This window comes from Atheta coriaria, unplaced genomic scaffold, assembly GCF_025399875.1.
Source record: "Atheta coriaria isolate IRGN ID8LTWV9N9 unplaced genomic scaffold, Caltech_Dcor_3.1 hic_scaffold_6_pilon, whole genome shotgun sequence".
Classification (NCBI taxonomy): Eukaryota; Metazoa; Arthropoda; class Insecta; order Coleoptera; family Staphylinidae; genus Dalotia; species Dalotia coriaria.
The window spans coordinates 2094696-2354713 of record NW_027045448.1 but is presented as its reverse complement, the minus strand read 5'-3'; the positions used below and the strand labels follow the sequence as shown (position 1 = coordinate 2354713).

The following is a 260018-nucleotide window of genomic DNA, read 5'->3' as shown; positions in this document are numbered from 1 at the left end:
GTTACGACAGAATTTTGCGGGGATTCAAGAATGCATTATAAAAATGCACTCTTACCCTATAAAAAAATCGAGAAATTACGAAAATATAACAAAGGGTTCCCGAGATATGGCCAGTTTTCCATCGCGTGTTTTGAAAATTGCAAGAAAAGGCCAAACTTTAGCAGCCATTTTGAGGCAGTTACGACAGAATTTGTCGGGGGTTCAAGGGTGCATCTTAAAAATGCACTCTTACTCTATAATAAAATCGCGAAATAACTAAAATATGACGAAGGCATGCCGAGATATAGCCTGTTTTCCACCGCGTGTTTTGAAAATTGCAAGAAAAGGGCAAACTTTAGCTGCCATTTTGAGGCAGTTACGACCGAATTTCGTGGGGGTTTAGGGTGCATCTTAAAAATGCTCTCTTACTCTATAATAAAATCGAGAAATAACTTTAATATGACGAAGGATTCCCGAGATATAGCCAGTTTTCCACCGCGTGTTTTGAAAATTGCAAGAAAATGGCAAACTTTAGCGTCCATTTTGAGGCAGTTACGACAAAATTTTTCGAGGGTTCAGAGGTGCATTTTGAAAATGCGCTCTTACCCTATAATAAAATCGAAAAATAACTAAAATATGACAAAGGGTTCCCGGGATATGGCCAGTTTTCCATCGCGTGTTTTGAAAATTGCAAGAAGGGGCAAACTTTCGCAGCCATGTTGTGGCAGTTGCGACCGAATTTCGCGGGGTTTAGGGGCGCATCTTAAAAATGCTCTCTTACTCTATAATAAAATCGAGAAATAACTTTAATATGACGAAGGATTCCCGAGATATAGCCAGTTTTCCACCGCGTGTTTTGAAAATTGCAAGAAAATGGCAAACTTTAGCGTCCATTTTGAGGCAGTTACGATAGAATTTTGCGGGGGTTCAAGTGTGCATCTTAAAATGCACTCTTACTCTATAATAAAATCGCGAAATAACTAAAATTTGACGTAGGGTTCCCGAGATATAGCCTGTTTTCCACCGCGTGTTTTGAAAATTGCAAGAAAAGGGCAAATTTTGTCGTTTCCTTCATTTTCTATATTACCCGCAATTAAAATATTGCAAGACGCAGGTCATAAAACATTTGACCGAATAATACAAGTTAATAAAAACTTACCAATGCAGTGGTTATTAGATTAGATAGGGCACAGCAAGTACTGTAATTAAAAGAAAACATAAGTTGAAATAAAAACATTGCATACAATACAATATTATGTTCATACATCGGAGAAAACAAACATTCTGTGCTGAGTAGCGCAAGTCAGATATCAGTTACTAACTCAAGTACGAGGGGACTTCCAAATGACGGGAAACACCATGGCAACAATATGCATTTGGGATGTAAACATCAAACGCAAATATACAAAAATTATGGATATTAAACGCACAATTAACCATTAACAAAACACTGCAGATGAATGTTACAACTAAATAGTCAATTGATCACCGACTACAATGCAAATTTAGAAAATAATAGTCCGATAAAACGATAAGAGTCGCGCGAAATACGTCTGGATACGCCAGCGACCTGCACGAAACTAGCTGCAATCCATCGATAGCGCAAGCAACGATGCGACAACTTTAGCGGCCATTTTGAGGCAGATACGACCGAATTTAGCTGTGGTTCAGAGGTGCACCTTAAAAAATCTGTCTTACGCTATAATAATATCAAGAAAGAGCTACAATATGACAAAGGGTTCCCGGATATGGCCAGTTTTCAATCGCGTATTTGGAAAATTGCAAGAAGAGGGCAAACTTTCGCGGCCATGTTGAGGCAGTTGAGACCGAATTTCGCGGGGGTTCAAGGGTGCATCATAAAAATGCACTCTTACCCTATAATAAAATCGAGAAATAACTAAAATATGACAAAGGGTTCCCGAGATATGGCCACTTTTCCACCGCGTGTTTTGAAAATTGCAAGAAAAGGGCAAACTTTAGCGTCAATTTTGAGGCAGTTATGACAGAATTTCTCGGGGGTTCAAGGGTGCATCTTAAAAATGCACTCTTACTCTATAATAAAATCGCGAAATAACTAAAATATGACGAAGGCTTCCCGAGATATAGCCTGTTTTCCACCGCGTGTTTTGAAAATTGCAAGAAAAGGGCAAACTTTAGCGGCCATTTTGAGGCAGTTACGACCGAATTTCGCGGGGGTTCAAGGGTGCATCTTACAAATGCGCTTTTACCCTATAATCAAATCGGGAAGTAGCTAAAATATGACAAAGGGTTCCCGAGATATGGCCACTTTTCCACCGCGTGTTTTGAAAATTGCAAGAAAAGGGCAAACTTTAGCGTCAATTTTGAGGCAGTTATGACAGAATTTCTCGGGGGTTCAAGGGTGCATCTTAAAAATGCACTCTTACTCTATAATAAAATCGCGAAATAACTAAAATATGACGAAGGCTTCCCGAGATATAGCCTGTTTTCCACCGCGTGTTTTGAAAATTGCAAGAAAAGGGCAAACTTTAGCGGCCATTTTGAGGCAGTTACGACCGAATTTCGCGGGGGTTCAAGGGTGCATCTTACAAATGCGCTCTTACCCTATAATCAAATCGGGAAGTAGCTAAAATATGACAAAGGGTTCCCGAGATATGGCCACTCTTCCTCCGCGTGTTTTGAAAATCGCAAGAAAGGCGCAAACTTTAGCGTCCATTTTGAGACAGTTACGACCGAATTTGTCGGGGGTTTAGGGGTGCATCTTAAAAATGCACTCTTACCCTATAATAAAATTGAGAAATAACTAGAATATGACAAAGGGTTCCCGGGATATGGCCAGTTTTCCACCGCGTGTTTCGAAAATTTCAAGAATAGGTCAAACTTTAGCGGCCATTTTGAGACAGTTACGACCGAATTTCGCGGTGGTTCAGGGGTGCATCTTAAAAATTCTTTCTTACCCTATAATAAAAGCGAGAAATAACTAAAATATGACATAGGGTTCCCGAGATATGGCCAGTTTTCCATCGCGTATTTTGAAAATTGCAAGAAAAAGGCAAATTTAGCGGCCATTTTGAGGCAGTTACGACCGAATTTCGCGGTAGTTCAGGGGTGCATCTTAAAAATTCGTTCTTACCCTATAATAAAACTGAGAAATATTTAAAATATGACATAGGGTTCCCGAGATATGGCCAGTTTTCCACCGGGTGTTTTAAAAATTGCAAGAAAAGGGCAAACTTTAGCGGCCATTTTGAGGCAGTTACGACCGAATTTCGCGGGGCTTCAAGGGTGCAACTTAAAAATGCACTCTAACCCTATAATAAAATCGTGAAATAGCTAAATTATGACAAAGGGTTCCCGAGATATGGACAGTTTTCTACCAAGTGTTTTGAAAATTGCAAGAAAAGGGCAAACTTTAGCGGCCATTTTGGGGCAGCCACGACCGAATTTCGCGGGGGTTCAAGAGTGCATCTTAAAAATGCACTTTTATGCTATAATAAAATCGAGAAATAACTCAAATATGACAAAGGGTTCCCGAGATATGGCCAGTTTTCCACCGCGTGTTTTGAAAATTGCAAAAAGGAAAAATTTTAGAGGCCATTTTGGGGCAGTTACGACCGAATTTCGCAAGGGTTCCGGGATGCACATTAAAAATGCACTCTTACCCTATAATAAAATTGAAAAATAGCTTAAATATGATAAAGGGTTCCCGAGATATGGCCAGTTCAATTGCAAGAAAAGGGTAAACTTTAGCGGCCATTTTGAGGCAGTTACGACCGAATTTCGCGGGGCTTCAAGGGTGCAACTTAAAAATGCACTCAATTAAAATATTGCAACATGCAGGTCATAAAACATTTGACCGAATAATATAACTTAATAAAAACTTACCAATGCAGTGCTCATTAGATTGCTAGGACACAGCAAGTACTGCAATGAAAAGAAAACATAAGTTAAAATAAAAACATTGCATACAATATAATATTATATTCATACATTCGAGAAAACAAACATTCTGCGCTGAGTAGCGCAAGTCACAGATAAGTTACTTACTCAAGTACGAGGGGACTTCCTTATGACGGGAAACACCATGGCAACAATATGCATTTGGGATGTAAACGTCAAACGCAAATATATAAGAATTATAGATATTAAAAGCACAATTAACCATTAACAAAACTCTGCAGATGCATGTTACAAGTAAATAGTCAATTGATCACCGAATACAATGCAAATTTAGAAAATAATAGTCCGATAAAACGTTACGAGTGACGCGAAATACGTCTAGATACGCCAGCTACCTGCACGAAACAGGCTGCAATCCATCGATTGCGCAAGCAACGATGCGGCAGTTCCCTATAAGACAATGTGCCTGCAGCATGAACCCCGCAGGTAAAAGCAATATACGAAGCGGCCCGCCGACAACGTGACAACGTGCGTCGTATGGAGATGGCAACGCCGACCCACGGGCATTCGATAAGAAAATGTAAGTTGTGTTCAAAACAAACACAATTCTCGCATCGAATGCCGTTTGCTGATAAATACAGGAATAAAGAATACAATTCTATTTTATGATTTTTAGGTCAGGGAAGTGCCATCTTTGAATGCTACAGATAGTAGTCCCGTCATTAAAATTATTTAAACTAATCAAAAATTAAAATTCGAGTTGTGTAATTCTAATTTCTCATGGTGAAAGATTTTCGTGGGGTAAAAGGGAAAAAAAACGTAACTAAAAGTGCTAAAAAGTGCAATTTTTTTTCACCTAATTCATTATCGCAATTGAATATATCGTAAACAAATAGCGGTAATAAAGAAAGGATTGAAAAATATTAATCTACGAGAAATTCTCTATAAAACAAAGTATTAAAATATTGCAAGATGTGCTTCAGCAAAGCAAACAAGGTCGCAACAATTCATGATAAGACTACCTACGCAATTTGCAATAGACACGATACCTGCGATCTAAACTAAACTAGAATACGCTGCATGCAGCAAGTTGATGCGGCGTGAGAAGACGGCGCGCGGGACACATGCGATATAAAGTGGTTTATATTGAATCGCTGATAACAGCACTGTATACAAAATTATTCTTGTGGCCACGTTTGTCGATAAATATAAAAATAAGTCGTATAACTCGATTTTAAAATTTTTAGTACATCCTAGTGCCATCTATGAATGCTACAGATAGTAGTCCTGGAATTTAGATTAATAAAACACTAAAATTCAAATCATGAAATTATTATTTCTTATACTAAAAGATTGATCGATTTTACATCAAATATTTAATTTAATTTGAACATGTATTGTATATATAATATTTAGGTTTATATTTTAGCAATGAACAATTCCAACTGAATTCAAAAGGAAATTTATACTAAAATAAAAGGCTCGAAAAAATGTTTTGTTGCAACTTCAGTAGAAGAAATTATGAATTTCAACTGACAGTTTTCTGCTGAAAATTATTCTCACATTTGACCAAATTAAGTAAAATTTGATTTAAATAAAATGTTCAGGATCATTTCTTACAGGTACATTCAATATAAAAAGTTTAAATTTACAAATTTAATTTTTCTGTAGAAAAGGTGATCTCACATTTTATCAAATTGCAGGAAAACTATAGGTCCAAGAGTAAAATTTTATTAAAATAAAATGCTCAGGGAGACCTTCTATAAGAACTTCCGAAATAAAAAGTTTAAATTTATAAATTTAATTTTTCTCTGAAAATGTAAGTTAAAGCAGGAAGTCCTAGACTTAAATTTTACTATGATAAAGTGTTCAGAGCGACGTTTTTTCATTTAAACGTCGTTCTGAACATCCTTAATAAGAGGTTTGAATTTCCATTTTCAAATTTCCTGCGGAATGCTTGACCGGACTTTACGCAAAACGAAGTTTAAGATATTTATTCTCTAATTGCAGGAAAACCGCAAAATCGAAAAATAGATACTATGAACGATGACAAATTTCACTCACCAATGTGTCGAACACCGTAAATCAAATGCGAGTAGATACTGAAATAAACAAGAAACGAAACTTTAGTTATACAGTTTAGGACAATGTTGAAATGAATCCGAGTTTCGGAGAAACCCAAACTTTGCCATAAAAATTGTCTTATTTGCCATAATTATTTAATTAGTAATATTTACCAGGTAGAACAGCCGCCCGTCGTGTTCTGATGAAGACAAAAATGGTTCGCACAACTTCAAAATATTATTTACAATCACACAACACGGCCGACTGGCGTCCGACGGCAAGCGATCCCAGATACACGCGAAACTAATAAACACACAAAACATTGAATTCCAAAGATTCCACACGCGATAAATATTTAGCGACTAAAACCCGTCTATTAACATTAAATTCCAGCAAATATAACGCGATATAACGAATTTTCAACACGATACACGAATATCCATGTAAGTTCTAGTACTTATCACACGAAGTAAGAGTTGCGTGCCGGCTACACGACAACTGGGCACGTCGACTTTCACTCGCAGGAATAATTTTAGCAAAAACATGTATTATTGCGCCATCTGAAGTTTCTTTTGAGTACCTCAAGTAAATACAAAGTGTATCAAAAAGTGTGACGTGCATATGAGGCAGTGAGTGATTGGCTATTGGGTAGTGTATGGTCACGCACTTAAATGGCAGTTTCGGAGTGTCACACGCACACGCGCTGTTGCGTGCACCACCCTATCTAAACGAATAGAAATTTTTATACATAACTCAAAGCTTCGAATGTAGTTGCCGCTAGAATTTATTAATTCAAAATTAATGAACTAAATTTTGCAATTTTAGTGCAAATATTTATTAATTTGAATGCTGATCCTTCTATTTTTTTTAAATTAAATTTTATGGTGAATAATGTAATTGTATAGTTGATAATGCCATTTATGTAAGACGTGTCTCTCAAATACAAAACAATAAAACAATAAAGACGCCAAAGAATTAAAACCCAAAATGAAAGCATGTAACTCAAATCTGTGGTTTAATTATTTATTTATTTATTGCTTGTATACATAATAAATAATATGTAATTGAAAATATTTCAATGTGTGATGTTGGTTGCCAACAATCGTGCTCTGAGCGTCTAATATTTTAATTGCAATAATTGAACGTCTCAAACTGTATCTAACAAAACTACAACTTAAACCTTTACAACCAAGATCTTTAACAATAAAAGTGCTATTTTCTCATCTCTATTTTCAAGTACTGGTAGCTAACTTTTCTGTTAATGATTCTAACTTTTGTAATGTTGCCTTACATTTTTAGAAGTTTTAATCAATAACCGGCAAGCGATTTCTCGAGCGCGGATATAACGCAATATGGGACACTCGCATTCGGTCCTTATCAGTCATGACAGGTTTGAATGAATCTCCAATTGTGACTGTACCACCTTCCTGTTTCGTAAATTTGTTCGGTTTCTCAGAGATTGATTTTACTGGTTTTACTTCAAGTGCATCTTCCTTCTTCTTTTTTTGATTGTAGTAAAATACTTCACCAGCAAGGGTCAACATGGCTAACACCAATCCAAAGAGAGTAGCAATAAACACACCACCTGTAACATTACATTATAATTGATGGTTAAAAATTAGTTTTTAGGATTTTATGTCTTAGTATGTAAATACCTAAACTTTCAAGAGTAATGCCTTCGTTGTCATCTGCCGACGCGCAATCTCCTTTTCTCGAATGATTCCAATATTTTGCTTGAAGAGATTCAAAGAATCGATCTTTCTGAAGGTCTAAAATCCTGTAAAATAAAAAGCAATAGAAAAAATGATTTAATTACCATCGCATTTAAAACTTTACTAACATAATACTAATGGTATCTTGCAAATGACTTCCTTGTTGTATAGCAACAGCGTATGGTCGTTCAGCAAACACTTCTCCAACTTCAGTCAGATTACAATTCTTCGAAATCTCGTATTTCACTTCAGCAGAATCATGAATGAATGCAAAGTCTGCATCCAATCGCTCATCCACTTTATCAAAACCCTCCTCGGCGTTTTGCACAGGCATCGAATCATTGATAGCAATTAATATTTGCCCGTACTGCTCACGAATCGGATAATCCCAAACGCGATACTGCGTGTTATCCGTGGATGCGTTCAATGTCAACTCCTTCCACATCTTGTACAACGTATCCTCCGCGTACTTCATGTTAATGAAGTATTTGTGTGTCTCCGAACTTTCTACAACCGTGTAATTAATTCGAGACTGCCGGGCCAATTGTTCCAAAGATTGGACAGGCGTCTAAAAAATAACACAAATCAGCAAAAACACGAGAAAAACATTTTAATCTTACTGCATTTCTTTTAGATTGCAATATTGCGAATATAATTCAATGAATGTTTTGTTATGACTGACAAAAGTAAGTGAAAGTTTAGCTCGTGTTTATTGATTTTCTTTGGTTGCTGGTTTAGCATGAACGATCTTACGTAACAAAAAAGACTTACTTGCATTCTTTCCACGGTTAAAAATGCAGCCAAGTTAGCTGTGAATGTTGCAAGCATTAAAACAACAAACAACCAATATGCAGCAACAAGAGTTCGGCCTGAAAGGGCTTTCGGTGCTTCACCACCACCTTGGGGTGTAAATGAAGTTAATGCAAACCAGAAACTTTCCTTCAGATTAAATTGCCTGAAATTCATTTAATTTGTTATTGTAAAACACTTCATCAATGTTTTATTAAGCTGGTCAGTGTTGTAAAGCAAAATTGATTACCGTAATAAAAATGAAGTAATAATGAATAGATTTGTTTCCATGATAGATGTAAACTAATGCAAATATATTATTATTGACATTAAAATTACCTTGTGGGATAAGGATATGCTTTTTTATTATTTCTTGCGCTGTACGGTGAATATTTATCGAGGAACCATACCATGAAGCCGGTGACCACTAATGCGCCAACAATACTCAGCCATACTTCCAGCTTTAACACGGTCATGAACTTAAAAAGCGATGTTTTCCTCACGGGTTTCCTCATTACTGCAACACACACAATGCATACCGGAATATATTCACTTTCTATACTTGATTTGCAGATATGTGCAAACAACATCATTATTGGCAAGGATTGCGATTGCAATTACTGCGTAATCAACGTTTTAAAATAGACATATTATAATTATACGCATACATTATTAAAATTATTCAATACCTATTGTAATTCCAACTTGTTCGTAGTATGGTGCGATGAAATCGATTACTTCTTCGCGGTCAGCTGTCATTGTAAGTGCAGCTACTGCCAAATCGGTTTGCTGTAAATTGCATTTCATTTATATTTGCACAGAAGTTTTCTGAACTGTGTTAATTAATATAAATACAATTTTTACAATTTAAATGAATTTGACGTGATATTTGAGGAAACAAAATTTTGCAGATTCTGTTTGCAAAGTGAAAGATGAGAAAATGCTATTAAAAATTGAAATTTTTATAGCAGCAAAATGTTTTGTTGCTTATTGCTTACCCCTCGAACTAAATCACCAACAAGACCATCCCAGTTCCCATAAAAATCCTTTTCACCAAAAGTACCTTTCTCTGGTATAACAAGCTCATAGTCAAAGTGCATCAATTCTGATAATTTATGAGCAAAATCAATACAATAACCAGTCCAATATTTAACACCCGTTACTGGATCTGTTTCCTCGTAACTCCAAGGTAATGCCTAACAATTTAATAATTAAATTTTGGGTACCGGTGTAAATGTTCTAATTAACTTACGTATGTGGTACCAATTCGGAAAAACAATCTCACCGGTTTGACCAACTCGGGTTTCAGTACCTCCAACCCTTCGCCATGTACATATTTAGCCACCACTTCAGATTCTCCTGTATCGACCATGGTTTCCACGGCTCCCTTTGCCCTTATTCGTAAAATTTCATTCTCTTCAATAACAACATCTTCCATAGTTCCAAACACGCCATCGATACGTTTGTAAAAGTCTTCATAAATCGCTTGATCAAACTTAGTTTCATTGCATCGGATTTTTCCAGTTTGTGGTTCAGTGACAAATTCATCAATAAAAGGCATTAATCGTCTCAAAACCGCATCAATAAACGCAGAATACAGATCATCTTCCGTGGCGCAGTCACAAGTCTGCATTTCTTTCAAACCGCAACATACTGATTTATCCAAATACAGAATATTTATATTTTTAATGATATCTAATCGATACAAAGAATCGTATTCGAAGTCTAATATCAGTAGATTCCATCGTTCTGCAAGTTTCAGTAGTCCATCGGTTGAGACCTAAAACGTCACCAGCAAGTTACAATGACATATAGATTATAAGTTGATAAGTATATATAAATGTTGCGTATGCAAAAAACAAATTTTGAAGTGTGAGTGACGTATGCAATCTGGTATTACTTTTGTGCTAGCATAAGACTCATATGTGATAATAACTGTTTGAATGTATGCAAATCACTCTGAAAATGACCTGATTGTAGAGCGTGTTCATTTTGGCTGTGGTAGTAATCAGAGTGTATGCGTTCGGCGTTGGACGCATTTCCTTCAGACGTTTTGATGATACACTGTCGAGTTTTTCCGTGACAACCATTCGTAAACGCGTTGTATCTATCCAATAATACAACGTTTGGTCCACATCTAATCAAATAAATTGAGTGAGTTTTATATTCAGTTATCATTGTATTTATGGGATTTATTGAATGCATTGTTGAGTTTTAACGTTTGTGATATTTTATAATTGTGTAATTGCGAATGAAAACAAAAATTCTTCGATGAAATACGTAATATATGTATTATTATCTTACGATAAGGATTGTCGAATATTAACGCTACGTCAGTAGTATTCCTGGCATCCAAATATCTATCCAGTAGATCCAAATGTGCACTAATAGACACGTCCAAGCGGAGATATGGCACATTGAACTCTTTTGATATTTCCTTTATCGGCTCGTAGCCAGACCAGGAAATGTCGATGATGAATGTGCCATCAGAGGCAAACGCGTTGCACACTAAAGCGATCAAATTACAGCATTTAGAGATTGTTGTTATGAAGCTGACTGACTGTTTTGCGTTTTGTTCTACATACTCTTATCGAACTCATTGTTGTTTTCCTCGAGTTCAACCGCGACCAAATCGACGGCGTTTGCTGAATTGACATCGTTGGTTTTTAATGCTTGCGTGAAAATATCGACGTATTGATCTTGACCAACATCATGTACCAAAACTGAAAATTAAAAGAGAGAATTTGAGTCTATGATAATAGAATATAGACTGGGCAAGGTTCAAACTTAGTTTAAAGTTTTAAATTTTATATAGTAAAAAATGAATGGTGGTAAACGATGCGCATTTTTAATCTTACAAAGAAAGCCCGAAAACCGAAATTTTGACTTACAGGTGGCAACAAAATATTTAAATACTATTAAAATTTATGTAAATCAACTAGGTCTTACAGGGTTATTATCATTAATCATATCAGAAACAAACATATTTTTAGAGTCCATGGAAAACCTTTACCTACCTTTGCCCATATTTGTTTTGTGCACCTTGCTAGATTATATGTAAACAAGTAAAGTAATTGGGTTTTCTTATCAAATTCTAGCTTTTGATAAACACTCAAAAAATGTCATAACCACGAACAAAATATCTGTTTTTGCGCGTGGCGATTATACATTTTTGAAATAATCAATTTACTAATTACATGGTGGATGTAGTGCACGTCATTATTAGTAGTTGCTACTTCAAAATGAATACATATTTCAAACTTTATCTACTTGCATTTGCAAAATTGTGAATATAATAATAATAGTAATAATGTCAAATATATCAAACGAAGTACAATAATTCGCTTAATTCGCTTATTGATTAAAACTTATTCTTAAACTATAATTTTTAGTATAAATAGTTTTTCTGCAATTTATTATTATTGGAAGAAGTTTTTAGAAATATTTATCGTTGATTTAAGTGGGAAAATTTATACTTTTATGTCATACTGTTAAGAAGTATATGTTTTAAATTTGGTTAGTGATAAATATCCGAAAAACTAATATTTTTGACAACCCTGGTAATATATTAATATATGTCAGTTATATATTTCTGATATTAATCATGAAATGTAAAATTGTATGTAGGTATATTGCTATATTATGTTTTAGAACATGAAGTTTCCCCGCAAATTCTGAATACCTACAAAAATGCAAGAATTTGATAATAACTGATAAATGAATTCAGCGTTAATATTAATTACTGATCCAATACTTATTAAATTTGTACTAGTTTACTCAATATTACTTTTAATTGGCAATGCATTTGCATAATCCAAATCTCTTTGCACCGAGCAATCACGATAAAAGCAAACTGTACGATTCCTTTCTCTTACACATTTTTATGGTATAGAAAGAGCCTTGCACCTTTCCCATTTCTGACTAAATTTGCATGCACTTGATAGAATTCTACACACGGTTGCATTTTATGCCGTGTTATATCCTATTTATACCAACAATTCGCATTTTTATACAATATATCTTTAAACAATTTTAAAGCATAAAACACAATAAATAAATTATTGTGCAAGTTTACGGCTAGAGTGAATGTTAGTTTATGAACAGTTCATATAGGATATTTGTTTCTTAGCAAATTTAATGTTGTTAAATTTTAATTGTTTGCTGGAAAACAATTCCAGCATTAAAATGTTGCAATACCCATTGTTTTTCTTTACGATGTCGAGCTGTTATCAGTGGCTCAGAAATATACTAATAATCATCGAAAAAAACATTTACTTCTGTCTTGTATATCGGTATGCAGTACGGCAAAACCTTGGTGCATATTTTTACGACGGACCTGCACACCAAACGTACTGCATTTAACTTCAATTTATATGTATATCTGGGGCCGATTACGAGGCGTATGCTTTGTGCGAGAATCATTGGAGAAATAAACACACGGCAACCGTCGCTCGGACGTCAGTTCATTATACACCGCGACCAACGATATTATGATCTTGCGTTCGTAAATCATTACGAGTTTTAATTCAAGTTATGTTTTCCACACGAAATAAGTAGATGTCAGTTGAGTGTAAAGTGTGCAAAACAACATTGTGAACATCGCGACTGGTTATTAATATCAGGAACATCTAGTTATTACTTGAGTAAGTTTTAATTTATTCGCAAAATTGCTAATAATAATGCGTTTGCAATGTTTGTTGTTTTGAAACAGTGAAACACTTATTTTAATAGACATGGTTCAGTATGATTTTAATTCTTGTTAAAAACGTATCTAGTAAAATACTAAACGAATAGAATACCTCCACTAAAAGGTAATTGAAGGAATTTTTTTTTAATTTAAAACTTGCTAATGATTATTACGTGTTTACGTAACAAAGATTTATTATAATTAACATTAGAAATAAAAATTTAATGTGTAAGTGAAACAAAAAGATCTTTGTGTGTTTTTATTTGTAAATATAAAGAAACTAATGTGCAAACAAATAATAATTAGATACTACCAATTTAGTGCTGCGAAATGATGCTCATAACAAATGTGATTCACAAAACTCGTTGTTCGCTTGTTTACGATTCCTTTTTTCCGTGATAATTATCAAAATAAATCACACCGACATCCTGGCGCGAATAAACGAAAATTTGCGGTCATTAAGGAAGTTGCACTTCAAAAAGTTTATTTGCATAAGTTAAGTCCAGTTCGTTAAACCTTGTTCAACCAGTGTGAAATATTTACTTTAGAGTTTATCTAAAATTTGTGTACAATTGCCGAGTGCACTTTTGTGAGTGGTTAAATTGTTCGCACGTTTTTAACATAATCAAGGTATTTGCAATGAACATGTCAAAAATTACCTTCATGATATGATTACCTACATGCTATAAAATGTATTTTTAATTAACTATCGTCGTATCCATATTGCATTAGCTGTTGTTCATTTGTTGTCTCATACTTACTTGCATATTTGAGTGATAACATTTTTTGTTGTAGATATTTCTTCAAAATGTTTCCAATGTCACCTGTGGCAATAATTCTAATTGTGATGACAATGCCGATATCGCTCGTGCAAAGTGACTGCCGGAAAACATTCTTCTACCATCCGAAATATAATTACGGTTATGAAATCGTCTGCACGCGAACATCTAGCTTGGAATTATCAACAACTATGGCCAACAACGCTATTTCATTAAATATTGTCAACTCCAACATCACCTTCGAAAGTAAAACGTTAAAATACTTAAAGAAAATCCGTCAATTGAATATAACAAACACTGAAATTAGCTTCCTTAATCAAAACACAACCGCGTCAGATAACGATGGAAAAACCACCAACAACAAACCTATTAACATATTCAACGCATTAACTCATCTAGAAACACTAATTATACAACATTGTAATATCAAATCCAATGGCACACGGTACCTGCATGGCTTAGACAATCTTCTTACACTTAAACTGGACAATGACACGATCGAAAACTTTCCAGGTGACGCCTTTAAACAATTGGGGAATTTAAGAACTCTATCGTTAAACAACAACCGAATTAAACAAATTCAAGATCTTTCAATATGCAATCTTAAAAATTTACGAGAATTGCACCTGGGAAATAATTTGATTACAGAGCTGAAAAATGACGACATTAATTGTTTGAAACAATTGGAAGTTTTAAATCTGAGTGGTAATGCTTTGACCAAATTACATGGCATCGCATCGACAAGTTTAAAATATTTAAACGTGCCATCGAATCAAATTGTTCACATCGAAAAGATCGATGCGCCTAATCTAACCACGTTAGACCTGAGCGCAAACAAGTTGACAAACGTCAGCGCTAACGACTTCAAAGGTTTAAACAGTTTACAGAAAGTAGATTTGAGCAGGAATAATTTGTCCAGTGTGATTGTCACAAACAAAATGTTAATGTACTTGGATTTGAGTCATAACAGAATTGAAAGTATACCAAAACTTAATCTCAATGGATTGGCAAATATAAATTTAAGTTTTAATAATATTTCTCAAATTAATATTTCTGATATGTCAGGGATGAAAGGTTTAGAACATTTGGAAATCAGCAGTAATAATTTGTCTTACGTTGATCGTCAGAGTTTCGCTGAAATGGTTAATATTACTGTTCTAAACTTAAGTCAAAATAATTTAAGTAATATGACATTGTTGTTTGCAAAAATTCAACACTATCGGTGTTTAATATAAGCCACAACAACTTTAATGTGATTTCTAATGATTGGTTTACGAATCTCACAAAACTAAAACATTTTGACATATCTTTTAATAAATTGAAATCATTGAATGATTCTACTTTCAAGACGTTAGAGAATTTAGAAACGCTCAATATGTCTTACAATGCGTTAACACAATTAAGTTACAAATTATTAGAACCTCTAGAAAATTTGATTATCTTGGATGTTGATAATAATTTGTTGCAAGAACTTGACTACGGTTCAATTGTGAGTGAGTTGCCAAACTTGGACGCTTTTAAAGTGAAGAATAATTTGTTAACTTGTGAATTTTTAACCAAAATGATTCATTATTTTAAAGATAATGATATTACTTTTTCCCTAAATGAGCATTTGGATTATGATAAGGAGAATGTTGAAGGTATTTATTGTAAAGAGACACGAAATAAGTTGTTGGACATGAAGAAAACTCAAGAAGCATTGCAGAATAACACGAAAATGTTGAATGCTTTGTATGCGATGTATAGTCACGATGCTGCCGGAATTACAATGCATGGAAGTGCGTTTGAAGATGTTCACAGTTACACACTTTCGGGTGGTGAAATTATTACATGTATCCTATCTCTCATTAGTTTAGTAGTTGTTGTCACATTAGCAATACAGAGAGCTATGTTGTGGCATCGTAGAAAGAACTATTTAGTGGACGAATTGGAATTGATTACAAACGAGCCGTATAAGAGACTCGGATAAAATGATAAGTGATTTTTTTACTGTGAATTACCAAGTAACTTATCTTATATTCTATTTATATTACACCTAATTGTTATGCTACTGTTTTATGTGCTCTTTTGCCAAAAATAAATATTTTAAGAATTGTTGTACTTACTGAATTTGACCAAATTTTGTCCATTCACTTCTTTGTTTGACATTAGCAGGACTACATAAGCCAACACAAATTTTATCAATTCATTTGCCATTTTATATTGCTTAATGTACACACAGCATCAATTTTGGTTTCATTGATACGAGGGTTTGAAGTTTAGTTTCTGTTGGTAGTAATCTGACGTCGTCAACAACTTGACGATAACTGAAATCATCGAACATGTAACCGTTTATTAAATATACGAGTAGTAGTTATTCTTCATTATGGCAGACATTTCATTTTGATAATAAAGTACATACTTTTAGTCGAGGCACGCACGCGACCAACAAGAACTATTCACAGGACTAAATATGACAAATCAGAGTCTTTCCGATTATCAATTTTTTATGCTAAACACAAAATGTCCAAGTTAAATAAAGCTTTACTTGAATGCTTGTGGTTGATTTATAAATTCTATCGGTTTTATTGAAGCATTGTCATTATGAAAATTCTACCAACACTGATGATAAATATGTAGGAACAAAATTTTATCACAGGACCAGAATTTGTCATTAAATTATTTTTTTCTCGATCGTATAATAATGCATCAATGTGTTACCCAAGACTAAATCATTTATTTAAAGTAAAAGTGAATTTAGTTTTAAATAATTTTTGTGCAATGAACAAACTATTTTTTGATGTAATCAAATCGAATGTTAACATGTTTGCTTATTTACCAAAGGATAGATATGGTCGCCTTGCTTTACCGTATGTGCTATGCTTGTTCACGATCACGAAATATTGAATAATTTATGCGACATTTTTCCAGCTGTGGTGAGCTTTGATATTCCGATAGTTATAATTGCAATGAATTCACCCTTCAAATGAATAGATAGATAAAGGCGTTGCTTGTGTACATACATTTATCATATTCCTTTATAAACGAAAATGAAAGCATACGAGCACAGTATAATTGTACGTTTGACTATAATTTGATTAGTACATCTAATAGTTTATATGTAATTATTGTTATGCACGTTATTATTATTTATTTTTTAATTCTGAAATAATTCTGAATAACTGATGCCAATATTTCATTGTGTCTTTCGTGGATGACATATTAATCTATTCTACAGATTGAAAATGTGTAAAATGTCCTCCCACATCAACACAGTACCACAAAACGTTATTAGGGAATCATGAAAGTATAACTTTTGTTCAGTTATTTTTATTGCACAAAGTACATTTTCTGAAATAGTTCACAAAATGCGTCTTGTTATTTATTTCGTATTCCAATTATGAAAATCTTAAATTTATAGACTACCCAGAAATATTTTGGACCATTTATGTTAATACCTTTAAATATGTTATCAACTGTGTGAGTTATTTGATGGTTAATTTATATGCATACACTGGCGCAATCAGTAAATATTTTAACATTTGTTAAATAAAGCGAATACAAAACAACAAGTGGTATTTTACTTCACAGAAGTAGTTACAGTATATAATAAGCTATAACTTTAAGTCCAAACCATTACAGGGTTAATCTTCCAATATTCACCATGTCTGTTAATACTTCGTGTAAACGGCATATAAAAAATAAATATTTCGTATTTGGGTATTTCTTTGCAATATTACTTGTTAGATTTCGCTCGTCTTAAATTTAGATACAACTTAATTTATGTATGATAACTTTATGATTACTTCTTTAATGCAAAACTTGCGAATATTTGTACTTGTGTTTGTCCTCAGGTTTCTGATGCTTTTTACCAAACTTGATTAGCTTATCATGCGCTTGCTTTTTAGACTTATCGCCTTTGTATGCCTTGTGCTCTTCGACTTTATGTCCGGAAGCCTTTTTGGTTGCCTTTCCGTTTTTCTCCAGACTCTTCAGCGCCTGAAAATTAAAGAAAGACGTATTACCGTTGTTAGCTAATTGATACAAGGTTATATTTGACTTACAATTTTCTTTTTGAGTTCATTTTTGTCAAACTTTTCGTTATCGAATTTCGAGCGTTTCATTCCGTAGGTTTTCCAGTCGCCAGATTTTTTAGCATGCGAATAAAAGCTGTCATGTTGCTTATGTTCATTTTTGTGGTATTTTTCATGGAAACCCTATATAATTCAGATAAGTAAAAACAAAATGAAGTTGTTGTGGCTATATTTACCTTTAAAACATTAGTTTTCTTGTGCTTGGCAGCTTCAGCATGCTTCGCAGCGTGTTCTTGATGCGCGGCTGCTTTCTTGTGCGATTGGTGATTGCCCTCGCTCATCGAAGTAGTTTTCTTGAGCGCTTTTTCTTCGTCGGCGATCTTATGACTTATCGAACCGTGTTGACCTTTGTTCGCCGTTTCTACATGATGCTTTGCGTCTTTGCCGGATTTTTTGTGAGCTTTGTTTTCGACGTGTTTTCCTGCAGCGAGACAAAACAATATAATTAGGCACTTCAACATCCCTATAATTATCATCCCAATCTTGAATTGATCAGGGGAATAGAAAAAGAAGACAAACCTTGTTTGGAATGTTGGGAGTCTACAGCTACATGTTTGCTAATGTGGTGTGCAGGCTTCACTGTTGTGGAGTCAGCAATATATATGGTACATAGAACCACAATCTGAAAATATATCACAATAAAAACTATTTGTATTAAAACTTGTGACTTTAATATCAGTTAAAGTTAAAGAATTAGAATTCTATCAAAAGTTTGGATTAAAGTTAATAAAGGGGCATTCAATAAAAAACCCTTAGTTCTTAGAAGAAATTTGATTTTTATATAACAAATCTTGGGAATCAAATAATTAACTTTGCAAGACCTGCATTTGTTGAACTAGATGAGTAGGTATTGTTGTTTCAACTTGGCATTGAACATGAACGTCTATATTTGTGACTCGTTACATGCATAGTGGTCACCATGAGTTAAACATTTGGCAAAGTGTCAAAGCGTATTGCAAATCAATACACTAGTGGCAAGCACTTGTGAATTAATAGTGCAATAGTTAAATATGAAATATCGGTATCCGCCTGGCCATATGCCAATACTTATGTCACGCATTTTACTTCCTCTAATATTTTAACAAATACATTGACCTAATCGATTAGAATATAAATATGCCGAGTCTATCAGAGTAAGATCACAAACATAGTTGAAGTTGCGTAAGGTACAGAGCAAAACGACAGGTGACAACGCAATTAAATAGATGTATATCAAATGTTTTTCAATTGTTTTGTTGTAGGTAAGACTGTAAAACAGGTAGTACTCTAGTGAGGTTGTAAACTTTTCTGCTCGATGAATTTGTGTGTCAAGCGTTCCGTTCCTTTTTGCTCCATTCATTCATTCGCGTTCTTGTACACATTCTCGTATTTATACAACAAATTAATATGCGTATTACTGTGCACGAGAAATAATTTAACCGTTTATGCTATTTGGGTGTGCATGAACATTATATTTGCCCGCCGACAATTTCGATTGCAACTTGTAGCGTTGTTAATCTTTTAACAGCCATAAATCGCTTCCTTGTTTCTTGCATTATATGACTTTACTTAGACAGAGCAAATTCTCGACACGATTATGCAAAATGATCGCACAACCTAATTAAATCCGCAAATGTTACACAACAATTTCGTAAAGTTTTTGCTGCTGTTCGATAAACACTTCACCGTTAACTTACTTACAGTTTATTAGATTTGGTTGATTTGGTGGTTTATAAAAAAGAATATTTGCCAAATTTAATCAATTCGAAAATAAAAATGTAGGTTATAATTCAAACTTTTGTAGAATAAGATTAAATTCGAAAAACCAATAAATGTTGTGAGGTTCATAGGAAGTTTCTTTGTTTATTTTTACATTTGCGTTAAACCGATACACACTAACCGTATGTATAATTTCAAGAATCCGCAAATACACAGTCTCGAAAATACGTAATCATAACAAAACCACATCTGGTCGGGTGTTGGCGTTTCTATGATTGCGCATACTGAATTCAATTCAACTTTAGAATTATGCTTTTGTAAAGTGTGGCAATCTTTTGGTGAATATTGAATTAAGGGCAATTGGTACAAGTCTAGTTATTCCAACATAATGACAATTTCGCTTAGAAATAAAGTATTCAAGTATTTAAGTTGCAACAGTTATATAATGCACTAATAAATTATAAATTCAGTATTAATCAATATTACACCAAAGTTTACGCTATGAATATGAAATTGTTCAATTTGTCAAAGTTTTTACTTAACATATAATCATAACATAATTTTCACCTGGTTGAAAACATATGCTAAAGCTTTTAGTTTATATTTAGTATTTTATGATTGGTCAGTGTTGAGAGAAAACCGACCTAAAGCAATAAACTTTTATTTTATATGGGTTGCTTCAGATTTATAATTTGTGCTAACAATGATGTTTTACGACGGAACTTTGATTGTAATATGCATTAATCAAACAAATGTGCTCTTCACATGAAAATTTTGTAGTAACTTGACCATTTAATATGGTAATGATTACAGTTCATTAAGAATCACTGTAATGATTTGTTCGATTAGAAGCGTTTAAACGGCAAAAAAATAAAACTAATTAAATATTATTAATTTTGTAACTTTGTTATTAAATTTATACAATTGTAGGTATGTAGATAACTAAGCAATATTTTTAAAAAAGCCTTTTCAATATAATCACAAAATACTTAGCACATTAGTTGGAAGATATTCAATTAACACTTATTGTACCGTGATAATGCACTTTTAATTAATTTTTTACTCTTATTTACCTCTATCAAATGGCAAAGAATAAAACAGTTACTATGTTCCAGAAACTAAGCAAATGTGACGAGCAAATTAGTCAAATCGCTTGTAAACAGGAGTAGTAATCATTTGAAGCAGTTGAAATTTCTAGACCATCCAACGCAGTCTCATTATTACTCAATTACACAGAAACAAACTAGAATGTCACGAACCACTTAACTGTTTCGTGTTAAGAATTCTATGCCTGGTATAAAAACCGTCACGTAAATAAAAATATGAATGAAACGCATGAATATAATTTTTCTGTTGGATTCGACGTGAATTGAAATATGTGTCATGTTCGAATCAATTAAATATTTATACCGATTTTAATACTCCACAATTATTCCGAGTTCATTCGCATTCGTAATGTGTAAACTCATGTGATGTAATTAATTACTACGTGTACAATATAAAATCAGTATGCGTTGATTATTAAAGTGTTTCAGATTTTTATCTGAATCAAATAGATCTCAACACAATTCTAGTTTCAAGTCTAAATGATACATGCTATAATGTTTCAATGTTGCTAATAAAATGTGCAGTTGAAATCTAGTTTTACATGACCTATTAATTCAACCCGCAGTTTGCAATACTGCGCAGATTAAAATCGTATGATTAGAATGCGTAAATAGGTTGCTGCATTGTAATCGAATGAGTTTTTCATTTTTACGTAAATGTGTTGGTTTATTTACGATGTTATTTATAACCGAAAGAAAATATTATGACTTGGTTAATACATTAACCACAAAAAAAGTATATTTATAAAAATCTACCGACTTTATAATAAATTTTATATTAAGATGTAGGTGAAGATCTATGATCAAAGAATTTACCGAAATAAAAAGCAGAAACGATTGTCTTATTATTGAAACGTATATATTCGCATTGCCAAAATTAAACGTTTATAACAGCTCATAAATAAATTGCTAAAAATACTTCAATTCCGAAATACGCACGTTTATTCCAATTTCATTGAACTTTTCGTTTGGAATGCTACAGCTTATGCCCAAAATTTATTCTCAAGAATTAAAAATTCTTGTTTTTATTTTATTTTTAGATTGCAAAATAAAGTGAAAAATAACTTACCAGCAATACGGTGATCTTCATCTTGAAGCCACGGATAAAAAATGCCTACTGCAATCAGTTTCTAGGGCGATGGCGTTGCACGAATTCTAATCTCGCGTTCTTTCGTTCAGGTGAGCGATGGTCGACTGGTAACTGGTCGGCGGATCGGCCGATGGGCCCGTACCGTAACTGTTTCAAGATAGGTAGAAGCTGCGTGGTCTGAGCGTGGTTTTGACCAGCTCACGAGCGCGATCACGACTCACGTTCTTCGTCTTTGCCTTTGCTGTGCACACAAGTAACAAGTGCAGCGCCGACTGAGATGGTGCGTCGTGTACTTTGATCAAGGTGGCTAGCGGAGTCGGTAATCTGGTCTGATGATGCACACGTATACCAGTATGCTCTTCTTCGCTTCTTCGTTGCGGTGTGGTGTCGATGGTGCGTTCGCCTGTGGCTTTGAGGCAGAATTGCAGTGTGCACACACACGCGCTGGATTTGTGTGCCTGGCTCGGCGCCTTCCTCTCACCAGCTCACCTAAAACCAACCGGCATCGAAGCTTTGCTTGAATGCGGAGTGTGTGGGTACTTACACAAAGCTGGGCATCTGAGCGTTGGTTGGTGGGAGTGTGAGCACGAAATTAAAGGCCGGTAACACGGGCAGGTGCATCATTACGCTCTGATTTTACCCGCTGGATAATAGGAATGAAATTTATAGAATGTGGCGAGGCCGCGTCTCATTTATTGCTTTTTTGATGAAAGAAGTTAATTAGAAATGTATCACAAAGTTACAACTTTAATGAAAATATTACATACTTTACTCCGTACTTGAGTACACAATTAAACTATTAAAATTATAATTTTATATTTTTATGGGGTATTAGAAAATAATTGGATTTTGTACTGCAATTATTGAATAATTGATCTTTACACTACGTGTTTCTTTCCCTATTTTAATAATAACATCGACAATTTGCACATTTAATATTCAATATACATTTCCTGCATGCCAAAACCGCTATGTCTAATCGAATATTCTCTAAACTGCGGTTTAAAATATTGATTGATTACTATTAGAAAGAATATTTATCAATATAAAGAATTATTTGATAGGCTAATATTCGTCAACTAAATTTAACCATAACTCTAAGAATTAAGTTCAAATATACTTGGATTAAGGGCAGCTTGTTTTATTAACAACTCAAAATAATTAATCCATATTACACATTGCTGCATTGATAAAGAACGGATGTAATATTTGCATGTTATTTTCTTCTTTTACTATTAATTGAAAATTTATGTAAGAAACGCAGTTTGTGCAACTGGCACATTAATAATAATTTGTGTAATGTCATGATTTGTGTTCTATTTACCATCATTATATAATTAGTGTCAATAAAATAAATAAATATTTTATTTATTGCTGAAGAAGCACGCTTTTGTGGTCAGAATAAAACAAAATATAAGTACAAGTAAAATAAACGCAATTTTATTCACGTAATTTAGTTACATTGTAATAGTAAATGTATACCTACATTTGTACTTCAACGATTATGTCATTACTCTGCAACTGTATAATTAGTCAAGCTGATTTGTACACAAATTGATTAACATTTTAATTAACTAATACATTTCTAAATATGCCTATGTTTTGCGAAAATTTATTTCGCCTTAGTTTCGAACTCCACATTTTTAATATTCATATAAAGAACCTTATGCAACCAACTATGCACCTAAAGTTATAGTTTTTCTTTTGTGGGCTATCATACTATATTAATACAATATAATTCAATGGAAATTATTTTAAGGTAAGTATTTCGTTGTTTTTAAAGATATCTAGCAAATGCTGTTGAAAGAAACAAAATGCATTTAAACGCTCTGAAGCGCAGAGCGTTGCGTTCAATCAACTATAACTGTGTGAGTTTACAACTTCACGTAAAACCAATCTGGACTTTTTCTCTTCTTTACAAGAGATTTCTAAGATTTCGGCTAAACAGAGCGCCAAATCACTTTCGTTCGTTACGCGATTTGTATTGTTGGTGGGAACAATCGATATATAAATCAGTTTCAAAATAGTTTTGTCGCAATTATTGAGTGACTTGAAAGGTGATACACTGTAAAACAAACGTTTAAAGCGCGTATTAATAATGCTTCTATTTAGAAGCAATAAGATATTTAAGGTATGTTTAGTTATTGTATCAAAACTAATAGATAATTTATTATTATGTTTTTAGTTATTTCTAGTATTCGCATTTTTGAGTTGTTCCTTGGCGCAACACTATGAAGGAGAATACGACGATGACGATCATTCATCCTACGAGTCAGAATCTGATGAACCAGACTATTCTAAATACTACGCAGGAGATGGTGGCGGATCAGCGGCTGCTTTGATAGATGTAAAAAATAATAACGGATTTGTTAATCCGGCAGAATTCTCTTCCTTCTTTAGCGCTCCATTCTATGCCGCTTCTAATAATCAGGAAATAACTAAAGACACAAACAATGGTCAGAATGGTTTTGTAAATTCTCAAGATTTCCAAGCTGGCTTTGCTGATTTTAAAGCGTTGCCGTTTGGCGGCAAAGATTTCTTTGAACAAGCTGCGCAGAAACAGATTGAGAAAACAAATAAACCCGAAACAAATGACTATTACGAATTGAAACCTGGCCCGAGCTATGTCTCGCACAAAATTGTCCCACCAGCCCCGAAAAAATCGAAATACGCGTCGGAACTTGAAGATCTAAACAAGCCATATAATCATAAAAATATAGAAAACCAAGATGACAAAGTGATCCCTCTATATTCCGGCGCTAAACAAAAGATTGTCGATCCGAAGTATGTGCCTCAGTACACTCCCAAAAACCAGAATAATTTAACTCCGTACCAAAAGTACAGCTTCCAAACGCAGCCTGCCACCCTCTCAACTTTTGCATCAGCTTCCACAGGAAAGCTGACCACGACGCCCACCTATGCAAATTATGACTATTTGTATACCCCCAGTACCAATAACGAATACAAATTAGCGTACGATGCGGCCGCGACTAACCTTAATTCAAAATTACAGGACTTCAATAACTTCAAACCGTCTCAGCTCATCAAAGAATGCAAGAAGATTAACAAGCATGTACCTGGCACCAAGAAAAACTCAAAACCCATGGACTGCTACGTCTGTAAAGACGCCAAAGGTATAAGCTATGAAGAATGTTTCTATGGGCAAGCATCTGAATCCAATCCGAAAAACTATTACATCGAGACATCAAAAGAATACAGTGAGCCAACCCAGGTGCAAAGCTACAATTTTAACCGTTATAAGCGTTACACCGTCAGTGATAACAGCAAAGACGATCCCTACGAGTATCTGAAGAAACAGTCAGAGAAATATTATCACAGCCCCGATTTTGATTCAAGCTACAAACATCCAAAAAGTTTCGAAGAAGACTACAGATATGGTGGGGGTGATGGCGAGGAAAAGAGTTCTTCGGAGCAGATCGCTGATCAACTTGTCAAATCGGGTGATAATTGTAGGAAAGTTAACAAGGATGGTATGACATGTACGATTTGTGAAAACAAGAAAACGGGCGGTAATTACGAGCAATGCTCTTATTCCTCGGCTCCTGAAGAGAAAAAATATGCGTATTCTAAGCAGCGTAAGTACAATCGTGAAGATGAACCTACAGAAGAAACAGACAGTACTGAGGAACAACCTGTTAGTAATAAGAAACCGCAACAGTTTTACAAACCTAAAAGTGAAAGTCCACGAAAACAAAAATCGCCACAAAAATATCGTGGAGTTAGACCGAATGCTGATAGTTATGAAAACACTGATGAGGTTGAAAGAATCAAACCAGTTAACACCAACCGCCAAGTCTCTGAATATACAGTACCTAAACATTTTGCCAATATTAATGTATCACCTGAAAGCGCTGAAAGTGAAGAAGACCAGCCAGAAAATGAAGAATATTATTATATAATACCTTCACAAACATCTGAATCAAAACGTGATGAGCAAAAACAAGATGTTGATCATGAATCTGCCGAAGAAGAAGATGCCGAACCTGAAACGCACTATGGGTACTACGGTGAAGAAAGCAAGAAAGACGTGGAAGAAGTACTAGCTGAGTTTGCTAAGAAAGATCGCTCCAAATGTAAAAAAGCCGAAAAGAATGGCATGACTTGTTATTTGTGCATAGACAAAAAAGGTTTGCAACATGAAGAATGCATGTACGTGTCAGAGTCGCGACCACAATCTAAATATCAAGCGTATCATGCACAGAAAGAAACTGACGGACGCGAAGGTGCCGAACCAAAAACTCGCAGAAACGAGGAAAACGCAGAAGAAAGTAAAGTGAAATCAGTGCGAACCAGTCGGTCGGAACCGCGATTAGTTGATATAAAATATCCTGCATTTGGCGAGAGTACTACCGAAAGTCTAGAACCACAAAGACGGAGGCGGCCAAAAAAAGCTGTCGATGCTAATCAGAAGCAAAAAGATAAAACCAAATCGAGAATATCGAGGAGAAATTACAGCGAGAGATTGGATGACACTCCTGTAGATGAGAGCAAGGATGAGTATAGAGTGGAAGGAGAGAAAGGAGCATTCAGTCATGAGACTGAGCCTGTTTTCAGTAAGAAGTATGGCGTTACTTTACCGAAGTTTATGTTGACTAGGTCGGAGGGCGAGAAGGTTTACGATGAATTTGTGCAATCAAAATCTTAAATTTGTTTTTGATTCTTATTTTCTTATAGTTGTTATCAGTTGTTTTATGTATAAAAATCCGTTGTACTACGGCAGCGTTATATTGTTATTTGTTTTTTGAATTTGTCGCAATTAGTATATGGTTTTACTTGCAAATTATTTCGTTTGACTGTCATAACGTGGCCAAATTCTACGCCAAATATTTTGCGACCATTTCTATTTAATACTTTGTTGATAGTGAATATACGTTAATACTGTATGTAAACCAAATATGCACTAAGTACGGTATTAAACGGACATAAATAAATGACGATAAATTTATCCGTACATAAGCTGCAGCATTTAATTTCCTTCTTGTCCACAAATCATTATAAATTCAAAACCGAAACTATTTTTTTTTGCCGGAAACCAAAACCAAAATTTCTAAAATATTTTCAGAGCTTAAAGGAAGAGAATGCTCTTTCTTAAATTAAGGAAAAGTCTTGATTTCGGGATGTTGTAATAAGCATTTAAAAATATACAAGTATTACAATTAATTATAATTCAATCATCATTGTAATCATAATCATAAAATTGCTCATAATCATCATGAATTTCTGATATAATACGCAATCATAACTCATATTAATAATTCATTTGCATTAATCAATTATTACTTATCGTCGTTCAATTGTTACGATAATACTTACAATACCGTGACGGCTCTGATAAGTGGGCCATCTTCTTTGGTATAATTTATTACACATTTTAATTATACAAAAAAGTCATTGTCATCATGTACACTCAAATGATTTTAGTTATTTCATCGTAGTGCCATTCTATATCTTTGTTTAAAATCAATATGAACTATACAATAATTTACAATATTGATTTCGAAAAAATATTGAACGAATTTATCCAAATGTAATTTCAGCATGCAAGAAAAATTGCAATTAATTGCAAAGTTAACCAGGAAATAATCGTTTTTGCTAAATACAATTTTCAATTCTAACAAATGCGATAATTTCAATTAATTGTATACTATATAAAAATATCAACGGTCTTATTTTGAATTAAAATTTGTCCTATAATTTTCTCGTTTGCATCTTTGTAAAACTTGCAATTTTTCTTGGTTCCTGCTATAATTTTGACCAGTTTTGATCATTAGTACGATTTCATCTGTGACTAGTAAACAGATTCCTTAATACCTTCTTACATTTGCGCCTGTGTTGTTTCCATTTGATTCATTTAAATAACTATTACATTATTTCAATTTTCACATTCTTTCAATGCAACTATTGTAAAATTAACAAATAATTTACAATTTACAAAAATTTATAAATTAAAGAACAATTAATCGAATTTTAATCGAATCAAAACTTATTTGCTTTTTGTGCTAAATGTATAAATGTATCCATCGTATCATCATTAAGGTGCTGAGTTCATGTGCCATTTGCTTTGCTAGATATTTTTCTCATTTCTCAATCAGGTTATTACTAGTAAGGTAATTGGCTAATTATATTTCGTATTTTCATCATTTAATTACTCTTTATATTAGATATATTTCTTTGGTGTGCTCTTAATCAACTAAACAAATAAACGTTTTGTTGCTTTCTCGTACGTTTGTGATCACGCATCTAATTAAAAACAAATCTTAAAACATTAATACTAAATTAAAATCAAGTACATAGCAATTTATAAGTACAGAGTACGATATCAAAATAAAAAAAGATTGTAAAAAATATTGTCATTGGATAAATAAAATAAAAAGTATTTCTTTGAATTGTAATAAGAAGATTACGCTTATAAATATAAGTATAAATAAAGTTTAACAACAAAATTAGTTCGTTTGATTCAAAATTTGAGACCATTAGACGTTCTTACAAATATTAAAAGAAAATAAATGTTGTTAATGAAAATAATGTATAGTAATGCAAGTCTTGCGAAGGTCTTCGATACATGTAATGCGTTTGTATACATTACATTTCTCACTGTGTATGAACTCCTGAACTCCATATAGATTTATTTAAACTAAAGTTGCACTAAGAACGAGTCCACAACTGGTCATTGATAACTATGCCAATGGTACATAAATTTTACATTGTTTCATTGCAAATTATCATAAATTACTTAATTGCTAAATCTATTTGTATAATAGTCTCTTGATTAATTTTTACATGTGAACTCTCGGTGCACTTTATTTGCAGTTCGTCTTTTTGGCTTCTAATTTGTCATTTCGTGCCACTGAACTGCGCCAACTTTAAGCCCGCTTTAAGATTCGCGTACATTGGACGGTTCCATCTTCGACCACAAGTGATTAAGATCCGAATTGAAGATGACGGCCTCTTCGCCCTTCTGGCATGCGCTGCCGCTCTCCGTTGGCGAATTGGCCGAAGCCAACGAGTTAGCACGAGTTGCCGCCAGTGGGGATCGACTGCTCTGCTCCGACCCGGGGGCGGCAGTAGTGTTTACCGAGTTGCTCGTATTTACAATCGTGGGATCGTTGTTTGTATAGTAATATGTATCTGCAAAGAAAAAAAACATTAATATAACAATTTATTGGTAGTATTAAAAAAACTACATGGTTTGAGAGGAAGTAGGTAAAACTGCAAAACATTTTAAAGTGTTGAATTTGTCATAATTTAATATTTAGAGTAAATATGGGAGATGTTAAAAATTGATGTATGTTAAGTTGCCTATAGTCAAACTCAGATTTAAATAAAATCCTAATGAAACCCATTGAAAATGAATACTTTAAAATGATTTGTTGCAAAAACTGGTTGGCACGCGACGAATATACTCACTGTTTACTTACTGAGCAACCCGCTGGATGCGCTTCCATATCCGTATGCAGTGCCATAAGCCGCCCCATATTGACTGTATGCTGTGCTGTAAGCATAATCCGATCCAGGCACTACCGTACTTCCTGTAAAAACACAACAAACCATTATATATCAAAACATGCTCGAATGATATACAAACTTATGTTTTATAAGTAATTAACTCGTTCATATTATACCTGTGGTGTAACCAAAACTAGGTAACATCGCCGAATAATGCTGAGTACCGTTTGAGGGCTGAAGGACAGTAAGTGCGGCGGGATCTGGTGATCCCGTATGAGAGGTGGGTTGGCTTCCTGGCTCGGCCGGCAGCGTGAGCGGCAAACCGGGAGAGGAGCCGTCCACACCCGAGCCCAAGCCCACAACACCACTGTACGCCGTTGTCGTTTCTGTTCATCGTAACATCATCATGCACGCCAAGCCAACACGTCAACGAAACAGGCAAAAACAAACGGAAAAAGAGAAACCAAATTAATTTCAAGCAACAAAAACACAATCACATTAAATTAAATGAAAACAATGCAAATTACAATACTAAAACTTGATTAGTTTTCAATTATACACAAGGCTTAAAACAAACACAATATTGTGTGTTAACTAAATGTATGATCACAAGTTTAATTAGCAATTGAGAAAATAAATATCAGCGCTTGTTTTTAAGAGTAAGATGTAAAAGTTGTCGTGTTTGGGTCAAGAAAAATATTATACGTTGTATTTAATAATAAGAAATATTTAAATTAAAATATTAATTTTATTCAGCATCTATATTCCAAGCTATAGTCATGTAATGCGTCTATCGGTATGTATCGTGCTTAATTACGGTGAGAATTTTCGTGTCGGAAGGACAGATGCAAGATAGTTTAATGTGCGTTTTATAAAGATGGGATGTCCCAGAGGCGCGATTGAATTGAGTTTCGCTAATTGCGACCGCAAACAACGCCAGCAACGCGTCAATGCCAAATGATGCAATTCCGAGTCAAACAGATATGAAAAAAATAAAGTTGGAAGCGAACCCATTCGGATAAATAAAAATTGCACAGTGTGGCGTCGCGCGAATACAATGGCAGTCATTAAACGTGCGAAAATGGGTGTTGTTAAGGTATTATTTTGTTCCACGGCGTTGTTAATGCGCTTCATGCTGCTGTTTGATTTTATGATAATTGACATGCAGTTTTGTTCAATGACAAACTTCGAATTTACGTTTTTTAAATAAATAAGCAAATTAGCGGCCAAGTCAAACATACAAATATTCTACATGAATGCCAAAAACTAGTTTTAATTTGTGAGTACATACCTAACGATCCAGTCAAAGGTGGCGTGTACAAATTTTGTGAATTTGCCTGACTCATGGTGTTAATCGAATCGTAGATGTCGGCTGCCGAGCTAGCGACTCCGACGCCTGGAAAACTAGCGTGCGTGTCGTAGTATCCCGTCTGGCCCGGTTGGTTGCCCGTACCACCCAGTTCTGATAGCAGTTTGTGTTCGTCTTTAATGCTCCACTTACTGGACCACAACTGCAAGAAATCAAACGTTTAGTTTTCGAACAATCCAAAAAAGAGATGATGTTGACATATGCGATTGTAAGTTTTCAATGTTCAAAAACTTACATTCGAGTAGAGCTGATCGCCATTGTAGTGCGATCTCTGTCGTTTCAAATCATCCTCCGGATGTCCGTTGATATCTCTATTTTCATCTGCAAACAAACAAAATGTTACCGTTAAAGACCACATGCAAAAAGCAACATTAAATGTGTTTGTTATGCAAAAACGCATTAAGTGTGATTTGAAATATTTTGCAATAAAATGTCCATATGTCAATGTAATGCGAACAAAATTATCATTTTTCTGCTCAACGAAGAGGACAAAATTAATGTAATAAATCGCTACAATCAGTTGAGACGTAAAATCTGCACTCATAGAGTGCTATAGGAAAGCCCCATATGTCCCTCATCTTCCATGTTCATAAATCATGCCGCGTATAGAGTGATGACAAGTATTCGAGATGGCTTCATTTTATCAAGACCCCAAAACTAGAGTATCTGTTAATATTCAATCATCCAACATAAATATACTTCACATTAAAGAAAAAAATATTAATTCAGTAGAATAATTCGCTAGTATACAGACCAGTACATCAATTAAAATCTAAATAAAAGTTTTGAAAATTGAAACACCTAGTCTAAGTTAAGCTAATGTTCCGAGTCAGATGGAAGTGAAGTGCCTCTGTAAACATTGCTTGCCGTACACAATGGAGCAATGCCTCAACACATAGGTGCAGCAGCATGGTCGAGCTGGTCGATTAGGGCCTCGCGTATCGTCTCATCTCTCATCCGCGTTACGTCATTGTTCAGTGATTAATTGCGAGCGCAACTAATACCAAGCAAACAAGAACACCGTCCGCAGATATTTCATAAGTCGAATAAACCTAGCTCTCTCTAAATCTAGCCGACAACAGTCCGCCTCTTAGCAAAAATAGTTTCCATTTGCTGTGCTTGATAGTTAATTTCAAGAGAATAAATGTCCCGACCGGCGTGGCCACAATGACCACTGAGAGAACCTTCTGAGATCGTCTTAACTATTCCTAACTCTTCGTTGTAAGCATTGTTTCTGTATTCCACAAAGGATTGCGAAGGACACTTGTGGGGACCCACAAAGTTAGCTATAGTTCGAAAATGACCGGAAGGTGATGAAGAGAATTCTAGGTTGCGCCTGTTCTAAGAACTAAAGATGTATGATGCAACCCTTTTAACTAAGTATAAAAACAACCTTTGGCGTAGCTTATTTAACTATTTAATGCAATAATATGATGAATAAAAACTGATTCGGTGTTACATTTGAAAAACGTGCAATTTCATTGGAGCTGTGCAGTTGAATTCCAGCGGGAATATCATATATCACAAAATCTCTATTACTATTTATTGCCTATAGGCAGTGTTACCAGCAAACGCAATAACGATTTTGTATTCATTCCCGCCGTAATTTCGGACCTATATTGATGTATATTTTGCGTATTGTTGTGTTTGTGTTTCGGTGATGTTGGTTTAGTGGATGTCGCGATGTGGGTGATACACGCTCGAATGCTGGATTTCATAGACAATAGAGACAAAGCCGTTTTAACCCACTAACGAGAATCGGCACGGATATATTGAAATATTCATTAAAATCACGATCATGTGGCATTTCCATATATACGGACCTCGGGAATTTGCGCATGTAACATTTACAATTACAATTGATTCGCCAGCCATTTTTATATATTTCTATACAAATTGTTGGAAGAGATTTTTGATCAATTGTATATATATTTAACCAATGACTAAAAATATATTAACTGTGCAATGGTAAAGTTGTAATGGTAATGGTAATAATGTTATAAATCTAATAGAGGTGTCATAAATTGACTTAATCGAACATAAAAATAATTTGAACATTCGGACATTTAATGATTTTTTTTTGTTGGACATATTTCGATCATTTTTAAACCTACACCAGTCCATAATCCCATTATTCCATTTGATGTGATTTTATGTTTCATCAAGGCATTGTATGCCGAGATTTCCTTTTCTGGCATGCGCGCGTGATGCAGACGTATGCGCGGAATTGAATTCGCATCAATTCGAGAGTACATCAAATGGGGAAATGGGGTTGGCTTCGAATGGTCAACACTAACATAACAATGCCTCTGCGACTTAACATTACAACCCCATTGAAATCAACACCAAATGTTACACGAATTCACATGTTAGAGTATAATTTTGCAATAAACATTCGACCCTAAAGCTTGTCCAGTTAATTTAAAAACTGGATAAATAATAAATATAATCCAAAATTAATACTTTTTATGATTCTATTGGAATGTAAAAGTATATTTCAATACTACAAGCAGTATAGTCGATTTATTTTCGCAACGTTACCAACCCTAGTGCGTTATAATGCCCGACTACAACCGGGCAGCCCTAATAGCAACCTTCCACTAAAATCGCAACAACAGTTTCGACCGGATTCGGCAAGAGTGAGATAGCGACGCGGAGTCACTCAATTCCCAATGGACCAGTCAATATAATCGCAATAACGCAACCCCTAAACCACCCCAAATTCCGATCATCCTCTCGTAGTAGGCAATGCTGAGTGTCGACCTTAAGCCGACACTAAATTATAAGCCTGCGAGCATGATAGACTTATCACCTTTTCAGTATTTGAAAAAGAGTAGTTTTATCGTTTACTTTATTGAAACGAATAGTCTGCTGTTTTTGTACTGAACTGTGGAATATTTTATTCGATTGTGTTCGGTCTAGATATTGAACAATGTTAGTTTGTGATCTCTCAATAGATTGGAATGGATCCCGTGGGGCCGGCTGGCCAGTATTCCAACATCATCCGATTTCCACCGCGTCCATGCTCCGCGCCGACCTGGGTGCACAATACAGCGGCACCAAACCAATTAAAATCAACAAGCCGCGTTGTTTCCTCTATGCTAAATAGAATCAGTTGGAATTGCCAGTTTTTGCAATTCTTCTTACTGATATAACCTCAAAATATCAAATTTTAAATTACAAACACATAAAAGATATTTTTTCTCTGTCTCGTAATTTTTCCCTATTCTATTGATGTTTATATCAGTTACAAACGTTTATAACATTAAGGGTCCATTTTTTGCTCTCTGTCGGAGTGTGACGCAACTTCATTATAATAATATCTATTGTAGCAATGTTAGAGTCAGATGAACAACAACAAGTTGCGAACACATGCACCATTATTATACTTCACGGATAGTGAGCACTCTCCTTTCTTGTTTCGGTTGCTACTCGGGGGTTAGCGTTAGATGCATGGTCACCCTTTGCTCTACGCACGGGTTTATAGTAATGGCTTTTTATAGAAAGTTATACGATATTATAAAACCGATTTCTGTATGTATATATGTATGAGCAGTGTTGGAAAGTCGCAGGACCGTGAGATTTATATGAATTTCTATTTTGACAATTTGATACGGCAATTTAAGGGTGTTATTTATGGTATACACTTTTTAATTGAACACCACGAGGGATATTATGAAATTATATAAACATATTCTTGTACTTGAATAATATTCACGTATGGTGTGTGTATGATGTCACAATGAAGTTGGGATTTGATGTAGCCGCCAAGGTTGCAGGGAAAATCGCACAATGAAGGCCCAGTTTAGTTCGGAACTAGTGAAACGGAAGCCCGCCAACGGAGTTTGCGAGAAAGGCGAGCGACACAAGCGCCATCAGCGAGTTAATTAATGAATCAAAGAGAATTGTTATAGCGAGCAGCAGCAGCTTCACGGGCGAAACGTTTATGGTTCCGGAAGTTCGGTTCCGGCATCCGCGGACTTGTGAAATACATTCAAACCCTTGCCAGCAGTGCAAAACTACACCATCCAGTCCTTCAAAACCCTTCACGCTGTTTGCCACAAACGCATTGTGTCAACAGTCAACACTTTGTACTCCAACTTCAATCCGTACAGCTTTAAAATCAACTAAGAATTTTACATGAACGTATTTTGCATGGAAACAAAGCATGTGTGTTTTTCTTTTCTTTTCCTGTTATTTTTACGACTTATTTGTAGGTATAGTGTATGGCAATATTTTTTACATGGCAAGTATGAAAGAATATTGTGTGTTTTTCGCGCCGTTGGTGTGTATGTGTATGCATGTGCATTCATTCGTTCGAGGAAAATATGGCGCGACCGGGATGAATTTTCGTCGTTACGAGCGTGAAACGAGCGAGCGCCGCCGCCGCTGGCTGTCTGCGCGAGCAGCGAGCGTTCACCAGCGGGGGCTGTTTCACCCCCTGACCAATCAGCGCGGATGCGGTTTATGAAGACATCAAGCTCGTTGCTTAGCGACCGCAGCGATTCCCCCTGGCTTCAAAGCGGAGAGTATCCGAAACCATCGCCACCCCACACCCACCGCCACCACTGCCGTATTACGTCTACCGCCACCACCGCCTCCACAGATTGTATCTCAACATAATACACAATTTTATCGCACTCGACGATTTTTTCCCCAGCAACATCCATTCATCCAATTCTCTAGTTTTAAATAATTTGTAAGATAAAAATTTGATAAACCACAATTAGTCTCTATTAAATGGAGGTATTTGAATGGGAGCGGCAATTAACGGAAGGTTTTCAGTAGTTAGTTTCCGTTTGTGGAGTGGAGTGGAGTGGCAGGCGTGAATGATGAAGGCGTCCGCGCGTTTTCGTTAATTTACCTTTTCACTAATGCGTTCGCGCTCGCCGAGCGTCTAAATAGCGACGCCGCCGCCACCGAGAGAATCGCGCCACTATGTTCTAGCGATACCGTGACGCGCGCGCGAAGTTGTCGCCGTCGGAGAGATCTCATGCATCGATAAAATAGCGAAAAGCGATGATTATTAGCTGTGCGCCCATGACACGCCGCATATTTCATACTTGGAGCCCTCAGTTGGCGCTTTTAATAGTTTAAGTTTAAGTTTGCGCGCAGTTCGAAAGTGTTGAAGTTGTTGGAACCGTTAGTTGGAAAAGTTTAAGCCCACCTAAAAGAAAAACGACGTTTTTCGCGATGATTTATTACTAGAACAGTTGCGCGTTGATTTTTGTAGCTGGCACGAGCGCTTTAATAAATATTCATTAATATATAATTTAATGGATTGTTGAGCATACGCGCCAGTGCGAAAACTGACCGAAGGCGTTGACGAAAACGTTCGTGAAAACGTCCATGCCTACATCTAACCGTTGTAACAATATTTTCGAGTGTATTGTTCGCATTTGAATGGTACACTTACCGTGATCCTCGATTCGTTTCCGCTTAATGCTATTGCCATTCGGATCGTGCTGCAGTCCCAGAATGCCATTGATGCTATAAGCGCCCGAACGAGGTTCGCTGAGTTGAGTGGCTGGCGCGTGAGCGATGACCGACACTGGGCCGCCGCTCGGCGGCGTTCCGGTGCCGCCTCCGCCCGTATTCGTGCCGCCGCCACCACCGCCGCCGCCGCTCGTTGCAATGTGGTGTGCGTGCTTCGCCTTCTCCGCTGCCTTATTCCTTACGATCCTACAAAACAAACAAACAAGACGCGTTTTAATAATTGCGAACAATGGCGTCCGCCAACACCACTGATTCTCTGACAAACATGCAAACTTTGGTTTTAACAAAACATAAAGTGTACATAATGGTCGGACGCGCCGAGCATTAAAGGAATACAGTTATAAGTACTTTTAATTCCGACATCTTTGAGATTTACCTACTAGTGGCGGCTGAAAGTTGAAGCAGCTTTCAGTCTATAAAAGTCAACAGCACAACAAATCCCAGATATGTTGACAATGCGGCCCAGTCATTCAACAAACAATCCCGAAAAGATTACAATAGTTTAGGTCGATGGTTATACTTATTATTATACAGGTAGCATACGCTCCCATAAGCCTGATAATAAATATAAGTAGGTCTCGCCTATTATGAGAATGGTATATCGTTTTAATGGTCAGCAGTCATTGAAACTAGGGAGTCATATACCCATAGTACACAAATGAAGTCCTTCAGTAAAATCGGTAGTACACCCAGATTTTGGGACGGAAGCTTTTGGATTGCGGTAGTTAAGGACAGCTGGAGCCAGAGACCCCGAAGGAAACCCTCTGAAAACCGTTTTGTTTGTCTGCTTGTTGTTTGTGCTATTATTGTTGTACCTATTCGAGTGGAGTCCATAAGTGCTACCAGTCTATTAAAATGAAATCCCAACATCACCCCATATACAGGATGTAGCAAATTGAAAAATTCATTAAAAATTTATAATAAGACAACTCAAGTAAAATGGTAGGCAATAAAATTTTGTTTAAAGTACTTAGGCGATTTATATTATAATTTAAAATATTTAAACACCCTGTATAATTTGTTTTGAAACGTGCGTAGCTTTTCCCCTTGATGCGCTTTTTTGTTGTCGATAATGAATCGAAATAAATTTAAAGGTAAACTTATTATGTGAGCATCCAAATAAAGTGTTTTGAATAACTCCACAGGGGGTTAGTGCGAAAAGTGACACAAAGCCGCCACCTCGACGCGCATAAACTTCCTGTATCTCATACACACCTATATTTGCGAAGCGACTACCAATATTAAACTTTTTGTTCACTGTACGGATTCGTTACCATGCACAAAATGATCTCCGTGGTCGATCAAGGAAGTCTGCTTTCAACAAACCTCCACCGTATTTCTTACAATGTACAACACAAGAGTTTAATCTAATTAGTTTAAGATGTGCCCGCAGCGCATATGAATTACACCCTTTGCTAATAAGAGGAATCAATTTCGTAGCGCTTTATCCTTTTAATTTGGAGCTATCTACGTTATTGTTGTTTTCGCCAGCTCCCTACGCGACTATTTGTCACAGACGAATCAATCTGGGTAACAGATATACACGGAAAACATCACCCCCAATGCAATTTTGAGTTGTCGCGAGAAAGAGAATGCACACAATCCCCAGAGGTGTTTTTGATTATCATCAGTCGAGTGAATCTTTTGACTCGCCGCTTGGTACATTTTGCTAATGCTATCGATTCAAGTAAGTACTGATCTGAACAAAAGAAACACAATGTGAACATATTGAAGTAGCTCTTAGGCGACATATGGATATAAATAATTTTTAGAAAATAATTAACAAAATATTGAAATTTTATGCACTTGATCGATATTATTTTAACTTAAACTATTATTATGCCGTTATAATGGTATTAAATTCGGTTAACACAAAATGCCACTTTAAAAGTGTGCTGTTTGCCGACACGTGTTGCGATGTTGAGGGGGTGCGTGTGCAGTGCACGCGACCACGCCGCTCTTCGGAACATGCGATTGTTGCTGGCGTAAGCATAATGATCATCATCATCGCTATAGTAACCCAACGTTACAGCGAACTGAAATGAATCAGTATGCAATTCCACATTGCAATTCGTCTCGATATTGTCGCTCTATACGTTTGTAATGCACTCGAACGTCTGCATAAAAGCGTGCGAACGCCGCGAAGTAATCTCCTTTAGCCTAGCAAGTTGGAATACTCACGACGATTCGACGCACTTGGTCGAGCTTCGGCTTCATTCAAAGTTACACGGATGTTCAAAACGTATATCGTGTTAATATACTTTTTATTCGATTTACTTTTGGATATGCTCTAGGTGAAAAGTGATTTTTTCATTATTAACTGACCATATATTTAATAATTTCAAAGTAAAACACATAGAAATTTTGTTGTTGTTCTGTTTATTCATTCTTGCTGGCGGTTTTCCTACTCATGTAATATAAGAAATCATATAGAATATGCATCAAGAGATGTTGATGTGTGTGGTGTAAACATCAATTGACTAAAAGGGCAACTCCAAACCCCTACGCAACAAAAAATATAATCGGCCATCAAACAAAGTTCGTTTGCAACTGGAGCGGCACATCCGATGGGAAAGCGTAATGTGGGGAGCAATGAAAAATGAAGCTGCCATCAGAAATTTATACGAAATTGCTAAGCTATGGATGGCACGCGACCACAATTCGCGACGTCACTCAGTCACGTGCCGGGCGCCCACAACACGGTCGAAAATATATTGGACAAACCACCCTCTCAAAAAACAATATCTCACTATCCTCGCAAGCGCAGTACAATACAGACCACAAAGTGAGATTGGATAAGAATTTATAATTAGACAATGTATCATACATTTGCTCGTTTTGTTTAAAATTTTGAACTGATGTTAAATTTGGTATAAATTTTAAGTGTGAATATTCTCGGATAAACACTACCCTAATACAGAAAAAGCACAGATGCTTTCGGTTACTTACATACAATTATTTCCATCATTTTGCACTTCACCAACCCTCCTTTAGGGAAAATCCAACAAGACCGACAAACCAGATAGAATACTTGAAAAGAAACTGCAGCGGGTCGGATAAATAAGATGCATCGATGCGAATGGCGTAAGTAATGCCACTTTAAGCAATTTCATATCACACAGCACAAATATCGTTTGGCCTGACGCGCCGACGGAGGGTTGACTGCGCCCTTGTACTTATTCGAACACTTAATCTAATCATAATCATTTCGCAACACCCACCGCAGCAGAAAATAAATGCACTAACATCGTTATCTATGATTACGACGCGGCGACCCAGAATAGAGTAATAATTCATAATTAACCACCAGCCGCACGAGATACCGAACCGTGTGACGTTTAAATCACCATTAGCGCCTACTTTCGCACCTACTTGTGCAATTTCGGCGGCCGAACAAAGTTCATAACGAATTGGTTTTATTATAAATAATATACGCGCGGCGTTATTGTTTATGGTCAGCACTAGCTTGACGTAATTTAATGCGATTTAATACTCAAGTCGCACATCGATGCTAGATACACATACATACAGAACGGAAGCGTGTTCCTGGAAGGCAATTGAACGTCGCATGCATGTCGCTTGTGTCTCGCTCATGTCTTGGGTCAATAACAATCATGCACAGCAGCCGATAAGAGCATAACAAATTATGCAACGACCGAGTATAATAATTACAACGTGTAATATTGTGCAGATAAACGTAATGTTGCGTGCTGGATTATTATTTACGTTCAACATTCTTGGAGCGTTGAGTCGTGTGAGGTTGTCAATATCAGACTGAAACACTTTGTGCAAATTGTGTCAAAACCGTTTGTCAAACCTACGCTAAATGGAAATCTCTTTTCGAAATTTACGATATTAACAATTTGTAGTTATATGCGTATAATTTGATGTATTTCTTTAGATATTGTGCTTTTTTGTTTTTTCAAGGAGGAAACGGACATGACACCGACACAGAGAGAAAGCTCCGAGTAAGTTAAGGGCGCGTGGAAACAATAGCCGAAGACGTCGACAACGACTGTGTGGCGTTTTTATGGCTTGGCAATTAGGATGACGGAGATTCCAGGCAAGCGTGCGTTTTTTTCCCTCCGGCGTCGCCGTATGTAATCCGCGTCCATTCCGCGCCGCGCCAGTAACGATCTTTCGCCGTCTCCAGCGCATTAAACCATTACACGTGCAGCGCGCCGAAAGAAACGCGCGCGTGAAATTATTGTGGAGAATCGTGGGGCACGGAAAGTGCGCGCACATTCGAAAGGCATCGTGCCGGAGAGTTCCTAAGGAGGGAAACGCTTTTTGCGGTCGTCGTATCACCGCTACCACCGCCATCACGGCTGGCTCTCGCAAACGTCATTATCTTAACTTTTTGCCCCTCTTTTCGTCCTCTCATGCACTACAACAACCGACTTCCAGGATTGTATTCCTACTTTTTTTTATTGCCTTTTAGTTTTTCTATTCTGTTATGTTTTTTGGGCAGGATTTTACTTTGGCTTTTGTAGGCGGTGCTATTCTATTGAACTGATAGCCACTATATAAGAAAATATTCATCTACAATGTCTAAAAATCTATAATAAAACAGCTAAATATAAAAATAAGAAAGAAAAAAGTTGCTCATATGGCACTTTATTCTATTTCATTTCAATTATATCAGGCACATATTGTATGATCGTGAACGATTGGAATTTATAAGTAGTATCCCAGTGGGGTTTGAATGCTAGAACCCTGTACTCGGGTGGACTTGAAGTGGTCGCCCTAATTGAATGTAATCGCAGGACCCGCCGAAACCAAGTGGGTCGAGTTCGAGCTCCCGGCGGCGATTTGACACGTCGCGTTACAACCAGCCGAATTCCATGTGGGAGCTTGTCCCCTGGGGAGCGCATTCAGATTTGGCATTGTTCATCACTTATTTCGAATAATGCGTGTTGACGCTATCTGATCAAACGAACAAAAGTGACAACGTTAAAGAGGCCCGCGCACATCACACCCTCTTTCGATTAGCCACCCCAACAAACATATACTCCACCACTCGACTCGCATCGTAATCATCGCAATCATTTCTGATTAATAAAATAACAGATGTTTGATATTCACTCATCACTGCACACTTAAACATTGTGATTAATCAGTGATTTATGAATGACTAATCATTTACAATTTAAACATTTCAGCGCAATAAATTACACCGAGTACAATAGTTTTGGCAACAATAGGGAATGAAGTTGTTTGAATGCAGTAAGGTATTGCGCTGAAAATGCGAAAAAATAAACGCGAGAAAAAAAGAGTCAACATCGATTCCCATGTAAATCTGCTAGCGGTCCGCGAACGCAAGCCGAGCGTTTCCATCTTATTTCCACGGTCGCGTTTTGCAGGCTCGTCGAGCATCGACTAGTATTCTATCGTCTATAAAGCCGAGGTGAAACGCTCGACTGGGATGTGAGTATTCGGCTAGCAATGCGTTCAAAAGAGATAAGACAGGCGCTCGAACGGTTGTGTGTGTGTGTGTGTTGTGCGAACACAGTGGTAGCACTCATAGCCAAGGCGGATATCGGTTTGAGCTCGATTTCACGAATCTGAGAGTCAGCCGAGCGTTCCGGAACCGGTCTTTTCTCCTTCCTCCCTTATTGATTTTCTCATCGCCGTCGTCGTCGCTCCTTGCCGGGTTTGCTTGTGGCGTCTTAGGGGGGAAATAAGGGGAAATAAGGCGAGAAAGATCCCTAAGGTACCGCCGCCGCTGAAGCCGTTTTCCTTCACACATTGAATCCGGAGCCAAAAGGCAGAGCTACATTCTTTCCACACAAACAAAGGTATAAGCTATAGTGAAAGATAAAAAACGTCCCAGTGTTAGAATGTTGAGGAAACATATAAGGAAAATGATTAGAACAAAAAAAATTGCAAAAATCAAGCTGTCCAGTTAATATTCGTGGAACATTCGGTATATGGTGGATTTCTTAAACTAAGAAGGCTTTGCCGCGTGCCTCTCGCGTAAAATCGCCCACTTGATCGAACCCTTATAGAGAACCTCCACATCGCGCCACGCCAAAGCCAAACATTGGCTTTTCCATGGACAAAGTGAAAAAATGCGATAAACACGCGCGTAGAACGAAGACGGTATGACAGAAAAGAGGGAAAACTCTCGGCACGGCCCCAAGTTACTCGAGCGAATCCGCTGTTCCGATTATTTTGAGGGGCATCGGTTGTGCTAGCATAGCTGTAGCCGGTGTGCATTGCCATTGCTTGGTGTGGATTCCCGCTCGATTCCCTTTTATAATATCGCGCGCTCGACGCTTTCCTTTTCTTAACCCCCACTCTCCGGCAACACGCTACTAATGCCTTCAACCCCAAAGAAGAAGCCAGAACATTGGAACATTGGGACATCCTTTCGGTCGATTCCTCGCGCTATTTAAACTTTCTCTCCTCGCTCGCGCGACAAAAGGACACTCACACTCGTGCCCGCAACTTTTCTCTGTGCATCGCTCCGGGTGGAGGAAGCGTTAAGGCGGGCGTTTTATCATTTTTATTCACTACCGGAACATAAAAACCCAAAGATCTAGTTAAGTCAGGCTATCGTGCCCTGCAGGCGTTATGTTTTCCGGCGAAAAGCTTGTTTAACGCGCGAAAAATAGAGATGCTCACCTATTAATAGACGAAACACTGGGTACGTTATCTTGAGAGCAGATGCCTTCGGCGAGCAGTCGATCTCGGATCTCCCACGCAAACATCGTTGGGTTTTCACGCTTGTAATTCGCGATGGCGTCCACCACCGGTGGCGTTGCTACTTTTGGTTTTGAGCCGCCAATGACGCCTGCTTTGAAACTACCCGTTTCGTAATACCTGCAAAATAAAACAAAAGTAATTACATAACAAGTATAAAATTTATTTCAATAAAAAAAAAAGGTTTTGAGAAAAATTATGTGAATATACTTTCAGATTTGCACACTGCGCGTGGATTATTCAAATTTACGAGTATTGCAAACATTTTATTCACTGCTTGCAACTTTGGCCTCCGTGCCAACTCAACAACGAATGAATGTTGCACTGTTCCGACAGATTTATTGGTCATTTACTTTTCGCTGCGTCAATGCAACTATGATATAAATGAATATTTTTGACATATCTACGTTTAATTAAAATTTTATTACGTGCATTTTGCAATACCTCTTAAAAAAATGCTCGACGTTTATCTGAAGAATCTAATAATCTTCGTTTTATACAGCTAAGAAGTTTTTGAATGATTGATGCCGAAAGAATTGAGATGTCTCAAGGATAAGCGCATCCATTATGCAAATCGACAGCGTAATTGCTCTCGTCCAATCGCTCGTTGTGAAAATATGAAAATTTGGGCGCCCAAGGTGTTCACTCAATGTCGCGGCACGCGCGGCGCGCGCGGCGATCTCAGTTCGCGTGAGATTTTTCATGCCTTTTATTTCGTATGATTAGACGCGATGTTTGCGAGCGTACGTCGAGCGATAACTAAGCGGGAGCGTTTATACACAAGTTATAAATTCTGTATCGGTATAAATTTTCTTGCGGGATCGAACAATCATCCTAAATTACGTCCGTTAGATATTATACCAAGTGTTTTCCAAGTTGCATTTATTGAAATATAAAACTTTCTCTCCCAGCCATTCATGTGATAACCACCAAACTAAAACTTTATTTTATATTGTAATAACAAATACGTTTTTAATGAAGTAAAATTTACGAAAATAGTTGAGTGGGTATTTGGATCTGTTGATTAATCAGACGTAGTTGTTCGCCCGTGTGCGTCGGCAAGCTTGAATAAAAAAAGAGTGAAGTTTTCTTTCGCGAGTTGTTAACTCAAAGGTCCGGCCGCAAGGCGAGTCGAAAGCAGCAGGTAGCTTATTAGCCATTAAAACGCCGATATCGATACGACTTGCATGAGTCTCCTAAATCTAAACGCTACACGCTGGCTGCGAACGTCGAAAACCCAATGAGTGCTTTATACTTTGCCGGAACTTAATTCCCAGCTCAAATATACGAGTAATTTCTAATAACTAATAAACTCAGCTTTGAAATTCACTCAATTAATAACGCTTGTCTGCACGATTTATCATTAATTTTGACAAATCATTGATAATAATTGCTATTAATAAACTTCTTTTAGGTAAACAAACAGTGGGTCAAAATAAACAAAATTTTCATGCTAATTATTTTTTTCTTTTCTCATAGTTATTAACAAAATATTTTGTTAATCTGTCAATAGGTCTTATATAGCACAATTTCAACTTTTTTTGGATTTATTTTATTACTATACTTATCCAATCATAAAACTGCATTGTATGATTTTATTTTCAAGCTATTTGATTAATTTGTTTGCACCAGTCGGACGAGATATGCAAAGCACTGCGTAGATAATTTTTGCAAATTGATTAAAAGGCGCTTCTCGAGGAAACCGGGCTGTTATTTAACTTCGGTTGTATTTTACGAGCACTTTGTAAACTGGAACTTTTCTTTCGCTCGCGTACACTCCTCGCCGACTTGCGCAGCAAGGTTTCATCTATATTTGAGTTATTGTTACATGAATAATGCGCAAACGAAATATAAATCAGTCGGTGTTCGGTTACTCATTTTCCTTGTGCGCGCGCGCGTTTCTTATCTTTTTATCCACACAATCGGCGCTGCGCGCTGTGCCGACAAAAATAGAAAAACGCAAAAAGATGAAGATAATGAAATCCGCGACCGTCGCAGCAGCATTTATTAATTACGAGACATGTTTAACTGCGTCTACAATGTCCGCGATGCGCTGCACAAAGACGCTCCATGAATAATTGTGAATAATGACTTTGGGAGATATATACGCCGATTTCGAATTGATTTATCGTGTCGTAACTATGTCTTTCTAATTAGATGCTTTTTCTTTTGATTTTCACGTTAAAATAGAAAAAAATCCCTTTATAGTTTCGTGTGCAGTTAATAAATAATTAACCAACCGCGTACGCGTACTCCCCAGCGGGCGAATATCAAAGCTTTCAATCTGATGTATTATTGATGGCATTCAAGTGTGTTTCGCGTTGATGGAGGTTGCGAAGTTGATTAAAATGCGGTCGTATTAAAAGCCGGCAACCGCACGCAGCTTCCGAAAAGCCAATTATCATCATCGACGCGCGCACAGGGAAAACACATCAACGCTCAAACGTTCAAACAAATCCCACCGCCCGCCGGTATCAAAATCCATCATAATCAGCATAGTAATATCGTCCCCATGACCGGCCGCGACGCGATAAAGAAATGAGAGATGGGAGGGCGTGCGGCTGGAATCAACCCCTTGGTGTACGCGTGCGCCCCTGCACCGCATCAACTCGCTAATAAACAATAATTCAATTACAGCCGACACAGCAATGCCATAAAGGGAGTATTCTATATGCTCATAGCACAAAATACCAAAAATATTCGACTTGTCAAGCAATCACAAATTTTTTTTCGTTTTTCAAAAATTTGATAAAATCTATTATTTATACAAGTAATAAATAACTTATTTTGATATTTTGTATGACTTTAGGCAGTATGCAAAATTTATATTGTGAATTTGTCACAGCCACGCATTTTGCCGGATCGTGCTAGTTGATCCTATATTAAGGGTTGGTTCTTGGATGTGCGGCATACACATATTGGAATATATTGGCTAATGTGTTGCCGCACGGTATAAACAAGCAACCAGAATCACATTACGCCGCTTTAATCGAGTTATTCAACCCTCTGTGTGTGCCGCGCACCTCCGCCAGAACCGAAAGTGCACACAAAGGGATCTCTTGATGTACTTATACACTTATGGCAGTACTTTATATACGCTGCTCTCTGTTATACTGTCATCTCATGGGATGACTTGTGTCAGAATTAATTTTACGAGCTTATTCCACAAACAATATATTTTTGGATGTTTCAAAGTGGAAATCTATCTTTTTTATTATTGGGCATAAAAAATTGTAATATAATGAAGTATTAAAGTGTTTAAATCCAAATTAAAATTAAATGGTTCAGAAATTTCCAAAATATATAATTAGATTGTTGGTAAATTTTTTTGTGCATTTTTCACCTATTTTGCCGGGAAAATCGGCTTAACCTATGCCAATATCAAATAATGTATCATTTACTATTTTACGGATGGCTTAAATATAGTGTTTTTGAGAAAAATGCAATTTTCTATTCTTGGTATAGAAAAAACTAGAAATATTTTGAAGATTTTGTAAAATATGATTTTGTTTGTGATGAAAATTTCTCGTTCGTATTGAATGCAATTGCAGTAGAATGGCAGCGTGTGCAGACAAAGAAAAATAGAGGTCGGTTTCACTGAATTCAAAGTACGAACGCGCCTGAATGGGAACGAAAGAGAGTTAGTGCGCAGTTTAGTGAAGTTGGCGAAAAAAGTGAAAAGCGAAAAGCCGGCGTGCGGCCGGAACTCGTCGAGAAAAAATATGATAAATGTAATAATAGCCGCATGCGGTCTTTTCGGTCATATAAAATAATGTGCGTAACAGCATGTACGTTCCGCTCGCAGTGATGGTTTTTCTTTTTATGCGCATTTCTTTTTTTCTGTGGACGGAAATTCGGCAAGCTGCCGCCGGGTGCCAACAGGGTGGCGAGCATTCCAGTGGTAGCCGGAGCTGTGTACTACATGCACTCCACACTACACCACCAGCGGGGAAAATCTAGACAAGTGGAATGGGAACCAAAAATAAGTGCAGCCGAAAAAAACGGCCAAAGGAAAAAGGGAAGATGGAGAAAGAACGGGAAAACATTATCAGCAGGTCGTATGATCGTGTTAGTTGAATGTGCGGCGCGCTTTCCGCTCAGCGTGAAACGGAATAAGGGGCTTTTCTATGAATCCACGCGTTGCGAGTTCTTTTTTAGATTCCATTGCGTCTTATAATTACATTACACAAGGCAATTTTTGGCGTTAAAATGTTTCGTTAATTCAGTTGTGGCAAATTTTAAGTAATAAATATTTCAACTTTGCTTACCTTGATAAAATTTTGGAAACGCATCCGTGCGACACCCTCAACTGACGGGAAATGTCGCACGGTCTGACCCCGTTGTGCGCCAGCTCGACGATCCGCTGGCGCACCACGTCGGGCAGCGGTCGCCCGTTCACAAACACCCCGCCTAATTGATTTACGCCACCATGACCTGAAACACGAAGGAAGCACACAGCATGTAAGGATCTGTCCACTGATTCATTAAACATTACCATTACAAAAAAAGTTTAGAACCGAAAAAACACACAACATTCACACAACAAAAGAAATGGGATACAAAAGAAAATAAAAGGTTCACAATTAAAAAAAAAAACCAAGTGGATTAGAAAACAAAATTTACATTTTGAAAGTAATTAGTCACTTTGTACATGATTAAAAATATTTTAATGTAATTTTCATGTTGTGGCTGAAAATATGTATAATCAAGTTATGTGCATATTGAACGGAATGTAGTTTCGAGCCTCTTGTTACCAAACATGCCGCAATTGCCGATTAGATATTTAAATGTAATTTTACTCGAATGTAATTAATTGCCGGAGACATTTTTAATGCGGCAATAAGCAAACAGCGCAATATCAATCACTATGCGATTCTTTTTCGCCGCAGAGTAATTACTGCGATGTGAGTCGGTGAGTTTACTGCTCCTTAATCCTGCACATTGTGCTAGCTAGTTATTTACCTCGGCGGCGAAAATATTAACGCCAAATATAGCAGGCAATAAAACGCTTACATTAATTTATATTATGCATTAGAATGGCTAAAACTAAAGGCGCTGTGCGTCGTGATTACAGGTGTGGAATTCCAGCGGCAATTCAAAGGAAATCAATTTGCTAAAGCAATTTGGTGAGTCACTCTTTAATTGCACAATTAATATAAAATTGTATATTTTTGATTTTACGTGTAAAATAAAGGATTTGACATGATTTACGTCTAAAAAGATAAAAATTAACACTTTTAAAATTGATTTGGGTTTTGCCATTATACTTTTTGTTTCACGAGATCAAGTCAAGTGCAATTAAATTAATCAATTTAAAATGGTAATACGCAAAATACAAAATTTAAAATACGCGGATTGTATCAATGTATACTTGCATACTTCGCTATCTAAAATAAATTTTAGAAATATTTTTAGAGTATAAGAGAAATCAAACGTCAATAAATCAAGTAATTTGACTTAAGATGCAGTAATTAGTACTGGTTTGTAATTGACTGCACCCGAAGCTTGCAATGTGAGTATATTAATATTGATTTATATCGTTTTTGCATATATTATTCAATTACACTCAAGTTTTTCTCGACCGTTAGCTAGTAGGTAATATTAATAATAGACGTGCGTTCATTTTTCTGTATTATTAACATTGCTTGGAGGCATACTAACCTCTTCAGAGAAAATATTGGGCAAATTCTGCATAATTGAAAAATTAACATTTTTACATGTAACTCGCGGTACAAGCATGCAAAGAACAAAAAATGCATTATCAAGTCCAGCGTTCATAAAAGTGGCTCACGGCATGCAAAGCAAAATCAAGATTTATGAAAGCGACGCCGGCGTAAGTACACCTTGTATTATTCCGTAAATTACGAGTTTATCTCCAGCGGATTTATGCGATGCGTAATTGCAATTGATAATATTTTATTAAATCGTCCCGCTGACTTTATTTATTGCTTTTTAATGCATTCGGATCGCTGGTTTTAATCTGCGCGCAACTATTTTAGTTAATGTCTGATATAGAAACATTAGCGAATTAAAAAATGACTTCTAACGTCGTCTATCGGCACATGTCGTCCACGTGTCTAGATCATAACGACACGTGGCGTATGACTCTCTTGCTTTTTTCGTAGTGTTTCAACCCTCTGGGTCTCATACCACCTACGATGAAAAGTAATCGTATGAAAACACACAATGCACTTCCGACCATAATATTTGCTGTGCACGCGTTGTCAAGTTCAAGTTCGATTCGACAATGTGATAAAAACCGCAGTGCACAAAAGAGATGAAACATTCATCCAATAATAGTGTATTCAAAAGGTAAATATAAAAATGGGTCAATAATGCACTTTTTATGTTATTGCATTCATGATTTTATATTCTCATCCGTCAAATATAATTACCATTATCATTACCAATATCAAAATAATACAATTAAATTTTTATTCAAAATTTTGATTTTTTTCTTTTTTCTTCTGTTTTTAAAATGCTCATACCAAGATCAAAAATTTGTACCTATGGTGTGGAAGTGTAAAATTAGTGTTGCTACTATTAATACCATAATATCATCTTTCACACATGTGCGTTGCGATAGTTAAATTTATTGAAATTACAAGAATTGCCCTTCCTTGTAATGTCTACAAGCACAAAGGGATGCACTGTCTACCAAGTTCCGTAGCAGTTAGTTAACTCCACTACTCGTTGTGCCTCATCCTTACTTACATCTACACAACTAATTGGTGGCTAACTATAGATTAACGAAACTATTGCCGGCACCGCTCGGCTATTTAGTTTAAAGCTAAGATTCGCCTTCCCTCTTCATCTTCGCGTTCGCCTCACGTCCACGAGGGAATCCGCACTGGCACACGAAGCCGGCGGAATATCGAAGATGCAGCATGATGGTTAAATGCCCGCTGCCCGATGTCCCAGATGAGGATGAATTGTTTCATGGCGGCGGTTATTTGTTAAGTGCACGATAGAACACAGCGTGTCGCCGCTCGTAAACAGGGTGGTCTGATATCTCTTTGCGCATGAAAACCGTTCTTATCTCCGGACATAATATTAAACGCTTCTTCAACAAGAACAACTAGAATTAAAACTTTTGTTCCAATTGGAGGCTATAGTACAGTTGTATGTCGCAACATGACCAGCGAAAAAAAAAATAATTAAAATTTAGTTTGTCTTCGTTATTATTAATGTAGATGCATGTTAACATAACATATAGATAAACGCACATAAACGTATAATGCGTAAGATGTTTTTTTAATTGTAGTTCCATTTCCCGCAATAATTTATTTTAGATGACCAGTTCTTAAATTACAATTACGCACGTTTCTAAACAACTAAAACGCGCCTAGCTAAAATAAAACTAAAGTAGGTTAAAGAAGTGATAGGAAAAGCTAATTTAGGTAGCCTCGTGTTACTGCGTGCGTTTATAGGTATTATGCGTAATGAGGTAATGAGAATAATAAGATTTAAGATGTGCTCGGCTTTTTTGTATCAGAGCGCCGTTTTCTGACTTTTTAATGATATTACGAAATGTTAATAACAACATGTGAGTGCATTAATAACGCTATAGCCTACAAATGTTGTTCGAAATGTGTGATGACACAAACGCTGTTGGTGCTTTTCTTTTGCCTGCTATTGATACACAATTGCTGATTGCACCTTGATTAAGCCACACACATCTATCCAAACAGACTAATATCGATTGCATTAAACTAATTTACTTCTAAATTATAGCCGAGAGTAAAGAAATTATATGACATGCTAATAATTTTATATTGGTGCTTCTCTCCATTCATATATCAAATGCTTAAATAGTCGTTTCATTGAATTGCCGTATGTCACGTTTTCGTCACCAAATCTCACATCTTATCAATGATCTTATCACTTGGACCCATCACAGCAATATATATTCCATTTGCCCCTTGGTTGTGCCGCTCAGTGAGCTTAAAGCTTTAGTGCTGTATGCTTCAAATTACACGCATGTAATAAAGCTTAGCATGTAAGCCGATAAGAACAGATAAACATCCAAACAACAAGTGTTCAAGTACCGGCTACTTATGTTACAAAGGGGTGGCATACGAGTGGTGTGCGTGTTTGCACTTCACCACCTATTAGATCTCTAATCATTTATTAATCAACACATTAATATTTTTTTAGTTTAAGTTGGATTTTATGTGATTAATTTTTATGTAGCTATTAATGTGCTAAAATATATTTATTTTGGTGTAAAAAGCATTTTGGTACAATTGAAAATTTTTGTAAATAAATATGTGTTCCGACGGAAAGCATCGCACATGTTTCAATATATTTTGCTATCATTATCACAATGATTACCTACAACGATTTGCGTTCGTTTTAGGTAGTTTATCGAGTGGTTCCCGTTGGATTAATTAATAATATGTTATCGATGAATTTTTATCTTTGTTTACTTCCTACTGACACTCTCTTCATTATATCAACATTATGATCAAATTCGGTTGTATCAATATGTGAAATATTCATAATTTTCTTACAAGTGTAATATTCCATCATATTTTGATTGTAGCGGTATGCAGTTGAGAGGTCCATGGCCGCACCCGATGGCCTCAATGATAGTAGCGTCGCCAAACTCGCGGTTTCCAGGATTCGCCGCCGCCGCCAATGAATAAATGTTTTCGCACTTAACTATCTTTGTTTCCACACGAAATAACACAAATTAATAAGAATAAATTGCCATAAATTATAATTCATTGATAATGACACTTTTGTTCTTAATTAGAGAATTAATTGTCCGTTTGAATCACATAAAAGTACACATTTAATCCCACACGTGTTAAAATCACTGTTTAATAATATTTTTTGTCCTGAAATTCTGTCTAAAGTAAAGTTTATATTTTTCAAATTTGAATTTTTAAATGTCACCGCTGCATTTTCGTTTGTTTATAATTGTAGGTTTTGGATGCACATTATTTTTAATTATGAAGATTTTAAGTTGTGATTGTTGCCTTTGTACTGGTTTATGACTAGATTCGTTTCGGATGTTTGCGCGTACTGAGATTGCAGTGATTTTGCAGGTAGTCGCAACGCGGCGGGCGCGATGAGATAGGCGTCGCGACGCGTCGAGTGGCAGCTCGGACGCCGGACTAGTGACACGCGTAAACGCGCTCGGGGGTTCGTCGCGATGCGATGCGATGCGCTGGCTGGGTGATTTCGCTCACGTCTGCCCGCCGTTTCGCCCGTCGTGCCCCCAACGGCGTGTGCATGTGTGTGTGCGTGTGCTATTCTTGCGGGGCGGAGTCACGGCCGAGGAATTGTCACGGCGGTTTGGAAAGTCAACCCGCTTTACGGCACACACTCGCGAAAGCTCCGATATACCTATACGTGTGAGCAGAGGAGCACATCATGCAAATAAGAATAGAGAGGGAATAGGGTATGAAATTGCATGAAATTGTATGAACAACTTTTCTCAGATAAGGCTAACTGTTAGCATAAGGGAGGATGAAAAAGTGTTTGGAAAACTTTGGAAAACTTAGTATTTTTGTTTTAAAAATCTAAATATAGATGGAATTATTGATTCATTATTACATTTTTTAATATTCAAATAAATTTAAATAAAATTCAGATTTTTATATAAAAATTTAATTTTTAATCCAAAAATTAAAGTTATGGTTCATAATATTTGATTTTCGGGATGCTGGATGTTCATTTTCACTATTTCTACATTCCGGCATTCGACGTGGTGCACAGTGGAATGCCGGCTGTCGGTGAAGCTCGATCTCGGCGCACGGGTATAATTGAGAATTAGCGCGCATGTGCGTTCGGCCAAAGTGCACCCCCTGTTTTTGAAATGCCCACCCCGAGCAGCGCGCTGGTGTGGATTGGTGGTTGGCTCGTTATGAAAATGACGCTTGCGCTCCGCGCGCAGTTGCACACCGCCGAGATAGGCGGCGAACGGCGGCGGAACGCTTCCTAATGCGATTTTTCGCCTAATTGCCAAAGCGGTCGGAACCGCCGACGCATCAACCGCCGGCATTAACAACCACTTCGCTTTGATCCCCAGCCTTATCAACAAATGAATCACGCAATCCACATTTTTTTAATAGAACCAAAACGAATAATACCTACTGATACTACGACAAAACAAAAATATTTATCAAAATTGTGCGTATTTTTAATTATTTTTTTAACATAACCTAAAAATCTAAGAATTGAATTGATATACTGAAATATATATCAGGTATATTTGAATTATTTAAAACAAGGACGATTTTCCATTTGTGTATACAAATTCACCGCATATCGCACACTTATGTTTGGCATTACCCTCCAAAAAGCTTCACTCCATAGAGCTACGCATCTATATGAATAATAATAATTTCCCGGCCGAGAAAAGCAAAAGGCCACAAGAGAAATAAAGACATCAAGCAACAGAGACGACAGGAGCGCGTATTAGGGAAATTTTCGAGTAAATGTATGCATATGTAGCCAAAGTGGATGGCATCACGCTTTGATCTTCACAAAGGATAAAACCACATATCGCATAATACATGCTCATTCGTATATTCAATGTACTGCTGGCTGTCGTCGCACGAGTCGCCTAATATTCATATTCCCGGCAAAAAAGACGTGTTCTTTTTCTAATATACTCAATTCGCATTTACATCCACATTCCGCACAAGCCTATAATATACACTATACACAGTACACCTACATATCCAGGAAGAAGAGTTACAAATGATATAATGTTGGTTTTAGAGTGCGCGCTGCGGATAGATGGATAGATGGTGATTTATGTCAAATTCTTAGATGAAAAATAAACAGTGAGAAAATTTGATAAATTGATACAGCTTTTGTTCCTGTCCATGTTTCTCATATCATTATGTTGCTTATATTTCATTAATACCGCAAAAATTTTTGCTTGGTAAGTGGGTTGTTAGTACTTAGCTAAGTTAATTTTTGACCACGTTTATTTAGTGAAGTTGTTCTGTTCTTTTTTAGCTTATGTTATTAACCTTGTCGTACAGCGACAGGAGGAAATAAAAACCTACCGCGGCGGTTTTGAGCAGCGAAGAAAAAAGCGGCGAAATGACGGCGATAAATCTGCCTGAGAAATGATACTAATTTATTTGGCAATTCCAGTGAAAAGCGTTCGGTTGAGCCCGCGCCCAAACCCCTCGTCTTACTTATAGCGTGGCGGCAGCTTTCTTCGCTGCTTCGCTATTATCCTTCCCACTGCAATGCACCCTCGCCCCCGTCATAATCCTACAAACTGCAAACTTCCATTTTCTTCTTCATTCCTGATCTATGTTCACAGTACAAGCCACAATTCAAATATTATAACATTTTGTGTCGCACAATGCGTAGTTATTTCATTTGTTTATTCAATAATTTACACAAATCTTTCTTTTTTTAATTTTTGAAATTTTGAATTTTGAATTTTGAAAATTTGATTTGCTTGATAAAATATGACATTGCTAAAATAATATATAGGTAGTTCCATACAAGGCCAGTCCAGCTGATCGCTGATGTTGATATTCATTTTTGAATACCTGCATGTTTCACTTAGATAAAAACAAAAACGTGTGTCCATGCCCACAGGAGGACTCCCATGTCAAAGAAGCGAGATTGTTATATGATACACACACTTGCATCTCGCCATACTGATTCTTATTACGTGTTTACGTTTGTGATATGCTTGTGTAATCGTAATGAGTTCGTTCCGTAACCGATACCTGTGAGTATGGATTGTCATCGATACCTACCATACACGTTGGACTCGACTTGTTCGAGAATCTATATAGATATAGTGGGAATGAATGAATTGCTTCATTCACAAAATTCGATTCCTTCGAGCAATGAGACAATTGACCACTTCCTTAAGGTTTTTCTGGAACTGGTGTTTTTACTCAGCAAATTAGAAAAAAGTTAACCCGGATATTGTGGGCAGTGTAGGAGGAGTTCAGCATTGTGTCAACACGAATGTAATTTTGCGTCTTAATGCGCATCTAAACGTTTCCATTATAGTTTCGAATTGATTTCGAAAATGATTTCCGTTATGTAGCGTTCGATTTAGAATTTAGACCAAAGGGGAACAAAAAAATGTACGTTTATTTACGCTATAGTCTTAGGTCTTCGTTGGTTTTTTCTTTTGCTTAAGTGGAAACCTGCTGCGACTATGAGAAAGCAGAAATAATGAATAGGCAAACCTAGGTGCACCAGCAGTGGGTATAAAAAGCCCGAAACCGATTCTTCAAAAGTTATAAGAAGTTACATTCGTTCGATTACAAATCGATTTGAACCACTCTATATATCTACTGGTACAGTATGTCCCAAAACATTATAATATGTATATTTATTAAAAATAAACACATAAAGACAAAAAAATGCAAACTCAAAAAATGTTAAAAATATTTTATTTTTAAGTTATTATCAAACTAAACAGGAGAATAAGGTCATCCAGTATTCATTGATTTGGAAGATGTACAAGTAACGACATAACGATGACTATTAAAACACGATGCTCGTCATCGCATGTTATTGCTTTGTGTGAAGTGCCAACAACATATGCCTACCTTTAAAAGTAGATGCAATGGTGGAAGTAAAACAGCAAATCGCTTTTCTATGGAAAAATTCATCGTGTGCTAGTTGATGCGCATTTATCCATAGTTACTGCATTTCACAAACAACATCAATACAGAATATGCTCGAAAACATTATGTTATATGCTAATATAAACATTTTCCCATAAATAATTCCAAGAAGTCGAGGAAATGAAAACGGTAGATAACATGACAAGTTATGAAAATTGATTTGCAAATTAGCCGGTATTATATATCCCGACATATTCATTTGTAATAATTTTATAAATTATGATAATTTAAATGATCAAATTAATACGTTTATTGTTATTCATTTATTAACCTTTAAAATTAGATTTTTATAACAAGAACCAGTACCTATCGTATTATCAGAAGTCCATTACTTTATAACTTTATTTGTTTATCCAGAATTCGCATGTGTGTCAATTGTCAATGAGTGACCAGTGAGTGCAAAGAGTGCGGATGAGAGAAACGCAACGAGTGCCAGATACGCTTGATTGCGCATATATTGTAGCACGACAACTATATTGACGGACGCGAATGGACAGTATGGACGGGTAGAATGGCCCAACCAGGCAATCAACCGAGGGTTTCAAAATATTTCCTATCCAAAAACAAATAATCAAATATGCAAGCAAAAAAAATTAAAAATATATCCAAGGAATAATATAATATTACAATTAATATTTCTATAGAATTTAATCCATGTGATCCCATTATTTGATGAAGAGGTGTGTTGCTTGAATACACCCTGTTATCAACGAGGTGCCTTTAATGTACCAACGGCACCCTGATGTTATGTGTGCCCTTTTCATTACATTTCGCTTTATGCGCTTTGTCCCTGCGTACTGTCATCGTTTCATTGCGTTCCTTTCAGATATTATATTATTTTCCATTTCACTGTCGATTCCATCATTTCCATTATTGCATACATTCGAACGTGTGTGTGTGCGCGCGCGGTTAGATTGGGTTCGATTCATATTATTATTGTTTTCGTTAGCCTTCGAGAAGGAAAAATGCGCATCGCATACTTTTCAAGCAGTATAATGCGTGTCAATATGATAATGAAAATGACTTTATTACTTCAACATTGAATTGAGTATTGACACAAAGCGAATGATCAAAACAGCAAATAAAAATAATCATAGTAATGTATCAAACATTTAAATATTTGCATTAGTAGAGTAATTTGATCATTGATTTTTTTAAACTATTCAACGACATGAAAAAAAAATCTCTTGAGATTGTAATTACTCAACATCACGAAATAAATTTGTTTGGTCTCTGGAGATGTAACTGCTGTTGTTGTGTTGAGGTAGAAAGCTTTTTCATTTGTATGTCATCATCCCGGTTTTACTTCCCCTATTCTGATATGCAAAATTTGCATAGTGAAGTGCAAGACAATTCTTTAAGCTTTATTAATAGACATCTCAAAAAACAAATTTTCTTTTCACATATTTTTAATTTTTCACTCCATTCAACTAAAATTATTTTGTGCGCACAATGTACAATGTATATTCTTTCTTGTGCATGAGGGCATAACATTTCCGTGTTTCCACAACATTCGACGTAATTTAGTCGGTGCCCTTTAGCGACAAGGCAATGTCGGGTGCAAAAAATCGCTAAGCGCCAAAGTTAAATGTCAAGTTTCTCGAATTACTGAATGCAAGCACCCTTCATTCAAAAAGCAATATCTACAATTCACTGCATCATCATATTACAAATCAACATTGCTAGTATTGTTAATAAAATATTGTCTTATATTAAATTTGATAAATAATATACTGAAGTTATTTTTAAGCGAAAATTTAACACTAACAGATTAAATCCAAGTGGCTATATTGATAACTCTGCCTAGTTTGGTATGATGTACACAGGGGGCGCCACGTACCGGTGCCGCAAATTTTCAGCATCACATCAAGCTCAGAATGTTTCCGCTCTTATCCTAGAATTTTACTCTTGTCCACATAACAATAATTTGTAAATAACAGTATAATATTACTGCTTTATGTATAAGTTGTCTTTTTAGTTTTGTCATAGAGTCTGAGAAATTTTTGCGGGCCACGTACCATCGCTGAGAATAAATTTCCGGTCTAGTAGTTCGGGGCTGTGTGCAGTTTTCGAACAATATATCATTCCGTGACGCGTCCCATAATAGTATGATAATATGTACACACGACGATCCAGGGCAATTTTTACTAAGCAGATTACAATATCAATCTTGCCCTCCAGCCAGCCCCCCTGCGCATCATCCCAGCATCGCGACGCGCAAAAGCGAAATAATGCCAGGGTGCGCCCTGGGGGTTTAGTTGACTGTCGCCTCCGCCAAGCCCGAATGCAATGCATGTAAAAGTAGCGTCGTCGTCAACGTGGCCCTCCTATCATAATGACGCGTGTTTGCCACCTAAATGCTGATGTCAAGACAGGTCTTTAATCTTGAGCCAAGCGTAAGTTTAAAATGATTACAAATCATTGTATTTTAATATTAGTTACTTAATTGGACGAGATTTATTATATAAGAACGAATTAACGATTAATTAACTTTGTTTACCGTTACCCTAGCAACGTTTACATGAATGTGTGACATATGCTTCCCAATGCAACAATCTTTTTGACATGCGTTGCAAAAGAATAATTCAAATAGAATGTATGTAAGTAAGTAATTCATTCTACAACAAAACATATTTCTATTTCTTATTCGCGGATGAGATGACGACCTAGAGCGCGCATCGGAAATCTGTGGGCCACACACACTTATTACGAACTAGGCGCATGCAAACCTATGCCGACGCTTGGCTTGTGTTATCGATGCAAATGGAAATCGTGCTGTGCATTTTATAAATAAAACGCATCATAATATGACTCGAGTGCTGGCATCGCATGCACGACGCATATTGGGTACATAATTCAAAAACACGTCCCATCCGTCGTCTTTATGCGCGCGCTTCAACAATAAAAGCGCCGTTTAGTCACAAATAAACCGAACGCAACGGGCGATAAGTCAAGCCACTATGAGTTATTGATATGCGAGATGTTCGCGCAGAGTGAAAACTGAGCATAATCGATGCGGTTAATTCCATTAATAAATTGCGGAATCAAGATATAGCAATCAAGATTCGACTCAGTTTTAATCTCTTCTTACAGACCAGACAAATGTTTAAAGACATCAATGTTGATTAAGTGATAAATACTTTCACAAATATTCTTGCAGCAGTCAAATAAATACAAAAAACTTGTTTTAAAATTTCTTCAAAAATAGTTTTCTCATAGTCAGAGCTATGTATAAGGTTAACTATGACTAAATATGAGTCAAAAGAGAAAATAAATTGCACTGTCGCCGTGTGTGAGAAGCTCATCAGGGTGTCGCGCTTCGCCGCACCTTGGCAACGAAGCGACACGCGCGCATCCCCAAAGAGATCCGCCGACAGAAGCTGTCTTCTTGTTCTTCGACCACCCACTCACCCGCAAGGTGATGCTGCACGCGCTCACGCACTTCATCATCTTTCACATATTCAGAATTTCGTTGTTGTTTCCACATGCTACGCGCCAAAAATAACGCGCACGGATTTATTGCGCGCACTTGAAACAAATTCCGCTCACATTATTGACATGGCTGTTTGACGACGTCCAGGTGTTTGACGTTACTCTTCCAGCACAATCGATCCATATGTTCAAGCCAGTATTATTAAAACGTTGCTTTATGCCGAACATGCGCGCACAATTCCACGCACTGCCAATATTATCATTACGCCCGTCCACGACTTACATGTCACACATCATTTGCAAGTAATCTCGGCGGTCAATTGACTTCATCGTCGGGTATAATAGTTAAATATTTCACTTTGTTGCGTACGGCATACGAGAGATACAAATCTAGCATTTTGCCAGCGCATGCTGTGGTGCATAATAAACGGCATCTTTTAACAGCGCTAAAAACTAATTATCAGTTTAGAAAGTGTCGTGAATCATTTACGTTTTTATACATTGATAAAGGCAATAAAACGCAACCGCATATGATTTACGATCTAGTTGTTATCTTCGATGAATAAAAAATAACACGTTGATGAGAAATTATTTGGCGCACGTTGCTTTATTAATTATTTATTTATTTATTTATTATCGTTAAACTAATCCTCGTAATTCACGCTCGAAACAACGCAATCAATGCTGAAAACTACGACGCTGGGATAATAAACGCATAATGAGTACCAAGCAATGAGTAATGAACTCTGTGCGAAGGATTACGCAATTTCGTTTTGTGGCGGTTGCCACATTAAAATTGAATTATCATCTCGGTACTTACAATCAGTACTAAATCAGTTTGTCATCGACGAAATAAAATTACGTTAGTTAAAATATTTACCGCAAGAATATTGAAATAAAAAAAAACAGAGTTATTTATGCAGAAACAAAGCGATGAATCATCAAAGCGAAATAATTTATTTTTGCTTTAATAAAGCGTAATTTATTTGTTGTGCCTGGTCAAAAGTCGTAAAGACAATAATGTAGTAATTAAATTCGCCACTCACCGCAATTTAATTTGCCATTTCCCTATATTCTGCGATAATTTCAACCATCAAGAAAGCATTAATGAACGCCACTATTAATTAATCTGGACGATAATTTACGCCGCAACGTAACTCGTCTGGTAATAAATTTTTTACAAGCGTCACAAGATGGTGAAAGATTTGGAAATCGGTGAACATTCGCTCAATTTGCTCCAATTCGGATGTGGTTAAGAATCACTAGCAACTCACCTGAAACATAAAAATAAATAAATTATTTTGTGAATTTATTTTCACTTGAAACAAATAATTTTTAGGTGAGCTCATCGTGCATTTACCCCACATTAAGTAGGTACTCGCTTTATTTTTTTTTATTTTTGCCCAAACAAGATTACAATACATCGCGTGGTAAATTGTAAGCCAACGCAAACAAGTCCGGACGTCATTTCCGTTGATCTCGCCGAGAGTCGGTCATTTAATTGCGATCACCTTTTGTGCTTGGTTCGACTATCAAGTGCTCTGAACTTTACCATTTCAAATATCTGAACGCAACGCGTTGGAAAAATATTCAATCTTATTAAAAGACAATTATAAAGTCAATGTCCAGTGCTATATAAAAGTCCTATATAAATTTATAATTTCAAATTTTGATGTTAAAAACAAATATAGTTCCGAGACATTAACGAATGTTTTATTGCTAGCAAAAGCTATTTGTAATTGTTGTTCATTTGTAAATGACCCCTTGAGGTGCAATTGCATTTCAGCATTAACACCAAAGCCGTCAAAGAATGGAAAATATCGATTCGCATGTATTCCCTAAGGATCCTTGCATCTTTACCTCAGACTCGGAATTTTTTGTATTTAGCAGTTTAGAATAGTTTGAAATGATGTTAAGTAATGTACATAAATCAAGCTGGAAATAACGCGTTGCGAGAAAACTGAATGAAATGAAAAGTTATTACAAATTGGTATGCAAGTACAATGGCAGCCGGCTTCATAGAACAGAGAAACGAAGAAACATAAAAAACGGGCAACAACAACAAAAAACGAAATATAAAAAGTGAGCGCGTCAAGTGCGGCGTCGAATTGACAAAGAAGCGAAGAGAACCAGCCGAAGAAAGGGATAGTGACGATGACAACAAATCTCACCTTAACCTTATATCTCAATTCCCAAGACAACAATAACAATCTGCCGCTGGAATATTACGTGGCACAATCTCGTTTGTGAGCGGAGAGCAACAATAGGTGTTTAATTTTTACTTCCAAGTGGTTTTAACCTAAAGACTAAGATTCGTCGACAATTTGCTTCAACAACTCATATTAATTTTACACATTTGTTCAAATTAAACACATTAATGAGAACACACATTTAAATTTAATTTAAAATAAAATATTATTCTAATGTGATAATGATTTTTCTATGTTTCCATTGCTTCTAGCAATTTTCTGCTGTTTCTTTATGTGCGTCCAACCACTGATATTGTTGTTCTCCGCGCATATAATTAACTTACATTCGTAATTTGCATTTGGTTGGTATCATTGTGAGGCATAAACAATGGACAACTAATGTCATTGCAGGCAGCTCTGTTGCAGACCAGCGGCCGGGAGCAATAAAGAACGAAAAATCATGGCTAAATATTTGTGACGAAATCGAAATTCGTCCTTCAATTTCGAGCTGCCTGTGCAATCGAATGCGGTAATGTGCACTATGTGCGTACAAGTTGTTGAGCTCGGCGCTACCGTTGCGAATGTTTCAATTTTCAAGCGTCGCTGTTATTCCATTATTACTTTCTGTAACTGCCACCGACTAATGTCTCAGGTTAAACTTGTTAATGCTAATGCGCACAAAACGCACATGCATACGAATATATGGAACGTTTAATTCTATTAATGGTCAGTTGTTTTTACAATTCTGTACATCCAAGACAACGACATGAAAACCATTCACACTGTTTAGTGTTTACCTTTTTTGGTCACGCCCTAGTGATGCTTGCATAATTACTGAGTACCAGTAGAGACAAAGAAAATGAATTTTCATTAACATTTTTAAAATGACACTAGAATAATTGAAATAACACATAGGTAAGAATTGAATTCAATAATATGTTGTGGTAATCATTAAATTTTGATTTGAACTGAAGAACTAAAACATTTTGCCGTAATTGTCCATATTGCTTATAAGATTTTTTTCGATTTACAAATCTTTGCATTCTAGCAATTTCAATTTATCAATTCGATTGATTAAGCCATACTTATAACATGCAATCTGAAATGTGCCCGTGTGTGATGACATGTGGTTGATCGTAATTAAAATGGTTCCATTTCAATAACGTGATAATAAGCAAGAATTCTATTCGTTCACTTAGGAATGCGAACCACCAATAAATAAAAAGATATAGTCGTACATATACATCGCCGCGATAGAATTTGCTTTCTATGATCCGCTATTCACATCTTCCAATTCTCCAGCAGCATGTCTCTGCACATTTACTTATTTTCCAATCAAAAAATAAAAAAGAAAACGAAAGTGTTCATTCAATCTGTTTGATAGCGCCAATTTTGATAAGTGATCACAATTGACTATTATGTGCTCAATATTTAAAAATCAGGCTAAACTCCCTGGATCAATGATAAGCGCGCGCGTTCTTCAACAAGTTTTGAAACAGAACATTTGCATTTGATTGTGATGTCGTTTCGTGTAATGCAGAAATACAGCGAACGCGTCGAACGCCTTCCGATTGAAATGGACGCACAATCACCGATTGGATTTTATTGTTATTGCACTTGCATCCACACCGAACCTGACCTAGGAAGAAGAAACTAACTGGAAAATGACGCTATAATGAGATTCGGAACCGAATATTCACACTCAAGACAACGACCGATAATATATCTGGTTTGGGGTCAACTGTTACGAATTAACTCTATAATTTTGCTGCCTAAGCAGTAAAATTATGTTTTGTAGCAAGTTTTCGTAAAACTTACATTTTTCATTTCAATAAAATTGAATCGTTGCACACAAACGTATTTATATAAAAAATTCAATTGAATTAAATTGCAGCGTGCGCTATTTGTCCCACAATAACACAAATTGGATTACGTAAGGACGATAACGAATCGTTCAAAAAATGTTCGTTTTCGTGTCCATTATGTATTAAGAAACGTGGCACTCAAAGGACCCGAAATGAATGGTCACAATAGATATGCAATAACGTAATGTGAGCGGTAGAAAACGCAGATAAACAGAAACAAATCCAGATAATTGGATGAAGCAACACAAACGTAACAAATGAAAAGGCTGCATCGCTACGACCGTACGTCGTGAATAAGACAACGGAGTAATTGTTAATAACAGTATTCGTAACTATAACTGCCGCATGAGTGTGTATGCGTTAACGCAAACGCGCGTTCGTGACGTTTCCAATTTCGTTTTTTTTCAGTGTTGTAGTGTTTGGGATCATTTCTTTTGAGCAGTTTAAGCTGAACTGCGTTGGTCATAAACGGGCGCTACTAACAAAATAACGAAACGCAGTGCGGATTAGCACTGCTCTCAATGTTATGACAGAGCATAGAGTAGGTACCGTTCGTTGGCTGCTGTGTCAGCCAGTGTTTTTATTTCCACGTCCACGAACATGTTCCATGTGCGGTAATATTAATCGATGGCAGTACACGCAGAGTGGGTGTCGCGGGCCGGTTGAAAATATGCAAAGTCACTCGACAAGTCACAACAATTTGTCAAAGCTAATTAATTTCTATCAGGTTTGTTGTATAAAACAACTACATGAAGAAACAGGACTTGTTTTTAAGTTCCACTTAATGTTTTCGTTCATTTGAGGTGAAAAGATAAAAAGATTGATGTGGGCCGCAGTGGCAGAAGAAACCCTTAATTATAATACATAAAATAATAAAAGTCTGGCGAGCTTGTGGCTTGATGGTGGGAATTTTCATTCTTATTCTTCGTTCCCTATTTTGTAAATGCACCGTCCTCATTCTTATCTCAGAACTTTAATTTAACATTGGTTTAGTAGCTATGGTGGACTTTTTATTACTCATCCGCACTCACTCTCACAGGAATAATTGTTTTTAATGTAAAACACATGACCATTCAAATCGTGCAATTAAATTTAATTTAAAAATTGATCTAGACTAATGTTAATCAGTTATATCAGCGATAAATGATTTCATTTATCATTTTCAAATTAATGCAGAATGAAACAACGTGTGGATGTAGGTGTATTCGAATGCAAGAGATGCTTTTTTGTTTCAGTAAGTCTGTAAGTCAGTGTAATACGGAATGTCCCACGATACGGTTAACAATGGTCGTCGCTTCGTCGTTCCTTCCCATCATTACGCTTGATCTGCATGAACATCCGCTCTCATACTCATACTCGCAGCCATTCCTGTCTCCGCCGCAACACGCTCTCTCAATTTTCAATGTCACTACCAGACGAATTAATGCGCCGCTTGATCGTTCTCGTACGGTTTTTTTTGTTGTTGTTGTTATTTTCAGCGATTCCGCACGAAACGCGACTCGATTAAATTTCTTGCGGCATGCAAAGCTTTTGCATTAAATCCGTATTAACGCCGATTGTTTTTGTGTCGCCCGCGAAATTGGGACGTAAATTATTGCATTTTGTCTTTGTAATAAAATACTAAGTATTGCAACAAGCGTGTCAGTTTTTTTTTAACGCCTAAATTTACCTGTATGTGTATGCAAGTGATTTCAGCGTTACGCCGTTAACTGTTCCTAATTTAATTTGTTTGCAGATCGTTTTCGGAATAATGCCGCCGTAAAATTTCAATATATACGTAAAGTGTAATAACATTATTAACGTACAGATGACGACAATGATAAAATGAACCAACAGCAGACAAAATTGGATGCCTTTCTATTTTATTATTTTATTAAATCAAAATAATATTGGCATTTACCACTTATTGCACCGAGTGTGCAACAAATCTGAATCATTTTACGCCTATTGGTTTACCAGTTTGACATAAAATAAAAGGCGAGAGTGACGAAGAAATAAAACCCAAGCGGTTGCTACTAAGCCATAAAATCGAAAATGTTTAATATTAAAATAATGATAAATAATAATAAACGCGTGTTTTGCGGTACAATGCGGTGGCACTGTTTTTTTGCCCGCATCGGATTTTTTCGGCGGAACTCAAACAAAACTTCCTACATTCCAATGTGTAGCAGATTTGTACTACATCTCCACGTGCATACACATACACATAGTCATGTATACAGTGAGTACATGAAATTTGCTGTACGCCGTGCTTGTGCACATACCTCTCTCGCCTGGCGCACTGCACAAATAGGTAGGTATGAGGCGGAATGAAAACGACAAAAAGCGTTTTATGTTATGTAGAGTGGCGAGGTAATCTTATATTACTTTAATACTGTTAGTAAAGTTGGTTAGTAAAGAGTCCCAAATTCGTGTTGATTACGACTCGTTTTCTGTATTTGTGCAAAATTATATACTTAACTGTGGGGTACAGTTACTTACTTCAATTAAGTTCGAATAAAGACTGCTGTACATAATATTATATTATCTACAAATCGGTTAGATAAGATGGATTTTAATATCTTCATCGGAAAAAGTCAATTTTTGATGTCTAAATCAATTAAAAAGTATTTTTGCTTTTTAACGTTTCCAGTTATGTAAAAAATGCTAAGGAAAGGCTATTTAATCAGATTTTCTTTATAAATACATTGTTATATAGAATCAGGCAAAGTTCGGGATGATTAGCTGTTTATCCACACGTTTCATATCAAAAACAGGAGCAAAACACTTTTTTTTAAATTTTTAAGATACCTGTACCTACATAATCTTATATATGATAATATTGAGAGTTGGAGAACGCAATTGAAATACTGGCGTTGAAATAAGCATTGTCAATGTAGGCAAGTACTTACAAGTGTAAACGCGTTCGAATCGAACGAGGTGGTTTTCGTTTGGCACTTCTCTCTTCAACTCGCTTCCTCGGACTACATTGTCGTGGTGCCGCGCCGCGTTCGACTGAAAATTATTGTACGCTAATCCGCTAATGGCCGTAGTCGTGTTTCGCCTGTTATCTGAAGTTATATATGGCGTACGTACGCCGATTAGAAATTCCGTTTTGATTCCCTCTTTGCGAAGGCGCACTTCGTCCGATATTCGAGACGAAATGCATTCGGCGGGCCGTGCATGCATGCAGATTCTGGTAGAAATGAGCATTGCCTATGCATGCAGCATTTAAATTATTGCGATCTCGAGAGACGACGATGCCGTAGACACCGACAGTCCTCGCACACAAGGGCTATTAATAAATAAATCATTGTATTCACTTATTCGCCAGATTCACTGCTAGTATCCGGACCCATTTTTCCACCGTTTGATTTATTGTTGCTTATCAAAATACTGGGTTAGAATACAACATATTATTATTACACATGCAATGCGTTTCTTATGGCTTCAAAATAAATTGACGAGTTTTAATCAATGCAATGCAATGGAGGTGTGATTTAAGAGTCTATGAAGAAAACTTCGAGAAAGCATAAAAACATAAAAACATCCATAATCGTAAATATGCAATGAATTTATATTTCTCGTGATCAGTATTGAGACACCGTCTGCCAACTACACGATGCATTAACACGGCGAGATTGAATGCATTCGTGGAAGTCTCAAATTTCATTTTTCTTTGACATGCGACTATTTATTAGTCCATTACGGACACCTCCTTAACCCAATTCCCTTTCGGGCAAGCAATCGATTCATTCAATGCATAAAGTAACAAATCCAATTGCAAACTATTTTTCTAAAAATCTGATTATTCTGATTTAAGTAGGACAAAAGCAAATTTTTAAAGGTCGTGTCAATGTTAATTGCAATTTAACAATTTTACATTTTGTCCGTTTTCACAACACACTGCAGTCGTAACACAAAATGCGCGCGCGGCAAGAGGTGAGACAATGGGAACTTGAAAACAATGCCGAGACGCCTGGGAACGTCCTTGGCGTCTGTCCGCCCGCCTGGTCCGAATAATCCTTCGACTTCTGCCACCGTCGGCAGCCACAAACCAAGCCTATTCTATAAACTGGCACCTAATAGAAATTTAATTGTGGCCAAGTTTGATGGAACGTTGAGGAATCGGCATCCCGAAAATACAATGAGAACAACACATGCATTGTAAGTTAAGCTTCTGTTTTTGCTCTTGTTTTGTCCAAGTACTCACTTTATATTCTCTTTTATATATTCATTAACATTAACGCATGGGTTCAGTTTTACTTTTCGTCCAAGCATGCGGAGACTGAGAAAATGGAACGTTTCACTACCAAGTTGAAATGAAAACGAAGAACAAACTGTTATAATGTAAGCATAAAACACTATTAATTATATGTATGTACATCGACTACTGCCGTACATTTTTTTTGCTTTCAACTGACCAAGATCAATGCCGATAACTTGCTTCTAGTTAGCTGGTGCTGCAATAATTTGCAAAATAGATTGGGGCACTATTTATTTATATGTTTACTTTACGTACGCTGCGAATACGAACCAATCTTCGATCGATAAGACGATGCACACCTTAGGATACATCTAGTGCGAATATTTTACGCACGTACGTAATATAAATATTATTTCTATATGAGTACCTAACGGAAATGAAGCAGTGAAGCAGCGCAGCATTATTAAAACTAGTGTAACCTGCATATGTGTAATAATATTGTTATTGAAGGACCCAGGACGAAGGTTTAAGGCTTCAAGGAAACACAAACTAATGTTGTTAATTGTTAGACATAGAGAATAAACATTCTTGATTTGTGCTTCACTTAGTTCTGTATATAATTTTTCTCTTCTGATATGCAAAACAAGTTATTGTTGATTATGCGGTAAATTTTAATCAAATATTCAAATTATATATTGTTAGGGTTAGAATTTATTGGAGTTGATAATTAAGCCGGATTTCTTGAGAAATTCAAAGACTCAATTACGCAGAATTGTGTATACCAAGTGTTTTTCATTTGCGCACACTCCAAATTAGTAATTGTAAATTATGGGTGTCAATGCAGTCGGTTATATCATTTGCACAAATTTGAAAGTACCAGCCGAGTATGTGCAGTAGCTGACACACGTATGCATCTACACGTAAGTATATGTAGATGCAGAAGAAAGTTTTCCATTTAACGGAACTATAAACATGCGCCACTGCTACTCCCTTTTAATTAATAGTCAATAAATATTTACGAGCGTATTGTATTTGATCTATAATCTATATTAAATCTGTTGCCAACTTAAACCTAAACCAACCGATTTTACTAACGAACCTAACGAATATCGCTCGTGAACAAAGTCAAGTCTTTAGTTGAAAATATTCAAAGATACAATATGTAATATTTTTACATCCCATTCTTTAGGACGCATTGTTTGTTATAAATCTCTGAAGCAATTAATTAGTTTTAAAAGACTCGGGTTATGTCGCAACTTAAAACACATTTTTCCTCGCCAATCGCACATTATCATTAGGATCGCATTATTAAATTACGCGTATTGTCCGTTTTTGGTATGCGATGGAACGCACTGTATCGGCAGTGCCCATCGGCACATCCTAATATTTTCCTTTCTTTTTGTATGGCGCAATGTTTGTCATGCATTTTTCGTCGAATGTCCTGTGGCGGTCCCCGTGGCAAGGAGGCGAAACCAACGTTATGTGTGTTGGAACGACCTCCCGGACCTGACTCGGCGCGATTATTAGAAACCTACCTTTTTCTTCGTTCGCCCGCGTACTCTTACTTTGCGTTGCTTCTCGCGTCAGCTTTGGCTTTCCGCGCTCGTGCGTTTTTGTTCTTTGCGTTTCGTTTGTTGCTAGCGCGCGCGACTTCTTATCGGCTAACCTGCTTTCTGGAGAGCCGCCAGCTACTTTTCCACTTTATTCTTTACACTGAGTAAGACCTTTATGCGAGTGTTTGCAGCCTATTTAACCGAAAATAACAAATTGAAGAACATGTGAACGAGTGTCAAACAGGTGTCAATAAGGGTGTCAATTGCTCATATATTCAGTTTAGATATATAGAACATTACGTAACGAAGCGTCATTCATCGTTTTAAGAATTTGAGGCAGTTCGATATGTTGAATTGCGTCTAGTGTCCAAGGGCCCTAATTTTCTAGGCCGCGTCGAGATAACCCGATGCAACAAAAGGTGTAATTTCCACATTTTGCAATTACATTAGTTTACACCTTATATAGGAGAGAGTTGTACAGATAAGAAAATCATGCGGTGCGCAAACCCCACGAGGTGCCGAACACTCCCAACCACACCAGCAGATCATATACAAGATGTAACACACCATTCCATCATCACTATGCGATTTAAACATCAAACTACAATTTTATCCAACTACGCAGTTTTTGTCTCACTTTGTATTTAAGGTATTACTCATGATGCAAGCACGAATTTGCTGATAGCGCCCAACAGCTTTGTTTGCAAACATCAAATTAATAGCTCATAAGTATTATTCGCACAGCGCGTGTCAGTACCTAACTTTGCAAATTCACAAGTTGAAATAAATCGTTTAAATTTGCCTTCTGTAGGCCATGCACGCATGTGTGTTAAATGCATATTTACCCAAGAAGACGTGAATAATTGCCAGCATACTCGTAATCAAGTTATACAACTGTACAAGCACTTTGGTATTGCTTGATAAAATACTATGACTTTATATCGCCGGCGTCGCGTAATAACATTTATGCCGACGTTATCTGAACATGCATCTCCATATCAATGTAACTGCGAATACTATGCACAGCCAAAAGTTGCTTCGATGTCTATTTCACATCAGCAATCGAAGAATATCCAATAGATAATTCCAAAGATGACCATCATATAAGTATATAAATCTACATACGGCATTAACAACTAATGCGTATTCCGAGTGAGCAAATGTCAATCTGTCAATTTCGATTTTAAACTTTTCGTCACGATTGTGGTTGCGTTCGTTTTGTGTAAATTTACTGGCAGTTCGAGTTCAATTTTCATAAATTGCTGATCGCTGCGAAGAATAATTGAATGTCTTGTGACTATTCTTAACAGACGTTCGTTTACATCTTGCGAACAAAGTCACGATATTATGAAACATCTCTTGACGATGTCGCGTTTTGCTGAGTTTGTATTTATGTCTGGGAAATTTTATTTTCGTATTAATTTAATCTAACTAAAAAGCTACAACTATTAATTAATTACACAAAAATCAATACTAATTTATTGAATTTTTAATCAAACTCTGAAGACATCAAATGTTCAAAATTTTTGCTCCTCTTTATTCAAAATATGAAATCGATTAATTTTAATATGATATGGATTTAATTAAAAGCACAATCGCTGTGCCATATATTTTCTTGCACAATGTGGTATGATAGCTATTACTTTTTCGTTCATCGATGCAAGATCTTAAAAGTAGTGCGTTTTTGTGACAGCGCCGTTGACGTGCTGTTGGTATATAATGCTTTAGATTTGTCACGCTTTTTTGTGCAGTGCTGCGTTTTTCACTCCATTCTCGCCTCGCGTCTTGTTCTTGTTCTGTGTTAATAACCTAACCATCCGCCGGTAGCTAAGGATGCCGCCGCTTTCATTCAGTCCTTCGCATCTAATCGAACGTATTGTGTTTGTGTCTACACATGTGACTTTATAATTTTTTTTCAAATGAAATTTACGTGCGGAGAAAAGACAACATAACCTATTTTGAAGTTTAGTTGTAGCTATTCGTGATTAATTAAATTGTTCAACAAAATACTTTTGTAATTCAGATAAAATAATTAGAATTATAAACAATTATTTTGAAATGTAAGCTGAGAAAGTGTTGTTGTAAATTGTTGAAGCGTTGTTGCTTGCGTTTGCAATAAACTAAGCTCCGCGCATGATTGCTGTAGGGTTGTCTGACTGCGCGCACGATTATTATCAAATAAAAATCCGGCCGTTACAAGACATTTCAAATGGGTTCAAGTAATACAGTAAGCGTTTCAAACGAAGTCGACTATAGCAACGCGACTAAAAGTCGAAGTATAATTTACATACAGCACACAGCTCAGTCCGACGCATGTATCAATTGGAAATTTATGAGAATTTTATAAGGAGAAATTAAATAGGACAAATATGTGCCGGTGCGTTCATGTTTGTATAATTAATATCCGCATAATAAGCGCATTTATAATCGGTTAGTTAGCCGCGGATGTGGCAGCGCTCACAGAATGCACCTGTATGTGCAATTGCACTAGCATCGTGCAGTATTTGTGGAGTACGTGTGTATCTCGAACAGCATCAGGAACACCTTCGGCCCGCGCACGCCGCGATCGCTGGCTGGCGAGAAGGCGGAATTAATTTTGCATTTGAATATGATGGGCCGCGGCGTCGTTCACCCGCAGACCTATAGTTCTCCGACATTAGTTTAACGAGAAATGAGAAGTAACGCATCGCCTCTAATGTCCAGGCCGAGGCCTCGCGGTCTCGAAGCCGTTCGGGGCCGGTCAATTCCAATGGGTACGTATCTATGAAGCTCGCGCGCGCGCGCGTTGATCGACACCTACGATAAAGCCGATCCGTACGTCAGATAAGGTCGCAAGACATAGTTTACCTATATGCATCTGCCGCGATCACTTCGAGTTTGAGTTAACTATATCGCGAAGAGCGCGATCGTGCCCTATCATTCATGATGGATCTCTTCAATCAGTCTCCACGCGTTGGTATCCGGGATAAATGGCTACCACGTCTGCAGACAACCGCTGGGTTCACAGTCAAAATAAGCACAACATGCTTAATTAATATAACTCACACTGCAAATACTAACAAAACGCAGAGACTAGTTTCACCAGCGGCAATTTTTTTTAAAAATTATTTATTTATTTATAGATGAATATATCCCGGATGAAAATGTCCAAGATTTTTAACAACACCGATGATGGTCAGATCGGGGCGACCCCGGCATACCCTCCGGAAGAAATAACATATCATAACAACTTGTACACCTCGTGCTCCTCGACGAATTCACGTAATGTTCGAGCTGCCGCATTGGAAGTGCTCGTCGATCTCGCAGCCGATATGGCGCTTTATCTTCGGCGATTATCTCGTTAGAGGTGCCCGACGCTCGTCTGTTATAACTTCGGGTTGTTGGAAAACGACGATGATGTTTGCAACTTGTTTTCACTGCACGCTGCGTCGCGCCACGTCTTGCCATTATGTAACGAGCGAATCGTCTATAACGTAACAATTTCCTACAGATTGTCGAAACGCGGAAAGTCGTCCGCTTGTTAGTTAGTTAAATTAACAGCGCGCACGTTTGCCATGTTGTAAAAATTGACAAACGAACTTTTTCAAATCAGGCTGTAATTTATCTCCAAGTGAAAGAAAACAAAAGCCAAAACACCAGAAGAAGCGTAATTGATTTATTAATTAATCCGCGCCATTGTTTGTGCGGAATAAAAATGGAACGGACATTCAATGTCTATTGTTTTGATAATGGCCGTTGGCCAAGCACTAGCCTACCAAACGCGGCACAATGTTTAGAAAAACATGACAATGAAAAGTTTTATAGCATGTAAAAATCGTTCGATGCTGAATGAACTATGAACATGTTCGAAAAAGTTGATCTCGCTTCTGTAGACAGCAGATAACTATAGTAAAACTGAAACGGAATAAAGCGGCGATAGGTGATTTATAAAGTTGATTGTGTTTTGTTTTACAGCAAGCTTTTAAATGGGACGTGGTTGCTTAATCCATTCCGCGTTAGCATTCACAGCAGCACTCTTTTTCAGCGCTTGTGTCATTATTCAAAAATTTACTTTCTACCAAAGTGGCAAAAAGCATGGATGGATTAATTAATTTCATTAATTACTATATGATCTCAGAGTCATGTGTTGTTGTGATATTAGTTTCAATTAAAAACGCGCTCGTTCATTTCTTTTGGCTTATCGAATACAAATGACCTTGTTTGCAACCTGGGGAGAGTCACTTTTCACCATTGTATCATTAGTCACATCAGTCACATGTATGAAGCATGTTGGAGCTGAATGCAAGTTCGCCAGTCAGGAAGTTTGCCTATTTATTATCTATGGTGCGAATGGTAACTAGTTGGAAGAGAAACATATGAGATATGATGCTCATCTGTTTCGCAAACTGATTATTTTAACAATGGCTTGTAAATTTTGACGGATTGCATTGAAACTGAAACCTTATAGTTATAGCTGTTAACAGGAGTGCAAAAGTAACATTTGTTATGATGTGGGGTTGACAAGGAATGCAGTCAAATAAGAATTAATTTTAAAACAATTTTACTCTCGTGATTGAAGAGCTGTTATAATTTTATTTATGTTATTTATATCAAAATATGGGACTTGTATTAGACTTTATGTCTTAAATGTAATATATTAAATTTTAGGTCTGCAAATAAAATTTTAAGAGAAATAATTATGAACTATCACTATACATGTGGGACATCTGCCGGAATTTTATGAAAGTTAAGTTATAAATGTCCAAATTAAGATATTTGAAATATTTCCATATATGAATCACAAATATATGCTTTACTTCCTATTTATGTGTTGTAGGTATATGTTTTGTAATACAATACATTCTTATCCTTACAAGACACATATAAAAGTAGGTGAAAGATCGGCGAGCAATGAACGTAAACAATGTGTATCCCTAAATCATTTGCCATCCGCACGATGAGATAACGCCGAGTATGGTGCGCGTTCAATTCAAATTCAACATCCACAATTCGCCTCTTTTTTTTCTTTGCCTCCGCATCGCAGATTTCTTTTTTTCTGTCTAACTGTTGCGTGCGTGTGTTCTTCCACCTTCTCTCTGTCACGAGATGCGTGTGTTCATGCACTATCCGATCTATCTGATATGTAATAACAGGGCGTCACATTGATTGATCGTTCTTTGGGAGCTTTATCTCTACCTATAGAAATGGCCATTAGTTAATTCCAATTTAGGTAAAGAATACACTCGCGTAGAAATACAAACACACCACAGCGTGAAGGTGATGGATATTGAATGAGAGGCGCGCAAGAACCGTAGGACGTGAGCAGGTAACTTCTCTTTCAAATTTCAGTCGCGTCGGTTTTTGGTGCGCAAAAATTTATTAAATAGCATATTGGCAGCGACATTTGCACGCTGGCATGAAATCGAACGGATGTGCATCGCGGTCATAAAACGCAGCGGAAATTTGTGATCGAGCTGAACGAATCCAAGGTGTCGCATTTATAGCCCGACAAAAACATATATAATGGGCCAATCAAAATTGGTATTTCATTGATTTATTAAATCAAATAAGCAATAAAAGTGTATTGGTGCGATGAATGAATATCTACATATTAGTTTTAAAATTATACTTATTAATATCAAGCGATTAATTATTTCCTATTCGCTTTTACATTCAGCCTATATTAATTCTTTAAAATATTCCTTTTAGCGAGTGAATTTTTTCATTTGGCGTTATTAATTGCCGAATGATTAAAGTCAGGACATGTTTACGACACAAGTATGCAATGTGATCAACATTTATTAATTTCGATAGCTTAATAATCCTGGCGGTTGCAATCGGCCGGACATCTCTATTAATGTCCATAATTTTTGTTTGCTTGCCAGCGTCGCTTGGTTTTGCTTCTTTTATTCGTTCGACGCCACTGCCTTATTTGATTTAATCTCTGTATGCTTTTTTACGAACACAGTGTAAAGCAGATATTTAAATTAGCACACATTAAAATGCAAATTTGTATTCAATAATACTATGAATTTATTTGTTTTGCATAAAATAAATATTAGATAATAATTTTATGAAATTTTGTTTTAAAATTCATCTAAGACTAACAAATAAATCTACAATCTGATTTTTAAATGAATTTTTTTATATAGTGAAACATTCAGTATGAATTTTGATCTCAATTAAACAACTTAATCAACTTTTCGTTTTTATTTCATTTTTTTGAGTTATAATCCTATTAAATTGATTTGTTTTATTAATTTAGTCAAGCAGTTTAGTCTGAAAGAATATTTAAATGTGTGGAAACATATTTAAAACGACGAGTCATAACAGAGTGAAACACGTGCACTCGAAAATGGGAGGAGCCTCTATAATTAATTATTATAGTATAACGATATAACTCCATCTGCATCGGTGATAGGTAGATGCTGCCGTGATATAGCTGTGTCCTATGCCGCGCATGAACAGCTCGAACAACTTAAGTACTTAAGGCGTATTTGCATTAGCGCAATCAGCGTGTAGGCAATTCGCCGTGGCTTAACTTTTGACTTTTGCGAACGCCGCTAAACGAGTTACCAGCCACCATCTATAACACAATTACAACTAGAGAGCAAATTGAAACTTTAGATTTTCTCGTTTGTTATTTTATTGTGCGCTCAGATAAGAGAGACAGACATGAGCCGATAATAACGTCGATAGTATTATTGTATGTGTAATTGAAAATAATTAAATATGGTTGTTAATCGATATCTTTAATTGTAAATCGATTTGATTATTGAGTCCATAAAATGGTTGAATCAATTACGCATTAAGACTGCTTTAAATAATTGTGTATGTTTAATTTGCAATCTAATTAATGAATAAAATTACATGTCTGTAGAGCATTAATGTTTGTTTCTTCTTTTTAGACCGGCGAGTAAGAGATTTTCATGAAAGTTTTAAACCATGCACTATTTTTCAAATTCATTAGCATATACGCAGTTTGATTTGATTAAAAAAATGAATTGCGAACAGGAACTCAAACATTCCATAGAAATAAATTCTCGCACAATAGACAAACCACAAATTTGTTTTCTTCTTCTTCAAAACGTTATTCTCGTTTGTTGGTTGTTATTGTTGTTGTTTTACTTCGGCTTACGGAAGTAAATAGAGCATAATATTAATCATAAAACTGGTAACGCACTGATTCTGGCGTCGTCCTAAAATTTATCAAATATAACCTCTTCTGCACAGAACATGATGAATTATTAACGAACTCAAACATGCAATTAAAATTTAAAGCTTTATTTAAGTAAATTAACTAAAATAGGTAAACGCTCGCACGTGTTGGTTAATGACGCTTGGATTTCTGTACAAAAATATAATTTTAATGAGCGAGGTAAAATTAAACCGAAACACTAAGCGTCCAAGCGTCTAATTTATAACTATGCATTTCAGATATTTTATATACTTAATTACAAACTTAATTGTGACTTTATTGCTCAATATAAGTACACTAGGTGTTACGATTTAACTATTTGCAAGCTTTCATCACTTGGGATTAATAAAATCAATTTGTTTCGCTTTTCAATGACAAGAGTTTGCTCTAGTACAACTAAATCGATATTAATATTTAACAAATTACACTAATATCCTACACTTTACCGTAGACATGATTATTGCAGAACTTTAGTAGCAAGTACTCTTTGTAAGTGTAATAAAATTATTAGCCAAATGACTAATGATGTCAACAACGGCCTGCAGACCAATCGAACGTTCGAAACAAAAAGCAAAAAAAAAAAATATTGGTAATAAACTCGAGATAAACCAAGATACCAATTAGAACTCTCCGGCTGCTTGTCACATGACTCATAAATTTATCGACGCTTGTCTGAAACTTACACGAAGCATACAGCAGAGATATGAATGCATTACATGTGATTTGATGCTAGACGCATAAGAAAACGTCAGAGTCGTTTGCTCGTGCATTAACTAAGTTAAAATCGTGTGTACGAGTGCGTGTGTGCGCGGTACAAAGTATTGCAGTGAGCAAACGACGTTATGGAACAATTTTAATGCAATCGCGTTAAATTGTGTACATGAACGCTGTACCATTGCCCCCGTTTGTTCTGTTTCACTATTACCTACCTGTGTTGCCGACCGCTGCTAATTACTGAAATTATTTCGCATGAACATATCAATATCTTGCTTTTTCAATTGATACAGGACCGAATCTAAGATAAAAATCATAAAATCGTTATATATGCAACTTTTATACATTATCCCTGAAATGTGTTGCATACTCGTATATCATATACAAAACTAATTTGAATGATTCATTTTAATGCAACGTAGTTACATTACAAGAAATTGCTCATCGTCAATCTCGGCGCGAATATGAATTGCGCCTGGAAGAAATGAAAGCACATGCTGCGTACGCACGATACTGTTGTATTGCATTTTATTATTGCGCGCTCGCGCTGTAACACACTGACACATTGATATGATTTCGTCTAATTGCGAGGCATTTATGCGAGTCACTTACGTCCAGCGAGGATGCAAGCGAAACGCAGGCCGCTATTGATGGATGAAAGGCATAATGAAGCGAACGTTTTATGATCTTTTGCGCGTAATTGCGGCCGTGCTCGGCTCTTGAATCTGAGATTGAAACTTTGATTCGTTATTAATTCTGCGGCGCACAAAACACAGCTCGGATGTCTCAATAAATGCGTAATTACAAACGTATTTATTAATACATACACCTCATATGTCGCGTCGATATCCGTTAGTTAATTTGTATTATTTTCGGAATGCTCGCATCTATACGAGCATAATGATAACGGTTCATTGGGTTTATTGAAGTGAAATGTATGTATTGGAATTTTCATTCATTCAAGAGTTGCAGGTACTTATATTTCAATAAGTGTAACGCAGCATTTCAATTTCTAATCAACGTTCAATATTATAATTTAGTTCTATTCATACCTGAATCATCCATGTCATCAAGATACACTGAAAACAAACAATAAAAACATTCAAATTTTGTGGAAACATGTAAAATTTATAAAAACAGATTGTGATGTTAGTGTTCATCAGTTAGGTCGAGAGTTTGAGTGCGATCAATATTTTCATCGTCGGAAGATCGCTTGTGGCGCAAAGCAATAAATATCTCCGATGTGCACTCGTACATCGACATCTCTTATTTGTGTGTCTATAATCTTTAATGACTTACGAATGCAAAAGCATTTGTTAATTTAATATAATTTAAATATAGGTACGCACGATTGCAGATCGACTGAATAGATGATTGCTCGTAATAACCCATCAATTTCATTTTTTGATTGTATAGCATTTGGTTATATGAGATGCTATGTTTAAATGGTAATGAAATTATCTTCATTATTGTTACATTAAAATCGATTCATTATTGTTATTGTGTTTTTGAGAATAATGATAGTAAGTATATTATTTGTATAATGTTTACGTGGCAGTATAAAAATCCTACATTAGAGAGTTTACTATTTTTAACCAAATTTAACCAAATTATTAATGTTAATGATGTTAAATCTGTAAATATTGCGTTAATTACAAGTAGCTATAGTGATATACCTCACTATGCCTAATGCTAATTAAATTACACGATCAATTATTCATTAGTCAGTTTTGTTTTAATTACATCGTCGATAATTTGTGTTGCAATAATTTATTGCAGGCTTGTGCGTGTTATTGGTTGATCGCCTTATTGTACGCAAACGCAAAACTCGAGTTTGAGTACCAAGCATTGCTGTGTATTAGTGGATGCAATATAATTGTGGTTATTAGTTTAGCTAATCGAGTGCATGCTGACGTCTGAGCAAAAGTGAAGCACTGCGTCGTAAACAGCGAAACCGTATCACCAGCGGTATTCTGGTGCGAGCAGCGAAACTTTCTAGCCGGAAATTTTTGATTTGTTATTTTATTATAATGCACCGGCTACGAAAAATGCACTCGACACGTTTATGTACCTACATTCGTACAATGGTAAAGAGAAAACAAACATTTTATTGCCATATTTTTTTCTGCACGCCTCGCGCTTGATGCAACTATAATAATTTTCCGGTATTAATTAATGCAATTAACTACATGCATCGCGCGCAGTTAAGCAAGGATAATGAAAGCAGTGATTTATTACATCATTTCGATTTTATTAGGTTTAAAGAAATAATTTTGAAAATAATTGTGAGTTGAAGATTTATTTCAATATATTTAAAATGTAGACAGGAATATTAGCTGCAGATAAATTTATTGCGAGTCTAATTTTTAGTTGAATGTTGCGGATTTTGCGGAAAAGATGTAGCTCGTAACCAGGCATGATTGTAAGGCCATAAATCGTTTTAAATAAGTCGTGCGATTTGCATGTTGACGCCTCGAAACGCGTTCGCAATTTCTCTTCGCTTTTATTATGTTAATATCAAATCGAATTGCATCTATTTGTGGATTGCGTGTATTCAAAACGATGCGTTATATTTAATCATCTTTGGAGTATAAACTATACTAACAGTTTAACAACGCTGCTTATCAACTATACTGCATTAGATAAATAAATCATTTGCCATGGAAATGTCCCTTCAAATCAGCTGATTGTGTTTTTACATAAATTTAGATTTATACAGAAAATAATTTTAAAATCTTCTATTCTTCTATTTGTTCTTGAACTTGTGCTGTGGTGCAAATTAAAGTTATTTAAAGTATCCCAAAGAGATGAAATTACGTTGATTTATCGCGTAATTTCGTGCCGTATGGTAATAAATATTCGTTAAACTTCGCCTATCGATGTTAGAATAGGGCGGAAAAAATCAGTTTGAAGCACATTGCTATTTGCGGGCCATTATCTGTGGCGGATAACGTCTCAATTTATCTATTTGTGCTTCTTCTACCTACCTCACTGTGAGCTCGCGTACACGTCGCGCATAAATCTCGCATCGGCGCGCTCGTACGCAACGCAAAACGCATGAGAGTACGTGGAAAAACGTCCAATTCGCAGCCCCGGCCAGCACCACCAACAAATGGTCTTGTCAATGCAGGCAGAAAGAATCATCGACAATATGATTATCGGTTACCATCCGCGTCTTTTGCCATCGAACTCGTGAAGTATTGCTACACGAGTTCAAACACGACCACACGTGCTTAAATTACAACTTGTAATAGCTGTGGATATTCAAATGAAATTAACTCGGCCTGAACTAGATCTGACCCGCAACGTACATATCTTATTTGATGGCCTTGGTGTGTTTATGTTTAGTGTTGAGGAGAAAATATTCATATGGTGTGTTTCGAAAGCCACGCATGCACTTTTCCACGAAAGTAAAAATGGTTGTCTCTTGTCTATTATTTTTCTTTGCCAGCTCAGTTTCCAGTACACGGATTTAAGTTCATGCGATGGCTTCGCTCGTTGCGTTGCGGGCGCGCAGAAGTTGGAATAGTTATTTAATTATACACGAAGCTATTACCCACGAAAGCCAGAGAGCTCTCGAAAGAATGCGAAAACGTTCCACAAACCATCGGGCCCCATCATATCTGTGTCTTCCTACTATATGATTGAACCTTCTGCACTTTGCCATTACGCTGACCGATGTGCTCTTTCACATTTTCCACCCATATTGCTATCTATATCCTTACGCCAGCAAAAACGGTTCGTTCGTACTTACCTACGCGTAGACATCGACCACTACGATTTAATTGCTTTGCACCGCGCGCTGCCACATCACGGCTGTACCTACATTGCATTTCGATAATAATCGCGAATCGAAAAATAAATGCCCGCCCAGTCGCCGACAAATGCGTTTTCTATTTTCCGCCGAGCGGTAAAGCAAATTACCGCAAATCATAAAAATGCTGTGTTCTATGTGTTCATTAACTTCAAAATTCATCACTCCTATAGTAGCACAAAGTGTCCGTTATCTATTTCAATTTAAATACTAATTTCTAGTTAGCAAAGCGAAAATTAATTCATGTTTGAGTTGCACATACCAAAGCGCAATCGATTAAATTGTAAATTGCAAACGAATTGTTTATTATTTAACGATTGTCGATGGCAAACGATTTCATTAGTGCCGTCCAGTTTAATCCACACCGCGAATGTTGAAAAATCATTTATCACCTTCTCGAGCAGTCCCACAATGTGTCTGTGTTCGTGCGTATAATAGCCGCATTGATAATTACCGCGCTGGATTATTAACAGTTCGAGCGATTGTGGTGTCTGAGAATTAATTTCGCACATGATTAAGTCTCTTAATAAATAATAAATATATCAAAGTGTCCGTGCTAAACGAATTGAATTGTGAATTGCTTAGCGACTTTGGTGTAGCGTGGAATCGTGCAATGTGCGCTAAACGTTTCGTGTTAATCTGATTGTCGACTTGTGCTGCAGATTCTAAGGTGAATTCTTTTCCAAATTGGCCTACTTTGCAATTAAACGAAGAATAACGCAACGTTTTTACCCGCCAATTTAAATAAATTCATTGAGCAATTTTGCAATCGTATCATTTGCTCCTTTGATTCTCTTCCATTTGGTGAAATAGTTTATATTTATATTTATTTCAGTCGACAACAATATGACATGTGTATGTGCCGTGATAAATGGTCTATTCAAGACAGTCATATGCAACAAGTCGCGGTGCATAATGCACGCAGGTCAATGTGAAATAAAATATGTGTAGATTGGTAAGATTTGAATAGGAAATATTTCATTTTAGCTGTATGAGCAAATACGAAGTACGAGCCTGCGGTTGGTATTTATATTTCTTCAAAATATTGAAACAGCCATCAATATTATTAATATTGCACCATATTTAACACGTTTTGCAAGCCACCACATTCGACATTTTACTATCAATAGACCAGGCTGGTATTATGATTGTTACCCATATTCAGAGGCCAAATGTGACAAGAAATTAATTTAAAACACAAGATTTGTTATTCTAAATCGATCCCGTCAGATGTTGTCGCATTATAGCGTCTTTAGTCCTTCCCAAAATGAAACCATACCAAATTTGGTTAATAACATCTACTATTACCAACAACGAACATGAAATATCACTAAAGCAGCAAGTTGGAAGGCAATAGAAGGAAGTAAAAGTACCCACATACGCTTAGAAAAACATTTACCACATTATGCTCTCTATGAGGAATATATTCATCGGTGCAGAAGAATCGTGAATGGTAGGTAGGTGATGGCGTGGTGCCATTAATAACGTTCAATTAACGGACACACATTTTCGGAGCTCAAAAGAAATGTAATTCGAATGTACCTACATACGTCCGTATCAAAATCACGTCGAGCACGTGTTCGCTTCTGATTTCAGTTGCGTCGTAAAAGGCATTAAAGACATTAAAGCGACGCTCACGAGCCGGACGCTGGGCGCTGGACACGCGTGGACCGAGGTGTGCGAGAACGCGGTCCGGATTCTTTTTGAGTTTTTTTTCTCGTCGGTAGTTTTTTATTTGTTTGTCGCGTCCGAATAAGTTTGACTAATGTCCTATTGGGCAACGCGATGCTGCTTAATCTATGAAAAGTCGACCAGTGGCGCGCATTAAAGCCGCGTACCGTAAAGCCGTTAATTGAATAAATAAATAAATGAGAAAATGAATGTAATCGTGCTCATGGTTGCATTTCACGCACCTAACTAGACACCGAAGCATTTGCATACTTAATTTGACCATCCACAACATAATAACTTGATATTTTGGGGATGTAGCCAATTTTGATACGTTTTTAAATATACCATGACTGTTACATCGGCAGAAAATATAACTGCACTGAATTTTTGTTTAATTCATTAAAAATATGTTATTAGAAGTAATTAAATCAAATTACGAATGTTGGAAAACGTTTAATTTGCTCGTGGTAGAAGATGTTATTGCATAGCACGCCAAAAGGGGCGGTTGAGGTCAGTGATGTCAACGATACGCGGATGATGCATGCGCCGCACGGCGCAATTCCGCTCCCGCATAATCCATAACACGCCGCATTATAAACAGTGTTCGAAGATTCCGCAAAAAAGCGCACTCGCACAAGACTGTGTTAGATAACTGGTCGGGCGGTCGGTCGGGTCGCGCATAATCGTACTACACCCACAACCGTTCGTTCTTTCGCGGATGGATGCTGTTTGAGATGGTTCGCACTGAAAAAAAGTGTTTCCTGCTCCGTCGTATACTGCAATTAGTTTCGTTTCTAGGCTACTTGTTAGTGAGTAAAACCGCAAATTTCCTTACGTTGGTCTTACACTTACACGGATTTAAAAGTCTGCACAAAATCCAGTTTTCTGTTGTTTTTTTCTTAATTTATTTTTGAATTGTTGTTAAAGCGTAGTAAAGTGGGATATTAAGGTATTGCTTAAATGATGTCGCAATGTTGGCAAGTAGAATTGGTGTGATATAAATTACAAAATAAAAATTGTTAATTTGATTGGTACCGTACTGAGTACAAGTGTAGTTGGTGCTCGTTTGTGAAAGCGTTTACGATTTTGTTCACTTTCATTCCTTTTTATTGTTACAATCGTTCTGTAAATCATTTTTTCATTCGCACCGTAATTGTGTGGCAATCCAAATGAAAATCTAGTTAGCATCTTGTACACATGTGTAAACATGTAAAAGTTGTAAATATTTTTATATTAATCGAAATTAATATACGAGATTAGACTTTGATTGCCTGGTACATGTACCACTACACAACGTGTAATTTGAAAGTACCTTTTTAGGTGTGTGTGTAGTTGTAGCACAGTAAAAATAATTCCACTTATTCTAATATTTGATTCTTGTGTGCGGAAAAGTGTTCGACAGGTAAATATCAATCGAGTGTGTGCGTTATTCGTTACTTCGGTTACTTATTTATGTCGAACTCGCTGTTTTCGTGTTCGCTTTGGTTTACGTGTTGCATTGCTTGCAGTGTTGCAGGCGGGTATCCGTTTCGTGCTGCAAGCCATCAGATGGAGATCCGACAGCAACCCAAACCCGAAGAAGTGAATGTGTACGCAATACACACGAAACTATACCATTCGTATTACCTATAAGTGATTACGATAATGTTTTTATTACCTTTAAAGATCAGTATCGGTCGTTAGTTACATGCTAACTATTAAACTCTTTTTTTTCTCAGACGTTCAGTTTTTCATGCGATTTGCTCTGCGCAGGGGCGTATTTATGGAAACAATCAAATTTAGAATCATCGTACCAGTTATACTTCCATAACTACCGCGACAAGCTATTAAAATGTGTTTGCCATTTATTTTTGTTACTTAAAACTATCAGAACTATTTTATTCGAGTGCACTTTTCATTTGCCCAATGCGCGATCGTCAAGAAAACGAATTGAAAGAGTTGAAAGCTCATGAGAAGTTGAAGAATGTGCTGCGCTCCACAGCGCGATTGCATTGCGGACACACCGCTTTCTATTTATGAATTCCTGATAAAAGATCCGAACGCCACCTACGCCAATAAGCCAGTAGTGTCGATTATTTATTACTGCATTAACTATCACTTGTCCACTTTATACCGACTGTTATATAACAATGAGTAAATTGCACTTCGTACTTGGTTTCAAATTGACTCGGTAGTTATTATTAAACTTACGTTAGGCCACTCTTTTCATGGGCGCGTTGCTGTAGAATTTAGACACGTCAAAAGTGACTACTTTCTGGCAATAAATCACGATCAATTTTTATTCAAGACATTCGGTATGTTGCTTGCGGTAAGTGAGTGAGTTTAATGCTGGTAATGCTCAATTTGAAAATCGAAAATCTCACTAGCAGTGCGTCACATACGTAAACAAGACTAGCTCAGTACGATTTTCTCCCGATGATCGTTTTTCGCCTGCGCGTGGCGTGCGTTTATCTACGCCGATGTCGTCGTCGTGTGTTGCTTATTAAATTGCGCGCTCGATGTTATAACGTTTTTGCATGTTTATAACTTCTCAAATCTTTGTATAACGAACGGAGGCACGAACCCAAAGGATGCATATATTTATAATGCGAACTAGCAAACGAGCACGAGCATTAAAATATTTATGCGCGTATTAAAGTCAAAAGTCGTTGTGCGCAAACGGCAAATTTATATTGATATCACGCGCATGCGAACGCGCACATAAAAGGCTATGATCAACAGGTGACACATATCTTGCCATATAATTTCATTCGAAATCCGTTAATCATTTTAGAATTTAATCGACTCGCCGTACGCGGCAATTAAGTGCAATTCAAACATTGTAAAAGCAATTTACAATATTTTACTTATATTTACTTATCCTGTCTAATTACCAATTTAACTCGGTATTTGTGTATGTGTATGTGTAAATTTAGGTATAAATATAAATAATGTAATAAAACTCACCATCACCCGATGACGACCCAACGTGTGCGTTGCTGTCTCCTAGAAAACCAATAAGAACATAAAATAGAAACATGTTCGGATTTAGCACCTGGGAATCTTCAATATTATATGCAGACGCGAATGGTCCAATATATTAATGATGGCTATAATAGTCAATTTGATGTTTGAATTTCTTGCAGCAATCTGCAGGATTTAAAAGTCACTCGACGATTATAAAACCCGCTGGGAAACTTGCTTTATGTCCGGCGAAACGATGTAAAATCAATTTAACTGATGGCAAATTGATGACGATACAAGTGCTAAATGCGCATAAAATTCTGAAAGTGTAAAATGAACGATTTTCAATCTTGAAAAACGATTACGATTACCACCAGTAAAAAGAAATGAATTTTTAAAAATCGCTCGCAAAATGTTGTTGTTTAGTGTAATGAAATCATTGAAATTGTGGGTGTAACGATCAAAGAAGCTCACATAAGTGATGAATGCGTGCGAGAACGGATCATGACGGCGATCGAATTTTGATAGTAATTGCCCGCTTCAAAAGCGCCGATCGCGTTTTATTACAAGGCGGTGCGCGCCGGCTTCTCAGTCAATAATTTCTTAAAGATCGTTTACTTAATGATTTTTATCATGTATCCACAATCGACACACCCTAAGGTAATGGTATTGCACACTTCCTATTAAACACTCACCTTTCTTCTTGTGGTCGTCCTGATGGATGACGCCGGAGGGATCGAGCATCATGGAGTGCCCCAAGTGGCCTCCATGACCCCCTGGCTGGCACTCCATCGTGATCATAGTACCCTCAATGATGAGATCAGACTGTAACAAACAAAAATAAACTATTTAGTACATCTATCTAATTAATGCTTAATGAAACCGAGACAGTTGTTTTGGTAGCAACTGTTGAGATTTGTATGATGAAGGAAATTGTCATTTAATCAGGTTGGAGATATATGAGGCTCACAAACAAATGTTACAGCGATGACGGCTGCTGAAAAGCCTTTTTTCTCGCTGACCATCTGACGCACCGGGTTGCTGTAACGCTCGCCACCAGAGATAGATTAGTACGAGGACAAGCGCTTCTAATCGTTTCGCATACAAAAAATTAACTGAGTTTTTCTGCTCCCGACGCTCCAGTTTAGTTCCAATCGCCTATAAAGTTGCAAGAAGTGCAATTGTTTCTCTTACATATATCATTAAAAACATAGCCAGCATTAAATATTGAGATTAGTCACTTCCTGTATTTTTTTTCTATTTAAAATGTTTTATAAAAAACGTAATAAATTATTAATTTAATTTACATGTTTGTTACGAAGATGATTAACTTCCTGAATTATGAATGTACATGAATATTAGAATTCGTTCGTGTGACATTAAAAAATCTTCGCGCCTTTTCCAGCCTGAGGTATTGGCCAACCAAACAAACAGTCAGTCAGCTGTTACGATATGTGGCACGCGACGAAACCGACCCAACGACCCAAACGTCTATACTTTTAATACCTATAAGAAAGGTAAGGCCATTAGAAGGCAACGACGAATGAGATTAAGTCAACGATAACGCATAACATAAGGTCGTAAGTACTTACCGTCTATCAATGGAAAACAAGCGCGTTTTTAAGCACGCGATTTAATATTCATTAATTTGTGTTTGATAATGCAAGTTTAATGCAAATTTATACTTTGTTTTGAGTTAATAACCAATGATTTTTGCAATTTTTAATGGTAATGGTAATTTTTCTAACGGTCTACGCCATATGTTGTACGTCAGCACCACCCTTCGTTAAGGCACCACCTTCTTAAATGCGGACATAAGTTTGATGGAAGATAGATGAACTGTGGAGACGACGGGTGGCATCAAATTTAAAAGAATAGCCTGCTTTCATCATGACGGCCCATCGGTAATAGACAGCGCTTTGTGCTTCTAATAGGAACAGGAAGGCTACTGTTTGATGATGAGGCTTTTGAAGAAACCTTTGGTTCTAATAGAGCTAGAATAGCGCTTAGAAAGCTTACGATTAGGGGATGAGTCTGCGGTTTTTGCGTTTTCCGGTGCATTTTTGTTCGAAACCACAAAACCAACAGTCAATATTGAAATAATTGCTATATTACATTTCAAATTATTACATATTACTTTGATTATATCAATTTTTTAAATTTCTCTATTTGTAATTTAACACAATATCAAAATTTAATATATGAAGATTTTTCTGTATCCGGCGCGTATACAGAACACTCTGATCTACGATTTATAATAATATGCGCACAAATCAAAGTTCATTTTCGAAAATTGAGTTTTTGGCGTTTAATATTTATGAAATAATTAAATACAAATTAATCATGATTAATGTTTCTGCTTAGGCGTTTATAACTTTATAGCAAGTGCTAAAAACGATGTGTTAAAGATCTACCAAATATTTCGCGTGTTTGCCTCGCGGCATTTCACGAGCCAAAACCACTACCGTATTGAAGCGCTCCAAAACCGCACGCGAAAACTAATTTGCCAAATTGCCAAATGTTTAATCGATCCAATCATCGTTTTTATTGCCGCTACTGTTTAATAGCACCGCGAATACGAATAAATCACTTAATCGCGAATAATAAAAGTGTTAGGTTGATTAAAACACGAATAAGAACAAGATTAGTGTTACAAAAAATATCTCACAACAAATATTAGTGAATGGTGAATTGGTGAATGGTTATATTATACCTATATAAATATAAATATAAACAGTTAAATTGATACAACTCTGGTCTTTCTTTCCATGCCACCAGGCATAATCGTCTGTGCTTGGCAGATATTTGGTTAGTTAATATTCGCGATATGTCTTCGGGCAGACATACGTTAATTTGCCAAACGTATTTCACAGCCTTTAACTTTGCAGATATAGAATATGTGTGTGTTTTTTTTACGGACTTGATGTCGACTTGTGACAGGCTATCTTGTATTGGCCATACCGGTTTTATTAATTATCTTTTCGGCTACTTAATATCCCAATAGAAGGCGTTCACGATTAGGCGCCAACGAATCGCCCACGGCGTTTACAAGTGTATTTTGTTAATCGTTTAATAGCTGTGCAAATTATAAACATCAACACGCTAATAGTGATCAACGATTAATCGCATCGTATTAATTTTGACACTGGAAATAAATTATTATACGCCGCTCAATTTGTGATTCAATTATTTCGATGAATCGTTTAGTGAAAACATGATTTTAATGAGAATTCATGCGACTTCGTGTGGACATAATGTCTAAACAATGGCGGCATAATGCCGCTATTACACGTTAGGCATCGACTCTAGTTGGCTGGATGAAGATGTGATTAGCAAGCGAGCCAAAGATGCCAAAGATCAATTGATTAACCACACATCTGCGCTGTTCTCGCTGTAACTAAATGCAAAATGCATTTTTGTCAGCTTTGCATTCAGAAAGCGATTGACAATTATGCACTGAGGAAAAGAAGCAAAACACTGGATGAAAAAAAATCGAACGTTTTCAACGGCATCGGCATAATGTACAACAGTGCGGCAAGGCTTGGAATGCGCACGACGTCGTATAATGTTGCAATAACTACTGCCATGCAAATCTGCACATCAGGATCGCATTTAGTTAAATATTAGTTGCTACAAATACACATACCTTCAATCTCAACCCAAAAAACAATCAGAAACATTTAAAAGTTGACATGTAGGTAAATTTTTGTACTTTAGAACAAATAGTTCGGTCCTGCACTTGTAAGCAATTTACTAGTCAGCTGTAGGTACCGACAACAAGTGCGTGTGTGCAGCCCGCGATTGCAGCACCGTTTGTTGGCAGCAATAATGTCTTAACAGCCGCTTCGATTCTTAACTTAGATCGGACCGTCCGTCGTCGTCCGTAATTGCATAATGCTAATTAATAACACATTATATTCATTAAAGTGGCCAAGTAGCCCATTGAAGTCGGCGCGTTGCACGAAGATGTATCGGTGTAAATAAGTATTTTCTATTCAAACTAGGACTTCAATTTCAGACGCATGCGCATTATGCTCGTCGCAATGAATCAATCTGCGTGCGGATATAATTCAGCAATTCTGCAACGCTGCAACGTTTTCATTTGAACCTGACATTATTTACACGTTGTGCGTTGTACGGAGCGGCACACGCACGCGATTATTCGATTATTCGTGTGCGTTTGGAAAATCGCCATTCATTCGGCGCCAACCGCCTTCATTGATTCGTAATAGCTGAAAGTCGCGAAAGCGGCATTGAAGGGGAGTCAAAGCGCCGCGCCGCTTAATGCGTAAAGTGGACGCATTGATTAGATGCAATGTGGTAATGTAGTAATTCACGTGCGGTCGCCTGAATAGATGCTTGCGCGGCGAATGTGAAACCGAGACATGGTGGAAACAGCGAAAGATACGAATGTAATTTACTCTTTCTTTTCATTTTTCGTCCACTCAATTAAAGCCACTGCGTGCATGTGTGTGTATTACCTCAATTTGCATACCAGATTTCCATCTTAGCAATTGTTTGCTCTACTTAAGCGTTTTTAACAAATATTTAATGCTATATTAATAAAAATTTAATTTGTTTTGTTATTACGTTAAAAAAAACCTTCCCAGGTACAACGTGACCTTCCAACAACTTTAAATCTATACCCTATGTATGAATATGAATAAATTATCAACAATAAATAGAATAATGCCTGACTAAAAAGTGTTGATATGATTTAATGCAACATGTTGAAGCAAAGTCGCTTAGTTTTGCACGATATAACTTTTCTATGACTTATAGACGTCCAACACTGTAAGAGAATGACTACTTATACTTGTCATAAGATTAAACATTACACGCTTACTTCTTATACCAGCTAATATCGCATAAAACTGTTGCCTCTCGCTATCGATCGATTGCATATCGAACGCTGACCAAGTTTGACTGCGACGTATTATAGGTTTGATTGATTATCGCTTTGTCTGAGCGATCGGACTCGCAACTGCCGTCATTGCGATATGTCGTGGAGATTCCAACGATATAATAACAAAATCACAGCGTATTTACATGCGCATTATAATATCCGCGTGCGAATACTATTCGCGCGGTGGACAGTGCATATGATATACGCTAACGTCGCGTTTTCCTGAAAAGATTGATCGACGTTTGATTAATTACACCGCTCAAACGCATTGACATGTTAAACACTTTATTCTATTCTAATATGAATGTTTAATAATAATTGTTTGAGTATTTGCATAAAGAAAATGTATGTTTCAATCAGTTTAAAATTTGGAATAGATATTATTTAAATATATGTTGCTTATATTTGTCAGTAGATGGCGCCCCATGTTAAAATTCGATATTTATCTTTTTTCAAGAAAAATTCATTCGCAAAGAATTTTTTTTATTAATAAAAATTCAAATAATATGCAATATGCACAATTAGAGCGTGTTAGATATGTCTACATGAAGAATGGGATGTGTAGTGATAAGGTTTTTTAAATTGCGAATGATATGTGGTCCCGGCGAAAGTAATGCATCATTTCATGTTTGACGCTAATTAATATAAATCCGATATAAGCTTGGCTCAGCGCATACGAGCTGTATTAATTATTTATAGGTCAGTTATAGCTTTGCGGTGCGGCGCGTTTTGCATACAAACACAGATTGGCACTCGGTAGATTTGTCTGATTTATTACCGTGCATTATAATTCTGCGCTCCGCTGCGCGAATTCGTTTTCGTTTGCATCTCCGTTTTGTCTCTGATAAAATACCAGCAGCAATTAGCGTTGAGTGCTAATTTCATACGATTCATAACACTAATTTCCACCTAGCGAAATTAACTAAATTATATTAACATCTTATTCATTGTGAGCAAACATTCGAGGTTTAGTTCTCAAATAAATAATTATTGTGAATTGGTTTACGCTTCCGGTGTATGGCGAGTGTAGTCCGACCCTGTATTATTTGTGCATTTGGCGAAAGAGATTATACTGCAAATAATTTACAACTGCATAGCCAGATAGACCGAAGCACATTATTCGTACGCGACGCGTCGAGATAACTAGAACGTAGTCGTATATGTAGATATCCGTCATTCCTGCATTTATTCATCGTCAATATCTCGCGGTGGCAAACAGACGCTTAGGCATTCGCGTGGAGTATTTGTGCACAATAAATACTTGAATAGACCGCGCGTTTCAAAAATAAATTAAAAATATCACGCCTTTTTTCGAATGCTCTGAAATTTTGTAATTACTCTATCTATTCAAGCATTTAATGTTGACTTTTACTCGCAATTCACACACGCGCTCGAAATTTTTTACGACGCCAACTTTCAACACGTTTTTGTTTTTGCTCCGGCTCGGAATTGAAATCGATTCGAATCGATCGATAAAGCAATTTTTTTTTGTAAATTTGTCACAGATTCAATTTATTGTAGTGCGAGAACAAAAAAAAAACAAAAGGCAATAAGTTTGTACCGATTTGTGTAACACAAATTTGAAATTTCACTTTAGTTTTAACAAAACGTTTCTTACATTCACTAAAAAGGATTTATTTTCGGTTCTTATTGCTAGGCTTGCATAACTTGTAATGTGTGGAGAAAAGGTGTGTGAGTATTAATTGATTGCGCCCAAAAATCTATCCATTTAATTTAAAGAAATACGAACGAAAAGAAAATCGAATTTAATCGTCATGCTTTCTAGCCTCCAAAAATATTAACACCGTCTTTCGTTTGTTAGGCTATTAATAAAATACTGCACAACAAAAAAAAGCACTAGACCACAATATTACAAAACAAAAATATTTTCAAATTCATTGTTGTTGCTTTGATAATGTCATTCGGAAAGTTGTGTAAATACGTTGAGGAATGTCACCGCGGCCATTTTCTTTCAATGTATTGTTTTTGTTTGGTGATGTCCGCCGCCAATTCATATGCTTGGCAACTCCCCCACATCATTTACCTGATGTGTGTGTGTGATTGCTTTTTTAATTTTTACTTTACACTCAGCTACTTATGGCGTTGTTCCTCATTTAAACGTGCGCGCCGCTGCGACCACACTCAACACCGAGGCGCACAAAAAGAGCGCCGGAAGTGTACAAGGTTTTTATCACAATCACAATGTGACGCGCAGCCGTAGGTAAAGGTAAATAAAAACACGAAAACACAACGAACCGCCAATCACGTGGCTGATTCATTCCGAAACACGTCTGCAGTTTAATTCGAACGTTTATTTCATTATTTCACTCCCGGCTTTTGTGTCTGATTTCACAATTTTATTCTAAAATCACTAAAATATTAAAATAACTTGCAACAACCGAAAACATTAGCAAATATTATTAAAAAAGATTTAATTTACGTAAAAAAAATAATTAAATTTGAACCCCATTGAAATTCTTATGAAATTTCGTTTTTTAAATATTTTGCTATAAAATATTATTCCAAACGCAATCATAAGATTTATGTTCATTAGACGATTTATTAACGCAAATTAAAAATACCCATAATAGGTTAATATCAGCAGTGCACCCATGAATTATTCGTGCATTGACGGTATGGAGACTTCAATTACAACCGGCACCTTTTGCGTCCGAAGGCTCGCACGAGCCGCGACGCCTAGAACAAAGGAGCTTCCCGAGTCGTACGGTAGTTTCGCAGAGAGCGGTGCGGCGCTCCGATTAATTGCGCAAATCATAATTAACTCGCCCGACACAATCGATCACGACCCCAATAATAATAGAACGCGCGTAATAACAGCCGCCACGGGTAAACAACAACAATAAACTTAAATTGGCAACCCAACGCCAATGTACAAATGATTTCTGAGAACTGATCAAATTCGAAAATGTCAACAACTAGCAAATTTTGCAAAATCTTAATTATAATTTGTTCTTGGAATTCGGAATGCTAATTATTGGTTTTAATTAAAATTGTTTCGGTTCAAACGCGCCTGCCCGATGTAACACGAACGTGCGAAGTAATGACTGCGTACAAGTAGATTATGTTAATAAATAATCGCAATATGTGTGCAATAATATTGATTATGCAATGAGTACTACCTTCAAGAATATTTCATATAGGTATGTTTACATTTGAAATTATTGTATCGTGGCATTATATATACCTAAATATTAATTAAAATCATTTCATGCAGCACGTCTTTTAAATATTTTTATTTATTGCTGAAAGTGATATTTATTAGGCGGTCGCGCCGCGCAGTCGACAGGTCGGACGGAATAGCAACAGTTGCGTGATTCGGAAAAATTAGTCCTTAATTCACTTGGAAACCCATTTAGATTACGCTGTGTGTATGCTGCCCGGAGAAGAAAGTAATGGCAAAATGTTCGGCGCGGCATCGGTGTTTTTAATTAATTTATATCGGCGGCCCCGACTCCTCTTTGATACGTACCAGATTTCGACACGTAAGACATTAAGTACACTTACTTCACTTACGCGCTATCGGCCGCGCATTATGTGACTCGAATAATTAACTCATCGTTGGGGTGTTCCCGGCTGCCGACCCGAAATCGGCCCTTGAAAAAGGGAGGCGTTAATGTAGGCGATATAAATGACAACATTCGGTAGAGTAGCTTCCTCGGTAGCACTTCTGGTAGCCGTGGTCAGAGTCGATTGTGTCTCGTGTCCATCAACTTGTTTCTCAAGCGATCGACAGGGCCCGTCTGCCGACGTCGGCGCTCGTCACAAACGTCGGCAATGGACGCTTGCATTAATAGACCCATAAAACAGATTTATCGCGTGCTTCTCTACAAATTTATTTGTCCAACTTGTCGCTTACATTACTTAAGTCACCAGAGGAGACGCGTACCGATCGACGGCTAAATAATGTACAATCGACGGCAATATTGATGAAGAAAAACGGAAAAAAAGTATCGACATGTGCGTAGAACATGAAAATTAAATTAACTTAGATTTTATTACTTTTTGTACCCAGGAACGTAAGTGATAAAAATGTTTAAACGTATTATTCATTGTCGTGACTGCAGATAATCTATTACACTTTTTAGTTTTGGTCTTTTAGTAGGATAACAGGAGAAAAACGAATTAAAGATTTGGTAACCTTAGAATAATGCAAAAAGCATGCACTTCCCTTGATTCCATGATAGTATACTACACAATTTTAATTCTCCTGTTATCCACAAATTCTCTGGAACCACAGGTGGCAAAACTAATTCAAAACTTCACTTTAGGCTATATTTTACTTTTTGCTATTTGCTATGCGGTCGATGCATGCTTAGATAACGCAAGGAATAGCAAAATAATTCAACATCATATTATAGCCGTGTTACATTGCCAATTAATACATATTTCAGATTGATAGCGCGAAAAAACGACGACCATTACTGCATACCGCTACCGTTAAAATGCGCAGCAATTGACCGTTCTTGTTCGTCCTCTTCATCGCGATGCGTGCTAGGTGTGGATGCAGAAACGCACACCTGGTATTATAAAGCGCACTGTAACGCATGTATAAAGAGCGAATTATCAGCCATATACAATATTATTGATAATTAAATAATTAGTTGATAAACCTGCACGCATTCACGTGGGGAACGATACCAATTATATTTATCTCTATTATAAATTCCGGTGAAGATATGCAGACGTTCAGTACAAAGTAAATTCTATCGGCATGGTAATAAAAAGACTTCATTACGAAATATTTTGTTTAAAAAACAATTTTTGATATTTTTCTCCACTTAGATATTATTTGCGTTGCAATTGGAATTTATGGAATGTCGAGTATTTAATCTATAAACCAATAATTGTGAAACGTATATTCCAAGACTAAACTGATTCGAGATATTCTCAACGCATGAACAATAAAACATCAGAGAACACTACAGAGGTACGAAAGATCTAATTTTATTTGAATCAGACTATTATCATCGCAGTTTGAAGATGTTGCAACATTTAAGTCGATATAATGAAGTAATTAGAAAATTATAAGAAATAATAAGCAATTATCGTACATTTGTTTGTTGGGTGGTAGCAATATCACAACACACACACACTTATTGGTGTACTTGGACGTGAACGATGGAATCAAATGATGGCTGTAATAATAAATAATGCTTGTCCGGATGTTCATGCTGAGGAAGTGAAATTAAAACGTAGTTCTGCCAAAATATAAACGCGCACACATGCATTGCCACGCAAGTAAGTGGCAATGGCATGAGGAGTGTGGGGCAATAGCAGCGCGTTTAACAAAAGGACGGACGAGCCGAAAGAGATAACGAATTCGATTCCCCACAATGACTGTGGTGATGGAATCGTCGACAATGACTCCGCTGGTAATGGTAACGAGTGCCGAAAAACGAAGGCCGCGTCGGCCTTGGCGCGCGATTAAAATGACTACGTTTATTACCAAATCTGCGGCGCATACACATTTGTTTGATTCGATGAGTGTTGCCTGCGATTGAGGCTTTACTGATGGCCACATTGTATTTTACGACGCTTATTTCGGAAACAGTAAAAGTAAAATACAAAAAAAACAGTACCGAAGTTTTCATGCATTAAACATGAGACTGTTTATCGGTTAATTGGTGACATTATCAAGTTCAGACTATATGCGGTAAACTTGCGTTTGCAGTGACAACGTTTTACTCATAGATCATTTCATTTATTTATTTCTTTTGTTTATTTTTTAGGTTTATTTCACTCTCATCGTTTTCAATATTTGAATTTTTAGCGAATCTAATAAGAAATAGGCATTAAAATTTATATAAAATTATTACTTTTGAAATTTTGCTTCTCTTAATTACGGCTAAAACCATAAACTTTCACATATTAAGGAAATTTTTTCATATTATTTTGTTTACCCCACATTACCCCATATTACCCTTCTATATTCGTATAAATTTATAATTTATCCACACTCGAATTTAAATTCTGCGAGTTCATATTTAAAATGTAAGCACCGCTTGCGCAACCTCGTGTCGGTTTATGTCATTTCGTAGTTCTATAAACACGCGTTGGCAAACATTGCACGGGGTCGTAAAATTGAAATTTTACGCGACGCGATCTCAAACATTCGAAGGTATTATACAAACAATTTTCATGGCGAATTTACAACGAAATAAACCTCAGTAAATCATCGAGGTAAAACTAACAAGCCCTACCCAAGGTGTATTTATAAGCATCATATTGATATCTGTGTTTGAGGTAAATTTATTAAAGTTCTAGTTAAAAATCGAAATATCAAATTACGTTTAACATTTATAAAACATTTAAACGATCGAGTTTGGGAGTTAATTCAACACGCACGACAGTCACGATGCCATCAAGCTCAGCATTTCGATTCAAAAATTGAGTGAATATAAATAAATAAACGCATTGGCAAGCTGCAGAGGATGATTGTAATAGATGCACTGGACGCTGCGGACTCTTCAGAACGTGAGCGCACATCGAATATTAGGTGTTTATGGGATAATAAAAGTAAATGTGCGCGCATAAAGAAGCAGGCCGCTAAATAACGGCGAAGAACATTTCGAAGATTGCTCAAAGCTCACTTTTAATAAACCCGATTGAATTAAATAATAAATTAACAAGTGAAAAGTTTATCGACGCTGCTGAGAGTTTGATTCTTACATCTATTGATGTTCAAGAGAGCTCGATGCGCCATCTGGCGCACTCACGAATGCAATCAAAATTAATAAATACATTCCTATAAACATGTTACACCATGAATAAAAATATCAACACATTTTAAAGGTCCAATCGCACCAATCACACAATCAATTTCATTTAATGGCGTTACAAACATTAATTTACACTTTTCAGTAATGCAACACATTAACATCATTCGGTAAATATTTATTTTCCACAGCCGTGGTAAGCATCTTAGAATTTGTCGTAGCTAAATATTAAATTCACATTCCTTGCATTTCAAACTGTAAATTTTCATCAATTGGCTTGTGCAGAAATCGTATTTAGATCAACTGACGTTGGAAATGAATCAAAAATTGCGCCGATATGGCGATGCGTGCGCAATCGCACATAAAATAGCTTGCGCAACACAACGACACACCGAATTGTAAAAATGCACACATCGCTTCGTTAACCAAAGCGAGACACAATAAAAATTGGTGAGTGATGAAGACACTTGCGCACACTGCGCCAACACTCCATGTAAGTATCTAAGTACGCAAGAATGTAATTTATTAAATCTAGCCAATCGATCTTATTCATTATTTTCTACATTAAAAGAAATAAAAGCCAATGGTATGCGGAGCATAATTAAATATTGTATGCGCAGTTCAATAGACTTGTACTTATCAGTCTAGGTAATATTTATTTTTATCAGTAATTAATTCATCACATTCAAATTACGCAATGCGGGAAAATTGTGTTGCACAACAAAAATCACGTTTAAATTTATTTTTTACACAATTTACGTCGTATGTAGATCAAAATACACACTGACACAATTACGTGTAACGACATATTGGCATTCTGATTCTGATTCTTTGCTTGCAGAGTTTCGCGCGCGTATATCTGTAAGATATATGCGTAAGTTTGTGTTTCTGGGTACACATGTCCGAGTTGTAGGCATAGAAACGAACGTTGTAACGTTAACCTAATGCACCGCTCTGCTGCAACACGCCAACACGTTATAAATTTTCTTTTGCTCTCGTCTATCCGAGCCGATCGCATTCGCGACCACGGAATACGGTAACACGTTGTGGTACATACTCACATACTTGCTTTTTGCTTGTATGCCTTCTCTTGCAATCGATTCGAAATCATTCGAACCGATTTTCCACACACCGCACACATATTATTATTATTTTGAATAAAATTTTCTCGTGTTTTAAATAATTTACTTAAAAATATTAAAATAAATTTAATTTTTAGCTCACCTGAAACTATGCTTTATAAACACAGAAGTAATTAAAGGTTTGCCACTCAAACCTTTATTAACGATGGAAAATGCACTGACACACTTGTTTCTATTATCCAAATTAATTTCCACAGTTTTCAGCACCACTTCCGTTTTTTCATGGGTCAAAATAATGCCATGGTCCGCCACAAAGTCACTTTAATTATTTCACATCAAACTATTTTTAGAAAATATTATTATGCAGTTGTTGGGTGTCAAGCGGCGGTTGGAATAAGCACTGGATGTTCAACGGGAGATCAGGCGAGTAACCTAGGCGCTGGTGAGTTCGATGCGTCGGATCCGAGTTAGTGCGTCGCGACGCCGCGACACCAAAAAAGCGGCAAAGTTTTTCCGGCGCATCAAATTAACAATTGTTGTAGGTTGGTCTGCTGGAGCTGTGTGCGCTGTTGATTCGCCTCTGCGTCGCACACTGAATTTGTTTAATGGTAGCAACCAGCCCAGTCGCGATCGCACGAACGTGAAAAGCGCAACAACTCACGATGGCATTCGGGCAGGATGCGATCCGCTGACCTGTCGGTTCCGACTGTGCCGGACGAGTGAGTGTATTCTCCGCTGTTATGCTTCAAGAACCGCGTACACCTGTTCGCGAGGTGGGGATCACGAAAAAGGCACCCCTCTCCTGACAATACCGACAATACGATTTACCTACGTTTTTGATATTCTAGACAAGAAGACAATAATGTTCTGTGTCATTTCTACAATTGGTGCACGAAATTATTTGTCATTTATTTACAAAACTTAACTTAGGATAATAGAATAAAAATTATTTTATTAATTATTTTATACAATATTTTAGGTACCGCATTTTCTTCAAAGTAAGCAAAAACTTAAACTAAAAAAATAATACAATAAAATAAATATAAATACTGTTTAACATATGCTTCGAGCAACAAGTCTTACTCGACACTTGTTGCTCCTTGGTAGGACAAGAGGGTAAATGAACGGAAGTTGACTTGACGGTTGGAGCGTGACGATTAATATCAAATTTGAAGGGTTAAAATTAATTAATTAGACTGCAATTTTTTTAACGTAAAAATATTTATAAACTTTTTTATTTACTAACTTAGATATTTATTAATTAAATTTATCTTCAAATATCATGAAGAAAATCAAATTATTATGTTGAACACATATTTTATAGTTTAATTGCTGTGTACATCATTAGGTGATAATTAAATGAGTATGTAATGTATCTACGTCAATAGGTCAAGCCGTGAATAATAAAACAAACACATTATTCAAACAAATTAAACAGATGCATCCGCTGCCGAGGCTGAAGAAAAATAACGTGGCTCACAATAAATATTGTGCTATTCCAGAAATTATGCGCATAAACAACCAACGCGTCTTCAGACATTATTTATTCCCCACAATTGTATCTCAAACATCATCATCGCATCGCCACAACATAAAAACACAGTCAGCCGACGCCGTCATCTAATCAAGTGAATACAATTCAAGGCCATGGCTAAATTTTCCCAGGACACTAATGCCAGCATAATAGGCACAAAATGTGTGTGAGGAATTTTCATTTTCATTCGGTTATATCATTATTCTTTTAACAATGAAGCACAATATTCAAGTTGGTTCACAACAATTCATCATTCACACCGCGGTTAGCACTTTTTCTCGCATTTGAGACAAGTAGAAATTATATATTGGATAATAATTTAATTTAATAATATTTATCATTTTGGGAATTTTATTAGATGACAATTAATATGATTTTATGGAGATAGATTTGCATGAACAGGACTGAAGAATAAAATGTATTTACTATAGTAAAAATATTAAAATATTTTAAAGAATATTTGAAAATTGTCGAATTAGTGTCTAATAATAATACTATAACGTTTAAACACTTGTTAGAAAAATTTGCACTTAAATGTAAGTATTTAGGTGCATTATTTCCCTTTAATAATCATTTAATTATACCTGAAGTTGCACCTTTAATTTTTTTATTCAAGAAATTTGTCATTTTTTACTATAAGTTAAAAATAAATAGATCTGTTTTTGTATCTTCATTGGTAATACCTTTAATTGAAAATTACAAACAAAATTTCATTTCATCCAATTTTTTAATTACGAAATAATTTGTAAAATTTGGGATTGACTTGCATTGGTCGTTATAATTACATACCTAGATTCTGTTCATTAAATTTGTCAGTGAACTATAAAGAAAATCATGGTTATTTATGCGTGCACTCGAATTTGCAGGTGTTCATACAATTTTTCAAGCCGTCCGCGATCGACCAGCGTCACATAAATTGTGAAATTTATAAAATATCTAATCCGTAATAGCGCGTTTTCCTCGGCGGCTCTGCCACACACTTGCAAGCCGCTTCCTTGGCATGTAATTTCCCTGGGAACATCACAGTCGAAGCATAGCATCACCTATCTCGGACTAATTAATTCTTTTATTCAAGATTAACGCATTTATTTACACGTAAATTGCAATTGATGTAAAATTTATTATTAAACACTTAGTAACAGTAGGATATTTGAATTATCAATCAAGGAACTTTAAGTGTGAAAGAATGTAAATTGTTTGTAAAAATACCCAATTTGAATTATAAACTTTAATGGCTCTTGTGTTATACACGTAGCTATCACGCAGGATATATTGTCTATTTCATCATAAACAACACCATTTCGCTTCTATTCACTTGCCGTGATTTCGATGTGTATTTGCACAGTCGGGTGCGACCTTTGCACCAACTCCTAGTTGGATGCGCGAGTCCTCGACGCTGTTCAACATTCGCTTAAGACGACTGAGCTCTCGGTGAGGTCGTACTCGTTAATCGCGTAAGATCATAGACATAAAAGATTATCGACTTGTAGATATGGACGTGGCGAGTTTACCAAGAACATCCGTATTTTATCTATACATATCTAATATACCGTCGCTTGCTTCAATTTATACATTAAACTTAAGTCAAATGATAAACTCAAATATGCTTAAAATATATAACAAATGGATATAAATTTAATCTAAATTTTATTAAATAATTTCCAAAGTTGTAAAAGTGATACATTTGGGGAATTTGCATAATTTGTAGAAACATGCAGTATAGAAAATGTACAAGTGCAATATAGTGATGGTAGTAGTGACCATAAGAAAATATGACCGAGGTGGTTCTCTAGTTGGGTGCATTACGCTTATTACCAGCCGTACGTTTAGTTTCATCATTTATTACGTCGATGCTGACAAGTTTTGATTCACTACTTATTACTGGTATAGGTGTACTCTTACACAAATGAGCACCAAGAACTCGTGCAAAAAGTACAGCAAACACTCGGGGGCAATATTTGAAATTAGAGAAAACAAACTTTGTGTGTGGTGATAAAAAGAAGCTTGTACAATTTGATTTATTTATTAACCGTTCATCATTTACTTATGAACTGTTTTTATCTTAATAAAATCATCGTGTTAGGTCAAAATCAACAAAAAAATTAATATTTTTTTAGGTAAATTTTAATGATTTAAATGTGACTTTGTTAATTAATTAATTAATTAATTAATTAATACAAGTTAATATTTACCAAGACTGAATTAAATTGGAGATTTCCGCAAATCAAATTAGATATTTCAGCATGTTTGCTCGCTGGGCAGTGGTGGGTTTGGTCGCACTGGTAGCCGGGCGACAGGTAAGCAGAGGTAAATCACCCGAAATTTACGGCGCACTCTGCAGGAGACTACCATGCAAGCCACAGCGAGTCGCTCGCGGTGCGATATACCTTGGAGGTGTGTAAAAGTGTGCAGCCAATAGCGAGCAGCGCGCACGAAGAATGAGGCGTGTAACGGCGGCTTAGAAAACATCATAATCATAACTCATAACTACACCTGTTTCGTGTTGCCAGCGCCGCGCGCGCTTCTTGCTTCGGCGGGCGAGAGCGCGTTGCGCACCGTTCGCGGCTCGCTAATAAGTCACCGCCACATCGGCGAGCGTACGTTCCTGCCGCGAGTGCAGAGAATTCGTAAACGCAAGGCGTCGCCGCGAGCGTTCGTCGCCGATGCCGAAGGCTCGAATCCGCGGCGCGCAAACAAGTTGTTTCTGCTAATTACCTGCGCACACGGCGACGCTGACGACGAATAAAGTTGCTTAGAACGCCGACTGGTTGGAAAACGCGCTTTGGGAATGAATTGCGGCTGCGCAATTTTGTTATTGCTTTACTGTGTATCGAAAGAGTTTTATGTATTGATACTGCGAAACGTTGCAAAGTGCAAAATGTGAAAAACAGAAAAAAAAGTCAAAAATTAATTAAATTTGATTAAACTTTATACAATATTATATATTAAATTTATATTGAATTATAAAAAAATACCAAATTTTTTTAATCTAATGCGAACAATTAAAAATAAATTTTTAAAACTAAAAAAAATGCAATTTACAGTCTATTAGTCTTAGATTACAAAAAATTGACCTCCATGTAGCTCAAGTTTGTTTCTACATGTGTAGATTGTAGGTGATACCGTTTTTTTCTTCGACTGCCTCATTGCTCATAGGCAATAATAAACTTCGGCAATTTCGTTTAGGTGTAATTGTCGAATGATTGATGCGCCGCCGATGCGCTTCGCATTTTCACCTCAAGCCTCATCCCAGAAGCGAGCGCACGTTCCAAAAATAAACACTAAAAACGAATTTACAAAACCGCGCCGAATGCTTGCGATGCTCAAACAACACAAATTTTACTTTAATTAAATTGTGTTGCAATCGACTAGAAACTTCGCTCGGCTTGTACAATAACTACTGTTACTACATGCACCTGGGTTTTCTTGTAGATAAACGTGTAATTAGAAATTATTCTGAATGGACTGAATCGTTTCGGAGAGTTGAGAGAATGAAAGAATTTAATGATGAAAAGTCGGTGAGGTTTAAATAAAGTACTTATGTGTAAGTGGTCAGTACGTGCGTGTAGCTTTTAATTTGTCTGCGTAATTTCAATAAAATACAAATTACTTGAAATTATGTTGAACTATAAATATCATCAGATTCTGCATGGAGATGGTTCGCGAAATCAGTAATTCAAATAAGTACATTTGAATTATCAACCGACGCACGAGACTAGAAGTCTTTTAATGGAATAGATACAAAAATATTCAATTATTGTACATTAAAGTAAACATTTATTCATTAGTATTTATTGACCTATATAAACATTTAAGTAAATGGCAATTTAGAACTCAGACATAAAATTGTACAAAATATGGAATAAGGAAGTGTGGATCCTCGTTCATTATCATTTTTCTCTTGACATTACATTGGATTTAAATTTATTTACTTTGAATGAGCTGACCGTAGAATTTTAACATGTTAAATATACATTTTAATGTTTAGGGATGTCTGCAATTAGGTTCATGTTAATTCTGAATTTTCATAAACATTCAGTAATCATTTTTATACCAGTTTGAATTTATCCACAATAAATAAACATGAGACTAAAATATTGCAGATGCTAATTGATTTCAAAGCATAAACTGCATTTCCATGTAATTCCTGCAATTTATTAATTTCCTGAATCTTTTTAGCGCCAATAACACGATATTTTAATTTATTTTAAAATAAAATAATTTAAACAATAAATTTTACATGATACGCTATTAAAATATTTAGTAAATCAACCTCTTTGCACAAACGAGATGCGTTTATCTATGATAAAGCGATTGCCACCGATGATAAATTTGATGTAACTAATTGATGTATTGGTTGCAAATAAATCAATTATGAAAGCTTCACCTAAGTGATGCATGCACTTTACTACTAGTTACACCCATAATCATCTGTAGATCTATACATGTATGGCATACCACAACGCATTTCACTAAGGACGAGCAGCATCAAATCAAAATGCAAAACGAGCACTCAAAGGAAGCTGGCTGGTAGCGAGGAATGGTAAATGAAGAAGAATGGCGAACGCGCTTATTGATTGGTATATGTATATGGAGATGCGAACGAAAAACAAAACCAAAACGGCGTACTTAGGGAGAAGAATGAAATTCAGTTGCGGTTGCAGTTAGGAATAGTTGCAATCACGTATGAGTACTGCATAGGTGAAGTGGTGTGTGTGGTGCCACTTGATTATTTATAAATAAATGACGCGGCAATTATTCAACGCTCATTGAACGACGTACAAATAGACTTTGTGTACGGCCAGTGTAATTTATAACTTCTTGCTAATCTCGAGATGTATGCATTTCAAAGTATCCGATGAGGATATTAGGCGAATATTATAATTGGCTGATTGCCTACCAAGTGATTTGAGAATATTTCTTCAATTAACATTATTAATTTTAATTTTTATGAAAAAATATTTAAAAAATTTCTATTGAGTATAGATTGCAGAGGTGTATCTATCTCAATTATACCACTTTGTAATCGCCATTAAAAAATATTTTATTTTATTATGTGAAATTTTATTGCCTTATATATCTCATATTAATTTCTCTTCTTAATTATAGATTTAAATACTAAACAATTAATAAAGGCGTATAAGCATACAAATAAGTTATTTGCCAAGATTATCAATTGTAAATTAATGTACATTTACACGACTCACTGATTTCATCTGTAAAAAGCTTTTAATCTAAAATAAAAGCGACTTTCATGCACGCTTCACTTCTGGTTCGTTTCTAATTAATATCGCCGTTTTTTATGTAATTTTTCAAATATAAAAAAATTCATGCAGATGCTGATGAAATGAAAAAAACAAAATTTAAATATTTAAGTGCTGGCCAAAAGGCACATTTTATTTTATTCTCGGCGAACGTGCATTAGCATATACGCGCGTCTAGGTAGGTACTCATGAGTAGCACGAGTTTACGATTCACAATTTCCTAACACAATTAATTTTTTTTTATATATATACATATATAAATTGAGGAGAAAAAGTTGGGCAAAGCAGCCGCGCCACGCATGCATATGCAAACGGCCGCAATCTTGTTGGGAACGCATCGATTCGTATAAATATCTGGATTTCGTAACCAATTGCGTTCGATTTTAATTGCGTCGCTTTGGGGGAATCTTTTTGTTTCTAATCGCTAAATCTAAATCTTTACACTTACACGCCGCGTAGATTCGTTAACAGTTATTTGCTCCGTAAAAAAGCAATGCGGTCCGTACGGTGTACAACGAACGGTTGTGCTGTGAAGTAAATTTATTGAATGATTTGGGATATGTGTAGGACCTAGAAAACGAAATTGAAATACATTGTTAATATACGTCGCGTCTGGGGTCGGGTGTTAGTAGAGCATGAAGTGGTATTTTCAATGCACTCATCTCCAGATCTTCGAAGAGAAACTATTTTAGAAGCTCGTCATTGTTGTTCAATAATAAATATATCATGTTTATAACCAAATGAAAAGTACTTAGTCATTGGTAAATATATTTGGTAAGTAAAATAATATTCTAAACATTTTGTTAAATAATAATTTAATAGATATTTCGATTGAAAAATTATACTTACCAATTTAATAATTGTTATAAGTTATAAGTCTTTTTGTTTCTTGTTTCTTGTCTAAACATAGTATGTGTGAATTCTATCAATAAAATTCGCAATTTTATTTAAAAAAATATTAATTATATAAAGAATTGCTTATAATGCACTTCAGCGCGCCATCTCGGATTCAACTATTTAACTATGATTGGATCTCAATGCCTTTATCCTTGAGAAAAGGGCTTTTTTAGGGTTTCCCGGTAATTAATAGAATTTTTCTTGCTGTAAAAACCATCTTTGGACTATTACGAATATTTAAAAAAATAATTGGCCAAATTGATCCAGGCGTTGTTAAGTTATGCGTTTAACAACAGATTTTGCGATTCATTTTTATATTATAGATAATTTATAATTTATATTAATTATCGGTACAGGTCCCAAGTAATTGTGTAATTGACTAAATTAATCTTTATGCAAATTCTCAATCATTTATTTCTGAATTTGACTTTTGGTTATAAATTCACACCCATGAACCCATCTATCAATGTGGTCGACTTACCGCAGTTAGTGCTTAAATATATTTCTAATAGCAATGAAATAGAAACGCGCTGGAAGATTACCGTGTCCGTGCTCAATAATAATAAAGAATGATTGATTGAGCGCCAGAGCTATCATGCCAGTGTCAGTTGACTCTTGATTTTGAATTTGTTGCTGTTGCAAAGCTAGCACGTGAACACGAAGGTTTGCCTAATGTAGATGTAGAACACTAAACATTAACCATTAAACTGCGCCAATAGTCAATAAAAGTGGATTCCGTCGTGTAAGTAAACGATACAATGCATGCATACGATGCTGCATGCCGTAGGCTGAGTGTTATTATTCATTATCGTAGAGTTTCGTCTTACTTCATTCTTCTTTATTTTCCAAAGAATACTCTTCAAAGTATTCCTAAGAAGCAAGAAGCCGGGAGGCATCCCAGTAGTCATAGAATCGAGACCAAATTCGTTTATACTTTTGTATGTTGTTTCAATTATTCTCTAGATAATTATTTTGTGGTAAAACCACAAACAAACTTCCGGTTGATGTTAGTACATACATTTTATGGAAAGTGGACATTTTTGGCAAAGTTGACATGACTGATACTATGTGACAATTTTATTATCGAATTAAACACGACCTGATTAACAAAAGTCAAGTAGTTTTAATTTTAATTTAATTCTTAATTAGAAATTAAGAATCAATTAAACATGCTAATCGAAATGGGTTTGACATAAAATTCACGCAAGATAATATGTAGATTTTTCTCATCAATGTTTTCCTTCTTGCTTAGGTTGAATCAGGTAGTACCAATTAAAAGTCGGTAATAAATTTAACGCACACGTAATACATAAAATAAAATAAATAAAAAAACGCGTGGAAACGAATAGCAATCAATTTAAATCAATATAACCGATTGAATTTATATGTTATTGACGTGGAAGCATGTAACTTAAAGCCAAACATAAATAAAATAAAGTGCATGAATGAATGAAACAGCTCTACGATTTAGTCTCAAATAGGTGTTAAAATGAGCTACGCCACTTTAAAACACGGCGGAGAATTTCGAAAACGTTAATCGTATCCAGTTAGTGGCAGAGAATCAGAAAAGGTACATTCTTTTGTATACAATCTATCAAAATGCGGACGAACTGGTTTGTTGTCGATGTAAAAGACTTGCAGAAATTTAATTATACTAAGATACATTTTCAAATTATAAGTAAAGTCATTTAAATTTCTTCCTTTTTTAAATTGTTGTTTACTTTCTTTTGCAGAATTTATTTTTTAGTCGGTAATTATTCCATTTTATTTATGGTTTTATTTAGTTGTGCTTATATTTTTAATTACTAAGCAATTTACGCAATTTTTGGCGACATACTAGAGTAGAGTCTAATTACAATTTCACAAAATTAAAAAAAGCATTGCCTCGAGTGAAGTTCGTTTCGAATTGCAATGAATAGGTTTATGGAGATGTTGCAATGCTGTTAGGTATCATCAAGTCATAGGTTGAAGCATCGCGGGCATTCGAAATAATGATATTAACGTCAAAGTATTGATTAAGTTGAGGCGGCGGCGTGCATAGAGTCTATGCAGAACACCCGAAAGATTAAGTTTGCTTCCGTGTTTTCTTGCGCTTAAAAATATCGCTACGCACTCGCAATAGTGTTGCTTGAATTTATTGCTGAACAGTTTGAGGCTAAACCAGAGTGTATGTTTATTGTGAAGAGAAATGAGTTTACTACACTTTAAATCTAAATCTCATCAATCATTTTGTTCAATAATGGCTTGCATATATTCAAATATGGACATTAGGTTAAATAGTTTTTGAAAATTTTTAATCGAGTTGATGTTTATTTTGTTTTGACCAAGATTTAATCATTGGCACTTTGTTATTGTAAAATCACGAACAATTATGTGTTCTGACAGAATTTAAACACGTTTTAAAATATTCCACAAATTTTTAAAATTTTTGCATTTAGGCGTAAAGACTACACAATTACAAATATTACTTCCAAACATTTGTATTAATGTCTATTTGGCATTACCCTTTATATTGTATAACCCTTTAAATTCTATAAAATATAAATTCGCTACTACTACTTTTGTTAGATATATGTTTGATCTAGAAAACATGCTTGTTGATAATTCCGCGATTGAGTTATTACGCCTCGTGTTGACTTTAATTGCAAACCATCATTAAGGTGAAAGAAGAAATGATTTACTTCCCGCAGGTACTCATAGTGCGAGCATTTGATATTTGATTTAATAAAGTTTATGATCAGGATGTGTTACACTTACTTATTTTCCACTCGCTCTAATCTCATGTGCCAACCAACATGCAACAGCAAAAAGGTCATTCTTATTATTACATTAAAAGCATGCCTGCCATGTGGAAATATCTGGGATATTGCTTGACAATTAAGCGATTAAGATCGCAGTCGATTGAATAAAATTCCGAAAATTGTATCGAACAGCAAATTAAATTTGCAATGTTAGTAAATATTTAACGTTCGCAAGCATTCGACATGCTCCTATGATTGAATGGCACACTGCTATGACATTCCATTAAGAAAATTGTTATACTCACTACTTTCGAACGATCGTATTTGACCAATTCGTATACGACGTTTTAACATGTGTAACGAGTAATGCAGTGGGTATATGTCAAAGTTCTACAATGGTATTGATGTAATATTTAAGCGATAGGTCGCGATTTACATGTAAGATTATTAATTATTTTTATTTTTATTTAAATTCTATTTTGAATAAAATTCTGATGAAGTCCTTTAAAATCTAATAATGTATGTATTATAAAACGCAAATCATTAACTTCTTAGGATCAGGATAGGTCAGTTCACCTTCCCGATGACTGTGGTGTGCCAAGGCAGTTTGGCAACTGCAGAGGCGCAGAGGTAGACTTATAGTGAGCGCCATAATTCATTGCAAAAAAAGGACGGAATGCTTGCGATCGTTAAATCGGACCACATGCGGTACACACAACGAATGTGTAATTCTTGAACGCCGAGTCGTGGAATGATTTAAGCGCGAGCACCGACACTAAGTCTACAAGCGCCTTGCACTTCATCTCTTTCCTCGTGCAATGTCCGCACACAATTGCGTTTCTTAGCATACCAACACGACGGAAATTATTTTGAACCCTAATTTTTAACTACCTGCAAAAGTGAAGCGGTATAAATCGATTGATATTTGTTTAATTAGCTTACGTTTAATATTTTCAACTATCAGGAACAAGAAATATGATCTTGGACTTCTCCTATAGATTTATGTCTGAGGTGATGGGTTACTGGGTTAGTAACTTCCTAGTTTGTTAATCAAATTTGTACATTTCACACCAGAACGTAATGGTACTCAGAATAATTCTCCACACCATTCCATCACTCATTTACACACTGATTTTGTTCAGTTTGCAGATATGATAAATTACCAACGTGTGTCAGTTTTTTTTTATTATTTATGCTAAAAGAAAATATTTCTGAATAAATCTTATAGGATTTTATTAAAATTCTTCAATAAATAAACCATTTTCAATCGGATTTAACTGTTATATTCATTTATAAATTTATATGTTTACTATAAAATTAATTTGTCGTTATGTACGAGTGTTGCTAAATGTGTGAATAAAATAAAGCATACGAGCGTTGCTTAACGACGTCCGAAAAGAAAAATATCGAAACGAATGCGACTTGTAATAAGCAAAGAATGTGCATCATAACCGCAGCAAAATCCATGTATAACATGCGTGAATAATATTTATAAATCACGCGCGCATTTCGCTTCACATCAGAGTCCGTGTAATTGGCTTTCAAACACTAACTTCATAATTACTCCGCTCCTCGCAGCTTCTTTGCGTCGCGTTCCTCTTATGCGCATGACTGGCATACATATCATAATATCACACGTCATGCGGCATTCGCAACTGGAGTGATTTCATTTTTCAGTGAATATAATTGTGCAAAAGTAACTGAACAGCATCACAGGCGCATTTGTTACTTTTATAATGAATTATCGATTGAGGATGTGTAAAAAATGAAAACACGGCGGGAATGAAGAAATTAAATTGTTATACAATTTTTTGTTAACCGCACGAAACCAATGGGCACCATCAAGTGCGTATAGTTCAATCCAAAGAGGAAGAAAAATTAAAAATTATAAACCGAATTATTGAGCGCAATAACAATTTCCGTGACACGCAATGTTGAGGCAAAAGAAATCACGTACAAAAAGTATGTTATTGTATCTATCGTTCTTCTTTACTTCTTTAAAAATATATGTGAGCATTTTACGAAAGCTCAGCATTGAATGCACAAGCAAATGCACGTTATATAAAATACGGAGTAATTTGGTTTTAAACCATTTCAATTAGGACTTGTTGTGTGATGCTCAAAAACAGCATTAAAACGGAACAAAAAATATTTGGGTTAATAAAAATTGTCGTTTTATTTTCGGTCCGTTCATTAAAAAGTAATAAAATTTTTCTGTCGCGGTTTTTAAATTCGGCTAAATTCTATTCATGTCACTCGTGCTTACTTACATGATTTTGTTATTTTTGACTTTTGTATTGCTTCGGATTCATTTTCAAGTTCAATGGAAATTGCTTGATGTCAAGTAAATGTGACACGTTAATTTTATATCAAAATAAAAGCGAATGAAAAATTTGAAGTAAAAAAAAATTATAAATTCTAATGTATTTAAAAAGTTATTAAGTATTCATTTATTTCAGTAAAATATTATTTGTTTAATTTTATTCCACAGAATATATTTTGTATTTTGGTAATCAAAATGCACTTTTGCTCAGTTGTACAAAGTTATCATTAAAATGTAATTTGAACACAGCTACATGTGTTTTCCAACATAAATTTTCATTAAATTGATGCACAAGTGAAAAATAAGCTCATTCCACTCATTTGAATACTCTAGAAAGAAATGGTGTTGGCTCTGATTCGGATGCAGATATACCTGATGTAAATATACTTATACATGGTGGATGCTGAAAAGCGAAGTGTAATCAGAAACGAATAAAACGCTTAAAATGTTACTCATTTCCGTTAACAAATTATCGGTTGACAACTCACAATTCCAGCAACTAATGTATTAATGTATTAATGACGCTTGCATTTCCCTCGGACATTTGCAGACAACAAAGTCATTAACATCCAGTTCAATTTTTTCTACTCATGGCGGCAAAAATAAAATACAAGCGTGTTTTATTTTATGTCGCATTTTGCGACAAAGCGACAAATAATTCAATGCAAACAAATATGTTTAACATTATGCTATGGTTTTAATACTTAGCGAATATTTCGGAAATAAAATAAAATTGATCGCATTAGCTTGATTTTTAATGTGAGTACCTAAGCATTAAAAATTCAAACAAAATTCTTTTCAGTGTCATCACGTGTGTGTCGCGCGACCATTAGAAAAAGTTATCGGCAGTCGGTAGCCAACGAAATCGTGTACTTCTAAGCTTTAACCGAGAGGTAAAAAGCTGTAAACTCGTGCACTCGTATTATAAATTTACACATAACGTCTTCAACTCTGCGTGGATTACGCGCGGAGGACGCGCGCCCGAACACATACAAGCGATTCTAATTAACGATAAGCGGGCAGCTCGTGACCGACCGGAGCGCGCACATCTTCTCGCGCGCACAAGACGATGCCATCCGATGCTGTGTGGTGGAAACTGTGGCGAGGCACTTCGCGTACACGCGCTCGCATTAAATGTATCAAATGCCTATGGTCGTTAATGTTTTTCATGTAGCGTCGATCTGCGGTGTGTTGTGTCTTTTGGTTTTGCTTGCGGCGTTCGGTTCTAAGTAACTTCTATGATTCTTCGGGGGTACCCATTTCTTGTAGTCATGTTCCAGTGCTGGCCAACTCATGACTCGATGGAAAACACGATTGTTTTAAGTTGTTGCTGTTTGTTTATCAGTTTATTTACTTCAGGAAGAGATTGATTTTTTGATGATTTCATTTGTGTTCTAGTTAAAATCGTAATTTTTTTTATTTTGAAAGAATAAAACATAAAAACTCTGATTACAGTGTATCTATTTATGTCGATGCTTATAATAAAACTATCTAATATTGTAAAGAGATTTGAATACATTACGTGTACCTAATTTTAATGAATAATAATTAAAAACACAAAAAAGAAATCCAACTTAATTTGCAATTGTTTGAAAATGTACATAAAATCACATCGAGACACTAAAGATATTTTACTCTGATGAGTGGTGAGAACGTACAATTCCTTAGTCTTCGGATGCCCTCAAGCTCATGCAGTACACATAGGTGCATTTCCGTCCGCGATCTAAAATAAGCCAACCAACGCGCATGTGTATCCGTACGATACGCAGGTGTTTTATCGGCGACATTCCGGTGCCAGTAATTGCGCGGAATTTTCTTCATTTCATACCTCATCGTTTCTATCTAATGCCACGCTCGGACTTTTATTCATATTTGCGTCGCGCTAATTCTTGCTTTTATTGACGTTCCGCGCTCTTCCGTCTTGTTTCATTCGCACAGATGCGCGTTGGCTGCTCATTCTTTATCATCTGCGCCGAGGCACAAAGTAAATAAGTAAGTAACGCGTAATGCGCTCGTTATTACACTTCGTTATAAGGCGCTTCTTGCACAGCAATTTGGATTATGTCAGCTGATTCACATGAAATTCACACACCATTTTAGTATCATTAATATTTTGCATTAAAATACAAATGAAAAATAATACAAGATTTTTTTATTAATACTAAAAAAGAATAAAATTGCCGGTCTTTAAACAATTTTTTAAATTCTAGAAAAAAAGTTTAATTCAATTATGATCTGTTTAATTTAGGTCATTGCAGTGATACGTTTTTAGTTAATCAATAATCAAGATCGAGTAACAAATAGTTTAATTGAATATTAATCGCTTGATGAATCAATGCCACATTCAACAAAAACTTCAATAATTTCTTAGTGGCAATTGATAATGTTTGATCAACCGATTTAATTGTATTCTCAGCTAAACTATTGCGGCTGTGGTTTGCAAACCTTCTTCTGATGCTGGAAGCATACATACCGGCGTAAATATCTCAGTCCGTTTCATTTTGCGTAGCGAAAATATTGTGATAAATGAAATCGCGCTGAATAAACGAACACATAAACTAAACTACAACATTAGGAGCAACAATCCGTTATCGCGGTTTGCAATCGGGCTGCACCCACATCATACTCGTACGTAGTACACACGCTGCGGATGTATGCGCATTTTCTCCGCGCGATACGAATATCTTTCAACTCGTTCGTCTCTTGCACAAGAGCCCACAGTTAGTAGTGCGAGGTTTGGATTGAGTTTGGGCGCTTGGAAACAGCGTGTGATGTGCGATGTCGTGTTGCAAACCGCGAGACATCTATACGTTGCGAGCGCACATGTTGCCCGGTCAGTTATATCAGTTATAATTGTAATTGAAAGTAAGGCAGCATAATATTATTTATTTAGGTATACACAATGTGCGAGAGGGGAATTAAACGTAGTTTTACTCTATCATTTCATCTCAACTTAACTACTACTTCTGTCCGTGAATTAATCACTCAGAGAGTTTCAATCAAATTCAATCAAAACTCATTAACTTTAGTGCAGTTATAGATTTCTGCCGGTGTCTGCATCAATAAATCATTAATTTGTTTTCGAATCCACTATTCAATTCTATAAAATGATCCATTTACTATAATTACTACGAGGATAAGAAGGAATTAAATTTTGTATTTTTACACGAGTTAATAGACATTGATTTCTTTTTTATTTTCTTATATTTTGTTTAATTCATTATTTTTATAAGTAAAAATGGTATAAAACCAATTTCTATAACTACAAATAAAAGTTGTTTGATTCTGCACATTTGTTCAATTGTTCACCAATGAAATGGTTTTGGTATTTTATGAAATCATTCGATACTTGACATCTACTTTATAAATATGCTAAAAAGTTTGTAAAAATAGATTTTGCAAATCTAAATACGTTGAACAGTTAATCAACTAAACCCTGCAATCATCAGTTTTGATTAATTGCCTGTTGAATCGATTTGAAATTGCATTGAATTTCGATTTTAGCCGATTAGAAGATTACTTGTACTTATGCTAATGTTCTTAGAACAAGAGTGATGTTCAATTTTCAACCGACATGAGCAAAAGCGTTGGCCAAAGTGAGCGATGCTAAACGATGGATAAACATGCAAGTGCAAATAGAGGTAAGCAAGAGAGCAAAGCTAATACCAGAAGACAAACTCTATCAGAAATAAGAAGAAACATAACCATAAATATACTTACATATAAGAGTAAATCGATACTAAATTTTAATTTAAAAAAAAAAGCTAAAAGAAATATTTAATGAAACTATAAATATCTTTATAATAGGAAGTACTTTACAATATTGTACTTTTATTTATTTTGCTTATGTAGATATTATTTGGTGTAATTTTTTAAAGTTTACGTTTATGATAAATTGTTGCAATTTAAGAACATCGGCACCTCGCGTAGAAACCTGCGCCTGCTCAAGCAGCTCAGTTTTTCTGTTATTTATAACACTTGCCAGCTCGTGCAGGGCTCCTCGAGCGTGTTTCCACAAAACGCGAACTAATGCCTTCCGAATGTCACAATTCCACGCGCCACATGCAAATTAGAAACACCACCACACTCGGTATATGCGTGTAACATCTGTTCTAATATCTTAACATGTTTGCGAAGTGAGGAACGAATCAAAGCCATTGCAGCGCATAGAAAATGCTCGCCTAGAATTTGCAGCGTTATCACGACCACGGCTTACTTTCAATGTTCTGGTAAATTAGACAATTTGTAACAGACAACGGCGTTAATTTTATTTCTCGATACACCAACCTTATAGGCATATGCATGCCAATATCGTATACGTGCTACAAATTTATTTATATTTCATTTAAATATCCTGTTTTGTAACTTTTTACACTCTCCTCGGTGCTATTTGTTTATATTTGCTGTGGAGGAAGAAATTGAACTAGGAGCCGCAAGTTGTACAAGTTTGTATGTGTATATGCTTCATTATTCATAGATGGCGTTTACATATCGCGATTTGCGTGCTGACTGCATAAACTAATGAGTTTTCCGATTTTCGACGAGAAGGGAATTAATTTAAGTCAATAGAGACTTTTCCAAATTCAAACGCATTTCGCCATGTTTTCATAATTCATGCAAATATCTAAATTGCTGTTCTGTATTCACCCACGTGGGTGTAAGGACGGCATCTGTGCATGCTTCTTCTCGTCGTGCATCGCAGATAAGCCTCATCCAATCTTGCGTTGATCTGTTCCAGAATGTTTTCAAATTTATTCTATTAGCCTAAAATATTCATTAGCAAACCAGTATTTTATAGTTTGTACAGCGTTTGCTCAGATATGATTTATTCATGCAAATGGTAACTTGTTAAGTGAGATACTTAGGAAATTTAAAACATTCTTTAAAGAGTTTAAAGATTGTAAAGTGATGCGATAAATCATGGTGGGATAAAAATTGCGACCGAAATTAAGGAATTTCAATAGAATGTTCATAGGTGAGTGTAAGTACTAATGATTGAAATGTTAAGTATTTAATTTTCTTTTAATGTTAATTAAGCATGTCTAATACCAGTGAAGCAATATTGTAAATAACCAACAAAAATAACTTAAATCTGTTAAACTAATGAATTCACTATCAAATACCATTGAAAATTAAAGTGCTTACTCAACTGAAAATCGATTGGATCAGAAAAGAAATGAAAGGCTAAACAAACATAGACATTGATGCAGCAATAAGGTCAGGAGTAATTACACCAACAAATATTTAAACCTTTGAATATTATTTAACATTATATTTATGTTGATAACTTTTTAACATGACATTTTTCTATCTTGCAAAACATGAATTACATAAATTCCAATCCGAAATTTGAGCTGATTGAATTTTTATATCGACAAACATTCGTTTTCCTTCGTCTATATATTGTCGTTGTTTGTGTGTTGCTGGTTGACTTGTTGTGATCAAATGAATGATATTTCTGTTGGGCACGTGCGTGTGCCCACAGGTAGAATGCATTCGCTCCTTTCACTTATTCTCTCTTATCGCGTCCTCTCTTTTTTCTCTCCAGTCCGCGACGTTTCCACAATAAAACCGCCAAACAAATGGCGACCAGATTGATGCGTGCGCGTGCCGAGCGAATGTGGAGTGGCAACGAAGTAATTAAAATAGTGCTATTTATAAAATCGTTGTCGTATTATTAGAAAAAGTCGTCATGTTAATAGGATATGATTATCAGGGCGTTACGATGCTTAATTCGAAATTTACGAATAACAATTTCCAACGCCAAATGTTCGGTCGACATTTCTCTTGTTTTGGTGAAATTAAAATTCTAGAAACTTCAGAAATATTTCCATTCTTCTTTTACGTACAAATACCGTACAAATATTCAAAATACTCAATGAAATTGAACAGTGCGCTCTAACAAACAATTCTTTAATTAATTGGATTATCAGCTTACAAGCAAAAATGCAACTAGTTGCTTGTCGAGAATGCCGACAGACGCACGGCAGCAATTAGATAATTAAAAATACCTCATGCACACAATGCACCTGATTATATTTATGTCCGTGTCAAGCTTGTTGCTCGCTTCAACAAAATATCCACAGAATCATCTGCAAATCAGTGCATTCCGACAACGTACGCCTGCCACTATTGTTATTTGTTTTCGGTTATTAGAAGCGCGCGTGTGTCTCGCATTGAAGTCGGAGAGAAAAAGAAATGCGATAACTCCAGGAACGAAACGAAGAAGTAGATGAAACGATGCGCTGCACCTCTTCAATGTAAACAGGTAAACACATTCGAGTGCGCGTCGAGTCGCGTGCCACTCATTACGGTGGCGTAACTAACTACCTTTTGCGTGGCTCCTCGTTAATACAATGTTCGTTGTTTCGCTTTAGTTTTACTTGCTTTAATTTCTCATTCTTTGCATTTTATTCGATTTTCGAACTTCTGCGGCGTCTGTTGTTGTTGCTTTTCTACTTGTGCTAGATAAAATTAACAATACACAATTCAAGATAATTAAAACTGATAAATATAAATTTGCATTTGATGTAGATATATCTTGGACTTTGGAGTTTCTACATTAATTTATCATAGTATTTTTAATGTGACAATTTATAAGTTATAATTATATTCGAGAACAAAGCATATTGCAAATTTTAAAAAATAAAAAATTTTTTTTTTGTTTTCTTCAGACAGGGGTCTGGTCTGAAGTGACGCAAATATCACCATTAATTTTGGTTACAGGTTTTTGTGCCTCTTTAAAATGTGTTGATACAGTAGTGGTGGTAAATAATTATGAGTAAAAACTTGTATCTAAGATACTAGCATCTACTGTTGCAGCTCACAGTTTGTCATCCTCCAGTTTTATCACTGCCGTATGCAGAATACCTATTAGGTGACATATTACACCGTCGACATGAGACTCGCTTATTTTATCCTTGCCATCCTATACCTGGTGTACCATCTTACAATGCAACCATAATATATTTACTTTACTTAGCTCTGATTTGCTGTTTTGAGTACATCTTGTACAATGATTATCTGTACAGAAAGTTTCACTAAACTGATTTACTAACATTGAATACGTCTCCACAATGGCGACTATTCATAAATATCTTTAATTATCAAAATACGAACGCTCGGTTCAGCTCTCCGACACCGTAACACAACACAAACAATGTTGCGTCGTTAATAGTAATTCTACGCCTCCATTTCACCAGGGCTTGTTTTCTTCGTGTCTGCATTTTCGTCTCGTCGCCTGTGCTTGCGAGTTTCTTTGTTTTATTACTCTTCGGACCTCGGACGGGGTCAGTCCATTAAACAAAATGTACGCGCTAGGCATGCTGCATCGCGCAATAATAGGTAACGGATATAGAAACTACTGCATTAATAAGAATGAAATGCGGTCGTCAGAATGCCTGGCCATTTAATATTTTCATCTTGAAACAAAAACAACTTGATTAATTAATTCAGTTTATTGTTTGCCAAGATTGAATGTTTATGAAATAATACAACATGACTCGTAAATGAAGAATTTTAAAATTTAAATAATTTTAAACACTCTGTAGTAATATGCTATAATTTAAAATTTAATTGCATTACAATTCTCAGAGTTTTTGTTTCTTAAAAATCTTCAATGTGTCTAATATCCTCTTTAATCTAATCTGGCACTGGTATAATTCGATGTTCCCATTTTGGCAATGTATGTAACAACACGTCGAAAGTGAGAAATGATCGTTAATCATTTGTGATTCGAAAACCGTCTAAACACTGATGTGTACATACGAGAAGTGTTGAAGCAGAGGGCATCACTTGTAAATTGAATTAGATTTTCTATCTCTCTAAACACTTTAGGATAAAAACCGTTGTTATTAGGTACACCATAATACATCATTTAAAAAATAATTTAAAACTGAATTTTTGGTGTGTTAAAACGCCAAAACTGAAAGAAACTTTTTTTGGCAATACAATTAGACAAAATTAAAAAATGAATAATGATGAAGCTCCAAAGTTACTGCAGAAAGCATTCAGTGGTTCGCTCTCTCTACTATTCGTATTCTAACGCAAAACGTACAAACCAAATTTGGTCTCTTACTTAGTTCGCTCAGTACGCAACAAGGGAAATTTGCGTACAGAGAATCCTCGCATGTCGATTTATCCCGACGTTAACTTTTCATTCGGTGGTCACGGCGTGTGGACGGTGGTGCCTCAAAATTTAAAGTCATCGCATACAGAAAAAAAATATGGCGCATTCAAATCGGCCCACAGTGTGCAACCTGAGCGCATCTGTGTGTTTGTTGAATAATTCAAAAGACCATCCGTTGTTTGTGTGCCTTTCGCGCGCCAAACGGCGTTGACCTCACTTTGAATAAGATAGATTTTCTGGTTTCGCGTTTTCCTGTTTGTGGATGCTTTGCGTGCGCATCGTGTGGTCGAAAAAATCGGGCGCATGTGTAGCACTCGGCTGTTGCGGTTGTAATTTAAAAGAACGCCAAGAATTCACAATCCACAGTCCACCTACGATCTCGGCAAGCACCGAAGAATGCTGTAAACAATTTCTGGATTTCCAAATGTAGACCAGCTGGAATTCTCAAAGAAATTTATCTTTCATTATAGTAACGGTGTTGGCAACTTTTAACAATGTGTGATAAAACTTATAAAAATTGCAAACGTTTCAAATGTAATAAAAATTATTAATCAAAATTAAATTTAAATAAATTTAACAAATAGTTTGTACTTTGTGTATGCAGTAATTACTTTCTCATTATAATTATTTTATTTTTTGTTTAATTTGGGTTACCTACTCTTTTATTGATTTTTTTTATTAGTGGGCACACGGACAAGATGCCTATCTGATTATGTACGGTGTATTAATGATTTATGCAAAATATGTCGAAATGACCCATAGAATATAGAAATACCATTAATATTACCATTAAATTTCACTTCAAAGTGGATTTTCTCAAACTCACTCAGATGCATAATTTACATAGATGATTTTCGAGGCTGTTTAATGTCGATACATAAAAACACTACTTAAAATTAAATAAATCTGTAAAATGTCGTCGAGATAAGCACACTAAGCTGTGTGCTACTGCACCGCTTAAAGACGAAACCTGATCCAAAATTAATCACCAGTAGGTGGTACCAGATTGCCCGGCTACTGCATTTCACCGGCAATATCGTCAAAACGGTGTCTTGAATTTAATTATTTATTAACAACAGTCCGGTCTGATGTCCGCCATGGGACTCCATGTTTGTCCACAATGTATGTATTTGATAATATTGTGTGTAAAAGCATCAGCGGTCTGCCCACGTTCACACATAATACCAGAAATGATTATAATCCGTGTTAGTTGAAAAAAGGAACTGCAAGCGAACGGTAAACGCCATACGATACATATTCCTGCTAATGAAAGAATTATACAAAAATATACATTTACAACAAATGTAGTGTAGCTGCGCGCCGAACAAACATTGTGCAGGAACCGAACGCCAAGGCGCAACGAATTAACATAAATTTTAAATTAGCTAATTAGCAGCACGCGCGCAAGCTTCTTCAGGTGTAACCTGCCTCTCTCTTAACTTCTTATTCCTCTTCTTAAAGGTAATGAATATTCATAATGTGCATATCTTTTCAGAGAACACACAATATTCTATTCGTACATTAATGTTTGCCCAATAATTAATGGTAGCAAAGCAAAATTTTAGTGTTGAAAGTTTTTAGAATATTTGAAACAAACTTTTATACTTTGTATCAAGTTGCAATTGTTAAAAATCTTACAATAATTATGTTGTCACACTAAAAGGTGGAATTTTAGCAAAATATGTCACGTTACATAATACATTCAAAAGTATTAACAAGTGATTAATGAATATTATGAACGGCCTGGCCGTCCGTATATAAAATACCATTTTTGTGTCTAAAAACCGTGGAAAAACGGGTGCTTTATAGGTGGAAGTAGAAAAATTAATAAACTGAATTTAAAATAAGAAATAAAAAAAGTAAACTAAAACTGTCCAGGTCTGCAATCAAACTAACAGTGTACCTACAATAAATTTAATTTGGTTGCATAAATATGTCTGCGTATTTATAAAATTAACTTGCGGAAATGTTACAAATTAGTAATTTTCTTTAGCGATAATCTTATAGAGAGTGAATGACTGATGAAAATTCCAAAGAATCGCTCCAGCAATTCATAAAATTTTAAATTGAATTAAAATCGAAGCTGCTACTAATTAACATACCGACGTAGGTTTTTAATAAAGATTAAGTAAGAAAACAAGTATTAAACTTTAATTATCGCTGCTTCGTTTATGGATGTGCGTACTTACTTCTTACTTGTAATAGGTTATAAAATTTGCAGTGAAAACTAATATTGCGTAATAATTATTGCTTACTTATTTAGATTTATCGCATTAAATCTAAGTAATATTTTAAAACGTACCGTTTATTAATAAGCAATAAAATTGCACTTATCGGGTAATATTACTCAACAAAAATTAATTGATTTCACTTGCTTATTAATTTCATTACATTTCAAGTGACGCCGCCATTTTTTAGAAATATGAGTAACAGTAATTGCCGTCAATTCTATTAATAAACAAAGGAAAGTTCAGGTATTTCAAAATATAATAAAAGTTGAATTCGAAAATAAAAAAAAATCCGCATTCACCTAATAAATATTGTAAATAAATTTAATACCTACCCATTTAAATACTACCCAAAGTGAGGTGCTAACTTGCGCGAAGTTCACAGCGGATAACGCCGAGTGACGTAAAATAACGTTTTAAATTTTATTTCCGTTTCGGATTTATGTTGGGACATGAATCAATGTCTTTAGCGCTAATGTAAAGTCGTAAAGCACCGCATGAGTGCGACGCTGAGATGCGCGCGCCGGCGCACACCACTCTTCGTCTATTACATAACGTAGGCAAGTACACCACTTGAACTTACACTAGTTGCGCACCTCGCAAATTGCTTTTAAATAAAGATGGATGGACACGTAACATGCAGGCCAATTTTTATGTTGTCTCATCTTTTTCAAATTTAGTTTACATTGGTTTTTACCAGTAATGCAATCGAAACTAAAAAAACTTGTGGTTTGAGTTGTAGATTTTCTGCACTCTCGGAAAATGTTAAACCGTTCATCAAACACTACTGAAATTAATCTATTGGTCAAATTCCAGTAGCAAACTTCTCCAAAAAAGTGGGTAGGTAATAAAATAAATCCGTGAAAGGTTGATGTCGTCGGCAATCCTTTCATTCACGTTTGAAGCTCGAAAGTTGAATCTAAATTTGATTCAAACACTCGATTCGTTGACTAGTGGTGGAGCTGTGATTGGAGTTTGAAGCATCACTAATCGAAGCTATTGTCTGCTATTATATTGCCATTAAAACAATTTCGGTACGACACGGTGAGGCATCATTAACCGGCCGTTAAAAATCGGGCAAGTCACCAGGATGCGGCAAAACCAACTGCAACAAAGGAATTTTCTATTAAGCAAACATATTAAGCATGGTGGTCTAATTTAACATTTAAGGGTGAAATAAAATGAGGAATTTGTTTCTTTTACGAAGATCAGATGAACCAAATTATGAACGTTTATTTTATAGCACGTGTTGAAATCATTAACTAGCAATATTAACGACTTATAACGAGGTACTTTACTAGTTTTACGTACCTACATATAACCTTTTAATATAATGTTGAATAAATGTTTGTTGGTATTAAAAATGTGAAAAGTCACTCAAATTAAATGAAAGAGTGACTTTCTTTTTCTAATTTGATTGATAAAACTTAATCTCAACACTTTAAAGTGTTTCCTCCACGCTTCGTAAAGTTTTAACTGAAAATATTAAGTTTCTCCGAGACTTTTAAGTTGAGAACTGCGCGAAGAGTGCAGAAAATCTCGAATTTAGTGAAACAATGCAACGATATCAAATTCGCTGCAGGCAGATTACTATTACATGTTTTTTTTTTACATTTTGTACTTTGTAAATTGCACTCTGACAATATCGCCTTCTTTGTTATTTGCTTCATTTTTTTCTTCTCCTCACTCGTATTGTCTTACTTTTTACATTGTGACGCATGTAATGTTGTATTTCCGGACGAGGAATTGATTCCTGATGCTTTTGTCGAACAAAAAACCGCACTGAAATGATCAACTAGGCAAGAAGAAAACAAAAATAAATGCGTTTAATTTCCACTCTGATAGAATGAATTATGGTTTTGATAGTTGCACAACTTATTACATTATGCTAGAAAAACAAAACACGCTATAGATTATTTATTGTAGCGTTCATATTTATGGCACCTACACAATCGCCGGCGCGGTGTAAAAAAGGCACACATATCTATCGGTTCCAATCACACATTCTATAGATGTTGCTTGGCATAGAAGTGCACCTCGAAGTGGCCCGACACATTATTGTAGCGCGCGGCATCGCGCTTTTCGATCTCGCATACAAACGCCACGACTCTGTCCATACAGCACCGATATATTGGTTTCCTTTGGTCGCGGCCAGCGCTGAAACCGAACGCAAACGCCAAACACATCCTTTACACCTTCCACGACGCGGCCGACACTTCTACACCTGTAATTATAGGTATACCTGGTTACCGATGGATCTACTTCTAGCAGAGAAGCAGAGGGTCTCGAAGCACTCTTCTAGTTAGCGATCATATTTATCGTTCCCAGCTCATATTAGTGCGTTAATACCTACTCGCTGAGGTTCACAGGTCCGGCCCGAAGAACTCGGAGTGTATTAATAGCTTTTCGTTTTTTAAAAGTTTAAATACTCGGCGTGCTTGAGTCAAAGAGATGTGTCAGAAGAGACCGCGCAACTAAGTTTGTTCACGATATTTACTACAATCACGACATTTTGTTAACCCTACACTGCTACACTCTTGAGTATTAAGAAGTTGTTGTGCCACATCCTTCTGGCTCTGTTATTTTATATTAGGATGCCAAATATTTACTAAGTACGCCAAGCAATGCTGCTTATTTTGCTTATTTAAAATTTCTTTTTGAATTAAACTTTTGTTAAAACTTTGTTTATATTGAGTTTATTTAAAGTATGTGTTATTTATTAATATAAGAACATTCATTTTTGCCTCCGTCTTTCTGATTCTTTCTTTATTCTCTTAGTGAGTCCATGCAATTTCATCTTATTTTGGGTTAGATTTTTAAAAGCTCTATAAATATGCATGCTAACCCTTAAAACATCAGTACAATAGCAATTACCTAATATAAGCATAAATTTATTTTAAAAATTTTGAAATTTTCAAAGACGTATTTTCAATTTTTAAACTAGCAATCTAAATGTTCTTGCCTTTGTTTCTATCGAAATACAAAGTAGGTAAATGTCAAAGATGTCCGCATGTTTCAATGCCGCTGAAACATTTTCCGACATCTCGTCAACCAGCAACATCTTGGTATGACCAAACGTAATTCGATATATAATGTCGAAGTGAACATGGTTTCCAGTTATGTTTGCACATTTACCTCGTCGCGTATGATATGCGTGGAAAATGACAATTAAAAATTAAAGAGACCCGGTGAAAGACTTAACAAGCAGGGTAACAGACTGAAATGGCACGTGAGGAAGACAATATCATCGTGACTCGGGCATCACAATGCATCATAGCACTACATGCGAGTGAACACGTGAACTGAACCAAACGAAGAGACCCGCGACGTTCAGCAACATTCCCGCGAGCACTCCATGGTCGGCGGCGGCCTCATGGGTGGTTCCTATTTCGCGATTTTTTCAGTTCATTTTCCTACAAATGCACGTCGGCACCCGACAAGCTGTATCAATTTAAAACAAATCCCACAAAACCATAATCCGTTTCTGTGTTCATATAGTAGCTTTTTCAAGGACTAATTAATAGAATGCCGAACCCAAACAGGTATACACTTTACTTAAGAACATTTCAAAAAACCTGAAATCAGTTTAAATTTTCGCGAAAATTCCTGTGGATTTTTATACATCTATCTGATTTTAAATTATCTTACGGAAGTTATTACGCTTTTTGAACTGCTCTTGTTACCTGGATCACGCAGGCAACACCATTCTGACGATTCTTTCTACATCGTTTATGGGCTCCATTTCTTGCAAGAAGCAAAACAGCGAGTGCTTCGTTTGCTTACCGTTTTCAATTGTGATTCACACATTATCACCAACTCCCGCTATTCATTTCTCCGCACATATTGCAACCAATATTGCGAGGCTAACTGAAACCAATACCCGATTGTGGTGTGCTGAACGCATAGATGTAGCAGAAAGCAATTACAGCGGAAACTAATTAAAATAGTCCTTTATGGAATGTCTTGGCTATTTTCTCCGTGTTCTATTATATTTTGCCACGAATGTGGGTTGAGAAAAACTACATACCTCAACATTCTTAACAAGAAACAATAAAAGCAATTCCAATGCGATATCAGCGCAATGCGCAACTTGAAATTTAAAGTCATCGATTAGAATCGCAATTTTCGGCATGCCCAACTAATTATATTTGTAAGTCGGTTAAAAAAAACAAATCATAGCGCACACAATGATATAATGAACAAGCAGAATAAAAAGTAATCATTGCAAGACGATGTGAGTTAAACAAATTAAACTCGAGAAGATGAACTGAGAATTAATGTAAATGACGTTGCTTAAATCGACAGTATCCTAGTATAGGAGTATGTATTGCCATTTCAATTTCAATTGGAAAAACAAATGGGACTAATCTATTTATCTCCACAAGATGTAAGTGATTACACTACAAGATTTAAATTATGATACACCAATTAAATTACTTTTATCATTGCGAATGTATGTGCATTATTGAACGCTGAACACAAATAGATAAGCTGCTGGAGAGAAGCATGTATTTATATTTACTCCACAAATCCGATTTCAATTTGCGCTCGTGCTGATTTTATTGCATAAAAACCCTTACGGATTGCTTTTGCGCTATCCCATCGTCCGACAACTTATTGAAGAAGACTCCGCTCGTTAGCAGCGCAAAAGTTACACGCGCGCGCGAATATCGCGTGACTCTATTTCGCGATTGGAAACGATCGAGGCGAGATTTAAAACCTCACCGAGTGCGATCAATAATTAATATTTAATTATTCCAATACGATGTTGATTAAGCGCATCAAATGTGTTCCAATTCAGTTTGCAAATTAGGTACGTACAAATTGCTACACAATAAATCGAAGCTGCTCACATGGTGGTGGTCGACAGGGGGCATAAATCGAGCAACAAATTTACACGCGTTTCGTAATTATTCACCATTGATATTTTATTAATTGCTTCAATTATGACTAATAGTTATTCATGGGTTTATTAGGTATTTTAGTATGCGCATACATGAATATTATTAGCTGCATGAAAACTATGTAAAATATTTTTGTTTTGCAAATGAAATAATTTTAGATTTTTTAGTATTTGAATTATTAGTTTTCATAGGTTTTTAAATCAATTTGGCTTTCATTTTTGTGTGGCACTTACTTTAGGAAATTTAAGTAGAGCGCAAAGCACAAACGTGAAATATATTAATTTAATTTAAATAAAATCATTAATTATTATGGTTGATTTATAGTGACTATATGTAAATAACGGGGATTGGTCTAAGTCATAAATTGTTATAATGTGAAAAACTTATATGATCATTCTCAACGATAAAATTATGGAATTTATTGAAGCAATTTCCATCTCTTTCATTTTTTTGTTCAAAAAAATGACCTACAAACTTAATTTTCGAAATTTAACATAACATACAAAATCTTATGTTAAAATTAAACTTTTAGATTAAGTTATTTATCAATTCGCAGTGGTTAATAGTATTTTAGTGCGCGGGTCGCGCACGCATTGCAACAGTATTTTAAGTATCAAGTGTCTAAACAGGCGTTTTAGTCGCGAGATTGATTGAGGGCAAGTTTTGCAAGCGTTTAATATTGTATTGAATTTAGTATTGAATTGATACAATGTAGATTTTATATTGTCTTTTTTATGCCCCAAAATAAAATGAAGCCCTGAGTATATTAAACGTCTTTTAATAAAGTGCCCATAAAGGGCCAGCGAGTAAGTAATCGTCGCGTCGATTCAACCTCGCCATTATTACTGCCGCATAAGTAGTAATGCAGCAAAGCGCGCCGCGACTTGGATTCAACTAAACGAATATAATATATAAAGTCTACGAAAAAGCAACGCGGAACGACGACGGGCGCGCAACACATCTGTAAAACCAGCACGTACACATTAAATCAGAAATTACCTGATCTTATATCTTCATAAACATTGTCATCGTTTTTTTCTGGCTGCGCTCCGCCGTCGACTAGCTGCCTTGTCGACTTCTTTCCATTCGCTGCCTTGCTCTCGCCGCGCATTATGCGATGCGAAATGAAACTTGTGTATTTATGGACAATAAAACGTTGAAAATCGTCACGATTTTATTTATTATATTGGATTCCAGCGTTTGCGTTTGTTTTCATATAAAATGATATCAAAGTGTATATGCCGTTGAAAAGCCAGCGGAGTCACAAATGAACGATGGTTATATTAACATCATATAAAATGTTGTGCGATAACAAACGTGATTAGCTAGAGAGATAGCTATACTTTCAGATATCAGATACATGTCATAATCTTGCTTTTACTGCTAATACTAAACATTTAAATTTATTGTGCAGGCAATTTTCCAACTGTCATCATCCACTGATCAGTGATATGTTATCAGTGTGCAACTTTCCACATCACTTTTTTCAACTCAATTTGCATCTGAGTGTGTTTTTATTGTATTGTTAACTGGCGCTGGAATAGTGCTTATTCGTTGAGTTCCTGGAGTTCCACTTCTGAGAATTTACGTTATTATCAGTTCAATAATAGCACAGGCAAACGTCTTGTTTAGCCTCTTGGCTTATTGGATTTGAAGCGCACCTTTTGCTGTCCGGGCGCTTGTTTTATTTGTTCATGCTTCTCGAACTGAAAAAGACATGAGGACGTGCGCTTCAACTTGCGCTATCATAGCCCGATCGATGGTCGATCGCCGTGCGCGATACGTTTCTTCGGCATTATTGCCGAGCTGTCAATTAATAATAAACGCTGATATTTCATATTTAACATTCGCTATTCGCGAAACGAACGTTAGTCCTTTTTTCTACCAGGCCAATAATCTGTGATTTTGATAGCTGAAGGTTAAATATCTATAAACGATAAGCATCAATCAAAACGTTAATATAATAAGCAAAGCAATTAATTAAGATGCAAATCAATAATTCTTAAAAGTGACACTTATTTTTAAAGCCTTTATTTTTATATCCAAATAAAGTTTTAGAATTACTAGAAGTTTATATCCAGTTTTCTTCTAAATTTCTCAAAAATATTTGCCTGCCAAAAACTTTATTTATTATTTTTGATGATTAGACACTATTTGCAGAATTTGTATCCTTTAAAACACATTTCACACCTTACAAGAAAGTTGGCAGTAATCTGACTTAAAAGCTAATTTTCCACGTTAACTAAAAAATTGTTATTTATAATGCGATAATACCAACATCTATTTATACCACGTCATGAAAAGGACATTATCAGTTCTTATGCAAGAAAACCAACAGCATCGTGAACGATCATGGTGGTGTCTGACCACCCATCGATCACACGCTATACAATTTCTTGTCAGATATACCGATAGACCCATCTAAGTAAGATATGAAGACAAAAAAGAAACAAAATACGAGCTATAGATACTTGTGTATTAAGTTATCATTGAAAATAAAAATGTAATTGCAAATATTATCCATTGCGCCTCGATAGTCGTTACTCTGTAAAACAAGAGCTGACACATTTCAGAGATCTCATACTTATATCAAGGCGCAACTTGAGATATTTGCTCATGTGATATAGATGCGAACAAGTGTTTTTTCATACTCGCTTAGAAGTTAATGCGCGATAACATAACTATAAGCTCAAGAACACGTTGTTCACTTGACTCTTCAGTTACCGCAAACGTTCAGCGTCTTCAGCGACTTCAGTCTCTGCAAGGCACTCATTGTCTGTCGCTGGCAGTATGAAGTGTGTATGAAGAGATATAATTCGATAGGAGGAGACGCGAGATTAAACATAGAGAGAAGAAAAAATAAACACTTATAAAATGAAAGCAAATTATCGGATAGTTATCTTTTATTGTCGATAGTTATCATCCGCACATTTCTATATCTTCGTGTGTATGAAGATCATGCACGCGCAGGATTTCCTCAGTCGTCGTGTACACCTCGCATAAAGGTACTGCTGTGCGCTTCATTGTTGTAGCCTGCAACTTGATGCACCCATAACGAGCCGGGGCAGACAGCGTAGACAACGCACGAGGAGACATCAAAACGCAATTCGATTCCGATATGTGATGCTCCGACATGCGTTCTGGCATGACTTATTTTTGTTGCTACACCGGCTATAGAATGCTTTATGTGGCGTACAATGTGAGTCTACAATGTCATCTTCTATTCAGATTTAATATCAGACAAATTTCACGATCAAACATTTTTTTCAAGACATATCAAAATATATGCTCTGGACTTAATCCGTTAATCACACTCAGTCGAAATCTGACCTTTCAACTACATGTTGGACAACTTTTGGTTCTTATTAACTTTGTAGTCTTAAATTCGAGTTGAGTTTAACGGATGTAGAAAGCGATTTGATTGACAACAGGAAAGGGGTTGGGATAATTAAGGATGTTTTCCTGCACGCAGGGGTTTGACTCGTTTGAATAGTTAGGAAACACGCTTTGAACAAAAAATGTTAGTTGACGTCTTTCTGCCTACAGAAATTAAATTATACATTTAGAGATGTTTGCTTCTTAAATTGAAAATCCTGCTGTCATCACGCTTATTGTAAATTGTCTTCCTAAACATGTTTTATTATTTTAAATGACATGTTAACATGCTTGTTTTGTTTCTTTTGAAATGATTAATATTAAGAATAGGAAATGTCTGTTTACATATATTTATATGTTATTAATAATAACAGTAAATTAATTAATGCAATGCACGTGCAATTAATTGAAACCATTAAAGTTGTGATCATCAATGATTGTTTATAGCGGAATGAATTTCTCTATATTTGAATCTTTGCGTATTACCTTTTTGTGCACGATTTGACGTAAATAATTGCAAAACTCATAAATACTAAAATACAACTAATTGCGAAGAACTTGTCTCAGTTGTCAGTCGACGATATATTACAGTTTTTTTATTTGAATAATCAATGGTTTTTCGCCGCACACACCGTTCGTCGACGCCATTACGTCGGCAAACAGAATAAGCTGAGTGCAGGCGCACAAGCATAAAGTGCAAATTACTCATTAAAGAATAACTTATTTTCTAACTGGGCCTGCGCGTGCTTGCCCATCGCACTCATAAGCGATTTGCGTGCAATGGCATAGGTAGTATAGACGAATGTGACCGAGAACCATGTGCACTCGATGCGTATTCAATATGCATTGTGAAACTAATCGCCAGCCACTGCTCAGACAATGACGGTAAAAATAACGTAACGAATGGGATGTGCCCATTCAACGACGAAGCAGCGATTCGTTTAATTGCTGGATTATTTATGTACATTTACAATGTGTGTTTCAATGCAACCAGCAATACGCGTTTACTTCATCGTAATTTTAGTGTTGTTACTCTTTGCTGAAATGTGTTTCAAACTCCAGAAGCTAAGTATCAAACAGTTTCGAAAGAAATTTAAAATTTAACAATTAAAACTAAGAAAATAATTAACTTTAATTTTATTTTTACAATTTTATTTATAAACATAATAAAACAAATAAGATAAGTTTTAATAACAGAAAAAAAGTATAACATTGGTTATACTTTGTCCAAGTTTTTCAAAAACTTGTCCAGTTGAAGAAAAACATGTAGATATTGATTTATAGTTATGTGAAAACCCATAGAAGCCGACGTTTTTATCAAACGTCCCCGGTAAACCGCACAAGTTATTAAAATGCAATGCATTCACATACCGTACACAAGAATCAGCATCAAGAAGCACTTCGCATCAACACATCATCGGGTAAAGTAATAAAAGCAACACAACAGGGAAACAACATGACAAAAATGGAAAATAAAAATTGAAAACAACGTATATATAACAAAAAGTAGTTTATAATGATGTTACTACAAGTATAAATAGTGCTTTTTAAGATTTTTTCAATATTCCCATAATATAGTTCGATGATCAAACACAAAACACATGAACCAACACATTACTACAAAGCATAAAAAAATGTAAAAAAGTTACGCATAATTAAATCATAAAATGATTTACAAGTGTAGTTGAAAATATATTCATTGTAGGGTGTTTCTTTTGTGTTAAATTCATTTGACAATTTAACATTAGATACACTCACCTTTCGAAAGACTAATAAAATCAAAGCAATTAAAATTGTCAATATTTGAACCAAAGTTTGAATAACCGAAACGACTTACATTATACGAGGTGAAAATTAACGCTTCAAAGAGCTTCACGAATGCGGCAAATATTATCGGTATTACCGGAGCGAAATTATGCAGCATGAAGATATTCTTGGAGAATATAAATGTTCACATTATGCAATAAACTAAAGGCATCCACTTTTCAGATAATCATGTTTGCCCATTACGCTGAATATTCGATTGTCAATTTGCTTCACACATTTCAGTAATATCGGGTTCGAATTCAGGCAATTGAGGCAATGATCTCGTAAATTACACAAATGCGGCATGCTTTAATCGCGCGTGCTTTTGTCGGTTCGTTATTTTGAAGGCAAGAAAACAACTAACCACTTATGAACTGTTGATTTTTGTGTTTAGTGAACTATGGAGTCATCACGTTCGCGGCGCAGGTGGTTGCGGTATTTCTTTAACAGACCACCTTTCGTTATTCATTACTCCTGTCGTCGACATCAGCGGCGAATTTGATTTTACATGGTGCATCTCGGTCTCAGAATTGATCATTTGGGATTTTACACCAAATTGATTTCTGACTCATTTTTCTTATAAAAACTAAACTACATGCCAAGTTGGTGTGTGTTCTTTTATTCTTAAATGTAGCATTGTAAGAGTGTGTGAGTATAAAAAATGTAGGTATTTGTTTGAGAATCGCTCAGATTTGACAATTTAAGTATCACGATTTTATACGCTCACGATTATAATCCGTTGTAAAATTTGAAGAAACTAGAAGTTAAAACGCTGCAATCCCAACACCTCGCAGCTCGTGCGGAGCACGGACGTTTTAGTGACGTTTTAATATCTCACAGCAAGTGGTTTGTCGATTGATGGGTTAAACATTCATATAGATGTGCCAGCAAAACTCAAAAGTTAACTGAAAATTTTCATCAGTAAATTTTCTTAAGTTTGTACGTTTGGGTGTCAATTTGGATGTTTTCTGTAGACTTTAACCTAAAAAATTGAGGTTCTATTTGTTCTATTACCACTTGGCGCCATCTGGTGCCTTCAAAAAAGATCAAGTCTTAATAAAATTATTACACAACGTCCAGTTCACGCTCTAGGCGACTCTAGTATATCGTCGTGTTCATTTCTGTTGGTCTTGCGCTGGTCATTCTGTAATACCTGGTAATACCCGCAATGTAACTGGTTTGAGAGGCGCGTGATATTGTAGGTGGCCCGGCATCGCATTGTTGTTATTATAAATAAGTGATATACGAATGATGTCTTTTACACTCCACCATCTTTTGTGTTTGTTCTTTCTTTGTGCATAATAAAGGCAATATCCGAGGCCGACTGTGCATAAACGCCCCGAGAACGTACATATTGACAGTTTTATCTATCTGCATGTATTGAATTTATAAAACTTAAATCTTAATTTCCCAACGTGCCGGCACAGAGTAGAGAGTAGAAGTCAATTTAGACATCTTAAATCATGGATTGGATACTTCTGCCGTTTGCCAGAGGGTATAAAGCTCAATAAATTTATATTTTAATCAATGTTGTACGTGCGTATTTATCATGTTCATTGCTCTATATGATGTCTCAATGTGAATGCGCTGAACAATAATTTAATAAAACAATAAAACGTATTGTAAATTCGACAGTACACTAATTGCAAAGTATGAATATTTATCTGATATAAAAGCGGTGATAAACATTAATACGAACTTCAACATATTTGCATTCCGAGATATGTAAATGTAATGTTAAAGTTGGATTTCAATAAAAATAAACTAAAAATGCTTAAATAATCAACTCAGCGATACGCTCAATTAGTGCTCACTTCTAATGAAGCACAATCGTTGTTACCTCTTCTTAGGCACGCCAATACAAGGCGTAACTGAATCAAACCATCATTACAAAAACAGATGAAACAAGCAATTTCTTCTTGCATTGCCATTGACAACACACCATATACGAGTGCAACATCTTTCGACTTGAACTCTAACTTGATACAGTGTTACAGACTGTTTGAAGCCATCTAACTTGCAGCGTTTGCTAATAATTTAATGCATTAGATATAAAATTAATAACGCCGCGTTTTAGATTTATTGATTTCCAATCAATATAACGTCCTATAAATCACCGGTTGTTTTGTTCGCGCGTTGTGCACATACATATTGCTAAGAAACGCGAGGAGTGAGTTCAGTGGTCAAGCGTCGATGTCGATACGTGAACGTTTACGCATTTTGAACGTTGGATAATAGAATATTGGTTGCTGAACGTCGGCGGCAATGATGCCATGGGTATCGCAAACAGTGTGGTAATTAATCGTTTTTTAATTGTAAATAATTGCGTTAAATGCGCAAGTAATTATAGGTTATTGGATTGCGTTAAATTGGTTTACTTTTTATTTTGAAGGAAAATTTAATATGACGTATGATTAGAATATTAATGAATCTTCAATAAACAGGATGCATTTGATTTTTTTTAATATTTTTTTTATATTTAAAGAATTGCGATTTTTGTAAAAAAAAAAAAACAAAAAAAATATTTGTATTGACTAGTATTATATTTCTAAATTAGGTTTTGTGAAATATGTATACTTTAAACCTAAAATAATTAAAATATTCCATATTCTAATTTTAAATTAACTGTCAAACATGAAAAGTCAATAAATAATAATGAGTCACATTGCCAGTATTTTGTCAATATTCACGTGCGAGTTGTTTTGTTATTCTTTTTTGATTGCAAAACAAAGGCATACAATACCAAACGAAAAATGCCCTTGCTTGGAAAACAAACACATAAAATACAAATGCATACGAAAATATGACTTTTACTTCTGTTCGCTCCTTCATTTTTCTCCTTTTTCCAACGGCGTGATAGCTTGCCTCGAATGCGAGCACTTTCAGCGCGACCACGAAGCGGTAGCCGGTGTCGCAGTTCTTGTAAGTAGCCGGCGTAACAGAGATATTGTTGCATTATGTATATACTTTTAAAACATTGCACAAAAGTACAAGAAAACAATGAATATATTAGATGCCACACAGTTAGAATAAAAGAGCGCAAACAATAGCTATATAAACAATGTGTCGTCGGCTTAGTTGTCGTCCGGCGAAAACGCGCAACGCGCAAGAAGGACAAGCGCGACCATATATTTGTTTCAGTGTTCTAAAGAAGCCGGTGAAAAGCAACTGTGGCGTGAGCCCCGGCGCGAGAGAAAATGCAAAAAGATTGCGAGCAACTTGCTACTTTTCATATGCGCGCAAAAATTTCAACATTTACAAAATACGTAATAAACGAATACAAAGTAATCTTGGTATCTTCCATAAGTGCGATTTCAATGTATATTGGTTTTAATATACGCGACCGGTTTGTATTTCTGGGAACATCCTATGTGATATGAAAGCATTTTGCCTATTGTCGTGACTCAGACCAAAAGTTTTATGTCGTAAGTTGTCTACATCCAATTCTTTTTGTTCATATTTTAACAGAAACTGACATCATTTTAAAACATTTGCATAACAGCAAAGAAAATTTATAACTTTACTACTATCAATTATGAGAATTATTAATCGCATGTTGGTAGGAATTTGATTTGCTCCAACACTAACTTCACTCAATAAATATTGTACACGTAAGTACTACCAACTCCTGTTGTAGTTCCTGGTAGACGTGAAGATGTAATAGACTCGGTATCGCACGGAACACACGACTTTGTATACGGCGGCATAAACCTGAATGATAATTATTTTAATAGTAGTTAGTGAGGTTCGGCATTATCCTCGCTCTGTCAGTCATTTGATTCGAAGCATGACGCCACGAGCCAACTAAAGCTTGTACTTACAGCCAAGTTACCTTTGCCAGACTTTACGAACTCCACGGCACGCAAAGAAAATAAATCGGATTCAAGGTGTCTTTGACTGTGTGCTCTGTGTCTGATTATTAACTACTGGTAATCGTAATCATCTCTGACAATCTGACGTCACGGAAAAATTTGTTTTTGTTGCTTTAATTACTCGATAAAAATTTTTTTCAAAAGTTAGTTTCTAATGTCAAATTTCTCAGTTTCTCAGGTGTTCAATAGTTTGTTGTTTGATTTTATATAAAAATAAATACATGTATAGTAATTTTTTGTAAAAAAAATCACTTTAAGTAAATTATCCTGTATAAAAATGAAAATTAAAAAAATGTGCTTCTTGATAATTTTTTATAATCAGAAGACACAGGAATATTGATTTTTTTGTTGATGATTTAATGCAGTAAATGTGATGATTTTTATGATTTGATATTTGTAGCTAGACAAAATGAAGAAATTATAAAAAGCTAATTCTCAAACAGCTTCCCGCAATTGAATCAATCTTCGCCCGTCTTAAGTATAGGTATCTTCACAGTTTTACAACCATTAATAGTGTTTTTCGTCCCATTCATTCCATGCCTTCTATCCGATTGAATTTTTATAGACTTCTACTACTACGCTCACCTCATAGAACCTGTAAACTGTAGTGCACTTGTTGCGGATGCTCTTCTATTCTTCGAGCGCGTTATTCCATCACTCCTCCGCGCAGCATCATCATCTCGTCCACGGTGTGATTTGGGTGACTTGGCTCTTGTATTATACATTATTATATGGCGAAGAAAACTGTGGCGGCATTGATTCAATAAGCGGCGCGCATTGTGAATGAAATACGCTCGGACATGAGAGCGGTCGCGCCGGAGATGCGTGTGTATGTGCGCTACCTAAATTGAAAACAAAAAAAGCGTGGTAGCGGGATGCACGTCGCGCTGCGGCTTAGCGAACTACCTGAATCCACATCCGGCCGCGGCAGCCGCCGGACCTTTCCACGTCGGCCCTCACAATGCAATCTTTCGATAACACGATAATCTTCGTTTCCCATCAAGTTCATCAACCAAAACTATCATATTCACTTGCTTTGATTATTGGTTTATATAATTGAAGCAGTTATCACGTTTTCAAAAATATTTATTGCTTTCAATTTAGTACTTATATGTTCTTCAGTAAGGTGAAAGGTGTAGCAAACCTTCAAATTTAATTAACAATTTTTAGCCATGTGCATAAATAATTAATTAATTAATTGGCACTGCCGTAATACGAAATCGACCGACGACCGGCTGGCAACGTAGCAATCGACGTCTAATAAGATAATAAACAGGCCGCAATTGTTTCGTGCGTTTGGCATTCGATGATTGTAATTAAGTTGTGCGCGGGTCGCTAATTAACTCGCGGGTACACGCAGCGTACATGTACGACCAGCACCATCGTCGTAATGTGTCTTCTGCACATCATCATCGTCATCGTTGCCGCTGTCGTGTTGTTATTAGTCTCTGATTGTTTCCGGGTATTTGTACATTGTACAACTACTAATCGGGTGTGCTAGAAAAATCTTGTTTAAATATGGAGTGTTTGAATTAATTTACAAAAATTATACTGTAGCTTATTTGATTAACTCTTAATTTTCCTCGGTATAAACCAAAATGAAAATTCTCGTGATTATTGCTCATTCAAAATATTGTTACCGAGTATATTACAACTTCTACTGCTTGTTTGGTGATGTTAAACAACGGTACGAATTTTTATATTGCATGCAATTAACAAGGTATTTGACGAAGATGCCAGCAGTCTTCTTGTTTATTTGCAAATTGCTCAGATGTTACTCAAAAGCAACAAGTAGTCAATTCCAAATAGCCTGGAAAGATAACGAACATCAGCTCGAGCTGCATATAAATTATTTGCTAAATAATGTTGCTAGAAAGTCGAGGCAGAAAAGAAGTGCCGCCAATATTGCAATCTCACTCATTACGCGCGTTTAATTAATTGGCTTTCATGTTGACAGACATTACGTTCGTTTGTATGTACATTGATTAATTGCATGTTTCCATACGCATTTTGCTTTACTTTTTACGATGGAGCGTACGAGAATTTACATTCCAAACATGAACGTCGCCTTAACAGAAAAAAGAGACAAGATTTTTTCCATCAACGTTTATAACACCTGTATAAACACCTGGATTAAATTACAAAATTATATATCTATTAAGTTAATACTTCAGACGAGTTTCTTTTGTCACACTTTACAGTTATTTATTTAATAAATTACAACTTTTTTCGCGACAGGAAAAGGTTACTTCTTGGATGAGTCACAAAAAACGATTCGGATTGAACGACGCGGAATGAGAATAGTGATATTGGTACTTAACGACGGTACAAATCGTTTACCTCGGTGTAATAAGAACGTCAACTCATCTCAGCGTTCTCACTGCGTCTTCGGTGTCATGACAAATTTGAGGTAAAAATACACAAAACCAAATTCACCTGTTCTGTTCCACGCCGGCGATATGCTTCATTTACAAATTTGACCGCATATTGATTCTTTTCATACTACATTCACTCTTGTACTCCTGCGCGTTTCTTTTGCCTTTATTTGTGCCACGAGTTGGTAGTTTTTTTGTACTTGTGATACCAAAGTTTGGCGAAAATCAAACGGCAATTTATTATTGTTATTTTCGAGGAAGTTAATGTGTTAATTTATTTACTTTTGTGTATAGTAAAATTTGTCCTATAAGTTAATATAAATATATTTGGTACAAAAGATTGTTTTGCCATTTACAGCTAAAATCAAGTCAACCAATAACAAAGAACAGAACTAGATTTAATAAGCAAGAGAACGTGTACGAGTAACATCCTGTTTCTTTTCCGTTCTGGATTTCCCGGCGCGTCCAGACAAAATAGTAGCCGTGGTGCTATTAGTTCTTTCCAACTTTATTCAACTACCATTGGCATATATCATAATTGGGTAATATCATGTTATTTATCCAAAATTATTCAGTAAAAATGCTAAAATATAATAAAAACCTATTAATATTTTTAACTTTGTCCATGTTTTAGTTATATACGATGGAAATTAAAATACAAAGTAAAGTATTTATTAATGTTATATCTATATATTTGTTTCCCGCTGTAGAAAATCATAACGCACAGATTTGACGTGCTGTGTGCGTCACAGTCTTGCTTTGTGTGGTTTATGTCGTCCGACCAAGTTGACAAAGATCACAACCCACGCAGCTCATGCGAATCTCCTCTCTTGGACATTCTCATGACCAACGAAACCACACTGCTATTACGGCGCTGGGCACTTCCAGTTTACATTTTTCTATCAAGCATTCTTCATAGTTCACGCAGGGGCCGGGCCGGCGCGTCGGTGCTTTACTTTTACTAAAATTGCCCTTGTAATGCATGTTATTAAACACACTGGCAGGCATTCGACTTCATCTGGATGTTGTTTACGTCCGCACGTTAAATGCCCTTTAAATTATGGAACTGGATGACGATCGAAACAGGATACAAGGCTTCCATGAAAAGTTAACTCTTAAAGTACAAATTTCTAACCAAAATTGGTTAAATAATACAAAATGTGTTTCATCATATTATTGTCGTACTAATGTTAATTAATTATTTTAAGTTACCCAGCAAGATTTGTTTTAAATTGAGCTGCTGAAGAAAATGTAATCGTTGCTTCCTTTGACCATGAAATGTGAAATATTGCTTCACCACTATACCTCAATGACGCCTGTACACAATACAATAACCCATTTTCATAATAACCCCTGAAGAACAACCGGAACTAGCCATAATGTGTTATGACTAAATACTTAAACTTGAGAACGGAAATTGTATCCCACTTCAATGCAATTCAATGCAACTGTCATATTGTACCAATCAAATTGTTGTTTTTCTCAAATCTTATTTTTTGTTCAATTTTACAAAAATATGCAGGTATGTACCTATGCTATAAGAATATATCTACATATTCCTATGAAATTAAAAAGTGTATTCAGATTTCGCATTTGACAAAGCACCATTAAAATACTGCACCTTTGTGAGCGTAGTACGAGTATAGTGGCCAGAATGAGGCAGGTAATCTCCATTGTTTCGTGTTCGAAACGACGGCGCATTACGAATAGGAAGGTGGAGTCATTCCGTGGAGTCATTCATAGAGCACGTTGGTGGCATTGCATTAACCAACGACAACCGTGCACGCACACAATCGCGCCACGATGGTCGTGAATGGGCCTCGTGTTTGGTTGCCTGGTTCTTCTTCGAGGAGAGTAATGTACAAATCGTCTACAAGTTGCGTTCACATTTTCGTTTCTGGTAACTCGATTGTTCTTTTGACTGTTGTATTGTCGTTTGTTTCGTTTTTGATAAATAATTTCTTTCCAACCATTAAATATTAAATTAAAATTAATATGTCATGTAACCTGAATAATTTAATTTTGCCTATAACTGTTTTTTTTTCACCTGTTTTTTTTTCAAAACTTTGAAAATTACTAAAAAAAAAATTAAAATTATTAATTCTTAATTTTGATTTTATACATTTACGTTAAAAACATTTTCTTAGATATTTCCAGGTATTTACAATACCAATACCACACTAGTCCAAAAGTTCAGTTATAAACTGTAACAAATTTTGAAAACAGAACGCAATTTCAAGCCAGCAGTAATTCTGTTTATTTTAGCGACTCGCGCCTCGCCGCACGCTTCCAGTTGGAATTGTAATAATGGCACGCGAATTATCTCTAATGGATCTCGCTTCGGGTGTAGCGTAGCGCGAAGAGAACGCAGCAGAAGAAGCTCGCGCCGCCGAAGACGAAGAAGAAGGCGCGAGGCAGGAAGCGGCGGCGTATTGTTGGCTCGTGCCTTATTATACACCGTCGCAGGCGCGCGCCGCGTACGTGCGCGATGTTCGCGTCTCTCATTGTTATCATAATATGGCGTACGTGTGTGCACACATGTGTATGCTGCGACGTATGCGTGTGTTGGTGGTCTTCTTATGGCGTTATGCCACGGCGCAGCGTTCGTACGTTTTGCGTTTGATGTAATATATTGTTAAGGAGTCATCGGCCCAAAGTGAGTAACGGAGGACCTCAAGCGAGCGAAATATCCTACGGGTGGATGCTTTCATACATAACTCTTCCAACTTATTTGTGTGGATAAATTCTCCTTCCACCTTATTACCACACTGCTGTGAGTCTAACTTGCAAAACGAGAGTAAATTCAGAAAATTCGGTCTGATTTTATATTCTTTCTTTTTTACACTTGCAGAATGTTTCTGTGGGTACCTAATCTGCACTGGACCACTACCACCAATCAAAATAATCTCATAAAAATTGATAAAAACTGATTTTTTGATTATTGCTCCTACCAACTCTTCAATATCCCCAATTAAAATAATAATTGTAAAAAAATGTTTAAAAAATATTGCAATTCAAAATCAAAGGGTTTTGAATAGGATTGAATTATTTGTAAACAACCTTCCGTATTTGCTCACCTTTAATGCAATATTTGTGCAGAAATTGAATGAATACAAGGATTCTGTAAAAAAATAATTGTGGACAACTCCGGTAATCAGATAAATTTTAAAAACGTTAAAAATTGTAAATATAAAACCACACTTGGTCAATTTAACATCTAGAATACCAACCAATGACAGTAAGTACCTAATTCCACCCGACGAGCAATTTATGATTGTCGCGTGTCCTCTTATTATTCTCTTATATTTCAATTTACAACAGCTCGCGTCTCCAAGCACCCGAGCGCCGTTCTTCTAATTGCGCACGTTCCTGATGTTTTCTAATGAAAAACGATCATTTTGTTCACGTCTCCTTGTAAACGCGTTTTTTCTCTTCGTTTTTCTGCCATCAAGTACCCTACAACTCTGTTGTTCTCCGCCTGCCTGCGCCTCATTTTTGATAGCTAGACGGCTCTATCTCACAATGCGCGCATCCGACGACAAACGACAAGCGCATCAAGAACATCGGATCGTAATGGGCGATGCCGACGTAGGTAGTTTTGATGGTAGTAACAATCAAAAAGTCGTAACGAGATAGCTGAAGCGTTTTACAACCGACAGCAATTAAAGACTTGAAGAGTTAATGTTATAGACTTCTTCTTCTTCGGCGCCCATCATGGCGGCGTGCGCCAAGATACGGCTAGATGCAATGCGCCCGGCCGCCTCTTGTGGAAATTGTACTAGAAACGAGCAACGCCTAACTGTGGATTATGTTCTGCGGTATAACACACGCGCATGATGATAAAACTCGTCAAACTCACCACCCGTGAACCGCGAAATACATAAAGCTCACGTGGTTCAGATTTCTTGGGTATATTAATGAGCGGAGAATCGGCAGCATATAAATTTTCAGGATGATGCAAATCATAATCTAAATCATAATCCAAAAGTTAAAAAATTAAAAAAAAAACAATTGGTATCTGAAATTGTTTCTTCTTGTGCTGTTATTTTATTGTATTGCCAATTTATTAACTTCTAGACAAGATTAAAAATAAATATTTTGATTTATTTTTCTTATTAATATACTATACAACTATATAAAAAATAATAAATTCTAATTTATTTCTAAGGTGTTAATTAAAAATCTCATTATCAACGAATATTTAACTGCTAATTAACACAACGAATTAAATCACTTCCTACTTTTACGTCTAACAATAAATATCTCATCTAGTCACTTCCGACAATAATCACAATCAGTATTGCACCGACAATGTTAATTGCTTGCATACTTGACATCGAAACAATGCCATCGTTGCTAATATTGTAAATAAGTGAATGACGCCACATGAATGAACAAGCATCGATTGCTCAGCGGATTGCTAGGCGAGGACAGGAAGTTAACTCCCATCCTAAGTGCCTTACCAAAGTTTAATTCGATTTATACACGTCAGATTCCATTCGCAGGAGACAATCGCAATCAACCTTATAACATAAGTCATAACTAAAAATAACGAATAAGAAAATATTTATGACCTGTCCAAATTAAATGACAATAAAGAACGTGTAGAACAATAATAACCCAACGACATTAAAACCATAGACAGTACACGAACTCTACTCTATCGACGATCTTAATTTATGGCGATGTATTATTATGTTGATTGTCGGCCGCATTACGCAATCCATCAAACACACTGGCACGACGTATTGTTTGTATGTTTAATTTAAATTTCAATTTCAATTCATGTTGAGGATTGTTAAACGAATGCACCCCTAGCAAATAACCGTAACGAGCTTTACAGCTTAAACAACAATGCGTTTAAAGGTAGTTTTAAATTTAGTGGTGCATATCATTGAGTATTTAAATATTCAACACGTTGCGGAACATGTGGTAAGCAGGTAGGTAGGTGGATGCATTTGTCTTTCCTAGTTTCCCACCGGTTATAGAATTGCCAGTGTGAAATTTGTGAGTGTTGTTGAAGGGTGTGTTACCGTTTTATTTATTTTTATAATTTCGTAATTTTAGCACTTTATTTAGATGCTATTTATTAACGGTTAAATCTAATTGGGAATGGGGGTGTATTAAGCGTGAATGCAACTTTTTGAGTATCTGAAAATAATAATCGATTTATTTATTAACTTTAACCATTTCCTTTCATTCTATGGGGGATTGTCAATTTAAAAAATTTTGTTATGTAAAACTTCAGTGTATGATCATTTTTACAATTAACTTTTCCTCCAGACAATTAAATATGTTTATGTGTAAATTTTTGTAAATATTATTTTAGGCAAGTTGTAAATTTTCTCCTATTCACCATCGGTATTCAAACCCAAGAAAACTACATTTTGAAAATGTGAATGAACGCTTAAATGTGTCCACCATAAATTACCAACCGTTTGTTCCTCGGACTGAATTCGTTTTTTTTTGCTCTCCTCTTTTTCTAATGCAGGTTTTTTCGCTGCGCCGCCAAAGATAGATAGATAACAATCGCGCGTTTTGTTTTGCCCGTTCGAAAGAAGCGAAATAGAGAAGACGAGCGCAGATTTACGGCGAGATCGCGCACGTGCCCGACGGAGGATGTGCGTGGCGTTCGGTTCCGGGTTCTGCTCGTGCCGGTCACTAAACACAACTCCGGAACAGTTTATGGTACCTATATACGTAGTAATCTACGTTCGTAGACTTCTTCCATCCATATTTATATATAGTTTTTTCTGCTCGCACTTGCGCGCGCCACGTCTTCTACGAAAGTACATAAAACATAATAGTAGTTCGTCTAATTATAACACTATCCAAGGTACCAACTACAATTTAAGTATAGAGGTTATTAAAACCATTTGACACGTTTCAAGATGTCGATAATCAAACACATATTGATAATACTGAAATATTTTTGAAATCTGATTATTATTATGAATGTTTTGAGCCTGAAGCAAACCGTAACGGAAAATGAAGAAGAGTGCATAAACTGCGTCCGGTGCGTCTGGGCAGTTTATGCCCGACCGACCACCCATTCCATAAAAACAAATAGCCAGAACTTTAGCGCAAGTACAAGGATCGCGGACGGCGCACTGCACACATTAAACTGTTAGTTAACAGTTACAGATGGCCGGTGATCCGAACTACCCTCGACCCTGACCTACCAGCTTCACGCTAAGAACCACCCGAGTGCTTCAATACGGAACACCTCTGACATAATCTTGTCCGGAGCGTGTAATAGCGCCATGCAGCCGTAACACAATGTTTCGATCAGCTGATCCTTCATTCTTAACTAAATTTACTTTTCAATTCGATTTTAATAGAAATTTAGAAGGAATTTATTTAAATAAAAACCATAATTGGCATATAAATACTTATACTGTTAATTTGCTTTAAATTTAAAGTTTAATTTTATTATTTTTATTATTTATTTATTATTCCGAAATTGTTAAAGAATAAATATATTTTTGACTTTTACTTATTTTTAATACAACTAGTGTAAATATGCTTAAAAATATCAAAATTTTGATTACTTAGATCACTGAATTAAGTTGAAGTACCTACTCAAAACCATTAAAACTAATTTGCTCATTATTTTTAATTCGTAGTGAATTGTCTGAATCGAATATTTTTGTTGTATTTTCCATAGGGTAGAGTGTGCAACCTGCTACCATTTGACTACTATTCTTCCTGCGTTAAAAGTCGGCTGCTTGTTTGTTGCAAACTGTGCTTGTTGTCGGAGGCTCTCTAGCGTGACAGCTCGTGCCGTACTTACAGTAATTAATAAATAATCTACAATCAGTGCCGAAGAAACGGCGCATTTTTATTTTACACTTAACTCATTCTTCTCTTCCACGTAACACCGTTTCAAGCTGCTTCTTTAATCTGAACCTACAGCTCCTTTTACAATGCAGTCAAAAACGCAAAATTTACCGATGTTGAAATTCAGGTTTGTGTTTTGTATATTTGCGTGCGTGATTGTTGAACACAGGTAAAATTATAGTCGTAAAACATAAAAGCATAGAAAATAAAATTTACGGACACCTGCCTAATCTATTCGTAATGTTAATTTTTAATTATTGAAATAATGTATGTGGTCAAAAAGCAGTGCAGAGTAAATTAGCAATTTAAATAATATTGTGAAATTTGTGGGAACCGGAGGGAGTGTAACTTTTATTTGCTGATGCCTGCGACATTTCCTCTGTATCTCATTAAATTTATTACAGGTTGACAATTTTACAGTAAATATTTGCTAATTATTGTAAATTATTCACTAAAAATTATATTAATCAAAACATTTTTAAATCATATTATTCTATTTTTTATCCAAGTGATTTGAAATTTATGTAAAATCAACACATGGCAATAATACTGCAATAAATCGTAAAACTCATGCTCAAGTCTTCTTTGACAAAAAATAAACAATAGAAAAACTGCATTATTGTTTAAATCAATGAATTATCCAATTAAAACTCGGTTAAAGTGCTCTTCAATCAAATGTATCTATGCATAATTTGTTTAAATAGTAATGGAAACAAAACTAGTTGCAAAACTCTCAGAAAGGAAGCGCAGATTCTTCTCACAAGTTCCAGGCACGAAATGATAAAAATCCAGCTCAGCGGCTAGTTGAATCGGCGGCGTTTATATTACCAACGCGATATTTATATCGACGCACTTGCACCGCGCGCCAGGCAGCAGAGAGATGCATGCGCACGATACGAGCACGGTGGGTTAAAAGGTGATATTGCTTATAAAATCATTAATTACTGGCGGTGCGCGCTCGTATTCCTACCATCTCACGCTAAGCCGCTGCGACGATACGAGACGTCGCACGAGATATACGACGCAAAAGTTGGCTGCCCGTTTGATGCGTCGACTTCTGCATCGCGAATATCCGCACAGGATTCCACCGCGCGCGTATTTTGGATGAAGCGCATCGAGTGCACACACATCGTATAAGACGGAACAGTTGAATGAGAATAAAATCGAACGAGAAAAATGTGTTTTACTACTTGATAGAATATATCCATACGCGTCCTTAACGTTGCTGGCATGCTTCATGTTTTCATTGCTCTGACGCTGATAATGCGCCGGGCACTTATTGAATAGTCAATTTAAATACCTGCGCGCACTTTTCCGAAAGAACTTTATCGTTTTCGCCGGCCAGGCGAGTTTTAAACAGTTTAAATTAATTTTATTATTAATTACCTAGCGTTTGATCTTTACGGGCGCAGCCAGGAAAAAAACCAAACGGTTTTATTGCATCGTCCATACGGAATTAATTCATTATGGTCGTGCAGCAACTAGAATATTCTGCTGGCTGCCGATATGATAATCCTCGGATTGCTGAAGCTAATTAAATTAATATAATGATTACTTATAATAAATTTTAATTATTTTATTTTTAGTTTTATTTAGTTATTTGCTTTTTTGTTTAATTTTAAATTTAGCATGAAAATTTATTTAGTGAAATTTAAGACGGTAAGTACAAGATTTTTGTGGTAAAATCGATGGAATGCTCGATATTTATCGCAGCTAATAAATAAATAAAATTTTTCGAAATAGTTATAGAATTTTCTTTGGTGTGTATTGCAATTGCCGGCAGGATTCCCATTTGTGAATGTTCCAATACTCGTAAAACCAAATATTTTGCCGATATGCTTCTTGCAGCATGCGGGAAATTGCTGACATACCAGTAAATATAGATGGTTCCCACTAACATTGCTATAAAAGCAAAAATCTTAGAAAAAATTGAAAACGGTTAAAATTTGTTTTAAATATTACAAGAAAAACTTAAGTAATAAGAAATTAAAGGCTATCTAATCATTTTCCTTCAATCTTATGCAAATTTACGCATTACTTTGTTGTAAAGAGCTTTTGTATAATAGGTTAACTCGCAAAATATTTAGTAAATTGAATTAATGAGAGTAATGTCTCTAATATTCTTAACTTTCTTAACTTTTATTCAATTAAGAATTTTATTTTATCAACTTTTTGTTGCAGAAGTATATTTATCACGAAAATATGAGAAAAACTATCAAAAATAAAAAAATGTTTGTTAATTGGTTGGTGATCATTATTCTTTCGCGATAAACTACACACAGCAATGTAACCGCAATGCTGATTAACGAAAACACACTCGGCAACGGTCAGGCTCTGTTTTTCCTCGCGTCTGCATACATTTTCGAGCAAGCGCTGGTGCTCGCGCCCGCCAGACGACGATTTGTTGCGCGCCGGGCGAATATTACTACCGCCGAAGGTAGGCCGGAAGCTTCGTCACAGTGGACGAATCTTCTCAATGGCCGCGCTGTCCAATCTCCACCGGAACCTAGCACGCCGGACAAGCGCGGCGGGCAAAGAGGAAGGAATATTTTTACTTTATATTTATACGTGAAATGGGCAAACGTACACCTATACTAACGTGCAGCTAAGTTTGTGGGGGCCTTGGTGCCCGTGGTTTCACCCTAGTTGTTTGCATGAAATGTGAAATAGCTGCGCCTCATTCCACCGGACATGTATATGCGATGTATGCGGATTAGCTAAAAAGTCCGACCGCGAAAGAATGCTTGAGAAGAGAGCCAGCGGACTCCGGGGGCTGCATAATTGTCAGACACACGAGTAACAATACACTCACGCTGATAATGGGTTGGTAGTGTGAAATTATGGAATGAATGCGACGCGGAGAGGAAGAGGAGCAACAGGATGTGTGATTTCGTCGAGATAAAAGAGTCCCGAATGATGATAATTACAGCGGATTTATTTATGAATTCAGTTTTTCGTTGTGTGGTCAACACAACGGGCAGCACCCTTCGCCCAAGTCCAATAAATTTTAAAATAAACCATTGTATAATTATAATTCGAGCGACAAGGTTTTAATTAAGTCACATTGAATTTATAATATGAGAAAAACCCAAACAGGTTACTCTACGCTATATATTTTTAATTAATAAAAAAAGTACAATACAAATTGTTATCTAAAGCTTTAGGACAATAAAAACTTTTTTTTATATAAATTTGCATTCATATTTATCATTCACAATGTTTTCGAATGTCAAAAGTTTAACTAGAAGAAAGTTTCTTTAATACATTGTTCAAAAGACAATTTCTTTTGTTAACATTTCTTCGTTGCTTATTTCTTTTATTAGCACGTACGCATAAGATGTCTTAACCATTATCTATTAATTCTGAAATGCGCTCAAAGAGCAGAAACAACGCATAAAACACATTGTAGGAAGCAATACCAACAAAAACGATTGCAAATACTAAACACAAACAAACGTCCGACTCGCCACACGTCGTAATTATTTATATAAGTACAATTAATTACGAGATAAGATGCATTTAACAGAGCAGAAAAAATCAGAAAGTTACGTTTCTTGCTTTACTTCTATGTTAGCTATATACGTTTCTACTAATCCTGATTCATAGGAAGTGGAAGAATTTATAGAAAACAAGTCAGGGCCGTATTAATTCAGAAAATAAAATAATCCTTGCAATTCTCTGTTTGCTGTTGTCGTTTCAGGGCTTTTTAACTAAATAATTTCCAAATGTATATGAAATTTAATCGTAATTTTCAAATTTTAGCAAAAAGCGATAAAATTATAAATTTATAGCAATTATCTTAATGTGCAATATTCTATAAGATATTTTCTTATAAATGGAACAAATTACGGAAGAAAATATCAAAAACGACATAAAAATTAGATTACATATATTCAATCTGCTAGTGATTGAAGTTCTATTTGCAATATAATCCAAGACTACAGGCAGATCATGCAAAATAGTATGTGTGTGGTACATATTACAATTATCATTTTACGTTTCAATATAATCTCAATAAAAACCGAAACGCAATCATCAATATTGCGCAAACGCATTCCGCGCACCGGCCAGTTTTATCAGCTCAAAATGCAACGGTGTATTCATGTTTCCTCATTCATCGCGGCCAGCATCGTTTAATTAGCTAATGCGAAATGCGCAACCAGTTAATTAGCTGTTTTTGCTGCTTTATTTTCTAATTATTAGCAAACTTCATTCATTAAACCAGAGAGCAACGTAGGTGCAATTACGTTTTGCGCATTATGTTATCTTTGCTCAGATTGCATTAAACATTGGCATGATTCTCGGATTTGATCATGACAAAACTGATGGGTTGAGAATGTTGATGAAGTTGGAGATGGAGTAAGATAAACTTCAAACAAAATTTTAACCAAGTCAAATAAATATTAATAAATTAGAAAACAAAAATTTAAAAAATTTAATTTCATTTAATATAAAATTCTTGCCGTTTGAGTAAGTTCTGTGTGAATATGTTTTGATTTCCGTTTCAAGTAAGCATGATTTTCATTTCTATGGGAAATATAAAAACAAATTTGTCAGTATGTTGTCTGGGGTTGATTTTTCGTCACTCAATAATTACGCCTACGTCAATGTCATTGTAAAAACCGACACTTTCACAACTTGTTGCACACCAAATTGGTTAAATTATAAATTGTCTTTGAAAATTCTTACAAAGTGTTTCAAACATATTTTACCTCAAAATAAATGGTGACCTTATAAAACATATTGTATAATTGTGCTGAGCGCACTTTACGAAAAGGTAATAGCCGGTTATTGTTTATTAACTTACAAATTATTAAGTTTAGGGTTATTTTTACAAATGCAGACGCTGTATTCATGTTTGAGCAGTAATTTCTGACGTTCTGAACTATTTAAAATAATGATATGACCTCAATTATTTTTTTAAATTTTTGGTATCACTTTGTATATGCACATTACGCACTGAAAAACAAAGTTTACCAAACAACCCCTTGTGAACCAAACGAGCGCTGCGTGGTGTGTGCTGTTCGCGTTCCATTCCCGAGGAATAAATTCGTTGCGCTTTTGTGACTCCGTCAGGTGGCACGAAGAGTCGTTAAAGACAATATCCTGTGTGTACGGGCCATCGACTTGGAGGAACTTCTCCACACCATGGAAGCAGGGAGTCGTGAATAACTGCTATACTTTTGTAACTGCTGTTAAACTTATGAAATATTATTCTCAAATGCTTCCTAGTCTTCCCACCAATGAACCCATTCGGACAATGTTTCCGCCACATTTCGAACAATGAATTGCTTTCGCATTACAGGACTTTTATTAAATGTTTTCAATGTTGAAAAACGAACAAGTTCAGCAAGAGAAGCTCCACAGCATGGCATAAACACTTGGTCGTGCAGAAATTGCGATGGGTCAAGAGTTCAACCATCAGAATGCAGCGCAAATTGATCAACACGGGGAGTTTGATTCGAACAGTTATAAACTGGACGCAGCGGCGATTGCAAATTACTTACACTTGGTGTTCGAAACAAAATGACTAAAACAAGGCGTTCGCGCTATGACAATAAAAAATTGGAAACTATTCCGCGTGTAAAAACTGCACGCGAACATGCCACTCATTATTTCAACCTCGCGCCACGTTTACGGCCCAAACGGGCGATGCTTACAAGAGGAAAATACTTTTAGAATAGGTGCAAATAGCGCATAAAGCTTGTAATAATGATCCGACGAGAGTCAGTGCGTCGATGGATCGAAGAAGCGTTAAGACATTATTATGCCTTCCACTATCGGCGCAAGATTTTTCTCCCAACTGATTGCATGGCACATGTGCTGATATCGTGATGGCCGTGTTGATTATCGTTATAGGCGTGCGCTCATGATGTTATGATTGCACGCTTTATGCTTGTTGCGTCGAGCTCGCTTTGCTGAAAAATTTAACACCTAGACACGGCTTTGAAAGCGCGCGCGCGGACGCTCATCATTCAATTACACTACTGCTTAATTAAGATCGCGATGCTGGGCTGTATCCGCGTTATGGTGGACTACCCGGGGACTTTATTATGTCGTTAATGGTTCGATTGATGGCCACGGAACTCCATATAGCGCGTTCATTTTTTATGCAACTGGAAGATATGTTTAATGAAATTAAACATTAATCTCCTATCAAAATCTTATTTATTTCTCTTGTATAATATTCAAATCTATGGCTTTATATAACTTCCTCAAAATCCAATAGTACCAAAATACCAAACATTTCCTTTCTGAAAACTTAAGTAAAGTAGTGACTTTCTAACGAATGTTTTTTAGTTGCGTATTGGAATAATTCCCGAAGACAAAAAGTTAATCATCATTATCAGGAAACAGCCAGACCGTGAACGTCCTCTCCAGGTGCAAAAATAATGTACAAATTTAAGTCGGTTGTAAGTAAGTACGAACCGCGTGCACGATGTTGCGGTGAAAAACTAGTCACAACCGTAGTATACCAACAGCAGCGAATGGCGAGTAAGCCTGAGAGGAAGACCAACCGTCTTAAGTCATCCTTGGTTGCACACCCTTGGTTTGGTGACTTTTGAGTTATTAGTGCAAGTTTATAAAAAATACGCTGCGGAAACTACTTTTGGTTCACGTACAACCCTTAAATTTAAGGAAGTCAAATTATTTGAAATTTTCTCATACATACTTATTCTTTATATAGAATTAGGAAAATTTGTATAAGAATAAAAGTGGCTTTTTTTTCAAATATAATAAGTTAAACAAAATAAAGTACTAAAACAGGTTGAAACAAGAATACAGGAAGCGTTTGACATAAAATCTTAAAGAATTTAAAATTTTCAATTATTTAAAAACTGTTTGTATAAATTTATTAATAAAATTCTCCTCAAACAGCTTATCACAGAATTAAATAAATAGAAACTATAGAGATACCTGATAGTTACCATTAATAAGTCTGTAAAGTAAAATCACAAACGCATCAACTGATACATCAGCATAAATATTATTTAAAAAATAATATTAATAAACTGATAGTGACATTTGAAAGTGTTAGTTAGCAACTTCTTCACTCTTCACTTAACAGTGTGTAACACTCTAAAATCTGTTTCACATAGTCTAATAATAAATTTCCTCGTAGCTGTTAAGTTCAAGCGAGCGGCATAAAGAAATGGGCAAGTATATAAAATGGGCGGCCTAGTAATAATTTCCGAGACTAATCATCATAAGTTCATTTCCTGCGAGGGGAGGAAGCGCAGGGTGAGGTAGACGTACACATTATGCGCGTCCGTAAACGAAGCAAAGTGCGCGCTCTGCGCCGAAGTGGAAGCGAGAATCCACGCTCTATCAGCCAACGGTGACCCGCCGGCTTCCGGTAGGGCACGTGCCCGGCTATGTAATTCATTGTACTTTACTGCTTCGCACCGCTCTTCATATCTCACACACGCAAAGCAAGGCAAACGCGAAGAAATCAAATTCGAGAGCGACGTTGAGTTTGTTGCCTCCGGCCAATACCTTCTTCTTTTTTACTTGTTTTGCTCCTTGTTTTTTATTATTATATTTATTGAGTTGATGGACGAGCGCAAAAAACAACAGAATTGGTCGTAATAATTTATTAATTGTATCTATATAAATTATAATTGGATTCTAATTAGAATATTTCGATGCTCTTCAAGTCCGCGAATATTTTTCCCTCATAAATATCCATTAAACGCACACATTTCGCGCGGTAGAAGCGCCGAGGTATATTTATTTGCCCAACTAAAAAGCGCCGCGATAAAATCTGCGTCTTTTGAGATAACCGATGCGTCGCGCCACGCTCGCGTTCGCTATCTATCGCATTTAACCGCTTTCGGCTGCCGATGGCCGCCGAGTTCATTTTACATTTCATCGGTTCCATATTGTGTTCGCAGTTCGCACATAACGCATAAGCGCGCACACATTCGCGTTTTCTCAACGTCACACGCTCCTCGCCTTTGAATCGCTGCGCGGCACCTATAGAATCCGCGGGAATAACAAACGCGACGAAGAAAGATCATGCGTCGTATGTAAATCAGATGCGTGCCGAAGGAGCAGGCGTCTGTTCATTCTTTTCCCTCGGTGCGCCCTAATGCCGCGCCGATTTCATTCTTTATTTTCTATCTTATCTCCTACAATTATTTCTAGTTTATTACCTTCACGGCGTCATTACTCACGAAATAAAATGCTATTCCAACAGATTTATTCGATTCAAAGTGTGTTTGCTGAAATCTTCTCACGAACGGAATTATAGAAAACTATTGTTTCATTTTGTCAAAGTTTTGATTATGCATTGTCTATTCTGAATTATAAACAAATTAGACCGTCAATTGTATAATTAATATTTCGATTGATTAAGATGAGTATATGCAGCTAATGTATTGATAACCATATAACAACTGAGTTCTGATCAAATTGACGGTCCAATATTTCAGAAAAATTGAATGTAGGTACATTATACTTTAATAACCTAACCTCACATCCTAACCTAACATCATAATCACTACAACGCGGCAAATGAAAAAGGATTTGTCTCTTACAATTTCAAAATTTTCGTCATAAATAGAAGCAATTGCATAATTATTCCTGACATTCGCAATCAAATATGTTTTCCTAAGCTTAACGGTTAGAAACAGAAATGCATTTTAGTTAGCAATTTCAAACAATAACTTCGTTTATCTATATAACAGTTGTGCCGTAATAGAAGTGCACTTTTTAACATTTCCTTGTTTCCACGTGTTTTCTTTTCCTCACTAATTTCGAAACAAGGAAGTAAAACTATTAAATTGTTCATACCTCATGCCACACATACCATCCGTTATAAGCAACTTTTAAAATTAACTCCTAGCACATGCCTACTATTGCAAGTGCGAATATAAGTTGAGTGCGTCTTCTTTTGTTTTATACGGTCGCATGTTGCTTTTCTTATGGTAAAACCGATGGGAGTAATGCAAGTGCACGACGATGGAAGGCATGCCTTTAAGCGACATAAGGAAGGTCGGTTACGACTGTCGACAAACGGACTTTTAACGCACCACCAGCTGATAATGTTTTTCCCGCCGAATGTTTTACACACTCACTTTCTTCGTGTTATTCGTGTTTTAATTCGAACTACGTCGTCCGGTGGTTCTTCTTGAGTCTAACCGTAATCCACATGTTATTATCTAGGTTTTAAAAAGGAACGAAAAAAGAAACGGAAAACGTGCTGTTCCGCGCCACACCGCATTTATCTATTAGATCTCTTCCTGTTATTTTTTTCTTTTATTATATAGTACGATACTATTTAAAAAACCGTCTAACGTTTGATATCAGAAAAATTAAGGGACGGTTGGCATTTTGCCTTCAACCTGTCGTTGTAATTATAGGATTTCTATTATAAGTGTATATTAATATTTTTATGAAAATTCTATACTTGTATTACATCAATAATGATCAATTTTTATCAAATTTGTTAGCTTTTGTCTTCAAAATTCTTCAAAACACAACTTTTGTTAATCTTTTTCGGACCTTAATCGGTGCCCTTGATGAAAAAATAATAATTGTACACGAAAACAGTAATATAACAAATAATTTAATAGAAACTAAAAAAAGGTCAACTTAAACTTTTTAAAACTAAACATTGCCTAGAAATTGGAATATCTACATTTAATGGATAATGTAATTATTGACCTTAATTGTTGCGACCGTACAACATTCAGCAAAAGCACAAAAACACAATATAATAATTTCTTCACTGTGGAAGCGTATGATATCGCTGTGCTTTTTAGTTAATAATTGGATAATCGTTATAATTGTTACCCGGCGTTGCAATTGCGGCAGTTTTTGAGGTTGAGTTGACAACTCGCTGCGTCATTTATCGCACTGGTCGGCGGTGTCGACGAATTGCGTAATTGTCAACGTCGGTTGTTGGTAAAACGGTAGCCGGTTGGATGTTGTGCCAAAAATCCATCTACCGTGAAAAATCCTCATTTCCGAAAACCGCAAGAAGTACTTGTGCGCGAAGGTTCTCGTCGCTGTGCGGCACCGCATGATGCCTTCTCCGCGCGGCGAATTTGAAAGTTTGCGTTGTCGACGACATCGTTAATTGCTAAACTTTTATATTTCGTTTTTCTCTGTGGCCACCAATGAGCCAACAAGCGAGAATATATTTCATGTACACTGCCACAACAACTTGTATAGAGGGCCTTTTCTTAAAGTCTAAATCTTCTCCTTTTACAACCACAAGAAAAGTAATTGTTCCAATAAATAAAAAGAACAAGCAGAAGGAAATTATTTTCATTTTACTAGCCCTGACCGCTTTTATAATAAAACTTTTATTAAAATATAACTATTGTTTAATAATAAAATCAGTGTACAACGTAGGTATATTTTTGTTCGATTTTACTTTGTCATTCAATCAGTGTCTGTCGGGTCGCCGTGAGTTAGTTGTATTAGTCTATTTTGTGGACGACGTAGTGAAATAGACGCATTTTTTTCGATTGACATTTGTCACACTAATGCAATTCTTCTATAATTCGATTTTGTTGCATGCTTCGAAACAATGCATTACTTTCACCAACCAGGCTACAAATACTGCAATATCAAGAAATTGTTACATAATTTGTTACGTTACTAATCATAAACTTTTTTCCATTCCTTCGCAAATCATTAATTTTTAATAATAATTTCCTTGTACACATTTTCTTTTTCCTCTTTACGAGCATTATCTTCTTATACATAAAAATGTGATTTTTTTTCGCACAACCAAAAACTAAAAGTAAAATACCAGATGAACAGTAAAAACCGCCCAAAATCTATGCAATCTGGAGGTTGTATATTGTTTATGCGTCAGACATTTTGCAAAATTTCTAAACTCTTGGGAATGTAAATATATTAGGTAAATCAAAATGTATGAAAATGAATTTTTAAAATTCCGAAACTACATTTTTATAAAAGTAGCATAGTAATAGAATCCTAGCGTAATATAAAGATAATTATGATTGTAATAGGAACAAATATTCGCAGGAGTCAATCATAATCATAAGATCTCCCGCCACGTGACGCTCGCTACGCCTCTGTCGTGCATTCTAATTATAGACACGTGTCGCACGAACGATCGTTTTATGCGCGCGGGGTTGGCTGCACTCCACCTGTAGACACCTGACGAGACTTAATCAATCGAGACCGTTGGTTTTTTAAAGGGCATATGGATGATCGCGCGGGGTTGAATGCACCACATACATACACGCACACACAAACCAAGCGCCTATAAACAGTGCGCAGTGAGGTACTAATAGCGCGCACACTTGCACAACCCTTAAAACCAGCAGACCGGTAGGCCATTGCTCCAGTTAGAAACAGGTGGATTACCAGTGAGTCTAGCGTCGGTCGGAACGTGGCACAATCGCGTGTGTTAACGACCGACCTTTCCTAACGAACAACCCATCGGACAGGTTCAATTCAATCGTCTACGTCCTATGAAGAGTTGGAGGGAAAGTGAATTCTTCCCTCCAAAGCAGTAACTGACCTAACAGACATTCCGTTGCATAATAAATTAATTGATTCACTAAAGGGATAAAAGCTTTTCGATCGTTTAATGAAATTCAGAATATTTAATTTTTCATGTGCATATACAAAATTAAATGTTTCAGTTCTTTCAAAACAAAGCAAAAAAGCAGAAGCAAAATTAAATACAATTATTACTTGATAATAAATGAGAGCAATGATTTAATAAGCATTAAATTATAACTTATTCTAAAACAATACAATAAAAATAAAATTTTATGAGAATAGCAAACTAAATAGAACGCACAATAATTGATTCGGCGGTAGGTAGCGGCAATAAACTTATCGAGAACATCGCCTATAACAAACAATCAAAACGGCCCATCTAAACGGCAGTTTGTTTCAATTCCGTAGCGGTAAGCGCGAGCACCTGTTCGCAAACCTTCTTGTAGCACCACGAGTCCCCCTTGAGGCGCTTGCGACGAATGCCCACCCGGTTCGGCAGCTTCTGAACGACGAATTCACCCGTGTTGGCAGCTTCGGTCCTCTTCAGAATTGGTATGCGACTCGGTGTGCCATCACCATTTTCATCCTTAGCGTAATTATCGCTTGCGGTTTTCGTCGGTGTGCTACCCTTCCGACTGGGCGTCGCGCCCATCATCGGCAAATAACATATTTCCAACTCAAACGAGCAGCCTCCGACAAACCGCCCTAACGCGTTCGGCTCCATTTTGCCGCGCACTGTGAACCTGCGAATGCAATAACAATCGACACGTAGAGCTATCTTCAATTTTGGTTGGATCCGCGGTACATTGGGCGCATCGTTTTATTTGACTATAAAAAATCAAAGCGTTGGCGATTGTAATATGGGTCCACTTAGAACGAAGGATGAAAAATTAACTGTGAAATTACAACCAAACGGTATTCCCAGCGACGACCATCCTGCGTGTTTCATTCATGAGAACGCAACCGCAAAACCGGCTGCACTTTTCACTCCTACACGCCCTGACCGGAAACTTTAATCCGCAACGCGACGTGATTATCCGAAAAAATAAACGCGCCGCATTGTTGTCCGAATTACAACAATGTTAATTTTAAAGATTTGTCGAATGCGTTACTTTTGTGGCTCTAGACATTGACAAAAAAGTGTTTACCGTTCATTGATTTATATCCCTATCCATTTGAAATGTGTTAATTTTTCAAGTGTAGTACATGCCAAGCTGAAATTGAAACGTTTGTTATTGTCCGCGGGCTTATGAGAATCGCGTCGGGTTGTTCACGTTGTTTGTCGAAAAAGCGGAGCAAAGCAAAGCGCGTTCGCAAACGTCTCATTTAAATGGTCGTGAGTAATTACACGTATAATAACTATGTCTGATTAGCAAATGAGTTATAGCTCTTCTTAAGGTTGCTCATTTCGTCCATTGGGCTTCGCCAGGTATGGTGTATACCATACGCTAATAGTCTGTTGAAATATCGACTATTCGAAATCGTAAATTATGGTTGGTGGCAGGCAAACCATTGCAAAAAAAAACACGATATCTTTGCAAAACCAATGTACATATTCGCATTTTCAAGAAATAACATGAAATTTTATAGAAAAATTTGAACTTACCCTTTTCGCACGCATTGAATTCCTTTTTTCTGTAATTCTTTTGCTAATTCGGAGACAACATATTCTGGATCTGTACACTGCGTTGTAGATACATTGCAGAGATCCTGGTAACAGAATTAAAAAAACATTTTAATTAAAACATTTTTGACCTAATAACATCGTAGCAAGAAAATAAGTTATAATTGTCGTGGGCTCGTGTTGATAAAGATATAAAAATAAATACCTTGTTGTTGAGTATTACAGGTCGAAGAGGATTTTGCTGCGGAGATTTTCGCGGTGTCAAAACATGACGTACTTTATTGAGAGACCTTTCAATGCTGCCCAGCACTTTGCGAGCTGAAGAAGTTTCACTCGCACCTGGCGTTCGTTTTCTATAATATCCAATTTTACCAGTAAATTTAATATTCAAACACAATATAAAGATAAAAGTAGATTTTGTTTAAACGAAAACCAAAATTAACAAATAAATAATTATCTCAGCGGTAACTCAATTAAATACGAAACAAAAATGCCTCGACGAGAATAATTTACAACAAAACACCTATGAAGCACTATTGTTTAAATTTAATTAACCCCAATTTATGGCAGCGACGGGCAACGTGGGACATGCGGTCGAATCCGATTAGGGTTTCGCTAATAAAAGCAATAAACTCGTAGAGTATACGAGCGCTGACCGATAGTAAACTAAAAGGGTTAAAATGGGAGAGCGTTCGGTTCGGTCAACCAGTACTCATTTATCCGGGCGGCGTCCCGAAATTACCATAAAGTTCGGTTTACCTATCCCGTCGTAGGTGCGCACATTTGTGTGCATGCGCCGAACTTTGGAGGCGATATCGGCGACATCCGCCGATGTACACACAGCAAAATACGCCGCTATAAACTAATTGAAACTTACCGCTCGGGCGTCCTGGGGGTCGAGCGACCTGGCGTTTTCTTCGTCGGCACTGCAACAATCAAAGCAGAAAAAAGGCGACATTATTGTGGGTATAATATAGTGTATGTTTTGCCAATGTGATCGGGTCGAGGTGTGTCCGATTTGTATTAAATTAATTTTCAAAGCAACTACGAACACCGTAAAACAAAGCCACTTAAATTCGTCACACCTGCTATTGTGGCGGAAAAAATTAATTAGATTGACGAATCGTTATCGATGAGTCATTCTTCTCGGAGCATGTCTATTTTAATAAAACTGGATTTTGCATCCTGAACGAACGCAAGAACTGAACACCTTCTTTTTTAAGTAGTCCGAAATGTATGTCTAGAGATTCTTCATATATTAATTAATTTAAACAGTGAAAAGCATCAACCAGCTGAAGAAAAGCAACACATTTGAAAATTGCTATTACATATTTTTTGTTTCAATTAAAATTTTTGTCGCAAAGCAAGTATGCATTTTGTCGAATTATTGGTGAAGGAATAAGCAACAAAAATGCTAAATATTTTTGTAAGGAAATAAAGCATTTAAAAAAAGTGTCCCAGTTAGAATAAAATTTGCTAAGGTTAATTCTACTTGAACTAAGTTTACGTCTTTAATAGAACACAGAAAACTTTAAAGTAATATATTAGTTTTCCGTAAAAATGATCCCTATCAAATCGTTTTCGTATCACCGAAAATCGTAATGTGTTATGGGTAATTGAAAGTGATTTGGTGCGTATACCCTTCGCGTTCTCGCACACCCCGATCAGCGACTCGCTGTTATGTTACTCAAAAGCATGGAGCGCTCATAAAGATGAACCTGTTAGAATAAATGGGAATCGGGCCACTTTTAATAGGGTTACAACACCGGCGTGTGAGTCGTGCTACTAAACGCTCGCATTTCATCGTGCGAAAGGCACGACAGGGGTAGCTGCGTCACCCCTACGTACTTTCGTCCGAATCGAGAATAATATAACAAAGTTAAAAGGGCGATAGATCAGAGTGAACTACATCTCCCCGGGGCGCGATTCTCCACCTTCTTATTACTGTTTAGAGACACTTGTGTAAAGTTGAACTAATTTAAGAGTTTTGGCTCCATAAAGATGGAAGCAACAATCCTTGAACTTAAGTCTCGGGCCCGGACGCTTCTTAGTGTTTTGTTAAGAGATAATTTTCGGCGTGTTGTTGCAGGGTGGACATTCTTCGCAGCAGGAGGACACTTTGATATACTATACACACCTATTGAAACTTTGCAAGTTTTGCGACTTTGAAATTACGAGCGACTCGCGCTATTTTATTGCGGGCAGTGAAAAAGCGGCAAACTAGCGGGCAAAGATTTGGGCGTAAATCAACGCCGAAGGACATGCAGCAAATAGAAGCCCAACTTTGTGTAACCAGCAGACAATTACAAAAGTCTACTGCAAGTAACTAACTTTTAATGAACGAAATAAATTAATTGCTTGCTTAGTACATTCATATAATATTGTCACAAATGATATTAATTTAAATGTGATTTATATACAGCATGCATCTGATACAACTTCCTCACAAAACTTACCAGGACTGGAATCTGCTTCAAATGTCGGCGAACGAATACGTTTCATTGGTTTGCGGATGCTAGACGGCTTACGCGGCTCCAGAAAGTTATCAGGACTCATTGAGGTCGCTTCCGGCGTGAGAACTTCCACGTTCTCATCCTGCTTCTTCGGCGTGTTGCGATTGATTATGACTATTTTAGGCGTCTGAGGTGTCAAATATTTGCGCTCCATCACCCGGGTGGATGTTGGAGTTGACACACCATTTAATGCCTTCAATGTTCCGTTGGAACGTGCACTTAGTTGTTTGATATTTGAAGGTGTTGTGCTTATTGTCTCAGCCTGGGCATATAAAAACCAGTTTAAAACCTTAATTTAAATGTAATAACAATGAATATCTTACCGATTTAATCCGAACTGGAAGTTTTATCGCACCAGGCATAAGTTTCAGAGGCAATCCGCGCTTCTTGCGAGCAACTAATAACATGTACGTAGAGGTATTATAATCATAACGCCATTTGCTTATATGCTTCCACATGTCTTCATTGGTAATACCATGATATTGGGCCATTAGGCTGATAATATCATCATCTGCGATTTTGTCATTATCAGACATGATTTTGACGTCAGAATTACTCCCCTGCTTTACCCAAGGATGAGATAACAAATCAGTTACTGCTAATCGTTTCTTTGGGTCCACTTGTAACATCTGTTTTATTAGTTTTCTACTTGATGAAGACATAAATGATGGTTCTTCATACCTTCCAACCTACAATATAAATATTAATTAAAATTTATTACGATATTATATATTAATGTAATTTACAAGTATTTTCTTATACAATGAATCAATGTTTTGATCATCAAAAGGAAGAAACCCTGCGAGCAAAGCATAGAGTAATACACCCATTGCCCAAACATCAACCTCAGTGCCCAAATATTGCTTTCCTAAAACAAGTTCAGGAGCAGCATAAGTTGGAGATCCACAAGAAGTGAAAAGTGGACTCTCCATTCCTCCAACTGGTTTTGCACACAAACCAAAATCTATCAGCTTCAAGTTTTGTGAGTGATCAAGTAAAACATTCTCCTAAAATCAACAAAGAATTTATAATAATTGTTATCACATTTGGCTTTTATATTTTGAACCTACTGGTTTTAAATCTCTGTGTGCATATCCCAAAGTATGTAAATATGCCACTGCAGACAATATTTGTCTGAAAAATATACGACTTTCATTCTCTGATAACTTGCTCTTCTCTACTATATGGTCAAACAATTCACCACCAGAGCAATATTCAATTACAATGAAATAATGAGTTTCTGTTTCAATAACCTGTAATAAAACAATTAGCAGTTCCAATAAATGGAAGAAATTCTGAAGTTAAATACCTGATATAATTTACATATGTGTTTATGTGATAGTGTCTTTAAAGCCTTCAATTCCAGTTTGACTCGAGGTAAGTCATCTTTCAGAGATGCCTTTTCCATTATTTTTATTGCCACTTTCTCTCCAGTGGCAATATGAGTGCCCATCTTCACTTTGGCAAATCCGCCACAACCTATCGTCCTTTCTAACTCGTAGAAACCTTTCAATGCACTGTATTTCATCATATTTGAGCCGGGCACTTTTTTGTCAACTTCTTAAAAAACGTACTAGGTTAGATCACGAATAAAAGACTAAATCGGCTTAAATATCTTGTACATCGTTGTTTAACACATTCCAAATAAAAATTGGCTTTGATATTGCTAGTTTCGTAAGCACTATTGTATTCAACAACACACTTATTTTGAAAAGTATGTACATTAGGTTACAAGTAACGGATTCACAGGCCTCAACGTCTGGCCATTTAAATTCAAATACATATGTACTGGTTTTCCAATCAAACAGATGTCAAAGAGTGTAGTGATTCTAAACTTTGATATACAACTTATAATATCTGGATTATTCATATTTAAATTGTATAGCATTAAAAAGAATTTAAAATTTAGAAAGTACAGACACACACAATCCTTTGATTAAAACATTTAGTAAAATTTGAAATTAATGTTGTTTGCTTTGAGCAACCTAGTGAGCAGTAGTAAGTCTAATTTACAAATCTAGTGTTTCGACAATGTTCTCACAGAGTGCGGCGACTAGTAGAACTATCTGCAACCCGCCTGGCAGCCTTCCAAAATTGACATTTTAGGAATCGAAATTGTAGGAAGATTTTGCTAACCTTATTAGATATTTGTAATTCCGAATAATCTTTGAATATGGGTGGGTCGGCTAGTAGAACAAGAAAAATTACGATCGACAACGATAATCCGACGAGTGTTATAAAGGTCTCTGAAGAATGCGTCCAGCGTATAAGGGGGCATCAAGGTAAAGTTTTTACATAACCTGGATTTATTAGTATCCATTTATTTACAAGCTTTTCTGTTGGAGTTATATAATGAAGTTTTGGTTGATGTTTATATGTATTTCTGACGATGATCTGCGGGATTTTAGCCCCAACGGTAAGCCACCAGCAATCTTCTCCTACAGAGGTTCCTCAAATGGCACCAGCATTTTTATATGAGCCTAGTTTAACATCAATTCAACTTCGACAGGATAATTTGAAGAATTTGAAAGACAATGATGATTACTGGGAAAAACGAGTGAAAAATTTGCAAAAGAATCATGAAGAGATTAAGAAGGTGATGGAAACTGAATATGAGAAGGCAATGAATGAAGTCTCTGGCAAGAAAAATGCTGAGGATAGTCTCAAGCAACTCACTTCTATTCCATGTGGTGCTGACAGAGCAAAAATTATTGCTTGTTATAAGAAGTACAAGAATGAACCAATGAGGTGTGCTAAAGAGGTACAAGAGTTTGCAGATTGTGTGGATCGTTCAACAGTAATGATTGCAAGCAAATAGAAGCAAGGCAGAAACAGAGAATGTAAAATTATAGTATCATTCTGTAAATATTTATGAGTTGTAATAATTAAAAAAACCTTGTTAATCTTAATCATTATGAGTATTATATTTCTAGTTGCTGAAGAACTCTTTAATTGCCAATTGATTTTATTTATATAGGTGAGCTGACATCTTTACATCACAATCTTTAATTGGAGGACTCAAACAAATGTGGTTTATGTGGCAATTTGGAGAAACATACTATTTATAGGTGTTTCCGAACTTATCAAATTTTAGTAGTGATTGTTTTATTAATTAAAACATTTAAGAAAAGTTTTCGGTGGCAAAAACGGGAAGGTGTTAATCTCAGAAACCACACAAAACTAAAGTTTGAAATTTGCATCTAGCTATGATCTAGTGCAGTATTTATTGGGGAGTTTTCAATAAAATGCATATGTCTGTTTTTGATTAAACTGAAATATCTAAGAAAATACCTAATGCACAGCATTGCTATGTATACTATATTAAAGAGAAATAATTCTCCACTGTATGTGCAAAGTGATTTTTAAATAATAGTATTATTTTAGGAATGAAGAAAAGCAAAAACAATTGTTTGGGCGAATTAAAATCTTTTATCATCAAGCCTCCAACAGACACTGATAAAAGTTTTTGCATATCAAATCTATATATATATAAAAGAAAGTCGTGTTGGTTAACTCCTTTATAAATAAAGCTGATACAATTCAGCTAAAAATTGGTGAAGAGGTAGCTTAGGGCCAGGAGAAGGTAATAGGATACTTTTTGAAGTGAAAACTTTTCTAAAAGGGCACTAAACGACACTAAAAAGAGACAAACATATTTGCGTATATGGATTATCTTGCGGGAGAATAAGAGAACACAAATTCAAAGTTTTCTATTATCCCCGTCTCCTCTTTGTGCGATGATTCGTAGCATAGACGTGTGTATGTGTGTGTGTTTGTTTGGAGAAGATTACTAGGATACTTTTTGAAGTGAAAACTCCTTTAGAGAACACTAAACGACACTAAAAGGAAACAAACATATTCGCTTATATGGTTTAGCCTACGAGAGAAAAAGAGCACACAAATATAATAATACTGGTAAGGTATTATTACTTGTTTCTTTTATACACTTGTGTTCGTAATACATATATCTTATTAATCATTTCGCACGAACGGGGCGCCGCACAAACTTTAGCGGGGCATGTAGAGATGTAGAATTAAATTCTCCGTCGGATTATACTTGTCTGTTGCAGGAATTCGAAAATTTGCATAAAAAGGTGATTTATCGCTTTGTCACCTTTATTCGTGAAATATTTGTATTTTTACGGGTTTGTACGCGATCTTGACGGCTGAGTAACTTCAGTTCAGCCTCGAAAGACGCGAATTAAATTCTCCGTCGGGTGGTATTTGTTAGCGGTAGAAGTGACTCGTGTTTAGGGCACCGTATGAAGGTAGCGGTAGAAGTGACTTCATTTTGGGCACTGTATAAAGGTACTAACTAAAATGATATAGGTTTTTAATGTCAAGAGTAAATTACTAAAGAAGTCAAATTTGAATGTTTTTATGCTTTTTTGTAGTTTTTGAAGAGATTTGATGCAATTTTAGAGAAAATATGTGCTTTTATGACAAATACTTTCACTGACTATTTATGCCACGATTTAGGCAGTGTACTATGTTTATTTATTGCTAAATTGTTGAATATTTGCGTTAAAATTGCAAAATTTACTTCATTTATTTTGAATTAATACATTCTAGCGACATCTACATTTGAAGCTTTGAGTTATGTGTAAAAATTGCTATTGGTTTAGATAGGGTGGTGCGTGCGCAGTTGCGTGTACGTATGACACACGGCCACTGCCATTTAATTGCGTGACCATACACTGACACATAGCAAATCACTCACTGCCTCATACTCAAAAGTAACCTCAGATGGCGCAATAATGCATGTTTTCGTTAAAAATATTCCTGCGAGTCGGCGTGCCCAGTTGTTGTGTGGCCGGCACGCAACTCTTACTTCGTGCGATAAGTACTAATACTTAAAAGGATATTCGTGTTTCGTGTTGTAAATTCGTTATATCGCGTTATATTTGCTGGAATTTAGTGTTAATAGACGGGTATTAGTCGCTAAATATTTATCGCGTGTATAATCTTCGGAATTCAATGTTTTCTGTGTTTAATACAGTTTCGCGTGTATCTGGGATCGCTTGCCGTCGGACGCCAGTCGGCCATGTTGTGTGATTGTAAATAATATTTTGGAGTTGTGCGAACCATTTTTGTCTTCAGCAGAACACGACGGGCGGCTGTTCTACCTGGTAAATATTATTATTTAAATAATTATGGCAAATAAGACCATTTTTAAGGCAAAGTTTGGGTTCCTGCGGAACTCGGATTCATTTCAACATTGTCCGAAATTGTATAACTAATGTTTTGTTTCTTGTTTATTTCAGTATCTACTCGCATTTGATTTACCGTGTTCGATACACTGGTGAGTGAAATTTTTCATCGTTCATATTATCTATCTATTTTTCGATTTTACAGTTATTCTGCAATTAGAGAAAAACTTCTATTTGCGAAAATTACGGTCAAGCACTTTATCATTGTAAAATTTTACTCTAGGACTCATAGCTTTTCCGTAATTTGACTAAATGTCAACTTACGTTTTCCGGAGAAAAATTAAATTTGAAAATTTGAAGTTTTCATTCTGAATGTTGCCATAAAAAGTCCTCCTGAGCATTTTATTTTAGTAAAATTTTACTCTTGAACTAATAGTTTTCCCCGCAATTTGATAAAATGTAAACACACATTTTCCACAGAAAAATTAAATTTTCTTATTTTGTATGTTCCTGTAAGACGTGCTCCTGATCGTTATATATTAGTAATATTTTACACTAGGACCTATAGTTTTCCCGTAATTTAACTAAAACTAAAACTTACATTTTCCACAGAAAAATTAAATTTGTAAATTTTATTTCGGAAGTTGTTATAGGAGGTCTCCCTGAGCATTTTATTTTAATTAAATTTTACTTTTGGACCCATAGCTTTCCTGCAATTTGATCAAATGTGAGGTCACATTTTCCACAGCAAATTTAAATGTGTAAATTTAAAGTTTTTATTTTGGATGTTGCTATAGGAACTCCTCTTGAGTACTTCATTTCAGTAAAATTTTATGCTTGAACTCATAGTTTTCCCGAAATTTGATTAAATGTAATCTTACATTTTCCACAGAAAAACTAAATATGGAAATTTGAAGTTTTTATTTTGAATGTTCTAGTAAGAAGTGCTCCTGAACATTTTATTTAAATCAAATTTTACTCTTGGACTCATAGTTTTCCCGCAATTTGGTCAAATGTGAACTCACATTTTCACAGAAAAATAAAATTTGATAATTTTTTGTTTTTTTTAATGTTGCTATAAACCGTTCTCCTCATCATTTTATTTTAGTAATATTTTACTGTTGGACTCATAGTTTACCCGTAATTTGGTCAAATGATATAATACTTTTCAGCAGAAAACTTTCCGTTGTTTTTTAGTATAAATTGTCTTTAGAATTCAGTTGGAATTGTTCATTAAATAATAATATAAACCTAAATAGTATAGCAATACATGATCAAATTAAATATCACTAAAATATTTGATGTAAAATCGGTCAATCTTTTAGCATAAGAAATAATAATTTCATGATTTGAATTTTATTTTTTTATTAATTTTATTAATTTAAATTCCGGGACTACTATCTGTAGCATTCATAGATGGCACTAGGATGTACTAAAATGTAGTTGTTTGGGGTTCTAAACTACAATAATTCACTCCTTGCAATAAATAAGTGAGATTAGATTGTTTATTCGCTTATAACAAATCAATAGTAATGGAACTTGCGTTAGGAAAGTACAGACTCGACTTGTGTCTCTTATGCGTAGCTAACTTGTAATGATAATAATATGCCGCCAGAGCTGTGGCGTCCCCGAGAGAGAGAGAGGTTTATTTGTATGAGTGATTGTATGTGTGTCAGTGTGTGCGAGTGTTTGTTTGTTTGCGGGATTTGGTCGCTGCGTTGGCTGGCGCTTCAGTCGGCTTGCTTGTGCTGGTGGCCGGTGGCGGCGTGACCGAGGCGGCGAGACCGCCACAAAAATTGTAAAATCGAGTTATAAATTATATTCCCCGTTTGTGTCGAGCGGTTTTATATTAACGATTTCGTTATCGACTCACGAGTTGTTAAATATAATTTATTTATTTATTGGTTCGAATCGCGATCGCGGATTAGAATTGGGTTTAGACTTTGATTCACTTTTGTTGGTTTTCTTAGGATTTGTTAAGTGGGTTCTTGATGATCGATTCAGAAGAACTTGTTAACTTTCACTTGTTTATTCAACGAACTTGGATGATACAATAATCGCTTAGGTCTAGGTCTGCGCTCTATTTATATGGCTCTAATATGCGTTTTAAATAAATATGAAGAGAAGATGCGCAACGAAACAGGAAATGCGCAATTAGGTGACTTTGAGACAATGAATTCTAGAAATTGATAATTACGTTTGAAATAAATAATTACTGCGCTTGAAATAAATATCATGATTGCGTCTTAACTAATGATTCTTGTTTGGTCATCGGGTTCTGTTCATATAACTCCTCCCTTCACAGAGTCAACTCCGAGGTGGAACCGAGGAAGTTGGACTTCTTGGAGTTCGATGTCTTCGGGGCAGGATTTTTTCCGTCTGTTGTTGAGCCATCGTCGGAAGTAGGGGTGTCCGATGACAATGGTGATGATTATACCGAGCAATATGATTAGCGTATACTGGGTATAATCGTGAGCTTTGGTTTTTGATCGGAATGGATTGATCTGGGACCATTTTGCTCTTGCCTTTAAATCATTAATTTCATTAATATTTATTGGTTCAATATTTACGGTTTCCCAGTCCGCCTGGTTGATAGTATCGAGGTTGTCCTTGTTGAATGCAATGAACAAGGGCTGGCTATTGCCCTCTGTAATGATCGGCTGGATTGTTTCTTCGTTAAACTCGAACTGGCAGGTGGCTGAAGGTCGAAGAAGGAATGTCCCCCGGACAGATTGAAGTTCCCTCTTCTTCGGACAATTTATCTTTAGTTCGGTGGCATATGGAGCAAATAATACCCAATATGCCGTGTCTTCTATTTCCTGAATTTGTGGTTCCACGATTTCAATTTCGTGTTGCACACATTTTGATAGATTTTGTTTCGTTATTATGTTTGTTTCACAATTGTCCTTTTGCACGTTCTGTACAATCGTTGGTTTGCAAAAGTACGTTCCGTTCAGAAGCTGACAATCTTCAGATTCGTGAGCTACCAGATTTCCGGCAAGTAATAAATATCTGGCTTGTGGAAGAATTACTCGGAAGGTATTGTCTTGTAGCCAAATTGGGATGGGATACAATTTATATAGGTCGAATGATGTTTCGTGGAACATTGGTACTTCTAGAATGAACACTATTCTAGTGTCGACAATATATGATTTTAACGTTATTAATTTGGAATAATTGATTACGTTTTCGTGTGAAACTTCAAATGGTAACTGATTAAGATTGCCTCTCGATTCTAAATTTTGCAATGAGGTATACAACTCATTTGTTGAAATGATACTTGGGTGCATGAGTCTTAATTTTGAAAAAGTTAGGGCGGTGACCAAATTACTCAGCATGTGCTCAATTGTTTGGTACATCAGATGTAGCTGATTTAACGTATCTGTGACGTCATGAATTTCCGATTTTTCAATTTGATTCTTTAGATGTGTTTCAGCTCTTTGCAAGTGTAATTCCAGCGAAACTTCGTTTCTACTTATCGTTGCAATTGTCTTATTAAATTTATCTATAATTTCTGTTGATAGTGTGTATTGATCCTGAATTTGACTATTAATTACTTTTTGATTTGATTCTAGATTTTTAATCATTTCCTCGTACTTTCTGCCATCTTCATTGTCAAGGTTGCCTGATATTGTTTTTATGACTGAGCCCAAAGCATTAATTAGACCTCGTTTAGTTCTTTTGTTTGGAATTATTTCATTTATTTCTTCGGAAATAGTATTTTGTATATTTGCAATGATTTTTACGTAATTACCCAAGCTTGATTCGTAATGCGGATTCCTGCTAATGGTCTCCAATATCTGATTGACTCTAGTATTTAGCTCTTCGAAATAATTGATTATCAACGATACATTGTAATAATGTATAATCGTATGGTGATATTTTTGTATTTTTGCCGGGCCGAAATGAATTGGTAACAATCCAGGATTGGATTGCAAATTTTTAATTTCTATCTGCGCTGGTGCTAGGGTGATCAGTGCCAGAAGGAGGGCGAACCTGTAGGAGAACGTCCTGTATTATTTTGACTGGTTTTTTAATATTTCTAATATGGTAAGCACGCTTCGTTGTTTTTACTAGATTCTTTGACGGATCTATTGTATCGATTTGTTCTTTTCTTCTAAATTTATTTTGTACCTTTGTGATTCTCTGTAACTCTTTTGGATAGAATGTCTCGTTTTCATGTAATATTGGTTGATTAATGTTTTCGTTATATTTTTTAGCAACTTGCTCCTTTTGATTTTGCAGCTTTTCATTGATTTTCTGATATAGTAGTTTAACCTTGTCTTTATGATTTTGAACGTAATTGCTCATTAATGAAATGTTACAGTCAATATCAAACGGGTCTTCCAAATTTAAGTGTCCTGTAACTATGTCAATAGGTCTTTGTTTGGTTGCTGAATGAATGGTATTGTTATAAGCAAGAATTGCGTACAAAGTTTGGTTTTCAATTGAATCTCGAAATTGTTCTTTTAGTAATCTGATATGTTCTAAGAGAGTGCTATGTAATCGTTCAATCATTCCATTGGATTTTGGATTTTCAGGAGTGGTGAAATGAATTTCAATTTTGTGTAGGGCTAAAAGATTTTTCAAATTAGTGTTTTTAAACTCCGTACCGTTATCGGTTATGATTCTTTTCGGTACTCCGTAACATGAAAAGAATTGAATTAATTTTGAAACTATGTCTAATGAATTTAAACTTGGCAATTTGTATATTTGAGCAAATTTGGAAAAACTGTCAATGATCGTAAGAAATATTTCCTTCTGAATTTTTAGAGTATCTAAGTGTATTATTTCAAAGGGCTTTGTAGGAGTTGGTGTAATACTTATTCCTGTTTTTATTGGTACCCTTTCGTATTTGGTTCTCTGACAAATGTCACATGAATTTATATATGTTTGAACTGAATTTCTCATCCCGGGCCAATAATAAATTTGCCTAATTCGGCTCTCTGTCTCATTTATGCCTCTATGATTAGTTTTACTTTCATGATATCTCTGTATTACTTCCGAAACTTCATTTTCAGGAACATCTATAAGTTTGTTCCTAACGCAAAGGAATTTAAGGCTAGGCCAACGGAAAGTTTTCCTAATTATTTCTGAAAATTGATAATACATTTCCGGCGGTTTAAAATGGATGTAGTATGTAACCTGTGGCACAATGTATTCTTGTATGAAACTTATTATTTCCGTCTCGAATTTATCTTTGCCAATCTCAATTGTGAGTCTAAATTTGTTTGGAAATGGTTTGGTTAATTTTGGTTTTTGGGCTGAATGGTTTACTAATATGAACTCTAGCTGATTTTGACCTTTATTTAGAAGGCTGTCTATTATTGGTATTACATTTTCTGGTTCTTCAAACTGATTAGAATGGTCAGTTTGACTGAATGATTCAGGTTTTGAATTGCTAATATCCTGAATTATTTTTCCTTCATCACTCTCAACTGAATTTTCATCATAATTTACTATTACCGATTCCGAAACTTTTTTTGGTTGATTCAATTCCTTATAAAATGCGTCCATGTACTCAAATATATCTTTCGCGTTATCCGTTTCTTTCTCTTCCGTCCAATTAATTTCGATTCGCGACAGCGCGTCAGCGTTTGCATTTAATTTGCCCTTTTTGTAAATAATGTCATAATCGTATTCCTCGAGCCTTAATCTCCATCTAACTAATTTTGAATTTGGCTCCTTTAATGAAAATAACCATTGTAATGGTTTGTGATCGGTTATGATTTTGAATTTTCTTCCATATAAGTATGGTCTAAAATATTTTGTTGCATAAACGATAGCCAAAAGTTCTTTTTCAATAGTTGAGTAATTTTTCTCTGACTCATTTAGAGTTCTGGAGGCGTATGCTACAGGTAGATCTTTTCCTATAGTTCCTTGTGAAAGGACGGCGCCTATCGCTACATTACTCGCGTCTGTAGTGAGATTGAATGTTTGAGTAAAATCAGGGTACTGAAGAATTGGTTCATTGGTAAGTAGATTTTTACATTTTTCAATACAGTTCATATATTCCTCACTTAAGGTGATATTTGCATTTTTCTTGAGACATTGAGTTAGCGGCTTGGTGATTGTGGCAAAGTTATTAATAAATTTTCTATAGTATCCTAGCAAACCTAGGAAGCCTTTTAACTGTTTCTGAGTTTTTGGTACAGGAAATTGCTTTATTGCCTTGATTTTATCTGGGTTAGGTCGTATTCCCGATGGTGTGATGACATGTCCTAAAAAGTTTACCTCTTTCCTAAAAAATTCCGATTTGTCTATTTGAATTTTAAAATTCGCGTTTCGTAAACGATCGAATACTTTTCGCAAATTTTGAATATGTTCCTGTAGGGAAACACTGAAAATGATTATGTCGTCCATATAGACTAAACATAGTTCATTCTGAATTCCTTTTAATATGTTATCCATGACTCTTTGAAATGTTGCTGGTGCATTTTTAAGTCCAAACGGCATTCTTAGGTATTCGAAATGTCCGTTCTCTACATTAAACGCGGTTTTTTCCGAATCGCGCGGATTCATTTCGATCTGAGGGAAACCTGAGGCTAAATCTAAAGTTGAAAAATATTGACATCGCCCTAGTTTATCTAGAATATCCGTAATGTTTGGTAAGGGATACTTGTCATTAATAGTTTTTTCATTTAGCTTCCGATAATCGACTACAACGCGCCACTTTTGTTTTCCGCTCGCGTCCAATTTTTTAGGAACTATCCAGATGGGAGAGGACCATGGAGAGTGACTTGGTTGAATGATTTTTTGACTCAACATTTTTTGAATTTGTGTTTGCACCTCTTGCTTATGAACAAATGGGTATCTGTACGATTTGGTATAAATCGGCATATTGTCATGAGTTTTTATTTCGTGTTTAACTTTGTTTGAAAATGTTAGAGGTTTATCCTCATTGTGGAATATGTCTGAATATTCTTTTACTAATTTTTGAATATGATACCTTTCTTCTGGGTTCATATGTTCTGTTCGGATTTTTGGTATGTCTTGAATATTGTCTTATTTTGAATAACAGTTTAAGTTATGAAATTCCTCCGGTGTATAAAGTTTTCCTTCATACAATTCCGCAGTTAATGGTTGTGTAAAGTCGACCACTGCGACTTTGTCGTCCTTATTGATTATTGTGACTAATGCATTATAATTGCTGCTTTTTGTGAGACATTCTGGAATTTCGCAATTGTTACTTTTTACGCTTGGAATAATTACATCACCCTCTTTAATACTTGTTTTGACTCTAATAATTTGTTCTGTTCTGGGTTGAACTTCGTAGCTATTTAATTTTTTACTGATTTTCTGATAATGAATTTGAATTTCGGCATTTGGCGTTATTAACTTTTTGTTCTTTACATCAATTGTTGCATTGAGGAACTCTAAATTATCAATGCCAATTAGTCCTTTAAAAATGTTATGAAATTTGAACAAATTGAATTTCATGAATTCATTTGGTCGTTTAAAAACTTTTGGTACGGGCATTTGGCCACTGTACTGATGTGCTGATGAGGAGAAAGCATTTGAAATGATAAACGGGTCAAAAATTATCGTTTTTGGAAAGATTTGTTCTGCAATATCAGGATCAATAAAAGAAGTTGTTGAACCTGTGTCTACTAGCAATTTTAAATTATCATACTCCGGGAAGATTACGTACGGTAGTCTACTCGTATCGTCGCAATTGTTTATTTCTATTACTCTTGGGTCTCCGAGGCTAGTACTTGAAAATTTACGGTATTTTGCTCGAAATTGATTTCATCGTATGAATTTTGCTCGGGGTTACCTTCGTCAGGTAAGGGTTCCTCGCGAAACATAGACTCAAGCGACGAGTCTAAATTTTCTGATTCAATGTTGTGGTATTGTTGCGTTCTGTAAAACCCTTGTTTTGGTTTTGAGAAATTGGCGTACGGTACCGATTGACGTGTGCTGGTACTCATGGGGGTTTCCGGATTTGGTTTATAATTCGGATTTGGTTTAAAAACGTTTGTGTCTTTTGAGAAACTCGGTTTTGCTTGCTCATTAAAAGGTCTCGTATTTACAACTTTATTCTGAGGCTGAAAAGGTCGTTTATAGTTTTCATTAGTGTTAAATCTGTTGAAATTGCCGGGTGGCGGATTTGCTTTTTGGAAATTAGCATTTGTATTTGTTTTTATTGTATCTTTTTGATAATAGCGTACATTGCGCTCTTCATTAATGTACTGTAATGCTATTTGCATACTATCGGGTCTCATTGCTCTAATTGAGCTCCCCAATGGCTCTTTCAAACCGGCCATGAAGGTTTTTAAAGCTAGTTTATTGTATAGCTCTCTTTTTACTCTTATAGCAATGTCGTTTGATTCATGCGCGTTCAGATACGACGATAATAGATTTTGAATACTTATTACTTTATCGTAATATTGCAACGCGGTTTCGTTCGTCTGCTTTAGCAAGACCATATCGCGTATGAGACATACTTCGTCTCTCTGGTCACTAAAGTTACGAATTAATGTTTCTTTTAACTCATTAAAGGTTTGAACTCCCGAAATGTTCACGGCGATTCGTGCATTTCCGGTGAGTTTGTTTAAAATGGATTTTAATATGAAAATATTAATGAAGTTGCCCGGATCGTTAGCGTCAACGAACGTGTTAACGATGCTTTCGGCGCAACTAAGAAACTCGACTAAATCATTTGTGTCGCCATTAAACTCTGGCACACATTTCAGGTATTCTGGTTTGAATTCGTTCGGCATCTTGAAACAATTTGAATTTTCTGATACTTGATTTCCCGAATCTAAACCTGAATCTATATTATCAATTTGGATTAAGTTTTCCAATGTTCGTGAAATGTCTAAGGATTGGAAAAGGTTTGATAATTCCAAGTCAGACATTAATTTTTATGCTCTCGGAAATCACTCACCCTCTTAGATGGCGTACCGGAGACATAAACTTGAGCAGATGAACTGGTGAACGCAAATTTTCCCGTCCTCGATTGGATGTGGTTTATTCAATGTTTGGAATGACCAACTCGGATTGCGGTCCAGTTTCTTCGTGCTCTTTGGATTTGATCTCGACGATGATTCTCGTACGATGATCACACAAAAGTTCAATAGTCTTTTTCCACTTGAAAGTTCTGCTTTCGCGATTTACGATCTGAGTTAACTGTTAGAACAGCAAGATTTTCTCGATGAAAAACTTCTCAGATCCTACCGACTGCGCCAATTATATTCCCCGTTTGTGTCGAGCGGTTTTATATTAACGATTTCGTTATCGACTCACGAGTTATTAAATATAATTTATTTATTTATTGGTTCGAATCGCGATCGCGGATTAGAATTGGGTTTAGACTTTGATTCACTTTTGTTGGTTTTCTTAGGATTTGTTAAGTGGGTTCTTGATGATCGATTCAGAAGAACTTGTTAACTTTCACTTGTTTATTCAACGAACTTGGATGATACAATAATCGCTTAGGTCTAGGTCTGCGCTCTATTTATATGGCTCTAATATGCGTTTTAAATAAATATGAAGAGAAGATGCGCAACGAAACAGGAAATGCGCAATTAGGTGACTTTGAGACAATGAATTCTAGAAATTGATAATTACGTTTGAAATAAATAATTACTGCGCTTGAAATAAATATCATGATTGCGTCTTAACTAATGATTCTTGTTTGGTCATCGGGTTCTGTTCATATAACTTTTCAATATAAACAACTTTATATCGCATGTGTCCTGCGCGCCGTCTTCTCACGCCGCATCAACTTGCTGCCTGCAGCGTATTCTACTTTAGTTTATATCGCAGGTATCGTCTCTATTGCAAATCGCGTAGGTAGTCTTGCCTTGCCTTGCCTTGATGCTGAAGCACATCTTGCAATATTTTAATACTTTGTCTTATAGAGAATTTCTCGTAGATTAATATTTTTCAATCCGTTTACGAGATATTCCAATTGCGAATATGAATTGGGTCACGTTTTTGCCCTTTTACCCCACGAAAATCTTTCACCATGATAAATTAGAATTACACAACTCAAATTTTAATTTTTGATCAGTTTTAATAATTTTAATTGCGGGACTACTATCTGTAGCATTCAGAGATGGCACTTGCCTGAACTAAAAATCATAAAATAGAATTGTATTCTTTATTACTATACTTATCCGCATACGTTGGCATTCGATACAAGAATTGTGTTTGTTTTGAACACAATTTACACTTTGTCATCGAATGCTCGTGTGTCGTCGTTGTCATCCCTCACGCCGCACGTTGTCACGTCCATAGTTTAATTGTGATCGCAGATAACATGCCTCTTGCAATTCACGCACACTTGCGTTGCTTGCGCTATCGCTGGATTGCAGCTAGTTTCGTGCAGGTTGCTGGCGTATCCAGACGTATTTCGCCCTATTGTATTGTGCCCAATCTAATCTAATAACCATTGCATTGGTAAGTTTTTATTAAGTTATATTATTCGGTCAAATGTTTTATGACCTGCATGTTGCAATATTTTAATTGCGGGTAATATAGAAAATGAAGAAAACGACAAAATTTGCCATTTTCTTGCAATTTTCCAAACACGCGGTGGGAAACTGGCCATATCTCGGGAACCCTTTGTCATATTTTAGTTATTTCTTGATATTATTATAGCGTAAGACAGATTTTTTAAGATGCACCCCTGAACCACCGCAAAATTCTGTCGTAACTACCTCAAAATGGACGCTAAACTTTGCCCTTTTCTTGCCATTTTCAAAACACGCGGTGGAAAACTCGCCATATCTCAGGAACTCTTTGTCATATTTTAGTTATTTTTCGATTTTATTATAGGGTAAGAGTGCATTTTCAAAATGCACCTCTGAACCCCCGCGAAATTAGGCCGTAACTACGTCAAAAATGCCGCTAAAGTTTGCTCTTTTCTTGCAATTTTCAAAACACGCGGTGGGAAACTGGCCATATCTCGGGAACCCTTTGTCATATTTTAGCTATTTCCCGATTTTATTATGGGGTAAGAGTGCATTTGTAAGATGCACCCTAGAACCCCCGCGAAATTCGGTCGTAACTGCCTCAAAATGGCCGCTAAAGTTTGGCCTTTTCTTGCAATTTTCATAACACGCGATGGAAAACTGGCCATATCCCGGGAACCCTATGTCATATTTTAGTTATTTTTCGATTTTATTATAGGGTAAGAGCGCATTTTCAAAATGCACCTCTGAACCCTCGCAAAATTTTGTCGTAACTGTCTCAAAATGGACGCTAAAGTTTGCGCCTTTCTTGCGATTTTCAAAACACGCGGAGGAAAAGTGGCCATATCTCGGGAACCCTTTGTCATATTTTAGCTACTTCCCGATTTGATTATAGGGTAAGAGCGCATTTGTAAGATGCACCCTTGAACCCCCGCGAAATTCGGTCGTAACTGCCTCAAAATGGCCGCTAAAGTTTGCCCTTTTCTTGCAATTTTCAAAACACGCGGTGGAAAACAGGCTATATCTCGGGAAGCCTTCGTCATATTTTAGTTATTTCGCGATTTTATTATAGAGTAAGAGTGCATTTTTAAGATGCACCCTTGAACCCCCGAGAAATTCTGTCATAACTGCCTCAAAATTGACGCTAAAGTTTGCCCTTTTCTTGCAATTTTCAAAACACGCGGTGGAAAAGTGGCCATATCTCGGGAACCCTTTGTCATATTTTAGTTATTTCTCGATTTTATTATAGGGTAAGAGTGCATTTTTATGATGCACCCTTGAACCCCCGCGAAATTCGGTCTCAACTGCCTCAACATGGCCGCGAAAGTTTGCCCTCTTCTTGCAATTTTCCAAATACGCGATGGAAAACTGGCCATATCCCGGGAACCCTTTGTCATATTGTAGCTCTTTCTTGATATTATTATAGCGTAAGACAGATTTTTTAAGGTGCACCTCTGAACCACCGCTAAATTCGGTCGTATCTGCCTCAAAATGGCCGCTAAAGTTGTCGCATCGTTGCTTGCGCTATCGATGGATTGCAGCTAGTTTCGTGCAGGTCGCTGGCGTATCCAGACGTATTTCGCGCGACTCTTATCGTTTTATCGGGCTATTATTTTCTAAATTTGCATTGTAGTCGGTGATCAATTGACTATTTAGTTGTAACATTCATCTGCAGTGTTTTGTTAATGGTTAATTGTGCGTTTAATATCCATAATTTTTGTATATTTGCGTTTGATGTTTACATCCCAAATGCATATTGTTGCCATGGTGTTTCCCGTCATTTGGAAGTCCCCTCGTACTTGAGTTAGTAACTGATATCTGACTTGCGCTACTCAGCACAGAATGTTTGTTTTCTCCGATGTATGAACATAATATTGTATTGTATGCAATGTTTTTATTTCAACTTATGTTTTCTTTTAATTACAGTACTTGCTGTGCCCTATCTAAGCTAATAACCACTGCATTGGTAAGTTTTATTAAGTTGTATTATTCGGTCAAATGTTTTATGACCTGCGTCTTGCAATATTTTAATTGCGGGTAATATAGAAAATGAAGGAAACGACAAAATTTGCCCTTTTCTTGCAATTTTCAAAACACGCGGTGGAAAACAGGCTATATCTCGGGAACCCTACGTCAAATTTTAGTTATTTCGCGATTTTATTATAGAGTAAGAGCGCATTTTAAGATGCACCCTTGAACCCCCCGCAAAATTCTGTCGTAACTGCCTCAAAATGGACGCTAAAGTTTGCCATTTTCTTGCAATTTTCAAAACACGCGGTGGAAAACTGGCTATATCTCGGGAATCCTTCGTCATATTAAAGTTACTTCTCGATTTTATTATAGAGTAAGAGAGCATTTTTAAGATGCGCCCCTAAACCCCCGCGAAATTCGGTCGCAACTGCCACAACATGGCTGCGAAAGTTTGCCCTCTTCTTGCAATTTTCAAAACACGCGATGGAAAACTGGCCATATCCCGGGAACCCTATGTCATATTTTAGTTATTTTTCGATTTTATTATAGGGTAAGAGCGCATTTTCAAAATGCACCTCTGAACCCTCGCAAAATTTTGTCGTAACTGTCTCAAAATGGACGCTAAAGTTTGCGCCTTTCTTGCGATTTTCAAAACACGCGGAGGAAAAGTGGCCATATCTCGGGAACCCTTTGTCATATTTTAGCTACTTCCCGATTTGATTATAGGGTAAGAGCGCATTTGTAAGATGCACCCTTGAACCCCCGCGAAATTCGGTCGTAACTGCCTCAAAATGGCCGCTAAAGTTTGCCCTTTTCTTGCAATTTTCAAAACACGCGGTGGAAAACAGGCTATATCTCGGGAAGCCTTCGTCATATTTTAGTTATTTCGCGATTTTATTATAGAGTAAGAGTGCATTTTTAAGATGCACCCTTGAACCCCCGAGAAATTCTGTCATAACTGCCTCAAAATTGACGCTAAAGTTTGCCCTTTTCTTGCAATTTTCAAAACACGCGGTGGAAAAGTGGCCATATCTCGGGAACCCTTTGTCATATTTTAGTTATTTCTCGATTTTATTATAGGGTAAGAGTGCATTTTTATGATGCACCCTTGAACCCCCGCGAAATTCGGTCTCAACTGCCTCAACATGGCCGCGAAAGTTTGCCCTCTTCTTGCAATTTTCCAAATACGCGATGGAAAACTGGCCATATCCCGGGAACCCTTTGTCATATTGTAGCTCTTTCTTGATATTATTATAGCGTAAGACAGATTTTTTAAGGTGCACCTCTGAACCACCGCTAAATTCGGTCGTATCTGCCTCAAAATGGCCGCTAAAGTTGTCGCATCGTTGCTTGCGCTATCGATGGATTGCAGCTAGTTTCGTGCAGGTCGCTGGCGTATCCAGACGTATTTCGCGCGACTCTTATCGTTTTATCGGGCTATTATTTTCTAAATTTGCATTGTAGTCGGTGATCAATTGACTATTTAGTTGTAACATTCATCTGCAGTGTTTTGTTAATGGTTAATTGTGCGTTTAATATCCATAATTTTTGTATATTTGCGTTTGATGTTTACATCCCAAATGCATATTGTTGCCATGGTGTTTCCCGTCATTTGGAAGTCCCCTCGTACTTGAGTTAGTAACTGATATCTGACTTGCGCTACTCAGCACAGAATGTTTGTTTTCTCCGATGTATGAACATAATATTGTATTGTATGCAATGTTTTTATTTCAACTTATGTTTTCTTTTAATTACAGTACTTGCTGTGCCCTATCTTAGCTAATAACCACTGCATTGGTAAGTTTTTATTAAGTTGTATTATTCGGTCAAATGTTTTATGACCTGCGTCTTGCAATATTTTAATTGCGGGTAATATAGAAAATGAAGGAAACGACAAAATTTGCCCTTTTCTTGCAATTTTCAAAACACGCGGTGGAAAACAGGCTATATCTCGGGAACCCTACGTCAAATTTTAGTTATTTCGCGATTTTATTATAGAGTAAGAGTGCATTTTAAGATGCACCCTTGAACCCCCCGCAAAATTCTGTCGTAACTGCCTCAAAATGGACGCTAAAGTTTGCCATTTTCTTGCAATTTTCAAAACACGCGGTGGAAAACTGGCTATATCTCGGGAATCCTTCGTCATATTAAAGTTACTTCTCGATTTTATTATAGAGTAAGAGAGCATTTTTAAGATGCGCCCCTAAACCCCCGCGAAATTCGGTCGCAACTGCCACAACATGGCTGCGAAAGTTTGCCCTCTTCTTGCAATTTTCAAAACACGCGATGGAAAACTGGCCATATCCCGGGAACCCTTTGTCATATTTTAGTTATTTTTCGATTTTATTATAGGGTAAGAGCGCATTTTCAAAATGCACCTCTGAACCCTCGAAAAATTTTGTCGTAACTGTCTCAAAATGGACGCTAAAGTTTGCGCCTTTCTTGCGATTTTCAAAACACGCGGAGGAAAACTGGCCATATCTCGGGAACCCTTTATCATATTTTAGCTATTTGTCCATTTTATCATGGGATAAGAGTGCATTTTTAAGATGCACCCTTGAACCACCGCGAAATTAGGTCGTACCTGCTTCAAAATGGCCGCTAATGTTTGCCCTTTCCTTTCAATTTTCAAAACACGCGGTGGAACACTGGCCATATCTCGGGAAATCTGTGTCATAATTTAGCTATTTCTCGATTTTATTATAGGGTCTGAGTGCATTTTTAAGATGCATCCCTGAAACCCCGCGAAATTCGGTCGTAACTGCCTCAAAATGGCCGCAAAGATTGCCCTTTTCTTGCAATTTTTAAAACACGCGGAGTCCATATCTCGGGAACCCTTTGTCGTATTTTAGTTATTTCTCGATTTTATTATAGGGTAAGAAAGAATTTTTAAGATGCACCCCTGAACCACCGCGAAATTAGGTCGTACCTGCCTCAAAATGGCCGCTAATGTTTGCCCTTTCCTTTCAATTTTCAAAGCACGCGGTGAAACACTGGCCATATCTCGGGAACCCTGTGTCATAATTTAGTTATTTTTCGATTTTATTATAGGGTCAGGGTGCATTTTTAAGATGTACTCCTGAACCCATACGAAATTCGGTCGTAACTGCCTCAAAATGGCCACTAAAGTTTGCCCTTTTCTTGCAATTTTCAAAACACGCAGTGGACAGCTGGCCATATCTCGAGAACCCTTTGTCATATTTTAGTTATTTCTCGATTTTATTATATCGCAAGAGTGCAGTTTTAAGATGCACCCCTGAACCCCCGCAAAATTCGGTTGTTACTGCATTAAAATGGCCGCTAAAATTTGCCCCTCTTTTGCGAACTAATTGAATTCTCCGAGTTGGCTATTCTGCATGCGACCTTCTTTGTAGCAATTACTGACTTATCGCGTGTTCTCGCGTGCCGCCTCGGATTGTGTTGCGCAGTGACCTCAACGCAGTTTTGTGCCGGTTGTTCGTTGGCTCGGACGTGTTCCTCGCGGCTGTCATCGTTTTATTTTGAGTTTATGATTCGGCAAATCGCGTTCATTTCGATCGCCCATCGACTACATTTAGTTATTTTTATTGTGTTTAGAGTTTTAATAATAGGTAATCCGGTGTGGAATATACCAAATCGTTAATTTTATTTGGGGTCGTTGTGCGTGTTTCAAGATGGGCGCGTGTTATCAACTTGTTTACACTTCATGCTCGCGAGATGCAGGTAGCATGAACCTACATCGTCTTGCAGCAGTTTTGAGATTTTATTTCGATTAATTATATGCCGTTCGTTGTCATAGGCCCCTAAATATATACTTAAATGTTTATATTTATTTGTTTATATTTGGGGACCTTTGACAATTAATTTGATGAATGCTTGTGGAATAACATGCCGTGTAAACTCTTTTTAACGATACTTACTAAGATTTGTTGATTTATAGACGGATTTCACTCATCCAGTCATTTACCTCAAAACCAACCTTCTTGTACATATTTCTGCGTCATTATAAAAAAGGTTATCAAGAGTTTACATTGTGTTGCACATTTAATCGCTTACGACTTTTACTGTATTGTATTATTGCTTGTCGGACTAATTGCCGTGCGTTTTATTTGTTGGTAGTAAGGCGATATGGTATTTGGCAGTTGCCACACTGTCGTTGTTTAGCTTTAACTCGCGAAGATTGGTGTTTGTGCGTGTCATCCTCTAACATTTCCTTGATTGCTCTTCGTGTTATGTAATTGTATATGTAAAACTTGAGAACTCTTTTTATTGTGTATATGACTTTGCCGTATTGTCATATGCATTAATGTGTACATACATGTTTGTTGTACTGTCCACGTAGAATTCGTTTTTATATGTAAATGTTTTGTACGTTTTTATTTCGTATTGTGTTGTAGTTGTTTGTGTTTTAATGTTTGCTTGCACCTTGTGTGTGTTTTAATTTGTATAAATAAACAACGTTGATGCCTGTTGAAGAAGTTTAGGAGCACTTGTGCCAAGTAGTCAATGCAAGTTTTACTTTCAGGAGATTTAAGAGCTGTCTATGATTTTTGATTTTAAATAAATGTATGTAGTTTTTAATGTTGCTAATAAAACATAATGTAATATTATATACTTCTTCATATTTATTTCTAATTTCCCCTTTACTGTTTGCAGGATTGATGACTTAAATCATATTCCATATAAATCTTAAGTGCGTCAAGCGTGTACAGTATATAGTTGTTTATGTTGTGTTGTTGTTTTTAAAAAGTTGAATAAAGTAGAAACATAAATAGAAGAATCAAATAAGAATGATAAAATCGCTCGGTGGTCGAGTACCCACGTGCACCTGCTGGCATGCTAGTAGATACGGATCGAACCTCAGGTGTAGAAGGCATTTTTCTCAAATATAGAAATAACAGGTGTAATTTGGGTTGCATATATAACTGCAACGAAATATAAGAAAAATTGCAATACAAGTGAAGGCAAAATAAGAGAAGTAAGAAAGAGAAACGGAGAACAGAGAATTAGAAGAAGTAGAAGGAGCAGTAATAGCAGAGAAGAATAGAGAAGACAGAAGGAAGAGAACAGAGAAAAGGAGGATATAGAAGAAAGAGAACAGGAGTGGATCAGCTTTTTAATTTTTTTGGCGGCGTGTCGTTCTGACAGTCTACTGCTTCGATGCGTCCATTGCTCCCGGCCCATCCTACAGCTACGATGTCTCTACGCTTCATCCCCGGAATTATCAGGCATATCAACAATTTTTATGGTGGGGGATCATCCCCGAGTGGGAGAACTCCTTATAAGGACAATCCTAATAAGGTCTTGTTCAAATATTTCTAAGTTTTAAGTCGTCCCAAGAGAGGTGACAATATAAAAATATACTTACAAGCTTTGACCTGTATCTGAAATGAAAGAAGGAGTACACAAATCATACAGGTTACTTTTGCAATTTCTATAGAGGGGATCATCCCCTGAGAGAGGGAACTGTTCCTGAAATGATAGAAGGGGTAAACACAAATCAAAGAAGTCAATATATCTTACTATTTCTTTATTAACAATAGAATACAAGTTTAGATTTTACAAGTCAACAAAATACATGCCGCCATATTGACACAGAACTTACGACCTGCATCGTCGCGCACATATAAGCAAGTACGTCAAAATGTTCTACCGGGATAAAGAAATTAGCAAATTGCCCATTTTCTAGGTGATGGAAAATGGAAACAAATATACAGAGTGTTACAAAAGAAAAATTTTAAGTGCAGAGAAAGGAAAACATCTAAACACTCTAATATCGCTCGTTTTCACCGTTACCCTGGGAAACAAATACAGGTCGATCGACAAGAGCGCCGGAGGCGCATGCCCGTACATGCAGATGAGTATCAAGGGTAAAAAATAACAAATAAAAACATTGAAATACAATGGTAGTACGAGAGGGTGAGTATAAGCAAAGTAAAGTTCAAATAAAAACATATACATATAAAATATACATATAATACTAATAAATTTTGCATAATTTTCGCCGCAATCATGGAAAACTATTATACCGGGTGTTCCAAAAACAATATAGTAAAATTTTAAGAGAAAATCCAAAGTTCAAGTAGGGAAATATACAGTGAAATCCCGGTTATCCGACAATCACTTTGCAGGGCAATGTCGAATGAGTGAATTTGTCGGATTATAGAAAAGTACCTAAAACCCCTTACAGTCCGGAATTTTTTACAAAAAAATACCTGTAATCCGACAAATTACAAATCTTAAAGTACAAACATATGGCATATGACCATGTCGGATTACAAGGTGTGCCGGATTAAGGCGGGTCCGGATTACCTGGATTCCTGTGTATCTCTAAAACCACAGTCAAATATCAAAGGAAATTAATATACAGGATGATACAAAAGAAAACGACAATATTTTCAAGGAAAATCCTGAGTTAAAGTGGGATAACATATATTTTTCACACTTTTGACAAACCTACTACGGGAAACTATAATACAGGGTGATACAAAAAGAAAACTACAATATTTTAAAGGAAAATCCTAAGTATAAATGGGATAACATACATCTGTCACCTTTTGGCAAATTCACCACGGGAAATTATTATACTGGGTGTTACAAAAACCTATGTTTCAAAATTAAAACACCCAAACACTAAGACATATGTTCTATTAAATGAAAAGGAAAAACACATATGTACTGGGTGATACACAAAAAAATAAGATTAAAGTAGGAAAACGGATGGAAACAATTAACAAGGCGACAATGACAAGATAATATCAGAAGAAAACCATCAGAAAAAGTAAAAAATAAGAAAACATAAAAATAGAACATTTCAAAAATGGTATTTTCCTTAAGATATCAAGGAAAAGTGATGGGCTGGTTATTACAAAATAAAGCACAAACCAAAATTTTATTTTAAATCATATTAAACAACTGACGACCAGTTCGGAAAAAAAAATCGCCAGATTACTACATTAAATGAAAACGAAACAAGGTATCAAATACGTACTAAAATCAACGATATTGGAACAGAGACAAAAATTATTAGTATGCTTAAAGACCACGCCGTTGAAGTAAAAAAAACATTTCATATGGCTGAAGAAATGAGAGAACATACTAAAAATAAGAACATACAAAATAAATTTTTGGGTTTGGCGTATCCAATAAGTTGCAAGCACCTTAATTATGCATATTGTAGGAACTATGAAATACACGTAGGGGAAAGTAGCCATATTTGGACCATTTTTATATTTTTTGATTTATAGAGCCACATATAAACTGTCAATAAAAATTAAGTAGCGGAAAAGTAACTCACAAGGCTTACCAACAAAATGATATTTTTGGTTTAAGTAAAAATTATATTTATACCCCTCAAATTTCAATTTAAAAAAATTGTGTTTTTGGTCCAAATTAAGAAACCGGTTTCCTAAATTGGACCGCGCGGTTTCCTAAATTGGACCATGCTTTTTTAACGGCAATTGACACAATAGTAAATTTTAGTTTTAGCAGTAACACAAGCACATTTTGTATAAACCAAAGTGCGGCATTTCATACAGTGGATCATTTCGAAGATTTGTGCTCGTCCACAAGCTTTTCTAGGAGGTCGAAAAAATGATATACGTTTTCCTGTAAAACTCCGGTGTCTGTCTTCGGTCCAACTTGGGCAACTTGAAGAATTTATATACATACTAGTTAACCGGGCAAACGTTGTTTTGCCATATAAATTATTTCAAGTTTCTGGATAAATTTTAGTGTAGACAAAAAGTAACTTACTTATTATAAAAAATAGGGGTTGGTGATAAGAAACCAAAAATTTAGGGTTGTATGTATATTTTAATGCCACATTAAAAAAATAAAAACAAAAAATTTCGACCAAAATTTAAAAAAAATTAAGGGTGAACAACCCTTATCACTTAGAGATATGAAGTTACCGATTCTCAGACCTACTGAATACGCATATAAAAATTTTCTTTGAGCGGGATGAAAAATGATTAAATTACTAAAATGGCTATAAAGAAATAGGGGTTGGTGATAAAAAACTAAAAATTTAGGGTTGTATGTATTTTTTAATTCCACATTATAAAAAAAATAAAAACAAAAGAATTTGTCCAAAAATTAAAAAAAAAGTTAAGGGTGAACAACCCTTATCACTTAGGGGTATGAAAAATAGATGTTAGCCGATTCTCAGACCTACTGAATACGCATATAAAATTTGGTAAAAATCGGTAAAGCCGTTTCGGAGGAGTATGGAAACAAACACTGTGACACGCAAATTTTATATATATAGATAAAGAAGCTTTCTGATGATAAAATAATAATCGGTAAAACTAACGTTTTAACGGCTAGACAGCTCTTGCACTTACGTCGTTATAATAGATTTGATAATCAATGATACACGAAGTTGTTGTCACGACGAAAGCACGCGGCAAGTTTTAACCCAAATAGTTGCATTAATTGTTTATAAATACGAGTAAAATAAGGGGCCAGTCAATTTTGCATAAACTTCAACAGTCCGCGGATATCGTGGTGGTCCAACTTAGGCGCTGGTCCAAATTATGCTACCTTCCCTATATTACAAAAGAGTATCCGACGAAACTACTCGCTTTACCTCTGCGTATACACAATCTGTGTTTAACGAAGCGCAAACTAAAAAATATTTTAAAATATAACATAACAACAGGAAGATAAATTAAGCAATTCAAGAATAATGAAGGAAATGTATGTGCAGATCAACTGACGACAAAAATAAGACTAACGTGGTACGCAAGCCAACCGCGTGGCGACCGCACCTTAAAAATGCACTCTGGCCCTATCATAAATTAAAGAGAAAACTAAAACATGACAAAGTGTTACCAATATAAGGCCTGTTGTCCTCGTGTGTTTTGAAAATTTCAAAAAAGGGCAAATTTTAGCAGTCATTTTGAGGCAGTTACGGCCGAAATTCGCGGTGGTTCAAGGGTGCATATTAAAAATGCAGTCTTACCCTATCATAAAATCGAAAAATAACAAAAATATGACGAAGGGTTCCCGGGCTATGGCCAGTTTTCCTCCGCGTGTTTTGAAAATCGCAAGAAAGGCGCAAACTTTAGCGTCCATTTTGAGGCAGTTACAACAGAATTTCGCGGGGGTTCAGGGGTGCAAATAAAAATGCAGTCTTACCCTATCCTAAAATCGAAAAATAACTAAAATATGACGAAGGGTTCCCGAGATATGGCTAGTTTTCCACCGCGAGTTTGGAAAATTGCCAGAAAAGGGCCAACTTTAGCGGCCATTTTGAGGCAGTTACGACCGAATTTCACGGGGGTTCAAGGGTGCATCTTAAAAATGCACTCTTATCCCATGATAAAATCGACAAATAGCTAAAATATGATAAAGGATTCCCGAGATATGGCCAGTTTTCCTCCGCGTGTTTTGAAAATCGCAAGAAAGGCGCAAACTTTAGCGTCCATTTTGAGACAGTTACGACAAAATTTTTCGAGGGTTCAGAGGTGCATTTTGAAAATGCGCTCTTACCCTATAATAAAATCGAAAAATAACTAAAATATGACAAAGGGTTCCCGGGATATGGCCAGTTTTCCATCGCGTGTTTTGAAAATTGCAAGAAGAGGGCAAACTTTCGCAGCCATGTTGTGGCAGTTGCGACCGAATTTCGCGGGGTTTAGGGGTGCATCTTAAAAATGCTTTCTTACTCTATAGTAAAATCGAGAAATAACTTTAATATGACGAAGGATTCCCGAGATATAGCCAGTTTTCCACCGCGTGTTTTGAAAATTGCAAGAAAATGGCAAACTTTAGCGTCCATTTTGAGGCAGTTACGACAGAATTTTGCGGGGTTCTAGGGTGCATCTTACAAATGCACTCTTACCTTATAATATAATCAGGAAATAGCTAAAATATGACAAAGAGTTCCTGAGAGATATGGCAAGTTTTCCACCGCGTGTTTTGAAAATTGCAAGAAAAGGGCAAATGTTAGCGTTCATTTTGAGGTAGTTACGACAGAATTTTGCGGGGATTCAAGAATGCATCATAAAAATGCACTCTTACCCTATAATAAAATCGAGAAATAACTAAAATATAACAAAGGGTTCCCGAGATATGGCCAGTTTTCCATCGCGTGTTTTGAAAATTGCAAGAAAAGGCCAAACTTTAGCAGCCATTTTGAGGCAGTTACGACAGAATTTGTCGGGGTTCAAGGGTGCATCTTAAAATGCACTCTTACTCTATAATAAAATCGCGAAATAACTAAAATATGACGAAGGCATGCCGAGATATAGCCTGTTTTCCACCGCGTGTTTTGAAAATTGCAAGAAAAGGCAAACTTTAGCTGCCATTTTGAGGCAGTTACGACCGAATTTCGTGGGGTTTAGGGTGCATCTTAAAATGCTCTCTTACTCTATATTAAAATCGAGAAATAACTTTAATATGACGAAGGGTTCCCGAGATATAGCCTGTTTTCCACCGCGTGCTTTGAAAATTGCAAGAAAAAGGCCAACTTTAGCGGCCATTTTGATGCAGTTACGACCGAATTTCGCGGGGCTTCAAGGGTGCATCTTAAAAATGCACTCTTACCCTATAATATAATCAGGAAATAGCTAAAATATGACAAAGAGTTCCCGAGAGATATGGCAAGTTTTCCACCGCGTGTTTTGAAAATTGCAAGAAAAGGGCAAATGTTAGCGTTCATTTTGAGGTAGTTACGACAGAATTTTGCGGGGATTCAAGAATGCATCATAAATATGCACTCTTACCCTATAATAAAATCGAGAAATAACTAAAATTTAACAAAGGGTTCCCGAGATATGGCCAGTTTTCCATCGCGTGTTTTGAAAATTGCAAGAAAAGGCCAAACTTTAGCAGCCATTTTGAGGCAGTTACGACAGAATTTGTCGGGGGTTCAAGGGTGCATCTTAAAAATGCACTCTTACTCTATAATAAAATCGCGAAATAACTAAAATATGACGAAGGCATGCCGAGATATAGCCTGTTTTCCACCGCGTGTTTTGAAAATTGCAAGAAAAGGGCAAACTTTAGCTGCCATTTTGAGGCAGTTACGACCGAATTTCGTGGGGGTTTAGGGGTGCATCTTAAAAATGCTCTCTTACTCTATAATAAAATCGAGAAATAACTTTAATATGACGAAGGATTCCCGAGATATAGCCAGTTTTCCACCGCGTGTTTTGAAAATTGCAAGAAAAGGGCAAATTTTGTCGTTTCCTTCATTTTCTATATTACCCGCAATTAAAATATTGCAAGACGCAGGTCATAAAACATTTGACCGAATAATACAACTTAATAAAAACTTACCAATGCAGTGGTTATTAGATTAGATAGGGCACAGCAAGTACTGTAATTAAAAGAAAACATAAGTTGAAATAAAAACATTGCATACAATACAATATTATGTTCATACATCGGAGAAAACAAACATTCTGTGCTGAGTAGCGCAAGTCAGATATCAGTTACTAACTCAAGTACGAGGGGACTTCCAAATGACGGGAAACACCATGGCAACAATATGCATTTGGGATGTAAACATCAAACGCAAATATACAAAAATTATGGATATTAAACGCACAATTAACCATTAACAAAACACTGCAGATGAATGTTACAACTAAATAGTCAATTGATCACCGACTACAATGCAAATTTAGAAAATAATAGCCCGATAAAACGATAAGAGTCGCGCGAAATACGTCTGGATACGCCAGCGACCTGCACGAAACTAGCTGCAATCCATCGATAGCGCAAGCAACGATGCGACAACTTTAGCGGCCATTTTGAGGCAGATACGACCGAATTTAGCGGTGGTTCAGAGGTGCACCTTAAAAAATCTGTCTTACGCTATAATAATATCAAGAAAGAGCTACAATATGACAAAGGGTTCCCGGATATGGCCAGTTTTCCATCGCGTATTTGGAAAATTGCAAGAAGAGGGCAAACTTTCGCGGCCATGTTGAGGCAGTTGAGACCGAATTTCGCGGGGTTCAAGGGTGCATCATAAAATGCACTCTTACCCTATAATAAAATCGAGAAATAACTAAAATATGACAAAGGGTTCCCGAGATATGGCCACTTTTCCACCGCGTGTTTTGAAAATTGCAAGAAAAGGGCAAACTTTAGCGTCAATTTTGAGGCAGTTATGACAGAATTTCTCGGGGTTCAAGGGTGCATCTTAAAATGCACTCTTACTCTATAATAAAATCGCGAAATAACTAAAATATGACGAAGGCTTCCCGAGATATAGCCTGTTTTCCACCGCGTGTTTTGAAAATTGCAAGAAAAGGGCAAACTTTAGCGGCCATTTTGAGGCAGTTACGACCGAATTTTGCGGGGTTCAACGGTGCATCTTACAAATGCGCTCTTACCCTATAATCAAATCGGGAAGTAGCTAAAATATGACAAACGGTTCCCGAGATATGGCCACTTTTCCTCCGCGTGTTTTGAAAATCGCAAGAAAGGCGCAAACTTTAGCGTCCATTTTGAGACAGTTACGACAAAATTTTGCGAGGGTTCAGAGGTGCATTTTGAAAATGCGCTCTTACCCTATAATAAAATCGAAAAATAACTAAAATATGACATAGGGTTCCCGGATATGGCCAGTTTTCCATCGCGTGTTTTGAAAATTGCAGGAAGAGGGCAAACTTTCGCAGCCATGTTGTGGCAGTTGCGACCGAATTTCGCGGGGGTTTAGGGGCGCATCTTAAAAATGCTCTCTTACTCTATAATAAAATCGAGAAGTAACTTTAATATGACGAAGGATTCCCGAGATATAGCCAGTTTTCCACCGCGTGTTTTGAAAATTGCAAGAAAATGGCAAACTTTAGCGTCCATTTTGAGGCAGTTACGACAGAATTTTGCGGGGGGTTCAAGGGTGCATCTTAAAATGCACTCTTACTCTATAATAAAATCGCGAAATAACTAAAATTTGACGTAGGGTTCCCGAGATATAGCCTGTTTTCCACCGCGTGTTTTGAAAATTGCAAGAAAAGGGCAAATTTTGTCGTTTCCTTCATTTTCTATATTACCCGCAATTAAAATATTGCAAGACGCAGGTCATAAAACATTTGACCGAATAATACAACTTAATAAAAACTTACCAATGCAGTGGTTATTAGATTAGATAGGGCACAGCAAGTACTGTAATTAAAAGAAAACATAAGTTGAAATAAAAACATTGCATACAATACAATATTATGTTCATACATCGGAGAAAACAAACATTCTGTGCTGAGTAGCGCAAGTCAGATATCAGTTACTAACTCAAGTACGAGGGGACTTCCAAATGACGGGAAACACCATGGCAACAATATGCATTTGGGATGTAAACATCAAACGCAAATATACAAAAATTATGGATATTAAACGCACAATTAACCATTAACAAAACACTGCAGATGAATGTTACAACTAAATAGTCAATTGATCACCGACTACAATGCAAATTTAGAAAATAATAGCCCGATAAAACGATAAGAGTCGCGCGAAATACGTCTGGATACGCCAGCGACCTGCACGAAACTAGCTGCAATCCATCGATAGCGCAAGCAACGATGCGACAACTTTAGCGGCCATTTTGAGGCAGATACGACCGAATTTAGCGGTGGTTCAGAGGTGCACCTTAAAAAATCTGTCTTACGCTATAATAATATCAAGAAAGAGCTACAATATGACAAAGGGTTCCCGGGATATGGCCAGTTTTCCATCGCGTATTTGGAAAATTGCAAGAAGAGGGCAAACTTTCGCGGCCATGTTGAGGCAGTTGAGACCGAATTTCGCGGGGGTTCAAGGGTGCATCATAAAAATGCACTCTTACCCTATAATAAAATCGAGAAATAACTAAAATATGACAAAGGGTTCCCGAGATATGGCCACTTTTCCACCGCGTGTTTTGAAAATTGCAAGAAAAGGGCAAACTTTAGCGTCAATTTTGAGGCAGTTATGACAGAATTTCTCGGGGGTTCAAGGGTGCATCTTAAAAATGCACTCTTACTCTATAATAAAATCGCGAAATAACTAAAATATGACGAAGGCTTCCCGAGATATAGCCTGTTTTCCACCGCGTGTTTTGAAAATTGCAAGAAAAGGGCAAACTTTAGCGGCCATTTTGAGGCAGTTACGACCGAATTTCGCGGGGTTCAAGGGTGCATCTTACAAATGCGCTCTTACCCTATAATCAAATCGGGAAGTAGCTAAAATATGACAAAGGGTTCCCGAGATATGGCCACTTTTCCTCCGCGTGTTTTGAAAATCGCAAGAAAGGCGCAAACTTTAGCGTCCATTTTGAGACAGTTACGACAAAATTTTGCGAGGGTTCAGAGGTGCATTTTGAAAATGCGCTCTTACCCTATAATAAAATCGAAAAATAACTAAAATATGACATAGGGTTCCCGGGATATGGCCAGTTTTCCATCGCGTGTTATGAAAATTGCAAGAAAAGGCCAAACTTTAGCGGCCATTTTGAGGCAGTTACGACCGAATTTCGCGGGGGTTCTAGGGTGCATCTTACAAATGCACTCTTACCCCATAATAAAATCGGGAAATAGCTAAAATATGACAAAGGGTTCCCGAGATATGGCCAGTTTCCCACCGCGTGTTTTGAAAATTGCAAGAAAAGAGCAAACTTTAGCGGCATTTTGAGGTAGTTACGGCCTAATTTCGCGGGGTTCAGAGGTGCATTTTGAAAATGCACTCTTACCCTATAATAAAATCGAAAAATAACTAAAATATGACAAAGAGTTCCTGAGATATGGCGAGTTTTCCACCGCGTGTTTTGAAAATGGCAAGAAAAGGGCAAAGTTTAGCGTCCATTTTGAGGCAGGTACGACCGAATTTAGCGGTGGTTCAGGGGTGCATCTTAAAAAATCTGTCTTACGCTATAATAATATCAAGAAATAACTAAAATATGACAAAGGGTTCCCGAGATATGGCCAGTTTCCCACCGCGTGTTTGGAAAATTGCAAGAAAATGGCAAATTTTGTCGTTTTCTTCATTTTCTATATTACCCGCAATTAAAATATTGCAACATGCAGGTCATAAAACATTTGACCGAATAATATAACTTAATAAAAACTTACCAATGCAATGGTTATTAGATTAGATTGGGCACAATACAATAGGGCGAAATACGTCTGGATACGCCAGCAACCTGCACGAAACTAGCTGCAATCCAGCGATAGCGCAAGCAACGCAAGTGTGCGTGAATTGCAAGAGGCATGTTATCTGCGATCACAATTAAACTATGGACGTGACAACGTGCGGCGTGAGGGGATGGCAACGACGACACACGAGCATTCGATGACAAAGTGTAAATTGTGTTCAAAACAAACACAATTCTTGTATCGAATGCCAACGTATGCGGATAAGTATAGTAATAAAGAATACAATTCTATTTTATGATTTTTAGTTCAGGCAAGTGCCATCTCTGAATGCTACAGATAGTAGTCCCGCAATTAAAATTATTAAAACTGATCAAAAATTAAAATTTGAGTTGTGTAATTCTAATTTATCATGGTGAAAGATTTTCGTGGGGTAAAAGGGCAAAAAACGTGACTAAAGTTGTTTATATTGAATCGCTGATAACAGCACTATATACAAAATTATTCTTCTGGCCACGTTTGTCGATAAATATAAAAATAAGTCGTATAACTCGATTTTACAATTTTTTGTGGCGGTCTCGCCGCCTCGGTCACGCCGCCACCGGCCACCAGCACAAGCAAGCCGACTGAAGCGCCAGCCAACGCAGCGACCAAATCCCGCAAACAAACAAACACTCGCACACACTGACACACATACAATCACTCATACAAATAAACCTCTCTCTCTCTCTCGGGGACGCCACAGCTCTGGCGGCATATTATTATCATTACAAGTTAGCTACGCATAAGAGACACAAGTCGAGTCTGTACTTTCCTAACGCAAGTTCCATTACTATTGATTTGTTATAAGCGAATAAACAATCTAATCTCACTTATTTATTGCAAGGAGTGAATTATTGTAGTTTAGAACCCCAAACAACTACATTTTAGTACATCCTAGTGCCATCTATGAATGCTACAGATAGTAGTCCCGGAATTTAAATTAATAAAATTAATAAAAAAATAAAATTCAAATCATGAAATTATTATTTCTTATGCTAAAAGATTGACCGATTTTACATCAAATATTTTAGTGATATTTAATTTGATCATGTATTGCTATACTATTTAGGTTTATATTATTATTTAATGAACAATTCCAACTGAATTCTAAAGACAATTTATACTAAAAAACAACGGAAAGTTTTCTGCTGAAAAGTATTATATCATTTGACCAAATTACGGGTAAACTATGAGTCCAACAGTAAAATATTACTAAAATAAAATGATGAGGAGAACGGTTTATAGCAACATTAAAAAAAAAAAAATTATCAAATTTTATTTTTCTGTGAAAATGTGAGTTCACATTTGACCAAATTGCGGGAAAACTATGAGTCCAAGAGTAAAATTTGATTTAAATAAAATGTTCAGGAGCACTTCTTACTAGAACATTCAAAATAAAAACTTCAAATTTCCATATTTAGTTTTTCTGTGGAAAATGTAAGATTACATTTAATCAAATTTCGGGAAAACTATGAGTTCAAGCATAAAATTTTACTGAAATGAAGTACTCAAGAGGAGTTCCTATAGCAACATCCAAAATAAAAACTTTAAATTTACACATTTAAATTTGCTGTGGAAAATGTGACCTCACATTTGTGGGGTCCAAAATGTGACCTCACATTTGATCAAATTGCAGGAAAGCTATGGGTCCAAAAGTAAAATTTAATTAAAATAAAATGCTCAGGGAGACCTCCTATAACAACTTCCGAAATAAAATTTACAAATTTAATTTTTCTGTGGAAAATGTAAGTTTTAGTTTTAGTTAAATTACGGGAAAACTATAGGTCCTAGTGTAAAATATTACTAATATATAACGATCAGGAGCACGTCTTACAGGAACATACAAAATAAGAAAATTTAATTTTTCTGTGGAAAATGTGTGTTTACATTTTATCAAATTGCGGGGAAAACTATTAGTTCAAGAGTAAAATTTTACTAAAATAAAATGCTCAGGAGGACTTTTTATGGCAACATTCAGAATGAAAACTTCAAATTTTCAAATTTAATTTTTCTCCGGAAAACGTAAGTTGACATTTAGTCAAATTACGGAAAAGCTATGAGTCCTAGAGTAAAATTTTACAATGATAAAGTGCTTGACCGTAATTTTCGCAAATAGAAGTTTTTCTCTAATTGCAGAATAACTGTAAAATCGAAAAATAGATAGATAATATGAACGATGAAAAATTTCACTCACCAGTGTATCGAACACGGTAAATCAAATGCGAGTAGATACTGAAATAAACAAGAAACAAAACATTAGTTATACAATTTCGGACAATGTTGAAATGAATCCGAGTTCCGCAGGAACCCAAACTTTGCCTTAAAAATGGTCTTATTTGCCATAATTATTTAAATAATAATATTTACCAGGTAGAACAGCCGCCCCTCGTGTTCTGCTGAAGATAAAAATGGTTCGCACAACTCCAAAATATTATTTACAATCACACAACATGGCCGACTGGCGTCCGACGGCAAGCGATCCCAGATACACGCGAAACTGTATTAAACACAGAAAACATTGAATTCCGAAGATTATACACGCGATAAATATTTAGCGACTAATACCCGTCTATTAACACTAAATTCCAGCAAATATAACGCGATATAACGAATTTACAACACGAAACACGAATATCCTTTTAAGTATTAGTACTTATCGCACGAAGTAAGAGTTGCGTGCCGGCCACACAACAACTGGGCACGCCGACTCGCAGGAATATTTTTAACGAAAACATGCATTATTGCGCCATCTGAGGTTACTTTTGAGTATGAGGCAGTGAGTGATTTGCTATGTGTCAGTGTATGGTCACGCAATTAAATGGCAGTGGCCGTGTGTCATACGTACACGCAACTGCGCACGCACCACCCTATCTAAACCAATAGCAATTTTTACACATAACTCAAAGCTTCAAATGTAGATGTCGCTAGAATGTATTAATTCAAAATAAATGAAGTAAATTTTGCAATTTTAACGCAAATATTCAACAATTTAGCAATAAATAAACATAGTACACTGCCTAAATCGTGGCATAAATAGTCAGTGAAAGTATTTGTCATAAAAGCACATATTTTCTTTAAAATTGCATCAAATCTCTTCAAAAACTACAAAAAAGCAAAAAAACATTCAAATTTTACTTCTTTAGTAATTTACTCTTGAAATTAAAAACCTATATCATTTTAGTTAGTACCTTTATACAGTGCCCAAAATGAAGTCACTTCTACCGCTACCTTCATACGGTGCCCAAAACACGAGTCACTTCTACCGCTAACAAATACCTACAACCCGACGGAGAATTTAATTCGCGTCTTTCGAGGCTGAACTGAAGTTACTCAGCCGCCAAGATCGCGTACAAACCCGTAAAAATACAAATATTTCACGAAAAAAGGTGACAAAGCGATAAATCACCTTTTTTATGCCAATCTTCGTGGGTTGCAGGTCGAATTCCTGCAACAGACAAGTACAACCCGACGGAGAATTTAATTCTACATCTCTACATGCCCCGCTAAAGTTTGTGCGCCGCGCCGTTCGTGCGAAATGATTAATAAGACATATGTATTACGAACACGAGTGTATAAAAGAAGCAAGTAATAATATCTTACCAGTATTTTATGCGTTGCAACACTTCGACAAGAGCATTATTTATTTTATTTTAAATCGGAAGTCAACCGACGAAGCGAATCAAATTCGCATTCAAATTTACCTCATGACTCCGATCGGAACTCGAAAGCGATTACTAAAACAAAGAAGAGATCGAGAGTTAGAACCAGCCCTCTTCAACTCCGTGTTACAGAGAACGACTCAATGATGTCGGTATTTGCAGGGAGCGTATATTTACTGAGAAGTATATTGCAACGGTTACAATATAGTTGCGTAGTTTAGCCATTTGATAGCAACACAAACGGTATACAGCTGTCGTGCAACTAAACTACCAGCGCCACCCAGAGGTACTAAAATTTTGCGACACACATGCTAACTCTTGTGTCTTTCTCGCATTTAAGTGACAGGGGGCTGCTGTTAACTATAAAATGTAAAAAAATATTGAGCATGTCATTCATTTTTGCTGCCAAGGCCAGTGTACACGTATTGTTCATCGTATTGTTATTTGAAAACTGATAAGACTGCATAATAATGTTAATACTGTTAACATTACCAATAAATATTACGCGATAGTTCGATGTACGGTTACAGAACGGAAGTGAAAACATTAAAATCAAAATGCCCACGCCAAGTGCCGACACTCACGGTGAATATTCATCATGGGTGAGTTCTTAATTTACTGTCGAAAACATAATTTGCATTTAAGAACAATTTCAGGTGGGATTGATATATGTATTTAATTTAATTGTTGGGACTGGAGCCCTGACACTTCCATCAGTGTTTGCAAAAGCAGGATGGTTGCTCAGCACAGTATTAATTATATTCTTGGCCTTTGTTGGTTTCATTACTGTTACTTTTGTAATTGAAACCATGGCTGTTGCTAATGCTACAATACAGATAAGAAAGCTGCAATCACATAAAATTGATGGGGTATGTATCTTAGTTCATGTTTCTAAGCAAATAGTTATAATCAAAACATCATTTTGCTTCTTCTATCTGAAAATACTTTGTAAAGGCTTTATAATCCTTGAGGGTAGCAAATGAGTTGATCAAGCCATAACTTTGTTTAGATTGTTGTTGTTGTGCAATGGCACTTTGTATTTTTATTTTACTTTTGTTCTTTAGACAGCGAATAAATATAAACATGAATATTAAGTTATTCGATTTGTAGGAAAGTGAAGCAGCAAGGGATTCGGAATCCGAAAGTGAAGAAACAAATGAACAAACAGCGATTATCAATAGTGGTAATCGCAATATGCGACGGTATTTCAGTCTGAACCAATCAGTAGAAATGGGCCAAATGGCTGGTTTATATTTTAACAAAGTGGGCAGGATTCTGTTCTTTGCTTCCCTCTGCATCTATCTCTATGGTGATTTGGCAATATACACTACAGCAATATCCAAGTCAATGAGCGATTTATTGTGTCCCAACAATCACACGGAAGATAATGCGACCAACTTCGAAGATGAGTTCAACATAGACTGCTTCAATAACGAAATATCCAAAGTTGACTTGTATCGAATTTGCGTCGGCATTTTCGCATTGTTAGTGTGTCCATTCACCTATTTTGATGTACAGAAAACGAAGTACTTCCAACTGGCGACTACTACAATGCGCTGGTCTGCCTTCTCCATAATGATAGCGATGGCAAGCTTGCGACTATACCACGGTCAGAACGCCGATCATCAGCCGGCGATGTTTACGTTTCATGGTCTTCCGGCGCTTATCGGCGCGAGCGTCTACAGCTTCATGTGCCATCACTCGTTACCCGGCCTCATTGCGCCCTTCAATGACAAACAATATGTACTGAAACAGCTCGCCATGGACTATGGTTTGATCTGCACATTTTATTTATTGTTATCTTTGACGGGTGTATTTGCATTCCGCGAATTGAACGATTTGTACACGTTAAACTTTGTTCCAAGTGGTGATCAGACGTTATCGCTATTTATGGAGATGCTGCTATATTTTTTGGGCATGTTTCCAATTTTTACTTTATCGACCAGCTTCCCCATTGTGGCAATCACGTTGCAGAATAATTTGAAGACATTATTTTTGGATCCACTGCTAATGGATCAATACGGGTTTGTTGTGAAGAGATTAACGTTCCCGACGTTAGCTATCGCACCACCGATCGCCGTAGCGTTGTCCACGCATGATTTAGGTCGCTTGGTGGAGTTTACGGGGTCGTATGCGGGCACCTGTATTCAGTATATCATTCCGGCTATGCTGGTATTGCAAGCGAGAAAGTATTGCAGGAGAGATATAGGTGCGAATGTTAGGAATAAATATGCGAGTCCATTCAGGAATGTTGCTTGGATTTATTTCGTCATTTGTTGGTCTTTGATTTGTGTTGTTTTAGTCTCGATTAATTTATTTTCGGCTTAGAATTGACTATGATAATTCAGTTTAAGTATACTAACATTACTTTTATTTTCTTTTCTCGTTTTGAAAAACCTTAAGGTTTTTTTTGTTTTGCCTCAGATGTAACTTACATCATCTTAATTTACATTAAGGCTGAATTGACTATAAGTAGAAATTTAAGAGATATACAGAATTATTTTAGCAGAATTCCATGGGAATCAATATTGATTTATTTATGTACATAAATAACACATTTTCAAGTGTGAACAAATATTTTTTTAAATAGAAAACGATCCATAACCTAGTGAAGTACTTTCATTTGTTCAAAGGTACAAAGTTGAAAGATAGGAAGTGGGAATTTGTAATGATTTTAGTATAAATTATTCTAAACAAGAGATATATTTTTTCACTTCATGAACATATAATGTATGTTAAATGTGATTCACTCCATGAAAATAATTTTAGTAAAGATAGTAATAAATATATCTGTACATGTAATATATACTTTATTATTTCTTCTTATTACTACTACCACCAGGTTTAGCCTTCCTCTCAAGTTGCATTTGTTTCAGTTTCATACTTAATTTTGTTGATGCCTTTTCATGCTTCTCCTGATTAAACTTGATATCAGGATGTACGAATTTCCGGCGTTCTTCACGGCGCACTGCCTCGCCACAGCCGTGAATTTCCGGCAAGCCGTGTGAGGTGCAAAATCTCCTATTGCAAAATTTGCAGGTGATTGCAAAGTCAGCTGTCTTTGACTTGCATTTAGCAAATGCACATGTGTTATCGACTTTTTTGATGTTGTTCAAGACCGTGTCCAAATCGCTGCTTCCCGAGACTGCTTTATTCAGCTCTTTTGCTTTGTTCTTTAGTTTGTCTTCTGTTGGCACTGTTTTTGTTATCGTAGACATTTTTGCGATTGTAAATAATAAAGGTGCTAGAATATAAGGTTAGATTTCACTTATGATTTAAATAAGACTACAAAGATAAGAATATGGTGAATTATCAACACTGTTTAATTTAGCAACAAATTATCTGGTATCAGAAATTAATCGTATAAATCAGATAGTTGTTGCAACTTTCAAAATAAATATAATATTTGCAGTTATATGCAGTTTATACCTTTACCATCATTCAGCTCCACATCTAGCGGAAATTAATGGTACTTGAAAACAATTTCTGGTGAACCCATAACACTGCTAAAATTTCACGTTGAAACACAAACACAATGTAACAATTAGTTTAAATGTTTCTAATTTAAATAACCTGCGAGTGCAAATTAACAGAGTAAAACAGGGTAAGGGTAAATATGATTCAAAATATTATTCAAAATCACCTCTAAAATGTGTAAACAGATGGCAAAACCTGTCCGATTGCTTTCCTTGTAGCCTTTCTCTCTCTCTCTCGAATATCCGTAAACCTCATGGTCACATCTCCATCTAATTCAATTCGCCGCACACCGGGCTGCCTGCTGTTCTCTGGTTCTAGGCGAACGTCGGGTCTTGCCTTGTCTGTCTCGCATAGTTCTTGAGTCGTCTGTCATTACAGTCGGTATACGCATTACACCATCGAGATGGTCTGCTCGACGTATTCGGCTTTTACGAGGTATGCCTAGACTGCAAAGAGCGAGTGCTACACGCTAGTCGATTGTCTCGTCGACGTCCTAAAACCATGTCGGCTACGATCAATTGCGGCGATCCCGAGAAGCAGAATAAAATGTGACCGCAAGTACGATGCACATCGCCGTGTGATACCCGCCTTCACGCAGCTCCATCCATCGTGGAGCTCTTAAATAAATTCGCGTTAAGTGAATCGCTTTTTATCCAGTGGTGTCTGCGACTTTATTATTGCATAAGTGTAACCCAGCGAGTTGGACCACTTTGTCTCTCGGTTTAGCGCTGGGCTCGTCCCCGCGTTTGTGAGTGTGTGCGCGCGTTGTAAATTTCGTCCGGCCGCTGCCAAAATCAGCCGAAAGTGAGGCCGTCGATAACGCAACAATATTGAGAAAACGCTCTCATTCCGCAAAATCAACAATTGGCGTCGAAGTTTACGTTGGGTTGACGATCACAGCTTTACTACTCCCGTTATTTGGTAGAAATATTATCAATGCGGTCATTCGGCTGTTGAGCACGCGCATACTTTCTGATTGTATGATATTATGGAAAGAGCAATATGGAAATTGGTGTGTTGTTTAGTTTCACTATTGTTTCTGGAGTTATGTAATGGATTACCGATTGGATTGGACCATACTTATGGAGGTAGGGCTTCCTTTTGTTAACATGTGCATGCACCCATTTGTGTACTCTTTAAACGCTAATCCCACATGAATAAGAATGGATAGAGTAGTGGACCGTGGACGACACTGGCACTTGAATAACAGAACAAAGCAAACAAGATCACTTCAATACGCATCATCAATACATCAATGTAATACGAGTATGCACCTATATTTTATACGCAGGTTATATTGCAATAACAAATTTATACCATTCACACTCGGATAATATTGAGCTAAACATATGTTTGATTCTGCCATTGCACTTTTTTGTATTCATTATGATGTAGCGTGCATTTTTGTACATATCAACTACAGATAGATTATATTCATACAAGCATCTAAATAGGAGATTGTTTTGGGTGCTTATCGTGGTTCAGTTGTACTATTAAGTAACTTAGTTCATGGTCACTTACCACTTTTATTTTATTTACCTTGTCATTATCAATTGTAATAAGTTTTTTACTTTGATGATTTCGCATGGCACATGGTTAAAGAATTAGCTAGTAACTAAAAGTTACTTCAACGAAGAAAGTTAATCTGGATACATCAGTGTTTTATTTTCTATTGCTGCATTAAATATAAAGGCTTGTCATAAGTTCGTTTTATTTTAAGTAATGTGGATCATCAATTTGTTGCAAACATTTTAATTTTCAACGATCCATATACATTTAAAATTTACAATTTGTGTAATATTCATTTGAGCGGTTTCAACGACAAATTATTATAGCTGCACCCTACGTAAAGTCTCATGTGTAAACTATCACAGCAAAAGTTTCAACTAACGTTCAATGAAATAGAGTGTACCTATTCCTTTGATTTCAATGAAATTCTTAAACAATTCATGTACACACACTAGAAACCATTTCAGTCGTCTTATCAGAACTATGCAAACCGTCGGTACCTCCGGGCCGGATGTGAGGAAAACTATTTCCGACATTCCCAGTATTACGAACAGCAGTTTTCCAAAAGATACGAGTACGTAGAACTGCGGCAAGGAATTCTACGATTTACCACAATATCTTCCGATTTAGATAAATACATAAACAGTGATATATCATTGTAAAATATTTGTCCAACTGTATTGACCAACTATTAAATGATTTGAACTGCGTTAACAACATATGTAATTATGAGCCATCAAAATCCTTGGGTGTAGACAGTTTGACGTTCTGTTAATAACACTAGGATAAGTATTAATGAATATATATACATAAGACATACAGACAATTCAGTCAGATGTTCACATGCTAATTAATTACACACTTCATTGGATATTTTGCAACTCCTTGGCAACTCGGCAACTTGCAAAAATGGCAAAATGTATGCAAAACAATAAAGAATCAGACGTGCAAGAAGGTCATGTGAATGTGAGAGCATGTAACAAGTTTTACTTTGGAAAAGTAAACTGTCGTACAATTAAATCGTTGCGCAAGCAAGCTATGCATATGTTTAGATTACAGGCTTCGATATGTTTGCAATTTCTAACAATTTATTGTTTTGTTTGCGTTCATTCGTATAATCGAAAGAGAGGATAAACATGAAACTCTTTGTCTAAACTGGTATTTGCGTATTATGTTGGTTATCACGAACAGACGACAGACGACTGGAAGAAGATAATATAGAGGATGTTTTTTTCCGTAATTCACTGCTTTTGTAGATGTGTAAAATTTCATGAAAATTTAATTTGGTGTATGCGCGTCTTGGGGTAAATTTGTGTAAGGTTGGGGTCGTGACTTAAAATATGTATGTAATACATTTTTAATCTAGATCGAATAGAAGCACAAATGTGTGATAATAATGTCAAACAAAATATTATTGAATTGGTTTGTTTACAGGAAATCTCGCTCATTTTGATTTGATTAATCTTACCGAAAAAAATCATGAAAATATTTATTTCAAGAACACGCAGTTTATTTCTAAATATAAGTTTGTTTTGAAGTTGATTTCAATAAAAATCAGGTAGGGGTTATAGGCTCAGGTTATTTGCAGCGTTTCTTTCCTCTAATTTACTTAATGACTCACAATTTTTATGATTAAACGCACTTTTCGAAATGCAAGTTTCACAACATCGATGCAAGTTAGCTCAAATGAGTGCAGCGAAATTGTACACTTGTAATTATAAATTTAGTAATTACGACGTAGTTGCAATGAAATAAATGTTTATTTTATTTTAAACGATCGGATGAGTCATCCGTTTTGCTTTCGTTTAATGTCGGTACTCCATCGTACTGAAAATGAGGCGAAATCGTTTCAAAACGCGAGCTTCACAACGCACTCACAATACTCGTACAGTTTGACTTGAATATCTCAACGAATAGTTGCAACTTGTAAGTGCGCCGCTATATAATGAAAGCAAATTTGAGAAAATGTTTGTCTCATTACTTCACAATGTATTTTCTAATCGCACATAGAATTCACAATTAGTTACTAATTGCTCATGAATATTTTAGTATTCAGCGCGATACAAAATGATATAACAACACTCACTTATTTCGACATGAAGATTAATTAACCACTAATTGACTAAACCGATTATACTTTTTGATGATTATTTTGTTGTTGATTATCTTATTATACATTCCAACGTTTTGTTCGGTATGTAAGATATTCGGAGTTGGAAAGCATTGTCCGTTTACTGCTTTTTATTTGATAGTTGCGAATTTTACAATGAACACGGCAATAAAATCGTATTAATGTAGACATGTTTTTATTTAAAACGAAAGTGTTTGCAATTGGTTGCAATGCAGCAACCTTGAAGTATAAACGTTCTCATACAGCGCGAAACTGCTTTCCTTCGTCACAGGCAATGTTGAATGGCTGATTCAACATTTACAGATTAATTTACGCCAATGAGTCATGCTGATGATTTTTGTAATGAAATATAGTCAAAACCATTTACAACGAGACTTATTCATCGCTGTACTTTGAGAGGCAATGTTTAAACATTCTTTAAACAATGTTTACACAATGTGTTATGATTATTAATAATCAATTAGGGGAACGATTATTTACATTTTATTATGTAAATTAATAGATAAGAATTAAATAACCACTTTTTTTTAAGTCAGTATTAGTTTCAATACATCCGAAAGCAACTCTAGTATTGTAAGTTACTTTTGAAGTCCGAAAATCCTTTTAAATTAAATTTATATAACATTATATACTTTTAACACTACTTTGACGGTGAAACATAAACGGCGTTGGATATTTGTTCAAAAACTCAACTTAATCGTACACATGAAACTCTTCAAAATATTTTTTAAGGCTTATAAAGTTTTAGTATGTAATTAGTTTTGCTTACGCCACATTATATATTATATTTATTTATATATGTCATTTAGTGTGTGAGACGTGTTGGATCCATCTTTATTTGCAACTTTAATTACTTTCGTGCCGTTCATTCTGCTTTGATGCGTCTGCGCTTTCCCCGAGTTATTTGCTCAGTGAATAATGAAACAAACATAATTAGAAAATGAATTATTAATTAGAGCCAATGAAAGAAAATGCCCGTAATCATGGAATAAACGTTAATGCACGAGTGCGGTAAGTTGCGTTTGCATTCGTTTTCACGAGCCGCAATTATAACATTAGGCATAACGAGCTCTTAGCAAATTAAATCTAGCGATATACGAAGCGGGCCATAACTCACAATTGATGAGCTCATGAATTCTGGTATTTATTTCCATCATATCAAATAAAAAGCAATCAGGCAAATTGATATTGATTTGTGTAGGTACCTATTTCCCCGATTAAGATGAAGCTGTGATCCAGTTTTATGGACGCAAAATGCTGGAGCTTATATTCTGAGCCGTTCGTAGAAAGTTTTAATTGAATTTTTTGAAGGAATATTGCAACTCGTAACTACTGACTTCTGTTCATTCGAGCAGTATATTAGATTCGTTTTTCAATGCGAACGGTATTGAACAAACAGAGGATAAGAATAAGGCAAGAAAGATGTGCGCGCTTGGATGCACAGTGACTGTGTAACCACTTTATTCAATTTTTTTCTTCAAAAGTTGAGTAAATCCTTTGTGACATACTGAATCGTACTTCATTCACAAATAAATAAAATACTCATGTTATATGAATCCGTGTGCATGTCAAAATGTAATTTTATTGTATTGTTAAATATTACAAAATTAAGATGTCATTCTTGTTGTTTCAGATGGCCACACTCAGTTTTTAACTGGTCTCATTGCAATCCTCCTCACAATATGTGGAGTAGTCTGCCTTGCGGGCTGTATGTGTTGCCAAAGGAAGGATGGATTTAAGGTAGGATTAAAATTTCTATCAACTAATTCGTGGCTCAAATCTTAATTAATAATGGCTTGGATATTCCCATCGACCCAAGTGTACGGTTTTTGATAAGCGTCTTTCATTCCGCCACAAGCTTGTGGTCTACGCTCGCGAGCTCGCATCTCTCTCATTAATGCTAGTTTAACAGAGGCATTAAGTGATACCGTTCCATCGATGTCTTTCCCCACGAAGCGCTCAACAATGCGGTGTGTGCACGCCAGCGCTTAACTGTGAAAGACGGGCTCATAATTCCCATCAACCACTCCTGCCAGACGCACTAATCGTTTCCTCCTTTGCTCGCGCGACCGCTAATTCAATTTCGCGTATACAAATCTCGTTTTAAGTTCCAGTCGACACTTGCACATCCTACTTTGCCTGCAATCTAACGGGAAATCGAGAGCAATACACCGCGAATAATCTGCTACAATTTTCTAAGCCGAAGAACGAAATGACAAAGAGATTTACCGCGGCGCGTGTTATAGAAAATATTGTTTGAGACGCTTTGTGTTGAAAACGTAATTTTTACTTCATAAAATGTGAACTGAAACACGGAAACTATAAACTCATGTAACATAAGGTCGATGGGAAAAGCTGTTAGTTTAAACAATCTTGGCTCATGTAATTAAATACTGCCAATGCGGAAATGCTGCAATTTGCAAATTTGTTAATGTAAATAGCACCATCGCACCTATTTTAGAATTTCTTCTATATTAATATAACTAACAATTTTTGTATGTACTAAATTTCATTCTAACCCAGGGCAAACCTTACGAGAAAAGCGAACAGGTAATTTTCATTATTACGTACTTAAAACTATCTTGATTAAGTCCGATATTAACCATCAATGTCAACTTTTATGCTAATGATCACAATGTTTCTCTTGTAGGAATTCCAAAATACAGTTGTGGTCGAAAATGTGCCAAGCAACCTAGACCATGGCCACATTAATCCATTAGCGTCGACAACAAATAATCGTAACGAATTTACAATTTTTAATCCTTTAACAAACGATGCGCATATTCAACCAAATGTTTTCTCACAACAAGAGATTTTGGTGCATAGCGAGGATGATTGGACGTACGAGAATATCGACGTCCGATCGTGGTTTGGTATGTCATCTTTTAACTATTCACACTGTTCACGATAAATAATTCATAGCAATTAGATTGTGATTGTTCGATGTTCTTGCAATAGGGAAAGGCGAAGTGGAATTTCCCAGAACCCGCTTGAAGTATATTCGTGAGCTGGGCAAGGGTTGGTTTGGGCGCGTCGTGGAAGGAACCGCACAAGGCTTCGACAGCACTGACAAGGACGCTTGGAAGCCGGTTGTCGTGCGAATTTTAGAAGCCAGTGCATCGACGCGACAACGCATTTTGTTCCTACACGACGCTTCGATTTATCGATGTACACCGCACCCAAATATACTTTTGTTGTTGGGCAGAAGTTTGGACACTGTGCCACTGTTGCTTCTACAAGAGTATACAAACCAGGTGCGAAACTATCTAATATTTGGGTTACGTATCAACTTCGTATGTCTTAAAAATAGAATAATGATTTTGTATCAATGTCACTGAGTACAATTATTATTTATATCACGGAGACAATTTATAATGGATATGTTTGAATTCATTTACAGGGCGATGTAAAATGTTTCCTTAAGAAACAAACGACTTCTCGAGAATCTTTTCTAAACAGTGACCTACCTCTGCGGTGGTGCTACCATTTAACGTCTGCATTAAAACATCTTCACTCCGCTAACATTATGCATCTGTGAGTAAAATTAGTTTCGTATTTGATTCATTAATATGTATTTTCGTAACCGTGTGGCATTGATGTGCTTTGCAGCGATTTAGCAACTAGAAACTGTAGGCTCACCGACACGTTAGATCTGAAGCTTGGCGATTACGGCTGCAACACAATAGATTATCCAGAAGATTACTATGATGGAACAGAGAACGTACCAATTAGATGGTGCGCTCCAGAAAGCGTGACATGCACGGCAACAACGATACAAACGAAAAACGTTCGTATATTTGACGACCCCGTGTTGCGCGTATGCATTTCTAATCTACTGTTTGCTGCAGGTGACTCAATGTAGCAATATTTGGTCATTGGGTGTGTGTTTCTGGGAAGTTTACGAATGCGGCGCACAACCGTACGCTGAGCTGACAGATGATGAAGTCGTATCGAGAGTTCTGGGACCACCTCACGTGCGGCTTGCCAAACCAAAAACAAATGTACTATTCACCGATTATATGTAAGTAGCGTGCGAATGCGCATATTGATGATTTGCATAATCATGACACCATGTTACTAACTTGGGTTTGTTATGCTAGGTACCGCTTAATGCAACTCTGCTGGTCTAATAGTGAATTGCGTCCAACCATTAATCAAGTTTACCCAATGATAGAAGATCTAGTAAATGTGCACAAGAATTCAACGGAAGTTACGTACGACTCTTTGCCGGACTTTGATCGACGCTGGGATAGCTTTAAACCTAATGTTAAGTTTGATACTCACTTGACGCAGTGGAATAGTGGTTTAGATTCTTTCGACAATCTCGACGAATCGTGGACACCAAATCTTTTTAATGATATTCAGGATAATGATTCAAATCTGTCCAACGCTACTGCCGCGCAACCCGAGTTGAGATTTAAGTTAGGCCCGTTAACCAGCAGCACCATGAGGACAAGCAGTGAGAGTGAAACAGAGGACGAGAATTGGAAGAGAAAAGTCGAGCGTGGACTGTACACTGAAAAGGTACGGCAGAAGTCACGCTCGGTTGCCGATTTGATGGTTCTGACGCACATAGATTGTTCTGAGAGTGATTCGGAGACGCCGCTGCCAAGTATTAACTACAAAAACGTGAGATACGCAGTACCAAAACAAAATCTCGAGAACGTTAGTTTAACCTTTGGCAGTGAGGGTAATTTGCTGAGTGTACAGAATACATTCGAAGAGGAACTGAAGAAGCTGCAAGAGGAGCGCAGGGATAGTCTGCTGTTCGTACCTGACTCACAATCACAGAGCGCATTGTCCTCACCATCGAAACTGCTTGAAGATCTGAACAATCCGTCTGCCATTGAGCCACCAAATCAAATATTTAATGTATACAATGTAGTCACAATTAGTCCCTTGCGCACCCTCGAACTGAACAAAATAATTAATTACCAAGACGACATTCAGGATCCTTTACCAGATATTGTTTACAATACGAACGAAATCTCGAAACGGGAAATTCCGAAATTGTCGGAAATTATTGAAAATAACATAGAGTTGATGGATTATATTATTGCCAAGTATGATCCTGAAGATGAATATTTACAAGTTGAAGTAATCGAAGAAGTGGCAAACGAAAAAGTACCTGATGTCGAAATCAATGACGTTCACGCGGATTTAGTTAAGGGCGAAACCTCGGAGAGCGACGAATACGTTACGGCAAATACGCACACGGTTACGGATACGGACGAAATTACGGACAATACAAGCGCATCGGATCAGCCGATGAAGGTGAAGAGCCTTCTCGTAATCGACACCTTACTAGAAGAAGACTCGAATGAAAATTCATGCAACGAATCATCACCAAAGAAAGAAGCGCTGTCGGAGTCGCTTGATGATGAAACGGAGGACTTCTTTACACCGATGTCGCAACAAAACTCAGAATCCGCCGACGAACTCACTTTGTCGGATCGCACGTATTGCTGTGACAAACCGGTAATTGTAAGAAATGCCGACGAAATTACAGAGACTGTGCCAAATTATACATTCACTAACGTAGTTCAAAACGGTAATCACGATGATGGTGTGTTAAAATGTGATAAACATGATCACAAAGCGCAAATTGAAACACTTCAAAGTGTGCTTAATGATAACTCGTTTGATACTACGATTCAAAAACAGGCGCCGACTGGGAATCATACGATTTCAACGACACAAGATTTTCTTAACAATGAAATATTGGTTTATGAAGATTCCAATACCGGTGAATGTATGAGTGATGAACGGGAAATGGTTTTGCCTGGTGCATTGACTAGCATGGATATGTTGACAAGTACACCTTGTCCCAATCGACTAAAGGTATCGACATTACGATCTGCCGATAATGATTCAACCTCAACTCAAGCGACAACCGATGCTAGAAAAGCCGACTTAAAATATTCATTAGAAACTTGGGACAACTTTCTGGGTAAGAGTTTTGATGAACAGCATGAGTTTGATGATTACTCTGAAGAGCCTATGAGTTTGCTGTTTACGGAAGACAAACAGAATGAACTTAACGAAGTAGTGCCCGAATGTAGTGATACCAATACCACAGGACAGAAGGAACTAGCCTCGAATGCTACATTTGTGAAAGAAAATGATAAAACTGTGAACGATACTACATTTGGTAAAACATTTATCGAGAAGGAAGCGAATGCAACATTTGTTAAGCAGGTCGATGTTAAAACGGCGCGGATGTTACCATTAGCAGTTGATCACATTCAAAGTGATATAGAAACCACAAATACGAATTTAAATGATTCATTCAATCCGGATGATATCGTTTTGAATGAAAACGAGACGTTTGTTAAGGACGTCGATCCGAGCGATATTCATTTGCATATGCAGGACGACGTTGAATGTTACAACAATCCGGGTTATTGGGAGTCAGAGAACTCCGGCGGTTGGTACTTACATCCTCAAGATAACAATGATGATGATCTGCAGGGAGAAATCGATACGTCGCAGAAAGACGATAGTTACATACGTTTTAGTATGGACGATGAAGTCATGGCCGCCATTCGGAATGAATTGATGATCAAGTTGCCACAAGCACAGAAAGCCGCGTGTGAACAAAGCGAGGAAGCGGACGGCGAGTACGAAACAACCGATCGCAATGAAGTGTTCCTTCGATATAATTGCTTTAATATGCCATTATCACCAATTCCAGAAGAAAGCTTTAGCGAATATTTAAATTCAGGCCAAAGTACACCTCATTGGTAAGTTTTTTTTTACAACGACCGGCATGAAAATTATGAGTCGCTTATATTTATTTTGTGAACATATCATGACTCATTTCATTTTTATAACATGAAATTATTTTTTGGTAATTTTAGCACAATTAACACAGACTTGGGCGGCAGTGACAGCGATAGCGATTGGTCGGAAGCTGGATTGGGTCCCGCATCGCTCGAAGAAGATACTCACAGTCCTAGGTTAATGGAAAGTCCCCATAAGGGAACCCAGAATAGACATACACCTAGTCAAGACTCTTGTTGTTCCAATGATACGTTGTTTAATCTTGAAGAACTTCAATGTAACGAAAAACAATTGCAGGAAATCGAAGAAAGAAAACGCAGACTGGAAGAGAACGAGCAATGCATAAGAGAAATTGTAAATGATGCAGTCGATCTCGCGCTGATGCTTAGTGACTCATCATCATCTGGACCCCATGTAAATTCTGATAACGATTGCGACATGCAGCAGGCTGCAATGACGCCCAGCGAAAGTGAAAACTTTGATAGCATGCCATCCAGTATTGATGTGACCGTAATTAAAGTAGATACACGCGAGAAGGCGCCGCAAGCGTTCGAGCAAATGCCGTCTCCCAAAGTAGTCATTCAGGAATTTATCGACAATGAACGGAACGCTTCGCTACACCGTGTCTCAAATACAGACGAGCAACCAAACAGTTCTGAATATTTGACTGCTAATGACACTGTTTGTTTTGCTCTGCAAAACGTAGCGCCGCTTAACTCGCCTGAAGATAGACCGTGGAAACACATAGAGGCTTCACTCACAAAATGCCCTGAAGTGCCACCGCATGCCGATAATTCTTTAAATCTTTACGATTATGTTGAAATACGACCTGAGCCGGTTATGTTTAAAATGCAGGGAGATGCTTACGAGAAGGAAATGAATGTTAAGAATACGCTCAGCTGTATACAAACAGATGATATCTACGATTGCATTGAATCGCAACAGCCGGATATTTGCAGCGGCAAGGTTTTATACGCCAATGATTCGTACGAGGTACCAGCGTACGTGAACGATGCAGTTGAAGACGATCGCGTTTATGAGAGCGTCGCTGGCGATGAATCGGAGGGAGTCGAGTATGAAAACGTCAATGGGAATAATAGTTTTGACGACGAAGATTATTGCCCGTTGGGTGATATTCGATTTTCGGGACCCGGCGACGTTCAAATGATGACGACGTCGTTCAGCGAGAGCAACGATCTCGGCGACGAGCATGATTGGGACAGCGGTTCAGACACTAGATCCAGTTCGAGTGGGGAATTTATTTGGAAAGAAGGCGAACACGAGGCATCGGTTAAGGCATTACAGGCTGCACCACAAGCTGTATGTTGTGCTGACTACTCTATTTACTTATATCTAATTAATGTTAATATCCTTACACACAGGAAGCTACAAAGGAAATTGAATTAATGGACGATGAAGACACGAGTAGCTGTAGTGATGAAGATGGTGATGGTATTGAGTTCGTTCCCTCCGCATGGGATAAATTCGCCACTCCAACAAAGTCAGCGTTGCGTTCGCCGGAGAAATCTTTGGATAGCAACATGAAGAAAAATCGAGGCGTGTCGTTCAAGAAACAGAAGTATCACTGTGTGTATGAATATCCTAGGGAACCGGAGTCAACGGTTGTAAATAACTATGACTTATGGAAAGATTCTAGTTATATAGGTGAGACAATTCTTGAGAGATTTATTATTGTGATTTAATGCATGACATAAATAACGATAAGATGTGAATTTGATGGTGATATGCACGTTACGTCTACATTAATACTAAATAACCATTTACATTGAATGTGATTTGTTTTGTTTGGTAGATTGGGATTTAGATAGGAATTCAGATCCGTTTTTGCCTGGTACATCAGATTATCATGAGACTGCTAGTTCTAGTGATTTAAATCTCATACATAACCAGCATATAAGTTACGATTTTACAGGTATCATAACACATATTTATTATTTTATATACACACACTAATTTAAATCAGGGATTTCTCAAGATTTATTATTTTCCCTGCTTTAAATTATTTGTTAAAACTTGAGACAACACATGGGTTGAAACACATTGTTTTCTCAAGTATAGAAATCACTGATTAGTTCAGTAAAATTGCACCCATATATTGACTTTTATTGAAAAAGTTTGATAATTTGTCTCTGGTTATAGGGTCTTCTACTTTAGATGACGACTTTTACATAAGTTCGTCTGCCAAACCATTCGATATGCTTGGCTCGGCCACATCACAATTTTTCCCCGGCAAACATTGCGATTGGTCCGATTTGACGAAGAACAACGATAACGTGACTCCGGACAGCGGCGTGGAGGACATTACGCCGGGCAGCATGAGCGATTCATCTGATTATGTACGTCCGAATCGGCAAATACTCCCCTTGAAAACGTTAGCGCAACTCGCTGCAAACAAGAACGTCAACGTTGGCAATAACGAAATAGGCGGGCTGCGGCATACGCGCAACCGATTGAAACTTGATCTGCCCCCGAGTCCGAATGCCTTCACCAAATCGAAGTCGTTCTCTGTAGAGTCCCCTGAGGTACCGCTAATGCCGCGACAGATTCCGACCTTCACCACCTTCGGAAAAAGTCGCTTTGTCGTCCAACAGGTCGATACATCGACGAATGTGGATAGCAAGAGCAACGTATCCTTCGAAGCGCTACCGTACAAACCAATGTCGAAGTTGATCAAGAATGATCTTAATGGGCATGTGGATAAGAGTCGAATCGAAGTTGTGCGCGGCGAGGCTAGTCTGCTGGACAGCGCTGACGAAGATAGTGGCATCGAGTCATGTACATTGGAGCGCAAGAATGTCTCCGAGGTCAGCGAGTAAGAGGTACTTTCCGCACTTATGGATAACCTCGCTCAGATGTGCTAAATTCAAAAGTATTAGGAGTTTCGGGAATAACCGTACCCGAGTGTAGGGACGAGGCATATAGCAAGCTGGTACTAACGTTTTCAATTGTGATCATTTGGGAATTTTTACAGTGAAGTTAATATTAATTTCTTATCTATTGTGATATCTAACAATTAATCAAATATACATAAAGAACACGGAAGAATACTTAGTGATCAAGCGAACATTTGACATGATTTTATTTTTACTTCTCATAACGATGAAGTTAACACTAAGCCAATAGAAAAAATCAATATGATTAAAGCAACCAATTTAATCAATTTTACACAAATGTACGTCCTGTCTTGTCCGTATTAATGGAATTTGTAGGCTGATCTAATCAGTATTTTAATGTGTACGGTGTCGTTGATTACAAATTTTCTAATCGTACCTTCCCCCTCTAATGAATGAAATAATTATATATTATACCCTATTATGTAGATTTGTAGTACAAGAGGTTAGTACTAATACAAAATGTGATCGGTTGAATCTTTGTAGTTGTAGATGTATAATATACTTATATTATAAATAATTATAAATACCAAAATATGTTGCAGTTAGCTTTTAACGTCCGATCGCTTCCACACTATCACCAATCCTTCCAAATCACTGGTTGCCAACAGTGATTCATCATAATTAAAAGAAACGCCCAGAACAGCGCATGCATGGCCTTGCAATGTATTCACGCACGCTTTGCCATCTGTCCGCTCAATATCCAAGAAATAAACGCTTCCGTCTTCACTGCCGGTAACTGCAGAGATCAATAAATTAATCACCTAAAGAATACTAAGAACAACTCACTTACCAATACATGCACCTTGCCTAAATGACATAATTGGACAGAATATTGACCTAACCAGATGTTTCTGATGTCTATTCTCGAATTTTCGTTTTAATTTCAGTTCTCCGTCCTTATTAATAATCCTGCAAAATAATTATTAATACATTTACAATGCAATACATGATGAAGAAAAATTGATTTGTTAATTACCGAAAGAGACAGATAGCGTTGTTGCTACAATTAATTAGCAATGTCGGATCTCTGGCTTCACGACTGATCCATGCCCGATAACTTAGACTCGTGACTGAACAACATGCGCCTAAACTTAATTTCCGGGTGCATTGCAGATTCCCATTGATATCACAAATTGTTGACACGATTTCACCCTGCAAACAATCGTGTGTATTCCAATCTTTGCATTATTATATATACTTACTCTATCATTGCCCGCCCACACTATTTTTCCATTTGTCTGTGAAGCTAAGCTTAACACATTGCCACCAACAATGCATTTATTGGGTGTGAATATTCCAGTTGATATATTTACAACTCTCATCTGTCCAATGCTATTCCCAACAATTACTAAGTTGTTATTCATTTGCTGAAATATGCAGCATAATAATTGTGCTTCGTTCGGATCTTGAATCGTACGTAAGCATTTGCCACTAGCTGAGTCCCACATCCTTAATGTGCAATCCATGGAAGAGCTCACAATTAAATCATTGTTGATTGACCAATCAAAGCCTGGTCAATTACATACAATTTATAACAAAACCTATATATGCTCTGTATTACTTACTGGTTACAGTCTGCTGGTGCCCTTTTAACATAGTAACAACCTTTGGTGGTTGTAAGGATACATCACAGATTGATAAACTTGCATCTACTGATGAACAGCAAAGGAGAGTTCTATCATTGTTGGCAAATTTAATCATTGGTACAGCTGCAGTATGCTTAAAATTTGTTGAAGATAAATAACACTTAGAGTCCAGATTAATACTTTGATTACTGACATACCTGGTCAAAAATATGATGCACACCTTTAAAAGCATAATTATCTGTTAATGTATTACCACCAACAATAGCTTTTGATGCTTCAGCATGTATTGTTGGAATAACATGTCCACTTGGTGATGCTTTCCAGCTGCCTACTGAAGAACTCTAAAATTGGGGATATGATTCTATAGAACAACATTTCATTTTCAAAAATTTACCTTTGAAATGGTCTTTTTAAAAGAATTGAACTCTTCATTTACTGCAATATTTGCACCATATCTTTGCTGTAATAATGTAGATCTTAAGCGTAAGTATTGTTTCCATTGATCTACATCCCTATCAGTGTCCCTAAGTAACTGACAACGTCTTCTAATATAAAGGGTACCTGGCAATAATTCTTTATTTAATTATTCTGATTTGTTGATGAATGTAGGTAAAACTTACGATAATTAGGGCTTTGTTTGGCTCTATGTGCATTGTACTTTGCATCCAAAGCAAAGACTTGTTGTTGAAGCGTAGTCGTCATTATCAAAAATTCTATACTTCTGGATGATCAAAACATTGAGAGGATTTTTCAAGACCCTGAACTATGTTATCTTTTATTTTCCTGTTATTTACCTTTTGTGTTATTGTGACGGAACCCAACAGTTCGCCGTCAACAATTCAGTTTATTCGCCGCGAGATGTCTCTACGCGAAACGTTTCTTCGCAAATAATTTGCCGCAAGACTTATTTGCAGAGAATTCGCCGCCAGATAAATAAATAAGCGACTCATGTTTCTATCTAACCATTCCGCGGAATATAAGAGAATATTAAACTTATTATATGCATTCAATCTTGAATCTTTTACATACATTGGGTTAGTGGATGTATTTCGAATATATTTTCATCAGTTTTCAGTAGACTAATAGCTGTTAATGTAGTTGATTGAAATCAGTAATAATATGATTTTAGATTTTCAGATGAGTCGTTTGTTTATTTATCTGGCGGCGAATTGTCTCGCGGAGAAACGTTCGTGGAAAAACGTTTCGGGGCAAACTGTCCACGTCGAAATACCGTGTACCCCAAAATTATTTACTTGTTGGTAAATAGCAAAGGATCTATCAATAATTCTATACATTAAGCCAAGATGACGTTAAAATGCACATATTTGCATTAAATTCTAAGCGCACTTATCGGTGCCAGTTGTTAGATAGTCGGTATGTAGTCGTGCGTACACGAACAGCAACAGCGCATGTTTTGACTTGTTGGACTGGCGTCTAATGCTGCATGAGCTGCATCATAGGCAAATGTGCAGATGCAAGCTCCGCCCCGTAGATAATGCCCGTAAGTAAAGTACTTTACTCTCGGCTTGGCCCTCCGTATACATTGTATCACTATTTGTGTCTAAGAACTGGCGTGTTATAGGAGGAAGTCAAAAAAATAAAAAAATAACTAGTTTCAATACATATGCGCTGTTGTTTTAATAGGGTGAAATATTGATAAGCCCTTTCTAATCATTTCAAAATGTACAAAGCTATTAATTTGATAGGAAAATACGAATTATTTTCCGTTTAAGACGATACTGAATCCAATGCTAAAAATACAAATTATACAAGTACATTGTATATAATACAAGGCAGAGTAGGTACACTACATTTCGCCGATTACAATTCGCCGCCAGGTAACCAAACAAGGGACTCAAGAGTACCTATATAGATAAAGAAAAAGTTGTATCTAACTTAGGTCAATTAAAAGTATTTCTAATACTCATACTACTTTTGTACTTTAATATTCTTCTAGAAAAATGACATCTTGTCAGAATAATCTTAATATGACTTTCATCGCTTTGTTCTCACTTCTTCCAAGTAGGCATATAAAATTTAATTCACTTGACGATGAGTAGATTTGGTAGAAGCAATAGCTAAAATCGCTTTTTTGACTAAGTGAAGTTATCCATTGCTTTTCTCCACGTCATAACATTCAGAATTGAATTGAATAATACTAGATTGTAGTGCAATTGCTAATTGGTAGTTTACAAGTGAATACATTGCATAACTGTTATGCATCCAACTCATTGTTAATTGACATGAATGCATAATGTTAATTCAATTGATTTAAACACAATTTGAGTTTCAGTTGCAATCGTTTAATGATAGATTCGTTGGTGTGTCTTTAAATTAACGTGAAAGAATTTATTTGTTATAAACAACATTCATTTGCCAAGTATATTACGATCTTATTTGGTTTTTACAAGTCTCAAACGAAATGGCAAACAAAGATGTATTTACATTGTGCGTAGGAGTCATAACAATGACCATCCCACAATCCTGTCTATTACTTAGTGCAGTTGTGCTATTTTCAACTAATATCTGCGCTTATATTCCAATATTCCGTTCAGATTGAAAAACAGTATTTCCATCACACCCGTAAACAAGGAACTTGATATACATAAACTATTGTTCTATGAATGTATTATTGCTTACGAAATTTATCTGGTTAAGTCACTTCAATAATTAAACAAAGGCGCAGATATTGTAACACACAGCATCCAGTATGAATGGATGTTATGTGACGATAATCTCTGCGTAATTTCCTTCTGTTTCAATGGCAATTTTTGGTTATCAAATCAAGTCATAATCTTTAATTCCGCGTTATATTACCGCGGCTTGTTTGTCATAATCCACACCGAAGGAGTTATGTGCTTACAGTAACTTCAAATCAATCCGTTAATCTGATCTGATTCAGAACACCCCTAAAATTATCAAATTCATTTGCCTATTGGCTTTGATCATTCGAAACTCTTTTGTTCTCTGCCACGCGCGGCCCTGTTGTATTGTGTGCTCCTATTTTTGTTTGATTGCCCAAAACAATTGTATTGTAAGATGTAATAACGTCCGTTTCAGATGTCAACATCGTGTTGACACGAATTTGGTGTTAGAAATTTAGTTTACCAGGTAATTCCAATAACAGCAATTCGGCTCGACTTTGAAGGTTTCGAGTTTTTGGATGGCGCGTGTGCTGGCAACAATAGCCGCAATATTCGTTGCTAATTATTTTCTTCTTTCTCCTGTACGTTAGAATAAATAATATACAAATATTTGTGATTTTAACTTTGTTAAAATTACCATAAAATTTAAAAAAAAATAATTAAATTTGAATTCTTATGAGAGTGCAATTTGTTAAATTTGCTGAAAGTAAACTTGATTAAACAAAAATGAGTTTACACACACGTACCACACGATCAAGTCGATTTCACGTGTTAGTAAATGTGAATTCTTTTATTGTCGAGGTGGTCACGATGTTTAGTGAGAAAGTTTACCGCTTGCAAAAAACATCGTCCTGCATTTCTAGAAATGCCACGCGAATGTTTTAGACAGATGACATGTTCGCGACGTTCAATGCTAAGGCAAGGCTTTATGGCTGCTTGATTTTCTATGACGGTCGTCGCAGTCGTCGTCGTCGATTGTGTGCCCCATGTGCAACGGTGGAAACACGCTTTTCAACGCGTGCCATTGGCGTATGTACGGCAACATACGGCAGGTTCAGGTGTCTGGATATTAATACATACCACACACCACACGAAAACACGAGCAACCACAAATTTACGGATATGCTTCTTTGTTTAGAAAACAATAACCTGGTATTATTCAGATGTTTTCAATGTGTATTTATTTTTTGAGCGATGTAGAAGAGTTGGTAATCTATTAGGAAGCGTTTGTTAGTTGTAACCACTCAGTCAACAATTACACAAGTTCTGATTCTATTTGTTGGTTTCAAATACACGGTATTACTGGTTAGTTCAAAATTTATCAGGTGGGTGTTTTGTTATAGTTACAATAGTACAATTACCAGGAAAGATTATACCTCGATAAATTGGTTCCCAATTGGATGTATTACGTCACACCCACTGATAATACGTGAATTTAAATTAAACCCAACCGTTGTTGATTTTCAATTTGTTCTCTCGTTTAAATTGAGTGTCGTAAGTCCAATACCAATTGTTGATTATATAAAATCAATGAATTTAAGGAATGACGTAGAAAACGAGGAATAATAATAATAATACTGATTAACTAGTGGTTTTTAGGAAGATATATTTATTCATATTTTTATAATTTTACATATAAGTAAAATAAAAAGCTTTATAATTAGGTACGTTGGATATAAAGCTGTGGCAAGTCAAATCAGTAGGTGTACCTACTGATAAGATCTAATAGTCGAAATGACTATGCACATCGGATTAGACGAACCGATGCATTGATTTGCAATGGTTTTACTTGAATCGTTCAACAGCGATTTTTTTGAAAGATTAAAGCGTTTTTCTTTGGCTTTTATATGTTACTGAAAATGTGCATTGGGAGATAAATGTGCAAAACTATGTTGTGTTGCAAAACTATGAATAAAATTAAAAATATTGAGTAATTAACAAAATAACCTATGTTGTACTGTAAATATACCTAGAAAAGTACAAGTACAGTAATGAAAGTTTTCCAAACAACGTTTTTTGATTGTTTGGATAATTTTGAAATATTAAAGTTGTTTGACTCATTGTAATTGTAAAATACAAATTTATGGCTGATGAGTTATTTTTTTCTGTCTGCGTTCAGGAGTTCCTAACAAAGAATATAATAATTTCACAAAAGAGTATGAAACGTGCTTGCATGGACTTCTACGGTCTCTAGTTTCTTGGGTGCATGTGCGAATGTTAGGCAAATACGTGCATCTTAACACTAACGTAATTTTAATTTTAAAATATAATAAACAGATTCCCAGTACAAAGAAACATAGCTTATCAAATAAGTTAATCATCATAGTTAGGCTTGGCAAAGTATATTATCAAAAGACGAGTATGTGTTTAAGCATATCTCATCTTTCTGTAGCAGTAGAAGCAAAAAATTGTTTGCGTAATTTGTGTTTTCTAGTCGTCTGCTGCGTATAGAAAAATATCATTGAGGCATAATCATGCATTTTTAATATCGTCAATTGCCCCATACTACCCGCCGTCCCGGCTATTCATTACTTTATTAACTTTATTATTCTGCGCATCCTGGTGAGCTTGTTAAGCATAAATGAAAGGTTGATGCAGCCAAGACTCAGCCAAGTACGTTTTCAAACAAATCAGGGGAGAAAATAAGCAACTGGCAATTTTCTTTTTTCCTGTGTATTTCTTCTTCCGCATGATTATATTGGTCAGACAGGGTAGTAAGAATACTAAAAATCTCATTTGTCAAATAAATTACCATCTGATCAATTGATTCAACCTACGATATACAAAAGTTTTAATTTGGAAAACCTAGAAGTGATGCGTATTCACAGTGGTGTTCGTTTTCAATAATAATTATCGCGGTACTGAGAAATCTTGCTACATTAATTAAATTGGATTGAAACATTAGAAGTTCCATGTCGTTTTCCTACAACCTCTATGTGGATGACACGTCTTAAATTTAGTCACGTTTTTGCTTTGATCTGAGTCGTTCTAGACATACGACTGACGCACTAATGCATTGATCATAGATCATACCTACAAAGACGATTAATTGTTTATTTAAAGTACCTAAGTACGTGTGCATGATTATTTGAAATAATTAATGATTTTTACTGAGTTTTGAAAATTTTCATTTATGTTTCACTTTTTTAGATACTTATTTTACAACACTAAATTTTGAGTGGGAGGATACATTAGGTAATATTGGGAAGCATGTATCGATATATGAACTTATCGTTATTGGAGTGTTTTCGCTCATTCATAGTAATTGAAATGGCCAAATCACGTGTATATTGATTGGTATTGTATTGGAAATATAATATTCTTGTGTATTAGTGATTCACGATTCCGTCAAATGACGTTGTCAAGAAAATGGTTAAAAAAAACAAACAGATTTTCAATTATCTTTATGCGCAGTTCTTGTTTAAAGTACTATTATATTCTGATAAAAATATTGATCATTTAAAACTGCGGCTTCACATTTCATTAACCATGATTCTATATTCAACTCAAATCTGAAGGAAAAAAATAACAAAACGTAATATCATCGTAAAAATATTCAAATAACATTAATTTTAAATTCCCCGTCACCTGGAAGGGAAAGGAATTATAGATGGACCATATTTTGGATTGGGTTAATGGTTTGAAACAACAGCTCTTCCAAAAAAACAAAAAAAAATTATGCATGTTTTTCTTAAGAATCGTGATGAATAATTATAAAGAGAATTCCCAAAATTTATCTTTACCAAAAATATTGCCTATAAAACTATATAAAACTAGTAAGAATGCTCTTCTTCCATTCATTAGTTTTGAAACGATTAATAGTTTAACAGCAGGCAATAAGTTAAAACGTCGATCGACATTGATGATAATCCACATACCCCGCGACCCGCTCCTGCTGTCTTAATGTGCACACAACGCAGCCGCCAATGGGAGCAAGTCCTGCCGACCAAATCATTCAGAAACGGTGCAATGACGACGTCACAAGTTCATTCGCCCCGTTGTGCTACCGCCGCCATCGATTGCGCATCACATTGTCTAGCACAGGAGCTATAAGCCGCCGTGACTGAGAGCGAAGCTGCGGCGTATTTTCAGGCTGGAGCGGGAGTATCCGCGGCCTGAGAGTTGAATGAAACCAGGTCATGACGCAATTCAGGAAGCGTAGCATCACTGGATGGATATTCAGGACGACGCAATGCGTCCTTGGTGCTGAAGTCCTGTAAAAGTAGGCTATTCAGGTTTTGTTGCATGGTAGCATTGATTTTATTATTTTCATCGAAGAAAAGACGTATTATGTTAATTACACATTAACACTAGTTTCAGAGATATGATAATTCTGTAGGTGATATTTTTGGAACCTGCAGGCGCGAATATATAGAGGATCAAGGGGAGGAGCTTTGCAGGGCAACGTCCCGATTTCGGCGTTTCCTGGTCCTTGGCATCGCACCGCTTGCTTCCGAAAGTAGGTTACAACGGTGCTGCTGAAATATTCATTCAGTGCTGCATCAGATTTCTGGTCGTTTGTTATAATTACTCCTTTTAATATAAACAAATGAATCAGATCAATGCAAAAATTTTAAAAAGTCGAAATCAGTTCACTTTTTAAAACAATTAAATATTTTATAAAAATTATAATATCTCTTACCAAATATTAATAACAGCTTAAATTAAAGCTTAAACTATGATATAATTCAAAGGGGTTTTGTTTCGTATGTGAATTTGGTCTATTTTTAGTTAAAGCTGGTTGTGTAAATATGCAGTTTTATCCTTGGATCGAAATTGTGTCGCGCCTGCGCATTCAACAATTGCAACAGCGGGCTGCTGGGCAGGACGATGTGTTTGTTTGAGAGAGGGTCGTTGACTCGCACCGCTCGGGATCTATATTTAGCCCGGGCTTGGGTTGGAGTCGGGCGCGGCTGAATGAGTCGGTCACTAGGTCATGCTGGTTCCCTACTCAATGATACCGTAAGTACGTCACAGGACCACCCCGGCCATCCCTTCGCACCCGCACCGATTTGCCCAGCCTATTCGTGTTCGTGAGTTGCTTTCATGTTTGAACAACTATGTCCTTAATATCATAAATGCGATTATTAGCTGTTTTTATTAATTAAATTCACACAAAAACAAAATCAATTTAAAGCTAATTGTTAATTTGAGATCATATGATGCAGAAGTCAAATCACGTGGATAATCCTCGTGACAATCGGTGAATTGCGTAGTTGGTTTACTTGTTTGCTTATTAATTGCAACTTGGAACTCCGAGTTTGAGTTTATGGACAGGAATTGCACGTTGATACGGAAATATTACACGTCGTGAACTCGGAACACGTGAGTAAAAATCACGAGACGCCTGTGCAAGTTGTGACGTGGAAAGAGCGAACATGAAGCATTTATTTTACTTGATATGTGATCGCGCACTTTTCTAATTATGGGATCTGGTTGAAAATAACAAGATATTAAAGAAGAGAACAATTCTTGGAACATGGATTAACGTGGAATCGAACGTGCGCGAACTTGATAGGTTATTTCGTTTGATTTTAAAGTTTATTGGATCATGTGTTTAATTATTTAATTTAATTTATTCAAATAATGTATAATTCATGAAATAATAATGATTTATATAAGTGAGTATGATAATAAGTAAGTATAGAATAATATTTGTTGAAGAATATCACTTATAAAATATGTTTATGTGATTTTTTTTTCAAATTTGTGTTTTTACAATAATTTAAAAAAAAACGAATATTGGTGGATGCAACATTATAATATATTTTTAAAGTAATTTTTGCATATGACTTGTGAGTATCTGCCGCATATCTTAATATATCCTTCCGGTAAATTCTTTATCAATACCACGTTTTTGCGCCATTAATAAAATACTGAATCGGCCCCTCGACGATGACGAGCACAACGTATGCGTTCGCGAACGGCGCGTGCTCGTTAGGTAGCCCGCGAGATGAATGTAGCACAGGGTGGTGTAGTGGCACAGTATTGCAAAATACAAAGTGCACGACCTAAATATGTTCACGATAGGGCCGTCGCCCGAGCAACAAAGAACCGCTTCTAATGACGTCAGAGTACCCACCGAGTGACGTAACTTTGACACGTGAGCCTGTGTGCGCCATTCGGAAGTAGGTCGCGAAAAGTGGAACGCTGTCCTGGACCGAGGTCGCCGTGTGTTTTGGTGCGATGCATGCAGAATCCAGCACGGATACGTACATCCTCATCGGAGTACGCCGCCGCCTGGTGTGTTCTCTTCGTCGCCCCGGCGGCCAATGTGTGCATATGCATTTTTTACTTTGTTTTACATCTACAATCGCGAGCTTTTAACAGATAAATTCACATATTTGGGTTATATCATAGACATAAGTATAAAATTGTTTTAGAAAAACGTTCAAAAACGTCAGTTATCCAAGTTTTTACCTTTGACACGTGTATTTAAACCTTCTGGTATCAAACTTAGTAATTTTAGGAGATTTTAGCATATATCTAATTAACTTAAGTTAATTTTTTGTTTTTGAAGTTTTTATTGTGATATTTACATCAATATTATCAACTTAAAAAAAAAAAACACACACAAAAATTTGATGGTTAAGATACAATCACCTATTCATGAAATGGGAAGCAAATGAACATGTTTACGTTTCCACTATATTTTATACACATGTTAGTGTTTCTTCCGTCTGCCACCTGCAATATCAAATTCCGTTTTAATAAGCAGTGAATCAAAGTTTGTCCCTCGAGATTAACTTAGAAATATATACACTTCGGTAGTTCACATCATATCACCTCGTACGTTCATCGCATCTCCTCGTGAAAAGATGTTTTTATCAACTTGAGTGGAAAAGTTAATTTGGAATTTGAAATTAACACTCGCGTCTGCATGAGTTTCGCATGTGCGCAATTAGTGGTTGGACGACTGCGTGCAGTAGCAAATCGAGAGAGTACTCACTTTAATCAAATGGCATCAACCTTAAAATTACCTTCGAAAAATACATGAACGCACGTGTGAATTTACTTGTGAATTAAAGTAATTTGTAATTAAAGACCAATAAAATCTAGTAAATCAAATAAAAACTAAAAATAATGGTCCTATGTTTTGAATGTACCTTATCTTTGATACCAAGGCCGGAAGGTGTAATTTGAGAAGGTTACTATGAAGTCCGACAAAAGATTTGTCTTTGGTAAATATGAAAATAACATGTTTACTTTCGGATGGACTGCGGTGTGGGCGCAAATGCGCATTAATTTCACGTAAACAAGTATCAAGCACAATGTAATTTGTCAGCCTATTCTTGTCACAATTGATTACAATATAAACATCAACCTTTCGAAAATTGTACGCAGTTATACTCACCTGCATTCTGCGTCATTTATTGCTAAGGAATAATTCAATATTGGCAAAACTAAAAAAGAGAAATTATTTATTATAAGCACATGTTATAAACAATTAATCTGTTTTAGATAACTATGGTTTAAAACTTGCTGTAATTTGAAGAAGGTATTAAACAATAAAAAAATAATTTTCATGTTGTTTTATTTAAAAATCAGCGAATTTTTTTTATTTGCATATTTACACGACGTTTAGAATCTTGTTAAATTAACAGTCTGTACTAGTCCAAAAATACTCTAGGTAAGAAGTAATAGATTGTGTTGAGAAGAAAAAGAGAGATATTAGATGTATTTAAAAGTTTTATTTATTGCAATAGTATCTGTCAAAAATTACAAGTTGCAATTGTATTCTTTCCATGTTATTACTGCATAGCTCGTAATAAAATCGGTGTTTTTTGTTTCATATACAATACTAGATAAATGTAAATTCATAGATTACAGTGCATATCATAGTGTGTCAATTACAGTATTCAATAATATAATTAATTAATTCAACAGTCTACTTGATACAGTCTGTAAAGTGTATAGTACTCTTAAGTGGGTATTCAGTGCACAAGATTTTCAACAACAGAAAATCTAAACAATTCGTATTCCAAGTTTGATATATGTTGTGTTTTGAATCATCGTATATTTGTTTAAGTATAATTGATTTTTGCGAACGACGCTTGTTCGTCATTAACCGTTTTACATCAATTAAATATAAAAAGTCGATTTATTTACAAATTGTTTTCATTTTTTGTACAAATTTCATTCGTTAAGTATCGTAATTGTTTTCGACTTTATTATTAGTACAAAGTATGTAGTACCACATGCGACGAGTCGAGTCGGCAGTCTTTTCGAGGAGTTTTATCTTCGTATAGGGATTGGCGCGCATAGAACGATGCGGAATGTGTACTTAATTATATTGCCCATAAGTTCATAAGGTTGTTTAAAATTTTGTAGAAGTTGATATAGTGCGGTTGCTCGTAGTGATCGACGAGTTAGTTTTATCGGTGCAGCGCTGCCATATATTGCAAGCTGCATCCGCCGCAGTTGTTGAGATATATCTTTGTTGTGGTTTTGGGCACTCGCTGGGTCGGTAGGCCGCTCATTCCTTTCACGTACGTGTAGGTCACTGGCGCGCGAAGAATCTTTTTTGGTGGCGACTTCTTGGCAGCTTTTCTTTTAGACTCTTTAGTGTTGGTGCAGCTTTTTGACCTTGCGTTGATGCTGAGGTTTTGGAACACTCTGCGGATGCTCTCCGCTGATGTGGAAAGGTGGTGTCGAACCTTATCGCTTCCGGTTTCACTGCTGCTGGAGGACATGTGATGTGGAGACACGGAACGGAAACCAGATTCGCCTGATGAACTGTTGCCTTTACCCGAAGAGTCAGTACTGGAAGAACGGCTGTCGTCTTCGTAGTCATCTTGATGGTTGACGCCACCACGACGCGCAAGTTTGCGGCTGATTGCGCGGAAAAGTCGGATGCCGCGCATTTCCCGCGAAGGCGACGGCGTCATCGGTGAAATACTCCGGCTATCGGTGTTCAACGTCATCAGCATCATTGAATTTTCACTCACTGACATTTTGCTTTAAATATATACTTTTGACTTTGTTGAGAACGGTTATTGCGCTCTGATTGTATGTTCAGGGGTAGTTGGTTCTGAACAGTCAGAGCTACCGATGCTTACTGGAGAGCGCTTCCAGTCAACCCCGTATTTATATCTTCCCTGCTAGACGCGTTTGTACGTGATTGCGTCAGGGCGCAGGTCAGAGCAGCCTATGAACTTCAGAGGATATCGCAGGCTCTAACTAAACGATTATTTGTTATTATCGCCACAATCTATCGACAAATAAATTTGTTTGTTTAAAATTATCATTGAAGCAATTTGACACAAAAAATGAATGAATCAATAATTTTTATTTTAAATTTCAGGATTGTTCAAAAATATTTTTATAGAATTTTCTAGTGGGGTGTGTTACGTAATGTTGAAATCCTGCATCTAGAACTGCATGCCCGGTCAGTCAACCCTGTGCAGCTAGTAGAAACTGCATGTGTCAGATGTACAGGAGCTGGGATGTGGTGGCTGAGTCTTTTGTTTTATCCCGCTTGCTCTGTAAACGTATCCTACATAATTCCTCCACTAAAGCCTTAAATAAGCTTGCGAAATATCACAAAATAGCACAAAAAATTAAATATCACAAAAATCAGACAACACTCAATGGATTTCAATGGAAGTTGTCATTAAAAATATGTTATTATTACAATTATTTAGTATTGAAATGGAAATCAGTTGAGATTAAACTCTAGATTTATAAAGATGGTATCTATGGACTCTAGAATACACTCCTCAACAAATACCACAACCTAACAAAAAAAAAGAAATTATAGACTGCCTATATATATTTCCTAATATTAAATATTCGTCAATATTTTAAGGAACGAAAAATGTGAGCCAAACACGTGAAAATGCAAAACATATTCGAGAGTTTTCTAAAGTGTTGTACTCCCACGCACATGTCTGCGTATATTATCAGTTAATTGAACATATTGTGAAGCGCAATATTACTCGAATTGTACGATCTTTCAAGCTATATAATTAGTAAATTTGTCTTGATCTATCCTAACAAAATCTTGCTTATGTTCCACACTATCGTCATTTGGTTCATATTTATTATATAAACATGTGAGTCTATGTCAAAGAGACCTTATTGGAAAGCTTGTATTCGTTTTTTGCTGGGCGTATTTCAGAAGACGAATTGACGCGTCGATTTATGCTAGTTCTTTACAAAAAAGAAATTATCGATGAATACACTTATAAAATTAATAATTCTTTTGACTCTGGCGTTTAGACTACTCTTATTTAGAATTAGGATCATATAGTGATTTAGTATTCGTAAACAACTCAACTATCAGGAGTGCAATGTAACAACATTTTAAATAATTTAAAACAGTTTCAATGAATGACTGCGTTATTTTTAATAAATAGTTAATCATTGATTTAGATAAAATCTTTATAAATTTGTTTTTGAGAAAAATGCCGTAACATTAGGTCTTCCTTCGTACACGAATTACAGGTTGGCTATAAATATGATCATGGGCATGTGGCACAGTAGCTATTCGCGTCTGGAAGGTATACATACATTGTAACTGCAAATTAAGTGCTTAGGTAACCGAAACCGTGTCCACGTGTATTCAAGTATTATTCGCTGTATCATAAATGCATGAATAATGCAGTTGAAAAATATATAAAGTACACGTGTTCCTGTTCCTCTTCCTTACCACTTGTATCTTAAACTGTTTTCTTCTCCACGTATTATTGCATTAATTCAAATAATTAAGCATTGTTATTTTAAGCTTTTAAATAAAAATAAATAAATATACGAATGTTCTGGAAGGAAAATGGAAAACAATTGAGTCGACAACTTCGAGATTGTTCAGCAATTAGCAAGTGTGGCGAGTAAAAGGTCTGTTTTGTTATTGCCACATGGTAGACACGCGAAGCATGAGATGAGGTATTGGCACGTGGCCGTATAACGTGCTATCAATCAAAAATCTGGCGGCATGTCGATATCGTCAATGTAAGAGTTGGATTTCCACTGCCCGAGAGGTACGCACACCGCACACGATCATACAGTCCGTGCAGGACGCGCGTCGCGACGTCGCGTTCGATGCATGCGATCGCGCACACAATGGAAACACATGTCGTTTGCGCGTATCTTGCCGTCGTGGCGCGTGAAACTCTTGAAGAACGCGAACAACCGCACGATGATAACGCGACGCAGAAGCACTTTCCTGCTTCCGCATGTCGCGTAAAAGTATGGCTTATAATTGCACGTTTTAGTTCATGCTGCGTGTGCGATCACGAGCTACCCTCGTCGAGGTACAAGAACTCGAGCAAATCGTAAAGTATACATAATTTATTAATTTATAAATTCACAATTATTTAGGATAGTATAAAACTCAAAAATATACTTAAGGGCTTAAATGAATAGAATTAAATAAAAATAAAATTTAGTAATGCAAAAATAATATCACAATAACACAAAAATGATTATCAAATAGAGCATTTATTGAAACTCAAGTACCTAGTAACTTTTTATTTTCGAGATGTTTTTATCATTTTTTACACCTCTGCCACTTGTTGAGCCTATATTACTGTGAATGTACATAAAATATGAAAATGCAAATATTTCATTTACTGAGAAATGTGAATTACATTAGTAGTGTCTCCGTAAATGTTGGCAAATGAAGGCATTAAAAATTGCGGCATTTAAGGAAATATTTAGGGTAGTGGCTGATACGGGTACAGGTATATTTAGAAAGGCCTTTAGAAAGGCCTAAGTTTGGAAAAATGTTACGTTCAATGTACATTTACCGATGGGAAATGTACGTTGATTCCAAATTTTCAAAATGCAATGGCAATTCACCAGGCAAATGTACACATTTTCCTCCCAAACGCACATTCACGATAACATATATACTATTAAGATTTTATTACGAAACAATGACACTTCTTGGTCGCCATATCAACCATCATGAACCACGACCTGGGGTTACTAGTTTTGCGTTCATCTCGCCTCACAATTAAGACGCCTTCATTGCTTTCACACAATTGTTGTAAATACTAATTGCACTCAATTGACTCAGCGACGATCCTTTAGAAATAATCCAAGGACGACTAATTTATCGTCTAATGACTTGTCGGGGCGAATTATCATGTAACGTCAAGCCAATGCAAGATTATTTGAAATCAGTCCAATTTGAAGCCAGATAAAGCTATAATTTAGCAAATAAAAATAAAACGATTACGTACTCGTATAAAGTTGTCTGGAGTACACATATGTGTAATCTACATATTCACGAAGAATAATTATTGCTGAAATGTAGAGGTTTAATGGTTTTAAATAAATATTTTATTTATCGTGATATTAAAATGCATGTTGTAAATCGTGGATATACTCACCATCTCACACTAAAAAAAGTTGACATTTAAAACTAGAAACAGTTAGGCAAAATGTCAAAGTTTTGAACTCTTCTCTTAATTTTGTACACATGCATGAAATAACTGTTAACAGAGCGTAACTAAACAGAGCAAGAAATCAAAACCATAATCACAAAACGGAAATTGAGATATATCTCTAAACAAACTTTCTTCATTGAATTAAAATAAGCTATATTAATTTCATGATGAACCAGATAATATTAACGTTTTTATGAGTTGAATACAAGAGTAGTAGGCCCTAATTTGGGCAATTTGCAGTCTGAATCTTAGGGCTATTTCTGTCGCTTTGATCGTTCACACGTCTTTGCTGTGACGTCTATAAATACGCATTGATGTGGCAAAAGAGCCGTCAGACAATCAATACTCAATGACGATAGAGTGCTAGGATGTGTTGTGGGTTGTTTACCGGCCAAAAGTATAATAAGCGTCCTAGACATGTGTGTCAATGTGCAGACGTTTGCTTGAAGCTTATGACATTGTTCGTGTAAGAGATGAATTTGTATGCATTGATTTGATTAAATTGGCCATGCGCCATTCGACCGTACACACAATGTGCGTGTACCGTGAGTAAAACGATGACGACAAACGGCTTTGTGTGTCAGCTATGTGTACATCGCACAAACTGACCAACGTTTATGTAATCGAGTGGGTGTTGCGTTGTTACACCTTTAGTTAAGAATTTCAGATTATATAACAACGCAATGCAACATTATCTCTTAACTTACATACACATAATACACATATAAAATAATTATTTTTCAAAAATATCTTCTTTTTCTTGTTTAGCAGCTAAAATAAACGAGTTAAATATAAATACCTAAAATTAATTATTGGACTTTTGAATTTCCCATAAGAATAACATTGAAATTTTTCTTTTATTTCTAATTTACGAACGATATGTCATACACTAATGTTCTTGAAGTATTTTTCTTGAGAGATATTCTTTATTGTTGCCAACAAATGTTGATAAATGGACTTTTGAATTTTTGTTGGAACCTATTTTTTTTCTATTTTTATTCAGGAAAACTGGTAAATTGACATTGAATTTTATTTTGTCCTTGAATTAATTGGCGGCGATAGCAAAACCAAGAAAATAAAATAAATGACATAAGACCTTTTACTGTGGACCAAGAATTTCTTCACAGAAATACATCAAGAACCCTACAATACGACAATATTTATATTAATATTTAAGATCCATATTAAACTTGCTTATTATGGCACCTAATCAAAGTTTTTAAGTTTAGTGTCTACCGTAATATATATTGAGTTGATATTTGAAATAAAGATCACAAACTGTTTTAATTTTCATGGTATGGTAGAAAATCCCATTTGTACTTATCTGATAGTTCTGTAGTTAACACGAAATGTATTCATAGGAAATAATGAAGTTTTTATTACTTTCCTGGTTTATTCATCCATTGTTTTGCAAATCAAACCTTGCAATTCACGTCCATACCCACTCATTTTGTACTATAACATGATTTAACTTTTCTGATCACAAAAATTAATTATTTATTAATACAAATATTTGTAGTCTTTGAGTGCCATTCCGTAATCAGGATCCGAGTAGAATGACGTCGTGAATGGCGGAGGTCCATATCCTGTATTGGCCAGTGGTCCACCGAATTCTTTTCCGATAAGTGGCAACGAGTGGGTGACCATTAATACGCTTAAAATCACAACAATGACGAAAACAGACGTTATCTGCTAGAAAACAATGCACGTTAATTAAAAATACTTCAATTAATACTTTTTATTTTATTATAACACACCGTGTTCATATTAAGCGCGTGTTGAAGTTACTACACTCAAAAACAAACTAAACAATATTTCTAAATTTCTTCTGCAGCATTGACAATATCAAGATTTCTTATGCAGTTTGTATTTATATAGTTAACTCGGTTTCTGTCGTTAATATTGCCAAGCTCAATATGTAGCATTGGAATTAGGCGGAACTTTTGTTTAATATGTTTAGAGTTCAAATCACGTGATATTTGTAAGCTGTCGAGGAAGAAACAAATCAAACCAGTTAAACCCAGGTAAAAAAATAGCAATCGTAAAAAACTGTTTGTCGTGTTTTGAATTCACATTTAAGTATAACGTTGTTTTTGAAAGATCAAACAAGATCAAACGATAAAATAGTGCTATTGAAATGTAAACTTGTTTTCAATGTCAGGGCTTTGTTTTAAAGTATGGAATCGAATTTTAGAGCTTATAGGAAAATATGATAAGTATACTATTACTTTGCAAGCAAATTTTCATAATTTTTATTAATATTAAAATTTCAAAAGTCAGTTTGTTTGTTTGTTTGTTTGTTACTCATTTTCGTGGGAACTACTTAACCGATCAACATGAAATTTGGTACACATATTTTCATGAGTATTGTAAAGAACATAGGATACTTTTTATTACAAAATTCAATTATTTTTGGATGAGAAGGCGTAAAAGTGCATTATTAGCATTTTTCATCTCTTAAAATAACTGACAGTTGAATTTATGCAACCGGATTTAGTTTTAAAAATTTTTAAATGCTAAATGTGTACTTCCGGTAATTGAATATTTAATTAGATATATGTAAATATATAATAATTATTTTTTCAAAATTATATATTATTATTGTTTTTCCACAATCAATCTAGATTTTTTACCACAATACAGTAAATTGTTATCTAACAATCATGCGACTCATATAAATGATTTTATATTATTATAATGTATGTTCACGCAAAGTAAACAATGTCACAACACGTTTTTTTTCAGATCATGTGATTTTTCTGTTACTACTTTTAACAATAATGATATTATTGATAAAAATAATACGTATGTATGTATATAGGTTAAATTATAAGTAATTAACTTTAAATACTTTAAAAGTTTAATTTACTTATTTATGATTTTGGTAACAAATATCGAAATGCAGAAATTGTTTAAATTCTTTATCGTAATATACTGTATATATACTGTATATATACTGTATATTGCAATGCGGACAACATCCTATATAAATGTAGTATGGTCGCGCACGCTATCATTAGTAATTACATTTGTAGGCATTATTTTTTAACATGAATAGAAAAGCAGATAAAAGCATCACATTCTCTATCAAAAATGCGCAAGTTTGTGTGTTTACAAACCAAACTAGTTCAAGTTTATTTTGCATTGGCAAACAATTTAAAAAGAGCGTCACAATTTATTCTATTTTACTAGCGCAAGTGAACCGTAGTAGTGGCAACAATTAAGGAAATTTTGCACTTTGATTAAAACGAGGCAAACATAATTATCCATGTCACCATAACTATCTACGGTAGGACGACGCGTGTAATGGCAGTAAGGCTTCGAATCCAGTCACTCCAGTGTGCATCATTAAATCATTCAAACTATGTAGCATGCAAGCACATGCAATTTTTCACGTTAACGAAGCTTGGATATATATAGGCGATCATTCGTGTATGCCAATACTTTTGTTTCAATTGCAATCAGCAGGCAGCGATAACAGACCGCAGTGTCTGATACAATAAAAATGCGCTTATCGTTGCATACAGCATGCGACTGGGTGCATATCTTAGTAGTGTTCGCGTGTGGGATTACCACCGTAATTGGTTGTGGTTTTGACGTAAGTAAAAGTAAAACACAATTTTATAAATAGTGTTGATAGACTAGGAGGTGATTGGTGTTTTAGAAATGTCATGATGTGTTTGAAGATGAAATTAATGTCCACATGGTCAGTCACAGCCACGATGACGTCGGATGGGTAAAAACTGTCAATCAGTATTATAATGATCAGGTGCAAAATATTTTAAACAGCGTGGTGGATGCGCTTTTAGCTAATCCCGAAAGAAAGTAAGTTTCTTATACTTATAAGTAGCTGTACTTCTTAAACATCTATATTAGTTGGTCATAATTATTATAAGATATTCACAAAATCAAAATTAAATACATACCTTCATATTTTTTTGAATTCGAGTATGAGCAGTAGGGTTTTATTTTACTATTTCTGTGGGATCTGATTAGCTTAAGCGATATTTATCAACTCTCCAATTATAACCGACATCAGTAACAATATGCGAGAACAATACAAAAACAATATTTCCGCAATACAATAAACAGATTAATCAACACACTACTAAACTTAACTATACCTAATTATAAAAGAAATTAAAAGTTGAAAATTATTTTTAGGCGAAAATAATACAATAAAAACATAGGTACTCTTCTTAATTAAATCCAAATATTTTAGAATATGAGGTATGTGTTTCCGTGAACAAAGTAAAAACTAAGTAAAATTAAATAATAGTAGTGGCATAGCATACATATTTGCAGGTAAATGATGTAGTTATTAGAACGTCATGAATATTTAACTTTTACGTTGGTTGTAGATGACTGAAGGTTGCATTTAATGATATTGCTAATGTGGAAGTTGTTATAATAAAAACATACGTATTCATTTTATCTATAGAAATAAAAACTAGGCTGACAGAGTAACACTGAAAATCACTGAGCTGCATGGATTCTGGGAAAGTAGGACGTTATTATTTGCCAAGTAAATTTGGCATACAAACATAATTTATGAATTGTGAAACTGAATACTTTGTTTATTGTTACTAAACCTTTGATAAGGAAGGCCGCAACCAAATAATTGGTTCACATAATTTAAACATTGGTGAAAATGCCTGAAAATACTTTTGAAAACAAAAACATGCCCATATGACAAGTGAAATTAAGGTTTTGCTTCTTTGGCAAACATATTAATCAAAATTTTAATACATACTAGCATTTACCCACGCGAATAAAAGCACCTTAGCGCTATCTCGTTTCGAACGTTTTAACTAAAACTCCGGACCAACTTTCAATCCTTATTTTACATCTCGCAAGAGACTTTTTAGCTTCAATAAGTGGCTTACTTGATTTTTCCGGGTCAAAAGTATCACGATACCAATTTTTTTTCTAAATGTGCTTAGTGGTTGTTGCGTAAAATCGTCCCAAATAATCAAACATAGCCATATTCATATTTAAAATAATGATATGATCTCTACTAGATTCAAATTTAAAAACTGCAAACAGTAAATAGAGTGATGTGATGGGATATATAATACTATAATTTTATTTTATTTAACTTATAACACTGTAGTCAATTTTAATGTCAATTTTTAATGTTTATGATAAAGATTTATACAAGTGGAAACATCTTACTTGTACATGTGGTGGAAACGTCAATCAAAGCAACGTAAGGACCAAGTACGCTACTTATTCAAAACTGGACAACTAGAAACAGCCGGTGGAGCATGGAGCATGAATGATGAAGCGACAACACACTATCAGGCTATTATTGACGGATTTACTCTCGGTCTAAGGTATGTAAAGAATGCAACAAGTCTACTAAGTCTATAGAACCAGCAAACTAAATTGGATTTCTACAAGATTTATCAATGACACATTGGGGCCATGCGCAGCTCCAAAAGTGGGATGGCAAGTTGATCCGTTTGGTCATAGCCGGCAAATGGCAACAATATTTGCAGAAATGGGCTTCGAAGCGTTGTTCTTTGGTCGTTTGGACTATCGTGATAAAGCTGAACGCATTGCCAATAAGACAATGGAGATGATGTGGCGCGGCCATACAGTATTAGGAAAGAATTCTGAGATTTTTACTTCTGCACTGTACAATTTGTATCAACCACCTGATGGTTTTTGCTTTGATAATGTTTGCGGATACAGCATTGGACCTTATAATGAAGATACAAAAGTAATAATAAAATTCAAATATTATAGAAATTTAATTAATGATTTGTTGCAGGTTAGACAATTTGTATATTATATTGAGGAAATGATGCGAGCATACAAAACAAATAATATTTTAATTACAATGGGCGGTGATTTTACGTATACAATAGCTGAAGTTTACTTTAGAAACATAGATTTTTTGATCAATAGTATTCGAAAACGAAAGTTACGCACTTCAAACAACAAAAAGATAAACATTTTCTATTCTACTCCTGCTTGCTATTTCGACGCTGTTCGAAGTTCAACAAATCTCAATGAATTACCCCTAAAAACTGATGATTTCTTCCCATATGCAGATAGGGCATTCTCATACTGGACAGGATTCTATACATCGCGACCAACGAGCAAAAGATTAGAACGTGAAGGAAACAATTTGTTGCAGGTCAGTTAGTATGACATCTTAGAAGCTGAACAATTTTTAGTAACTTGTATAAATATTAACATTTAGGTCTCGAAGCAATTAGCTGTTTTATCTCACGTTGGTGCAAATCGTGACTTATTTGATTTATCTAGCGCGATGGGAATCATGCAACATCATGACGCCATTACTGGTACCGAAAAACAGTACGTAGCAAATGATTACGCGCGATTGCTGCACGATGGAATGTTAGGGGCCGTGGCCGAAAATAGCAAGCGCATCGAATCTCTTTATGGTGTTAATTGGAATAGAGACTTTGTTACATGCACGTTGTCGAACATGAGCATATGCTCCACGGGTAGACACAAGCGATTTGCCGTTATCTTGTACAATCCGCTTGCATACAGTGTTAGTCATCACGTGCGTTTACCGGTGGCTAATCACCGGTATACAATTAGAAAATCTCTTAGCGGTGAGTGAAGACAATAAGATATTTATAGCATGCTGATAGATTTAGATCTGTTTGCTAAATTTAGATGGCTAATAATATTCAAACAATTTTCAGAAAAGGTACCATGTCAAATGTCGACTCCCTTAAGAAAATTTAGTGATATTCATCATGGTGACTCACATCCGTATGAACTCACATTTCTTGCTGAAAACATTCCAGCATTAGGTATTAAACAATATTTGATAACTGTGGATGAACAGGCTGAGCCTGTGTTATTGAAACCAGTAGAACCTGAAGATTTTTTGCAATTGGGTTCCAAGGTCAGTCTTAATAACTGTATATACTGTAATAACTGTAATAACTTAATAACTTTTAGGACTTGGGATTAGTAGTTGATTCTGATTGCAAAGTGAAGGCTTATTTTACGTCAAGAGAAAGTGTTGAATTTGAACAGAAACTAATGTATTATAATTCAAAAATTGTGGCTGCTCGGATGAACGCTGAGGGTCGACCATCAGGAGCATATATTTTTGCACCTGAGGGACCTGCTGTCGAATTCCCTTCAATGAGGTGTTATATACGCACAGGTCCATTGTATGACGAAATTCGGCAAGAATACGAAGACTGGGCAGGACAAATTGTGCGGATTTATAAAGATTCTAAAAAGTACATTGAGTTTGATTGGACTGTTGGTCCAATTGAGTTACTGTAAGTTTATAAAGATTTTCATAAAAAAATATTTAAAAATATTGTTATTAACGCGAGTGCATTAATTTTTACTTACAGGAAATTTCAAGGGAAAGAAATTATATCTCGCTTTAAAACAAACCTGAATAGCGGAGATCTGTTCCGTACGGATACAAATGGTAGAAGTTATATAATTAGAAAGCGAAATGATCGTGAAACGTACCGATTTGAACCTGAAGATGAGATTTCCAGCAATTACTATCCGATCACGACATACATTGGTATCGAAGACTTTACAAATAATAAGTATTTGACAATTTTCAGTGATAGAGCTCAAGGAGCAACTAGTTTGGCTTCTGGTGAAATAGAAATCATGGTATGATTATGTTATATTTTACAGCATCAATGTAATGAATTTTAATGTTATCAGTTGCATCGTCGTTTGGTTCAAGACGATTCTTTGGGAGTTGAAGAAGTTCTTGATGAGAAAGAAATATTTATGGGTGCAGTGGCTCGTGGACAGCATATAATTGATTTTGGTTTGATTGAAAATAGAGATGATGAAAGCATTTCTCGTGAGATACTACTAAAGCCTTGGCAATTTCTGATACCCACTGCAATTAATGATATGAACGTTTGGAAAGTAATTAGCAAAACTGTGAGTGATTAATAACTCTATTTTATTAATAAAATTTTAAATGTATTGTGATTTTTAATATTTTTAGTACTTTGGGCTAACACGAGAATTTCCAAAAGATATTCACTTATTGACATTGGAACCGTGGAAAAAATGGGAAGACAAGATTCTTATACGTTTAGAACATATTAATGAACATGGTATTACTCAGATATTAGATTTGAAGGTATAGATTATATATATTATTTTAAATTTGAAGCATTTTTTATTATTTCTAATTTTTTTTAGAATGTATTTACCGCATTTAAAATAATAAATATCCGGGAGACAAATTTAGCTGGAAATCAGTGGATAGATGGGAATAAAGTGAGACACTATTCGAAACATCATTTGTTGCCATACGTTTATACCACACGTAAAAACGTTGTTGAAAGTTTCCAAGTTCTACTAAAACCACTACAAATTCGAACATTTGTGTTAACAATCAAATATTACACATAAGCAAATAGAAAAATAATGTAAGACTTATAATTGGAATAATTCACATATTTGAATAAATAATTTGAACCAAATTAGAACTAAAGTATAATTTTCATCGAAAAACGGTAGAATCTTTCTTTACTCGCATTTTGATTAAATTTTATTCAATATTATATAATGTCAATTTGAATTAATTTCAACCATTTTACTCCGACATTTTCAGATTTATATATTTATTTGCTTCTTAGTATAATGATAATATTTAACTGGTTATTGAGGCAGAAGACCAAGATTCTGTGAGGGAAATTACTAAAGCGTAAAAAAATAAAGCGTATAAAAATAAATATTTTGAAAAACATACTTCAATAACTATTATAAAAATCTGAATAGATTACATTTATTTATCACATATTAGCTAAAAATAACTAAAGTACTACCATTATTATCACAACTGTAAAACAGGTGAGAATTACATGACGTCACTGCTTTAATGTAAAATATGTTGTTGTTCATGTTGTCAATATCTTTTCCTCACTTTGTGTTAACTTAACTTATAATAAAATTAGTTTAAAGTAGTGCGAGGTTACATTTCCGATATTACATTTCATGTTCTTTAACGGGTTTTTCTTATCTGTGATTTTACATTAGTGTCTTTGTACCAAATTAAAATATTACATTATATAGAAACAAAATGAAAATAGATTATGTAGATACATACAATCATGTTAAAATAGGGACTAGAAATACATATAAATACAGGCAAAAATTTTGTTTCAAGTATCAGTTGAACTAACAACCAACAAAAAAACCAACATGGCTAAATTGGTATGTATTTCAATTATGTTCAAATTATCTAAAATTGTTTAGAGCAAATATTCTACTGGTTTCTAATTTGTTACAGATTCTTGCCCTTTTTGCAGTATTTGCTGTAGCATCACTTGCGTCTGCTACCTTCTACCATGATGAATATGCACCTGGAGAGATGCCACCCATGGATGATTACTATCCATCTGAACCTGAAGTTGCCCAATTTGGAAACGATGTTGTTGATACTGTTCCCGTCGACTCAGCTGTAGACCAACCAACTGGTTAAATTTTTATGTCTAAAATTTTTAAATTTTGTTCAATAGTCTTGTTTTTCTCAGATTTGTAATGCTTAATTAATAAATAAAATATGCAAGTATCAAAATACTTAAAATTGTTTTAGTATCAAGCCTAGTCTACTTACAAATATACCAATAATATAGTAGATATATTATTGTTAAATAATCTCATGAGTAAAGCCTTTGTTTAGTCACTTGATACTTAATATACTATTTTTTGTAAATTGCTTACTGAGCTAGGTCATCATTAACAAAATATAGAAAACGTATGATGCCGAAAATATAAGAAATGCGTTATTAATAATTTTCAAATTTATTTATATTTTTAACTTATGATAACTTATGTTATTGTTAATTTACTTTTGTTTTCAAAACTTTTTCTTTAATTTTCTTGCCTCATTTTTAATGGCCAATATCATAAAAACTTTTTTACTTTACAATTCATACATTCAGTTTTCAAATAATTTTAAATTCAATCTATATTATATATTGAAAATTGCAAAAATTTGCCAACATAATCATTTTATGTAAATAGATTTATATTTGCATAACTAGCCCGTAGGTAGTTGTAAACAAACTAATTCATGCTTGAGGATACCACTGTATATACTGTATGGTATATGCATATTATTAGTAGAACAGGCGGATTTGTTCATCTAGTTTATGTTTTGGAAGTCAATGTCATGCACACTCGAATAAAGACAGACGGTGCTCTCCTTAATATTGAACTTGAATAATAATCCGGCAAACCGGATCAACTAAATTTGTGACGGCAATTTACACCTATGGTGAAGATAGGTTTCCAGTATTTCTAAAGCGCAAAAAAATGCCAGGCTTTATTTTAATATTTTGAATTTTGAATTCATAGATCAACGTGCTTTAGTGGTACACTAGGCAAATATACACTCGATTTAATAATATTTTGCTTTATTCGCAACAATAAAAAGAAACAAGATATATAATAGGCACCTTTATTGCAATTGTTTAAATAAATGTATTGTTGAGTGTGTATAAAGTTACCTTTTATGGTCGAGCAAATTTAATTTAGTATAATAAAACTTTGACATTGTAACGACCACTAAAATATTGCATAAAAAGTATTTTTTCCAAAAGTATTTATCATACCAGATCAAAACAGTTGTTATGTTATTCGCATACTCATTTAATGTTAATTTTATAAAAACAAACAATAGACCTAGTAAATATTCAACAATTATTATATGTATTAGCCTACAGCAACCAACGTTAAAAAATGTAGCAATGATATTTAATTATGCAATAAAATGTGGACATCAAGTTTGTGCGCATGATATACATACGAAATCCGCCGTTGGTCTTGATGCAGTTTTTGTTCTGATTATATCTATGAGTATAGTGTGACAACCTCGATTGTTATTCATCGTTATTAAACCGAATGTAAATACGATATGCGTCAAAATCCAGCGCACAGTGCCAAAATATTGCATAATACCATCGCATACGAATCAACCAATGCTGTCACGTTTGTATCAAACCGCGCTTGATGAGTAGGTACACACAGTGCAGATTAATTGGTATGCTTGATAAGCACGCTTCCAGTGGCTATTAGTATGCATCTGTTTCTAAATTAGTTTTCTTGGGACTCGGGTTACGCAATTAGTTGGTGATCAGCATAAATTTTCAATTTAAGAACAACGCAACACAGTTCAAGGTGACGGGCGTTGCCATAATTTTTTGTTATTGTTAAGATTGCCTGCTTCTGGCATTGACCAAATACACCAATGTATGGTAAGTACATACATACATACCAACAAAACCTTACTAGGTAATGTGGTTCTACTATACCTCCCATCAATTACTATCAGTCCGAAATAAAGAAGAATTCGGTGTGGATTTGAGTATAAATACGGTGGGATGAGTACGAGCAGGTATCAGTTTGTCAGCAAACAGTAATCAAATCAAATTCAACATGTTCAAATATGTAAGTAGACCGTATTTCCGCAAATAAGTAAAAGTTTATAAGTTATAAGTTTTGTGTTATTCAGATTGCTCTTTTCTTCGCCGTTTTGGCCGTTGCATTCGCCGCCCCTAAGCCAGGCTTTGTTGCACCATACGTCGCTGCCTCACCAATTGCGTATTCTGCAGGATATGTTGCACCAGCCTACAGCGCCCACTACACCGCCCCAGTTGCTGCCGCCTATGCCTCCCCATACGCCTATAGTGCCTACAGTGCTTACACTCCATACGCTTACGCTTATTAAATTTTATGGACACGATTTGAACGATTCTGAAATTCTGCAATGTCGACTGGATGGCTAATTTTTGATTTATGTTGAAACATTTAATTGTTTTATAATATGTCATATGTGTAAATGGAAGAAAATATTTAAAAACAAAAATAAATTTGATAAATTATTTGAGAAAGAAATTTACTCATTTTATTTCATAATAAACCCAAATATTTAGAAATTAGTTAAATTTTAATAATAAACATATTTGAATAATATATTCTATATAATTCGTATAATACGAACAGTCGATAAATCTATTGCAAATATTATTCACTTTGTATTTATAACTTTAATTGTCTATGATTTCCCTGCAAAATTTGTTTGTGTTTTAATTTGATCCTCTACTCTATAATATGTATTTGTTTACCTGTGATGTCATTTATTTGCTTTAAAAACTATGTATTGATTTTTTATATTACCAATTAACATTAATATCCCGGCTAATACATTAATTACTGATAAGACTAAAATTTGTTATTTTCTGATTTTCATACGGGCACCATATTAATATTAGCGATAGCGATAGCTAATATTAATATCTACTAGTATAACTTAAGCTTAGGTAGCATTTATTGTTGTAGAGGTACAAAGCTCGCGAGACAGCATTCTAGAAGCATTCTAGAATACTAGAAAGTTCAGTATATTATTTATAAATTGAGTTATAGAGTTGTTATATATAACAAAACGCTGTAACGCTGAAATCTTGTCTTTTAAAGTTTCCCAGTTGCAATTAAAAAAAAACAATATTCAATCCACGAAACTTTGCAACCATTTTGATATTACCATTTTCTATAAGTATCCCAAATAAGCATCATCATCTATTTATTTTGATAACTTTGAACTTGCAAATATTTGGCATTTATTATTTTGATTGCAAGTACACTTACTGCCTTTAAGTAGTTCTTGTAAATTCTGTTTCTGATGATTTACGCTGTTTTTATTGTCATCCTGTTTTTATGTATAATGTAAATATGAAAATTTGCATACATTTGTTGACACGCCGAAATCTACATTCGACAGACCTAGTTGGGTTGATCCGCAACAAGGCTCTACGTCCAAAACGTTATGTCATTGACTCCCCACACCATACTTAATTCTGTGTTTTTTCTATATACTGAACTTGCATATGGGTGGTGGACACCTTAATCATTTTTAGTATAAATACTCGGGCAAATTGATCACAAAACATCAGTTTGTATCGATCAAACAGCTCAAACAAAACCAACATGTTCAAATACGTAAGTATTGGATCGCTTAGTGGTTCAAATAAAACGTGTATTGTTCTGACGTTAATTTTGTTGTTGCTCGGCTAGGTTCTCGCCTTCTTCGCCGTTTTGGCTGTTGCTTTCGCCGCCCCTCAACCAGGCGTCGTTGCTCCTCTGGCTTACACCGCCGGCTACTCTGCTGGTTATGTTGCCCCAGCTGCCTACAGCGCCCACTACACTGCTCCAGTCGCCGCCGCCTATGCTGCCCCAGCATATGCTGGCGCTGCTTATGCCGCCCCAGTCGCTTACTCCGGCTACGCTGCTCCAGTCGCCTACTCCAACTACGTCTATTAAATTGTTAAAGATTTGATAATCAAATGGCTTTGATGACTACTGTTGCTATGTGTTTAGACGCTTGCACATTATTTAATACCATCCAAATAATGTTTAATTGAATTTAATTACAATAAATATAATATTGTATGAAATATTTGTCTTTAATCGTACTTTACAAAATATTCATTTTACATTTTCATTCTTTGGCCTTCTCGTTTCCTTCTTTGCTCAATAATTCAATACATGTATAAATAAAAATTTAATGTTATACCCATATACATAAAATATAAATTTAGAAGATTCGTATTATCAAATTATATTAAACTTATTAATATCAACAAAATTATACATTTATTACTTTGGCGCAGTCATTATCTTTATTTCAGAATAAATTTGTCTTGTCTCTATATCTTTGATAGAAGTAATAAATAAACAACAAAAACGAAGAAACTAAAGATATCAGAAAGAGTTATTATTTAAAACAATAATAAAATTCTATTGTTTACAAGTGTCTAAAATTATGCCATCGCTCTCACAAATTATATGAAAATAGTAGCAATTTATTCAGTAGATTTACAATAATAATTTGTAATAAAAATTGATTAACCTCTCATCGGGTGCGGATTATATCACAAGCTCAGCAAAAATCTTATTCTTGAAAAATTAAAAATATTTATTTTTTTTTAATCTTATAAATAATAAAAACAGTTTTGAAATATGTGGAAATAGTGAACTCTTACAAAATTAATAATCTAATATTTAAGTAATACAGAGGATTTTAAACCCTGAAAGTATCAATATCTTGAAATTGTTGGTGAGAAAATGAATTTAGCTAAATACAATTTACGTAGTGCAAAAATAAATATTTTTTATTACCGATAGCCCCACATGTTTTTAAACTTAAATCCTATTAGAGTGAATCCAGTTCCTGTATTGTTAGAACATATCATTTCCATAATTTATTATACTTTACCAAAATTTGTTCTACATTATTAGCCCAGGAGTTACAGCCCACTTTTGATTGGCTGATATGTTTATATTGTGTCATTCAAATCCCCTACCGCCCAAAATGCGTGTAAACAATAAAGCGTGGTCGACCCACCTCATGAATAAATCACCAAACGTTTTAGTATAAATACTAGTGTAGATCCTCAGGAAAGCATCAGTTTGAATCAATCAAGCAGTTTCAACAAACCTCAATCAAAATGTTCAAATACGTAAGTTCTTTATCAGTTATAACTTGATAATTAGCATTAACTTATGTGTATATTATATAGGTTGTTGCCTTCTTCGCCGTCTTGGCTGTTGCCTTTGCCGCCGCTAAACCCGGTGTCGTAGCTCCTCTGGCTTACACCGCCGGCTACTCTGCTGGTTATGTTGCCCCAGCTGCCTACAGCGCCCACTACACTGCTCCAGTCGCCGCCGCTTATGCCGCCCCAGCTTATGCTGGTTATGCTGCCCCAGCTTACCATGGTGCTGCCTATGCTGCCCCAATCGCTTACTCCAACTACGTTTATTAAATTATTTGATTTATTTTAATTAGATATTTATTTTAAATGTTTGAAATCTACGATGACTGTGGCTAATAGACTATGACGCTAGCACATTGTTTAAGAACATCCAAATAATGTTTGAAAATTTTTATTTGTAATAAATATGATTTTCCTAAAATATTGATTATTTTTGTGATAGACAAACTAAATTATTTTAATTTGACAAAACTAATCAAACTACTACTGTATACCTATATAGTAGTTCGTTCACACACTAAGAAACGAAAATAATATTAAAATTATACTATAAAATGTATTTATTAAAATAATTTTGTGATTTTCTTGGATTTTACAATTTTGTATGCGAGTTTTACATGTTTCGCCCTGTGGGCATCATCAGAAAACTGATTATTATTTTTTTAATAAATACATTTTATAAACCATGGATTACGAATTCAACTTAGAAAATAATAAAATTATACTAATGAAAATATCTTCATGCTGTGGGCAAAAGTTTCATTTATATGGAGCTTTTGTGCAGTTTATGTTTAAACTATACTCATATGAAAAATGTATATACTTTAAATATGATGTTTACCTATCTCCATACTACCAACACTAGGAGATGATAGAGAATATATGGTACAATATAAGATACTACAGCGATACTACTTTTTCTACCGTCTTACTGATCAAATATATTTTTCTACTTCCACCTATGAAGCGCCTGTTTTCCATGGTATTTAGACACAAAAAGTGGTACTTTATATTCAAACGGCCAAAGCCGTGAGTGAAGTACTTTACTTACGAGCATTATCTACGGGGCGGAGCTTGCACCTGCGCATTTGCCTACAGTGCAGCATGCTAAACGTACTAAATGTTGTGAAACACTCGATTGATTAAATCAATATATATCATATATTACCTATCAATAATGTTCGTTTGACTCAATCAATAAAAATGTTGTAAAAGTAAAAATTATTATCACGAAAAATTATAATATTATAACAATAAATAAACTGATATCGATTTGTAGTGTGAATAAATTTGTTTTATAAAAACAACAAATATTTAAATAATGTTTATAAACAAGTAAATAAAAAACATTCTCATATTTTTTTATTACACAAAGTTGAGAATTTTGATTGATATTGAAAGTAGCTATAGATTATTGTGTCATTGACTCTACATTTTTTTAATGTGCAATATGTATTTGTACACAAGTTTTGCCGCTCCAGAGTTCCACACATTTGAGTATAAATACCCTAGCGCAGTCATCAAAAGGCATCAGTTTGAATCTAACAAACAGCTCCAACAAACCTCAATCAAAATGTTCAAATACGTAAGTAACATGCTCAAAATTTGAACGTTCAATTTGTAATCTAATTATAATTGTAATATTTTTTCCTATAATTATTATTATTTTATAGGTCGTTGCTTTCTTCGCCGTCTTGGCTGTTGCTTTCGCCGCCCCTCAACCAGGCGTCGTTGCTCCTTTGGCTTACACCGCCGGCTACTCTGCTGGCTATGTTGCCCCTGCTGCCTACAGCGCCCACTACACTGCTCCAGTCGCCGCTGCCTATGCCGCCCCAGCTTATGCTGGCTATTCTGGTTATGCTGCTTACAACCCAGTTGCTTACTCCGGATACGCTTATTAAATCTTTGCGGTTTCAAAGCAAGATGGGAAACGAGAAGAACTGATGGGCTATTTGACTTGACGCTAGCACATTATTTAACAACATCTTAATAATGTATTCTAAGTTCTAAGTTTTATGCAATAAATAAAATTTAAACAAAAATTTAACTGTTTTTCTAATATATTTCCTATAATGATAGAATTTTTTAATGTTTTTGCAAATATTCTTTTGTTCGCGATTATGTACCTTCCAATCATTTTTTTTATTGATCTATTCTTTAGTGTGATATTACAAGTATATTAGATTTGCTCAAAATATAAATTTGTGGCATAGGGATAATAAAATATCATTTCCTACAGTTCTTCATTTACGAGTTTTGTTTAGTAAATTAGATTTATTATTTGATTTATGTAGCCACTGAATAACAATGATTTAAATTTTGTCATAGTTTAAACTTGATCGTTTAAATCATATTGTTTTTCTTGTAGGGAATGCGTATTGTAGAATTTAATATTGCGGTTATTGGACTGAGATTGGGCGCGGTTGATCGCCATCAAGGCCGGTAACACCAGTTTTAAGCCGACTCCAAGAAGTTCAACTGCGTACGCTCAGATCAGCTCACAATCAGGAAGCACAAGAAATCAAGTGCAAGGTTGTAATTTCCAACTGCTGAATTAAAATAGAAATATCTAACAAGAACAATTCTATTATTATACAAAATAGACAAGTTAATTAATTCAGTCATTTATTCATTTGCATTGACAAAATCATTGATCACAATTCTTATCACGTTATTACAATCAATTAATAGTAGTAGTTGTAAGCATATGGATACCCATAGTTGTATGCCTGGAGGTTGCTGTAAGCCAAGGGAGCGCTATAGGCATTATAAGCAGAGTAAGTTGGGTAAGTTGAGTAGGGGTTGATGTATGCCCCCGAAGTGTATGCCAATGGGGCGGCCAGGTAACCAGGCTTAGGTTCTGGTTTTGGCTCAGCGGCGGCAAACGCCAAAAGAACAGCAAAGAAAATCTAAAAATTTAATATTTTTGAGTTTAAAAATTTAATCAATAAAATAAAATGCAATTACTATACTTACGTATTTGAACATGTTGGGTTGTTTGTTGTTGAGTAGACTCAAGCTGATTGCAGTTGAAAACTGATAACTGGATGCACACCGCTCGTCGCTTATATACGATTTTAAAACAAAGAAGCGGTACCCGATGACGATCTTCTTTTTTGTTAGCCGTCTACTGACATGTACTTGTACTGGAATTACACGAGTTGCCTTAATGCATAATGGTCATCGTCTCGGGCACGTACGCATATCGTGACATTGGCAATAGTGTATTAAGCGATTACCAAAGTACGCACACCGCAATCTGCAGAAAACAAACAAAATTGAAAGCGGACTGGTTTCATTTCAAAAAGAACTCATAAACTTTAATCTCAAGTTGGGTGATTACTCTTAGCGTGGATAATTAGTATGCAAAGTAGCAAATCTATATAAAACATTGTATAAAACGTAATTATATACTTGATATACTTATTTTAAAATTAATTACTTTAAAATTTTTATACGACTTATAAAGTGCGCTCAATCGTTAAGTATAATACTTTAAACAAAAACAAAATTATATTTACTTCAAGAACAAATACGTGTAAACAATTAGAAGGTTACGTTTTATAAAGTTTTTTTTACAAGTTTTTGTTGTTTGTATATTTTTGTCAATAATTACACTTAATTATTTTTTAATTCGTTGAGCAATACTGTTTTATTTACTTTTGTTACACTTGCAATTTCAAGTTCTTTGTTTATGATCCAGGCGTGACTTGAAGTCACGTTAGAGCGGACAGCTCAAATTAAAATCCGGGCAGATGGACACCGCTGATACGTCAGAGTAGACGAGTTCGCAAAAAGAAGCGAAGAAGTCAAAGAATTCGCACAACCTTGAAACCAGTCAGGTACTTTGCGTTACCAATTCCAGCACTCCAATCTACATATTATTAGGTATTTATATTAATTAACCAGCCGATAACGCCATTCCGTACATAAATTGAGCAGTTGTTTTTTGTTGTAGTTTTATGGCAACCCATGGAGTAAAAAAAAGTGGACTCAACGGGGCGAAACGACAAGTCGAAGAATAATTTAACCATACGATTCTAAATTGCCTAAACCGCAATTTTCGGCATCGCATTAGACTCTGGGCAATCATTTTGTATAAATAGGAACCACGATGGGAGATTAGGCATCAGTTCACCAAAGTACGCTGAAGCAACCAAATCAAACCACCAAAATGTACAAGCTGGTAAGTTGAGTGAGATTTTCTGTTGATTTTTCTTTGTAATATGATTTAAAATGATTGTAATTAATTCTTGATTTGTTTTACAGTTTGTTCTTGCCGCCCTTTTGGCTGTCGCCGCTGCCGACCCAAAACCAGGCTTTGTTGCCCCAGCCGTTGCCGCCTACAGCGCCTACTCCCCAATTGTTAAGGCCGCTTACCCAGCCTACAGCGCTTACTCCGCCTACGCCGCCCCCGCTGCCTACACCGGCTACTACGGTAGTGCCTACCCCTATGCCTACAGTGCTGGTGCTTACTCTGGTGCCTATGCTGGTGCCTATGGTAGCTATGCTCATCCCTATGGATACTCTGCATACGCCGCCCCCTACGCTTACCACTACTAGATAAACGACTGACGACGACCTACGGCTTTGGCCACATATCATAAATGACACCTGATTAAAATAAATAGTTTAATTTTATTTGGTGTATTTTATTTTCCATTTAATTAAGTCTATACTAACTATTATGTGTATGTTGGCCAATTCTGAATTTTATTATTTCGTCTTAAGGTTTGATAACAGTATATTAAGTATCAAGTAACTAAACGAGGGCTTTACTCAACTTTAACAAAGCAGCAGCGCCTGCTTTGACTTGTTTGACTGGAAATAGCATTTCATATGGTCTGGTGCCACACCGTAGGCAAATGCGCAGGTGCAAGCTCCGCCCCGTCGATAATGTCCGCAGATAAAGTACTTTGCTCACGGTTTAGATGTTCGTATATAAAGTACTACTTTTTGTGTCTAAAAACCGTGGAAAATGGCACTTCATAGGTGGAAGTAGAACAAATCTGTTAAACACTCAAAGATCAGAACATTATACATAAGAATTCTGAAAATAAAATACCAAATTCTTAGAATGATCCAAATCAACACTAAAACACATCACGTCTTTCATACATAATGATTAATTTTTATATTAAACAGATTGGCGTTAATTTAAACAGGCAGATATTTTTGTCCAATTTAGTTAGTTTATTTTAAAGGTTGTTATTAACATTCTTAAAACAATGAAGAAACAAAAAATTGTCAATAATTTCAGGTATTCAGTAGTTTATTCATATTCCTTTAACAGAGCATACTTCATAGTCCAATTTTCAAGTAAATACAATTAGTAGTAGTAATTGTAGCCATATGGGTAGGCATAGTTGTATCGGTAACTGTCACTGTAGGCCAACGGGGCGGTATATGCGCTGTAAGGGTTGATGTAAGAAGCGCTGTAGGGACTGAGGTAGGCACCTGAGGTATACGCCAATGGAGCACCCAGGAAGCCAGGTTTTGGAGCAGGTTTTGGTTCGGCAGCGGCGAAAGCCAAAAGAACAGCAAAGACAATCTAAAAATTTAAAACACACATGATAATTAGATTTATATTTTTAGAAATAACTAACTAAATTAGTATTTGATTAAAATTATCTGATTTACTTACGTATTTGAACATTTTGAAATGTGATTGAGAGGGTTTGGTTGCTGAGTCAACTCAAGTTGATTGCAAAGGCAAACTGATAACTCGAAATGCTGAGCGCACCGCTTATATACGATTTTAAAACAAAGAGTGCGTACAACCGGTGCGGGGTTTGATTGCAATGCAATAACTTGCTGCGTTTTGGAGTCTGTTGTATGAAAAATATTACATGGGTCACAGTCGTGTCAACGTGCGTACGCTTGATGGCCAATAGTCAGCTGACACGTACGCTGGTTGTAATAAAAATGTTTACAAGATATGGATGTCTGAAGGTTTTAATTACAAAATTGTGGGTTATAAATTTCAGGTTAATTGTAATAATAAAATTAGTTCGAATTATGATCACTTTTAACACGTTGAGGACGGCGCGGTTTTCGGTGTCTGTCGCATCGGGCGGCGTTTGAGCATTTTCAACTCCGTCTAATTAATTCAGCTGTGCGCCACTGGTGGTTATGCATTGCTGTATCAAAAGCGATTGTTTTGCAGTTGCGTCGCCATTTATTTATTTTCTTAGTAATGAATGCCTTTATCTTTAGAGTCCGACCGAAACTATGTGCGAACTGAGATGGCAAGTGACGACCACGACTTAGCCGCGAGTTAGCCGAACGACGCACGATAATTCACGAACACTGAGTTTCGGTTCTGCCAAAAGTTTCAGCCAATTTTGGCCGAAACCAAATTTGAAGCCAAAACTGAAACTTTTGTCGGTCACTATTTATTATAATATGTAATCTGAGTGACACATTTGATGACAAAGATGCAAGGCCCTGATTGTATAGGTGAAACGAGGAGAAGATATAACCTAACCAGTGGTGTAGTCAAAATGAATAAGTATCGTTTCAAATGAGCCGTGTACCACCGGTGGTACACGCCGTCCCACAGACCAGACGCGTGTGTACCACCGGTGGTACACGCCGTCCTTAACGTGTTAAAACACCAAATACGAAACGTTTACAATACTTTGAATTGTAAACACATCAAAAAAATTAAAAATAAATTTTATATGTTTAATAGATGTAGGTGAATTCGGTTGTTATTTGATATCCCATTCGTGCATTCAAAAACTGTACGTTATAAGAAATATATTACTACACGTTTAAAACAGTTAAAAATTTAACAAATCTTTGATGATCACAAATATACTGAAAGCTTTAAAAATTATAACATTTTTATATTAGATTTAAAAGAATCTAAAGAATCCTGTTTGAAGAAAAAAATCATATCTTTTGCCATTTCACTATTTTATAGTCCAAATCTATACTCAACTAAGTATGCTACAGTTAAGAATACTTGTTGTAAGAAAAATATTGGCGAAGCTTCAAGAAATAAAGTTAAAAAATCGTAGCTAGTTGGCAATGAAACCAGGATGTTCGCTCATGCAGGTTCTTCGCTTTTGCGTCAAATCCACCGATACGAAGACTGGTACGCATCTTGTCGTGCGTAAGTAAGTGCCTCAAGCAGATCATGCCCATTGTCGGCATACTGCAGCTATCATGCACGTCCGCCTGAAGAAAAAGTACTTCTTTGTCTCAGGATAATGATCTTGCACGGACAACCTTGACGGCATGCAGTGGTGCACTTGCGGGACCACAGTGCTACATTATCACAAAATGAGCAAAATAACAACCCCGGAGTGGTGGAATGCACTTCTATTATAAATAGCGAGAAGACAAGTTCGATAAGCAGTTCATCTCTACCGCAGATCAACGATCCTCACAAACGACAGAATGTTTAAGTTGGTAAGTTACTTTCTTGATTACTTTAAATATAAATAAACTTAAAATTCGAATTTAATTTTTCAGTTTTTGTTCGCCACCATCTTGGCTTTTGCCGCTTCGGCTCCAGCTCCGACTCCGAAACCAGGCTTAATTGCACCAATTGTTCCTCTGGCTTATCAATACCAATACCCATCTGCCTACGCCTATCAATATCAGAATCAGTATGCCCCGTCATACTTATACAAGAACTACTACCAACCAATTGCGTACCAGCAACCACTGCAGTACCAATATCAGTATCTTCTATGATCGGTTTCGGACGACGTGGAGAATCGAGCCAGCGACCCGACATACGACCCACTGGCCCCTTACATTCGACTGAAAATTCTCGCTCAACCATCGTCATCATAAACACTCATCATCATCTCAATAAATCATAAAAATAAAATGTTGAAAATAATCAAACAAAAATAAAATGAATACATGCAAATACTTCATTTTCTTACTGTTGTGCCTTCAACCAAATTAATGAATTAATATTTTGACTCTCAATTAAACTTTATCCAATTCCCTTTAATAGTGAAGCTACACCGCTTAGCTTTGGCAATTAAAACTTTGTGTCTTGTTTAAGAGACACATCTTCAAAGAAATGCGTCAAATGCCAAAGTCAAGTTCATTTATCTTTCCATCTAGGAACTGAGTTTGCAAACTTAAATTTGTTGAATTGCACAATTGAATGAACGCGTTTACCTATGTGGAAATCTCAAGAGGAAACGAATACCAAAGCAAGGAACAGGAAGGTTTGCGGAGATAGATCAAAGGGTTAACACATGTTTCTGTTAGTGTTTTATTTGTTGAGATCATTGCCCAGATGATATCTGCAAATAAAATAATATTTTCTATAAATATTTCATTTATTTGACGAAGTCTAAAGATAGTATAATGAAAGTTTGCTATAAATTTTTCACCGAATACAAGTAATTGGCAATTGAATTAAAATGCAGAAATCATCGCGTCGATTAGTGTTACAACATGAATGTCAAACGTGCATAAAATAATCCGCCATGTTATATGTGGATCGTCGTCGAAAACCAATGAAATTGTTTGCATAACATTTTCGTATTTGTATTCATACATCAGTTTCTTTAAAGTTTAAACCATCCCCTCTTCGACATTGCACCTTTTGCACGCATATATAAACCGGACAAAAAATCAAATTATTATCAAACAATCACATTGTTTCCTTTGAGCAACAACAACCACAAACCAACTACCAACATGATCAAGGTATATTTAAAAAAATTATTAAATATATAGCAATAAATTGTTAATGTTATTTGTATTTATAGATCATCCTTGCTGTCGCCATGTGCGCCACTATTGCCACTGCCACACCAGGACCAAAGCCAGGACTTTTGGCCGCTGCATACACGGCGCCGGTTGTAGCTCCTGCTGTAGTGACAGCTCAAAGTTCTCAAGTTTTTGCTCGCAACTATAATGGTTTGGTAGCTCCAGTTGCTCCATTAGTTGCCGCCCCAGCACCTATTGTTAGATCTGCGCCACTGGTAGCTGCTGCCCCAGCGCCGCTTGCTTACGCTGCTCCCCACTATCATTATTCTCCATATGTTGCTCCACCAGTGTTTGTTTGATCATGCCAATTGTAAAATTACTTAAATCATAAATAAAATATAACAAAGCACTATTTAGTCTTATTTATTACTTATTTTTTATCTAATTTTATTACAAATTTTAAATCGTATCCTAAAAATTTATATTAAATTGACAACTGGCAGAGTTGATTTAAGAAATTCGAAGATTCATATTTTTTTTGTTTTAAATTATTGCCTAGTACCTGACAAAAGTGCATCTACAACAGAAGGGCATGTTAATTAATTGATTTTATTCTACAGCGTCAATTAATTCACAATTACTAGTAGCAGGCAAAGTAAATATTTACTTGAAGATAATAATACTCTAATTGTACTCGTATACGAGTACTAATAATATAAACACATATCCACTAATTATTCACTTTCTTTAATTGAAAATGTATATTACCAAATAAACAACATCTACTAATGAATTTATATTGTTTATAATAGTTTCATATCTAGTCAAATTCAGTCTCTGAAAAGGTTGTAACTTCAAGTTTTTTGTCAAAAAAACTGTAAAAATATAATGGTTGATAGCTTATTTATTCTCAAAAAATGTCTTCATTACTTTGGTTTACTACCAAATTACAACGAAAAAAGTCATACTTTTACGCCTAGCAAATTAAAAGCATGTTTTTCCAGTGTTACCTATACTGCAGTGATTTGCGTCAATGTTATTTTTGTAGAGAAGCGAAATGGATTCTTCAATAGCGAATTCAAAATCGTTAGTGACTGGTTGTTGTTTCTAGCGATCATTTCTTGGATGATATGCAATAATACGCGTAATGCCGACAAGCTAACAAGCATTACTAGACTTCTCATTGGTACAAAACTACCATTAAATAAGTGTGTTACTATAATATTGGTTTATAACATTGTTTTCTTTCTGGTAATAGTTGCAATTAATGTTCATTTAATTATTACTATCGTTGAGAATTATTGGCAAATATTTTCATTTGCAATCGAAGTTTACGCAAGTCAATGCATTACTTTTATGTATTCCACGAAAATATTATTTATTGTATTGATGTACGGTAGATGGTCTAAAATGAACCAAAATTTGGAAAGGTTATTAGATGGATTGCCCGTACACCCCCAGCTTGTATCACAAATTATTGCTGAACACAATTTGGTGAACAACTTGGCAGATTTGTTCAACGATGTGTTTGGATTTGAAAGTCTTATCATTAAATTTTATGAAATGACTAATATTTTGGCGGTATTAAATGTCCTCCTTGAAAGGAATGCATCTGATGATTTGGCTGTCTTGTTGTTTGTTTGGGTCTTTTATATAAGTGTAAGTAAATGTTAGTAAGTTAACGAATATAGTTTCTAAAAGCATTTGGTTTTTAGGCTTTGGGAACATTTCAAGCATATCTGTTTGAGCTTATAAGTAACCATGGAAGGCGTACTGTCAATTTAGCTTACAATGTCTTGCAACGATATGATAATTACAACGACACCATCTTGAAACAAAAGCTGTCCATTTTAGCTCAGCAAGCGAGCCATCGTTGTCCTCGTTTTACCGCATGGGGTTACTTTGAAATCAATCACAAGATGCTTTTTACCTTAACAAATCTAACTTTGACTTATGTCATCGTGCTGGTACAATTAAAGTTACCAATGTTAAATAAAGAAAGTGCTAATTAAATAAAAAAAGAAAGAAAATCTTGCCCTTTAGGTGAACCATGTAACTGTAGTAGTAAAATAGGGTTTTTTGAAATTTAAATAAATTGTTACAGCATCGTACGAAATAAATAAATTCCAATATTAGCATTTTATAAATAAGTTTTTGCAAAAATTTGTAGGTCTCTACCTGACGTCAACATTTTGAAACTCCACAAATGTTATCCATAGTGAAATTTTCGGCGTAGCTTTACAATGTAGACATTGACGATGACAAACATGACAAATTATGCATCACGATCAATACGTGATCGTAATTAGAAATCTAGTATTAAAAAGTAATTTTAATTTCTCACTTTCATTCTTTCTTTCTGGTAGTCCAGTCTGGCCCAATTACATAACGCTTCCAAATTTAGAACTTTTAGGAAGGGATAGTACCCTCCAATTTCTCTATAAATATCTGACACCTTCCTCGTGGTAATCATTCAATAATCGTTCAAAGTTATATACTTAACAATGGCACATAAAGTAATTAACTCTTCTATTGGTAACTAATAAATTAAATCTAATAAATTTTACAGTTTCAGATAGTTTTCAGTTTTATGCTTGGAAGTCTTCTAGTGCATGTGCAGGGTAGCGGTGTTTTACCTGCACTTCCAGGAGGAATTGCTTACACTAGAGCCATACCTTACAACGTACCACCGTTTGCAGCAGCCGTGAGTTTCCTGCGCACTGGACCCAAAGCAGTGATAGCACCGGCTGCTGCCCTTCTGCCTCCTCATCTACACGCACGTCATGGGCCTGTGATTGCACCGCACGTCCATGCCGCTCCAGCGCCGTTCTATCCAGCTGTATCACCACCTCTTGCAGTGGCTCCCCACATAGCTCCAGTTGCATTTGGTGGTGTGCCTGCGATTCTACCGCATGCTGCTTCTCCAGTGCCACATGTAGGTGTGCTACCAGCACCACATGCTCATATTCTGCCACATGCACATGTGGCACCTGCTCTACCAGCTCCAGTACCTGCTCCGCATGTTTATCCGTATGTAGCTCATCCAGCTCATGCGTTTGTACCAGCTCCTCATCATGTGCATGCTTATGCAGCGCCTGCGGTACAGCCAGCTCCTCATGTGCAAGCGCTTCCGCATGTTCATGGACCAGCTGCGTTCGCGCCCTTGGTAGCGCGCGGTCATTTGCATCATCATGATTCTTTACATCATCATCGACGATGATTTATTTAGAAATTGTTGTATATATAACCCAGTCAACATAAAGAGTGATGTATATGTTATTTCTTTTATAATTGTACTTTTATATTACGGTTCTTTGGAAAAATAAAATGTTATTTGTTGAAATATATTTTTTGTTACAATTATATTTATATTCTATTCTAATATATAGGATATACTTTTATATATGTAATATTCCTAGTTATTTTAAAGTGTAATATTAAATTTGAACAAAAATGAATGATTTCTATTCTATAAGTACACATTTTCTAAGTTGTCTTGTGCTATTATTGCAAGTTTGCCGTATATTACCATTATCGCTTAGTGCAATAAAATTACAACTATTGGGAGTAAATATAAACATCTAAAATCTATATTTGCGAGTTCAATGAAAAATTCAATTATTTTTCTAAACTTTAAAAAAAATACGGGGATATTTATACTACCTAAGTATATTAGTCAAAATTTGCCCAACGAAAATTTCTTTTCTACTAACTTGACCGAAAATGGCATGTTTTAAATTAATTATTAATTGTAATTAATTGTAATGAATTAAGAAATTCTAATTTTCTAATTTTCTTTTAAAAAATCGCACTTAAACATTGCACCCTGCATAATTCAGGCTGTGTATGATGTTACGTGTAGTAATTTGTCACATGATCATTGACTGAAAGAAGAAACTGCTATAATTGAAGGGTAAATGTTTGAATTCAATCAAATATTGCTATTAAGTCACAGCAGAATATCACTATAATATAAGCTAAAAGCATTAGGGCAGCGTTTAAGAAAAATAAAACCAAGTATAATACTACAGTGTAAACATACCATTTAATTAAAATATTATATTTTCGTTCACCTGATAATGTGACTTACACGAGACATGCCTACAAAATAATCTACTAACAGTACACAATAGATCTGTTTCATAATTATGTAAAAATTTGATGATTTCCACAGACTTAAACTACAGCTGTGACAGTTAGGTATAAAAAAGTGTTCAAATGTGAAATTATTGTTTGACAGTCACGTATATCAGAAGTGAAGAAATGCTTGTTGGAGAAATGCATTCGGAATAACCAATTACTCCCGTTTATACAAGGTATATGCTAATTTTATTTACACACGGGACCAAGTTGCACGGTGGTAGAAATTGTTTTGGTATAAATGTCAGCAGGCCATCACAATTAACATTGTCGAATTCAATCCTTCGAACAACAATCAACCAAAACTTGTACACCAAATCAAAATGGCAGCTAAGCTAATGGTATGTTCATATGTTTAAATGATTACTCTACATCAATATCACATCTTAATTAATTGCTTAATATTAAATTTAAAATCAATTATATACATAATTTGTTTGGTTTCAGTTCTTTGTCGTAGCACTGATTGGAGCTCTTGCTTCCGCGTCAGCAGGTATTGTTCCTGCTGTGCCGGTGGCGGCAGCAGCATACGTGGCACCATACGCAAGCAGCTACAATGCACACGTTGTAAATCACGCGGTGGCCGCCCCAGTTGCGGTGGGCCATGTAGCTGCCGCCCCATACGTTGCCGCACCTGCACCAGTTCACTACTCTCTGCCTCATGCTTATGCCCATGCTCACGCCGCTCCGTTTGCCTACTCAGAACCTTTGGTAGTTGCCAAATAAGAACACCTGGTGTACATTTGATTTGTAATTAAAACAAAAGTAGTAATAAATCATGCATTCTAAAAAAATTAAAATGATTTTGTTTATATTGATATTATTGATTTGAAACTTATCTTCGCAGTGCACATCAATCACAGGTTATAGTATTTGCTGCTGTATTGATCTAAATCAAGTGCGAATGCAAGACCTACCGCATGCATGTCACCTTGATTCAATTTTTTCACCTGTCAAATGACTTTTCTTAATGTGCCCCAGATATTCCGATAGTCATTAAAAGAATACATTTTAAAGAGTTACAAAGTGTTTAAAGACAGTGACAATAAACAAATATTGCTTAGGTCTTATTCTTTACATGGTGGGTTATCTAATGCTTTCGAAGTGCAATTTAGTTGAACACTGGTGAAAGTTTCCAATAGTCAAAAGTCACATTACACAAGCGTTGTACGCAAACTTTAATAAAGTACTTTGCAGTAAAATAAGGCAAAGGTTTTTTTTCAGAATATACACTTCAAAGCGAGTTACTAGTTAATTGTATTTTTCAAAGAACACATTTATAATGAAAAAGGTACTATGGTTAGAATATTGAAACAGAATAACAGAATCATTGCATTTATTCACTGAAATACAAATTATATCAAATGACTCCTTATTAAAATTTTATTTTTATTGTGTATTAAGACGGCACTGAATGACGTGCAATCATTTATGATCGCACCACACTTTGTATATAGCGATTTATCGTCGTATATTCCATTTTCATATATCTTTCATTCGCAGCAGCCAATGCGGCAAACTCTGCTAAATGCAGCCAAACAAAAAACGTGAAAAAGTCATGAGAATGGAAACCTTTGCTAACTACCTGCGAACACATGAACTAGGTCTTGGGACTGCACCTAGCAAGGCACGACTTTAGCATTGCCTATATATACCGGTACAGCTTGCATGCAATCGATTCATTTGATTTTCTTAAAGTCACCCAAACTGTCTTTAGCAAGACGCATTTAGCAAGTGCATAAGTGTTTTATATAAGTGTAAATAGAAGCTTTAATAAAGGCTATATACAGCACAAAATGTTTAAAATTGTGAGTATGCAAATAAAGGAATAAATATAAAATGTGTTAAAATTTTAAATTGAATTTCTCTATTTAGATATTTGTTGCTTTGTTTTCTGCGGCAAGTGCTGGAGTAATACACGACCACTATGGCCCAGCTGGTTTAGTATTAGGTCCGGTGCCAGCTGCACCTGTGGTACACGCCGCTCCAGTCGTTCATGCCGCTCCCGTTGCGGTGAAAGCTCATGTTGCCACCTCGTACGCTAATTCCAATCTTGTTGCTTTGCATCCGCATCCTGTCGCTGTGGCTCCAGCGCACCCTATCGTACATGCCGCCCCTGTTGCACCATTAGTATTAGGTCACGGTTTTGGCCCTCATGGATTTTACGGACATCCTTAAATGACGCATCAAAACGGACATGATTATAAGAAGAACGACAATTTTTGGAACGCTCCCAAGAAACACTGCATCAACCGAACCAGGATTATTATTTAAATATTTTATGTACACCTTGAATCTTTAAGATATAATTATTTCTTATTTTTATGTATTTGTAATCAGAGTTACACAATATACTGAATATTATTTTTAAACTTTGCAATTTTGCAATTTTGCAATTTTTTAGCAATTGCTAAAAATTCATCTATTTTCGTTGCTCTCCCACAAAATTACTTCAAGCAAGCTTATTCAGGCGTTTTGAATAATTAAGCAATAATTTATTACCACGTCTTGTTTGGAAAAAGTACGAATTAATATTCTACTATTATTGTGTTTTCGAAGATGAATAGGATAATAAAATATTAAAGATATGTGCACAATTAGAGAAATTATTTGAATACATGATTAATAGGAGCAGAAAACCTAATTAATTCTTTGTTTTTCTTTAGAAGTGTTATTAAATTAATTATATGAAAATTATTGGCATAAATTGATTATTTATCATTTAATTGCCCATCGTAGCCCTGAAAAAATGCAAAACAAAGCTATGCACATATTTTAATATTTTAAAGATGTGTATATAAGTGCATTTTGTTCCATAATAAATTAGTTATTTTATATCAAGTGTAATACTAACAGGTGTGCATCAGAACCGTTATCGTCATGTTTAAAATAGTAAATTGAAAATATTTATCGGTTTATTATTACCTAAAAATATATACCTTGTTTTTAGGTTGCAATTTTACTATGCCTATCAGTGGTTTGCAATGGTCACCGTCGGTATTACCATAATCACGATCAGACTGATCACCAAGAACAGCATGGCCGAGAAAAAGTTGACCACAAAAAACAAGATCAAGAAGATGCACATGACTACTATTATACCATCGAAGAATACTATGGTGGTGACTATGAAGAACCAGTTGTTAAAGTTCCTAGTGAACCACTGCCACTTCCAAAACCAATTGATAAAAAGGAGTCACATGAT

At 35.8% G+C, this 260018-nt stretch overlaps 22 protein-coding genes and 6 long non-coding RNA genes across 37 annotated transcripts; 15 read left to right on the top strand and 13 right to left on the bottom strand.

Moving 5' to 3' along the window:
• Positions 1-378: 378 nt before the first annotated feature.
• On the bottom strand, positions 379-6359 carry LOC135793635 (uncharacterized). The gene is made up of 4 exons (XR_010548672.1): positions 6096-6359; positions 5923-5960; positions 3844-3882; positions 379-1178 (listed from the first exon to the last, which is right to left on the bottom strand). It is a non-coding gene; the product is annotated as an uncharacterized lncRNA (long non-coding RNA).
• Positions 6360-6931: 572 nt separating this feature from the next.
• Ir8a (Ionotropic receptor 8a) lies at positions 6932-16731 on the bottom strand. The gene is made up of 12 exons (XM_065304662.1): positions 15995-16731; positions 11009-11146; positions 10728-10931; positions 10394-10560; positions 9676-10203; positions 9422-9619; positions 9113-9212; positions 8763-8940; positions 8406-8589; positions 7763-8202; positions 7578-7699; positions 6932-7507 (listed from the first exon to the last, which is right to left on the bottom strand). The coding sequence occupies exons 1-12, from the start codon at positions 16083-16085 to the stop codon at positions 7227-7229; spliced, it is 2631 nt and encodes an 876-aa protein (XP_065160734.1). The 5' UTR covers positions 16086-16731; the 3' UTR covers positions 6932-7226.
• LOC135793633 (leucine-rich repeat-containing protein 15-like) lies at positions 12745-15981 on the top strand. Its single transcript, XM_065304664.1, is given in 4 exon segments — positions 12745-13066; positions 13906-14135; positions 14403-15089; positions 15092-15981. Coding segments are annotated over 3 exon segments (1671 nt in total). The 5' UTR covers positions 12745-13066; positions 13906-13918; the 3' UTR covers positions 15859-15981.
• A 451-nt stretch (positions 16732-17182) lies between the features above and the next one.
• LOC135793634 (transcription elongation factor B polypeptide 3-like) lies at positions 17183-22350 on the bottom strand. Its single transcript, XM_065304665.1, has 5 exons — positions 21836-22350; positions 18482-18584; positions 18139-18383; positions 17933-18085; positions 17183-17867 (listed from the first exon to the last, which is right to left on the bottom strand). The coding sequence occupies exons 1-5, from the start codon at positions 21854-21856 to the stop codon at positions 17679-17681; spliced, it is 711 nt and encodes a 236-aa protein (XP_065160737.1). The 5' UTR covers positions 21857-22350; the 3' UTR covers positions 17183-17678.
• A 1604-nt stretch (positions 22351-23954) lies between these two features.
• Positions 23955-26522, top strand: LOC135794565 (uncharacterized). The gene is made up of 2 exons (XM_065305879.1): positions 23955-23987; positions 24042-26522. The coding sequence occupies exons 1-2, from the start codon at positions 23955-23957 to the stop codon at positions 26520-26522; spliced, it is 2514 nt and encodes an 837-aa protein (XP_065161951.1).
• A 497-nt stretch (positions 26523-27019) lies between these two features.
• sv (paired box protein shaven) lies at positions 27020-98498 on the bottom strand. 6 transcript variants are annotated; one of them, XM_065305411.1, is made up of 12 exons: positions 97934-98498; positions 85762-85891; positions 85070-85108; positions 77691-77717; positions 47162-47327; positions 42816-43013; positions 36109-36374; positions 30928-31013; positions 30615-30834; positions 29500-29709; positions 29296-29406; positions 27020-29005 (listed from the first exon to the last, which is right to left on the bottom strand). In XM_065305411.1, exons 2-12 carry the CDS (start codon positions 85865-85867, stop codon positions 28752-28754), a joined length of 1683 nt encoding a protein of 560 aa, XP_065161483.1. In that variant the 5' UTR covers positions 85868-85891; positions 97934-98498; the 3' UTR covers positions 27020-28751. The 6 variants fall into 6 exon arrangements, with proteins under 6 accessions (XP_065161483.1, XP_065161481.1, XP_065161485.1 ...); XM_065305409.1 differs by having other exon boundaries at positions 85070-85118; positions 85763-85891; XM_065305415.1 differs by having other exon boundaries at positions 28867-29005; positions 29285-29406; positions 85070-85118; positions 85763-85891.
• A 57151-nt stretch (positions 98499-155649) lies between these two features.
• LOC135794357 (maternal embryonic leucine zipper kinase-like) lies at positions 155650-161496 on the bottom strand. Of its 2 annotated transcripts, XM_065305589.1 has the most exons (10): positions 161328-161490; positions 161015-161262; positions 160776-160958; positions 160452-160712; positions 160029-160394; positions 159649-159967; positions 158070-158118; positions 157398-157545; positions 157175-157278; positions 155650-156311 (listed from the first exon to the last, which is right to left on the bottom strand). In XM_065305589.1, exons 2-10 carry the CDS (start codon positions 161234-161236, stop codon positions 155948-155950), a joined length of 2016 nt encoding a protein of 671 aa, XP_065161661.1. In that variant the 5' UTR covers positions 161237-161262; positions 161328-161490; the 3' UTR covers positions 155650-155947. The 2 variants fall into 2 exon arrangements, with proteins under 2 accessions (XP_065161661.1, XP_065161660.1); XM_065305588.1 differs by having other exon boundaries at positions 161015-161496.
• Positions 161497-161773: 277 nt separating this feature from the next.
• Positions 161774-163060, top strand: Chchd3 (Coiled-coil-helix-coiled-coil-helix domain containing 3). 2 transcript variants are annotated; one of them, XR_010548862.1, is made up of 3 exons: positions 161774-161987; positions 162114-162583; positions 162639-163060. XR_010548862.1 is itself a non-coding variant. In XM_065305495.1 (2 exons), the coding sequence occupies exons 1-2, from the start codon at positions 161879-161881 to the stop codon at positions 162521-162523; spliced, it is 519 nt and encodes a 172-aa protein (XP_065161567.1). In that variant the 5' UTR covers positions 161774-161878; the 3' UTR covers positions 162524-162614. The 2 variants fall into 2 exon arrangements, 1 of the variants encoding a protein (XP_065161567.1); XM_065305495.1 differs by lacking the exon at positions 162639-163060 and having other exon boundaries at positions 162114-162614.
• A 1440-nt stretch (positions 163061-164500) lies between these two features.
• On the top strand, positions 164501-179902 carry LOC135794485 (uncharacterized). The gene is made up of 4 exons (XR_010548902.1): positions 164501-164834; positions 164970-165007; positions 177203-177242; positions 179005-179902. It is a non-coding gene; the product is annotated as an uncharacterized lncRNA (long non-coding RNA).
• LOC135794046 (uncharacterized) lies at positions 166866-174516 on the bottom strand. The gene is made up of 2 exons (XM_065305180.1): positions 173746-174516; positions 166866-168851 (listed from the first exon to the last, which is right to left on the bottom strand). Exons 1-2 carry the CDS (start codon positions 173769-173771, stop codon positions 167138-167140), a joined length of 1740 nt encoding a protein of 579 aa, XP_065161252.1. The 5' UTR covers positions 173772-174516; the 3' UTR covers positions 166866-167137.
• Positions 172135-173739, bottom strand: LOC135794047 (uncharacterized). The gene has a single exon (XM_065305181.1). It carries the CDS (start codon positions 173714-173716, stop codon positions 172544-172546), a length of 1173 nt encoding a protein of 390 aa, XP_065161253.1. The 5' UTR covers positions 173717-173739; the 3' UTR covers positions 172135-172543.
• A 7909-nt stretch (positions 179903-187811) lies between the features above and the next one.
• On the bottom strand, positions 187812-195049 carry LOC135793894 (uncharacterized). The gene is made up of 4 exons (XR_010548741.1): positions 194716-195049; positions 194543-194580; positions 190309-190348; positions 187812-188552 (listed from the first exon to the last, which is right to left on the bottom strand). It is a non-coding gene; the product is annotated as an uncharacterized lncRNA (long non-coding RNA).
• A 1268-nt stretch (positions 195050-196317) lies between these two features.
• On the top strand, positions 196318-198809 carry LOC135794838 (transmembrane protein 104 homolog). Its single transcript, XM_065306281.1, has 3 exons — positions 196318-196609; positions 196664-196876; positions 197118-198809. Exons 1-3 carry the CDS (start codon positions 196565-196567, stop codon positions 198333-198335), a joined length of 1476 nt encoding a protein of 491 aa, XP_065162353.1. The 5' UTR covers positions 196318-196564; the 3' UTR covers positions 198336-198809.
• An 11-nt stretch (positions 198810-198820) lies between these two features.
• On the bottom strand, positions 198821-199225 carry LOC135794564 (DNA-binding protein SMUBP-2). Its single transcript, XM_065305877.1, has one exon. It carries the CDS (start codon positions 199223-199225, stop codon positions 198821-198823), a length of 405 nt encoding a protein of 134 aa, XP_065161949.1.
• Positions 199226-199775: 550 nt separating this feature from the next.
• LOC135794836 (uncharacterized) lies at positions 199776-213354 on the top strand. Of its 3 annotated transcripts, XM_065306278.1 has the most exons (13): positions 199777-200572; positions 204758-204864; positions 205648-205674; positions 205775-205997; positions 206083-206378; positions 206525-206658; positions 206734-206911; positions 206973-207145; positions 207225-209867; positions 209985-211227; positions 211290-211572; positions 211721-211840; positions 212068-213354. In XM_065306278.1, exons 1-13 carry the CDS (start codon positions 200473-200475, stop codon positions 212742-212744), a joined length of 6204 nt encoding a protein of 2067 aa, XP_065162350.1. In that variant the 5' UTR covers positions 199777-200472; the 3' UTR covers positions 212745-213354. The 3 variants fall into 3 exon arrangements, with proteins under 3 accessions (XP_065162352.1, XP_065162350.1, XP_065162351.1); XM_065306280.1 differs by lacking the exon at positions 211721-211840 and having other exon boundaries at positions 199776-200572; XM_065306279.1 differs by lacking the exon at positions 205648-205674.
• On the bottom strand, positions 212905-215234 carry LOC135794839 (WD repeat-containing protein 13-like). Its single transcript, XM_065306282.1, has 8 exons — positions 215029-215234; positions 214803-214969; positions 214606-214749; positions 214388-214541; positions 214025-214332; positions 213799-213974; positions 213613-213731; positions 212905-213558 (listed from the first exon to the last, which is right to left on the bottom strand). The coding sequence occupies exons 1-8, from the start codon at positions 215108-215110 to the stop codon at positions 213365-213367; spliced, it is 1344 nt and encodes a 447-aa protein (XP_065162354.1). The 5' UTR covers positions 215111-215234; the 3' UTR covers positions 212905-213364.
• Positions 215235-224729: 9495 nt separating this feature from the next.
• Positions 224730-226097, bottom strand: LOC135793916 (uncharacterized). Its single transcript, XM_065305044.1, has one exon. The coding sequence runs from the start codon at positions 226005-226007 to the stop codon at positions 225429-225431; it is 579 nt and encodes a 192-aa protein (XP_065161116.1). The 5' UTR covers positions 226008-226097; the 3' UTR covers positions 224730-225428.
• Positions 226098-230799: 4702 nt separating this feature from the next.
• Positions 230800-231374, bottom strand: LOC135794091 (uncharacterized). The gene is made up of 2 exons (XR_010548797.1): positions 231203-231374; positions 230800-231134 (listed from the first exon to the last, which is right to left on the bottom strand). It is a non-coding gene; the product is annotated as an uncharacterized lncRNA (long non-coding RNA).
• Positions 231375-232520: 1146 nt separating this feature from the next.
• Positions 232521-237913, top strand: LOC135794090 (lysosomal alpha-mannosidase-like). Its single transcript, XM_065305232.1, has 12 exons — positions 232521-233043; positions 233110-233270; positions 234596-234781; positions 234849-235170; positions 235222-235590; positions 235657-236038; positions 236132-236337; positions 236394-236725; positions 236804-237080; positions 237135-237362; positions 237430-237567; positions 237630-237913. Exons 1-12 carry the CDS (start codon positions 232951-232953, stop codon positions 237840-237842), a joined length of 2907 nt encoding a protein of 968 aa, XP_065161304.1. The 5' UTR covers positions 232521-232950; the 3' UTR covers positions 237843-237913.
• A 380-nt stretch (positions 237914-238293) lies between these two features.
• On the top strand, positions 238294-239019 carry LOC135794089 (uncharacterized). The gene is made up of 2 exons (XR_010548796.1): positions 238294-238646; positions 238723-239019. It is a non-coding gene; the product is annotated as an uncharacterized lncRNA (long non-coding RNA).
• Positions 239020-240872: 1853 nt separating this feature from the next.
• Positions 240873-241164, top strand: LOC135794563 (pupal cuticle protein C1B-like). The gene is made up of 2 exons (XM_065305876.1): positions 240873-240884; positions 240949-241164. Exons 1-2 carry the CDS (start codon positions 240873-240875, stop codon positions 241162-241164), a joined length of 228 nt encoding a protein of 75 aa, XP_065161948.1.
• Positions 241165-242328: 1164 nt separating this feature from the next.
• On the top strand, positions 242329-242887 carry LOC135793854 (pupal cuticle protein C1B-like). The gene is made up of 2 exons (XM_065304966.1): positions 242329-242432; positions 242508-242887. The coding sequence occupies exons 1-2, from the start codon at positions 242421-242423 to the stop codon at positions 242751-242753; spliced, it is 258 nt and encodes an 85-aa protein (XP_065161038.1). The 5' UTR covers positions 242329-242420; the 3' UTR covers positions 242754-242887.
• A 1015-nt stretch (positions 242888-243902) lies between these two features.
• Positions 243903-244406, top strand: LOC135793923 (pupal cuticle protein C1B-like). Its single transcript, XM_065305050.1, has 2 exons — positions 243903-243952; positions 244013-244406. Exons 1-2 carry the CDS (start codon positions 243941-243943, stop codon positions 244253-244255), a joined length of 255 nt encoding a protein of 84 aa, XP_065161122.1. The 5' UTR covers positions 243903-243940; the 3' UTR covers positions 244256-244406.
• Positions 244407-245445: 1039 nt separating this feature from the next.
• On the top strand, positions 245446-246027 carry LOC135793924 (cuticle protein 18.6-like). The gene is made up of 2 exons (XM_065305051.1): positions 245446-245570; positions 245659-246027. Exons 1-2 carry the CDS (start codon positions 245559-245561, stop codon positions 245884-245886), a joined length of 240 nt encoding a protein of 79 aa, XP_065161123.1. The 5' UTR covers positions 245446-245558; the 3' UTR covers positions 245887-246027.
• A 566-nt stretch (positions 246028-246593) lies between these two features.
• LOC135793925 (uncharacterized) lies at positions 246594-247660 on the bottom strand. The gene is made up of 3 exons (XR_010548746.1): positions 247646-247660; positions 246962-247244; positions 246594-246894 (listed from the first exon to the last, which is right to left on the bottom strand). It is a non-coding gene; the product is annotated as an uncharacterized lncRNA (long non-coding RNA).
• Positions 247661-247742: 82 nt separating this feature from the next.
• LOC135794562 (uncharacterized) lies at positions 247743-253032 on the top strand. The gene is made up of 6 exons (XM_065305875.1): positions 247743-247873; positions 247944-248171; positions 248255-248533; positions 251468-251667; positions 252535-252670; positions 252733-253032. Exons 2-6 carry the CDS (start codon positions 248160-248162, stop codon positions 253030-253032), a joined length of 927 nt encoding a protein of 308 aa, XP_065161947.1. The 5' UTR covers positions 247743-247873; positions 247944-248159.
• A 2145-nt stretch (positions 253033-255177) lies between these two features.
• Positions 255178-255893, top strand: LOC135794560 (nematocyst expressed protein 3-like). The gene is made up of 2 exons (XM_065305873.1): positions 255178-255189; positions 255243-255893. Exons 1-2 carry the CDS (start codon positions 255178-255180, stop codon positions 255891-255893), a joined length of 663 nt encoding a protein of 220 aa, XP_065161945.1.
• Positions 255894-258609: 2716 nt separating this feature from the next.
• Positions 258610-258991, top strand: LOC135794545 (cuticle protein 70, isoforms A and B-like). The gene is made up of 2 exons (XM_065305855.1): positions 258610-258621; positions 258689-258991. The coding sequence occupies exons 1-2, from the start codon at positions 258610-258612 to the stop codon at positions 258989-258991; spliced, it is 315 nt and encodes a 104-aa protein (XP_065161927.1).
• Positions 258992-260018: the final 1027 nt, after the last annotated feature.

Excerpts from the sequence above, each read along its gene's own strand:
- LOC135794564 (XM_065305877.1), bottom strand. The coding sequence starts at position 199,225 with ATGTCTACGATAACAAAAACAGTGCCAACAGAAGACAAACTAAAGAAC.
- LOC135793916 (XM_065305044.1), bottom strand. The coding sequence starts at position 226,007 with ATGTCAGTGAGTGAAAATTCAATGATGCTGATGACGTTGAACACCGAT.
- LOC135794836 (XM_065306278.1), top strand. The coding sequence starts at position 200,473 with ATGGAAAGAGCAATATGGAAATTGGTGTGTTGTTTAGTTTCACTATTG. Across the intron at positions 205,675-205,774 it reads CTTACGAGAAAAGCGAACAG|GAATTCCAAAATACAGTTGT; the intron begins GTAATTTTCATT and ends TTTCTCTTGTAG. Across the intron at positions 211,228-211,289 it reads TACAGGCTGCACCACAAGCT|GAAGCTACAAAGGAAATTGA; the intron begins GTATGTTGTGCT and ends CCTTACACACAG.
- LOC135794838 (XM_065306281.1), top strand. The coding sequence starts at position 196,565 with ATGCCCACGCCAAGTGCCGACACTCACGGTGAATATTCATCATGG. Across the intron at positions 196,610-196,663 it reads ACGGTGAATATTCATCATGG|GTGGGATTGATATATGTATT; the intron begins GTGAGTTCTTAA and ends GAACAATTTCAG. Across the intron at positions 196,877-197,117 it reads AATCACATAAAATTGATGGG|GAAAGTGAAGCAGCAAGGGA; the intron begins GTATGTATCTTA and ends TTCGATTTGTAG.
- Ir8a (XM_065304662.1), bottom strand. The coding sequence starts at position 16,085 with ATGGCAAATGAATTGATAAAATTTGTGTTGGCTTATGTAGTCCTGCTA. Across the intron at positions 10,204-10,393 it reads TGAACACGCTCTACAATCAG|GTCTCAACCGATGGACTACT; the intron begins GTCATTTTCAGA and ends GTGACGTTTTAG. Across the intron at positions 9,620-9,675 it reads TCCGAATTGGTACCACATAC|GCATTACCTTGGAGTTACGA; the intron begins GTAAGTTAATTA and ends TTAAATTGTTAG.
- LOC135794357 (XM_065305588.1), bottom strand. The coding sequence starts at position 161,236 with ATGATGAAATACAGTGCATTGAAAGGTTTCTACGAGTTAGAAAGGACG. Across the intron at positions 160,959-161,014 it reads ACATATGTAAATTATATCAG|GTTATTGAAACAGAAACTCA; the intron begins GTATTTAACTTC and ends GTTTTATTACAG. Across the intron at positions 160,713-160,775 it reads CACACAGAGATTTAAAACCA|GAGAATGTTTTACTTGATCA; the intron begins GTAGGTTCAAAA and ends TGTTGATTTTAG.
- LOC135794090 (XM_065305232.1), top strand. The coding sequence starts at position 232,951 with ATGCGCTTATCGTTGCATACAGCATGCGACTGGGTGCATATCTTAGTA. Across the intron at positions 233,044-233,109 it reads TAATTGGTTGTGGTTTTGAC|AAATGTCATGATGTGTTTGA; the intron begins GTAAGTAAAAGT and ends TTGGTGTTTTAG. Across the intron at positions 236,039-236,131 it reads AATTAGAAAATCTCTTAGCG|AAAAGGTACCATGTCAAATG; the intron begins GTGAGTGAAGAC and ends AACAATTTTCAG.
- LOC135794562 (XM_065305875.1), top strand. Across the intron at positions 248,534-251,467 it reads CTGCATACGCCGCCCCCTAC|TTTTTGTTCGCCACCATCTT; the intron begins GCTTACCACTAC and ends TTAATTTTTCAG. Across the intron at positions 252,671-252,732 it reads CAACTACCAACATGATCAAG|ATCATCCTTGCTGTCGCCAT; the intron begins GTATATTTAAAA and ends TTGTATTTATAG.
- LOC135794839 (XM_065306282.1), bottom strand. The coding sequence starts at position 215,110 with ATGACGACTACGCTTCAACAACAAGTCTTTGCTTTGGATGCAAAGTAC. Across the intron at positions 214,970-215,028 it reads CAAACAAAGCCCTAATTATC|GTACCCTTTATATTAGAAGA; the intron begins GTAAGTTTTACC and ends AATTATTGCCAG. Across the intron at positions 213,975-214,024 it reads TGTGGGCGGGCAATGATAGA|GGTGAAATCGTGTCAACAAT; the intron begins GTAAGTATATAT and ends GATTGTTTGCAG.
- Chchd3 (XM_065305495.1), top strand. The coding sequence starts at position 161,879 with ATGGGTGGGTCGGCTAGTAGAACAAGAAAAATTACGATCGACAACGAT. Across the intron at positions 161,988-162,113 it reads GCGTATAAGGGGGCATCAAG|CCCCAACGGTAAGCCACCAG; the intron begins GTAAAGTTTTTA and ends GCGGGATTTTAG.
- LOC135794046 (XM_065305180.1), bottom strand. The coding sequence starts at position 173,771 with ATGTCTCCGGTACGCCATCTAAGAGG. Across the intron at positions 168,852-173,745 it reads CCGGTACGCCATCTAAGAGG|GTTCGCCCTCCTTCTGGCAC; the intron begins GTGAGTGATTTC and ends GTTCTCCTACAG.
- LOC135793634 (XM_065304665.1), bottom strand. The coding sequence starts at position 21,856 with ATGAAGATCACCGTATTGCTG. Across the intron at positions 18,086-18,138 it reads AGAAAACTAATGTTTTAAAG|GGTTTCCATGAAAAATACCA; the intron begins GTAAATATAGCC and ends TGAATTATATAG. Across the intron at positions 17,868-17,932 it reads ATGAACTCAAAAAGAAAATT|GCGCTGAAGAGTCTGGAGAA; the intron begins GTAAGTCAAATA and ends TTTAATTTTCAG.
- LOC135794047 (XM_065305181.1), bottom strand. The coding sequence starts at position 173,716 with ATGTCTGACTTGGAATTATCAAACCTTTTCCAATCCTTAGACATTTCA.
- LOC135794565 (XM_065305879.1), top strand. The coding sequence starts at position 23,955 with ATGCTTCTATTTAGAAGCAATAAGATATTTAAG. Across the intron at positions 23,988-24,041 it reads GAAGCAATAAGATATTTAAG|TTATTTCTAGTATTCGCATT; the intron begins GTATGTTTAGTT and ends TTATGTTTTTAG.
- sv (XM_065305409.1), bottom strand. The coding sequence starts at position 85,867 with ATGATCACGATGGAGTGCCAGCCAGGGGGTCATGGAGGCCACTTGGGG. Across the intron at positions 85,119-85,762 it reads AGGACGACCACAAGAAGAAA|GGTTTTCTAGGAGACAGCAA; the intron begins GGTGAGTGTTTA and ends TATGTTCTTATT. Across the intron at positions 29,006-29,295 it reads CGCATCCAGCGGGTTGCTCA|ATACATATTACTATACAAAC; the intron begins GTAAGTAAACAG and ends TTTTCTTTGCAG.